At 51.3% G+C, this 235,637-nt stretch overlaps 3 protein-coding genes, 1 long non-coding RNA gene and 1 pseudogene across 4 annotated transcripts; 2 read left to right on the top strand and 3 right to left on the bottom strand.

Moving 5' to 3' along the window:
- The first annotated feature begins 8,200 nt into the window (after positions 1-8,200).
- LOC102459980 (uncharacterized) lies at positions 8,201-71,811 on the top strand. The gene is given in 12 exon segments (XM_075908297.1): positions 8,201-9,132; positions 12,363-12,455; positions 14,879-15,005; positions 24,644-24,760; positions 27,772-29,127; positions 29,130-29,222; positions 35,120-35,316; positions 41,832-41,958; positions 46,559-46,675; positions 47,030-48,500; positions 55,871-55,899; positions 68,369-71,811. Coding segments are annotated over 11 exon segments (4,572 nt in total). The 5' UTR covers positions 8,201-9,132; positions 12,363-12,374; the 3' UTR covers positions 69,226-71,811.
- A 3,079-nt stretch (positions 71,812-74,890) lies between these two features.
- Positions 74,891-90,600, top strand: LOC102459743 (uncharacterized). Its single transcript, XR_012897436.1, has 8 exons — positions 74,891-74,968; positions 75,210-75,351; positions 77,183-77,336; positions 77,434-77,536; positions 78,370-78,503; positions 83,833-83,942; positions 84,402-84,533; positions 90,232-90,600. It is a non-coding gene; the product is annotated as an uncharacterized LOC102459743 (long non-coding RNA).
- A 129-nt stretch (positions 90,601-90,729) lies between these two features.
- On the bottom strand, positions 90,730-116,454 carry PFAS (phosphoribosylformylglycinamidine synthase). The gene is made up of 28 exons (XM_075907131.1): positions 116,302-116,454; positions 112,633-112,768; positions 112,318-112,423; positions 111,792-111,978; positions 111,346-111,451; positions 110,975-111,115; positions 109,510-109,634; positions 108,961-109,089; positions 107,699-107,830; positions 107,167-107,295; positions 106,963-107,036; positions 106,048-106,204; positions 105,885-105,946; positions 100,031-100,192; positions 99,245-99,364; positions 98,715-98,846; positions 98,211-98,441; positions 97,354-97,534; positions 96,798-96,881; positions 96,502-96,657; positions 95,705-95,824; positions 95,259-95,404; positions 94,876-95,086; positions 94,514-94,605; positions 94,295-94,409; positions 93,927-94,085; positions 93,616-93,768; positions 90,730-92,264 (listed from the first exon to the last, which is right to left on the bottom strand). The coding sequence occupies exons 1-28, from the start codon at positions 116,444-116,446 to the stop codon at positions 91,942-91,944; spliced, it is 4,014 nt and encodes a 1,337-aa protein (XP_075763246.1). The 5' UTR covers positions 116,447-116,454; the 3' UTR covers positions 90,730-91,941.
- An 8,001-nt stretch (positions 116,455-124,455) lies between these two features.
- Positions 124,456-189,657, bottom strand: LOC142819715 (phosphoribosylformylglycinamidine synthase-like; annotated as a pseudogene).
- A 6,784-nt stretch (positions 189,658-196,441) lies between these two features.
- Positions 196,442-202,090, bottom strand: LOC142819714 (uncharacterized). Its single transcript, XM_075908296.1, is given in 3 exon segments — positions 196,442-197,882; positions 201,273-201,340; positions 202,063-202,090. Coding segments are annotated over 3 exon segments (954 nt in total). The 3' UTR covers positions 196,442-197,024.
- Positions 202,091-235,637: the final 33,547 nt, after the last annotated feature.

Genomic DNA, 235,637 nt, shown 5'->3' with positions numbered 1-235,637 from the left:
CTGCTCCTGGGGTCTGTTCCCAGCGTTCTGAAACAGGACAGGGTACGGTGCTACTGTGTGAATCATTGGCTTTTGGGGTGCTGCTGACCCAGGACGGAGTTGGGGCTGCATTGTGGGGTAACATGAACCTTAGCTCTTCATTTCTCCTAATAGCCAAAGAAATGGGACTCCTTACCCAGTGAGGTCACATTCTCATAGCTCTGCTGCATAACATCTCTGTAGACTTACTAATGGTCCCCAACATTTTTATGTCCAGGATCACTTCTGAATTAAGGGCAACTCAAGATCTACCCTGCTCCTTCCACAATGCCCCACCCCGCTCTCTCCATCACCCCTCCATAGCTTACTCTCCCCCACCCTCACTTTAATCAGGCTGGGGCAGTTGTTGGGGTTTGGGACAGAGTGGGGAGTGCAGGAAGGGGCATGGGTGCTGGCTCTGAGAGGGGGACCAGGGTTGAATCAAGGAATTGAGGTGCAGGAAGAAGTTCGGGAGGGGGTATGGGTGCTGGCTCTGCGGGGGCAGTAAGAGCTGGGAAGGTGGTGCAGGAGGGGGTTCAAGTGAAGGCTCTGAGAGGACGTCAGGCTGAGGCAGGGGAAGTATTGTGCGCTGGCTCTGGGAGAGGACTCAGGGCTGGAGCTGGGGTGCTGGCCAGTGTTCTCTCTATTTTTTTATGTCTGTGTGTTGAACTAATTTTTTATGTGCACCAATACAGAAATGACATGCAACACATCGCCTTCATATGGCTGCACAGCACAAAATTCATTCTACATATGGACACTCTGTGGTGGGGCCAAGGGGTTCAGAGTGTGTGAGGGGGCTTAGGGCAGGAGTAGAGATGGAGGTTGAGGTTGGGGTGGAGATGCAGGGTCTGAGCAGTGGTTAAGGTTCAGGAGGGGGCTCAGGATTGGAGTGTTGGGTCTAGGAGGGAGGTAGGGTGGTGGAGAGGACCCAGGGCTGAGGATTGGAGTGTGGGGCACTTACCTGGGACACCACCAGTTTGTTGAGGGGAATACGTGTCTCCATTCTGCCCTATGCTCACCTGCAAGCACTAGCCCCACAGCTCCCATTGGCCGTAAATAACAACCAGTGGGAGCTGCAGGGACACGGCTCCCACCAGAGGGGAAAGGAAGGAGAGTGCATGGAGCCACCTTTCCCTCTGCCCCAGGAAGAGCTGCCCCAGAACAAGGGCTTTTCAGACAACATCTCTGGGCTAAGGGGGGCACCTCCAATGCTTTTTTAATCTGACACTGCTAGTGGGACCAAAGGATTGTGCCTGTCATCCAACTGCAGCTGCTCCCTACTGGGGATGAAGGAGCATCCCCAGCTCCAAAGGCAGATAGTAAAGGGTCTTGACAATCCAGCCTTGGCAGAGTCTTGAAAATGGGCTTAAAATTGCTGGGTAAACCAACCCTGCCAGGACAAAGAGTTTGCCTATGAGAGTGCTGCTTCCCTTTCTCGTATGCATCTCCACCTCCCTACCTACTAGCTACTCTGAGCTCCTGATTCTGCTCAGCTGACCCCATGTCAGTCATAAGAGAAAGTTGCTGCTTTGCTAGTGCTTCAGCATGTGGCTGACTCACTTTCCCCTGGCATGTTGCTAGTGTAGCAGGAAGCTGAGCCCCTTCTTGGCCGTGGATCAAAGCAGTTTCTGTTGGTTTTCAACATGACTGGCAATTGGTTCAACATCAGTCACCCTGTATCATAATCATGTTATCTCTGGAGTTGGGGGCTGGAAGGAGTAGGGACTCTCAGCTGGAGCTAGACAAAGCAAACCAAACTGAGTTTGGGCCAAGGGCTACTACAGCCTGCCTGGGCTCTGGGCTAAGCAGGATGGATTATGCTTAAACTTAGGCTCTCAGTGCTACCCTAAGGCCTTCCTATGCTGTGTGCTCATAGACCAGGCATGTCCAAAGTCCGGCCCGCGGGCCAATTGCGGCCCGTGTTCCGATTTAATACGGCCCCCGCTTCCTCCCCCTCTCCTGGCTCCCCGGCGCTCTTTTGAACTGGTGCGCCCAGCGTGCCGCTTCCGGCCGCGCCGCCGCCGCCCATGGCCTCCACGGTCCTAGAGCCTGCCCTGTAGGGCACGTCAGCAGCCCCGCTCCCCCGCTCGGCTGCAGGTTCGCCTTGCCCCCGGGCCGCCATGAGGCCGGCATGCCCTGCGCTCTCCGCCCACCTCCGACCCTGCGGGCCCTCCGCCTTGGGGCTGAGAGTGCGGGGACGGCCCTCACGCATGTTCACTTCTTCAAATCTGGCCCTCTTTGAAAAAAGTTTGGACACCTCTGTCATAGACTGACCTCATGGCATGAGGACCACTGGGTGGGTGAGTGTCACCACAAATCCATGGCAAGGTCCATCAATCCCTAAGATTGAACAAATCTCCCTCCAGGGTCTGAACACAGCTTATGGTAGGAAGCGGGGGGCAGGAGGCACAGAGGGCCAGCCTAAGGAGGCAGCAACTGGAGAAACCCCACCACCACCACCGGGCTGGAGAAGCCCTCTGCCCACTGCAGGCAGGGGTTGCTCCAGCCTATCAAGAGCAGCCCCTGCCTGTGGCAGGCCAGAGTGCAGGTCAGAGCGGTCCCTGTCTGCAGCAGGCTCCCTGCACGGCTGTAGTAGCCTTCTGCCCAGGGCAGGCAGGGAGCTGCTCCAGCCTTTACTGGTTAATCTTGAACCCTTTACCATTTAACTGGGTAAATCTTCACATCCCTACTCCTTGAGACACAGCACAGCCCCATCTCTAGCAGCAGGGAAGACTTGGCAGCAACTTCCAGATTTGAAGTGGCAGCCAAACAGCCACTGCAGCACCTCGCACTGGGGGGGAGGAGACCCTACCTTTGGGAGGATGAATGAGGCAGGGGCTGTAACTAAGCTGCAGAGAGGCTTGTGGGGAAACATGCCTGTTGGGGGAGAACTTGGGGCCATGTTACTCAGGATACAGTGGGGCCGGTCCACAATGCACCTGTGGGGGAGGAAGGAAAGGTTGTATTACCTAGCATGCAATGGGGGGAATTCCCTTGTGAGTGGGGGATAGGAATGGGGCTGATACCCAACATGCAATGGGGAGGATACACCTGTGGGGGATGGGATACCCAGCATGCAATGTGGCTGTCGGCCCTGCCATGGACCACCCTACTTCCAGTCTCCTTCCCACCCCCCACCAAGACCTGGCTGGGAGAGGGGGGAGGGATGTGCTGGTTCAGAACAGGGCACCAGAGTAGCCCCCGCCCCCAAGCAGCCTCCTGTGCACCACACTCCAACTGCCCTAATGGAACCGCTTTGCGGCGCCCGTTCCACATCGAGGGTTGAATCACTTCTGGGCTGTGCAGAGTTCCGCTACCCAGACCGCATGGGGGTGGGCAGTGAGATGGGGCCAGAGCCGTGGGGGTGGGAAAGCAAAGCCTGGCACCTGGATACGGAGCATCCCCAGGCCAGAGCCCTTTGCTGAGTGAGATCCCTGAGCATTGCTGGCTCGGCCTGGGCCAGACCACAAGACTGTGGGGCTCGGCAGGGGGAGGGGAAGATCCCCTGTGGGCGGGCAAAGGTCAGTGGAGTGAGGTGGGGGAGCCAGAGCTGTGGGGAAGGCATGAAGGTCAGTGAAGTGGAGGGGGGATCCCTCCCCTCTGACTGTCCCTCAGCCAATTATTTCCTCCCTCCTTCCTTCTCCTCTCCCTCTTCGCCCTAGCCACTTATTCCCTCATCTGCCTTCTTTACCTTCTCTGGGAGCTCCTCAGTTCAAGCACATAGCTAGCTCCACTTAGCTGCTGCTTAGGAGATACCCCTCCCCCTGCCGGTAAGCTGAGCTCCCTGCCTGCACGGGAGCTTTGAATCTCTGAGCAGAGCTCAGAAAACAGCTGCACAGCCACACAGCTTTCAGAGAACTTTGATTGCATACCCCTCCTCAGCACTAGGCAATCGCAGAGCCCCAGTTCTCCTCTCCCAACACCCAGAGCACCAGGAAGCTCTAGATTCCCACTTTCCCAACCCTGGAGCAACCAGGCAGCTGCATGGCCCTGGATCTAGCTCCATCCCCGTCAGCAACCAGGCCACACAGCCCAGTCCCCAGTAGCAGATGGGTGGCCTTGGCCCTGGGAACAGATGAAAAGTCCAAAAATGAAGTACTGCCAGAGGGCAAAGACCCAATACAGGCTGGGGCAGAGAGGATAAAAGTTACTCTGATGGAGTGAGCCACCTGCCCTGTTTCCACAAGTAGTGAGGGAAACAGAGGAGCTTTGTGATATCCCCTCTTCCAAGACAATATATCTTAGCACCCGCTTCTCTGTGCAGTGACTTCAAAGGTATGGCAGAGCACAGTTGTGGCAGCTTCTCACTATTGCATATAATCTACTGAGGGGCTACAGGAGACTTGAGTCAGTGATATATTTTACATAGACCATCAAAAACTGTCACACAATTTGAGTGTCTACACCAGGGGTGGGCAAGACGCTGTCAGCGGGCCGGATGCAGCCCACGGCTTCCTCGCTCGGACCCTGCAGCACAGTGGCATCACTTTGAATGACACTGCTCTATTCTGGGAGGGAGAAGGGATGCTCTGTACTCTGCCCGCCTGTGACGTAGTGGGGGGTACCTTGCTGGTTGCTATGCTGGGCAGTGGGTTGTGAGTGACCTCCACTGGCTGCTGTCTGTAGCGCGGCCCAGCAGGGCAGGGGATGAATCATTATGCAAAGAGGGTCTCTCAACCTGTCTGACCAGCTACCCCCCAGGGAGAGAAACAAAGGAAGATGGAATGCCACCCCTGGCTGGGGGGCAGGGCTGGAAGTGAGTTAGTTTCTGTCTGGAAGCATAGAGGAGATAGCCTAGGGAAAGGGGCTGGAATTTAGGGGCCCAGTCTCCCCCCATATCAAGGGGGGCTGAGGCATCCTAGGCCTGCCCTGTAACCAGATTACATCTGTGCTGTGTTGTATCCTGGAGAAGCAATAAACTCCCTCTATTCTACTGGCTGGTGGAGTCTGTTTGTGCCATTACGGGGGTGCAGGAGATGGGAAAATCCCAACGCGTCGTCACACCACCCCTTCAGCAAAATATCTCAGCTCCTGATTTTAAGAGGAATAAAGGATCTTTCGGAAAAGGCTTTATTTTCCGAAAGATCCTGTCTAGACTGGCGCTTTTCTCCGGCAAAGCCCCAAGCCGGAAAAAAGTGGCAGCCATGTTTATACAAATGAAGTGGGGGATATTTAAATCTCTCACTTCATTTGCAATTCCGACTTGTCTCATCTGCATCCCTTTTCTGGAAAAGGGGTGCAGCGTAGACACAGCCCTCGTGTAGATGTAGCCTCTGAGAATGGTTATCAAGCCAGTTATGCACGCACCTTATAGTAGCCCCATCTAGGTTGTATTTCCCTAGTTTATTGATAAGAAGGTCATGCAAGACCATGTCAAATGCCTTAATAAAGTTTAAGTATACCACGTCCACCGCTTCTCCCTTATCCACAAGACTTGTTATCCTATCAAAGAAAGCTATCAGATTGGTTTGGCATGCTTTGTTCTTTACAAATCCATGCTGGCTGTTACCTATCCCCTTATTTTCCTCCTGTTGGACATAAGTTTGGACACTTCGGATGTGGTGAAAACAGGCAAGAGATTTATTACACACAGTGCTGGTGGAGTGGTACCAGGGGTTAAGCTGGTTAACACTGGTTAAGCAAAATATTACAATAGATTATATAGGTGGCTGATGGACGGAGGGGATGCAATTTAATAGGTTTTAGCAGCAAGACGAAATGAGCACATTAGCCAATAAACTACGAAGGTTACACAGCATTTTTGCCCATTGCTAATTAAACACCTTATTTTATAATACAGGTAGTTATTTTTAACAAGCTAAATAAGCCAACATAAACAAAACAGACAATTTAATGGTAACTTTTGTTTATTTCAGTTATGATGCATTTATGGAAGGATGATGCCGCCTTGAGCTGGCGTGATCCTTCAGTCATGGGCCCATTACCTAGGATTAAACATATCACACTTACTAACATTAACAAAGTTGCTTTGGTATTAGACGGCCTTATTTAGTGAGGCCCCTTGGAATGTGGTTACCAGGGTGACTGTGCCTTTTCCAGGGTCACGCTAACTGCCTGTGCTGTGCTGTTAAGTTTACAAGCCTGTTTTAAATTTTAGGATTGAATAGGGGTTCTTAGCGAAAAACCATGGACTGCCTCAGTTTACCCTACACTTCCAGATGTTTGCAGATGAATCCCTTAATTACTTACTCCATTATCCTACTTCTGTGGTAGAAGTAGACTCAGTTTAATAACCTCTGGTGCATATTTTTATGCTTTTGCTTAATGGCCATTTCTTTGTTTTACCTACATAGTTATTTGTAGAATGCCACACTTTGGTGTATTTACTAGCTTAAATTGTTGGAAAGGACGATAAAGTTGATATACTCCAACAGCAGTGTTAATTTTTTTTCTTTGATTTTTATATTAAATACATATCTTAAGCAGTGTATTTTGTTGATTATCCCTTGTTTTAATATTCATTCTTCCATATCTATGATGATATAGATGTGTTTTTTTTGTACTGGTGTCATAACTCCACACCTTACCTTGATATTGGTTCACATACCAAAATTCAATGTGCACATGGAGGAAAAAATTTGAGAGAACATTGTCTCCTGTTTCTTCTGGGACAGTAGAAAGATGGGTCCCACACTGATTATTCTCACTGTCAAAAATGTATACCTAATTTTCAGTTTTTGTCCAGCTTCAACTTCCAACTATGATATTATGTTTCTCTGCTACAATGAAAAGTCCAATATTAAATATTTGTTCTCCATGTAAGTGTAGACTGTGACCAGCTCACCCCTTAACTTTCCAGTCTAAGGTAAGCTAAATAGACTGAGCTCCTGGAATTTCTCACTCTGAAGCCAGGTCTATAATAGACCCAGAAGGTTAGCTTAAGATACACATCTCCAGTGATGTAAAAAACACACTGGCTGACCTGAACATGCAAGGCACTGCATTCAGCCTTATGAAGTAGAAATCCAGCAACTACACAAAGAAACTTGCACAGATCCAAACTGACATCTTCCTTTCCAAGTGCAACTTCTTGTTCCCCCCGCCTCCAATTTTTTTCCTTCTTCCCCTCCTCCCCCACCCCCTCTTCTCCCCTGTTTATTTTAGTTCTGGACATCCAACACTCTGGTCATCTGAAGAAGTGCACTGTGTCCACAAAAGCTCATGATACCATCTCCATGTTTTCAGGAGTGGCCCGAGGCTGGCTGCGGTAGCTGGCGCCCCAGGTGGAGCGCGCAATCGGCGCCCTCGCCTGCAGGGCCGTCAATGGCCTGACATAACTGGTGGGTGCCCCGGGTGCCCCCGTGATGTCATCATCAGGCGACTTGGGTGGCAGTGCCCTAGGCAGCGGCGGAGTCCGCCTATAGCCACAGGCTGCCCCTGCATGTTTTGTTAGTCTTTAAAGTGCTACCAGATTATTAGCTGTTTTTTAAGTTTAGCACGTTCTGTTGATTGTCCACCATGACCCCCAAAAATATTTTTTGGAGTCACTGCTTCCCAGGAAAGAGTCCCTCATCTCAAAAGTATGGCCAACATTCCTTGCTCCTACCTATACATATTACCATCTACTGTATATTTGAGAGAGTTTGTGCATCTGTGTGTCTGTCCATGAGTCCATTTGTTCAAGAACTCCACCAAACAGTAAGAGCTATAAACTTAAACAACAAACCGTCTGGTAGCACTTTATAGACTAACAAAACGTGTAGATGGTATCATGAGCTTTCGTGGCCACAGCCTACTTCTTCAGATGACCATTTGTTGTTTAAGTTTATCCTGTACAGCCTAATTTGGCTACCCCCAAAGCTTCTCAGGAAGAGCTATGACCACCCGATTTGGTATGCAGCTTCCTCTTATCATAACTTAAAGCAAGCTGAGGGTTTGGTTGTGTCTGGACAATGGGATGTACTGGACAATGGGACACAATTGTTTTGTATAAAATGAAATGACCAAGGGGGGCAGCAAGGGCACAATTACTGGCTAGCAGCCACTGGCTGGCAGCAGAGTCCCCACTACCCTGGGCTGTCCCTGGGGAGCATCCATCCACCATGCCATATGCCCTCCCCCCCCCCCCCCCCCCGCACAAGGCCAGCCCCAGAGAGAAGCCAGAGGGCTGCCTGTGTTCCCCCTCCCCCCCACCACCAAAGGCTGGCCTTGGGGAGAAGTTGGCAGAAGGCTTGTGCCCCACCCCCAGGAGAAGCTCTAAAAATGCAAAGAAAAAGAATGAAAAATTCCCATCTAGAAATCAGGGTAACAAACAGCAAGTGCAACACTAGTAACAGAGGTCACTGCAAAAACTGCCAGCAAGCACTTCGCTGGGCATATTTTCAATGAGTATTGGCTGTTAAAACAGAACTAGGGCAGGACCGGCAGCTGTACAACAGCAGAGCTGACTGACGCGTGCAAACAGCAGCAGCGGGGCTCTGCTGTCGGATACACACGGATAAGGGGTCACTGGTCCCTGAGAGCTGTCTGCAAACTCTCTCACTGAACCGAGTCTCCTGCAGCAGCTGCCCGCTGTGCACGTGCCTGGGGGCTTGGGGCAACTGCTCCGATGAAGGGGGGGGGGCACGACCGCTCCCCACGTGACTCCTCGCCGTGCCACCGCGGGAGGGGCCGGGACAACTACCCCAGGCGCCGTCCTGCCTCGTCTCCTAGTGACGCAGCCCAGGGAAGAGAGCAGAGTGCTCGGCCCGTGCCACGCCCCCCTGCTAGCCCCACCCCAGGGCTCTGGCCCCTTGCCACTCCCACCACGTGCGTGCGAGCCCTACGCTGCCCCCAGCTCCTCCCCCTTTGTGTCCCGTCTCAGAAGCAGCCCGCCCAACGCGAGGCCAAGTAAGGGCAGGGGCTTCAGCGGATGCTACTGAGCGTGCGCGGTGCGGGGTCCGCGCGCTCCGCTTCGTGCCAGACCCCCCCCCGGCTGCAGGGTTCTATCCCCGCCCTCCTGTCCCTGCCGCGCGCTCACAACCGCCCTAACGGCAGCGCCTCGCCGCGGCGCTCCCTACCCCCTCCTTACGCAGAGCGCGTCACTTCCCGGCTGGGCGAAGTCCCGCCCCTTCCCTGCGCTTTTCGCCTCTCCCCGGGGCGCCGAGGCCGGTAAGCGCTGCCGGGGGGAGGGGCGGCGGTCCGGGGGGCTGAGGGAGCAGTGGGGCGGGGCTGGAGGAGGAGCTCCCTACTGCTTGTGTGAATGGGGGGGGGGCGCTCCCTGCGTGTGCCCCGGGCAGCCCCACAGCCAGACCCGCCCCCCATCCCGCCTGCGGAGCTCGCATTCCCCCGCCCCCCCTCAGAGGAACATCAGACCGGCCGGGCGGGGTCAGAGCAAAGGCCCGTCCAGCCCAGGGTCCTGGCTGCCCACCGCCGCCAGTGGCAGGTGCCCGGGAGGGAGTGACCAGAGCTGGGAATCATCACGTGATCCCTCCCCTGTCACCCGTTCCCAGCCTGGGCTGGAGCTGGGGGCGCTGCGCTGCCGGGGGATGTGCACGTGACCTGCTTTCCAGCTGCTCCTCTGCTACCGGTTGAATGTACCCTGGGACTGTCCCCTGGTCCGCTCCATTGTAAAACACCCCCCACCTCTCCCATTTGCCCCTTTTCTTAAATTCTTCCAAGTCATGGGCGGCCAGTGTGCCAGGCGTTGCCTTCCCCAGCTGCCAGCCTGGCCCCACTGCAGTAGGTTTTCTGGGGGGGAGGAGTGTTGCTGCCCCTAGTGCTTGCCCTCCCCGTGCTTCTAGCTGGGGAGGCTGGGGCCCTGTGCAACCATGTAGAACCACACATCCTCCTCCTTCCCTGTGCTCCAGAGCCAGGGAGCCTAGGGATGCGCACCCATCTGCCCGCCCCTCTCCCCATGGTGGGGGAGTGGGACGAGGAGGCAGTTTGGCTTCCATGGGGAGCATGGCCTCATCAGAAAGGGCTGGGGGTTTGGGGGTTGGGGTCTTGCCTCTCTCAGCCCTACTTTCACCCACTGCTCATATTCAATGTGGATATCAAGTGTTGCCCTGTTGGTCAAATAGTACTGCTGATTGAACTGCATAGTTGGTATTTATTACTCAAATGCAATGTGCCCTCCGGATTTCTCCCCTTGTCTAATTATAAGACAGGGAACAATATGTCCTGTGTAGCTCTTTTCATCAGTTCTTGAATACGCATATCATGTCTTCGCAAGTAGTGCCCCCTTTTTCTTTATTTGTTTATCAGATATTGCTGTGAAATAAGCTCAGATTTTTATCTCAACAACTCATATACAGTCCCTCTGATTTTCCTCCTTCTTCTCTTCTTTACAAAAGTGGATCCAAAATCCCTCAGATTTTGGCCCTTTTCTCTTTCATTTCTTAACATTGATCTAAAACCTCAGGTTTTGCCTCATTGTATATAGGGATGTAATAGTGTAGTCAATTAACTGATAAATAAAAGCTTATAGTTAGTGCTATAGACAACATGCATCCCCTCCCCAACCAGTCAATTTTTTAGCAGGCTGGTTGGTAGTCCAGCTCAGTCCTGGCTTGCGCTGGGTCTGGGAGCTCAGCCGCTCCCTAGATAGGGGCTGCTGCCAGCTCACCAGTGTGCTCCGGCTCCACTGCCGAGGAGCTCCCTGCCACTCCACACTGCTGCCTCTGTATCAGAAGCAGCAGCATGGAGTGACAGTCAGTCACTCTTTGTGGGAAGCTGGTTTTTAAACTAAAACTCTCAGACCAGCTCCCACCTGGCACCCCGCACTACTGATACAGAGGCAGCAGTGTGGAGTGGCAGGGGATTCCTCAGGAATGGAGCCGGAGCACACTGGCTGGCGGCCCTGCCCCCGGGGACTTTAGAATAGTCGAGTAACCAATAAGAATTAATTAGGTTAATCGACTATTCATTTAACCAATATTTAACATCTGTACTTCTATATAATTATTAAATATAAATTATAAATTAATCATCTCAGCTTCAAGAATGTTCCGCGCAACTTCTCCTTTGCTGGAAGGAACCTATTGTCCAGAGTCATTCTCCATTCTGGAAGTTGCAGGGACTGGTGTTACCAGTGGTCATCTTTTTAGGAGGAAATTTAGCAAACAGCCCAGGGATGGGATATTTCCAGCCACAGGGGCAGTGAGAGGGGACATGGGAAAGAAGAAAGAGACTGAAAGGGGAAGTGGGAGAAAGAAATGGAGAGAGATTTGCAGCTCTCTAATCTGCACTAATTGCAGTATCCCTGGGCAGAATCCCTTTACTGTAAACAAGATGAGCATGAGAGAGAGGAAAAGCCAGTTCCGGATTTTCCTTCTGCTGGGGTATGGCTGACATAGGGTTATTGTCAAGAGGTAATCCCCCAAAGTGATTCCTTTGGTTCTTCTGTTTTGTAGCTTTTTCTTCTAATAATTTATTAGAATCATGGAAACATAGAATTCTAGGGTTGAAAGAGACCTCAGGAGGTCATCAAGTCCAACCCCCTGCTAAAAGCAAGATACATCCCAACTAAATCGTCCCAGTCAGGGCTTTGTCGAGCTGGGATTTTAAAACCGCTAGGGATGGAGATTCTACCACCTCCCTACATAACCCATTCCAGTGCTTCACCACCCTCCTAGTGAAATAGTATTTTTCTAATATCCAACCTAGACCTTCCCCACTGCAACTTGAGACCATTGTTCTTCATTTTGTCTCCTGTCACCATTGAGAACAGCTTCTCTATCGTCTTTGGAACCGCCTTTCAGGAAGTTGAAGGCTGCTATCAAATCCCCCCGTCATTCTTCTCTTCTGTAGACTAAATAAGCCCAAATCCCTCAGCCTCTCCTCATAAGTCATGTGTTCCAGCCCCCTGATCATTTTTGTTGCCCTCTGCTGGACTTTCTCCGATGTGTCCACATCCTTTTTGTAATGGGGGACCCAGAATTGGACACATTACTCCAGATGTGGCTTCACCAATGCCGAAAAAAGGGAAATAATCCCTTCTCCAGATCTGGTGGCAGTGCTCCTCCTAATGCAACCTAATATGCCATTAGCCTTCTTGGCTACAAGGGCACACTGTTGACTCATATCCAGCTTCTCATCCACTATAATCCCCAGGACCTTTTCTGCAGAACTGCTGCTTAGACAGTCAGTCCCCAGCCTGTAACAATGCTTGGGATTCTTCCGCCCCAAGTGCAGGACTCTGCACCTGTCCTTGTTGAACTTCATCAGATTTCTTTTGGCCTAATCCTCTAATTTGTCTAGGTCATTCTGGACCCTATCTCTACCCTACCGAGCATGGCAGAATTTAAGATGTCTGTCTGCAAGAAAAGGGTCTGGAGAAAAAAAATGTGAAATTAACTAAAGCCTATTCTGAAACTTCCATAATTTCTCTTCTCTCCCAGACAGGCTGCAGAATGACGTCCATGTTTCACTCCATCTTACCCCATCTTCCCATGACACAGGATAAAGAAATGGCTGCAGTGGAACTACTTCAGGTAAGGATTATTGCAGGGTTGCTGGTGTGTTCCTGCAGGAGAGAGAGGGGCAGCAAATACACAGAAGGTGGGTCTGGTCTGGAGATTGGAACAGGGCAGGAAATACACAGGGAAGAGAGAGAGTGTGGCATACCTTCTGGGATTTGTTTAATGAGTAGTTTAGATTCTGGGAACACACTGTAGTCATACTGTAATTGTCCCTCCCCTTCTGTAGTGGCAGGAGGCCGCATCACCTCACTATGACCTCAGGATCTCTGCCTGGTCTCAAGGGAATTAGCAGTCCAGGTCTTAGTGTCCCAACCACCCTAACAGGTGAAAACCCCATGAGTGTTCTAATCCTCAGGCAGGCTCCGGCCTTTAGGCATGGTAGAGCAACCCAGAAGCCTGTAAACTCTGGGCTCTTAGGCAGGGGCAGAGCAGACAATGGTTTAGGGGCTTGGGCACCCACATTGCAGATTGAAGATTTGCAGGAATGTCCATTCAATATAGTTGGGTGTCTCCCATGCTTCATTGTCTGTTGAATGTTTCTTGATGCGCCAAGCAACATGAATAGCCCTTTCTAGACATGCTGGCTAGCTATCCCATCTAACATTTGAAATACAGATACATAGCTAATGTTCATATCGTCAAGTACAAAAATGATACACTCACACAAATAGTATAACCATAACCAGAGAAACATTAGCTTTATGTAGACATCTCGTTCGGCACACTTTATATATGATTTGCTGCACACATATAACAGTGGTTGCAACAATGATCTGTGAGGATGTATCATAATCCAATAACATCACAGCACTTAATGGGGCAGGTACAGTGTCACATGATGCATGTTTCTCAATCTCGCTGCCAGCTCTTTTCAACTGAAGTGTGTGGGAGAGTGTGTGACAGTAAGTGTGGGGGGGGGAGCAAGTGTGTCATCATGCTGTCTCGTAAATTCAGACACTTGTAGGAAACAATCAGTCCTGAAACTGGGGGCAGGAGGAGACTCCAACCTCAGTCCCTGACTCATTCTCTAGCTTTGCAAAGTACAGAGTGTCTCTCACTGTCACCACACATTCATCCCAGCCTGCATGCCTCTGTTCCTATTCTGGAAGACCACAAGAGCAATACACAGTAATGATTTGCTTTGTGTCCTGGAGCAGAACAGCCCTGGCTGTCAAAGGGGTAGATGGCATTCCTTCAAGGTTGCTGAGTTCAAAATAATGAGCAGAGTGGTTACTCCAAGCATTGTGGGACACCTCTGGAAGCCAATTACAGCAATAAAAGCAATCAGGGTGTTCACATTGGAACGACAGCATTAAAGCCTCTGTTCCAAGAACCATATCACTCTCGTCAAGGTGGTTTTATTGCCGCTGAGGAGTCTTGTTCCTCAGCACAGACTACAACTAATAGCAAAGGTCATCTCGCTGGACTGAGGTCCGTGCTGATGGACATGGTCCATCCTGACCAGACTTATACCATCCTGATCACTCCATATTCAACAATCTATATTTCTTCCAGACCCTCTTGGAGCTCAGGTGTAGGGATAGTCTGGCCTGCCTCGCAGAGTTCAGTATTTCTGCTGCTGCCTGTGGGTTCCTGCTGGCCTGCCTTTCAGAGGAGAGTGGGTGACTCCACCATCCTTCCGAGATCTCTCCTGGATGTCTGCTCCTCCTGGCTGGCTGGCACAAGTCCATCCATATCTGAATGCCCCTGCCCCAGTCTTGTGGGAGGAGCCCCAAGACCAGGATCCAGTTAAGTGCAGAGGGATAACTAAGGAATAACAAGGACAGTGTCATAGGGCTACTGCCCTGGAGTCTGCTGCTCCCCATCCAGCCAAAGGCAGGTGGAGGGTCCACAACTCTGTGCAGGCTTCTCACAGCTGCCCATGTGGCTCTTCCTGACCGAGCCCAAGTCAGGACTGGGGGTTGGCTCTGAGCCTCAGCCTAGACCCAGTGTAGAGTCCTGGAAATCCACAGATATCTGCAGATAATCGCATCTGCAGGTGCATATATCTACAGATAATTTTTGCAGATTATGGATCAGATGCAGATATGTATTTTTGAATCCACACAGGGCTCGAGCTATGAGATATGAAGAGAGTACCCATAGCTGAAGCTTAGGGGAGATATTTCTCCTCCTGTATTCAGGTCCGAACAATGAGCTTCCTATGAGGGAGCTCTCATGGGACCCAGATAGAGGCTGCATCTCCTGTATCAGTCTCTGGCTAGTAAGGGTGTGATGGGTCTGCTGGGAGAGACAAGAGGCTCTCCCATCATCTCCTCACCCTGCTGTTTGTTTGATGCTCTGAGCAATGTGTGTTTGAGACACTGTTCACCATGAGCACCCAGAACTTCCATTTGATTGGCTCCTCTCCCCCGTGACTGGTGGGGCTGTGAGTAGGGTAGCAAGTACTGAGTTTTGGGCTCTTGCTCTTTCAGAGGCCGGTGACGTTTGAGGAGGTGGCTGTGTATTTCACCAGGGCCGAGTGGGCTCTGCTGGACCCCGCTCAGAGAGCCCTCTACAGAGCCGTCATGCAGGAGAACTATGAGAATGTTACCTCACTGGGTAAGGAGTCCTGTCCCCACGGTTCTTAGAAGGGGAAATAATTAATCAAGGTTTGCATCAGCACTACAGTATAACCTTTACACTCCCCTGATTCAGCACCACATCAACATGCCAATCACACATGCACGAGGGATGTTAAGAGGTGGTTAATTGGCCAATGAAGTAGTTGATAGAATTTTTATTGACTACTCGGTTTGTCGATAAGGGAAGGCAGCCTGGCTCAGACCCAGCTCACACCGGGTCTGGGATCTACCCCTCCTTGGCTCTGCAGTTCAAATGTACTAAGAGCCCAAGCTGCCTGCATGGCCGGAGCAGCCCCTGTCCGCAACCGGTCCAGGCCACCGCACGCAGGAGCTGCTTCATGGCGTCAGCCCCTGTCTGCAAGGGGTCCCAGTGGACAGGAGCTGCTGCCGAACAAGAGCTGCTTTGAGGCAGCAGACCCTGCGCGGGGGGGTGCGGGTCCATGCTGCTTCGCAGCAGCCTCCTCTCCCTGCACTCCCCTTCACTGCTGCCTCTGATAGAGGCAGCATGGGGGGACAGGCAGCACTGAGGAGGTAGTGCTGGCGGGAACCGGCTTTTAAGTCTGCTCCCCCCAACACCAGCTCTTGCTCCCCACCTCTTGCTTCCTCTGTATCAGAGACAGCAAGGGGAGGTAGGAATGCAAGTAGTTGACTAGATTAACTGATAAACTTAGGCTTAGTCGACTACTCACATCCCTAATACACACATAAAGCACTCTGCCTCTCCCTGGTACACAACACTATGGGAACAGATCACAGGAGCAGTTTAACGCAGTGTCAAATATCTTCTCATTTTAAGATGAAACTGGGATGTGATTCCTGTATAATGAACAGAACCTTCTTATTCCCAGCCTTCACTCAAACACTGAGTCTAATGCACGCAAACCAGCTCAGACTTGCAAAATGATACCACTCCCTTACCTTGAAGATTTATTGGTGCATTTCCTTCACTGACCCCTCACTGAGCCCCATAGATCATTAGCATGTATGATATCAGCCCTGTGGCAAGAATCACCCTTCTGCACCTTTGATGATGCGCAGCCTATGACATTGAGCACTGAAATGGGGCAGACTAGCTCCCTCACGGTTCACATGAACCTCTCGTCATAGCATAGTCACAGCTCAGTCATGCTGCTCCAACTAATCCTTCCCCCATCTAGTTTTGCTACAGCTGACCCGGTGCATGCAACTGGAGGGCTTGGAGATAAATGTTGGTATTCCAATCTGTACAATACAAGACACACAATGGCATGTTTTTAGTCCTTTCTTGTAGCTATTACAGATTCATAGAATTTTAAGGCCAGAAGGGATGATTAGGTTATCTAGTCTAGTGTTTCTCATCCTTTTTTTATGAAGTACCTCCTTTTAAAAAATAAAAAAAAATGTAAGTACCCCCAGCACCCCAACAGTTTTCAGACACACAATTGTTTTTTCTACTATTGCAACATATTTGTTTAAACATCTTAATCGTAGCCGGGTGGGCGCTGAAATTTTGGGTGCAAAAAGTACAACAATAATAAAGTGTGGTAAAACTTAAAACAAAAATCCAGTTTTCTCCAAATTTCAGTTGTGTTGACGTACCCCCAAGACTTCTCTCGAGTACCTCTAAGGGTACTCGTACCGCTTGCTGAGAAACACTGATCTAGTCTGATCTCCTATCACACAGACTGTAGAATTTCTTTCAGTTACTGCTGTGCTGAGCTAGAGCACTTCATGTTTGACTAAATCATTTTCAGGAAGACATCCAGTCTTGACATGAGGACTTGAACACACAGAGAATTCCCCAGTTCCTGTGATACTTTGTTAATCTTTGTGCCATCCTTAGTGAACCATTCCCAGTGGCTCTTTCCAGCTGCAGGGATGGGATGGGATGGGATGGGAGAAGGGGCGGCCCATGAGCCTAGGCAAACTAGGCAGTTGCCTAGGGCGCCGCTGGCCCAGATGCCCAGTGATGATGTCAGGGGGCGCCAGGGTGCCCCGTGATTATGTCATGGCCATTGACGGCCTTGCAGGCGGGGGCACCGATTGTGCTTTCCACCTGGGGCGCCAGCTGTCGCAGCCGGCCTTGGACTGCTCCTGGATGGGAGCAAAGTTAAAGTGGCAATGCAGGGATGGCATGTCTTTTCACTTTCAGGTTTGCACAGATTTAAATTTAGTGTTATCCATATGGTGAAAGGCACGAAACAGCACAAGGCAATCTTAAGTCTGCAGTAAAGTATTTTATGGGCATTCTGTTGGCTTCATTTTATTGTGGTGGATGTTTTGTCACTGTAATTGCATTGACAATTGTCCTTTTGCCCATATAGCTGTGTGTGTGTGTGAGGGCGGGAGAGGTGGTTTTTCACAGTCCTAAGCAATAGGGATATTGTGGCAAAACTTTAAAAGCAGACTATGAGAGAGTCTGTGTGTAGATTTTATAGCACTTCAAAATATTCTCAACAGGGAGGCAATAGACACACTCAAACTGATGAGCCCTCTGAACATCTCTCTGGAGAATCCAGCCCCTGTTCCACTTGATCCTCACAGATTCACAGGTATTACAGCTTGGCTTTTACATCTTCTGTCATGGATCCACTTAACACAGCACTTAGACTATGTCTACTCTAGCACTTTTGTTGATAAAACTTTTTCATTTGGGGTATTAAAAAACACATATCCCAACTAGAGATGTGAACAGTTAACCTAACCTAAGTAATACTTACTGGATAATAGTTAACTGGGACCCAGGAGCAGCCTCAGACGTTGGGAGCCGGCCTCCCTCAGCACAGGAAGGCCAGGAGCAGAAGCTGGCCACTACACACATTGGGCTGCTGTTTCTGCTGCTACCCCCCTCGCTTCCTCCAAGTGGGAAAGGGGAAGGACTAGGAGCAGAGGGGGCCAGCAGCGGCACATGGAGGGAAAAGGAGCAGAAGCTGGCTCCCTGATGCGCTGGGATACCACCTGTATGGGGGGGCCAGCAGTGGCAGCCCAGCTCATGGAGGTGCAGGAGCAGGATCCCACTTAATTGGTTAACCACTTAAACCTAAGGGTTAACTGGTTAACTGGGATTTGACATCCCTAATCCCAGCCAACATACATTTTGCTCACAAGCCCACCAGTGTGGATAGCATGTTGGTGGGAGCCACTCTCCCATTGACATAGCTACTGACGATGGTTGGGGGTTTTATTATGCCAATAGGAAAAAGCTCTCCCTTTGGCCTAGAGAGGCTATGTGGGAGAGTATATAGCGGCACAGCAGAGCAGGTGAGCTGTGCCTCTGTAGTGTCTCTAATGTAGACGTAGTCTTAAATTTGTTTAGAGTGAAAACAAGTAGAGACCTGTGAAGATGCAAAATTTTGCTTCTGCAAAAATGAGCCATGGATATAAAGCAGATGGATTGCAGAGCTCTAAAAACAAGTAATTATGTAATAAATAAAGTCAAGAGAGTAACCTTTCAGAAGTGGTGTGCCAAGATTTAACTTATTCCCCTGTATGTAACAGTCCAAGTGCCAGTGATACTTTTTAAAGTCAATAATAGTCCTACTATTATTAAAGTATTTAATATTAGTAAATTAAGATGCAGATCTTAACATTTAGTGTGATCCTTGACCTTGCTTTCCCTTGCTGAGTTCTCCAATCTCGGGCTCGTAGTTTGATATTTTAAGCAGCACACAAGCCTCTGAGTGTTCAGTCAGACACCCCAAATAAACTGTCCCCAGCTTCCTCCTCACCAGACAGATGGCAGCATCCACTTACCGTTTCTTTCCCCCATCCACCCCTGTGGAATCTGCTTGCCCCAGCCCAGGTGGGAGCTGGGATAAAATCCTGCTTTTCAAAGTAGCAGGCACCAGCAGTCTCTTCTGTCCTAACTCCCAGGTAAAGCACAAATAAATTATCCACACCTTCCCAACCTCACAGCACAAGCAAACTACCTCCCTGCCTCTACCTCACCCCAGTGCCAGCACCCATCCACCCCCTCTTCTCCTGCCCATCCTATGCACTTACAAACATGCTGCTCCTGTTCCCAGCTGGGTAGCTGGGCTGCCTCTGACCCACTAGCGTGGCTCCATTACTTTGCGGGACTGCTCTCTGTTGCCAAGCCAGCAGAAACTTGCTGCCCCTGTCTGGACCATCTCTGCCCCACTACCACGGCTCCATTACTGGAGGAGCAGCCACATGGCCCAAGCCTTGGTCCTGACCACCCAGGAGCAGCCTCCTGCCCCGGTCTTGGCCCTGCTGCACAAGGAGCAGCCCACGTGGCCCAGGTCCTGGCCATTGGAGTTTGCCCAGCTGAGCCCCCGTATGCCCACCAGCAGCTCACCTGCTTTCAGCAGATCACATCTGTAATGGAGTTGGATGGGTGGAGAATGGGGAGATTACCAACTCCTGGCTGGCACGTAGCCCAATCTGCAGCCTTTGTGCCTGCACCCCGGAGTTGGTGCTGTGGTTGTGCACTGGCTGCTGCCACAGCCCAGTCAGCAGCCTTCCTGCCTGTTGAAGAGCAGAGAGTGCCCAGGCAGTGGTAGGCTGGTGGAATGGAGGGGCAAGTTTGGGGTGAAGAGATCCTGTGAGCTGAGGTATCTGGAGGCAGTGGAAAAGAGATGTACCATAAAGAAGGTTCTGTAGGGTATTTCAATGAAGTAGAGGGCTGGAAGAAATGAGAATGAGCTGGTTTCAGTGGGCTTGACCGGTTCAGAATACCCCAACTTACCTGTGCAATAGAATATCAGCATTACAAACACCTGGGGAATGGAGGTTATTCATAAATATGAAATGTTTGTATCTCTGAACTAGACATTCAGAGCATTGAATTTCCTTCATTGCTAGACTCCATCCGCCTTCCTCACAGCTTGAATGACCTATATTTTGGGGTGGAACCTTGAGAAAAGGTTCACTGAACTATATGAGAGAAACAGAGAATCCCAAGTTCTCTTTCACTAAAACAAAGGAACCATGCACTTTGGACTTTATGGGAGAAATTGAGTAAGTGGTCAATTTCTCCCATAATTGGTCTCCATTTTGCTGGAAAGTAACATGATAAGAATCTTTGAGCCAAGACTGCCATTTTGTTAATTCATAATTTCAAGTGTTTTTTCACTTTCACTTGCTTGTAACCATTTCTGACACTCCCTACTTGAAGTGACTGTAATGATTTTCTTCCTAGACTTGTTTTACTCTTCATCTAAATTAATCTGGCAGCCCTTCCTCCGTCCCGCATAGAGCAACTGACTCCCACGTGGGGACGTCAGCGCTGCAGGGAATCCAGGATGGGGATCCGAGGCACCTGTCCTTTTTGCCTCTCATGTCCAGCCTGACTCGCCCAGCTTCCCCACCCACTGCAGATTGAAACGCTCTGGTTTGGAAACTTTTTCTGAGTAAAATCTCTCCAAGAAATGCACAACCTGAAGCTTCAAGCTAAACACCCAAAACACTGGTATACAATTTTCTTTGTAATAAGAAGCATTAAAAATGGCAACAAAGAAGCAAGGTTTGTGGATGAACACAGGGTTTTCAACCCTGTTTGGGAGATGGAATTCACTTTTTCAGAAATAAATGGAAAACGAATGTGTCTTCTTTGTCAAAAGACTGTAGCTGTGGTAAAGAAAACAAATCTGCAACGGCACCATGACTCTGTCATCTTGAGTTCAAAGACTCGTATCCACCTGGCAGCAATTTAAGAAAAACTAAGATACATTCCTTACTGGAAGGTTTCCGTACTCAACAAGATATGTTTAGTTCACAAGTTAAAGACAGTGATGCTGTTACAGAAGTCTCCTTCAAAATGGCTTGACAGATAGCTAAATCAAAAAGATCTTTTACTGAAGGTGAATTGATGAAGAAGTGTTTCTTAGACTACAGTGAATCACTTTTTGCAGAATTTAAAAACAAAGGATACAGTAAAACAGATATCAAATCTGCAAGTGTCTGATTCAACCATAATAAGACAAATTGAAAGCATTTCAGGCAATCTGTTTTCTAAATTGCTAAAAGACATTGAAAGCACTGAATATTTCAGTCTGGCAATGGACAAATCTACTGATCGTTCAGACATCTCTCGGCTCATAATGTAGGTGAATTTTTTCAATGGCAAAAAGTATGTCGAAGAAATGTTTACTCTGCTACCTTTGACTGGTCAAACTAGGGAAGAGGACATTTATTCTGTGCTAATGGCATTTTTTGAAGAACCAGGAAAATGCTTTGATTTGAAGAAGTTTACTTCAGTAGGGAGGGATGGCGCTCCCTCTATGGTTGGAAAAGAGAAGGGGCTAATTTCTTTGCTGAAGAAAAATCCACAGTTTCCAGATTTCTTTTCATACCATTGCATTCTGCACCAAGAACAGTTAGGCAGCAAACTGAAGAGAGTATTTCTCAAGAGCACAATGTATAGTGTCACAAAAATCGTCAACTTAATTGTTGCAAATGCCTTGAAACTTAAGACAGTTTTGAGCTTTAGTTGAGTACAAAACACAGTATGGTGACTTGGCAATGTTTGCAGAAATTAGATGGCTGAGTCGGGGAAAAGTGTTGGATCAGTTTATGGATCAACTTGCTGTACAAGTGTTTTTGGAGGCAAAGGATCACCAGGATTTACTGTTGTGTTTAGGTGCAGAGACATTCCTGCTAAACATGGCTTTTCTCACTGATATGTCACACCACTTAAATGCACTCAAACTTAAACTTCAAGGCAAAGAAAAAAACCTGACTTCTCTGGTGTGTGATGTTTCTGCATTTGAAACAAAACTGGCCCTTTTTACAGATCAGCTTTGTGAGAAAGACTTAACTCTCTTTCCCATCCTCAACTTGCAATTGACACAGATGAGTGAACATGCATCTTTTTTGCCTGATTTTTTTTTTAATGGAGTACATCTCAGAGCTGAAAACCAAATTTTCTTCTTGTTTTCTAGATGTCAAATCCCTGAAGACAGTTCTTGAATTTACTGAAAATGCTTTTTCAGTTGTGGTAAAGGCAGTCTCACCTTCAGCAGTGAAATTTGGTGTTGAGAGGGCCACATTTGAAGAAGAGATGATAGAAGTGCAAAACAATAGTATTCTAAAAGCTAGGCATAAGAAAGAGGACACTGAAACATTTTGGATGACTTATGTACAGGAAGACATGTACCCTGCCTTACTGAAATGTGCCAAAAAAGTGCTAACATGCTTTGGGTCTACATATGTCTGTGAAAGTTCATTTTCCTTCATGGAAATCATCAAGTCAAAACTGTGCACCTCTCTTACTGGCAGACATCTGACCGACTGTCTCCATGCTGCTACAGTGGAATACAAGCCTGATGTGAAACAGCTGATGAAAAGTTTGCAGATACAATCTTCATAGAATCATAGAATACTAGGACTGGAAGGGACCTCCAGAGGTCATCGAGTCCAGTCCCCTGCCTTCATGGCAGGACCCAGTACTTTCTAGACCATCCCCGATAGATATTTATCTAACCTATTCTTAAATATCTCCAGAGATGGAGATTCCACAACTTCCCTAGGCAATTTATTCCAGTGTTTAACCACCCTGACAGTTAGGAACTTTTTCCTAATGTACAACCAAAGTTCCACATTGATTGTACTTATACTCCAGTAAATGCCAGTACTGTATTTGCAGTTTGTTTGATTTGTTAAAATTGTGAAACCAAAACAAAAAAGTAGTCAAGATAATGGTCTTCTATTGATATGTGTTTTAGTAGTTAAATTCCTGGACTCATTTGCTCATTAAAAGTGCTATCATATGGGTAGAAATCGAGTAAATATTGCATTTTACTAATATCAGCAGAACTGCCTTAAATGGGGCCTGCATGAAGTGAAGTCTTGCCTTAATCTTTGTATTCATGCCTGTCAATGTGAAAAGCTATTTGCAAATATATATTTGCATGTATATGCAACCACACTTAAGTTGCGGCCCTTGGCATGAGCTGTGAGTATCATTATGGACCCCAGGGCTTGCAAATTTGAGTAGCTCTGCCATAAGCTGTGACAGGCTGTATTTCCTTTCTCTCAGGGCCCTGCCTTCCCAAGTTCAGTTCTCCAGGAGTTGTTAATGTCATGAGTAGAGAGAAATAGGAGAGAAAGTAAGTCTCTAGCATTTTCCCCATCTTTTTTATAATTCAGTCCTTTGTGGTAGAAACATCTTCTTCCAAGTTTCAGATGATTCATGGTGATAAGTTATGTGTTGTAGATGTGAGGTTCAAGCCGTACTGTGATAAAATCTTCTCCTCTGTTGAAGAATGGCCATTTTACAAAAGGATACCCTTGTTGGTCTCCGAGGATCTGGTGTATGGGTTGTTTTCATAATTCTAATATATTTTTCAGTAATATCATGTAGTAAAATCTTATCTTTAGCAGTATTTCTATTTTAATACATAGTCTAACAAGACAATATAATGTTCAGCATATTATCAGTTTCCAAATTATATCTGACAAGGTATACTTTGTACTAGGGATTGGCAACCTTTTCAAACCAAAGAGCCAAACTACATCAAAATTCAGAACAAGTGCTTAACAAAGAGCCAGTATAAGAATGCCCATTTGCATGACTGAAAATATACAACTTAATATTATTGATAATTGACATGGTGATTAATAATAGCATAAATGAAACATTGTACTCATAGACTTTATTTAATGAGACTTCTGCTGCTGCTGGGGATGCAGTTTGTGGATATGGGAGTACAGGAGTCAGGATTGGGGTGCACGTGGGTCTCAGGGCAGAGGACTGGTGTGTGGGAGGTGCAGGAGGCAGGACAGGACGCTGAGGATGGGAACTGGACTATGTGGGGGAAAGGGTCTGGGGCCAGATTACCTTACCTGGCCAGAGACTGTCTGCTGCACCTGGGTAGCAGTGACTGGATGAGGGGCTGGGCCAGGATCGCCACAGCCAGATCATGGCCTCTCTTCCTACCCGTGCTGCAGCAGGAGGGGGGGGCTGCCTCCAGCCCTGCCTGTGGTCAGATGGGGACCAGACCACAGGACCTACCCCAGGATCAGGGCTGGGGATAGGCTGCTGCAGCCAGATGGGGACTGGGCCCTGATTGAGGTCTTGTTGGCCAGGCTGCCATGGCTGGGGTCCAAAGCAGGCCGCCTCAGCTGGAATGTTGCAGCAGTTGCAGGGCTGCCGGGACTGGCCTCTGGGTCTGCCCCAGAAGCATGATGTCTGGGGACAGACCGCAGCAGTCAGATGGGGCCTGAAGTTAGGCTGCCATGGCCAGATAGACAACCACCGCCAACCCCTCTCACTCTGTTGGCAGGGAGTGCACTTATATTCTTATGTTTTTAAAGTTTTGAATTACTTTTTCATTTTAATTTGAAATGTTGCATGTATTTTGGGAATGACAAAAGAGCCATATTTGGTTTTGTACTGAGCCATAGGTTGCTGACCCCTGCTTTGTAAAAAATATATCATAATTTTGCAAAAGTGAATGCAGGGTTAAAGACTGTCACAATATTTGTCTCTATATGTTCCCATATCTATGTTTGTAGCTCAGTACCTCATGAGCTGAGTGTTCTGCATCTTTGAGGATCTGGGGAGCTGGCCCTGGGATTTCACTGGATTCCTAAGAATTGAGTTCTAAATTAATAATTATTTTCATGACAAAGTCTTCTGAATTCACCTGATTGTGTTGTTTTCTTTTATTTAAGCAGGGTCTCCAGTTTCCAAACCTGATGTAATCACCCATCAGGAACAAAGGGAAGAGCCAAGGGTCCCAGATCTCCAGGATTTGGGGAAAAGAGAGATCCTGAAAGGCCTCTGCCCAGGTGAGGAAATATTAAATTTATTCAGAAACTAAAAGTGCCTGGAGGAAACATCTGGGATATTGTGCAAAGCTCTTGTGAGCTCTCTGATTTCAGGATTGTCCCTAAGGGTATGTCTACACTACAAAGTTAATTCGAACTAACAGCCGTTAGTTCGAATTAACTTTCATAGGCGCTACACATGCAAACCGCTAGTTCGAACTTAATTTGAACTAGCGGAGCGCTTAATTCGAACTAGGTAAACCTCATTCTACGAGAACTAACGCCTAGTTTGAATTAAGTAGTTAGAATTAAGGGCTGTGTAGCCACTTAATTCGAACTAGTTGGAGGCTAGCCCTTCCCAGGTTCCCCCTGGTGGCCACTCTGGGCCAAACCAGGAAAACTCTCCTCTCCCCCAGCCCTGGGGCAAGGGGTAGACTCTGGCCAGATGGCACTTTCCAGAGACAGCCCTGCCAGCAGTCTCTGCCCCGACCCAGTGGCCGCAGGATGAGCCAGGCAGGCAGCCAGTGCCAGTGAGATGTTCCCCGCCCAGTCCCCCAGGAGCCAGCCAGGGGCTGTAGATGGTGCGCGGCCTCCTGGACTAGTGTGGAGGTCATGGACCTCATTGAGGTTTGGGGGCAGGCCCCCAATTTCCATGATCTCCACACTAGAAGGAGGAGCGTGGCCATCTATGGCTGCATAGCGGCTGCCATGGCCCGCAAGGGACACAGGCGCACCCAGGAGCAAGTGCGCCTGAAAATAAAACAGCTGCGGCAGAGGTACACCAGGGCCACCAGGGGTGGCGCCTCAGCAGGGGCTGACACCTGCCCCTACTTCCCCGCCCTTGACCGACTCCTGGGGGACTGGGTGGTCTGCACCAGCCCGGGAGGCAGCGAGCCGGGACTGGAGGGCCCTGACCCGGGCGCAGCAGAGGGGCCACCGCAAGGAGTTCCACCACCGGAGTCGGCAGGGTCGTCCAGGGAGACCATCCGGGTAAGTGTCCCCTGCCCGGGGGGGGGAGGAAGACCAGGGGCTGCGCGCGTGGGCCATGCCTCCCACAGATCATACAGCCACCTGTGCACATGCGAGCACGTGCCATCCCACTCTTTGGCAGGTGGCTCCAATTGCGTGACACTCAGGGGCCGTGGCCCAATAGGCACATGTGTGTGTGAAGAGATCTGACACACTCCTGACCCCAGGGCAGGACCCAGCAGGATGCTCTCCCTTCACACGCCCCCTCTACACAGAGGCAGGGGACAACTCTCCCCCGCCCCAGCCACACTATACACGGCATAGGGACATGGATGCGGTCTTGGGGCAGCTCCCAGTCCCGGGGAGAGCCAGACATCCTGACCATAGCCTCTGTACAAACACAACGGCTCTGACGGTGCAGGGCACGGTTGCCCTTATGTCGCAGGGGGGTGCTGGGCATCATCCACTGTGTCCCCAGGGAGAACTGACCACTTCTTTTCTTTCTCTACAGCTGCACCAGCTGCTCAGGCAGGGCGCACCACCCCTCTCGGGACATGCTCCCGCACCCGCGGCCTGCTCCAGACCACCACCACGGAGCAGGATTACTGGGACCAGCACCTGGGGTCCCTGCGAGCCCTGAACCACACTGTGGAGGCCTGGATACGGGCAGACCTGCAGCTCCACCAGGAGCACTTGGCTGAGGAGCGAGCCAGGAATGCTACACTGCAGGCCCTGCTGCAGAGCATGATGCCCCGTGCCTGTCCTGCACCTGCTGCCCCCCCAACAACTGTCCCTTCTCCCACTCCTGCCCCCCCTCCCACCTCTTCCTCCTCAACCTCCACACCCTCCTCCTCAATGTCCACACCCCCCACCTCAACCTCCGCACCCTCCACCCCATCCCCCAGGGATGCCGAGGCCCCCTCCCTCACCGTGCTGGGAGGCGGTTGGCCCGGCGAGACCCCCCACCCCTGATCCCTGAGTTTTCCCTCCCCCTCCTTCCCGCTTCCAGCTCCCTCCTCCCAGTTTTCCCCCTCCCCTCTCCCACCCTCTCTCCTGCCCTCTCCCGCCTCCTTTCCCCCATCTCCCCACAGTTTCATTCCCCCTCCCCAGTTGTGTTGAATAAACAGAGTTTCTATTTTTGAAAATACGTGTCTTTTATTTGACATCAGGAAGGGGGGCTAGGGAACTGGAAGGAGGAGAGGGAGGAATAGGGCATGAGCCCCCGGTGGGGCAGACCGGGGAGACTGTTAGCACTCCTCAGGGTGGAAGCTCTCCCATAGGGCCCCCTGGATCCTGACATCGCCTCGATGGTCCTCCTGGATGGCAGCCTGCAGAGAGTGCAGCCAGGCTGCCAGCAATGTGTCCACGAGATGCAGCAGAGTCCCCGGGGGCAGGTCTGGTTCCATGTTGCAGAGTGCCATGGTACCCCGGGTGAGGGCAAGCAGAGTACTCCGAAACACAAATGCGTTGCTGTCCCTCAGCGAGGTAGACCAGCAAGCGGGGAACCCTGAGAACTGTCTGTCCGGGGTGCGGGTTGGGTCCCTTTAAGCACAGCCCTTGGCTAGCCTGAGGCAGCAGCTCCACGCTCTAAGTCCTAACCTGATGTCCTGCCGGCACCTATTCCAGCCAGCCTTAACTTCGGTTCAGGGTCCACTCAATGTGGACATGCTAGTTCAAATTAGCAAAATGCTAATTTGAACTAGTTTTTAGGTCTAGATGCACTAGTTCGAATTAGCTTAGTTCGAATTAACTAATGCGAACTAAGTTATTTCGAATTAGTGCTGTAGTGTAGACATACCCTAACAGTTGTAGTATCATTAGGGTTGGGCAGATACAGCGCATGATTTTATACAGATCCTAACTCTCACATTGCAGTAACTTTCTCCTGTCTGAGAATTTGGATGGGATATCAAGGCCAAATTGATCATCTCCTCTCTCCCATTTTGGAGAAGAGTTTAGGGGATTTCAGTTGTTGGTTTTTTTTTTACATCTTTCCAGCATATATTTTGTTTTGGTCTTCCCTTTTACATACCTGTTTGAAGTTTCTCTCTCTGTTGCTATAGGTGACACGATGGTGAGTGAGAAAGAGGAGCAGAATTCTGAACAGGAAGGAGCTGAGCACATGGAACCATATGGAGTATTATCAAAAATATCCAAAAGAAATATGTGCAGGAGTCAGAAGCAGGGAGAAATTTGTGAGGTTCAGCATAGAGCAGAGAGAGAGCAGGGAAACAAACCAATGGAAAAATTGAGTGCATTTATTTACTGTCGGGGAAGTCACAAGGACCTGAAAAAAACTACAGGACAGCAGAATATTCTCAGAGGAAAGAGGAAGTATACATGCACTGACTGTGGGAAAAACTTCAGTGACTGCTCAGCCCTTATTCGACATCATAGAATCCACACAGGGGAGAGACCCTATACATGCTGTGAGTGTGGGAAAACCTTCAATCGCAGTTCACATCTCACTCGACATCAGAGAATCCACACAGGGGAGAGGCCCTATGAATGCTGTGAATGTAGAAAAACCTTCAGTTGCAGCTCACAGCTTACAAGACATGAGAGAATCCACACAGGAGAGAGACCATATGAATGCCATGAGTGTGGGAAAACCTTCACACTCAGCTCAGATCTTTCTACACATGAGAGAATCCACACAGGGGAGAGGCCCTTTCAGTGCTCTCAATGTGGGAAAAAATTCACTAGGAGCTCATCCCTTATTAGACATGAGAGAATTCACACAGGAGAGAGACCCTATAAATGCTGTGAGTGTGGGAAAAGTTTCATTGCCAGTTCAAACCTTATTCAGCATCAGAGAATCCACACAGGGGAGCGGCCCTACAAATGCTGTGAGTGTGGGAAAGCCTTCAATTGCAGCTCAGAGCTCATTAGACATGAGAGAATCCACACAGGAGAGAGACCTTTTGAATGCTGTGAGTGTGGGAAAACCTTCACTCTCAGCTCAGATCTTACTACACATGAGAGAATCCACACAGGGGAGCGGCCCTTTCAGTGTTGTTGGTGTGGGAAAAGCTTCACTAGGAGCTCAGACCTTATTAGGCATGAGAGAATCCACACAGGAGAGAGACCCTATGAATGTGGTGAGTGTGGGAAAAGCTTCATTTCCAGTTCAAACCTTATTCAGCATCAGAGAATCCACACAGGGGAGCGGCCCTACAAATGCTGTGAGTGTGGGAAATCCTTCAATTGCAGCTCTCAGCTTATTAGACATGAGAAAATCCACTTGGGGGAGAGACCCTATGAATGCTGTGAGTGTGGGAAAACCTTCATGCACAGCTCAGATCTTACTACGCATGAGAGAATCCACACAGGAGAGAGACCTTATGTATGTTGTGAGTGTGGGAAAAGCTTTATTCGCAGCTCACATCTCATTGTACATAAAAAAATCCATTCAGGTGAAGCACTATGAATGCTATTAGTATGGGGAGCTTTTCACTCAGCTCAGATCTCACTGTACATCAGAGAATCCACACAAGAGAGAGACCCAATATATGCTCTATTAATGTATATTAGAGAATTTATGGTATCTGTGAATCTGTTTATTCAAGAACTCCTAAACAGTAAGAGCTTGGATCATCAAATTTGGTATGCTACTTATCATAACTAAACAAGGTCCGGGTTTGGTTGTGACAGAACAATGGGATGTGCATGGAATGTGATTGTTTCTCATGAAACAGAAAGGGAGGGCTGTGATAGCAAGGATAGTTACACTCCAGAATGACCACAGGGGGACCGCAAGCATAGGGGACAGTTATACTCCAGAATGGCCGTGGGGGTGTCAGGAAGTAAGTGCATCTCCGCTTCCCTGAGAGCCATGGAGCAGCCACCAGCTGAGCAGCATGGCTGCAGTCAACCCAGTGCAGCCGCTGGCTGGGCAGCACAGTCCCTACTGACTGGGGCAGGCCCAAGGGAGCAGCCACTCCCACCCCATGCCCTGACTCCTGCACATACCAGCCCTCTGCCCTAAAGAACCTGAGTAATACCAGGTAAATCTTCTAGTATGATTATATGCCATCATGTGCCAGCAATGCCTCTCTGCCATGTACATTGGACAAACTGGACTGTCTACACAAAAGAATAAATGGACACAGATAAGGTATCATGAATGCTAACGTACAAAAACCAATAGGGGAGCACTTTAACCTCTCTGGACACACAGTTATAGACTTGAAAATTACCATACTTGAGCAAAAAAACTTCAAAACCATTCTATAGTGTGAAACTGCTTAGCTGGGATTCATGTGTAAATTTTATATTGTAATGGGTCTGAATAGGGACTGGGAATGTATTCTTACCTTATCACTGTTGGAAGTGGGCCACATCCACATGGATTGAATTAGCCTAATTAGCACTGATGTAACACTCCCATCTCTGTGTATATATCCTTGCCATCTAATTCTTTCACCTCATGCACCTGACAAAGTAAGCTACAGCCCACAAATGCTTATGCCCTAATAAATGTGTTAGTCTTTAAAGCATCACAGGACTCATTAATATATGCTCTGAGTGTGGAAAAACCTTCACTCTCAGCTCACATTGTGAAAAAGTACAACAATATAACATTGTTTTGTTGTATGTGAGATTTACTGTTTTCATGAATGCTGTGTGTGCCTGTTTCTCTGTTTATTGCACCAGTGTTTAGATGGTGGAAACAAGGGTGTGTGATTTGCTGAGACCCTCAGGGCAGGTGAAGGGGCTCCAGCTGCCTGTACATAAGCTGAGACTCAGGAGGGGCATGCAACCAGGTGACACTATTTGGTAACAGACATTTCAGAGGCCAGCCAGCTGGAAGTGAGTTGGTCTTTGGTGTCTTGGAACTCAGGGGAAGGACCAGAGCCCTTGCTTTGGGCTTCCCCCAAAATTGACTGTATTTAATGTTCCTGTTTTCTGAGCTAACAAGATCTGTTCTACGCTATGTCCCTGTCAAATAATAACCTCTTCCAGTGGTTCCCAACCTGTGGTCTGCGGACCTCTGGGGCTCCATGAGAGCACTCCAGTGGGTCTGTGGGAAGTTTTTAAAAGTAAAGATTGAGCCTACTGCAGTGGGGACAATCCTTACTTTTCTTTTCCTTTTCTTCACCCCCTCTCCCAGAGCATGGGGGGAAGGGGAGAGGGCAGCAGCCATGCATACCAGGATGCACCTTGTTTTTGATCCCGTTCTCTGGAAGCTAAGGGAGTGTGGGGAAAGTACTTGCATGTTGTACATGCCTTCTCATGCCTAGCTGGTGTGTGAGAGACATGCATGCGATGCAAGCACTATCCCCTCGCTCCCTTAGCATCTGGGGACCAGGATCAAAAGCAAGCCACATCCCAGCACACATGGCTGATGCCCTCCCCTGCACTCCCAAAGTTCTACTCTTGCCCCGTAACCTCCCAAAATTCCACCCTTGCGGAGCTGGAAACTCCAGAGCTCCCTTTGGCCATGAGAGCCCCCTTGTTCAGTGGATAAAGGGGACAGAAGCTGAGAAAGCAGCGCGGGTGAACTTCAGCCCCCCACATAATCACGTTATGGTGCTATTTTGAAATAGCACTATTTGGAAATAAAATACACCGTGTAGTCACATTATTTTGAGAGAAAATCCTTCTCTCGAAATAACTTAAACCTCATTTTATGAGGAATAAGGGTTATTTTGAAAGAAGGGTTTTCTCTCGAAATAACGCGGCTACACAGTGCGTTTCATTTCGAAATAGTGCTATTTTGAAATAGCGCCATAATGCAATTATGCAAATAAAGTGCAGAATATTTAAATCCTGGCTTCATTTGCAATTTCGAAGGTTTTCATTTGTATCCCTATTTTGAAATAGAGTACAAGTGTAGACATACCCCAATTGATTGGCAGGTGTAGAGCTTTTATCAGTTCAGTGAAGCAAAAGTTCACATGATTGACAATTCCTGAGGTAAAGTGCTTGCGGAGGCAAAATCCGGTTGCAGCCAGATTGATCTAGCTGACCCCTGCTGCTATTTTCAAGCACCGTTCAAAATGGAATCGTATGCATACAAAATCAAGTCTGAGGGTATGTCTACACGTGCACCCTCTTTTGAGAGAGGGATGCAAATGCAGCTGAGCAAAATTGCAAATGAAGCGCAGATTTGAATTTCCCGTGCTTCATTTGCATAGTCGTGTTATGGTGCTATTTTGAAACAGAGCTATTTTGAAATAACAAACTCTGTGTAGATGTGGTAATTTTGAAAGAAACCCCTTCTTCCAAAATAACCCTTATTCCTCTACAACGAAGTTTAGCAGTTATTTCGGAAGAAGGGTTTTTTTTCAAAATACCTGTGTCTACACAGCATTTGTTATTTCAAAATAGCACCATAACACAAATATGCAAATGAAGCTTGGGAAATTCAAATCTGCACTTCATCTGTAATTTCACTCAGCTGCATTTGCATCCCTCTCGAAAGAGGGTGCAAGTGTAGACATACCCTTACAGACATTATCACATCCCAGCAAAATGGAGTTTTATAAATCACCCACAACAGGGATGTCAGTGGGCAGCTCCTTCATGGAGCTGTGAGCACCGGCATATATTTGGGGCAGTTCAACAGCTGCCCTTTTTGTTGCATGAGCGAGACCCTGGCACATGCCTATCTAGAATGCACCAGGCTGCAGCCCCTATTCTGGCTCCTCCAGACTCTTCTGCTGTGTTTCTGGCTTCACTTTTCTCTGCATTTCTTTATAGACTCACACCCAGCCGCTCTGGAGAGACTCAGATGCTGCCTAGCTGATTAGCAGAGCACCCATGGCTAGGGTTGTTTCTACTGGTGGTGCACATTTGCACAGGCCTCGGTGCACATAAAAATGTATTTTGCACTTTGATGGAAAAAATGTCCAGGTTGGGGGGAGGGATAGCTCAGTGGTTTGAGCATGGGCCTGCTAAACCCAGGGTTACAAGTTCAATGCTTGAGGGGGGCCATTTAGGGATCTGGAGCAAAGGATGGTACTTGGTCCTGCCATGGGGACTGGACTCAACTCAATGACCTCTTAAGGTCCCTTCCAGTTCTATGAGACAGGTATAGCGCTCTCTCTCTCTATATATTTTTATATTAAAAGATTAGAGGGAACATTGGTGACTACTGGGCCAAAGGAAGTCTCCAATCACATAACACCCTGATGTGACTCAGTAGAGATACCAGTACTCACCCCAGAGCAGCACTAGAGGGGTCCCTGTATAAACAGTGGTAGTCCCAGCCCAGAGCTAGCTATGACTTGGGGCTGAGAACAGGTGGAGCAGCATGAAGATTGTGGGGTTGTCAGAGTGTGGGCTGGCAGGACAGGAAGTGCTGAGGAGCTGAGGGGGTAGGGCCGGATGGAGTGTCAGTCTGTCCTGGAAAACAGCAGGCGCTCAGCTTGAATGCAACGAGCATCCAGCCTGTGGCATTAGGTGGTCAAGCAAGAACATGGGACACAAGTGGAATTTGCTACATGAATCTGCAGAGTCTGTGCCCATTGATCCTCCCCCTGCGACACTGACACTGCCTGAGCCTGCAGACAGCAGACCCAGGGTTTCTCCTTCACACCCGCTGCTCGCCACCAGCCCCTCTCTGCTGATCTGTGCAGCATGCCCTGGGGGCGGTCCTGATGCGTGGAGAGCAGCTAGGTTTGGAGCATCCTGCTCTGGGGGAGCAAGGCTGGAGGGTGCTGGTGTGCTGGCAGGGCTTGTGCTGAGGGGAGGGGGGCAGATCAGGAGAAGAAAGAAGAAGGCACCAAGGGACAGGGTGGAGGAGAGAGACAAATGCCAGGGGGCCAAGTGCAGATAATGAGGAAAAGAGCAGGAGGGGAGGTGTCAGTGAGGGGGGGGACAGGATAATGCTGGGAGAGGAGAGAGGAAAGGCTTTGGGGGCTAGAGGGGAGAATGGGAGGTGCTGGGAGAAGGCTTGAAAGAAGAGGTGGGCATGAGGAAGGCAGGGGTGGAGCAAGGCATGTGTGAGGGCACAGGGGCATGAGGGGAACAGGGGCAGAGGGTGGTGAGGGGGTGGGCATCAGGGAAAACGAGGGCAAAGGGGGCAGGGGCAGTGAGGGAAGGGGGAGGCACCAGGAGGGTGCAGGGCTAAGGGAAGGTGCAGGTGCCAGGGGATTCTGGGGGTGAAGCAGAAGGGCAGACACCTGCAGGGGAGGGACCAGCACCAGAGGAGAGAGGCAGGGCAGGTGTGTAGAGGGAGGTGTTAGGAGAGGGGATGAGGAGGGGTAGCTCACATGATCAGAGTGGGGCTAATGGAGGAGTGGGCACAGGGGGGAGAGAAGGGCTGGTGGAGGGGGGGCAGGTCTCAGGAAGGCTGAGGGCAGTGAGAAGGGCAGGAGTCAGGACAGCAGAGGTGCATGAGGGGTTGGGGGAGGCAGCAGGCACCAGGGGAGCTGATGGAGCAAGGGGAGGAGACAGGGCAGCAGAGGGAAAAGGTAAAGGTTTATAAGATAACTATTAATAACTTGGGTGCCACGGTGGCACATCCAAACGAGCCACAAACTCAGTACTGGTGCACAACACAAAATTTATTGTGCTCATGGGAGGAAACTCTTAGAGGGAACACTTCCCCCAGCCTCTCTTCCTCCGAGTTAATGTCACACACATTGGGTTAATGCAATCGCGGGATAGTTGCATGAGGGGGGTTTGGTGAGGGCCAAACTAATCCCTGTTGGTAGGAGGATGGTGGGAAAAGTCCTTGGGGGGTGTCACATGATACCTTTTATTTCTGGTCATGTGTCCATTTTGCCCTGAAAGTATTACCTCCACAGGCGTGGCTAATGGGGGTCAGGGGTGTGGCTAATGGGGGTCAGAGAGTACATTTTAAAAAGATTATTTGGGTGCACACCCTAATGAACTGAGCTGCACACGCCTATGCAATTGCCCCAAACTGTCCTATGGATGTCTGAGCATCCCCTGTGGGCTGGTGCCTGGATCCATTGCTCAGCCCTTTTCCAGTGCTCTTTGGCAAGAGCCTGCCCCCAGGCACTAAGACCCAGGAGTCCTAGCTCCCTGCAGAGGAGGTGCCTTGTCTGTGAGCAAATAGCCCCATCTAGTCACTGGTCAGCAGCTTCAAGGTGTGGGCCCCAGCACTAGGTGGGAAGTGGGATCTAGTGGTTAGAGCTGGGGACGAGGGGGAAGGGAGGCAGGACACCTGGGTTCTCAACCCAGCTGTGGGAGGGAAGCGAGGTCTAGTGGTTAGTGCAGGGGACGGTATTAGGCTGGGAGCAGGACTCCTGGGTTCTGTCCCTGTCTCTGGGAGGCGAGTGGGGGCTGGTAGGTTACGGGAGCCGGATCTCCTGGGTTCTCGCCTGGCTGGGGGAGGGGAGCGGGTCTGTTGGGCTAAGGGGGTTCCCGAAAGGCAGCGCTGGGGTGCAGCTGGCGTGGTTGGGGGGCGCTCGCTGGGGGCTGGGATTTGCCGTGCAGGCGAACGGACCAATCCGCTGCCGCTACGGCGAAGGCAGCAGGCCACCCCCAGCCGCGTCACGCCCGCAAGGTGCCCGGACGCCCGGGTTCTCTCCCCGCAGGCCCCGGGCCGAGGTGGGGGCGGCGGCCGCAGGCTGGAGCTGCACAAGCGCTTCCCTCGCCCCCTGCGGCGGCTGCGCCTCGGCTCCTGCGCGCCGGTAAGAGCCGGGCCGGGGCGCGGGGGAGGGTCCCGGAGAACAAAGCCCCGGAACAATGGGCGGGGGCGGGGCCCAGCCTGTAAACCCTGCGTGATGGACCCGGCAGCGCCCCGCGTTAACCCCTCCGTGCCCAGCCCAGCCCGACTTTCTCCAGCCGGGGCCTGGTGCGAAAGTGACTCGCTGCCTGAGCCACCGGGGCGCTGCAGCCCGGCTCTGCGGGGATCCCGGGGGCGGCAGAGACTGGGGGGGGCCCAGTGGGGTGAAGCGAGGGGGGGAGGGAGCTGGGGGTGTTGCACGGTCTGCAGCCAGGTGATGGGGGGGGAATTGCCCCCGTGGCTCTCTCGGGTCTCAGCTGCCCACGCACAATCCCTTCCCGGGGGGGGGGGGGGCAGTTCCTAGCCTTGTAGCTGCAGCTTTGTCCTTGTCCGGGGTGGGGGTCGCTGCCCTTGCAGGAGAGGAGCCGCCCCGAGCCTGCTCGGTCACCTCTGCTGGAGCCGCTGCCCTTCCCTGCCCGCACGTGGCACCAGAGTTTGCCCCTTGCTTAGTACGCGGGTTAAAGGGGGGCAGCTCGGGGGCAGAAATTGGTCCGTGGAGCCCAGGGCGGAGCCGGAGTGAAACCCCAGGGGCGATGCAGTGCCAACACCAGAGCCTGGGGAGGGCTGAGCTATTAGATTTCGGGGGGGGGGGGGGGGGCTAGACTCTGGGGTGGGGTCAGAAATGAGGGGTTCAGTGTGTAGAAGGGGAGGCTGCCAGGAAGCAGGCTTGGGGTGTGGGATGGGGCAGCAGGGGGCCTGTAGGAATGGGGGGGGAAGTTGGGGGGAGAGGCTGCAGGAACAGGCTGGGGGTGGGGGTCTGGGCAGGAATGGGGGCAGGAGCTGCTTCCTCTCACACCCATGGGTTGGATCCTCACCTGGCTTGCCTGACTCTGACCCACAGCGCTAGGGGTTTCCTCCCGCTGCAGCAGGCAGCTGGCCACTACAGCCCTGTGGGGGAGACTATGGGCTGGCTGCAGGGCTGGAATGCCAGCATCAGCTCCCTAATGTTGGGGGGAACCCCCAAGACTTGGGGACTGGATCCAGGCAATTTGGGGGCTGGATGCAACCCCACCCCTGGTTAGTCACTGCAGCTCCTCTGTCTGATGTAAGGTACAGCAAGTGCTGCAAGAGACTTGATTTAGTGCAAGATTTTACAGACCTCCCCTCAGAAATAAAAGAATCCCTTATCCATCTGTGTCTGACTACAGAGAGTCCCAGCCAATGTTCCCTCTAATCTTTTCCATCCCTGTGCAGATGTTTTCCACCCAGGCATGTGAAAATGTGCCCCTCCAGTAGAAACACAAACCCAGCTGTGGGCACTCAGCTAATCAGCTGGGAGGTACTGTATTTGGATTTCTCCTGAGCAGGAGCACAAGTGCACAGCTCTCAGGGAACACTGCATACCAGTTCACAAGTTTGTCTTATTTGCTGCTAGAATTCCCTGAATTCTTCTTCTCACTTGATCATTTTCGTTTATTACTGCGCAGATACATGTCGCCGTGCTATTTGTTAAGAACAAATACTCTCAGAAAATATAAGTAAGTTGTTGCCAATAGTTTTAGCAATGGCTTGTGTGTTTCTAAAATGAATCAAACCCACAGCTCACTTGGGCTATGTCTAGACTGCAGTCTTCTTTCAGAAAGAAGAGATCTTCCAAAAAAAAACTTCTTCTGAAAGAGAGTGTCCACACTGCAAAAGCACATCGAAAAAGCGATTTGCTTTTTTGAAAGCGCGTCCACACTGAATGGATGGTATCTTGCATTTAAGCTGTGATTACTATGGATGGAATGGCCACCAGGGCACTTTTTCCCCTCTCCTTTTCTTGCGAAAGAACTCCCTCTTCCCTGTCCATACACGCCTTTTTCTGAAAGAGCTCTTTCAGAAAAAGGTTTCTTCCTCATAAAAAGAGGTTTACCAATGTCAGAAAAACCTCTGTTCTTTTGATTTTTTTTTGAAAGAATACAATTGCAGTGTGATGTAACTGAAGTTTTTTCAGAAAAACGGCCATTTTTCCAAAAAACCCTCTGCAGTGTACACATACTGTTAGGCAGAAATAGCAATGTCTGGATGTTCCATTGTTAGCACAGTAAATGAAGCTGCAGAACAAATGATGCTTAAATGACTTCACAATATTAAGAGATACATATGTACACCAGGCCGGGTTATTTCTGCTCCCGTCCCACACCCACTGTCAAGTTTTTCTCTTTAACCCCCCTTTGTTGCAAGTAGAAGAAAAGTAGTGTAGTCAGCAATGTTCCCTCTAATCTGTGTGCGGATTTTTTTCATCCGGAATAAAGTTTTATGTGCACCGAGGCATGTGCGAATGTGCACCACCAGTAGAAACAAAAAAACTTAACTGTGGGCACCCGGCTAATCACCTGGGTGGCATTTGAATCTCTTCTGGGTGGCTGCATAAGCACACAGAAAACACTGATAGCCCACTGATGGCCCAAGTAGGACCCATGGGCTGAATGCAACCCATAGAGCTGGACACAGTGAAAGGTAGCAACTTGTGACAGGTGTCATTGGTTACAATTTGCTACCTGGGTACCAGAAGATGGGAAAAGTAGGAGGTAGCAAATTAGGACAAGTCTTCAAATAAGAACCATGCATCAGTAACTGCTTCTGGTACCAAGTTACATCAGAGAGCAGCTTTTCCAACACTAGAGTCATTCAGAATGGGAATAAGGCAGCTGTTCCTTGCCACCAACAGACAGGGAAGGGAGAAGCTGGCTGTCCATAGGCACAGGGTCGGTGGTGGTGGGAAACCATCACTATCTGTGCATTGTTCATTCATAAAAATTGCTTCCAACGTTCTCCCTTACTCCTTTTTATTTCATATCAATATTAAATCCTCTCAAATCTTGGCATTTTCCCTCTCTTATTAAATATATCATTTGTTCCCTGCTTTTTGCTGCAGATCTCAAAGATGGATATAAAATACCCTAAATTTTTGCTCCACTTTCTCTCTAGCTCTCTACAGGTTGAACATCTCTAATCCGGAACCCTCAGGACCTGACGGGTTCTGAATGAGAGAATTTTCTGTACCACAGGAGTTCAATATTGTCTAACAGCATTAGCAACACTTCTGCTGCTTACTGTGCTGTTAGAGGACATTTAGGGGTAAATTAGAGCTAAATAAAAGCACAGAACACTAAGAGGTCAGACTGGTGGCTGTAAACAAACTTTATGGGACTGCGGGAAACTTGGCTGCACCCATGAAAAGTGGAGTTCCGGCTCACTAAAATCATTTTGAACGACAGATGTTTCTGGATGAGAGAGTTCTAGATTAGAGAGGTTCAATCTGTGTTACTAATTGAATATACTCCCAGAATTATACTCTCTCTTGAATTATAAAATACTAACAAAATCTCAGATTTAGCTCTTTCCTCAAATTCTTGACCATGGAAATAAAATCTCTGCAAATGTCCATTTTTCTCTACAGGCAGTCCCCGGGTTACGTACAAGATAGGGACTGTAGGTTTGTTCTTAAGTTGAATCTGTATGTAAATTGGAACTGGCGTCCAGATTCAGCCGCTGCTGAAACTGACCAGCGGCTGACTACAGGAAGCCCGAGGCAGAGTTGCTCTGCCCCAGGCTTCCTGGAATCAGCCGCTGATCAGTTTCAAAAGGCTGAATCTGGACACCAGTTCCGACTTACATACAGATTCAACTTAAGAACCCCAGGTGTCCCCAAGTCAGCTGCTGCTGAAACTGATCAGCAGCTGATTCCAGGAAGCCCAGGGCAGAGCAACTCTGCCTCGGGCTTCCTGTAGTCAGTGCTGGTCAGTTTCAGCAGCGGCTGACTTGGGGACGCCTGGGGCAGAGCAGCTGGGGTGCTGCCAGGTTGGTCCAGTAGCGCCCAGAGCAGCGCTGCGGGACCAACCGGCAGCGCCCCAGCTGCTCTACCACAGGCATCCGGAGAAAAGCCTGGTCTGCTGGGGGGGCGCACTAGCTGCACCCCTCCCTCCCCAGCAGACCAGGGAGACGCGGGCGGCAGACCGAGACGCACCGCGGTCCCGCCATCCGGGTCCTCCGCGGCTTTGCTCCGCGTCTCCCTGGTCTGCTGGTCTGCTGGAGACCAGCAGACCAGGGAGACACGGAGTAAAGCCACGAAGCACGCGGGCAGCGGGATAGCCCAGACATGACGCGGCTGTCCCGCTGCCGGCGTCCTCTGAGGCTTTGCTCCCCGTCTCCCTGGTCTGCTGGTCTCTAGCAGACCAGGGAGATGCGGAGCAAAGCCGCGGAGCACGCGGGCAGCGGGACAGCCCAGACGCGCCACGGCTGTCCCGCTGCCAGGGTCCTCCGAGGCTTTGCTCCCCATCTCCCTGGTCTGCTGCAGACCAGCAGACCAGGGAGACGGGGAGCAAAGCCTCGGAGGACACTGGCAGCGGGACAGCCGCGGCGCATCTGGGCTGTCCTGCTGCCCGCGTGCTCCGTGGCTTTGCTCAGCAGCTTTGCTCAGCGTCTCCCTGGTCTGCTGGGGGGGGCTTCCCCCCCCAGCAGACCAGGGAGACGCGGAGCAGCTTTTCTCGCCCCGGAGGACGTGGGCGGCGGGACCGCGGCGCATCTGGGCGTCCCACCACTCCCGTCCTCCGGGGCGAGAAAAACCCCGTTCGTAACTGCGGATCCGACATAAGTCGGATCCGCGTAACTCAGGGACTGCCTGTATTTAGTTATCAAATGTTGTGAAATACTCAGATTTTATCTCATCTCAACAACTGGTATAAAATCTCTCTGACTTTCTTCTTTCCTCTCTAATTTACAAAGATGGATCCAAAAGCCTTCAGATTTTCAGGCTTCTCTCTTTCCTTTCTAAACTCTGATTGCAAAGGTCAGGTTTTGCCTTTTTCCTATGTCACTGTCAAGCATCAGTTAAAAATCCTCTCTGGTTTGGTGCTTTTCCCCGTCTTTCTAAATCCCAGTAATTTCTTTTTTGGAGAGGGAAGGGGTCAGTGTTCCCTCTATTTTTTTTCCATTCCATGAGCAGAATAAATTTCATGTGCACAGGGGCATGTGTGGATGTGCACCAGCAGTGGAAACTCAGGCTGCCTGCTGTCGGTGCTCAGCTAATCAACTGGTCAGCAACTGAATCTCTCCTGAGTGGCTGCCCAAGTGCACAGCTTGCAAGGAACATGGTGGGCAGGGGAGAAGACTCTTGCTCTGAGTCATTCTCGGCTGCTAGTGTCTCCCTGATGGCCTACCATGGGTTTCCAAACTGGAGGGGGGGGGGCGCGAGGCGACCCAGCCACACCCTCCCCCCCATCAATCCCACCCTAAGTTTTGCTGCTATTTTTGGGGAGGGAGGAGTGAGGGTTTCTCAAAAATCAAAAGGGGGGCATGATGCCAAAAAGTTTGGGAACCACTTGCCCTAACCCATAAAACAGGAGAGTGTGACCTAGCAGTCAGTTACGTGGTTCCCTTTGCTCCCTGGGCAGTGTGATCTAGTGGTCAGGGCAGATTGAGTTCCGACCCAGGGTCAGGCCCTCCAGCACGGTAGAGCAGCAAAGACTCTGGGGTGCTCAGCCCTCTGGCTTTTTCAGTGGTCCACTGCTCACCAGTGTTAGAACAGTAGATGACCGTAGGCCTCTAGAGCTAAGATTGGAGAGCTGCCCCCCTGGGTGCGGTCAGCAGCAGTGGGTAGGAGGACCCAGGCCCACCCTCCTCCACTGGGTCCCAACCCTGGGCCATAACAGCAGTGGAGTCTACCACTGGGGGCTGCTGGCCTCTGGGGGCTGCGGCTCCTGCTGATCCCTGGATGGACTTTCCCACAGGCATCCTTCCTCCTCAGCAGTACGGCCCAACAGAGCTTTCCTTGGTACTCTGTCTCCAGGCTGAGCATGTCGAGGAGGGAGGGAGAGGCCTGGTTCCCTCAGCCAGCAATGCCCAGTCAACCCCTGCGCAGCCCGTGTGGGCTAGACCTGTAAGGCGGACAGGAGCTCAGTGCATGAGCATCTGTTGTGTGAGCTAAAAGCCAGCTATAGAGCAGACTCATTCTCTCTCTCTGTAGGTGGTCTCCGTGCCACTGTGTGGGACAGTGACCCACACCCCATCACAGGCTGGGAAAACTTCCAGCTCTCACTGCTGGAGCCTGACGGGACAATCCAGTAGCTACTGGGAGATATGAAGGGGGCCCCTCGCAGGAAGGCTCAGGGGAGCTGCCTCTCCCCTCATATCCAGGTCCTCACAATGAGGAGGGTGTTGGGTTTCCTACCAGGGCATTGTCCTTGGGCCCTGCTAGCAGCTGCATCTCCTGTATCAGTCCCCGGCTAGTAGGGGTGGGATGGACCTGCTGTGACAGACAAGGGTCTCTCTCGCTGTCCCCTCACCCGGCTGTTTCCTAGATGCTCTGCACAGTGTGTGCTTAAGACTTTGACTCTGAGCCACCCAGAGCTTCCATGGTATCGGCTCCTCTCCCGCCTGGCTAGTGGGGCTGTGAGTGGGCAGCAGGTGCTGAGTGGGGGTCTCTTGCTCTTTCAGGGGCTGGTGCCCTTCGAGGAGGTGGCTGTGTATTTCACCAGGGCAGAGTGGGCTCTGCTGGACCCTGCTCAGAGAGCCCTCTACAGAGCCGTCATGCAGGAGAACTACGAGAACGTGACCTCGCTGGGTAAGGAGTCCTGTCCCTGCGGTTCTGAGATGGGGATGCAGGGTTAAGATTCACGTCATCTCTGGATGCAGCCTCTGCTCTGCCCTGCCTTAGTGTTACCCCAACATGCTTGTGACACACACAAACGCTCACCCCTCCCCTGCTACAGAACACTGTGGGATCAGAGCACAGGAGCAGTTTCGCACAATGCCAGACATCTCCTCTTAGCTAAGGGGAAACTGGGGCTTAGGTCCAGCATAACCAACAGAAGCTTCCTGCCCCTGCCCCTCACTCAGACACGGAGCCTGCTCCACCCAAACCAGCTCTGACTTGCAGAATGACGCGAGTCCCTTACCGTCAGCTGGGGGATTCCTTCTGAGTTGTTGCCTTCCCTTGCCTCTCACTGAGCCCTGGGGACCACTAGCAGGAACGACACCAGACAGCTGACAGTCTGTAGGGAAAGAACTGCCCCTTGTGTGCCTCTGCTATCACAGCCTGCAGCACTGAGCCCTGGAATGGGGCAGAGCAGGTCAGGTCCCTTAGGGTTCACATGCACCTCCCTTCATAGCACAGTCACAGCTCTGCCAAGTTGCTCCAAAGCAATCCCTCCGCCATCCGTTGACAGCTACAGCTGACCCAGTGCCCACAGCTGGGGGAGCTTGCAGATAAATGCTGGTGTTCCCAGCTGTGCAACACGTACAATGGCATGTTCTTAGCCCTTCCTCCTACCTAGTACAGCAGGGTACTCCACATGTGGCTGCCTATTTGCATATATATTTGCATGTATATGCCACCACACTTAGGTTGCAGCCCTCGGCATGTGCTGTGAGTATCATGGTGGCCCCCGTGGCTTCCAAAGTTAAGAGTCGCCCTGTAGTATAGATTCATAGATTTGTCAGGCCAGAAGGGATGATTAGGTTTAATTTGGTCTCCTAGGTCACACAGGCAATAGAATTTCCTCCAGGTTCTGCTGTCCTGAGCTCAGCGCCTTGTGTCTGACTAAATCATCTTCCAGAAAGGTCTCCAGCCTTGACATAAAGACTCTACAGAGAATTCTCCAGTACCTGTGGCAGTTTAAGCTTTTCGCCACCCTGACAGAGCTATTCCCAGTGTCCCTTCCCAGCTGCAGGGTTGTGGGTGGGAGCAGAATTAAAGTTGCATCGCAGGGGTGGCGTTTCCATTCACTCCATCTTCTGGTTTGCAGAGATTTAAGTTTAACCATCGCCCATGGGTTGAAAGGCATGAGACAGCCCCAGGCAACCTTAGCTCTGCAGTACAGCAGTTTATGGGCATTTTGGGGCCTTCATTTTTTGTGACTGACTTTTTCATGCTATAGCGGTGTCTGCACTGAATCTTTGGCCACCATACCTATGTTGGATTTGCAGGAGTGAAGGGGAGAAGGGTGATATTTGTTTCATAGCCTTGTACAGCAGAGCTATGCCTGGAAAAACTGTAAAGAGTAGGCCGTGGCAGAGTCTGCATGTGGATTTAACAGCTCTTGAAAATATTCTGAATGGGAAAGCGATAGATGTACAAACTACTGAGCCCTCTTCCTGGGGAATCCTGCCCCTGTTCCATTGAATGCTCCCAGTACTTGCAGATTCGCAGCTATTCTAGCTTACCTGTTACACCTCCAGTCACCAGTCTGCTTAACACACAACACCTAGATGTGTTTGGGGTGAAAGCAAGTAATGAAGTCTAGTGTCAAGTAAAGAGAAATATGGAGGAAAATGTACATCAAGTAAAATCAGAACACTCTGTCTAGAGAACTGGTTCCCGAAATTTTTGGCATCATGCCCCCTCTGGATTTTTGAGAAACCCTCACACCCCGCCTCAAAAGTTGTTGAGCAAAAAAAAGAAAGAAAGGAACTGACTGCGCCTCTTACATGGGAATTCTGCGATTCTCCTGCTCCAGACTAAACTGGGGCTTACCCAGAAAAGATATAAAACAGCAATTTGGAGCTGTGCTCTGTTTTGACACAGTTACATCAATGCTTAAATTTGAAAACTAGAAGACAATGTTATTGGAAACAAAATTGACTATAGCCCTCTTTTGTTAAAACATAGCAAATGATAAGAATTTATAGGAATGAAAAAAAATTACACTTGATAGAATTCCTATTTTAAAATATTACTAAAAAAAGTTAAACAGAAAAAAACTAACAATCCCCCTTTTTAAAGAAATCCTAAATAAATATAACTTAATCAAAACACTGTATTTTTGAAAAATATGATAATTTTTAAAAAGCATGTACATTTTCCTTTTATTTTCCCAGAAAAAACCCCACCTTAATTAAGGACCTGAGTAATGCCAGATAAATCAACTAGTAAAAGAAAACACAAACTAATTTAAAAGAGATTTAAAGCAAATTGCGATGTCTACACTGCGCATCTTACAATTGCTGTCCATCCCAAGGATTTTTGTCATTAACGTTTTTGTCATTCACAGACAAAGCCAGTGTCTTTCTCCAATCACATACTATGACAGGCCGGGTTTCCTTTTAGCTGGGACTCCCCTCCTCCCAAGTTCAGTTCTTTGGTAATTGTTGATGTCATGAGCGAGAGGCCTTTGTGCTAGAAACATCTTCAGTTTTCAGCTAAGTCAGTGGTTCCCAACCTATGGCCCACGGACCCCTGGGTGTCTGTGATGATACTGTAGGGGGTCCGTAGAAAGTTTAGGAAAGGAAAAGAAAAGTAAAGATCGGGCCCAGCACAGGACTGGGACTTTCCACTAGGCCATTATCGCTTGGGGCTCGCTGTTTACGACAGGCTGCATGCATGCTTCCTCCCACCCTTAGGATGGGATCTTGATACCCCAGGAAGCACCATCTGTCCTCCAGCTGCGCTGCCATTTATCTCCAGCCTTCTCCCCCCTCCCAGTCCCACGATGGGCCCAATCCTCACTTTTCCTTTTTTTTCCTCCCCCAGGGCTCCATGCCCAGCCACAGGCAGAGTGCCAGGGCAGGAGCTGTTTTGGCCACAAGAGCCCCCTCGCCATATCCTCTGTGGATGGGCAGAGGACGGAGGGGGCAGGAGCTGAGGAAGCGGTGCGGGCCAAGAGACGTTCTGGCTGCCGCTTCCCGTCACTCCCCTTGGGGGGTCTGTATGCTTAAAAAGGTTGGGAGCCACTGAGCTAAGTCGTGGTGACAGGCTGTCAGTTGTAGAGGTGAGCTCCGAGCCATCCCCGTGTTGGAATGTAACTGCCTTGTTCACAGCTTCCTTCTGCTGGAAAATGGGCATTTAACCAGGTGATAACCCTGCTGTTTCTGAAGAACTGGTCTGTGAGTGTTTCACGGAACCTTTTCAGTAACATTTTAGAGTAAAATCTCAAATTTACCTGCAGTGTTGCTGCACATTTTTCATAGGAAGATAATGCTCAGTGGATTACGGTTTTTCAAATAACATCTCAAAAGGTATACTTTGTACGAAGTAGATTTTAATTGTGTAAAAGAGTGAGCATAGAGGTAAAAACTATCACACAGAGTTTCTCTGTACATGTTCCCAGCAGATATTTGAGTAATTCAATCCCTTATAAGCAGAATTTTCTGCACCTGTGAGGACTTCATATCTGGGTGCAGGATTTTGTTGGTTCACTAAGGAATGTTGTGTACAGATGTGGTCTCCTCACCTCAAAAAAGAAATTTTGGCCTTGGAAAGGGTTCAGAAAAGGGCAACTAAAATGATTAGGGGTTTGGAACGGGTCCCATATGAGGAGAGGCTAAAGAGACTGGGACTTTTCAGTTTAGAAAAGAGGAGACTGAGGGGGGATATGATAGAGGTCTATAAAATCATGAGTGGTGTGGAGAGGGCTGATAAAGAAAAGTTATTTATTAGTTCCCGTAATAGAAGAACTAGAGGACACCAAATGAAATTAATGGGTAGCAGGTTTAAAACTAATAAAAGGAAGTTCTTCTTCACACAGCGTGTTGTCAACCTGTGGAACTCCTTGCCAGAGGAGGCGGTAAAGGCTAGGACTATAATAGAGTTTAAAGAGAAGCTGGATAAATTCATGGAGGTTAGGTCCATAAAAGGCTATTAGCCAGGGGATAAAATGGTGTCCTTGGCCTCTGTTTGTCAGAGGCTGGAGAGGGATGGCAGGAGACAAATCGCTTGATCATTGTCTTTGGTCAACCCTCTCTGGGGTACCTGGTGCTGGCCACTGTCGGTAGACAGGATACTGGGCTAGATGGACCTTTGGTCTGACCCAGTACGGCCGTTCTTATGTTCTTAAGGAATGGGGTTAATTAAAACTATTTTTTATCACTACACGAAAGTCTCATAACTATATATATATATGCAGTGTTTGGGAGGATGATAATGTTTGCAGGTTGTATTTTTCAAATTATATCTGGCAAGACGTACTTTGCACAAAAGATATCATAATTTTATAAAAGAGTGAATATAGGTATACAGCCTGTCACAGTGTCTATGTGCATTTTCCTAGCAGATATGTGGGAAGTTCAGTCCCTCACAAGGAAAGTGTACTGCACCTCTGAGGACCTGGAGAGCTGGCCTTGGATTTTATTGGTGACTAAAGGATTGGGGCTAAACTAATAAAAAAAAAAGTGAGGAGACTGTCTTATGAACTCACCCGATCACATTTGTTTTCTTTTTCCCCAAGCAGGATTTCCTGTTCCCAAACCTGATGTGATCTCCCAGCTAGAACAAGGGGAAGAAGCATGGGTCCCAGGCCTCCAGGATTCAGAGGAAAAAGAGATCTTGAAAGGTCTCTGCACAGGTGAGGAAACATTAAACCAACCTGGAATCTGCCAGGGCCTGTTGCAAAAATCTGAGGTCCTGTACAAAAATCTTGGGAGCATTATGAGTTCAGGGTTGTCCTCAGTAAATGTTATATTCTCAGGATCGATATAGCTCACAGTTTCTTATAGACCCTAGTTGGCACCTGGCAGTAACTTTCTCTCTTCCTGCTGAGAATTTGGAAGAGATGGGAAGGCAGAATGGAACCCCTCCTTTCTTCCCCTTTTGGGGAGTTCAGTTCCTGATTTTTTTATTTAATGTCTCTTCAGCACTTACTTTGGTTTGGTCTTTCCTTTTCAATCCCTGTTTGAGGTTTCTTTCTCTATTGCCACAGGTGCTGCAATGGCAAGTGAGAATGAGGAGCAGAAATCTCAGCAGAAAGATGCTAAGCAAGTGGAACCACATGGAGCGTTATCAAAAATAACCAAAAGGAATATGTGCAGGAGTCATGAACAGGAAAAAGCCTGTCCGAGTCTGCGCAGATCAGAGAGACAGAAGAAAAACCAACCAGGGGAGAAACTGAATACATTTATGTACTGTCAGGGTGGAACACGCAAGGACTTCAAAGAATCCAGAGCCCAGCAAAAAATCCTCAGGGGAAAGAAAAAAAGTACATTCACTGAGTGTGGTAAAATCTTTAATGACTGCTCAGCCTTTATTAAACATCAGTTAATACACAGAGCAGGGAGACCTTATAAATTCTGCGAAGGTGGGGAAAGCACCCCTCAGAACTCAAATCTTACTGCTCATCAGAGAATCCAGACAGGTGAGAAACCTTATGAATGCAGTGAGTGTGGAAAGACATTTGCTCAGACTTCAGACCTTACTACCCACCAGAGAATCCATACTGGAGAGAGACCCTATGAATGCCGTGAGTGCAAGAAAAGCTTCATTCGCCGATCACACCTTATCACGCATAAGAGAATCCACTCTGGTGAGAAACCCTATGAATGCTGTGAGTGTGGGAAAAGTTTCACTGCGAGCTCAAACCTTATTCAGCATCAGAGAACCCATACAGGGGAAAGGCCCTATGAATGCACTGAGTGTGGGAAAAGTTTCACTCAGAGCTCAGACCTTACCACACATCAGAGAATCCATACGGGAGAGAGACCCTATGAATGCTGTGAATGCAGGAAAACCTTCACTCGGCGTTCACACCTGATTACTCATCAGCGAATCCACACAGGTGAGAAACCCTATGAATGTTGTGAGTGCGGGAAAACCTTCACTGCCAGCTCAAACCTTATTCAACATCAGAGAATTCATACAGGCGAGAGGCCCTACCAATGTTGTGAATGTGGGAAGAGCTTCACTCAGAGCTCTGAGCTTACGACTCATCAGAGAATGCACATGGGAGAGAGACCCTATGAATGCTGTGAGTGTGGGGCAAACTTCACTGACCGCTCCGCCTTTCTCAGTCATCGGAGAACCCACACAGGAGAGAGACCTTATGTATGCTTTGAGTGCGGGAAAACCTTCACTCGGAGCTCAAACCTAATTACACATCAGAGAATCCACACAGGTGAGAAACCGTATGAATGCAGTGAGTGTGGGAAGAGATTTACTCACAGCTCAAACCTGATTACGCATCAGAGGATTCACACAGCTGAGAGGCTCTATCAATGTTGTGAATGTGGGAAAAGCTTCACTGAGAGTTCAGCCCTACTTAAACATCGGAGAATCCATGAAGGAGGGAGACCCTTTGAATGCTCTGAGTGTGGAAAAACCTTCCCACGGAATTCAGCCCTTACCTCTCATCAGAAAATCTGCAAGGGAGATAAAAACCATAAAAACCTTTCAGGCTAGCAAAACATTGTTTGGTTGGTTTTTCTTTTGCCAATTCCCATGTAATAACTTTTAAGGCTGTTTGAACTGTTTGCATCACCATTATCTGTCAACTTGGCCAGATGAGTTGCCCATTTTTGCATTTCACCCTGTTTGGGATAGATCCAATTCTCCTTTTTATCAACTCCGTTGTACCATGAGTGGTAGGAGTATGTCCCTCCTTCCAGGAACCAGGAGCTTCACTGTTATAGCATTCCTCCTATTGCAAAGTTATTGTTAGTCACCAGTGATACAGATTGTATCAATCCTGGCTGTTCTCATGTTGCTCTAGGTTGTGCTGAAAAACTATTATTTTGGGAACGTTTAAAATTATATTTAAATGAATATTAAATGAAAAATACTAGGGGTGGTGGAAAAGAGTCATTTCAGCCTCTGTGACATTGGAAGGAGATGGGGTGACTCAGAGAGATTCCCTCCATCCCCATCACTCCAGAACTGCTTCCTCCTGTCAGAGCCATGCAGTTTCTCTCTCTCTCCGCTTCTCAGAGAGTCACATGATACAGTGTTCTCAGCTGTCTGTGAGTGGAGACTTATTTAGTCCTATCTCAGAGTTGCTGTGACCGGAGATAAAAGTGTCAAAGACCTGGAAGGGGAAATCAAACGGATCCCAAATGCATAAAGTTTGACGTTTGAATCCCGGTTTCCATCTATTGGGAAAGCTACTTATAGGAAGGTTGTTGTTTTTTTCCCCTCTAAGAGGATGCTAAAACTGCAGTAATGAACCTGTTCTGAGTGACGTGGATTTGAATGGCTCAAAGGAGACTGATAGGAAAATCTCTTGTCCTGATTCTGAGCTTCCAGAGGTCATCTGCTCTTGAATTTCATTCAATACTTTCATTTCCTTGTATTCTGTCTCTCTGTGATGTGGGTTTCTATCTCTTCCGAAGATTGTTTGGTCACCCAATGGGAAATTAGTTTAGTCTATCAGGATAGGGTTCACATTTACAGGAAATTTTGAGACAAATGGCCATTTGCTAAAGTCTTTGTTTCTCACTTTAGCTTTGCTTGTTTCCCACCTTTCCATAAGGACACGGAGAAAGTTCAAGTGCAGCTCAGGAAACATGAGAGAACTCTCCAATTTTCCCAGACATGCTAACAAAGAAACAGTTGCGATTTAAAATCTTCACTTGGAAATGGTGATCAACAAGCCCCACAAAATGTGCAATTATCTGAACTAAGCTGGTATGATCACAGTGCAGTTCAGTTGTTTAAGTCAGTATTGTCTCATGATCTGGGGAGGGAATTCCACAGAAAATGACTTGGAACTAGGCAAAATGCCCATGTATTTTTTCCCCAGAACATTTGTAACTCAGGTCTTAGAGGAGATAGCTCCTAGCTAATCCTATGATAGGGAAAAGCTGCCCTTCGTGATACAAGTGTTCGGGAAATAGGGTTTTTCTTTAAATAATTTACCCTTTGTAAGTATTGCAAATGTGTATAAAATGAATGCAGTGTTGAAAATGAAATCACTAAAGAAAAACAGATATTTTTGAATACAAACATCGCCTCTAGTAACTTAGAGCAGGGCTAAACTCGAAATAAGCTACACAACTTGAGCTACGTTAATTGTGTAGCTTAAGTCAAAATAGCTTATTTTGCATTTGGGCACATCTACACAGCCCTTGTTTTGAAATAGAGCATCTTCTTCCAACTTCCCTTACTCCTCATACAATGAGGTTTACAGAAGTTGGAGTAAGAAGCCCGTTATTTTGAATTTATTTCAAAATAACGGGCTTGCTATGTAGACACGCAATATGTTATTTTGGAATAACTGATGTTATTCTGAAGTAATGCTGCTGTGTAGCCTTACAGAGATTCTGATCCAGGCTTTAATTTTGTTCCTTGATTAGACCTGTGCCACCAAATTAAATAAAAACTGGGCATGTTTGGGGAAACCATTCCATAACAAACCTACTGATATTCTGAGTGGTTTGGCAAAGATTTCAACTTCAGAAAAGTGTAAATTTACATAACCAAGGACAATGTTTTGGCAAGAACTGGGACAGAAATAGTGCACGCTCAGGTCTTGGATTTCACCCCAATAAAGAAAGCTATGATGACCAACAGCCCAAGGAAAATTGTGTGTGGAACACCACTCCCTACTTCCATGTCACTGATTACAGTCCCAAAGGGTGCTGTGGCTAGATTGAGAACAACCCTTCTGCACTTGTTGGATCCAAAATGTCATGAGGCGAAGAAAGGGAGAGTTCTCAGGGGACATTCTTTCCCCTTGGATCCAAAACTGGCTGCTTGGTTGGGTAAAGAGGAAAAGCAATGAATGGGTCAGACCCCAGGTTCAGCCTGCTGAATAGACAAATATTGCATCCTGGTTCTCTGTTTTTGTCTCTAAGGGCTCATCAACACTTAAAATGCTGCATATGCAGTGCTCTAAGGAGGAAGCTCTAAGCTGAAGGGATAGAGCCACTCCCTTTTGAAGAGGTGAGAGCTATGTCCTGCTAACATGGCGCTGTCTCTGAGGCATTAGGTCACTATAACTGCATTGCTCTTTCAGGGAATACTGACGATAGTGTGAATCAGATTGTGGTTTTGCTCTTGTGTTTTATGCATTTGCGTCTCTTCTCCTCTATCTCCTCTGACTTCGAAAGATTAAAAATGTGACAGTACATAGGAGGTGTTTTTTCCTCATGATGCAAGCAATCCCACATGGGCGATTCACTTCCCCCAACACATAGCAGGAGACAGGGCTGTCCTTAGGACTTATGGGGATCTACGCTGTAGTATTAAACTGGTGCCCCAATGGAGTCCCGAGGGGCTGGACACAATTTTTTAGTGATGTGATTTTATAATCTTCAGCACACTGACATATTTTTAAAGCAAATTTTAAACTGAAGTTCTGTCAACTAACAGTCAATTGTGAAACTGACAAGATTTACCTGTTTACAGTTTCAATGCTCTGCTAATAGGCAGCTGGGGGAATTTTTCCACTTTTAAATTAACTAGATCCCCTCCAGAGGAAGACTCACCAGGCTACAGCAGCCATAGAACAGAAATAGGAAGAATCAGGTGGGTGGACATTAAGAACCAGTGGTGCCTTAAATCATAGAATACTAGGACTGGAAGGGACCTCGAGAGGTCATCGAGTCCAGTCCCCTGCCCTCATGGCACAACCCAGTACTTTCTAGATGAGAGCTTCCCAACCTATGGGTCAGGACCCAAATATGAGTCACCATTACATTTCAAAACGGTTGCCAGGTGGCTCTCCAGGTGGCTCTTAAGGAGCCATTCACACACTTTTTGAATTGCTCTGGGTCACCAAGTCTTCCTGAATTGTCAAAATGGGTCCCCATTGGAAAAGGTTGGGAACCGCTGGTCTAGACCATCCCTGATAGACATTTATCTAACCTACTCTTAAATATCTCCAGAGATGGAGATTCCACAACCTCTCAAGGCAATTTATTCCAGTGTTTAACCACTCTGAAAGTTAGGAACTTTTTCCTAATGTCCAACCTAAACCTCCCTTGCTGCAGTTTAAGCCCATTGCTTCTTGTTCTAACCTCAGAGGCCAGAAAGAACAATTTTTCTCCCTCCTCCTTGTGACACTCTAAAAATTTTAGATACCTGAAAACCGCTATTATGTCCCCTCTCAATCTTCTCTTTTCCAAACTAAACAAACCCAATTCTTTCAGTCTTCCTACACATCTTCAGGTGCCGACACAGCTCTGTATTCTGCATATGAGTAAGGTCGGCCCCAATAGAAGACCTTGAGCTATGTGAACTCCCGTGATTGAGAGACTGCCTATGTTTTGACAAACCACAACTTGAACTGAACTTGGTTCCCTTTATAGCAATGAGAATTAAAAGAAAACTTGCGTGTATGACAAGTTTTTGTGATCTTTGAATATGTTCATTTTATCAATGTTACCTGATTTTTAGAGAGTTGTATATTATTGTTAAAGGGTCACCATTGGTCTGACCAGAAGTTTTTCATCCCAGAATCAGGCTTCCTGTGTTAACCAAGTGTAATCATGTTAATTATACTGGATAACTGAAAGTTGTCTTCTGCTTTGTTAGTAATGCAGAAAATGGGGGCTCATCTTGAAAAGTTAATCTGATGTAACATACTCCCAGTCTAATCAGGAGTTCTGATAGAAAACCTCATGGCAGTGGTTAGAATGGATGAACGCATGGGAAAAGAGTGCTTAAGAGAATATTGATCTATATAGATTTTTGTTTTGTATTTCAAATGTAAACAATTTCCATTTGCTTCAAAGTCAGTGTCTCTTAAAAGGAAAATTAATTGAAGAGAAAAGTTATACAGTAAAACTCCATTGATCCGGCATCTAATGCTCTGGCACTCCTGATGGTCCGGCACCATCCAGAAACCGGAAGTGCTCCGGGCAGCCGAACAATTGGAGCTGCTCTACGCCTGGCTTCCCCGATTCAGCCGCTGCTGAAACTGACCAGCAGCTGAATCAGGGAAGCCGGGGGCAGAGCAGCTGGGGTGCTACCGGGTTGGTCCCGCAGTGCCAAGGGGCGGTGCTATGGGCCCAACCCGGCAGCACCCCAGCTGCTCTGCCGCAGGCGTCCTCAATTCAGCCGCTGCTGAAACTGACCTGCAGCGGCTGAATTGGGGACGCCTGGGGCAGAGCTGGACTATCGGAAGGGGGGGCTATGATGGGTCTGGGGTGGCATCCACCCCACCCCACCCCAGACCCCTCATAGCCCCCCCTTCCAATAGTCCGTCATATCTGATAATCCGGCACCCCCTGGGTCCTAAAGGTGCCGGATTATTGGAAGTTTACTGTATAACTTTTTCTCCAATTCAGTTCTAAGGATCACTGATTTCCCCATTTTCCAAGGAAAGACATGACATCTGTCAGAGCAGGTCTTCATTTATTTTTGCACATGATGATGGATGCAATTTTGCTGGTACATATTTTTGCTATGAGTTAGTGGTATACAGTCTGAAAACTTTTTTTTTTTTTTTATTGAGGGCAGGCAGAGCATGATTGGTTAACCCTCAAGCCTTAGGGTGCATCTACACAATACCATTATTTCAAAATAACTAGCGTTATTCCAAAATACCAATGTGTCTACACAGCAATTCTGTTACTTTGAAATCATATTGAAATAACAGGTGGCTTATTCCGACTTCTGTAAACCTTATTCCACAAGGAATCACTCCTCTTCCGAAATAGCTATTTCAAAATAGCTGCAGTGTGGATGCTCTACTGCTGCTATTTTGAAATAGCTCCTCACCAGGGCCATTCTAAGTAATTTCTCCCCAGTGCCTCCTGCGGCTTTAAATCGAGATAGTGCATCCACATTAGGGGAGCCTGCCTTGGACTAATTTTGAGGCTTCCTTGTAGTGCAGATGCTCTAGTTTGAAAGAAGCTATTTTGGAATATGTCTTCTGGAATAGTTTATTCCGAAATAAGTGTGCAGTGTAGACGTACGCTTAGAGAAGTTGAACTCTTGCGGGAAAGCAGTCATGCCATCAATTACAACATTAATTCATCTCCCTATATGTGCGCATCATTGAAGATGCGATTGGTCCTGCTTTGCAGGGGTTGGACTAGATGACTTCTTAAGGCCTTTTCCAACCCTCAACTAAATCATCCCAACCAGGGCTTTGTCAATCCTGGCCTTAAAAGTCTACAAGGATGGAGATTCTACCCCCTCCCTAGGCAACCCATTCCTGTGCTTCACCATCCTGCTAGTGAAATAGTGTTTCCTAATATTCAATTATCACCAAAGTGTGGGGCAGTTACTGGGCCCTACACCCCCGTCTTCAGCCAGATTGGCCTGTCAGCCATCAAGTAGAACAGAAGGGTTATTAGCCACCTTTGTAGTCAGTAAGGGAACCTCACAGCAACTAGTCACAGGTGTCTTGTTTTAATATATTTTACTCCACACATTGCTCATTAAAAGTACTGTTATATGGGTGGAAATTGGGTAACTATTGCATTTTATTAATATCAGCAGAACTGACTTAAATGGGGCCTGAGTGTTGTGTAGTCTTGTCTTAATCATATTCATGCCCATCAGTTTGAAAGAATCTATTTGCATATATTTTGCATGTATATGCAACCACACTTAAGTTGTGGCCTGCTGCATGTGCTGTGAGTATCATTGTGGCCCCTGGGGCTTCCAAAGTTGAGTAGCCCCGATATAGGCCATTATGTATGCGCAAGAGGCTGGGATATTCTCCCTCAGCGGAAGACACGCCTGAAATTCCCATCACCTTCTAGTACCAAGAGAAACTGAGGCACAACAGGGTTACTGTAGGACAGGCACTCTCATGCAACATAACAAGGTGAATAAAATCCCCACTTACAAAGACTTTCAATGCGGGTGGGGCCTTCGGGCACCTTGCTCACGGAGCAGCTATTGGGGACTTGCCTGGCTTTGTCTTGCTCTCTCAAACAAGATGGGAGCTTCTCATTTTTCTGTTAGCTCTTGGGACTTTGGTGCCAGACTAAAGGTTAGCTCAGGAAGGCGGAAATCCCACGGGAAGAGGTGCGAACCAGATTGCTGTGGAGTCCTACACCTGGGCTGGCGGCCTGGCCTTGCCAGTGGCCCTGTTGGTTGGCCTAGAGTGGGCCAAAGTCACTTTGGCAGGGTTGTCATCGATGGCTTTGGTCTTTCCCCAGTAAGGACCGGTCTGAGGGAGGGAGGCTTAATACTCATCCTTCTTGGTGAGGGCTGAGGAGCAGAGCTGCAGGACAGCCCACATTGATGAGCTGGGCCTGGTCGAGTCTGACTTGTGGGTGGGGCTGGTAACAGGACTCTGTGCTGGAGGGAGGAGCAGGCCTGGGCTAGGGTAGTGGAGAGAGAAGAAGAGCTGTAGGCCGCCTGTTCTCTTTAGTGCTCCCTTTTCCCTCTCATTGCTCTTCTGCGCCAACTCACAAAATACTCTTGTGAACCTGGCTAACTCAGTTGCTAGAGCAGGTATGGGCAATCATTTTTGAAGGGGGAGGCCACTTCACAAATTTCTAAAGTGGGTCCAGGCCACCTTGGGAGTGGGGGGGGGGGGGGGGCTTGGGCACAAGGGGCAGGGCCAGGGCACTTCCTCTGCTTCCCTTCCCACAGCCCCTCATCGGCCGGGAGGGGGAATGCGTGAAGTCTTTGCCTCTGCCCCCCTCCCAGTGCCTGGAGAGAACTGCCAAGTGTTGAAAACAGCTGGTGATTCCATCTAGATCGGTGTTTCTTACATTTTTTAAGACTGAGGAACACCAAACAATTTTTTTTGTTTGTTTTTTTTGGTGAGGAACACCAATGATTTTGTGTTGAGCAAAAAAAAAAAAAAAAAAACAAGTTGTCTGCTCCTTTAAGGGCAGCCATTTTGAACTTCTGGTGTTCTCCCCAGCACACCTCCAGCTGCCTTGCGGCACACAGGTGTGCCATGGAACACAGTTTAAGAAACATTGCTCTAGATCAGGGTTTCCCAACCTATGGGTCTGGATCCAAATATGGGTCGCCATTACATTTCAAAAGAGTCATCAAGTGTCTCCCCAGGTGGCTCTGCCTCCTCTCCTGCCCCTGTTTTTTAATTGCCTTGGGTCACCAAGTCTTCCTGAATTGTCAAAATGGGTCCCCATCTAGAAAAGTTTGGGAACCACTGCGCTAGATGCTGTGCACCCCTGGTGGGGGTGGGAGTGATAAGACGGCCGCATCAATCTGCCCGTGGAGCTTTTTTGTCAATCCCTGTGCTACAGCATCCCACTTAAAAACATAAGAACAGCCATACTGGGTCAGACCAATGATCCATCCAGCCCAGTATCCCGTCTGCCGACAGTGACCAGAGGGAGGGGACACAACTTGTAACCCTCATGTGATCTCTGCCCATCATCCACCTCTGGAGGCTAGGGACACCATTCCTACCCATCCAGGCTAATAGCCAGGACTCGACAATCACGGCGAAAACCACTCGCCAGCCCCGCACCATGCATGCGACCGGCTGAAATCTACTCATCACTGGCGAGTAGATAAGCGTCTTTGTCAAGCCCTGCTGGTAGCCATTGATGGACCTAACCTCCATGAATCTATCTAGCTTCCATTTGAACCCCATCACAATCCTAGCCCTCACCACATCCTCTGGCAAGGAGTTCCACAGATTGACTGTGCACTGAGTGAAGACACATGGGCAGCAATCTTTGAAAACAAAAATAGCCTTCATTTGACACAATACATCTCCATCTATTGGGATGGACAACAGTTTGATGGGGATCACTCCAAGGCTGCATCTAGACTGGCATGATTTTGCGCAAAATCTTGCTGCCTGTCTACACTGGCCGCTAGTATTTGCGCAAGAACACTGACTTTGTAATGTACAAAATCAGTGGTTCTTGCACAAATACTTTCACGTTCCCGCTCAGGGATAGGCCCTCTTGCGCAAGTATTCCCGCTCAGGGATAGGCCAGTGTAGACAGCCACCTTAATTTCTTGCGCAAGAAAGCCCAATGGCTAAAATGGCCATCGGAGCTGTCTTGCGCAAGAGAGTGTCTACACTGGGCATGAATGCTTTTGCGCAAAAGCAAATCTTTTGCGCAAAGGCACATGCCAGTATAGACGCTCTCTTGCGCGAATACTTTTAATGGAAAAACTTTTCCGTTAAAAGTATTTGCACAAAATCTTGCCAATCTAGACGCAGCTCAAGGTTTTGGAAAGTGGTCAAGGGCCATACTTTAAGGTGGGGGTGCCAGGTCTGGGATGGAGGTTGGGTGCAGAAGTGAGCTGGGGTAGGGGCCTGGAGTGCAGGAGAGGGTGTGGGGTAGTGGGGCCTGAGAGGGCATCTGGGTAAAGGAGGGGGTTGGGTGTGGGTGCAGGAGAGGATTCTGGCCTGGGGGAAGAAGTATATGAGGGCGTGCAGGGTCTGGAAGGGAGTTGTGATCAGGGTTCCCTCTAAGCTGTGCACCTGCACGGCCGCACACAAGAACTTTTAGGCCCACGCACCTCATTTGCAAAGCCGTGCAACAAAACTCACCTTCCTGCTGGAACCGAAGGTGATGCTGGTGGCAGCAGCGGCTTGGTCGATTTTTCTGGCCAGTTGTGTGGCAGTGGATGGCAGCCCCCTTTGCTCTGGCTGGTAATGCTGCCTGATTCGGGAACCCATCCCTATTCAGGCCAACATTTAAACACGTTTTACTTTAAGAGAATGCTTAACTCCTCTTGACTTCACTAAAGTGCTCTCCTGAAATATGATTGTGAACTTATATGAGGTCGTCTTCTACATAGTGTTCTAAGAAATCAGATTCAGGAAAATTCAGATAGAGCAATAAGCCCAGGAACTAAGCTAAGAGGGGTTTTTTTTTAAGTCACAGATTTATTTTATTATTTTACATCTGAGTATAATAACTAGAATGCCCACAGGCTAGTAGTAAAATGTTAAAAGAAAAATTTTGAAACTGTAACTGCTACTTCTGAGGTCTCTTCCAGCTCTGTGGTTCTACTTAACTAAGACTCTGTGGCCGATGTCCAAGGCTTCTGTGAACTTTTCTGATATTTTAGGACTTTGTAGGAAGTAAAAATAATTGTAAACATAGGTTAGGTTTTATTTGTATTTTGTATGTGCTGAATGCATTTCTCAGGCTGATTACAGGGGGACACTCAGTACATATCACTGCTGTCACACTCTGGACTTGAAATTGTTCCACAATCCACTAGGATCAACCTTGCACATTATTATCCTCTGGATGCCAATTAGATGCTGCACACATCTGGCAAGTAGGAAAATGGTGACACTGGTTGCTAATGGATGCAGAAGTGACCTTATCTGTCTCCTAAACCATCACATCAATGTCTGAATATGCTCCTCTTCCAATAACCTTAATTCCTTGACTTAAAAAAAGAAGTAAATTTGGGAAGTAGATTAAGTGAACAGCTTAATGGTAGACATGTTTTAATAGGGCATCCCATGCATAAATGACATCATCCAGTAAAATCCCTCTTTGTGTCTGATAGTCATTTCCAATACTGAGAAAATTGTGGGAAATGGTAAAATGAAAAAAAATGGAATGTGAGTCTACATTTTATAATTAATTGCACAGCAACTGAAAAGAACTTCAAACAGAACACTTTTTTATTAGGGCTGTCAATTAGTGGGCGTTAACGCCTGTGATTAACGCAGGGCAGAATGAACGTCTTAAAAAATTAATTCCTGTTAATCGCAGAGGTCAGCAAACCAGCATGAGCTGCTCCAGAGGCCGTCTCTGGTAAGGCGCAAATGCAAACCGTCACCAGAGAGCGCACAGAAAAAACAAGCAGCCACAAAAGAGGCTTCTCACCTCCCGCAGAGAAGTAAACAAGAAAAGTAAAGACCCTGACACCCGTCCCTCTCCCCTCCCAGGTGATCACATTTTTTAAAATAAAACAGCCTCGGAGGGGGGAGAGGGGAGAAGGAGGCTTGCCCAAGCTGCCCCCCCCCCCCCCCAGCAGGGCTCATCCAAGTCACCATCTCTGCCTCCTGGGGCTGGGACTGACCCTCCCCCCGCATCTGATTCTGTTGCTGAGGCCTAAGCTCAGGCCCTTCAGATTACGAGACCGAGACGCTGCCAGCTGCACGAAGATGGCAATAGGCTTGGATGCTGCGCTGCTGCCCACAAGGGCTCGTGAGCGTTGGCACCCAGCAGCATCCCAGCCGGGCAGAGGGCTACTGCCTTGGGGCCCTGCCCGCTCCAGTCCCCTTGGGGAGGGGGGAGGCTGCTGCCCAGGAACCGGCTGGTGTCCAAGCCGCTGCCCCCAGCATCAGCTCCAGCCCTTGGCCCCCCCCAGAGCTGGGTCCCTTCCTCCCGAGCCGGGCAGCTCGCTACTCCGCTGGGAGCCCGCCTCAGCCGGAAATCAGACACCTCCCTCCGCGTGCCCCCCGCTGCGCTAGCACCGAGCCGGGTGGGGGCGGGCAGCGTGTCCCCGAGCCCAACGGGGCGGGGGCTCCCGCAGCTCAGTGCTCGCCGGGGGGGGGGGGCAGGCAGGACGGGCACCCGCCCCCTCCTGCAGGGCAATTTGGAGTTTTATGACCCTCCCCCACTGATGGTGCAGGGGCCGCCCTGCCCCCCCCCCCCGCCCAGCTGGGCAGAAGTGGGGGAGAGCCCCGCACGGGTACCCGCTGCACCCCCCACAGGCGCGAGGCGGACCAGCCGCTGCTCTCCGGGGCCCTGCCTGCGGGGCGGGCTCCCAGGAGAGACTCAGACGCCGCCCCGCCGTGGAGCAGCGCGCCCAGGGCAGGTGTGTCCGGGGTGGTGCCCGCCCGCACGTGCGCGCCCCTGCAGGCCCTTCCCACGGTCTCCCTCCGGCTGCGAGACTTGACCCCCGGCCCCGTTCCCCGGCGGCGCGTGCTCCCCCGGAGCCGGATCGGGCCCCTCCCGCTGGGAGCCAGCGCCTGGGGAGGAGGCTAGTGGGGGGGGGGGGGTCGCTTGTGCGGAGGCATTTCCCTGCCCCCCCCCTCCCGGTTCCAGGCGCTGCAGCCCGGGCGGGGTTTGCAGGGCACAGGAAGGGGCTGGCGCTGGGGGCGGGCGGCGCTGGGAGGAGGCGGCAGGAGGCGGCGGGGGGAGAACAAAGAGCCGAGAGCGGCAGCTCCGAGAACCCGCAGCTGCCCCCCCTCGTGGCGTCCGTGCGGGGCATTAACCCCTCCCTGCCCGCCGGGGCTGTTCTTCATCTGGGACCAGCACCCCCCTGCCAACCCCGGTGAGTGAGATGGGGGGGGGGGTCTCCTTTGTGGGTCTGGGAGCGTCGCGGAGGGGAGGCAGCCCCGGGGATGGGAGGGGCTGTGAGATTTACCTGTCTCTGCGCCCCGGACACGTAGGAGGTAAAGAAATGGGGGAAATAAATAAATTTCCTTCAAATGATCCCTCTTCTCTTCCTAACGCTGATCAGATTTTTCCCATTTTGTCCCCTTTCTAATTAAAATATGCAAATCCATGTAGATTATTCCCCCTCTTTTCTCAAGGTTGCCACCTTTTTGCTCCTCCCCATCTCCCACTTTGTCCCCTTTTCCCTCTCCAGTTCTCAAATATCCGTTTCCGTTTCAAAACACTTGAGAAGGGGGTTCCCCCACCCATGTGATCTACTTGGGTGGGAACTAAAATGCTGGGGATTAAATTAGCTGTTACCACTCAAGACAGATCTGGGAGTCACTGTGCTCTGAAAACATGCAACTGTCAAACAAAGCAAATGGAATGCTGGGGATCATTAAGAAAGGGATAGAGAATATCTTATTGCTTGTCTATAAATACATGGTACACCCACACCTTGAATACTGCATACAGATGGGGTTGCTTCATCTCAAAAAAGATATCCTGGCTCTGGAAAAGGTACATAAAAGAGAAAAATAAATGAGGGGTGTGGAAGAACTTCTATATGGGGAGAGATTAATAAGACTGGGACTTCTCATCTGGGAAAAGAGATGACTGGGGAATATGATGGAGGTCTATACAAATCATTACCAGTGTGGAGAAAGTGAATAAAGAAGTTATTTACTCCTTCCCATAGCACTAGAACTAGGGGTCACCAAATGAAATTAATAGCATGTTTAAAACAAACAAAAGGCAGTGTTTCTTCACACAGTGCACAGTCAACTTGTGAAACTCCTCGCCAGAGGATGTTGTGAAGGCAAAGACTATAACAAGGTTTAAAAAAGAGCTAGATAGATTCATGAAGGCTATTAGCCAGGATGGGTAGGAATGGTGTCCCTCGCTTCTGTTTGTTAGTACTGGGAAATGGGTTACAGGAGATGGATCTCTTGATGATTCCCTGTTCTGCTCATTCCCTTTGAGGTACTTGGCATTGGCCGCTGTCAGAAGACAGGACACTGGGCTAGATGGACCTTTGATCCGACCCAGTGTGGCTGTTATGTTGCCCTGACTCATCTGCCAAACAGGCAGGGGATAGTGGGTGCTGTTTGGGGGAGCCCTGAGACACAACTGTCTTTGGGGTGTGGTGGCCATTCCCTGCCAGCAACAGAGCAGGGAAGAGGCCAAGGATTTTCCCCTCCCCTCACACACAGAGGGGTCCATTAGTTACACACAGTGTTGCTCAGTTAGTCTGTGGTTGGAAGTTTGGAGTTCTTGCTGTTTTCCCAGTGCCTGCATTTTAAGGCTCTCTATGGTTCTTACTGGCTTTTGCCCTGCCTCCTGGAGCTACTGAACACCAGTGCACCACTCCATAGCTTCATCCCATTCGTGCTCTAATGTACATCCCCAAAAGAGACGTAAGAACGGCCAGATCGAATCAGACCAAAGGTCCACTAGCCCAGGATCCAGTCTCCCTACAGTGGCCCAGAGGGAACAAACAGAACAAGGAATCATTAAATGATTCCCGGCTTCTGACAAACAGAGATGTGCAGAGATGTGCTATTTGAACATCCTGGCAAATAGCAATTGATGGACCTGCCCTCCAGAACTTATCTAGTACCAGAGTATCCAGGAAATATCAAGGTGAGGGGACGAAGAGAGAGCCCCGGGTCTCTCCCAGCAGATCCATCCCACCCCTACTAGCCAGCAACTGATATGGGAGGGCCCAGGGCATTTACAGAGAATAGCTGCATGGAGGGTGAGAGAGCCAGATGGGCCCATCCGGAGGTAGCAAAGTTGACGTGGCTCTGTGGCCGTTTCTCATTTCAGATGTTCTCCTTTTCCGGAGAAGTCGGGCCTGAGTCTGCAAGGAACCATCAGTGGTATGGTGCTTAACTTTTAGTCACCTGGAACTAGAGTGAGAGCCCCAAGGCCGCTGTTCATCCCATGAGGCATAGCAGGGAGGTCGACAAATGCCTTTGATGTCGACGGTGGAGCGTCCTGACTACAGCGCTGTGCCAACAAACAGCTGATCAGCACAGCGCGGCAGCCATTTTAATTTAAACAAAGCGGTGATTATTTAAATCACCGCTTCATTTTCCTATGTCTACAGAGGTAATCTACATCTTTACGTCCTGACATCTCTACGTCCTGCTGCTCCCATTGGCTGAGAACATTAATCCATGGCCAACAGGAGCTGCGATCGCTGATACCAGTGGCTGTGCAGGTAAATAGAGTGGTGGTGGCCCACCTGGGGCTAACTCTGGAGAACTGCCAATGTGTATTTGCCCACCACTGCTCTAGAGCTTAGGGAGACAGGCATCTGGACACCTATAGTGTAGCAGCAGCGTTCACACCCAGCGGCAAAAACGTAGGTGCCTCGGCTTACAGGGCGAAACGGCAGCCGAGCAGAGAGTTTGTGGATCTCAACAGCAACATCATCTGTGACTTTAGATGCCAAAGTCCTTTTGTGCATCTGGCTCTTGGGTTGTCGTTCGAGTTATAGTGCGTGATTCTCCATGAATGGGAAGGAGGTTTTAACAGGCACTCCCATGGCACCTGACTCATTGGAGTCTCTAATTTCCCACAATCCTCCTGAGATGGTGCTGGCCCTCCTTACCATTCATGAACCCCACTAGCTCAGAAGTGGGCAAAATACGGCCTGTGGGCCACATTCGCTCCACCAAACCTTCAGATCCAGCCCATCAGATCCTCTAGCTTGCCAGTGTCCCACAACTTAACGGGACCCTTGGGCAGGTTTCTTGCCTGCTATGTCGTCTCCCCCCCCCCCCCCCCAAACACACATGCTGTTTGAAGTGGTTGCCTGCTGGGGCCATGGGTTTGTCTCTGCCATGCACTCCATGGGGAGCGGGCATCCATCCCCAGCAGGATCACACAGCACACATTGTCCAAGAACCAGCCAATGGGGGTTGCCTGGGCCATGCTTGCAGGTGCACTCAGCACACAAAGACCCCTCCCCCCCCACAGAGCGCATGGTGCATGGACACACACACTAGCCCCTGCAGCCAGCTGCTTTGAGTGGCATGTGGGGGTGTGGCAGGCCAGGAGCCTGCCTGAGGGTCCCATTCGGCTGCAGGCCAGGAGTAGGGATGTAAAGGGTTAACCAGTGTGCTTACTGGGTAACCAGCTAACTGCCCCAGCCCAGCTGGAGCAGCCCGCCCACACCACCTTGTAGTGGGTTCAGCCCGGCCTGGCTGCAGCAGCCCACAGCATGACGGGGTGGCTGCTCCAGCCTGGCCAAGCAGGCTATGTCATGCCGCAGGTGGGGAACTGCCCCATAGTTAACCGGTTAAACATAGTGTTTAAATGGTTAACTTTTAAAATGACAATTTACATCCCTCGTTGGGATCCACCTAGGTAAGCACCTCCCAGCCAGAGCCTGCCTCTGGCACTCCACCTCCTCCCACATCCTAACACCCTGCCCCAGATCACAGCCAAAACCCTCTGCATCCCTGTGCCAGTCACAACTCCCTCCCAGACCTGCACCCCCTCTTACACCCTCCCCCAGGTCAGAATCCTCTCCTGCACCCTTACATCTGCCCAGACCCCGAACCCGAACCCCCTCCTATACTCCCAGTTCCCTACCCTGAGCTCCTTCTGCATCTAGTCTCCATTTCAGACCCTGCACCCCCTCCATTAACATAGAGCAAGGTCCTTGACAAATTTGTCATGGAATTGACAAATTCTTAGGCTATGTCTACACTGCTGGGTTCTTGCACAAGAACGTCCACACTGCCCTGTACAAGATGTGCTTTTGCGCTAGAGCTCCCATGGCAGTGTGGACGCTCTCTCGCCCAGGAAAGCTCTGATGGCCATTTTAGCCATAGGACTTTCTTGCGCAAGAGAGCGTCCACACTGCCGAGTGTCCACAATGCCCTCTTGCGCAAGAAGCCCTCTCTTACCACGCCATACTGTATATTCCCTTGCGCAAGAGCAGGCGGGCAGTGTGGACGCTCTGCAGATTCTTGCGCAAGAACAGCTATACTTGCGCAAGAAGCCACGAATGTAGACATAGCCTTAGAGTGCCCCCCCCATCAAAAATTATTGCCCACCCCTGCGCTAGCTCATACACACAGCTCCCTAGCTCATGCATAGGGACTCCTTGACTTCCTTACGGCTCTCCTATTTTCATTGGTACCCTCTATCAATAAGATGATAATCCGAGGAAGTTCCTCCTCTGAGTAGAATCTTTACATTCTGGGGCACAAAGGTGCCTTCTGTGTGTTTTCAGAGCCCCTTGCAGGATGTATGCAAAGCTCTGTGTGCTCTCAGCTGAGAGGCAGACCATTAAATATCAAGCACCGTGCCAGCTAGCCCCAGGATTTTACTACGTAGAAGTAAGCTTGAATGCCTTCCATATGGCAATGCCCCCATCACAATTAGAAAAAGAACAGAGAAGGGCAACAAAAATGATTAGGGGGGGTGGAACAGCTTCCATATGAGGAGAGATTTAAAAATTGGAATATGGTCATTTTAGAAGAGATACAGTTGAGGAGGCATATGATAGTCTGTAAATCAGGAGTGATGGAGAAAAAAAATTAACAAACAAGTTTTATTTGCCTTGTCACATCTCACAAGATGTAGGGGGGTCACCCAAAGAAATGAATAGGTAGCAGGTTTAAAAGAAATGAAAGAAAGGTTCCTTCGACACATGGTTAACTTGTGGAACTCCTTGTTGGGGGATGTTGTGAAGGCTAAAAGTATAACTGGGTTTGGCAAGGCATTAGTTATGTTCCTGGAGGAGAGGTCTCTTAATAGCTGTTAGTCAAGGTGGTTGGGGAGGCTACTCCATGCTCTGGTGTCCGGAGTGGGGGTCACTGGGACTGGATAGATCACTTGATTCCCTGTTCTGGTCATTCCCTCTGGAGCATCTGGTGTTGGCCATGGTCAGAAGGCAGGATGTTGGGCTGAATGGATCATTGGTCTGACCCAGTATGGCCAGTGTTATGTAAAACTGTACACCATTCTTGGTGGCCCCATGAATTCACTGGATCTCGCTTGTTTTCTTTCCCTTCAGCAGGGTTCCCAGTTTCCAGACCTGATGTGAGCTCCCAGCAGGAATGAAGGGAAGAGCTGTGGGCCCTGGATCTCCAGGGCGCCGAGGAAACAGAGACGCTGAGAAGTGCATGCGCAGGTCAGGAGTTAGTTAGATCCATTCCTCCAGGAAACCACCACAAGTCCATACAGAGACCCCAGGAGCTCTCTAAATTCAGGGTGGTCCCCATCAGATGTGGTATCCATATGGCAGACGTGGCTCACAGCTTCCCATCCATCCTCACCGCACCAGCAGCAGCTCCCTGTCTGGCCTCCTTTCGGCCTGAGTTTTCAGATGGGATGTGGAAGCAAAACTGATCCTCTCCTGTCTTCCCTATGGTAACAGTTTGGAGTGTTCAAACCCCTGATTTTTTCTTCTTCCCCATCGCTCCACCCTTTACTCGGGTTTCTTCCACATTTTGAGGTTTCCTTTGTCCTCGGCGCATGGGGCCATCCATATTTCTCTTCTCCCCTCACCCCAGTGGGTGACATGGGCAGATGAGTTGGTAGAAGGAAGAAACCCCCTAGCAGCAAAAGCCAAGCCGGAGGATGAGCAGGAAGGTGTCCAGGGGAAAGCCTTAGAGAGGCAATTGAGGAAGAAGGAAGGTTCACACTAAGGGCAGGTCTGCACTACAGGGCGAGATCGAGCAAAGTTATGTGACTTCAGCTACATGAAGAGCATAGCTGGCAGCACTGTACTTAGATCTACTTACTGCAGCCTCTTTGGCAAGAGATTCTATCCTGTTGTCTCCCCTTGTGCGTCTTGTTGAGCTGGAGACCTGGAGCAAGTGAGGGCGTGATCAGTGGTTGATCACCTAAGCTGCCATGGAGACAGGAGTGGGGGAGAATCCTCTCTCCCTGAGGCAACTGCATACTGAACACCTCATCTTCATCTCCAGCCCCACCCCAGAACCTGAACCCCAGTCCTCTGCCTGACCTCTCTCCAGCCCCCCAAACCCTCAGCCCCACAGTGTGTGTGGAATGACTTGTGATGTGCTGTTTCACCTCCACATTGACACACATAACAAAAGCCATTGCAGAAGTAATGAACAAAAAGAGAGAGAGAGAGAGCACTGCTCTATACCAGAGTTGTTGACTTGAGTCCCACAACTTGAACTCGAGTCCAACTTCAGTCACCTAGGTGACTCGACTGGAGACTCGAATCGGGTTCATTGTTTGTGACTTGAGACTCTACTTGAGACTTGCTAATTTTGTTAAATCGACTTGGTGAAAAAAATTGTCCAGAAATGCTGATATTGATGGCTTGTACAAAAGTGACTTGACTTTTTTTAAATTAAGACTTGAGACTCGACTTGGGACTTGAACTGTTGTGACTTGAGACTCGAATTGGACTTGACAATGACGACAACACTGGTCTATACTAGACTTGATTAATCAACTCCTGTTGGCTTGATCACTGATTTCTCAGGCCGGCCCTTAGTGAAGATAGGCCCTGAGTTTACCCCCATGCTGAAGGTTCCATTCCCACACAGCCTGCTGCCTGTCCCCTCCTCGCTGCCTGAGAAATGTCTGTCTAAAACCTCTCTTTTAACTGCACTCCCAGGGGGTGCAGTCACTCAAGTTTATCAGATATTCATTTAAACCCCTCCCATTTCTCCCAAGCATTGCATTCTGATTACACCTTCTCTGCTCTTCCAGTGTTGCCCCTTTTTCTTCTTAGTTATCTACCACTGATTTAATATCCCCTGAAATGTCTCCCTTCTCTCGCTAAAGCCACGTTGCATGGGGCTCCCTGAAGCCTGCTTGAATGGCCGGCTGTGGGAGGTGAAATCAAACACTGATGTAAAAATCTGAAACGCAGGAGGACTCTTTCCTCCCTTCAGGTTTTGGAGGAAAGACGGTCTGCTCTGAGTCTTTGTCCTCATGTGGGAGTCAAGAGAAATGGAAAGGGGCTCCCCCAGTGATCAGCACTTGTCTGTGGGGAGGTGGTTTTATTAGTTCCCATCATCAGAGCAATAATAATCAGTCTCTGGTTATTGCTGTTTGTTCTGACTGATGTTCCAGTCTTGGCAGGTCGTTCCCCCATTGAAAGCAAAACAGTTTGGGTTTTTTTTATAATAGGAGTTTTTTTCTTTTTTTAAATAGGAATTAGTGAGTTTTACGTTGTTATGCTGTTTTTTTGACAGGTGTGTTATTTGTAGAGGTTTGTTTTGCTATGGTACGCTGGTTTTGATTATGAATAGTTTGTTTTAATTGATAGGTGCTTGGGTTTTTTTAAAGCTATTAATTTGCCCACTGATTACAGTTGGATGGGGGATATGCAGCAATTTTCTGGTGCTTTTACATTTTTTGGCTCGTTTTTAAAAACATTTGGCTTTTATATTTTTTTAACTTATTCCTTATTTACATAAAAGAGGGTTGCTTTCCCTGTTAGAGAAGCAATATGCACATTCAAATAAGGACATTAAGGCTAAGTCTATACTGCAGCTTTCTTCTCTTCTGCAAAAGCTTATGTAAATGAAGCGCAGAGTAGAATATTGCCACACTTCATTTGCGTAATTAATTAGCAGGCATTTTTGCGCAAGAGGTTTTGTACAAAAAGGAGCTGTGTAGACGGCTCCTTTTTGTGCAAACCCCCCCTTTTGCTCAAGAGCCGTTCTTCCTGGAAAAAAAAATTAGGAAGAATGGTTCTTGAGCAAGAGGGGGTTTTGCGCAAAAAGGAGCCATCTACACAGCTCCTTTTTGTGCAAGAGGCTTTTGCGCAAAAAAGGCTGCTAATTAATTATGCAAATGAAGCATGGTGATATTCTGCACAAGTTACAATTTCAAGACGGATGTTTGCTGGAAGCCTAAAACAGAATGGTGAGCATAAGGGCCTATTCCTGCCTTAGAATCAACTTTAGACACAGTATTCTGGCTGTTGCACCTTTACTAGTGGTAAGGGAAAGGTCCGTTCTGCTTTCAGAAAGGGTGATTGGCAAAGTACATGTAGGCACATTACTTTGCAGAAAGCTACATTTTAGCTGCATGGCTACAACAGCTGGATTGTCTTTGTCTCCCCGCAGGTGCAGGGATGGCGAATGAGAATGAGAAGCAGAATCCTCAGCGGGAAGATGCTGAGCAAGTGGGACCACACAAAGGATTATTGCAAGGCTCCAAATGGGATGTGCCCAGGAATTGTGAGCTGGGAGGAGCCTGTGAGAACCAGCATAGGCCAAAGCAGCAACAGGAAAACCAGCCAGAGCAGAAAGTGGGTCAGTCCATTCATTGCCAGGGAAGATACAAGAACCTCAAAGAAATTACAGCCCAGCAGCAAATCCTCACGACAAAGAGAAAATACACATGTCCTGTGTGTGGGAAAAGCTTCAGATACCACTCAGACCTGATTATACATCAGAGAATCCACACAGGCGAGCGCCCTTATGAGTGTGGCGAGTGCGGGAAACGCTTCACTCAGAGCTCCAACCTCATTGCCCATCAGAGGGTCCACACTGGGGACCGGTCTTACAAATGCTGCGAGTGCGGGAAAAGCTTTGCTGTCAGCTCCAATCTCATTAGACATCTGAGAGTCCACACAGGTGAGAAACCATATGAATGCAATGAATGCGGGAAAACCTTCACTGACAACTCTACCCTCATTAAGCACCAGAGAATCCACACTGGAGAGAAACCATATGAATGCTGTGAGTGTGGGAGGAGCTTCACACTGAGCTCCCACCTCATTCGACATCAGGGCACACACACTGATGAGCACCCTTATAAATGCTTGGAGTGCGGGAGAAGCTTCAAACAGAACTGCAACCTGGCAGCACATCAGAGAATCCACACAGGGGAGAGACCCTACATATGTCTGGAGTGTGGGAAAACCTTCACACAGAGTTCAGCCCTTATTAAACACCAGAGGGTCCACCAGGGTGACTGACCGGATCAAGGGGTGGCCACAGATTTTGTTTTTCAAACACGTTTGCAACTTTTCATGGAGCGGCCTTGACAGGGTAATGGCACCATCATGTGCTCACTAGGATCTATTAGGGGAGTTGCTTGTCTTTGCATTTTGCCCTTCAATAAATCCCATGATACTTCATGCAACACACAGTCAACCTGTGGAACTCCTTCCCAAAGGATATTGTGAAGGCCGGGACTTGAACAGGAATCAAAAAAAGAACTAGATAAATTCATGGAGGTTAGGTCCATCTATGGCTATTAGCCAGGATGGGTAGGAATGGTGTCGCTAGCCTGTCAGAAGCTGGGAATGGGTGACAGGGGATGGATCACTTAATGATTTCCTGCTCTGTTCATTCACTCTGGGGCACCTGGCATTGGCCACTATTGGAGGACAGGATACTGAGCTAGATGCACCTTTGGTCTGACTCAGTTTGGCCTTTGATGTTCTTTCTATGGAGTCCTTCCACATATATATCAGGGTGTGTGTCTGTCGTTTTTGGGTCAGGGGGGCCACTGACCCACAGGAAAAAAAAAAAAAAATCAATCAGGGGCACACACAAGAGAGAAGTAAAAAACCCACACACAAAACAGTCACTGACATGGCTTCAATGGAGAAGGAGAAAGACACTCCCCACATTACCCTCGCGCCCCAGAACCTAGGGGTGCCCAGACTAGTAAATTGTGTGTGCTCCAGCCCTGCTGTGGGGCAGTGGGACAGCAGTAAGTATCCGGCCCCTGGGCCTGAGGTTCCCCACCTCTGTATATATCATGACTGTCTCTCCCTCCTACCAGGAAAGCCCATCCTCCTCCACAGGGGGTAGACAGAGATGATCTCAACTAGCCACACAAAGGTGAAATTTACCCTAGTCTCACTCCTTAGCATCCCCCACAGCAAGGTGATTAGGGGGAATCCAAAAGTTCTGGGTTTTTTTCCCCCTTGCCCCCGCTCCCCTCACTCTAGCAGCTGTAGCTTCTGCCTGTGTTACAGTGGGTTGATCTCTGTCCATTCTACCTTGGGGTTGAAAGGCATCCTTTCGGTCATCAGATGCAAAGTAATTGTGTCCAATGTTACTAACAAATATTGCATTTAGAGAAATAAGAGAGGACAAGTGAGCTCTATTAATTGTTTATCTTCCTGCTACTTGGGAACATATGTAATATATTGTTTCTCAACATTTTGGGACTGTTCTTTGGGATAGCCTTCCATAAGTAAGAGTTTCTAAATGGGCATGTCACAGGGTAGTTCCATTGTCCCTCACACAGGGGACACTGTTGAGTCCCTGGGCCCCCTGGCACCACACACTGGCTGCGTCTAGACTGGCATGATTTTGCACAAAAGCAGCCACTTTTGCACAAAATCTTACCGCCTGTCTACACTGGCCACGAGTATTTGTGCAAGAACACTGACTTTGTAATGTACAAAATCAGTGGTTCTTGCGCAAATACTTTGATGCTCCCGTTCAGGGCTAAGACCTCTTGCACAAGTATTCTTGTGCAAGAGGGCCAGTGTAGACAGCTACCTTAATTTCTTGTGCAAGAAAGCCCGATGGCTAAAATGGCCCTTGGAGCTTTCTTGCACAAGAGAGCGTCTACACTGGGCACGGATGCTTTTGCGCAAAGGCACATGCCAGTGTAGACGCTCTCTTGCGCAAATACTTTTAACGGAAAAACTTTTCCATTAAAAGTATTTGTGTAAACTTGCCAATCTAGACGCAGCCCCAGTGTCTTCTGCAACACAGATATGGCTATACCCTGGAGCCCCCCTTTCCCAGGACAATGCAGCCTACCAGCCAAATCAATAGTCCTGGTGTAGCATTCAGTCAGGGGATAAGGAGGTGCAGTAGGGGGACCCCAACCCTCCCTCTCCACCAGGTCCCAGCCCAGGGCCTTGTCAGTGGTGGACATGTCCCATCACTAACTCAGTGGGGAGTCCACCTAAAACACACTAAGCTGCTCAGGGACTCTGGTTCCCTACCCTGGGTTACTTCTTACCTTGTCCTGGATTGCTGGCATCTTTCCCACCTGCCTCCTTCCAAGCCAGGCCCTTCCATGTCTGATCTCTGCTGGCTGGCCTTTGCTGCGGCATCCGGCGGCGGCAGCTGTTGCTGCTGCTCCTCCTCCTCCTCCTCCAGGCTAGAAGCCTTTCTGGCTGACTGGCCCCTCAGGCAGCTCACCTGCAGGCAGGCCAGCCGGCCTGCCTGCCTTCCCAGCAGCCAGCCCAGACTGAGTTGCCTTTGAAGCTTTTATACCTGACCTGTAGTCTGAGCATGCCCTGTAGGGCTGTGGGGCAGGACTTCTTCAGCTAGGTAAACCTGATTAGGTTCAGCTTTCACAGTGCGGGGTGGGAGCTGGTACACCCCATCACAGGGCAAAATAATTTTCTTTCAGGGCATGGACATCCTGTTGGTTATTAACAAATAACCAGGCCATTTATAATTGGGCAAAGTGACAAATCTTAATGAACTCCCATGAAATCAAAGAAAATGGTCATATTAGAAGAAGCTATTTAAGAACCCAAATGTCAAAAATGTTTACTTCAATTAAATCCTGCTGTTGGTCTGTTTATCAATGGTTAGCCCTGGTGTCATTTTCAGTAAATCCAGGGTCTGAGGAATTGAGAAACATTTAGTATTTTTAAGTTACACAGCACTTTTATAGTCTAGTACAGTTACAACACGCATTCAGTCAAAACCTTTGGCATTGTCTCCACCTTTGTGTACGCAACCAACAGATCAGAGTAAGCACATTGCTCAGAGGTGTGGAAAATGCATGTCTAAACAATGAAGTTGTACCGACCTAACCACCAACGTGGATGGTGCTTGTGAGGAGGTGGCATATGGACGCCAATGGGGAGAAACCCTTATGGCTGCGTCTAGACTGGCATGATTTTCTGCAAATGCTTTTAACGGAAAAGTTTTCCGTTAAAAACATTTGCGGAAAAGAGCATCTAGATTGGCACGGACGCTTTTCCGCAAAAGCACTTTTTGTGGAAAAGCGTCTGTGCCAATCTAGATGTGCTTTTCCGCAAAAAAGCCCCAATCGCCATTTTTGTGATCGGGGCTTTTTTGCTCAAAACAAATCTGAGCTGTCTACACTGGCCCTTTTGCACAAAAGCTTTGCGCAAAAGGACTTTTGCCTGAACGGGAGCAGCATCGTATTTCCGCAAGAAGCACTGATTTCAGACAGTAAGAAGTCAGTGTTCTTGCAGAAATTCAAGCAGCCAGTGTAGATAGCTGGCAAGATTTTCTGCAAAAGCAGCTGCTTTTGCGGAAAAACTTGCCAGTCTAGACACAGCCTTATAGGTATAGGTTGTGTCTTCACTCAGCCTACAATGACACAGCTGCAAGCGTAGACAAGCCCTTAGTTAACATTCTCTCACTGATCCTCACTGAAGTTGTGAGGAGGTTTCCCTTGGGTTGGTTTCTTCTCAAATCTTCTCTATTTTGCACAGCTCTCTGTGGCAGCTTATTTGGAAAAAGGGAGGGGGCGTGTTTGCAGGATAGCAGACAATGTTCCCTCTAATTTTTTCCACTTGTGCAGAATAAATTTTGATATGTGCATTGAGATGTGTGGATGTGCACCACCAGTAGAAATACATAGCACCGGCTGTGGGTGCTTAGTTAATCTACTGAGTGGCATTTGACTTTCCTGGCCAGCTGCCCACGCACACAGCTTACAAGGAACACTAATCCCCACCTTTCCATGGGAGTCACATAGCAGTCCCTCTGACTGTTGCCCACCTGAAGCAGAAAGAGGAGTGGGAAACTCACCCCTGGTTTTACAATAGGAACCAGCTGGCTCCATCCCTGGAGGAGTTTCTAACAACAACATCAGGCAGTTATTACTTGAACCTTTGCAATTAGACAACTTCAAAAGATTTTCCTTAGTAAGCATTTGATAAATAACTAAGGTTTTTCCATCTTTAAATTGAAAGATGAAATAGAAGGAACCAGTAACTTGAGTAAAAGATTTCCCACCATTTACATTTTCCAAGTTTAAAGAATGAAGACTTGAGAGGGTTTCCAGAAGAAATTAATTTCAGTAAGGATATGTCTCAAATTCTTTGAGGTTTTTTTTGCAAAGAGACAGGGTGAAAGATGCACTTTGACTTTGTAACACCCTCTATGCCTTGTTGCAACTAGGTCTCTTCTTGAAACCATGACTGTTTCACATGACTAGTAGCTGCCTTGTCCCAAGTTGCTTAGGAGTTACCATTTGTGTGGGACAGCGATTAAACTTCTACTAAAAGTATGGTGCAAAGCACATTTCAACAACAAACACAGCTTCAAAACACAACACAAAGTAAACAGTGGGAAGTTAAAGCAAGGTCATGGTGAAAAGATGGCTTTCTAAGGAATCCTTATGAACAAGGAAGGGTTATTTCCTTCTCGGTTGTTACGGTAGAAACCCCATGGACTTCCTCTGATTACACTGCTATGCTGCCCCATAGTTCAGACTACGGGTGTGGGGCGATGGTTTGGGTGAGACTTAGAAGGGAGTCTTCCTTGTGGGAGGTCTTCTAACAACCCGTGAGCCTATTATGGACTCTCCTCTGGGCTATGCCACCCCTAATTTTTCCTTGCAGATAACAATAGTGCACCTTAGCTCCCAAGCACCTTTGAATCATTTCCCTGTGATGACCAGCCCCTGATGCTGCCTACTCAAAGCCATACAGGATCATCAGTCCCCAAAGGTACTAGCTACTCCAGTTTTCCTTAACCCACCTCTCCTGTGCTCCAGACAGCACTCATGAGCACTTACGAACAAAATGCCAAAGCGGGCAGGGCTCTGCCTCTTTCACAGCTGCTGTTGTTTGCAAACATATATGGCAAGGATCTGCTTTGGTTTGCCAGGGGCTTTATAAAGCCATCTCCCAAAGCAAATGAACAGCATCTAAGTAAGAAAAGAGCAAGACAGGACTGGCCTTAGGCATCATCCTTATGAGATACCGTGGGGTGGGTGACCCTTGCTCCCCTTCCCCCACACAGTCGGCACCTCTGTGACTCTCCAGGAGCAAACTTGGCATTTCCTGTAGCAAACTTCTGCAACTATGGGGCAAAGCACAAGCTCACACAATATCTGGGGACTGGGCCCGCATCTGGGAACCTGCGCTGCTGCCCCTCCATGGGGCTTATTTTCCCTTCTGCTTAAGTTGTGGTAACTTACCTCACTCAGGGAGCTGGAAAAGCCACTCCCTTAGCAAGGCACGTTAACATCAACGCTAAGGGGTGTCCACACCATCTTATGTTGGTGGGAGACACACGTCAGCAAAGCTCCCACCTAGCAATGAGGTGAAATAATTATACCCAGCCAAGGGAGAGAGCTGGCCAGTTACAGAGTGTGTCTTCACCAGACACGCTCAGCTGCGCCCACCTAGTCCCGAAGCAAGTCATGAGGCCTCGTCAGTTTCACCATCTGTAAAATGGAGCTAACGCTGCTGCTCCCTCGGTGTAAAGTCCGTTGGGTGGGCACACGAAGGGACCGGGCATAGCTGTGCCGAGAGCGGAAGGGCTGGGACGGTTCCCTGCGGACACGCGTGACTCCCGAGGACTCTGCTGGCCCGAGCAAATCTTACCGGTTACAGCGAAGGAGGAGCCCGCAGCTATTTGTCGCACTTTCGCCCCGCCCCAGCCCCTGACGTACTAGCTTTAACTCTTACCTTAGATGTACGCGATCTCTCGTGTCTGGCGCTAATTTTGGGAGCTCCTGCCAGCAGGGAGGTAAGTCCGTGCGCGTGGCTGGAGGCTGGGTGCAGACGCGCCCCACTAGCTTGTTCTCAGGCCGCCCCGCAGAGCCCTACAGCCGGGGGGAAGGGACAGTGAGGAGCTGGGGGGGTGAGAAGGAGGGTGTCAGGGGTGCCCTGGAATGGGGTGGAGGCACTGTGGAGGGAAGGGGGATGCTGCGGGGGAAATGGAGGGGAGGTTGCTGGGGGCTGCACTGATCCTGACATTCCCACCGGAGGCCCCCGTCATGGCGGTGCTACGCTACTACCGGCACCCAGACTCCAAAGGCTGCCCTGCGTCCCTGCTGCGCTCGGCCCAGGCAGTGCTGAGAGGCATCTGTGCCCTGCACCGGGAGCTCTACTATAATCTCAGCTGGACAGGTAAGGAAGGCACGTGGCCACGGTGGGGGTCAGGGAAGGGGAGGAACAGCCACGCTACACACCGTGAACAGCTTTAATAAGTAGTGAAAACAAATCAGAAGGTGTGGTCCCAAAAGTGAAATGTTTGCAAGCTGCATGGAAATTTTAATAACAGCATACATTAAAAGTACACCCTCAAATTAAACCAAAAAAAGTGTCTAAGTGACCAAACAATATCAAAAGTGGCTAGAGGCAAAAAGGCATCCTTGAAATATTGGAAGTTAAATCCTACTGAAGGGAATATTCTGTCATGTCAAGTGTAAAGGTGTAATTAGGGAGCTTAAAAACAATTTTAAGAACAATGAACAAAAGACAAACTAACAGAAAAACATATTGAAGTGCATCAGAAGCAGGAAAACAAAAAAGTTGCTAAAGGAGCACTTGAAGATGAGACCACTGCAGAGAAGCTAAATGAATTCTTTGCATTGGTGTTGACTGTGAAGGATGTGTCTGGTTTTTTTGGGGAGGGTCTACCTGGCAACCCTATGAGTCGGACCCGTTAAAGGCACCAAGTGATGGGGACAGCCGGAACTTTGGGAACCAGAGACTGCGGGGTGGGGGTTTGTGACCCAAAAGGAGGCTGAGAAACCTAAGAAAAACAAAGTAGGGGGAGCACCAGAAGGGTGACAGGCAGGGCTACCCTAAAACTCTGTTACATACCAGCTGGTGGCTGCTGGAGGAGGAGGGAAAAATAGGGGGGAAGGGTCAGAGAGGAAGGGGCTTGTGCTGAGGGGAGGAGGCAGGTCAGGAGAAGAAAGGGGAAGGCACCAAGGGACAGGGTGTAGGAGAGTGACAAATGCCAGGGGGCCAAGTGGAGACAATGAGGAAAAGGGCAGGAGGGGAGGTGTCAGTGAGAGGAGGGGACAGGATGATGCTAGGAGAGGAGAGGGGAAAGGCTTTAGGGGCTAGAGGGGAGAAGAAGAGGTGCTGGGAGAAGGCTTGAAAGAAGGGTTGGGCATGAGGAAGGTGCGGATGGAGCAAGGCATATGTGAGGGCACAGAGGGGCATGAGATGAACGGGTGAAGATGGTGGTGAGGGGGTGGGCATCAGGGAAAAAGAGGTTAAAGGGGGTAGGGGCAGTGAGGGAAAGGGGAGGCACCAGAAGGGTGCAGGGGTAAGGGAAGGTGCAGGTGCCAGGGGATTCTGGGGATGAAGCAGAAGGGCAGACACCTGCAGGGGAGGGACCAGTACCAGAGGAGAGAGGCAGGGCAGGTGTGTAGAGAGAGGTGTTATGAGAAGGGATGAGGAGGGGTAGCTCACATGATCAGAGTGGGGCTACTGGAGGAGCGGGCACAGGGGGAAGAGAAGGGCTGGTGGAGGGAGGCAGGTTTCAGGAAGGCTGAGGGCAGTGAGAAGGGCATGAGTCAGGACAGCAGAGGAGGGTGAGGGGTTGGGGGGGCAGGAGGCACCAGGGGAGCTGATGGAGCAAGCGGAGGAGACAGAGCAGCAGAGGGGAAAGGGAGAGGTTCATAAGATATTTATTAATAACTTGGGTGCCACAGTGGCACATCCAAACAAGCCACAAACTCAGTACTGGTGCACAACACAAAATGTATTGTGTTCATGGGAGGAAACTCTTAGAGGGAACACTTCCCCCAGCCTCTCCACCCCCCGAGTTAATGTCACACACATTGGGTTAATGCAATTGCAGGATAGTTGCATGAGGGAGATTTGGTGAGGGCCCTATTGGTAAGAGGATGGTGGGAAAAGCTGGATTTGGGAGTCCTGCTGGCTTGGGAGGGGTCAGTATCAGAAGGTTTGTGTCCGTGTCTATCACTCTGTCTTGCCCCAGGTGCAGGGGGACGCCAGTGAGCTGGATTTTGGGGTGGTGCAGTGAGGTGACCCCGAGATGGAGCTGAAGATGAACCGGGTGCTGCGGGGCTGCGTGGAGAGTGGGGCCGCCAACCCCATCTGCAGCCTCCATGACCAGGGAGCTGGGGGCAATGGTGAGAGGGAGCCAGCCAGGGGATGTTGGGCATGTGCTTGGCAGAAGAGGGTCCCAGTGTCTCAACAGTGGATGATTCTTCCCTCCCTGCCTTCCAGAGAATGTGCTGTAGGAGTTGAGTGGACCAGATGGGGCCATGATCTACACCAGCCGCTTCCAGGTGTGTGAGGACCCTTGTTCTCCTCCCTCCAGCTATACCAGGTATGTGAGGGCCCCTACTCCTCCCTCTCCCTCCAGCTGTACCAAGTGTGAGAGGATCCCCTTTCCTAGCTGGGGCCAGGACATGTTGGTATATAAGAATCTAGCAAGAGCCCCAAATTAGTGGTCCTTCTGCTTGTACCTGTCTGTGGGCATATGCTGCTTGCTTTCCCTCCCCACAGCCAACCACAAGCCTGTTGGTGTCATACACTGACTGGGCTGTGTGGCCGTCCAGATGCCATTATATGAAGAATCAGCATGGGTGCAGTACAGCCCAGCCCGAGGCTGTCTGGTGAATCGGGTTCCTTTGCAGTGGCTCCTGCTCTCGCGTATAACAAGATGGCACAGCCTCTGAATGCACTTTCCAATGAGTGCCATGTCTGCATGACAGTTGGTTAGGGGGCAGGGTTGCACTTGAATGAAAGATCATACAGAAGCTCACAGTCCAGGTCAAGTAATATGGGATTATACTTTATCTTTTGTCCATGCTGCAACAGGCCGTTTGCAAGATCAGCAGAAGTTGAGGTTAGCAGACTTCCGTTGTTGAAACATGGTTTCACTCAGATACTGGTCATAGCTTATTTCTGGTTTTCTGGGACTGAAAAAAGGGGAACTGAGATCTGGATCTTTCACCCTCAGAGGAGGATAGGAAAAATACACTCGGACTCAGTAGATATAAAAGTTCCAAAATAATTGGGGCTGAGTTGAGTAATCATGACAAAGGCCAAGGCAATGATATATGTGGTAATACATTGAGAACAATGACCTATAGGAAAAGAACACTTCAGCATTAGAAACATCCCCTGCTGAATATGCATCAACCATTTTATTGTCAGCATCAGCCAAAGAGAAAGGGAAGAGAAGATGTTGTCCTTGGAATGGTCAGAATGATGTCTCCTGGTAATGGGGAAGGCAAAGATAATGAGAAAGATGATGGGTTAACGCCTAAGATTTATCTAGAAGGAATAATGTAAGTACATGGTTTGGTAATATGCATGTACAATCCCTGTCTTATGAAATTGGGGGCTTTGTGACCGTGTTAACTGTACTAATAAACTATAAATATTGTAAATATACAAGAGTTTATATAGTGTGAGTGTTGTAACTGTGCACATCAGGGTTCCCAATTATAGTATAATTGAATACTGATCCTGGGACAAAGAATCTGTCAACCCTAGAGGTGAATAATTAAAATTTAAACATAATGTTAGATCAGGCTATAGCACTGTTTGATATTTTGGAAGATACCAGAGAGCCATTTGCAAACCAGAAATCTATTCCATCAATGCTACAAACCTACCCTAAGATTTTGCAGTCATTTAGATAGATATGATCTGCTAACAACTTACAAAAAATGTTCATTCTATGTTTTTCTATCCCTATGTGGAATACATTTTGTTATGTGCACCAAGGCATGTGTGAATTTGCACCACCAGTAGAAACACTTGCTGCCAGCTGTGCACTCTACTAATCAGTTAGATGGCATTTGAATCTCTCCTGGGCTGCTGCCCAAGCGCTCAGCTTATAGGGATCACTGCTTATAACCACATTCTTTTATTAATAAGTGTTGAGTTGGTTTACAGGGAATCATCAAGTGATCCTGTTGTCCATTTCCGGCTTCTGGCTAACAAAGGCTAGGGACACTATCCCTGCCCATTCTGGCTAATAAGCATTGATGGACCTTCCCTCCATGGATTTATCTAGCTCTTTTTTTTTACCTCAGGGTGTCTGATCCTTTGGGATTAATAAGACCTTCACATGGGGTGACCTGGGTGTTCTGTAACCTCTTATTCTATTAGATCTCTTTGTATGGATGGGCGCCAAGAGCTGGAATGCCTAAAGCCATGGTATCCAACACATTAGCTGCTGGTTACTGCTTCAGAACTGGTTGGACACCACAAGCTTAAAGGGTTCTATATTTGGCTTCTGGGTAACCACTGCAGTGCTTTAGAACCTCACTTGTTACTGGGTTGGTGAATTTGAGAATATATGGCCACCTCATTTTTCTTTCTTCGTGGCTTTGTGTCTTTTTGCCCCATCCTGGTTATGACCTTTCTGCTCCACCACTTGCCGCCTCTGGCTAGATCTCCTTTGGTGCCTCCTTTTTCCCTTATGTAAAAGAGATAAGGATACTTAGGTGGACAGTGTTTCCTGTAAGCTGGGTGCTTGTGTGACTGCTCAGCTGTCCAGTTGATTAGAGGAGTTCCCACAGTTGGGTGGGATTGATTGGTTTTTGTTTGTTTGTTTCTACTGGTGGTGCATATTTGCACATGCCTTGATGCACATAAAAATTATTCCACACATGGATGGACAAAATATGGCCATGGATGGAAGAGATGAGAGGGCAGATATTGCTGGTAGAAGGTAGAATTCACTGGTGAAGTGAAAGACATTGTATGAGTGCTGGCTAGAGATGTTTATCACTCTGGAATGTGTACCTGGAACAAAAGGGAAACTTCCTCTGTAAATCAAAGATCACAAGCAACAAAATGGCAAATTAAATTAAATGTTGATAAATGTAGAGTAATGCACATTAGAAAAAATAATCCCAACTGTACATACAGTATGATGGGGACTAATTTGACTAACTACTTAAGAGAGAGATCTTGGAGTCATTGTGGTTAGTTCTTTGAAAATATCCATTCAATGTGCAGCAGCAATCAAAAAAGCAAATAGAGTATTAAGAAACATTTAAAAAGGGGTAGAGAATAAGACAGAAAATATCTTATTACCTCTATATAAAACCATATGCCCACATCTTAAATACTGCGTACAGGTGCGGTCACCTCATCTCACAAAAGATATATTGGCACTGGAAAAGGTTCAGAAAAGGGCGACAAATTCTTAGGGGTTTGGAATGGGTCCCATATGAAGAGAGATTAAAAAGACTTGGAATTTTCATCTTAGAAAAGAGGAGATTAAGGGGGGATATGATAAAGATCTATAAAATCATAACTGGTGTGGGAAAATAGAATAAGAAAAAGTTATTTACTTATTCCCACAATATAAGACGTGGGATGGGGGGAGGGAGGGGTCACCAAATGAAATTAATAGGCAGCAGATTTAAAACAAACAAAAGGAAGTTTTTCTCCACTCAGAGCACAGTCAACCTGTGGAACTCCTTGCTAGAGGATGTGGTGAAGGCTGGGACTTTAACAGGGATCAAAGAAGAACTAGATAAATTCGTGGAGCTTAGGTCCATCAATGGCTATTAGCCAGGATGGGTTGGACTGGTGTCCCTAGCCTCTGTTTGTCTGGAAATGGGTGACAAGGGTGGGTTCACGTGAGGATTTCCTGTTGTGTTCCCTCCCTCTGGGGCATCTGGCATTGGTCACTGTCGGCAGACTGGGTACTGGGCTGGACGGACCTTTGGTCTGACCCAGTATGGCCGTTCTTATGTTCTTAATACTGCAGTGCTCTGTACTCGTGATCCTTCAGGCTTGTGTTTATAGTAGAGTCATGACTGCATTGCTGACCAGTGCTGTAGTATCTGTAATGATTTCAAATCTCCTCCTCCAGAGATCAATCTTTTCCTTAACTGCCACCTAACGTCCCAGGATGTGTCTACACTGGCGCGATCTTGCACAAAAGTGGCCACTCTTGCACAAAAACTTGCTGTCTGTCTACACTGGCCGTGTGTTCTTGCGCAAGTACACTGACGTTCTAATGTATGAAATCAGGGCTTCTTGCATAAGAACTCTGATGCTCCCGCTCAGGAATAAGCCCTTTTGCGCAACTGTTCTTCTGCAAGAGGCCAGTGTAGACAGGCAACATGAATTTCTTGCGCAAGAAAGCCCTATAGTTAAAATGGCCATCAGAGCTTTCTTGCGCAAGAGAGCGTCCACACTGCCATGGATGCTCTTGCACAAAAACACATCTCTTTTGGAGGCGTTTTTGCACAAGAAGCTGCCAGTGTAGATGTAGACCCAGTGTGTAGGGTCCACCACTGTAGCTGGGCCCCCTCCTACTCTGTCAGTGACCTGCCTGTCCCACCCTAGCTCATAAGGCAGGGATGGGGAACCTATGGCTCAAAACTTGCCTTATCCAACCAGCCCATGAGGCTCTGGGCTCACCCTACCTTCCCACAGCTGGGAGGCTGGTGCTCTAGCCCAGCGGTGTGCAACCCATTGGGGGTCGTGGCTGTCTTCTGGGGGGGTCGCAGCACTGTGATTCAGGCCAGCCGGTATGTTCTTTTCCTGGATCAGTGCCCAATGTACATGTGAGGAAGGGGAGAGGGAGGGGGAGTGGCAGGCGAGCAGAGTAGCATTTAAAGGGGCCGCACTTTTTTTTTTTCCTCAACCAAAATTTTCCCAGGGGTCACGAGTGCAAAAAAGGTTGTGTACCACTGCTCTAGCCACATGGAGGGGCGCTGGGGCTGGATCACCAGCAGCTGCACTCTTCAACCCAGACTCCACCACCACTGCCCCACTTCTGCACCCTACCTCCCACCCAGAGCTCTTGCTCTCAGCTCCTGCTCCCTACCTCCTGCTTAGACCGCACATGCCCACCCCAATCCCTTCCCTGGGAGCCCCTTCCCACTGAACCCCTCATTTTTTGCCCTAATCCAGAGCTTAGTAGGGGCCTCACAAAACCTACAAGCCCTGGGTTCCCTAGGCTCTGGGTTGGAGTTTAAGAAGGGTGAGGGTTTTTTTTATCTTGTGTAAGATTTTTCTGTGGGTCTATAGTCCCCTGATCCAAAAAGGGTTCCCCATCCCTGCCATAAGGGCTCTGCTAAACTGCTCTCTTCTGGGAAAATGTTAGTCTAACAGGCATGAAAACATCTTCCATCAGGCCAAATCAGATTATCATTTTGCTTCCAACAAAGACTCTATAGGCTTTTTGGTCAAAGTAATTACCCTGCCTCCTGATTAATAACAAACCAGCAAGCCACACAGGCTAGGGAGAACAGTGCTTAACAGACTGAGAGGCTACGTTGAGTCTGACACCTTGTTTGATTGTGTGAAGAAAGGACAGAGATCTCTCAATTATCTCTAACAGGTGCTTGCCATTCTGTGTTCCCCAGGATCAATGAGAGGAATTGGGGGGCGTTTGCAGGCTGCCTGCATGTCAGCTGTCAGGGTATATAATAAACCCGTGACTGACATTTCTTATTCCCAAAATTAGTGCTGTTAATTGGATACCTTCTGTGTGTCTGGCACATGGTACAAAACATGCTCCATTTTGTTGAAAAAGAAATTGCAGAAAAGCAGAGGATTTTTTTCAAAAATAATTTGATTTGGCTGGAAGGGGTCAAGCACACAGTGAGCAGGGACACAGACCGCCAGGGAAGAAGAGGAAAGAAGAGGGACACAGTAAGGAGGAAGGGCCTGGGTGGGGGGGAGAGTACTGCCTCCTCAAGAGGAAGTTTCACCCATCGCCCATGCCTGTATCCTTCTGCCCCCTTTGGATAGGTGGGAACATGATCCCACCTCCTCCAATTCTCTTGGTCCACCCCTTCACTGACACTTCTGTCTTCCCCTTCCCCCCACCCCCCAGCTGGGTGACCCCACTCTTGAGTGTGCTGGAGATCTGGGGGGCTGAGTACCAGCAGTCCAATGCCCTTCTGCTGCATCCCAATGACACTGCATTGCTGCAGCACCTGGGTCACTTCGAGTGCCGCCTGTGGACATTGTAGGCACCATCACCAGGGACAGACGGGTACAGGCACCAGCTGGGGCACAGGGCCTGGAGATGAGTCTAGGACTCACGGCTGGGAGAGATGTGGTAGGGCAACGAGTGAGATTCATGCATGGGGGAAAGGAGGCCAGACCTGGGCCCAGGAGTGTGGGTGTAAGGAGGCGCCTAGGACTGGTGAGAGGCAGTTTGGGGTCCTGGAGGAAGTGGGGCTCATGATGGGAGAGGGATTACATGGGGCACACAGGCTCCTGAGGGTGGCTGGGCCTGGCGGTACTTGCAAGGGGGAGGGGGTGCTCGCACCCCAGGGACAGGGGAGCTCAGCTCCACAGTGGGAGGGAGGTAGGGCTCACATGTAGTAAGATAGTCGGGGTGAGCAACTGACGCCACTCACTCTGCTGCCAGCCAGAGCTCAGGCCCCAGAACTGCAGCACAAATGTGGGGCGCTGACAGGGAGGAGGGTCCCTGAGCTGGGCTTGGCTCTGGGTGAGCCAACTCTGGGACCAGGTGACCCAACATCTCTGAGGGAGAGACAGGCTGAAGGGCGGGGCTCTTGCCATCTGGCCCTCTGTACCGCCAGCACACAGGGCCGTGGGGTGGGGGCCGTGTCTTGTTTCTGACTCTTACGTTACCTCCCTCCGATTGTGCTGGTGGACGACCTGAAGGTGCCGGTGACGACCTGAAGGTGCCAGATGTGGGGCTGACGCAGACCAATGAGAAGAAGTTTCCAGTTAACCTGGAGCTGGACTGGGTGCTGGGCAAGATGCCACGCAAGGTACCGGGGAAGGCCCTGTGGATGCAACCTCAGATCCCCTGAAGCCCCCCAAAGGCCAGGGCTGGAGGAGCCAGAGGCTTCCCCCAAATGTGGTGCCCCACAGTGCCCCCTGCTGGGAACAGCTGGGGCTGGAGTACCTAGGAACTTCACCCACATAATGGTGCCTTAACCCTGCTCTCCACAGTGTGCTCTGCTGGGAGAGGCCGGAGCTGGTGTAGGTGGGGGCTCCCCCCAGAGCTCACCCCCCACACAGTGCCCCCTGCTGGAAGAAACCAGAATTGATGAAGCTGGGAGCTTCTCCCAAGCATGGTGCCCCACCTGGCTCTGCACAGCCGTCCCTGCTGGGAGCAGCCAGGGTGGAGTAGCTGAGAGCTCTCCCACAGAGAGCACCCTCCATCTCTGCTCCCCACAGTGCCCCCTGCAGGTTTAACTAATGAATGTCCAATTTTTTTCCCCCAGAAATTTGTCTTGACCCGTGACAGCCCAACTCTGCGCCCTCTGATCCTGCCCTCTGAGATGAGTGTGGGCGACGCTCTGGAGCGGGTCCTGCGGCTGCCAGCCGTGGCCAGCAAACACTACCTGACCAATAAGGTACCAGTCCCCACCTCCCTTCCATATCCACTGGAAGGTGCAGGCCCAAGAAGGGTAATATCCCCGACCCTGTGTTTTTCCCTCTTAGACCCCCCACCAGAGGGGTGGTGCCTCATGCCCCCCAACTGTGTCTCTCTGCCCTCCTATAGAGGGTCGTACCCTCAACTTTGTGTCCCTAGCCTCCACCCCAGGGTGGTGTCCTCACAATCCCTGGCCCCAGTTCTTTTCCTCCCCCCTCACCCACTCCAGAGGGCTACTGTCCTCTGAGCTGTGTCCCTGTGGCAGGTGGACTGGTCGGTGACGGGACTGGAGGCTCAGCAGCAGTGTGTGGGGCCCCTGTCTGACCTTCTGACCTTTGCAGTGTAGACAGGCAACGTGAATTTCTTGTGCAAGAAACCCCTATGGCTAAAATGGCCATCAGAGCTTTCTTGTGCAAGAGAGCGTCCACACTGCCGTACATGCTCTTGCGCAAAAGCACATGGCAGTTTAGATGTGCTCTTGTGGAAGACTTTTTGCGCAAGAATTCTTCTGCAAAACAGTTCTCGTGCAAGAAGCTGCCAGTGTAGATGTAGCCTTATAATCCTTCTAATTTTGTTCATCCTTGTGTGGAATAAACTTTATGTGCTTCAGGGCATGTGTGAATGTGCTCTACCAATAGAAACACATGCTGCTGGCTATACGCTCTGCTAACCAGCTGGATGAAATTTGAATCTCTCCTGGGCTGCTGTCCAAGCACTTAGTTTTCAGGGAACACAGCTTATAACCACATTCTTTCCTTTTATTAGTAAGTTTTTAGTTGGTTTAAAGATTGTCTGATTGTGATATTTGGGTAAGATCTGAGATACATACTTATCTACAGGGCTTGACAAATTATGGAAAACCCTACTTGCCAGACAAAAAAGGGACTCGCCACCCTCCCCCCCAAAAAAGTGGGTTTTTTTAATGGCATAAATTCCTAATAAGAATAAGAACAGTAATTGCTAATACGTTCTTAATAAGTATCACCCAAGTTATTAATAAATATCTTATAAACTTCTACTTTTCCCCTCTGCTGCCATGTCTCCTCCCCTCACTCCATCAGCTCCCCTGGTGCCTGCTGCCTCCCCCAACCCCTCACGCTCCTGGTTCCTCCCCCTTCCCTCACTGCGCTTGCCCCCTTTGCTCTCTTTTTCCCTGATACCCACCCCCTCAGCACCCTCTGCCCCCATTTCCCTCATGCCCCTGTGCCCTCACACGTGCCTTGTTCCATCCCCACCTTCCTCATGCCTACCCCTTCTTTCAAGCCTTCTCCCAACACCTTCCCCTCCTCCCTCTAGCCCCCAATGCCCTTACCCGCTCCTCTCCCAGCATCACCCTGTTCCCCCTCCCACTGACACCTCCCCTCCTGCCCTTTTCCTCATTGTCTACACTTGCCCCCCTGGCATTTGTCTCTCCTGCACCCGTCCCTTGGTGCCTTCCCCTTTCTTCTTCTTCTTCTCCTGACCTCCTCCCCTCCCCTCTCCTCCCCTCCCCTCCCCTCAGCACAAGACCCTTCCCCATATTTTTCCCCTCCCCATAGCCCATCCCAGCCACTTCCCCTCCCCCAGGGCCAAGCAAAACATTCCCCCCCCCCACTTTTTTTGTTGTATTTTACACGTTTGCATGTTGCAATGGTTTTTGTTTGTTTGTTTTCATTTTTGTCCCAGCATTTTAGCCCTATAAATAGCAAATAGCATTTTCATTCATTTTTTTCCATAAAGACAAAGGCGCTTCAAGTGAACTCCCCTTTTCACTGCTGCTGGGTCACAGCAGCCTTTTCCCTGCCCTGTCCAGCCCCTCCCTATGGGCAAGTACCCTTCACTCCCGACCCACAGGGGAAACGGTGCAGGGACAACACAGAGCCAGAGGGGTGCAGGGAACAGTGGGGGGGACGGGACAGGGATGGCACAGGGAACAGGAGGCACAGAGGCAGAGGGACGCAGGGATCGGGGAGAGCAGTGTGTGGGGTGTGGTGGAGGCACGGAATGGGACACGGGGAACGGGAGGGGCAGAGGGATCGGGGTCTAGGGGCAGTGCAGGGAATGGGCAGCACAGAGCTTGGGGGGAGCAGGGTGCAAGGGCGGTGCAGAGCCAGAGGGAGAGCAGAGGATCCAGGGTGCAGGGGGTGGCGTGGTGAATGGGCGGCAGAGCCAGATTGGGTGCAGGGCGGGCGCAGTGAGCTGGGTGGTCGGCAGGGAGGGTCTCTCGCTGGCAAGGGGCTGGGGCTGGGGCTGGGGCTGTGGCAGGACTGGAGCCGGTGGGGCGGGGCCTAGCTCCGCCGCAGCCAGCTGCCGGAGACACGCGGCCAGAGACAAGCTGCTGCAGCCCTTTACAATCGGCGGGGCCACGTCACGACAGCATCCTGGCATCTGCCGGCGCTCCGCCTCCTTGTGCTGCAGCTGCACGCGGGCAGCCCAGCACTGAGTATCGCTGCAGTTCCCCCTCCCCAGCAGTGCTCTGCTCCTCCGCCGGCTGGCGGATTGATGGGGCCGCGCTGCCCATACTGCAGGTTTCGGCCAGTCCGTTACAACGACCCACTGGGCCAGTCTGCCCCTGCACTCGCCAGCCGGTAAAATCTACTCACCACGGGCGAGTGCATTTGTCGAGCCCTGCTATCTATATAAGAACTGCCATATAGGGTCAGACCAAAGGTCCAACTGGCCCAGGATCCTGTCTTATGACAGTGGCCAATGCCAGGTGCCCCAGAGGGAATGAAAAGAACAGGGAACCATCAAGTGATCCCATCCCTGTCACCCATTCTCAGCTTCTGACAAACAGAAGCTCAGGCTACCATTCCTGGCTAATAGCCATTGATGGGCCTACCCTCCATGAATTTATATAGTTTGTTTTTTTACCTCCGGGTAAGTGTCTGATCCTTCGGGATTAGTAAGAATCTCACATATGGCAACCTGGGTTTTCAGCAACCTCTCATTCTATTAGATCTGTGATAGAAATGTAGCCGTGTTAGTCTGGGGTAGCTGAAGCAAAATGCAGGACAATGTAGCACTTTAAAGACTAACAAGATGGTTTATTAGATGATGAGCTTTTGTGGGCCAGACCCACTTCCTCAGATCAAATAGTGGAAGAAAATAGTCACAGCCATATATACCAAAGGATACAATTTAAAAAATGAACACATATGAAAAGGACAAATCAAATTTCAGAACAGGAGGGGGATGCGGGGGGGGGGGGGGGGGGAAGGAAGGAAGGTAAGTGTCTGTGAATTGATGATATTAGAGGTGGGGAGAGTGGGACGTCTGTGAGCTAATGGGGTATTAGAGGTGATAATTGGGGAAGCTATCTTGATAATGGGTAAGATAGTTTGCGTATTTGTTCATTCCTTCCCGGAGAGTGTCGAATTTTAACATGAATGACAGTTCAGAGGATTCCGTTTCAAGTGCAGATGTAAAAGGTCTTTGTAGCAGAATGCAGGTGGTTAAGTCATTGAGAGTGTCCTTTCTGGTTAAAATGGCAAGAAACTGTTTTTTCTTTGTGATCTTGTCTGATATCTGTTTTGTGGGCATTAATCCTTTGGCGAAGTGTCTGAGATGTTTGTCCAATGTACATAGCAGACGGACATCGCGAAAATGGCGATCGGGGCTCTTTTCCGGAAAAGCGCGTCTACATTGGCCACAGACGCTTTTCCGGAAAAAGGGCTTTTCCGGAAAAGCAGCCTGCCAATGTAGACGCTCCTTTTCTGGAAAAACTGAAAACGGAATAGTATTCCGTTTTAAGCATTTCCAGAAATTCATGCCAGTGTAGACACAGCCCATGGGCCTAAAGGGAGCTATGTTGGTTTCTGGGTAACCACTGCAGTGCTTTAGTACCTCTTGTTACTGAGTTGGTGAATTTGAGAATGGTCATTTTCTGCCTCATTTTTCTTTCCCCAAGGCTTTGTACCTTTTTGCCCTCATCCTGGTTACAATCCTGTAACTTCAGTACTAGCCTCCTTTGGAAAAATCTGTCAGGGGTCACACACAAGAGAGAAGTAAAAAAAAAACCCGCAAAACCCTCACTGATGTAGCCCCTGACTTAAAAGGAGAAAGACACTCCCTACATTCCTCGCTCCCCAGAGCCTGGGGAGCCTAGATTAGTAGATATTATGTGCTCCAGCCTTGCTGTGGGGCAGTGGGTATCTAGCCCCTGGACATAAGGTTCTCCACCCCTTTAAGTATCATGAGTGTCTCCCCCTCCTACCAGGAATGCCCATCCTCTTCCACATGGGGGAGGCAGAGATGATCTCAACTAGCCCCACAAAGGTAAAATCTACCTTGGTCTCAACTTCATGAGCATCTCCCATAGCGAGGTGACTGGGGTGAATAAAAAAGTTTTGTTTTTTCCTATTGCCTCCCCGTCCCCTCACTCCAGCAGCTGTAACTTCTGCCTGTGGTACACTGAGTTGATCTCCTTCCATTCCACGGTGTGGGTGAAAGGCATCCTTTCAGTCATGACACAAAGTAATTTTATGTCCAATGTTACTAACATTCTGCATTTAGAGAAATAAGAGGAATATTTAGAGAAATAGTTGTTTATCTTCCTGCAGCTTGGGAAAGTACATAATTGTAGGGGAGCCTGGACTGTCATGCCTTGACAATGAATTATGAGGTCTGCCTTGTGCACATCTCTAAAAAGCAAAATCCGGGCCTGTCTCAAGTCTGGTGCACATAAGCACGCAGGCGAGGTTTAGGAGGGAGAAGCTGTGAGAGGAAGAAATGTTTTACAAAACAAGGCAGATTAAACATGGTACGTGAGACCACGTCAAGAACACATGACAAGCAACCTTGTACTAGTATTTCTGTTTCTGATAAGCAAAAATTACAGATGCAGCCTGCAACTGTCAACTACACACACAGCAGCAACATCCTGAGTGACAGAATGTACTCCAAATAGGGGCACTGGGCATTTTATGTATCCTATACAATATGTAATCAATTGGTAAATATTATTAGAACAACCAAGTCTTGCTTTGCTGTAAAATGGGCTTAGTAAGAACAATTAAAGGCTGCGTGTAGACTGGCCAGTTTTTCCGCTTCTGCGTAAGAACTTGCCAGCTGTCTACACTGGCCGCTTGAAGTTGCGCAAGAACACTGATGTTCTAATGTAAGATTGTCAGTGTTCTTGTGCAAATGTTATGATGCTCCCGCTCAGGGATAAGGCCCCTTGCGCAAATGTATTTTTTGCACAAAAAAGCCCCAATGGCGAAAATGGTGATCGGGGCTTTCTTGTGCAAAATCGTGACTAGACTGGCCACGGATGCTTTTGAGCAAAAGCACTTTTTGCGCAAAGGTACCCGTGCCAATCTAGATGCTCTTTTCCGCAAATGCTTTTAATGGAATAACTTTTCCGTTAAAAGAATTTGCGGAAAATCATGCCAGTCTAGACGCAGCCAAAGGGAGGGAATGGGCAGGATCAACCCACGTGTAACTAGAAGTAAATAGGCCCTTCACACCAGCGACTCAATGCATGGCGTTCTATTGCATGGGAAGAAAAGGAACCAGGACCTGTCTGGTACTGTAGGTCGCATACTGGTGAAGTGTAAGTGAATTATATTATTGTAGATCTTCTATGAATTGCTTTTGCATTGCTTTGTGCTGTATAAATTGTAGGTTTAAGTTGTACAGTAATTGTTTTTAAGGCTTGTAAAACAAACAACTATGTTGACTTTCTTATTTATTACAAGCTTTAAGCAATTAAGTTTCCCTGGAATGTCCTGGTTTCCCTTGGATCTGAAAGAAATCAAGAACACAACAGCTACTGGCAGGGCTTTGTCCAACATCCAAGCCATGCAGCTGCCACAAAAAACTGCAAGTGGGTCCCTTCAACCGAAGGCCAAACACCATTGTGAGAGGGCTAGGACTCAGACTTTAAGGCAAGAAGGGACCACCATGATCATCCAGTCTGAACCCCTGCACAGTGCAGGCCACAGAATCTCACCCACCCACTGCTAGAATAATCCTCTTACCTATATCTCAGATATTGAAGTCCTCAAACGATGGTTTAAAGACCCCCAAATGCAGAGAATCCTCCCGCAAGTGACCTGTGCCCCATGCTACAGAGGAAGGCAAAAAACCTCCAGGGCCTCTGCCAATCCAGGAGCCCTGATCTAGAGGTGGCCCCGGAACTGAAGGAAAGCAGCTCAGCCTTTGACACAGTGTTGAAGGAATCCCAGGGCAGCCCAAAAGGTGAATTATCTTTTATTGAAGCAACAAGCCAAGGACACAAACTATTGCGCTTCTGAGCACTCACATGTGGTTACCTGGTGAGTAATAAGACTCTTCCCCCTCAACTGAACAGAAAAACCACTGATTGGAGAAATGTAACGAGCATGCAGCAAGGAAGGGGAAAGGACGTTGCACAGTAAGGCTTGTAGGCTTGGTCCTATTCTGTGTTCCCTGGCTCGCTGTAGGGTGAGGTACCAACAATTTCAGCGAGAGCAGCAGCTTCCTGATTTCTGCAGGAGAGTGGAGGCCAGCAGCTGGAGTTTGCAGCTCAAAGGTGGGTAGAAGGACAATCAAATCAAGTAAATGGAAGGAGCCCAGCAGAAGGGATCTTAATCCCACCAAATGGCTGGAATGCCAGCACTGGCTAACCCCGCTGCTGGCAGGGAGGGAGAAGAACCCTGAACCTCATGGGACAGATTCAAGCAAGCACGGGGCTGGAGATGGCCCATGGGCTATAGGTTCCACACCACTGACTAGATGCCGGAGTAACACCTGAGGCACGTATGCAAGACGAACGAATAGCCACTTTGCCACATGAGGCCGGGGTAAGGACCTTCTGGGAACGGAGTGGCCACTCCCAGGAAGCCTTCCCCCATCCCATGCTGCTGCCTCTGATACAGAGGCAGCAGCAGCCCATCTGCAGGGAGTTGGGGCTCCCTGCGGAAAGGAGCTGTGGTGGCATTCTGCAGTGGTGGCTCAGGGGTCCGCGCATGCAGCTGCCTGGCTGGGGGAGCAGCATTACAGCCTCAGCTGACAAGAGACTGGCCTCTCTGCTTTCAGCAGGGAAGTGTCCCTCTCCCCCAGCCAGTCAGCTCCATGCATGGAGCCCTGAGCCCCTGGCTGGATGGGGCTGTGCTACCACGCAGCTTAGGAGGGAACTTGCACATGGCTCTGCCACCTCCTCTTGCACAACCTCTCACCCCCACAATACAACCTCACCCCCCCTCCAACAGGGCACCTCCCTCCGGGGTGCACAGGAAGTCACACTGCATAGGGAGGCCATGCTTAAGATCTTCAGTAGCTGGTGTGATATAATGGCAGGGGCAGCGGGGGGTGCAGTGCAGCAGCAAGCTTCTACGCATGTCCCCTCCCATCTGATGCTGGTCAGAAGCAGGGCAGGTCTATGGCTCTCTCAATAACAAAAGCTGGCCAGTGACCAGGCTCCTGAGTCAGGGCTCCCCTTCGGGGTAGCGCAGGCACCACTCGCAAGCATTCTGGAACATGCGGAGCCAGGGTGAGACCTCCATGGTGCGGCGCCAGCTGGGTGGCATCCAAGCCCACTGCCAGGGCAACACGCAGCGCTCGGGGTGGGGCATCATAGCCAGGTGGCGCCCGTCAGGGGAGCAGAGCCCTGCGATGCCCTGCGGGGAGCCGTTGGGATTCTGGGGGTACTCCTGGGTGGGCTGGCCCTGGTCGTCCACATAGCGCAGCGGGGCCAGGTGCCCTGACGTCACTGCAGCCAGCACCTCGGGCGAGCGGAACCGCATCCGACCTGGGGGAGGGGAGAAGAGGGGCTGGGTTGGACAGGAGCTGGAAGCCTGGTTCCTTTCCCTGTGTAGCAACGGGGGCTCCCCCAGCTGGGAGTGCCCAGCCTGCTCCACTGGAGCGGCTCATGCTCCTTATGCCAAGATTTTCCTTAGCTTTGGCCAACAGCTGCGCCCTGTTCCTCCTACACCCAGCCAAAGCCCAGAGCTCTCCAGTGCCTTCTCCTTGACACACATGCCCCAGCTAACCACCTGGAGGGCGAAGAAGACAGGGTGGGGGAGATATGCAGGGACCATGTCATGATTATGAGGGTTAGCCAGCAGCCTGGGGATTAAGGGGTTAACTACACCTAGCCAGGTGGAGTGGCCAATAGGAATATACGTAGGACTTTCAAACTGGGACAAAGGAATTTGTTTTTTTGCCCTCCTTTGTCTCTCTGGGCGAGTCCTCTGCAGCTACAGAGAGGGACAAACATGTCTCTCTTCAAGAAACAATTCTTCACTTTCTGTAAGTAGGGTAAAGTTTAGGTAGTTTATTAGGCTTTATTGTTTTAAGGGTTGGGTATGGGATCTGAGATCTGGCACTGCTTAAGAGACGTTTGGTTTTTCTTTTCAACTAAGTTCTAGCCCATGGTGTAATTCCTCCACGAGTATATTTTGTTACCTTTCCATCTGATCTTTATGCTTGCAACAGGAATATCGTTATAATAATAAGTTTTCTCTTTTCTTTTTATTAACCTGGCATTGGTTACTTGTGTGTCCTGATTTTTATAATAGGGGTGAGATTTCCCAAATGATCTTTCCTCTAATCTCGTTATTAATATTTGGGTGGTGGCAGCAGAAGTTTTATTCCCAAAATCTAGGTTTTTAAGATTTGGGGGGAAGTTTTATACCAAAGCCTGGTAGATAAGGCTTTGGGGTACACTTGCTGGCCCCCACTTCTGCATTTATCATGTCAGAGTGAGGAAGGAGCCATGACAGACCACCCTTTCCAAGAGCGACCATACGAGGCACGGAGGGAACCACACTCCACTCCCAATCCAGAGGCATCTCTCTCTCTATGCCCCCTTTACTGAAGGCGGCTCCTGAGGGTCTGCAAAGAGCTTTTCTACCATTGACATGGCTGAAACCAACCAATTCACCTCCCACTCCCCACACCAGCAGGAGGGCCTGTTCATCCACCCACTCATGGGACACAGCTGAGGGGGGGGGCGGGGGGGGAAGACACAGCCCAGTAAAGGCTGCTAGGGAAACATCCTCCCATTCCAGGTACCCTCGAATACCATGAGGGCAACCTGCATGGGACTATCGCTCGACCCCACCCCCAGGGCAGAACCCCAGCACTGGCAGAGCCGTCACCTTCTCCGTGGGCCACCCAGATGCCCAGGGTGGAGCCAGCCATGCCCCGTAGCATCATCGCCGGGCTCTCCTCAATTCGCAGCGCCACAAAACGCGACTCAAACCGGCCCGAATCGTTGGGGGCCAGCAGCACCCCGGGACGGACAGCTTCACCTGTGGATGGACAGACAAGGTGAGCCCCACCCCCCAGAAATAGCCATCACTCGATGCTCTCAGATACCTCCCCTACCCCAGCCACATAGGACCCCCAAATCTGACTCCCTCCCAGACACCTCCCACCCCACCCACCCACCCAGCCCTACCTCACTCACCTGCAGGCCCGCTCTTGGGGCTCTCAGCTCCTACCCAGCCCAGCAGCGCCATCAGCTGGCAGCCGTTGCACACGCCCAGGCTGAACTTGTCTCTGCGCCGGTGAAATGCCTCAAACTGGGCCCGTGCCCGAGGGTTGAAGGTCACCGAAGCCGCCCATCCTAGAGACAAAGAGGGACCCTGGGGGTCAAAGCATGGGGCCTGCCCCATCTAGGGGGTGCCAGCTCCCATCCAGCCCCTGGGCAGGGACTGGCTGGTTCAGAGGGGTGGGGGATGGAGCTGGTCCCTTATAAGGGACCCCAGGGTGGGGACCGGCTGGCTCGGCAGGGGTAAGGGAAGCAGGAACACTAGCTCAGGGGCAGCGTCTCACCTTTGGCAGACCCCAGGACGTCCGCATAACTGAAGCCCCCCACAAAGACGAGTCCCCGAAACGAGTCCAGAGTCACCTTCCCTGCACACAGGTCCTGCATGGTCACGTCCCAAGCCTGGGAGAGGGGAAGAGAACAGTGGGGCCTAGTGGATAGAGCAGCAGGAGACAGACATGTCAAGATTCCGGAGGGTCAGGAAGGGGAAGATGAAGGGGTCTCACCTCGAACCCAGCCATGACAAAGGCTGCAACCATCTCCCGGTCCCCGTTGCTGCCCTCCTCACGCAGGATGGCCACACGGGGGGCTGGCGGGACTGGGGGCAAAGGTGGAGTTAGAGGCCAACACTTAGCTCCGTGCACCCTCGCTGGCTCCACCGATGGGCTCCACCTGCACCCGCTGGCAGAGAGCCCCTCCCTGCCACTTGCTGGGCTCCATACGGCCCTACTGGCAAAAACCCTCCCAAGGGCCCCTATTGGGCCCTGGGGATGCCGCCTCCCATGCCACCCTCGCTCCAGAGAACCGCTGCTGGGCCCTGGGGATGCCCCCTTCACTCTCCCTTCCACCTGGGGGTCCCGATTCTCACCCATGTGGCGCAGCAGTGGGGACTGAACCTTGGGGTCAAAGCTCAGGGTGAAGGTGGGCCCCTGGCGCCGTGCCAGCCCCTGCTCCTCCTGCTCCACACAGTGGGGTGACGCCTGCAGCCGCTCCAGCTGGAAGCTCGTGGCCTCCCAGATGGCACGCAGGTCAGCCACGGGCCGCGCCAGCTCCTCCTGCCCATTCACCCGCAGCCGCACCTACAGGACAAGTGGGGGGAGGGGTGTCAGCCTGGTGCTCCTCGCTCTCGACCTGAAAACACTGTGAGCCCAGCCCCATCTCCCCCACCGGTGCCCCTCACTCCCGCTGCTCAGCCCTGGGCACTGCCCTGCTCTATGGTACTCTCCAGCCCCAACCCACAGCCCCACTCACCATGGACTGGGGCCCCAGAGGCCCTGTGTGCCCGATGGGCAGGCAGCGTACTCCAGCCTCCCTGTACTGTCTGCAGACCTCTTCTGCCACGGCGCTGCGCACCTCCAGCACCAGGCCCAGCTCCTCTGCAAACAGCACCTCAAGAGCTGCGGGAGATGGGGGAGGGGGGGAGGGGAAAAAGGGGTCTGTTTGTGTGGGGTGGACATAAGGTTAAGTCATGGAGGGGTCCTGGTCTTGCCCTCCAGGCTGTGGGTAGGGCTCAGCGTGGAGGTTTTCCATTCACCACAGCAATGCAAGGAGGGGGGAAATTTGTGGGGGGGTTAATATTTACTGCTGGGCTGTGAGTGACTCGGGGGGACGGCGCATTGCCATTCACTGCCGGGCTAGGGATTGGAACGCCTTTCATCATAGGAGGGGGAGAGGTTTGGGGCAGGGCCTCCACTCACCACTGGATTCAGGTGCTTCCAGCTCAGCCTGGAGGCCGCAGTTCCCAGCGAAGGCCATCTCCAGCAGACAGGTCACCAGCCCCCCGTCGCTCACATCGTGCCCCGCACTCACCTTTGACTCTGGGGACACAGCACTGGGTGATATAGGCCCATCATCAACACCCCATCTCCCACCAAACCCAGCCCAGCCTCTCCTGCCAGGCCCAGCTCTGATGGGAACCATGGTCAATTTCACCCCCCCCACCCTCCACCCCACAGCACCTCCTCTCAGACCCAAGGAGCATTCATATCCAGCTTCTAGGGCAGGCATGGCCAACCCACAGTCTGCAAGCAGCATGCGGCTCGCTCCCCGCCCCCCCACCGACCAAATCAGTGCGCTCACAAAGCTGCCCCCACACCCCTGAAAATGGTCCCTGCCTCCCCTATGCTCACCAGGGCAGGGGAGCCGTCCAGCGTGGCCATTCAAAATGGTGGATACAAGATGGCAGCCACCGGCAAGAGCCTGCTGAGGCCAAAGAAGCACTTCTTAAAGGAACAGTCTTTTTCCTCCCCACCCTTACAACTTTGCCCCAGCAATTTGCACGGGATCCAACTGGATCTTGGCTCTTCGTTCAGCATGGGTTGGCCACCCCTGCCCTAGGGAACCCCCCCCAGATATGGGGGGGTTCCAGATATCAAAGGGGACACACAAAGGTGGCCCATCCCACCAGCAGGGGGTGGCAGGCACATGGCTATCCGGGACAGGTTGAGAGATACAAACATACATCTACCCCACAGTGATACACACATACACGCACCTTGCAGCAGCTGCTGGGTGACGCGGAAGCAGGCTGCCAGGGTGTCCGGGCTGTCCAAGTCTGGGCAGCAATCCCCCAGCTGGGAGTAGCACTGTGCCAGGGCACTGCCCCCCAGCCGGTGTTGTTTCGGGCTCAGGTCCACATACAGCAGGACCCCTGCAGGGCAAGAGAGATGGGGTCAGAGCCAGACCCACCCCAGGATCCTCTGACCCTGCCCTGTGACACTTGAGAACCAGCATCCCGTAGAGGGGGTCAGGCCCCATGCCCTGCCTCTTGAGGCAGCCCTCACCTCTTACCTTTGCCATCGGGGCACTTGAGGTCCGGTGTGACAGTGGCTGTGATGTCTGGACACACAGCATAGGCCGACACGACCAGTGTCCCTGTGGGAAGAAGGGATGGGGTCAGTGGGGATTGCGGCTAGGGAAGGGGGGAGGAGGAGGGAGAGGGAGAAGGAAAGAGGGGCGGGGGCAGGACTGAAGGCCAGGATAGCCTGAGCACCTGTAGGGGAAGTATCGGGGGTCTCTTTGGAGTTGGGGGGCAGGTGAGAGTAAAAACTGGCTCTAGTGAGGGCAAACGATGGCCCTGGTTCACACACCCATCCAGCAGAGCTTTGTGGGAGAAGAGGCAACTGGCGATGTGCCTCAGTTTCCCCACGGATGAATGCTTGGCCTGCTGGCTACAGAGATGTGATGTGGCTATTGTGGAGTACAGGGGGAGGGGGACGGGAGGCCTCTTGGACACAATCCCAGGGGGAGGGCCCCATAGGCACTGGAAGGGCATAGTGAGGGGGCAAGCCCTGAAAGGGCTTAGTGAGAGGGCAGAACCCAGCCCTCCTCCCTCCACCCCACTCACCAGGTGCCAAGACAATGTCATCACCCACACGAGCTGCCATGCTGAGCGAGTCCTTGCCCCCATCCACGGCCACCCCCAGCTGGGCCATGACAGTGCACATAGCCCTGCAGGCGTCCACCAGCGCTGCACCCTCGCCTGCCTGCCTGGCTGCCCACATCCAGTTCCCGCTGCACTTTACATCCTGGGGGAGGGAGGTGTTAGACACAGGATCCCTGTACAGCTCCCTGATCCCCTGTACCATCCCAAGGCCCCCCACACAACCTCAGTGCTGCCCCATGGGCCTCTCTGCCCCAGCCCTATGGCTCCCTCAATTAGTGCCCACTGCACCTTATCCTATGGAGAGCAGGGGGTCATTAGCCATGCCTCCCTCCTAATGCTCTGTTCCACACCGCCCTTCTGCCCCAAAGACCTCCATACAGCTACCCCCACAGCTCCATGCCCCCCTCTCCCCTCACTGCCCCCAGCCCTGCGGCTGCCACCACCAACGGCCCCTGTGCTTCAGGGGATACTGTCAACAACCCCCGTCCCTGCTGTATTTCACAATTGGTGGGGGGAGAAGAGAATCAGTCACAGAACCCCACAACCCCATGCCCCCGATAACCAGTTCCTGCTACATTTCACATCTTCGGGAGAAAAGCAGGGAGGCCAGCCATGGGATCTCCGTACAGCCCCATGGCCTTCCCCCACGCCTCCCACACAGCCCCACGGGCCCCCTCTACCTCTAATACCCACTGCAGGTCACATCTGGTATTGGGGGAAAGGTCAGACAGACTGGCTCCTTCCACCCCCCCGCCCTTATCCCTTCATACTCTCCCCTCCCCCAGCACCCACCCCCCTTTCCCTATGGGGTGACTCACCCGCAGATCGGTGATGCGAGCAAAGACCAGGTTGGTGAGCGCCTCACCCACGGCCAGGCGGGCTCCTGCGCCTGGGTCGATCAGGCCCTTGAGTGGCTGCTCCCCGAGGGCTGTGGCCGCCCCCACTGTCTCAAAGGGGGACAGGGCCACCACAGCCACGTCGGCCAGGGGAGTGTGCAGGGGCCCCACGCACTGCTGCTGGGCCACCAGTCCCGTCACCGACCGGTCCACCTGCCACAGAAACATGGCTCAGAGGGCAGTACCCCTTGGGGAGGAGAACTGGGTCCAGGGATTGTGAGGGCACCACCCTGGGGTGGAGGTTAGGAATACAGGGTTGTGGGCATAGCCCTCTACAGGAGGGCAGAGACACACAGTTGGGGGGGCGTGAGGCACCACCCCTCTGGAGGAGGTGGGGGCTAGGAGGGAAAGACACAGGGTCGGGGTTACCACCATCCTTGGACCTGTACGTTCTGGGGGGTATGGAACAGAAGTGGGAACTAGTACCTTATTGGTCAGGTAGCGTTTGCTGGCCACGGCCGGCAGCCGCAGGACCCGCTCCAGAGCGTTCCCCACACTCAGCTCAGAGGGCAGGGTCAGAGGGCGCAGAGTTGGGCCTTTGCGGGTTAAGGCAAATTTCTGGGGGGGGAGGGAAAAATTGGACATTCATTAGTTAAACCAGCAGGGGGCGCTGTGGGGAGCAGAGATGGAGGGTGCTCTCTGTGGGGGAGCTCTCAGCTACTCCACCCTGGCTACTCCCAGCAGAGACGGCTGTGCAGAGCCAGGTGGGGCACCATGCTTGGGAGAAGCTCCCAGCTTCATCAATTCTGGCTTCCCCCAGAAGGGGGCAGCATGGGGAGCAGGGTTCAGGCACCATTATGTGGGTGAAGCTCCTCGCTACTCCAGCCCTGCCTGTCCCCAGCAGGGGGTGCTGTGGGGGCATCACATTTCAGGGAAAGCTTCTAGCTCCTCCAGCCCTGGCCTCTGTGGAGGCTTCAGGGGATCTGAGGTTGCAACCCTAGGGCCTCCCCAAGTACCTTGCGTGGCATCTTGCCCAGCACCCCGTCCAGTTTCAGGTTAACTGGATGATTCTTCCCATTGGTCTGCGTCAGCCCCACATCGGTCACCGGCGCCTTCAGGTCATCCACCAGCACAATCTGAGGGAGGCAACGTAGGAGTCGGTGATGAGTCACGACCCCCACCCCATGGCCCTGTGTGCTGGGGGTGCAGAGGGCTAGGAGGCGAGAGCCCCTCCCTCCAGCCCGTCTCTCCTTCAGGGATGTTGGGGCACCTGGTCCTAGACCCAGGGCAGCTGCCTGGCCTCAGAGCTAGAACAGGGCTCACCCAGAGCCAGGCCCAGCTCAGAGACCCTGCCCCAGTCAGAGACCCACATCTGTGCTGCAGTTCTGGGCCTGAGCTCTGGCTGGAAGCACCAAGTGGTGTGGATTGCTCACCACCTCTACCCCACCTCACGTCACCCCTACCTGCCTCCCCCCACAGTGCTGAGCTCCCCTGTCCCTGGGGTGCAAGCACCCTTCCCCCTCGCAAACACTGCCGGAACCAGCCACCCTCCGGAGCTTGGGTGCCCTGTATGCCCCATGTAAGCCCTCTCTCCTCATGAGCCCCACTTCCTTCAGGACTCCGACTGCCTCTCACCAATCCCAGGCCCCTCATTGCACCCACACTTCTGGACCCAGGCCTGGCCACTGTGTCCCCAATACATGAATCCCACCGCTCGCCCAGGGGCCAGGCCTACCACACCTCCCCCAGCTGTGAGTTCTAGACCCATCTCCAGGCCCTGTGCCCCCAGCTGGCACCCATACCTGTCCGTCCCCGGTGATGGTGCCCACAATGTCCACAGGGCAGCGCTCGCGGTGACCCAGGCGCTGCAGCAACGCAGTGTTGGTGGGGCGCAGCAGAAGGGCATTGGACTCCTGGTACTCAGCCCCCCAGATCTCCAGCACGCTCAGAGTGGGGTCACCCAGCTGGTCAGGAGAGGGGAAGACAGAAGTGTCAGGGTGGGAGAGAGACGAAGAGAACTGGAAGGGGTGAGATCAGGGTCCCACATTCCCAAAAGGGGCCAGAGGGCAGGGGTGCAGGCATAAGTGATGGTTGAAACTTCCACTTGAGGCTTGGGCAGGGAGACTACTACCTCCTCCTCACTGTCCTCTCTTTCCTCTCCTTCCCTGGCGGTCTGTGTCCCTGCTCACTGTGCACTTTAAAAAAAATTGCTTTGGCTGAATCTTCTGCTTTTCTGCTATTTCCTCTTCAACAAAATGGAATATGTTTTGTACCATGTGCCAGACATGTGGAAGGTACCCAATTACCAGCACTGAAACTGGGAATAAGAAAGGTCAGTCATGGATTTATTATATAACCTTATACTGTAGCTCTAACTGGGACTTGCCATTCAAAGTTCCAGGTGTTTGAGGCATTCGCAAGCTGCCTGCATGTCAGCTTGTACATGCCCCAAATCCCTCTAATTGATCCTGGGGAACACAGAATGGCAAGCCCCACTTAGAGATAATTGAGAAATCTTCGTCCTGTCTTCACACAATTAAACAAAGCCTGGACCTCAGCTGGCATTTGCCCCCAACAGGAAGAAAATGACTGGAATCTGACTGCAAAAGATGCCACCTCATTTTCACTTCTACACACAAACAAACTGAGGGCTTCCCATGTTGATTGTTCCAGCAGCAGTGAGCACCTCAGGAAAATACAGGCTGGCTAATACAGGCACCTCTAATCTTCCAATCACTGAAAAGACCAAACCTACCAATACTTCTCCTCCCCACCACCATGTCCCTCTGGTCCCCCTTTTTCCCCTCCACACCCTTTTCTTCCCAGTCTTCCCCCTCCCCCAGCTTACTATCTACCCCAGCCAACAGCTCACCCTGCCCATCACAGAATTTGAACTAGTAAAAAAACTAACTGCCCAGCCCAGGCCACTGCTTATCTGTGGAAACACTCTGAAGGGCTCTGGCCAAGGCAGAGGAGGATCTGTTCCTCCTGGCCATTTATTGCTTTGCCCAGTCCCACTTAGCTGGCCCTGGCCACAGCCCAGTACCCAGATGCCTTCCTCCACAAATAGGCCAGCCTAATGCTGTGTGCACAGTAAGCGTGTGTGCAGCAGGGAGTGCTGGCCCATCTGCTTCTTTGTGTAACCCTTTGAAAAGGGGGAGGCCTTGTGGGGCCCTGCTCTCACTACCGCTGCCTCTTCCGGCAAATTATTGTCTGTACAATCAGCTGGTATCAGAGACTTAGTGGGATAATGCACACAATTGGAATACTGGTATAGAAGGATAGGCAGGGAAGAAAAGGAGAGGTGTTGCCTTATATATTAAAAATGTACACACTTGGACTGAGGTGGAAATGGGCATAGGAGACAGACGTGTTGAGTCTCTGAGTTAGGTTAAAAGGGGTTAAAAAAACCAAGAGTGATATCATGCTAGGAGTCTACTATAAATCATCTACCCAGGCAGCAGAGATGGATGAGGCTTTTTTTTTAAACAAGTAACAAAATCATCCAAAGCTCAGGATTTGGTGGTGATGGGGGACTTCAACTATCCAGATATATGTTAAACAGTGGGGCACAGATTATCCAATAAGTTTTTGAACTGCATTGGAAACAACTTTTTATTTCAGAAGGTTGAAAAAGCTACTAGGGGAGAAGCTGTTCTAGATTTGATTTTAAGAAATAGGGAGGAACTGGTTGAAAATTTTAAATGGGAAGACATCTTGGGTAAAAGTGATCAAGAAATCATAGAGTTCATGATTCTAAAGAATGGCAGAAGGGAGAACAACAAAATAGAGACAATAGATTTCAGGAAGGCAGATTTTGGTAAGCTCAGAGAGCTGGTAGCTAAGGTCCCATGGGAAGCAAGACTAAGGGGAAAAAAACTGAAGAGAGTTGGCAGTTTTTCAAAGGGACATTATTAAGGACCCAAAAGCAAGATATTCTGCTGCATAGGAAAGATAGAAAATACGGCAAAAGACCATCTCAACTTAACCAGGAGATTTTGCATCCGCTAAAAATAAAAAAGGAGTCATATAAAAAGTGGAAACTATGACAAAAGATGAATATAAGCAAACAACACGGGTATGTAGGGGCAAGATTAGAAAGGCAAACACACAATACGAGCTCAAACTAGCTATACACAAAAGGAAACAAGAAGACTTTCTATAAATATATTAGAAACAAGAGAAAGACCAAAGACACGGGTAGGCCCATTGATCAGTGAGGAGGGAGAAACATTAACAGGAAAGTTGGAAATGGCAGAGGTGCTTGATGACTTCTTTGTTTTGGTCTTCACTGAGAAATCTGATGAAGGAATGCCTAACTTAGTAAATGCTAGGGGGAAGGGGATAGGTTTAGAACACCGTTTCCCAAATTATGGGCCGCGCCCCGCTACCGGGCCGCAGGAAAAAATACCAGGCCTCAGTGTGGTTGCCAGGGTGTTCCGGGCTTCCGGAGTGCCTCTGTGGCACCGGGTCCCCCAAGCCCTTGGCCGGCCTGGGCAGAGTCTGCTGCTGGATCTTCTGGCTCCTGGCAGATGATTACCTAAGAGAGGTCGGGGGGGGGGGGGGGAGGGAGGGAGGGAGGGAGGAGAGAGGAGGGGAGAGCCGGCTATCAGAAGCAGCACTAGATGGAGGAATCGGGGCGGGCCAGGGAGATTGGGGGAGTGGCAGCAGGCGGAAGCAGAGCTGGCCAGAACAGATTAGGAGGAGGCATAGGGGAGAAGTAGCCGCTGGAAGCAGGGCTTGCCTGGGGCATCAGGATTGTCTCTGAGAGATTGGAGGGGGGAGGGGGGGTGGAAGCAGGGATGCCAGGGGGTGCGAGGTCGGGGACAGGGAGCAGGCCGGGGAAGATGGAGGTTGGGGGGGAGAAGCGGCAGGGCCAGCCAAGGGAGATTGAGAGAAGTGGGGAAGAACTGGCTGTCCGGGAGGAGGCTGGGGGAAGTAGGGCTGGCCAGAGGCACAGCGAGGGGAGCAAATCGGCCAGCGGGACTGACCCAGCCATATGCGGATCTCGGGGCACTGTCGTCCCCCCCTCCCCCCCCGGCAAAGCACGAGTGAGTCCGGCCCGGGGATTCTATTGTGCCCCGCTCCCTCTCCACCTGCCCCACGAGTAGTATGAACTGGCTGGCTGGTAGACACACTCATGCAGTCTGAGCACAATTACCAGGCAGGCAGTTCAAAACTACAAACTGATACATCCAGTAATAATAAAACTTACCTAATGAGAAAATACCAGGCATGTTATATGTCTGGTATTTTCTCAGTTTGTTTTTTGTGTGTTTATATTTTTGGGCTGCAAAAAACAGTACAGAAAAAAAGGGTTCCAATTACAGTGAAGTAAAAAGTTTGGGAAACCCATGTCTAACCAGCTTTCTGTCTGACAGTCCATTTATCCAATCCATATTCCTTAACTTGCTGGCAAGAATATTGTGGGTGACCATATCAAAAGCTTTGTTAAAGCTAGCACTGGGGGCTTGGGAGGACCAGAAACAACTTACTTGAATATTCATCATTTGATTAATGAATATGCAAATAAATGTTACTGGTCCTCCAAAAGTTTGTGAATAGATTTACTGGTCCACGTGTCAAATTTTGGGAACCCCTGGTTTAAAAGATGAAGTAAAAAAAAAAAAAAAAAAAAAAAAAAAAGGTAAAATCACTTAGAAAAGTTAGGTGTCTGCAAGTTACCAGGGCCTGATGAAATGCATCCTAGAATACTCAAGGAGCTGATAAAGGAGGTATCTGAGTCTTTACCTATACGTGTCTGAAAAATCATGGAAGTTGGCAGAGATTCCAAAAGAATGGAAAAGGGCAAATATAGTGCCCATCTATAAAAAGGGAAATAAGAATAACCCAGGGAACTACACACCATTCAGTTTAACTTCTGTGCCAGGAAAGATAATGGAGTAAGTAATTAAAGAATTCATCTGCAAATATCTGGAAGATAAGTTAATAGGTAACAGCCAGCAAGGATTTGTAAAGAACAAACCAAGCTTTCTTTGATAGGATAATGAATCTTGTGGATAAGGGAGAAGCGGTGGATGTGGTATACCTAGACTTTAGTAAGGCATTTGAAATGGTCTTGCATGAGCTTCAATAAACTAAGCAAATACATCTCAGATGAGGCTACTATAATGTGGGTGCATAACTGGCTGGATAACTGTTCTTAGAGAATAGTAATTAACACCTCACAATCCTACTGGAAGGACATAGTAAGTAAGGTTCAGTAAGAGTCTGTTTTGGGACCAGTTCTCTTCAATAACTTTATCAACAACCCCCAATACCTAGGGTTTTCAGATTCGCAAATTTTTTTCTACCATTGCAACACATTTGTTTAAACAACTTAATTGTAGCCGAGCAGGCAATGAAATGTTTGGGTGTAAAAAGTACAAAACAAAAAAAAGCACTGTAAAACTTAAAACAAAAATTCAGTTTTCTCCAAATTTCAGTTGTGTTGAAGTACCCCCAGACTTCTCTTGCATATCCCAAAGGATACTCCTACCACTGGTTAAAAAACACTGGTCTAGAATGGGTGCTGGGTCCTGCCGTGAGGGCAGGGAACCGCACTCGATGACCTCTCAAGGTCCCTTACAGCTCTAGTGTTCTGATTCCTCATCCCCATTCCTTCTCTCCATCCCTCTCGCCTCATTCCCCTCACTTCCTGCTCCATTCCCATGGCCTCACCCCACCCCACTTCCACACACACCTTTCTTCATTTCTCCCCACACCCACCCCTCTCCCCAGCTCCACTGCCAGCAATGGAAACTGGAAGGCTTCCTTCCCAGCACACAGAAGGGGAAACAGACAGGCAGGAGGACCCAGCCAGCAGGCCACATTCTGCTGCAGATGGAGCTCCTGACACAGCGTGCAAACAGGCTGCTCTACATTTAAAACGTGAGCTTGTATGTTCCATGAGCTTCTACTCTGCCTTCCTCTCTGCCCTGCAAGTGGCAGGGCCCATAGCAAAGCCTTCAGAAGCAGAGAACCAGCTGGAGTTTCTGCAGCCCTTGGGTGGGAAGGCAATTAGTTGCCTTCACTTGCCTTTACCACACTGCCCAAGAAGGCAGGGGTGGGGGGCTCCCACACACCTGGGTGAGCGACAGCATTTGGTCAGGGGCTGCGAAGAGTCAGGGGAACAACCAGTTGGGGGTTGGGGGGCATCCCTGCCTGGCAGGCCCCTGTTGGAGCACTGTTGGGAGCAGGGTGTGTCCAGCTTCATGGGGGTGGATCTCCATTGCTCCCAGAACCAAACACTGGGGCAGGGAGCTACAGTTTGGCCCAGCTTCCCACACAGGAGAGAGTCCCAGGGCTGCAGCCCCACGCCTGGTGTGGAGTGAGAAAGCCATGAGACTATGCCCAGCTGCCATGACACTGGGACAGGCCCACATACCTCGGAGCAGCTGGTGGGGGAGGTGGGAGCAGGATGAGGGGGCAGGGTTCCCCCTCCAACCTGGGAGCAGCTGGCATAGGAGGGGACAGGGGGTTCCCAGACACCTAATATGGCTGTCATGGGGGAAGGGGATCCCCATAGCCCCCTGGGAGTAGCTGGAAAGGCGAGAAAGGGGTCCCCACACACCTGGGAGTAGCTGGAATGGGGGAGCAGGGATTCCCCCACACCCCTGGTGCAGATGGCATGAGGGGTGGAGGGTCCTTACATACCTGGAAGCGGCTGGCGTAGATCACAGCTCCAGCTGGTTCACTCAGCTCCTTCAGCACATTTCCTGGAAGAAGGGGAGGGAAGAATCACCCACTGCTGGAGTGCTGGGCCACCCCCGCCAAGCACCCACCCATGCCCAACAACCCCTGGCTGGCTCCCTCTCACCGTTGCCCCCAGCTCCTTGGTCGTGGAGGCTGCAGATGGGGTTGGTGGCCCCACTCTCCACACAGCCCCGTAGCACCCGGTTCATCTTCTGCTCCATCTCGGGGTCTCCCCGCTGCACAGCCCCAAAATCCAGCTCACTGGCGTTGTCCCCCTGCACCTGGGGTGAGATGGAGCGATAGACACAGACATAACTCTTCCGATACACCTAATCCTCCCACATATTCCCCCCAATCCCATTCACTGGCACTGCCTCCCTGCACCTTGGGCAAGAGACAGGAGGGGGGGGTCACTCCAACAGTCACAAATCTCCTGATATTGACCCCGCACCCCAGCCAGCAGCTCTCCCAAATCCCGCTCACAGGTACTGTCCCCTTGTCCCTGGTGGGGAGAGCCATGGGGGGGGGGGGGAATCCCCTCTGTCCCCTGCTCTGCTCCCCCCAAACAAAGATCCTTTCACTCCTTGAAATACAGCTTGCTGGCACAGCCACCCTGCATCGGGGGGTGGGGGGAAGAGACAGAGCTCATCCCAACACAGCCCGAATGTCCCCTATTGCTGCCATCACTACCTGCTCTCAGGCCAGAGGGGTGGGGACACAGATGCCTGGGGGCCCAACTGAGCAGGCTGTGTGAGCCTGACCACTGGGTGCTTCCTGGGCATGCATAGAGAAAGGGGGCTGGGCAGTTCCCGTTACAGACATGGGGGGGTGGAGAAGGGGTGTGTGAGCTGCATTGTGGGAGGGGGTATATGGCAGAAAAGGGGTAGCAGTGTCAGGGCTGAGGAGGGCAGGACCCCCTGTGGCTGGGGGGCAGGGCTGTGTGGGAATCATGGTGGGGCATAGGGGGAGCAGTCCAACCAGTGGATGGGGCAGGGGCCTTGCCCGGGGCTTTGCTGATGCAGTCCTGCTCCCCACTCACCTGGATGGAGGAGGCGGCACCTCCCCCGACTCCAATCCGGTACACGGGCCCCCCCACTTTCACCACCAGCATCCCTGGAGAGACAGCGAACAGTGAGACCCAGCAAAACCTACCCAGCCCGACAGCCGGACACTGGCTCCCCTTCTCCCACCTTCTCCCCTTTACTGCGGGATGGGGAAGGTTTGGGGACTAGGGGACACTCACCAGGCTCGGGGCGCTCCTTGTTCACATGAGCATCTTCTATGGCACCGATCCCCCCGCTGAACATGATGGGCTTGATCCACTCATGGCGCTGCCCATTGGGAAGCCGCTGGCCGAAGGAGCGGGAGAACCCTGCACACGATGGGAGTTAGAGACCAGCCCACTCAGCCCCTCCACACTGGGAGCGACAGTCCTTTAGCACCTGGCATTTCCCTTGTCCAGACTGTTACACACCTCCCCTCTCTTGTTCCACCCCAGAACTAGGCACAATTCCTTCTGCTAGTCAGTGCTCCCCTATCCCCACTCCAGGGCCAGGCATGTCCATTCCCCTCCAGGTACTCCCGAGGCATCAGATGCCAGACTAGACCCCACAGCCTTCTGGACACCCCAGCAGGGAAGAGCCGGGTCAGGCAGGGGCCTCTTGTGAGCATGGAGCAGCAGGAAAGCTGCTTCGGAAAGCTCTTGGGTGCGTGCCCACGTGAACACACCACCCTCCCACCCCAAACCCTGGAAACACACCCTAATCCCTACTCACCAGCCAGGACAGGTTCCCCAAACTTGTTGCCGTAGTCAGAGGCACCATCGCTGGCCCTGATGGCCACCTGCAGAGGGCGGGCGAAGTTCACAGGGTAAGGCAGTGTCGGGTCCTCCCAGGGCAGCGGGTAGCCTGGAGACAGGGAAAGATGGTCAGGGGGACAGCCTGGGATTCCCAGCAATGGCTTCAGGCAGTTCAAAGGGCAGCCAGAAGGCCCAGTAGGGCAGGCCAAGAAGGACGTTCTCTGAGCCCACAGCGGGCCAGGGACTGGACGACCCACAGCTCCCTGGGACCTGGACTAGAGCGGGGAGCCCAGCAGGCAGTGCCCCACAGGGACAGCGGGTGGGGAGGCAGACAGTGACCGTGTCACAAGGTACCATAGGATAAGCAAAGCTAAACCATCCCCCCAGCCTGGAGCCCAGTAGAGCCGGCTGCCCCAGCTCCCTTGCACCGCAATGATTAGATGGAAGTGCTACCTTGGGCTCTAGCGACTAGGCAGGAGAATCACAGGGTTAAAAATGTTGGTTGGGGCTAGGAAAGAATGTTCTACTGATTCAGTCCCCTGTGGGGCTGGCCCTATAGTGTGCCCCCTCCCTTTCCCCAAAGCCAGGAGACCCTGGGAAGGATGGGGAGCATGGAAAGCCATGCACGGGTTGGTCTGTTTCCTTCAAAGGCTCCTGCCATCACAGAGTGACACAGGCACTGTGGCCCAGCACATGGAAGGGCAGCTAGGCAGGAAGGTCTGGGGAAGGGGGTAAATATCACCACAGGTGACAGGGGACCAGGCCTGGAGGGAGAGATGTGGGTGCCTTCGACAGAGAAGGGCGGGGGGGAGAGGGGGGAGAGATACAGGTGCGGTCCCCTGTAACTGTGATGGGGCAGGGACAGGCAAGGGATCCTTGGCTGGAGCAGGCTTGGCTTGGAAGGAGTAACAAATCGAGGGGAGACCTCGTTTTGCGGGAAGGTGACTAGATCTGCCAGCTGAAAACTCCCCGTCTTTGCTAAGACGAGGAAAGAGGCAGGGGGCAAACACACAAATAGTCTCAGGCATTTACTGCACTCAACCAACACTGAGCAGGGATTAAGAGGGGACCAAGGGTGAGTGTGGAGGGTCCCAGGCAAGGTGGAGGAGGGGCGTAGAGCTTCAGGCAGAGTCCTGGTCCCAGGGGCAGGAGGAGCCCATGGCTAGGAGGAAGAGAGTAGGAGGTGGAGGGGTAACACAGCTTGGGGAGGAGTTCCGAATGCGATCTCCCTGTTCTCACCAGGGATTTGCAGGTTTCCGAAGCTGTACCCGGCTGTGCCAGCGATGACGTGGGCCCCGCGTCCCGTGCACTGCACATCCCGGATCCGCCCGCCTGTCCCTGTCGTGGCGCCACTGAATGGGGCCACCGCTGGGGAGGAGAGTTGGCGTAAGAGCCAACAAAAGACACCCCCAAAACACACACCCCACAGTGACATTCCCATGCCAGCCCCACAGACAGGAACCTCCCATACCTCATGGAGTAGAGCCTGCGTATGCAAGAGTAGGAAAAGTATGTAGCATCCACCCACTGCAAAACCCCCATGTACTGTCACCCCCCCGCACATCCACCCCTCAGCCATCCTGCCTCCCCACCACACAGACCCTGACCCATGGACATCCCCCATGAGACAGCACACAAATTCACTCTTCCTACATACTTCACCCCGGGATTCCCCCCAATGTTCCCAGCAGACTATCACATAATCCCCTGCCCACACCCCATGTATAGATGAGCCCCCATACATAAATATTCTCCTCCCACCCCAACCATACACAGAGCCACACTGACCGGTGGGGAAGTTGTGTGTTTCTGCAGTGAAGACGACGTGCCGGGTGGATTTTTTCTTTTCAAAGGGACTAGGACAGGATGGGTCACGGGGCCACAGAGAGCACACTGTCCTTCCCTCGATGGCACTGAGGGATGAAAATAAGCCATGGCCATCAGCAGGGCTCGACAAACTGCAGTGAGAGCTATTCAACAGCTCTGCAACGCGCAGCACCGGTGAATGGGGTGCACGGAGTGACCAGCCGAAATCTACTTGCCATGGGCGAGTAGAAACAGCCGTTTGTTTGATCCCTGGCCATCAGCCACTGAGCCAGGCAGGGCTGGTTTTAGGGAAAATTCACCCTGGACGCATTTGTATTTTGGTGTGTCCCCCATCACCAATGTTCTGATGAAGCTAGTTTATGTTTAGCTAGAAGCCATCTTGTATAACAGAAACCATTTCAGCTTTTTGTCTTTGCACGTAGGCCAGAGTGAACTTTCTATCACCCCATGCGCCAGGCCAAGACAGATGTGCTATTGGAATGTGTTAATTGGGCTGGTTCAGAGAGGAGAGGTACTCCCTCGTACCTGTCCGCCATCATGTTGATAAGGCTTTGTTTTTCCTAGTCTAATTAATTATTTCTGTAATTGAATGCCCTGACGTCAGACTGTTTGGTTAAGGGTATAAAGATACTAGGATTGATTATATTAGGTAGCCTTACTGGACCCGGCTTTGCTGAGACCACGTTTGGCTCACTTTGCTTTTATTGGCCAATAAAACTGTCTGTTTAGCCGCGTAAACTGAGTGAGGCGTTTGCTTCGACAGTTCCCTCATCTTTTCCATCCATGTGCAGAATACATATTTCTATGTGTACCACAGCACATGTGCACGTGCACCACCAGTAGAAACAACACACCTGGGGCTGAGGGTGCTCTGCTAATCAGCTGGACGCCATTTTCCATCTCTCTAGAGCACCCACACAAGCACCCAGCTTATGGAACAATCACCCCTAGCCCCCCGGCCTCCCATCCCCACCAACATGAGACAGTGTGTGCATGGGAGGAGCGTGAGGGACAGCACACAGAGCTGCACTCCTAAAGGGTTGTTCAGACAGTGGCAGTAACCAGCAGCTCCCACCACAGCCAGCAGAGATTGATACGTGGGAGTGGGAGAGGAGGGTTACCCTGACATCAGCACCTCTGCCTCCCTCCCACCCTGGCCTAAACACACAGGAGTCCCCCAAGAGCAGCGTGGCTAAGGCCAAGGGCAACAGCAGCAGCGGCTGCAGATGGAAGCAGAGCAGCAGGGCACCATGCTCCAGAGAAGCCCCTCTTAGAGTGGCACCCTGGGCCTGCTCACCCCTAGCCACGCCCTGGGGATGGTTGGAGGGGGGAGGGAGAAGAGAACCAGCCTTGGCACTCGCCCAGTGGAAGAGAGCGCGTGACCCAACCCCTCCCCACCCTAATGACTAGGGTCCCAGGCAGACACCTGCTGTTGTCCGAGAACTTGATGACGTTGTTGGGGTTGCTGCTCTCCTGGGTCCGCATGATAGACTCGAACAGCGACTCCTCAATCTCCTTCCCGTCCACCAGGAGGCGCCCTTTGAAGAACCAGTGTCGGCTGTGCTCGCTGGGGGACAGAGACAGGGATGAGACACACACAGGGACTCCCACCTGTCCCCAAGGCAGGGACTGATAGGTCATGGGGCAGGGAATGAGATACGGATCTTTTTCCCTCTAGGGGGCATTGGCTCTCACCTGTCCCCTTGGGGTGGCAGGGAATACGGCGTGGGGCCAGTCCCCTCTAGGGGGCGTGAGCTCCCGTCAAGCCCCAAGGAAGGGGCACGGACTAGCTGATACCTGTTGGACTGGGCCAGGTCGAAGCACTCCACGCTGGTCGGGTTGCGCCCGATTCTCTGGAAATACTCAGTGTAGAAATCCAGGTCCCAGGAGTCAAAGGCCAGGCCTGCAGGGAATACGGGTTAGGGTGAAACAGGGGATAGTGACCTTTGACCCCCAGCACTCACCAGTATGAACAGTATGGAGCAGGGGGTCAGCCATAGCCCCATCTCTACCTTAGCAATCCAGCTATTTCAAACTTGTGCCCAGGCCCCCCACCACAGATCCAACCCTTGGCACCACTGCAGAGCCATCCCCCATGCTCCACCACACCCACACCCTTATCCCCAGGACTCATCCCCCAGCCCGACTCCATGATGCATAGTTCCCTCTTTAGTCCTGGTTCTGAGCACTCAGACCCTCCCCACCAATACAGGCCCTTGCCCCCAGCTCCCCACCCTCCATACCCAGCTCCTGGTTGGCTCTCTCCAGCGCAGTGCGCCCCTCCTGTAGCAGGTCTATGTCGTGGGTGGGCACAGGGCGAGTGTCCACGGCAAAGCTGCGGATCGGCTCCTCATAGCGCTGTTCTGTCATCCGGTCACTCAGCACTGCCACCAGGGCTGCCTCCTCTGGAGCCGTGGGGCGCTGGGCACACTGCCGGGAAACGGGGCATGAGAGCCTCTCCCCCTGGGTAATAATGGGAACTTCCCACTGCTCCCCACTGGGGACAGGCACTTGGGGGGAGAGAGAGAGGCAGATAACAAGGATCCACCCACCCCCTGGAAGCAGGAAGGGGGGGCAGACAGACCAAGCTGCCCCCATCCCCGGGAAATCTGAGTGCTGGGAGAAGCAGCAAGCAGCTCAGGAATTCCCTCCCACCTCAGAGCCAATGAATCCAAAAATGCTAGCAATGCCCACCCCCCCCCAATGCCATGTGCCTCCCACCTCCCCCAGGTGTTGCCTCCATCCCTAGACACTTATATCCCCTCTCACCTGCACCAGGTAGCGGCAAGAGCGCTCCACACGGTCAACACAGTCCAGCCCCACCGCTCGGCACACAGACACCACATTGGTAGAGAACGGCGTGGAAAAGTTCAGCCTGCATCAGGAAAGGGTAATAGTCCTAAGAAACAGACCCTGCCCCATGGCTGACCCCCATCCCATGGCATAGCGTCCCTGATCAACCCCCACCACCATCAGCACCCCATAATGCAATACTGACTGCTAGCGGACAGCACCCACTGCTGAGCTCTGGCCTTCTCCCTGCAGCATAGCACCCTCCCTCACAAACTGAGCCCCATGACTCACCGAGGCCCAATCTCTATCAGCAGGTCAGTGGGTGCCGGGTGCAGGAAGGACTTTGTGGCAACATCTTCAGGTTTGAAGGGGCAGCCAAAGAGCCAGTGCATCAGCTGTCTCTCTTGAGAGCTTGGGTGCGACAGACCTGCAGCGAAGAATGGGGCTGAGATACCCAGCATGTAATGTGGCTCAGAGCTCCTGCCAGGAAGGGAAGCCACCAAGGAATATGATACGCACTCCCAACCTTATAAGAATGGCTCAACTGTGTCAGACCAATGGTGCTTTTAGCCCAGTGTCCTGTCCCTGACAGTGGCCAGTGCCAGAAGCTTCAAAGGGAATAAACAGAACAGAGAAATGACAGGATGTATCACTCAGTCATCTAGTCTCAGCTTCTGGCACTCAGAGGTTTGGTGACCCCCAAATCATGGGGTGCATCTCTGACCACCTTGGGTAATAGACCTCTACTCCAGGAATTCAGCTAATGCATTGTTGAACCCTGTTATACTTTTGGCTTTCACAACATCCCATGGCAAAGAGTTCCACAGGTTGATAGTGAGATCCCTTTGTGACTCCTCCCATTCAGCTTTGGGCTGGACAACTCTTCAAAATCGTTTAATCTGCACATTTTGCTGTCTCTGTTTACTCCTTTTTCCAAATCATAGGAAATAGGTTGAATAGGACTGGTCCCAGTATAAACCCGTGTGGCACGTCCCTCTCCAGTTGGAAAACTGACCATTTATTCCTATCCTTTATTTCCTCGCTGTGGTCAGAGCCGTGAAAGGATCCCATGACTTATCCTATGACTTATCCCATGACAATGCACAGCCCCAGCCTTCTCAGCCCTGGAGTACAGGGAGGATGGGCAGCACATGGCTTTGATTAAGAACCTTTGGTGAGAGATGCTATATCTACTGGATCATCCATGTCCACTGACACCTTTAAGGAATTCTAATAGATTGGAAAAATACGATTTCCCTGGACAAAAACTATGTTAACTCTTCCCCAACTATCAGGTTCATTTCTGAATCTGATAATTCTGTTCTTTTCCAGAGTTTCAACCAATCTGACTGGTAATCAGTGTTCCCTGCATGCGTGTACCGCCTCTCAGGAGACTCAAATGCCATCCAGCTGATTAGTAGAGCACTCACAGGTAGTTTTGTGTGTCTACTGGTTGTGCACGTTCGCACGTGTTGATGTACATGATTTTTAACATCCTTACCTCTATTTTTTACTTTGTTTAGTCATGGCAACACTTTCATGGTTCTCTATGTTTTTTTTTTAATTGGGGGTATTATTTTATTTTATGGTATTATTTCCATGCAGCTTGCAAGCATTTCTCTTTTGGGACTACATCTTTCCATTTCATTTCAAGTGGGGTTCCATGGGGTCTAATATCTTCATTAAGGATTTAGATCAGGCCTGGGGGAAGTGCAACCCGCCAAGCCACCAGATCTGGTCCGCAGAAGTAGTGGGGAGCCCCAGCCAGGCTCCTTCACAGCACCACATGCATTGCAGAAATGTGGCTGCAGGGCTCTCTATTGGTTTTAAAACTGGAGGGGAGGGGGGAAGTTTTAGGAGCTGCCCTACCCCCAGCACATTCTCATTGGCCAGTATCACACAGAAACTAGCCAATGTGAGCGACCTGTTGAAATATCAGGCAGCCATTCTCCTGCTCATTTATTCATGAAGCAAATGGCCAGGCAAGCAGGCAGGCTGGATGAGAAACATTTTAAGCTCTTCAGGCAGGAAGACTAGTTTGGCAGTTGGCAAGCAAGTCTCTTGGCCACAGCCTGCTTCTGGCACCCCAGCCCTTTCCTGCCCCAACTCTCTGCCCCCCCACTCAATAGGCCCAAACATCTGTCACCCTCTTACACCCATACTCCCTCCCAGATCTGGCACCCCGATCACCTGCCCCAGATCACAATCCCCTCCTATGCTATGTCATATCCCAAACCCCTTCACTCCAGTCCCTTGCCCTAGGTTACAATCGCCTGCTTAATCCCAACTGCCTCCCACCCCAGTCCTTTACCCTAAGCTCTCTTCTGCACCCAACTTCCATCCCAGAGCCCGCATCTCCTCCAATAATATCATGGAAGAGTGCGGCCCTCAACCACATTCCAAAATCTTGGAGTGGCCCCCATAAAAAATTATTGCCCACCCCTGATTTAGATATTAGCATATAGAGTACTCTTATTAAATTTGTAGATGATACCAAGCTGGGAAGGGCTGCAACTGCTTTGGAGGATAGGGTCATAATTCAACATGATCTGGACAAACTAGAGAAATGGTCTGAGGTCAACAGGATGAAGTTTAATAAGGACAAATGCAAAGTACTCCATTTAGGAAGGAACAATCAGTTTCACACATACAGAATGGGAAGTGACTGTCTAGGAAGGAGTACTATGAAAAGCGATCTTGGGGTCATATGTGTAGCAATGGTAGAAAAAATTATGTGTCTGAAAACTGTAGGTATTAGGGGTACTTCTAATTTTCTTTTTTAACATAGGGTATTTTATTAAAAGAAGGTTGAGTAACATTGGTCTAAAGAACTGAAGACAACTGAAAGAATTGGGCTTGTTTAGTTTGGAACAGGGCTCCACGATCAATGTAATCCACCCTCCTGTAGATTACATCCTGGAAGAGCTGGGTCTGAGAGATCTGCACATGCGAAGAACACTGGACCACGAGGCTAGCAAGCAGGGCTCGCCGCGGCTCAGAAGGCCCTGGTTTGGAAAGGAGAAGACTAAGAAGGGACATGATAGCGGTTTTCAGGTTTTCAAGTTTAAGAAACCCTAAGAATAGCATAAAGGCCAGCTTTGCAAGCCACTCAATTCATTTTGGTAATCCTTCTAGGGACAGACATTTAGAGCAGGCATGAGAGAGGGGCATGGATGCCGAATAAGGCAGCCAACACAGATGTCCTATTTAAATTACGGGGCGGGAAGGTCAGCATATACCTGGTTTATATGGTGTTTCTTTAAAGAAAATTCAAAGGCTGTTGTTTGCCCGGCTTCAGCAATTATTCTGAAATAGGAGTCACTCCCTTATTGTTTTAGTCTATACTTGGTTTTATTTCAGCAAGTTATGTATCATATACAATAATTAAAAAGCACCTTAAGTTTATATTTAAAAATTAAAAAAAATTATATATTAGAAAACAACAATTTTACACAAAGACATGAAAAACATTACACACTACACCTAAAACATAAACTATAATAATAGCGACATTCCGATAGAAGTACATTGGTGGTCCTGAAAGTTATCAGTTTTCGTTTGTGCGGCCCTCAGTAGGCTTTGAGTTTGACATGCCTGCTCTAGAAGGAAAAGTATTGAGCTCTGGAAATCTGGGTATCTGCTTTATATCCATGGGCATCTGCATCTGTAAAGGTAAATGCAGATATCCGCGACTCATTTCTGCAGATACTAATTTTGTATCCCTGGTAGGGCTCTAGAAAAATATCAGCAGGAAACGTCTTTTTAAAGCTTTTCTCAGCAAGTTGAATCAGCAGCAGCCAATCATGTTCCCTGACAGGAAGGACTAAAAAAAAATACAAAGCAAGAAGCAGAAATATCGGAGACCTTCCCCGAAGCACTGCTGAACCACGTGGGGTAAAAAAAAACATGGCGTGTAGCCTCCCGTTCCCTAACCTCCACCCGGGCCACGTGCGTCCTTACCGGTCCAGTTGAGGTTGTAGCAGAGCTCCAGCTGCAGGGCACGGACGCCGCCCAGCACCGCCTGGACAGAGCGCAGCAGGGACGCGGGGCAGCCCCCTGGGTCGGGGCGGCGGTAGAACCGCAGCTCCGCCGTGGCCTCCGCCATGGCCTGGGGGCGGGGGGAAAGAAAGGAAGGGGAGGACCAAAACCAAAGAAGTGTTTCCGGGGTAGCGCCGTGAATGGCTGTGGGGTCTAATCTGGCACCTGATGGTTGGGGAGCACCTGGGGGGGTGAACATGCCTGGCTCTGGGGCTGGGATTGGGGTGCAGGGAGCAGTAGCAGAAGGAATTGTGCCTCGTTCTGGGGTGGAGCAGGAGAGGGGAGGTGTGTAACAGTCTGGACAAGGGAGATGCCGGGTGCTAAAGAACTGTCGCTCCCAGTGTGGCATGGCACAGGGAAGGGCTGGGTGGGCTGGTCTCTAACCCCATCCCCCAGCGTGCGCAGGGTTTGCCCACTCCTTCGGCCAGCGGCTCCCCAATGGGCAGCGCTGAGTGGATCAAGCCCATCATGTTCAGTGGGGGATTGGCGTCATAGAAGATGCTCATGTGCACAAGGAGCGCCCCAAGCCTGGTGAGTGCCCCCTAGTCCCCAAACCTCCGCCCCCCAGTAAATCCTCTCTGTCTTTTTTGTTCCCCCAGCCTGAGAACCCCTCCACTCCTTCCCCTGACCAATGGGGGAGCAGCCATCTGGCCCCAACTGCCCTCCCCCACCCTCCACAAGGGACTGGACTCAGGCTGGAAAGACATCTGTGGCCTGTGAAGGACTCCACCAGAAATATCTAGGATGAGCAATTATCATTTCTAACTGAGGGTATGTCTACACTACAGCACTAATTCGAACTAACTTAGTTTGCATTAGTTAATTCAAACTAAGTCAATTCGAACTCGTGCATCTAGACCTAAAAACTAGTTCAAATTAGCATTTTGCTAATTCGAACTAGTATGTCCACATTGAGTGGACCCTAAACCGGGGTTAAGGCTGGCCGGAAGCAGTGCCGGCAGGGCTTCAGATTAGGACTTAGAGCGTGGAGATGCTGTCTCAGGCTAGCCGAGGGCTGTGCTTAAAGGGACCCAGCCCCCACCCCAGAGACACAGTTCTCAGGGGTTCCCCGCTCGCTTGTCTAACTCAATGAGGGACAGCAAAGCAGTCCTGGCTTGGAGTGCCCTGAATGCCCACACTCAGCACATCACAACACTCGGCCATCAGTCCGGCTGCACTTACAGCAGGCTGCCATCCGGGGGGGGGGTCAATTGGGGGGCTGCAGGAGAGCTTCCACCCCGAAGAGCCCGCAGAGCCACCCCAGTCCTCCCCATCGGGGGCTCGTACCCCATTCCTCCCTCACCTCCTTCCACTTACCCCTCCCTAGCCCCCCTTCCGGATGTACAAAAAGGACACGTGTGTTCAAAAATAGAAACTCTCTTTATTGAACAAAACTCGGGGAGACTGGGAAAAGGAGGTGGGAGAGGAGAAGAGAGAGGGTGGGAGAGGGGAGGGCAACTAAAATGATCAGGGGTTTGGAACAGGTCCCATATGAAGAGAGGCTAAAGAGACTGGGACTGTTCAGCTTAGAAAAGAGGAGACTGAGAGGGGATATGATAGAGGTCTATAAAAGCATGAGTGGTGTGGAGAGGGTGCATAAAGAAAAGTTCTTCATTAGTTCCCATAATAGAAGGACTAGAGGACACCAAATGAAATGAATGGGTAGCAGGCTTCAAACTAATAACAGAAAGTTGTTCTTCACAAAGCAAATAGTCAACTTGTGGAACTCCTTGCTGCAGGAGTCTGTGACAGCTAGAACTATAAAAGAATTTAAAGAGAAGTTAGATCAATTCATGGAGGTTGGGTCCATGGAGTGCTATTATCCAGGGGGTAGAAATGTTGTCTCTGGCCTCTGTTTGTGGAAGGCTGGAGATGGATGGCACGAGACAAATGGCTTGGTCATTGTCTTCGATCCATCCCCTCCAGGGTACCTAGTGTGGGCTGCTGTCAGCAGACAGGCTACTGGGCTAGATGGATCTTTGGTCTGACCCAGTACGGCCGTTCTTATGTTTTTATGTTCTAAGTTCAGGGTCGAGTGTCTCACTGGACAACCTTGATTTTCATGCAAACCTGCTCCTGGGTGGCCAGGCTGGTAGCTATTCTGCCCTAGACGGCCACTTTCCTGTGCTTAGTGCAGAGGTCATGGACGTTGGAGGCTTCCCCCCAAACCTGGATGAGGTCCCCGATCTCTGCACTAGACCAGGCGGGCGCCCGCCTCCTGCGACTCCAGGCAGGCTCCTGGGAGCCACCAGCCTGGTCCCGGGAAGAGGCAGAGGGCTGGCTGGCAGCGGGTGGTTGGCTCATACCGTGCCAGGTGCAGGGTCTGCTGGCTGGGTGCTGGCAGGCTTGCACCTGGCACGGGCACCGTAGCCAGACCGTGCCCCTTTAAGGGCTCCGGGGCCGAGAGGGGGGGCAGACCAGTTTCCCTGGTGGTGCCCAGAGTGGCCACCAGGGCAAGCTGGGGAGGGCTAGCCTCCCACTAGTTCGAATTAAGTGGCTACATAGCCCTTAATTGGAACTACTTAATTCGAACTAGGCATTAGTCCTCGTAAAATGAGGTTTACCTAGTTCGAATTAAGCGCTCCGCTTGTTCGAATTAAGTTCAAACTAGCGGTTTGCTAGTGTAGCGCCTATCAAAGTTAATTCAAACTAATGTCTGTTAGTTCGAATTAATTTTGTAGTGTAGACATACCCTCATTTCTTTGGTGTATCTAGTTTGTCTGCTTTGTATTATTTTCTTAGTAATCTGCTTTCATAGAATAATAGGATAATAGGACTGGAAGGGACCTCAAGAGGTCATCCGAGTCCAGCCCCCTGCCCTCAAGGCAGGATCAAGCTCCGTCTACACCATCCCTGACAGATGTCTATCTAACCTGTTCTTAAATATCTCCAGAGAGGGAGATTCCACCACCTCCCTTGGCAATTTATTCCAATATTTGACCACCCTGACAGTTAGGAATTTTTTCCTAATGTCCAATCTAAACCTCCCCTGCTGCACTTTAAGCCCATTACTCCTTGTCCTGTCCTCAGAAACCAAGAGGAACAAATTTTCGCCTTCCTCCTTGTGACACCCTTTTAGATATTTGAAAACCGCTATCATGTCCCCCCTTAATCTTTTTTCCAAACTAAACAAGCCCAGTTCATGAAGCCTGGCTTCATAGGTCATGTTCTCTAAACCTTTAATCATTCTTGTCGCTCTTCTCTGTACCCTTTCCAATTTCTCCACATCTTTCTTGAAATGTGGCGCCCAGAACTGGACACAGTACTCCAGCTGAGGCCTAACTAGTGCAGAGTAGAGCGGCAGAATGACTTCACGAGTTTTGCTTACAACACACCTGTTGATACAACCTAGAATCATATTTGCTTTTTTTGCAACAGCATCACACTGTTGACTCATATTCAACTTGTGGTCCACTATGACCCCTAGATCCCTTTCCGCCATGCTCCTTCCTAGACAGTCGCTTCCCATCTTGTATGTATGGAACTGATTGTTCCTTCCTAAGTGGAGCACTTTGCATTTCTCTTTATTAAACCTCATCCTGTTTACCTCCGACCATTTCTCTAACTTTCTAAGGTCATTTTGAATTATGTCCCTATCCTCCAAAGAAGTTGCAACCCCACCCAGTTTGGTATCATCTGCAAACTTAATAAGCGTACTCTCTATCCCAATATCTACATCATTGATGAAGATATTGAACAGTACGGGTCCCAAAACAGACCCTTGAGGAACTCCACTTGCTATCCCTTTCCAGCAGGATTTAGAACCGTTAACAACAACTCTCTGACTACGGTTATCCAGCCAATTATGCACCCACCTTATCGTGGCCCTATCTAAGTTATATTTGCCTAGTTTATCAATAAGAATATCATGCGAGACCGTATCAAATGCCTTACTAAAGTCTAGGTATATGACATCCACCGCTTCTCCCTTATCCACAAGGCTCGTTATCTTATCAAAGAAAGCTATCAGATTAGTTTGGCATGACTTGTTCTTCATAAACCCATGCTGGCTATTCCCTATCACTTTATTACCTTCCAAGTGTTTGCATATGATTTCCTTAATTACCTGCTCCATTATCTTCCCTGGGACAGACGTTAAACTGACCAGTCTGTAGTTTCCTGGGTTGTTCTTATTCCCCTTTTTATAGATGGGTACAATATTTGCCCTTTTCCAGTCTTCTGGAATCTCCCCTGTCTGCCATGATTTTTCAAAGATCATAGCTAAAGGCTCAGATACCTCCTCTATCAGCTCCTTGAGTATCCTGGGATGCATTTCATCAGGACCTGGTGACTTGCTGACATCTAACTTTCCTAAGTGATTTTTAACTTGTTCTTTGTGTATCCTATCCTCTAAACTTACCCTCTCTCTGCTTGTATTCACTACGTTAGGCACTCTTCCAGACTTCTCGGTGAAGACCGAAACAAAGAAGTCATTGAGCATCTCCGCCATTTCCAAGTTTCCTGTTACTGCTTCTCCCTCCTCACTAAGCAGTGGGCCTACCCTGTCCTTGGTCTTCCTCTTGCTTTTAATGTATTTATAAAAGGTCTTCTTGTTTCCCTTTATGCCTGTAGCTAGTTTGATCTCATTTTGTGCCTTTGCCTTTCTAATCTTGCCCCTGCATTCCCGTGTTGCTTGCTTATATTCATCCTTTGTTAGTTGTCCTAGTTTCCGTTTTTTATATGACTCCTTTTTTATTTTGAGATCATGCAAGATCTCCTTGTTAAGCCAAGCTGGTCTTTTGCCATATTTTCTATCTTTCCTACACAGCGGAATTGTTTGCTTTTGGGCCCTTAACAACGTCCCTTTGAAATACTTCCAACTCTTCTCAGTTGCTTTATGCTGTTGTTACCTCTTTACTGACTTTAAATTCACCTTTTGTAGTTAAACTGATTTCTGGTTGTTAAACTGGATAATAATTTCTAAGTGCGAGGACAGGAAGTTGCATATAGCTTCCCCCACATTGAGGAAGGGGGCATAATTATGTGTTGGCTCTGCACACAGATGGCCAATTCCCTTGGAGTGCAAAGTCCCTCAACTGCATTCTGCAGTTGAGTGTGCGGGAGGAGGCTGAGTGCAGCAGGGAGACAGGGCTGCCTTTTCCCCGGGTGCTAGTAGTAGTGCAGCACCTCCATGGCACTTACTGGCTCATCCACAGGGGTACAACATCCTGCCCTCCCCCAACAGGGGGATCATAGCTTTCCCCCAAACCAGAGATCCCCTGAACATGCTGCTTTCCCTGCATGAGATGTCATGAGTGCCGGGGACACAGGCAGAACATGACAGACATGTAATCCTACCTTGCCCTATGTCACAAATCATGCATAGGATGAACGGTTAGCATGAATGAATCAACAGTGAGCTGAAGAGAGGCTATGCTGAGGTTCAGGCAAGAGCACCAGAGGATTACGGACTTGTTTGCAATTTTAAGAAAATAACTATCTAAACGGTAAAGGAGAATGTTTGTAAGTTTGTTTGCTAATAACTTGGATGCTATAAGAGCTACTGCAACCAAACTTTGCATGGGATAACTTTTCATCCAGGAGAACGTTTTAAGATACTTTTGGACCCAGTCAGGCCCGATCTCAAGCTGTAAAAATAAAAAATAATCTGCCGCGGCTACTCCGCCCACCTTAGGTCCTGTGCTCATTGCCTGCGGCCCCCAGAGCCACCCAAGACTTGCTCCCTCCTGCCCGCAAGGTTACATAAACGACTCTATCCCCCCCCACCTGTGCCAGCCGCAGTGTCCTGACCCCCCACACGCACAATGGCTCAGGCATCCACCCTGGCCCCCGCAGCACCTACAGCCTCGGGCGTGAGCCGGGGCGCCCGTCCTGCATATAACCTCCCCTCCACCCCCACCTGCCCCCCCCCCCGTGGATGACGTGGACCTATATTTTAATCCGTATGGAAATCAGTGCAATTTTTCTACCATTCAAAAAAAGTGATAGAAATGTAGCCATATTAGTCTGGTGTAGCTGAAAAAAAAACCAGGACTATGTAGCACCTAATAAACCATCTTGTTAGTTTTTAAAGTGCTACATAGTCCTGTTTTTTTATTCAAAAAAAGATAAGGCAGTACTGTTTTTCTAAATTTTCCTGGGCAACACCAGGTAACTCCAGCTTGTGTGAAATAAAACAACTGTGTATGTGGCTGAGGTAGCGTTTCCAGCATTTGCAGATAAGAAAAAAAGTAACAAAGGAAGAATCTAACCAAGGACAGACCATTGTTTCTCACTCATGGTGAGGCAAGCGGTGCAAAAACCTGATGTTTCTGGATCAATCGTGGACACATCTGTAAGAAGAAGGGGGTGTTACTAATGGACATCACCCCATCTGGACTGTGTGTAACCAGTGGATGGCATCTCACTGGACTGGCCCCCGCCGAGGGGATATATACCTCACCATTTTCCTCCATGAGTTGGAGTCTTTCGATTTGGCATATTGGGGTGACATGCACATCAGACTTCCACCTCAACCAAATTAACCAACATTACCTGGGGTCTGGCCAGCCCCAGAGAGTGAGCTTGTGTGTAAAAGTGTGAGTGTGTTAAATTGGATTGAGAATTAGGCTGCCAAACTGGGTTAAAAATTAGATTTAAATTGTTGAGTATTCCACTTAAGTATTGTTTTTAATGCCTTTTTATGCTTGCAATTCTTTTTAAAGTCTTTCACTGTTTGTTTTAATTAAATACTTAATATACTAAATATACATATAGTGCTTTCAAAATTTGCTCCTGAATTATTTGCAATATACTTGTCAAGGGTCCAATCTACTGTGGAAGTCTTGTTCTGTGAGCCGATTCTAATACACCATCAGGAGCTCTGTTTGCTTGGCTCAATCACCCACACAGCAGCAGCAGCGCCCTCTTTTGACACCTGTGCTGCAGGGACAGAACAAAAGATGAGGGATGCAGTGCTACATTTCTGCCAGAGTTCAGAGCCCTGGGACCTGGTAGCTCAGCCCTGGCACCTCTGGGTCTGGCAGCTCAGCATGCGCAGATCGCCCAATCCTGGCTCTTCCAGGTTGTAATCTACTTGCCACGGGCGAGTAGATTGCATTATTTGTCGAGCCCTGGTTATGGGTAAAAATATTAGCTGAGCTCCAGCACCTCTCGTTAGGAATAAAGCGCTGGTTGGGTGACCTTAACCCTGCACCCTGTGCTTTCCCAGCCCACAATTCCCCCAGGACCTTATGCATCCCACATGGCCTAACCAAGGTAAGCAGAAGCTCCTCAAGGCAGTCAGTGTCTGGGAAACGTGGCAGGCTTTTTTTCCACTGCTCTGGGCAGGTGTGCTTACAATCACAGGACATTGAATGATTATAGGGCCCAAGTTCTCACCTATCGGCTGTGTCTATACTGGCATGATTTTCCGGAAATGCTTTTAACGGAAAAGTTTTCCGTTTAAAAGCATTTTCGGAAAAGAGCATCTAGATTGGCACGGACACTTTTCCGCAAAAGCACTTTTTGCGGAAAAGCGTCCGTGCCAATCTAGACGTGCTTTTCTGCAAAAAAGCCCTGATTGCCATTTTCGCAATCGGGGCTTTTTTGAGGAAAACAAATCTGAGCTGTCTACACTGGCCCTTTTGCACAAAAGCTTTGCACAAAAGGACTTTTGCCTGAATGGGAGCAGAATAGTTTTTCTGCAAGAAGCACTGATTTCTTACAGTAGGAAGTCAGTGCTTTTGCGGAAATTCAAGTGGCCAAACTAGACAGCTGGCAAGTTTTTCTGGAAAAGCGGCTGATTTTCCAGAAAAACTGGCCAGTCTAGACACAGCCCTTGTGTCTTCAGTCCTCAAGGGTTGTGGGGCAAAGCAGGAGGCAGAGCTGCAGACCAGATGCCCATACAGCCTCCCTTGTTTATAGGGATTGTCTGATACCTGTCCCCAGCCTCCCCATGTGCAGGGGTCACATGCTGTCCAGGACTGTGAGATTATATCATCTAGCTCTCAAAGGGCAGGATACACAGTGCAGGGGCCTCCACTGCCTCATTCTAGGTGGTGAGTTGGGGCTGGTTAACCTGACAGAAGTGCCTGGATGCAGCTGGGCTATCAGTGCCCGTCTCAGAGGCTACATCTACTCTACAGGGGTTTTGTGCAAAAATCCGCGGAGCGGCCACACCTCAAGTGCATTTCTGCACAGGCACCACTCGCAGGTGCCCTGGCTCTGCGTGTTCCAGAATGAGACCTCCATGGTGCGGTGCCAGCTGGGCGGCATCCAAGCCCAATGCCAGGGCAGCACGCAGCGCTTGGTGTGGTGCATCATGGCCAGGTGGTGCCCATCAGGGAAGCAGAGCCCCGCAATACCCTGTGGGGAGCTGTTCGGATTCAGGGGGTACTCCTGGGTGGGCTGGCCCTGGTTGTCCACATAGTGCAGTGGGGCCAGGTGCCACAACGTCACCGCAGCCAGCACCTTGGGCAAGCGGAACCGCATCCAACCTGGGGAAGGGGAGAAGAGGGGCTGGGTTGGATGGGAGCTGGAAGCCTGGTTCCTTTCCCTGTGCAGAAACGGGGACTCCCCCAGCTGAGAGTGCCCAGCCTGCTCCAGCCTTAGCTTTGGCCAGCAGCTGCGCCCTGCTTCTCCTGCACCCAGCCAAGGCCCAGAGCTCTCCAGTGCCTTCTCCTTGGCACACACGCCCCAGCTAACAACCGGGGGGGAGGAGGGAGGATACGCAGGGACCACCCTTTCCAAGAGCGACCATACGAGGCATGGAGGGAACCACACTCCACTCCCAATCCAGAGGCATCTCTCTCTCTATGCCCCCTTTACTGAAGGCGGCTCCTGAGGGTCTGCAAAGAGCTTTTCTACCATTGACATGGCTGAAACCAACCAATTCACCTCCCGCTCCCCACACCAGCAGGAGGACCTGTTGGTCCGCCCACTCATGGGACACAGCTTGAAAGGCGGGTGGGGGAGAGGGAGGTGCAGAGACAGCCCAGTAAAGGCTGCTAGGGAAAAATCCTCCCATTCCAGGTACCCTCGAATACCATGAGGGCAACCTGCATGGGACTATCGCTCGACCCCATTTCTGGGGTAAGACCCCAGCACTGGCAGAGCCGTTACCTTCTCCATGGGCCACCCAGATGCCCAGGGTGGAGCCAGCCATGCCCCGCAGCATCATTGCTGGGCTCTCCTCAATTCACAGTGCCACAAAACTTGACTCAAACTGGCCTGAATCGTTGGGGGAGAGCAGCACCCCGGGACGGACAGCTTCACCTGTGGACAGACAGACAAGGTGAGCCACACTCCTCAGAAATAGCCATTTCTTGATGCTCCCAGATAACTCCCCTACTCCCGCTACACAGGACCCCTGAATCTACCCCTCTCCCAGACATCTCCCATGCCAGCCCTGCCCTACTCACCTGCAGGGCTGCTCTTGGGGCTCTCAGCTTCTACCCAGCCCAGCAGCACCATCAGCTGGCAGCCGTTGCACACGCCCAGGCTGAACTTGTCCCTGAGCCGGTGAAATGCCTCAAACCGGGCCCATGCCTGAGGGTTGAAGATCATCGTAGCTGCCCATCCTAGAGACAAAGAGGGGCCCTGGGGGTCAGAGCATGGAGCCTGCCCTGTCTAGGGGGTGCCAGCTCCCATCCAGCCCCAGGGCAGGAACTGGCTAGTTCAGAGGGGTGGGCGATGGCGCTGGTCCCTTATAAGGGACCACAGAGTGAGGACCAGCTGGCTCGGCAGAGGCAAGGGAAGTAGGAACACTGGCTCAGGGGTAGCATCTGACCTTTGGCAGACCCCAGAACATCTGCGTAGCTGTAGCCCCCCACGAACAGGAGCCCCTGAAATGAGGCCAGAGCCACGATTCCTACACACAGGTCCTGCATGGTCACGTCCCAGGCCTGAGAGAGGGGAAGAAAACAGACATACATCCTCCTTCCTCCCCCGCACCGATACCCACACACGCACCTTGCAGCAGCAGCTGGGTGACATGGAAGCAGGCTGCCAAGGTGTCCGGGCTGTCCAGGTCTGGGCAGCAATCCCCTAGCTGGAAGTAGCACTGTGCCAGGGCACTGCCCCCCAGCCAGTGCTGCTCCGGGCTCAGCTCCACATACAGCAGGGCCCCTGCAGGGCAAGAGAGATGGGGTCAGAGCCAGACATCTCCAGGATCTCCTGCCCCTGCCCCTGCCCCTGCCCTGTGACACGAGAACCAGCATCCCGTAGAGGGGGTCAGGCCCCATGCCCTGCCTCTTGAGGCAGCCCTCACCTCTTACCTTTGCCATTGGGGCACTTGAGGTCCGGTGTGATGGTGGCCGTGATGTCCGAACACACGGCATAGGCCGACATGACCAGCATCCCTGCAGGGAGAAGGGATGGGGTCAGTGGGGATTACAGCTAGCTTGGGAGGAGGAGGGCAGGACTGCAGGCCAGGATAGCCCGGGCACCTGTAGGGGAGGTGTTGGGGGTCGCTTTGGTTAAAGGGGGTGGGGAGGAGAGGAGTAAAAACTGGCTCTAGTGAGGGCAGAGGGTGGCCCTGGTGCACACACGCGTCCAGCAGAGCTTTGTGGGAGAAGAGGCAACTGGCGATGTGCCTCAGTTTCCCTGTGGATGAATGCTCGGCCTGCTGGCTGCAAAAATGTGATGTGGCTGTTGTGGGGCACAGGAGCAGGGGGTGGAGACCTCTTAGACACAATCCCAGGAAAGCAAGGGGAGGGCCCCATAAAGACTGGAGCATGGTGAGGGGGCAGAATCCAGCCCTCACACTCACCAGGTGCCATGACAATGTCATCGCTCATGCGAGCCACCATGCTGAGCGAGTCCTTGCCCCTGTCCACGGCCACCCCCGGCTGGGCCATGACGCTTCACATGGCCCACAGGCATCCACGAGTGCTGCGCCATCGCCCTGCTTTGCCGCCCACATCCAGTTCCTGCTGCACTTCATGTCCTGGGGGAGGGAGGGGTTAGATACAGGATCCCTGTACAGCTCCCCAATCCTCTGAACCATCCCAAGGCCCCCCATACAACCTCAGGGCTGCCCCATCGCCCCTATGCCCCCAGCCCCATGGCTCCCTCAGTTAGTGCCCACTGCACCTTATCCTACGGAGAGCAGGGGGTGATCAGCCATGCCTCCCTCCCACTGCTCTGTCCCACACCACCCTTCTGCCCCATAGCCCTCCATACAGCTGTCCCCACAGCTCCATGCCCCCCTCTCTCCACACTGCCCCCAGGCCTGTGGCTGCCATCACCATGACCCCTGCACTTCAAGTCCAGGGGGCAGAGACCTATGGATCCTGATAATGACCCCCGTCCTGTCCTTGCTGTATTTCATATTCCGTGGGGGGAGAAGAGAATCAGTCACAGGACCCCATATCCCTCATAACCAGTTCCTGCAACATTTCACATCCTGAGGAGAAAAGCAGGGAGGCCAGCCATGGGATCACCATACAGCCCCATGGCCTCCTCCCTCCCCCCCCCCCACAACCCCACGGGCCCCCTCTACCTCCAATACCAACTGCATGTCAAATCTGGTGTAGGGGGAACGGTCAGACAAAGGCTGGCTCCTTCCCCCCTTGTACCTTCATTCTGTCCCCTCCCGCAGTACCCCCCACTTTCCCCACTGGGTGACTCACCCGCAGATTGGTGATGCGAGCAAAGACCAGGTTGGTGAGCGCCTCACCCACGGCCAGGTGGGCTCCTGCGCCTGAGTCGATCAGGCCCTTGAGTGGCTGCTCCCCGAGGGCTGTGGCCGCCCCCACTGTCTCAAAGGGGGACAGGGCCACCACGGCCACGTCAGCCAGAGTAGCGTGCAGGAACCCCACGCACTGCTGCTGGGCCACCAGTCCCGTCACCGACCGGTCCACCTGCCACAGAAACATGGCTCAGAGGGCAGTACCCCTTGGGGAGGAGAACTGGGGCCAGGGATTGTGAGGGCACCACCCTGGGGTGGAGGATAGGGACAAATGGGTTGTGGGCATAGCCCTCTACAGGAGGGCAGAGACACACAGTTGGGGGGCATAAGGCACCACCCCTCTGGAAGGTGTGGGGGCTAGGAGGGAAAGACACAGGGTCAGGGTTTTTACCCTCCTTGGACCTATACGTTCCGGGAGAGGTGGGGACTGGTAGCTTATTGGTCAGGTAGTGTTTGCTGGCCACGGCTGGCAGCCGCAGGACCCACTCCAGAGCATTCCCCACACTCAGCTCAGAGGGCAGGGTCAGAGGGCGCAGAGTTGGGCTATTGAGGGTCAAGACAAATTTCTGGGGGAAAAAATTGGACATTCATTAGTTAAACCAGCAGGGGGCGCTGTGGGGAGCAGAGATGGAGGGTGCTCTCTGTGGGGGAGCTCTCAGCTACTCCACCCTGGCTGCTCCCAGCAGAGACGGCTGTGCAGAGCCAGGTGGGGCACCATGCTTGGGAGAAGCTCCCAGCTTCATCAATTCTGGCTTCTCCCAGAAGGGGGCAGCATGGGGAGCAGGGTTCAGGCACCATTATGTGGGTGAAGCTCCTCGCTACTCCAGCCCTGCCTGTCCCCAGCAGGGGGTGCTGTGGGGGCATCACATTTGGAAGAAACTTCTGGCTCCTCCAGCCCTGGCCTCTGGGGGGCTTCAGGGGATCTAAGGTTGCAACCCCAGGGCCTCCCCCGGTACCTTGCGTGGCATCTTGCCCAGCACCCCGTCCAGTTTCAGGTTAACTGGATGATTCTTCTCATTGGTCTGCATCAGCCCCACATCGGTCACCGGCGCCTTCAGGTCGTCCACCAGCACAATCTGAGGGAGGCAACGTAGGAGTCGGTGATGAGTCACGACCCCCACTCCATGGCCCTGTGTGCTGGGGGTGCAGAGGGCTAGGAGGCGAGAGCCCCTCCCTCCAGCCCGTCTCTCCTTCAGGGATGTTGGGGCACCTGGTCCTAGACCCAGGGCAGCTGCCTGGCCTCAGAGCTAGAACAGAGCTCACCCAGGGCCAGGCCCAGCTCAGGGACCCTGCCCCAGTCAGAGACCCACATCTGTGCTGCAGTTCTGGGCCTGAGCTCTGGCTGGCAGCACCAAGTGGTGTGGATTGCTCACCACCTCTACCCCACCTCACGTCACCCCTACCTGCCTCCCCCCACAGCGCTGAGCTCCCTTGTCCCTGGGGTGCAAGCAGCCTTCCCCCTCGCAAACACTGCCGGAACCAGCCACCCTCAGGAGCTTGGGTGCCCTGTATGCCCCATGTAAGCAGCAGCAGCTCAACTGCCTCTCACCAATCCCAGGCCCCTCGTCGCACCCACACTTCTGGACCCAGGTCTGGCCACTGTGTCCCCAATACATGAATCCCACCGCTCGCCCAGGGGCCAGGCCTACCACACCTTCCCCAGCTGTGAGTTCTAGACCCATCTCCAGGCCCTGGCCCCAATCTGGCACCCATACCTGTCCGTCCTCAGTGATGGTGCCCACGATGTCCACAGGGCAGCGCTCGCAGTGACCCAGGCGCTGCAGCAACGCGGTGTTGGTGGGGTGCAGCAGGAGGGCATTGGACTCCTGGTACTCAGCCCCCCAGATCTCCAGCATGCTCAGAGTGAGGTCACCCAGCTGGTCAGGAGAGGGGAAGACCGAAGTGTCAGGGTGGGAGAGAGACCAAGGGTACGTCTACACTACAACGTTAATTCAAACTAACTTAGTTCGAATTAGTTAATTCGAACTAAGCTAATTCGAACTAACGTATCCAGACTAAAAAACTAGTTCGAATTAGCGTTTTGCTAATTCGAACTAGCATGTCCATATTAAGTGGACCCTGAACCGGGCTTAAAGATGGCCGGAAGCAGTGCCGGCAGGGCATCAGAGGAGGACTTAGAGCGTGGAGATGCTGTCTCAGGCTAGCCGAGGGCTGTACTTAAAGGGTCCCGACCCCCACCCCGGACAGACAGTTCTCAGGGGTGTCCCGCTTGCAAAGCAGTCCTGGCTTGGATTTCCCGGAGTACCCACACTGGGCACATCACAGCACTCGGCCATCAGCCCGGCTGCACTTGCCGCAGGCTGCCATCTGGGGAGAGGGAGTAATTGGGTGGCTGCAGGAGAGCTTCCACTCCCAGAAGCCCGCAGAGACAGCCCAGTCCTCCCCATCGGGGGCGCGTACCCCATTCCTCCCTCACCTCCTTCCACTTACCCTTTCCTAGCCCCTCTTCTTGATGTACAAAATAAAGGACAATTGTGTTCAAAAATGGAATCTGTCTTTATTTAACAAAACTGGGGGAGACTGGGAAAAGGAGGTGGGAGAGGGGAAGAGAGAGGGTGGGAGAGGGGAGGGCAACTAAAATGATCAGGGGTTGGGAACAGGTCCCATATGAAGAGAGGCTAAAGAGACTAGGACTTTTCAGCTTAGAAAAGAGGAGACAGGGGGGACAGGATAGAGGTCTCTAAAATCAGGAGTTGGGTGGAGAGGGTGCATACAGAAAAGTTCTTCATTAGTTCCCATAAAGAAGGACTAGAGGACACCAAAGGAAAGGAATGGGTAGCAGGCTTCAAACTAGTAACAGAAAGTTGTTCTTCACAAAGCAAAGAGTCAACCTGTGGAACTCCTTGCTGCAGGAGGCTGTGAAGGCTACAACTAGAACAGAGTTTAAAGGGAAGTGAGATCAAGTCATGGAGGCTGGGTCCATGGAGTGCTATTAGCCAGGGGGTAGAAGTGGTATCCCTGCCCAAGGTTTGTGGAAGGCTGGAGAGGGATGGCACGGGACAAATGGCTTGGTCACTGTCTTCGGTCCATCCCCTCCAGGGTCCCTAGTGTTGGCCGCTGTCGGCAGACAGGCTACTGGGCTAGATGGACCTTTGGTCTGACCCAGGACGGCCATTGTAAGCTCAGGGTCAGGGGTCTCAGTGGACCACCTTGATTTTCATGCACACCTGCTCCTGAGTGGCCAGGCTGGCAGCTCTCCTGCCCTAGACGGCCACTTTCCTGTGCCTAGTGCGGAGGTCGTGGACGAGGTCCACGATGTCCGCACTAGCCCAGGCGGGTGACCGCCTCTTGCGGTCCCGGGCAAGCTCCCGGGAGCCGCCAGCCTGTTCCCGGGAAGAGGGGGAGGGCTGGGGGGCATTGGGTGGGTGGTTAAATCCATGCCAGGTGCAGGGTCTGTTAGCTGGGTGCTGGCAGGCTTGCACCTGGCACGGGCACAGTAACCAGCCCGTGCCCCTTTAAGGGGTCCGGGGCCGGAAGGGGGGCAGAAGAGTTTCCCTGGTGTTGGCCAGAGTGGCCACTAGGGAAACCAGGGGAGGGCTAGCCTCCCACTAGTTCGAATTAAGGGGCTACACACCCCTTAATTCGAACTAGCTAGTTCGAACTAGGCTTAATCCTCGTGGAATGAGGATTACCTAGTTCGAACTAAGCGCTCCGTTAGTTCGAATTAAATTCGAACTAACGGAGCGCTAGTGTAGCGCCTATGAAACTTAGTTCGAACTAACGGATGTTAGTTCGAACTAACTTTGTAGTGTAGACATACCCCAAGAGAATTGGAAGGGGTGAGATCAGGGTCCCACACGCGCAAAAGGGGCCAAAGGGATGCAGCAAAAGCGATGGATGAAACTTCCACTTGAGGAGGCAGTAGTCCCCCTTTCCAGGTCCCTCCTCCTTCCCACTATCTCCCTCCTCTCTTTCCACTCCTTCCCTGGCGGTCTGTGTCCCTGCTCACTATGCACTTGTTCCCTTTCAGCCAAAGCAAATTATTTTTGAAAAAACTTTCTGTTTTTCTGCAATTTCTTTTTCAACGAAATGGAGCATGTTTTGTACCATGTGCCAGACATGCAGAAGGTACCCAATTAACAGCACTAAATCTGGGAATAAGAAAGGTCAGTCATGGGTTTATTATATAACCTGATAGCTCTAACTGGGACCTGCCATTCTGTGTTCCAGGAGTTTGGGGCGTTTCCAAGCTTTCTGCATGTCAACTTGCAAATGCCCAAAATCCCTCTCATTAATCCCGGGGAACACAGAATGGCAAGCCTCAGTTAGAGCTAATTGAGAAATTTTTGTCCTTTCTTCACACAATCAAACAAAGCCTCGACCTCAGCTGGCATTTGTCACCTGACAGGAAGAAAATGACTGGAATCTGACTGCAGAAGATGCTACCTCATTTTCACTTCTACATACAAACAAAACCGAGGGTTTCCTATGTTGATTGTTCCAGCAGCAGTGAGCACCACAGGAAAATACAGGCTGGCTGCTGCTTTACCAATAGCAACTGTTTGGCTCACAGAACCACAGCGGCAAAATGAGCCATGGAGGAAGCATGGTGTTGCCAACTTTATGTATCAGACTGGCAGACCCAATATCCCCAGAGGTGAAGGAACCAAATCCCTAGCCCTGCTCTCACCAGGTACCCCTAATCTTCTAACCATTGAAAAGACCAAACCTACCAATACTGATCACCACCACCATGTCCCTCTGGTCCCCCTTTCTTCCCTCCACACCCTTTTCTTCCCAGCCTTCCCCCTCCCCCAGCTTACTATGCATCCTAGCCAATAGCTCCCCCTGCCCTGCCCTACCCATCACAGAATTTGAACAAGTAATCAATCTAATTGCCCAGCCCAGGCCATTGGTCACCTGTGGGAACACTCTGAAGGGCTCTGGCCAAGGCAGAGGAGGATCCGTTCCTCCTGGCCATTTATTGCTTTGCCCAGTCCCACTTAGCTGGCCCTGGGGACAGACCAGCACAAGGTGTCAGCTACCACAAATAGGCCAGCCTAATGCTGTGTGCACAGTAAACATGTGTGCTGCAGGGAGTGCTGGCCCATCTGCATCTTTGTGTAACCCTTTGAAAAGGGGGAGGCCTTGTGGTGCCCTGCTCTCACTACCGCTGCCTCTTCTGGCAAATTGTCTGTACAGTCGGCTGGTATCACAGAGACTTGGTGGGATATTACACACAATTGGAATATTAGTATGGAAGGGTACTGCTTAATCAGGAAGCACAGGCAGAGAAGAAAAGGAGAGGTGTTGCCTTATATATTAAAAATGTACACGTTTGGACTGAGGTAGAGATGGGCATAGGAGACAGACGTGTTGAGTCTCTGAGGGTATGTCTACACTACAAAGTTAGTTCAAACTAATGGACGTTAGTTCGAACTAACTTTCATAGGCGCTACACTAGCGCTCCGTTAGTTCTAACTTAATTCGAACTAACGGAGCGCTTAATTCGAACTAGGTAAACCTCATTTTACGAGGATTAAGCCTAGTTCAAACTAGGTAGTTCGAATTAAGGGCTGTGTAGACCCTTAATTAGAACTAGTGGGAGGCTAAGGCTTCCCAGGTTTCCCTGGTGGCCACTCTGGCCAACACCAGGGAAACTCTATTGCCCCCCTCCCGGCCCTGGAGCTCTTAAAGGGCCACGGGCTGGCTACACAGTTTGTGCCCGTTGCAAGGCTGCCAGCACCCGTGCCAGCACACCCTGCACCTGCCACACCATGAGCCAGCCACCCGAGGACACCCAGCCCTCCAGTGCTCCCCAGGACCAGCCTGGCGGCTCCCAGGAGCCTGCCCGGGGGCGCAAAAGGCGGGCGCCCGCTTGGTCAAGTGCGGAGATCGTGGACCTCATCGAGGTTTGGGGGGAAGCCTCCAATGTCCACAATCTCCGCACTAGCCACAGGAACGCGGCCGTCTACAGCCGCATGGCTGACAGCCTGGCCCCAGGGGCCACCAGCGCAGCCGGGAGGAGGTGCGCTGCAAGATTAAAGACCTGCGGCAGTCCTACTCCCGGGCCTGCCAGCCAGGGGCCGACCCGGAGGCCTTCCCCCACTTCCACACCCTGGCCCGCCTTCTGGGGGCTCATGCCGTCCCTGCCCCCCGGGACGTGATAGACCCCGGAGCAGAGGGCCCGCTCCAGGAGACGGAGGAGGAGGAGGAGGGCTCTGAGAGCCAGGAGCCTGCCGCCAGCCTGCCCAGGACCCGGGACCCCCGAGGCACCCCACAGAGCCGCTCGCCTGTGTCGTCCGAGGCCGGGGAGGCGTCCACCTGTGAGTACCATCGTGCTCCCCTTATGTGTATGGGGGGCTGGGGCGAGAGGGAGCCCCGGGACCGTGCGCCTAGGCCTTGCCCACCATGGAGCAGCAGCTGGGGATCCTGCAGGGGCCCTGGCCTTGTAGAGGGGAGCTGGGTTTCACACACCTGGGCCCCTGGGGTAATTGACCGCTGGTCTTGTTGCACCACAGCTGCAGCACCTGGGCCTGCAGGGTGCACCACACTGCCTGCAGCAGCTGCCCGTGCCCGGGCAAGAAGGAGAGCCAGGAATGAGGAGGACTACCAGAGGCGGCACCTCCAGTTCCTGGATCACCAGCTCCGCACCCAGGACCACTGGGTCCAGGAGGAACTGAGGCTGCGCCGGAGGAGTTTGGAGGCCCTGGAGGAGCAGGGCCCTGCCCTGCGAGGCCACCTCCAGAGCCTGCTCGACCGCTTCCCATTTCCTCCTCCTCCTGCTCCCCCTGCTCCTCCTGCTCCCCCTGCTGCCCCTGCTCCCCCTCCTGCTCCCGCTCCTGCTTCCTCCACACCCCCCGTCCCTCCTGCCCCCCCCCCACAACCATTTCCCACCGATGCCCCCGGACCCGCAGTGTGGCGAGATGGGAGAGGCAGCTGGACTCCCACCCCTGAGCTTTCCTTTCCCTTCCTCCCTTCCCTCCCCTTCCAGATCCCTCGTCCCAGGTTTCCCCCTCCCGTCTCCCACCCTCATTCCTCCCTTCCCCCACCCCAGTTATGTGAAATAAACATACGTTTTTGTTTGAAAAACAGGTGTCTTTATTTTACAGTAGCTAGGGAGGGGAAAGGGGAAGAGGGGTAGGGTGGAAGAAGGCCCCAGTGGGGCATGCAAGGGAGAGGTCAGTCCTCCTCCTCCACCAGGAAGCTCTCCCGCAGGGCTTCCCGGATCCGGACGGCCCCCCGCTGGGCTTCCTGGATGGTGGCGGTGCGGGGCTGACCGTAGTGTCCAGCCATGCGGTCAGCCTCAGCCATCCAGTCTGGCAGGAAAGCCTCCCCCTTTCGCTCACACAAATTGTGGAGCACACAACATGCTGCCACCACAGGAGGGATGTTGTGCTCGGCCAGGTCGAGACGGCTGAGGAGGCATCGAAAGCGGGCTTTAAGTCGCCCGAAGGCCCCCTCCACCATGATGAGGGCCCTGGTCAGCCTGGCATTGAAGGCCTGGCAGGAGGGATTGAGGTGCCCTGTGTAGGGCTTCATCAGCCACGGCTGCAGTGGGTAAGCGGCATCCCCCACCAGGCACACGGGCATGTCCACATCCCCGACCCTGATGTGGCGGTCGGGGAAGAAGGTCCCGGCCTGCAGCCGCTGGCACACGGAGGAGTTGCGGTACACCCGGGCGTCGTGTGCTTTGCCGGACCAGCCCACATTAATGTCCGTGAACTGTCCCCGGTGGTCACACACGGCCTGCAGGATCACGGAGAAGTACCCCTTGCGGTTCACGTAACGGGACGCCTGGTGTTCCGGGGCACGGATGGGGATGTGCGTCCCGTCGATGGCTCCACCGCAGTTGGGGAAGCCAAGGGCGCCGAACCCCCGGATGACGGCATCCGGGTCGGCGAGGCGGACCACCCTGCCGAGCAGCACCCGGTTGATGGCCTTGACCACCTGCGGAGAGAGACACAGCAAAGCGCCAATCAGTGGGGCGCCCGGGTGGCTGGGAGCGTTCGTGCCCTGGCAGTGCCCCGCGCCCCACTCCCAGAAGCAACCCCCCTGGCGGCGTGTAGTACGGCCGGGACAGACCGACCCCTCCGGTGCGGGGCGCTTTCGCCTCCTCCCGCCCCCCCCTTTGTCCCTGGGGCAGCCCATCCCTTCTCGCAGCTCCCCTGCCCCCTGGCTCGGTGGCCGACGAGTGCCATACCTGCATGAGCACCGCTCCGACGGTGGATCTCCCCATGCCGAACTGGTTCCCGATAGATCGGTAGCTTTCCGGCGTGGAGAGCTTCCAGAGGGCGATGGCCACCCGCTTCTGGAGGGGGATGGCAGGCCTCATGTGAGTGTCCCTTCTGCGCAGGGCAGGGGCGAGCCACTCGCAGAACTCCAGGAAGGTGTCCCTCCTCATCCTGAAGTTCTGGGTCCACTGTCGGTCCTCCCAGCGCTCTAGGACGATGCGGTCCCACCAGTCGCTGCTGGTGTCCAGACGCCAGACGGAGCGGGGCACGCCTGTGCCGGGGCACTGCCGCAGCTCCTCCATGGCCCCCAGGGCGGCCAGGCGGAGAGGCAGGGGGCTGACGTGCACCAGGAGGTGCCAGGCAGCCTCGAGCCATTGCTGGCAGGCTTGCAGCAGCAAGTCCAGAAAGTGCACCAGAGGGTGCAGGGCGAGCTGTGGCTCCATGTTGCCACCTGCGGCGGCCCCCCCGAAGGGAAGCACCGACACAGACGGGCACAGAGACCAACGCTTTGCTGTCCCTCGGCGAGGTTGGCAAGCAAGCAGGAAAAGCTGAGAACCGGCTGTCCAGGGGGGGTCCCTTTAAGCTCGAGCCTCAGATAGCCTCAGACAGCAGCCACACAAAGCAACTACTGACCTGATGCCCTGCCAGAACCAGTTTCAGCTGCCCTTAAATGCCCCCTGCGTCCAATCAGTGTGGACACGATAGTTCAAATTAGCAAAACGCTAATTCGAACTAGTTTTTAGTTCTAGATGCGCTAGTTCGAATTAGCTTAGTTCGAATTAACTAATTCAAACTAAGTTAGTTCGAATTAGCGCTGTAGTGTAGACATACCCTCAGTTAGGCTAAAAGGGGTAAAAAAACATGAGTGATATCATGCTAGGGGTCTACTACAGGCCATCTACCCAGGTAGAAGAGGTGGATGAGGCATTTTTTTTAAAATAAGTAACAAAAGCATCCAAAGTGCAAGATTTGGTGGTGATGGGGGACTTCAACTATCCAGACATATGTTGGGAAACTAACACAGTGGGGCACAGATTATCCAATACATTTTTGGACTTCATTGAAGACAACTTTTTATCTCAGAAGGTTGTAAAAGCAATTAGGGAAGACAGGGGCGGGGTCACCCCCCCAGACACAAATCTCCTGATATAGATTCCACGCCCCAGCCAGCAGCTCTCCCAAATCCTGCTCACAGGTACTGTCCCCTAGTCCCTCGTGGGAAGAGCCATGGGGGAGGGGTCCTCTCTGCCCCTTGCTCTGCTACCCCCAAAACAAAGATCATTTCACTCCCTGAAATACAGCTTGCTGACCCAGCCACCCTGCATCGGGGAGGGTGTGTGTGTGTGTGTGGAATGGGAGAGACAGAGCACAGACCCAATGTCCCCCATTGCTGCCATCACTACCTGCTCTCAGGCCGGTGGGGGCATAAATGCCTGGGGGCCTGACTGAGACCCACCACTGGGTGCTTCCTGGGGATGCATAGAGAAAGGAGGCTGGGCAGTGCCCGTTACAGACATGGGGAGAGGGCCGGGTGTGAGGGCTGCATTGTGGAAGGGAGTGTATGGCAGAAAAGGGGTAGCAGTGCCAGGGCTGAGGAGGGCAGGACCCCCTGTGGCTGGGGGCAGGGCTGTGTGGGAATCATGTTGGGCATAGCAGGAGCAATCCAGCCAGTGGCTGTGGCAGGGGCCTTGCCCAGGGCTTTGCTGATCCATCCCTAGAGCAGTTCCTGCTCCCCACTCACCTGGATGAAGGAGGTGGCACCTCCCCCGACTCCAATCCGGTACACAGGGCCCCCCACTTTCACCACCAGCATCCCTGGGGGGAGAGCGAACAGTGAGACCCCGCAAAACCCACCCAGCCCCACGGCCGGACACTGGCTCCCCCTCTCTTCACCTTGTGGAGGGTCGGGGAGGGCAGTTGGGGCCAGATGGCTGCTCCCCCATTGGTCAGGGGAAGGAGCGGAGGGGTTCTCAGGCTGGGGGAACAAAAAAGACAGAGAGGATTTACTGGGGGGCGGAGGTTTGGGGACTAGGGGGCACTCACCAGGCTTGGGGCGCTCCTTGTGCACATGAGCATCTTCTATGACGCCAATCCCCCACTGAACATGATGGGCTTGATCCACTCAGCGCTGCCCATTGGGGAGCCGCTGGCCGAAGGAGTGGGCAAACCCTGTGCACGATGGGGGATGGGGTTAGAGACCAGCCCACCCAGCCCTTCCCTGTGCCATGCCACACTGGGAGCGACAGTTCTTTAGCACCCGGCATTTCCCTTGTCCAGACTGTTACACACCTCCCCTCTCCTGCTCCACCCCAGAACGAGGCACAATTCCTTCTGCTACTGCTCCCTGCACCCCAATCCCAGCCCCAGAGCCAGGCATGTTCACCCCCCTCCAGGTACTCCCCAGCCATCAGATGCCAGACTAGAAGCCACAGCCTTCTGGTACCCCAGAAAGGAAGGGGAGGGTAAGACAGGGGTCTCTTGTGAGGATGGAGCAGCAGGGCAGCTGATGTGGTCTCTTGAGAGCATGCCCATGTGAAAACACAGCCCAGTCCTCACCCACCAGAACAGTTGTCTGTCCCATTTCGTCCCCCCCCCCCAGCCCTGGGAACATACCCCAACTCCCACTTACCAGCCAGGACAGGCTCCCCAAACTTGTTGCCATAGTCAGAGGCACCATTGCTGGCTCTGATGGCCACCTGCAGGGGGCGGGTGAAGTTCTCAGGGTAGGGCAGTGCTGGCTCCTCCCAAGGCAGCGGGTAGCCTGGGGACAGGGAGAGATGGTTGGGTGGGGGTGGGGGGGGGAGGCAGCCTGGGATTCCCAGCAATGGCTCCAGGCAGTTCAAAGGGCAGCCAGATGTCCCAGTAGATGATGGGCAGGCCAGGAAGGACGTTCTCTGAGCCCACAGCGAGCCAGGGACTGGACGACCCACAGCTCCCTGGGACCAGGACTAGAGCGGGGAGCCCAGCAGGCAGTGCCCCACAGGGACAGCGGGTGGGGAGGCAGACAGTGACCGTGTCACAAGGTACCATAGGATAAGCAAAGCTAAACCATCCCCCCAGGCTGGAGCCCAGTAGAGCCGGCTGCCCCAGACTCCCTTGCACCTCAACGATTAGATGGGCTCTAGCTACTAGGCAGGAGAATCACAGGGTTAAAAATGTTGGTTGGGGCTGGGAAAGAATGTTCTACTGATTCAGTCCCCTGTGGGGCTGGCCCTATAGTGTGCCCCCTCCCTTTCCCCAAAGCCAGGAGACCCTGGGAAGGATGGGGAGCATGGAAAGCCATGCACGGGTTGGTCTGTTTCCTTCAAAGGCTCCTGCCATCAAAGAGTGACGTGGGCACTGAGACACATTATCATGGCTCGTGGGGAGCAGGCCCAGCACATGGAAGGGCAGCTAGGCAGGAAGGTCTGGGGGAGGGAGTAAATATTGCCACAGGTGGCAGAGGGCCAGGCCTGGAGGGGGAGATGTGGGTGCCTTCGACAGAGCGGGGGGGGGGGGGGGGAGGAGATACAGGTGCAGTCCCCTGTAACTGTGATGGGGCAGGGACAGGCAAGGGACCAGCGGCTGGGGCAGGTCTCTCTTGGCAGGAGTAACAAATCCAGGGGAGGCCTCATTTTGTGGAGAGGTGACTAGACCTGCCGGCTGAAATTTTTGGAATTCGGAAATTTCACCAGTACCTGTTTGGATGGAAGTTTACACTTCTCACTGACCATTGACCTCTGATGGCAATTTTTGGTCCACACTCAGGTATTCCACCAATGGCTGCTAGTCGTATGCAACGATGGGCATTGTGGCATTCAGGACACACATATGAGATCAGATATCGGAAAGCCACTCTACATGGCAATGCAGATGGTCTCTCTAGGCTGCCTTTGCCAGTCAAACATCAAGATAGTGGCCAGAAGGAAATCTTTTACTTTGAGCAGGTAGAGAACAGGCCCATCACTGCTGCACAAGTTAAGAGAGCAACTCATGTTGACCCAGTACTCTCCCAAGTAATAGAACTAGTGATGCGTGGAACATCTCTACGGAACTCTCAGGTCTCATCTGACCTTGTCCCTTACATGTCCAGGAGAATGGAGTTATCAACCCATTCGGGGTGCTTGTTGTGGGGAATGCGTGTCATTATTCCAAAAATACTGAGACAACAGATGTTAGAGCAACTGCATTCAGGTCACTGTGGAATGGTGCGCATGAAAGAAATTGCACGAAGCTATTTTTGGTGGCCTGGTTTGGACAATGACATTGAAAAGAAGGCAAGAGCTTGTATTTCTTGCCAGGGTGTGAGGAATGCCCCTCAATTGGTACCTCTGCACCCATGGGACTGGCCTGAAAAACCATGGCAATGTATTCATGTTGATTTTACTGGGCCCATTTGAAGGTAGCATGTTTTTGGTGGTGGTAGATGCTCATTCCAAATGGCCAGAAATCTGTATAATGCCTTCCACTACTGCTGAGAGTACTATCCAAAAATTACGGGGAATCTTCTGTCATTTGGGTATTGCTGAACAACTTGTGAGTGACAATGGTCCACAGTTTGTGTCTCAGGAGTTTGGAAATTTTATGAAAGCAAACGGGATCCATCACATCACTTCAGCACCGTATCACCCGGCCACAAATGGATTGGCTGAAAGGTTTGTCCAGACAATGAAACAAGCTTTGAAATCGGTTAGAGAACATTCACTCATACAAAAGAGTCTGGACACCTTCTTACTATCCTACAGAAACACTCCTCACGCTACAACCAAAGTGTCCCCGGCTTTTCTAATGATGGGACGTCAGCTACGCACGTGCTTTGATTTGCTGAAACCTTCAGAACCACGTCAAATTGTGCAATGTCAGCAGGAAAGTCAAGTCATCAGGCGTGCATCCAGAGCAAAAGACCGAACCTTTAGTCCTGGAGAGACAGTTTTGGCTCGGAACTATGTTCCTGGAGCTAAATGGGTCCCTGCCACTATTATTGCTCAAACAGGACCTGTTTCCTATACTGTCCGGACTGCGAAAGATCTCATCTGGCGGCGGCATGTAGATCAGTTATTGACAGGTTATTCCTGCCGCCAAGGCACATCTCCAGTTGAGTTGCCTGTCCTTCCCACTGCTGGTGAGCTACCGTGTCAAGAATCACCTGCTCCTGACTCTCCTCCTCCATCATCACCAGCGGCGAACAATAACCTCCTCCCTGAGCAGGCCGATCCAACAGCCTCACCTGTTCACACTTCAAGTTCCCAGCCCAGTGTCAGGCCTGCACCCATAACATCTTCGGGTGCGAGAACGCCGGATGTCCACCGTAATCCACCTAGAGAAAGGAGGCCTCCTCAACGGTTGGACCTTTAGTTGAGATTAACTCATTGATGGGGCAAAATAATCCCCAGGGTTAGCTGGGAACTTGAGGCGGTCTACCCTCATTTCATAGTTAGTTTTTGTTTTCTTAAAGGGACGTTTTTATTAAGGGAGGAGGAATATGTTGTATATTGGGTTGTAGATATAGATCTTGTTGTTATGGTAACTGAGTAGGTCACTGGGGTCAGCCCAGCTAGTCTGGGCTTGTTCTGGTGAGTTCTGTGCTATGCAATAAAATGGACACTTGCACCTACTCCAGCTCTCTGCCTTTCCACTGATTTCTTCCTATGCTGTGAAACTCCCCACGACATAACAGACACCAAGGCCAGGGAGAAGAGAGGAGGAGGTGGAGGGGGTAACATGGCTGGGGGAGGAGTTCCGGATGCGATCTCCCTGTTCTCACCTGGGATTTGCAGGTTTCCGAAGCTGTACCCGGCTGTGCCAGTGATGACGTGGGCCCCGCGTCCCGTGCACTGCACATCCCGGATCTGCCCACCATCATGGCTCCGCTGAATGGGGCCACCACTGGGGAGAAGAGTCAGAGTAAGAGCCAACAAGAGATGCCCCCAAAACACACACCCCACAGTGACATTCCCATGCCAGCCCCACAGACAGGAACCTCCCATACCTCATGGAATAGAGCCTGCGTATGCAAGAGTAGGAAAGCATGTTGTATCCACCCACCGCAAAATCCCCATGCACTGCCAACCCCCACACATCCATCCCATAGCCATCCCTGCCACACACAGACCCTAACACACAGACACATCCCCATCAGACACCACACAAATTCACTTTTCATATATAACTCCCTCCTGGACTCCCCCCCCCCAATGTTGCCAGCGGACTGTCACATAATCCCCACATAATCCCACATAAGCCCACACCCCATGTATAGATGAACCCCCATACATACATATTTTCCGCCCTCACACACACACACAGAGCCACACTAACCAGTGGGGAAGTTTTGCACCCCCAGACCCTCCCCTGGTGTCCCCCCACCCCTTCCCATGATGCCTCCTAAGCCTACCCCCATCCCATGGTGCCTTCTATGCCCGCCCCCCCTCCCATGGTGCCTCCTAACCCCTGTGAAAGTAGAAAGAATTATACTGTAAGAAAAAGATGAATTGTGCTGTAATAATTAAATAAGTTGAAGGAATTCTGTTTGTCTTTTAAGAGGAAGAAGAAAAGTATGTTAATGTTGATTGTAGGTATGCAGATCAAGGTGCTAGCCAATTTGGGCCTGAGTTTAACAGGAAAAGAAACATTAGGTGTTAGACAGGAAACAATTCCAGATAATCAGGGAGATATAGCCAGGAGATTGCTGTGTGCTTGATATTGAAATGAAGAGTACTTGAGTAGCCTCACACTAATTATGTGAAGTTTTGCCCCCCTTTTAATCCTGTTAATTTTGGCTTTCTTTTGACTGTATAAATCAAGAGGTTTGAACCTTGTATGGTACTCACATTTTCTGAATGCATTTTAGCAAAGCTTTGCTGAAATAAACAGAGCAGTCTGCCAAATCTGTGAGTCCTGTCTGACTTTGACAATTTGGAGGTTCCACCGAGATGGCAACCGTCTTCGCTGAGGCTGTGTGATCCCTGACCGTCTTGCAGGATGACCGTGGTAGCCGGCACCTGGGCATTTGGCCTGAGCGGTCCTCCGCCAGAATGGAAAGGTGCACAACCACAGCGAAGTCTACGCCATCGAACCTGTTGGTTCCTGCTCTGTTCTGGTAGGGATCCCGGGATCTAACATCAGGACTCTGGTCATGTAATTATTTTGTCCGGACTGAGGACTGTCTTGTCTCTGTGTCTATCCGTCTTCCCAGTGGTGTGAGTGAGTCTGGGAGCCATCCCTGTCCAGGGACTGGCCGACCAAGGGGCTCCTGTCCCCACAGTCTGTGTGACTGGAATCTGCACAATCGCAGCCGCACCACGCCTTGGATGAAATCCTTGGAGTGAACGCAAGGGCGATTGAGGCAGTAGCCTGTGGGCTTCTTTTGTGTGTTGCACTGGGCACCGCTCTGACGAACCCGAATTTCCTCCTTGTGTGATTGGTGTATGAAGTCCTCCTGTATGGGTAACTAGACGTCTAAGCAGGGATAGTTCCCTAAAGGGACCCTGGCTCAGTTTATATATTTTTAGAAAGGGTCCGGACTCCTGTAAATTTCTGGAAAAATGATCTAGATTAACTCTGGGGGGATCCCAAAACTCAGTGGCCACTGTTAGGATCTTGGAACAAAGACCAAGTGGACGTCTTAAAAGACAAACTTGGCCTTCCCAAAACTAAATTGGCTAGAGGAGAGGTAGATTGCTTCATGCAGTGGTGGGACGAGGCAAATCTTAAATGAACTGAATTGAAGCTCGCCTCCCTTAAAAATTCTAATTATAAGAAAAAGCTTTATTGGAAACCTCCTCTCCCACCACCAGACCGAGCGCTTCCCTTTACCCCGTCCTCCAAGAAGACTCAGACCGGTCCCACTTGAAGCTATAAACTCTGGACCCACACGGAGCTCCACTCAATTTTAAAAGGTTTTCCAAAGCCCCAGGAAAACCCTACCAAATTTGCAGAGGAATTTTGCTAGTGTGCAATGCCTATGAACCCTCTGAAGCAGACCTCCTGCAACTGTGTAAGCTACTTATAACCCCGTAAACAGCAACAAAGAAAAAAAAACCCGGGCAACTATCACACAGACTGACTGATGGTTTTTGTTTGTTTGGTTGGTTTTTTTGGGTTTTTTGGGGTACAGCAACCAGGTAAAAAATGGACAGGGCGCCCTGGCGCATGCGTTTGTTAATAGCCTCTTATCTGCTATTAGCAGTATGTTAAAGCAAATAAGTGTTGGATGGGAGGCCAAGACCATGGACAAATTGCAAGCAGTGGCAGAGCATTGCCACTGCACTCTAAAAGGAAAGAGAAGCAGTCCTCACAAAAGTTGATAGCTCTGCAAATACAGCATTATTCAGGGCAGGGCAGACAGTACTGGGAACGGGGAGGGTACCAAGAATGGGGATAAGATCGGAGAAGGGGTTGTGGCACCCAGTTTTTGGGATTTAGAGGTTTCAGCTCCGGTCATATCCACCCTGTGGGAACAAGGCATTATTGTCCCCTGTTCCAGCCCCTGTAACACCCCTATCCTCCCAGTTCGAAAAGCTGATGGTAAATCATGGCGGTTTGTTCAAGCTATTAACTGCATTGTTGTACCCACCTTTCCTGTAATCCCTAACCCAGCAACTATTCTGGCTTCTATCACACCAGATGCAACTCATTTTACTGTTATTGATCTGTGTTCTGCTTTCTTTCTGTCCCGGGTGACACAGGTCCAATATGTAAATGATCTACTCCTCTGTTCCCCTTCATTATCTGCCTCAGAAACTGACTCTTTAGTGCTTCTCACTGCCCCCCCCCCCCCCCCCCCACCTTAGGGTTACCTAACTGCTGTAAGCCTTTTACCCTTTTCTGCCACGAGCAATCTGGTTGTGCACTTGGGGTTTTTACTCAGGAGCATGGTGGCAAAAATCGTCCAGTAGCTTATTTCTCTGCCACCTTGGATCCTGTTGCCCAAGGTCTACCCCCCTGTCTGCGTGCTGTGGCTGCCGCGGCACGCCTAATTGAAATGTCTGAGTCCCTTGTCTTCCGCTCTCCTGTTTCTCTCATGGTCCCTCACTCTATAGAAACTCTCCTGCTACAATGTAATACAGCTCACCTTTCCTCCGCCCGCCTCACTTTTACTGCTTTCGGCTTCGCATATCACCATAAAGTGCTGTTCTCAGTTGAACCCTGCCACTCTCCTTCCTCTGTCTAATGACGGTGAACCCCACGACTGCCTTGCAAGTGCCTCTGCTGTCACCGTCCCATGCCCCGACCTTTCTGATGTCCCTCTCTCTAACTCCGACCTTGTGTTATTCACTGACGGTTCCTGCTTTAGAGATAGCCAAGGTCGTCTCCTTGCAGAATACGCTGTGGTATCACTCTCTGAAACCCTAGAAGCTGCGCCTTTACCTTCTGTGACCTCACCACAAGTTGCTGAACTAGTTGCCCTAACCCGCGCTTGCTTTCTGGCTGAGGGACGCTCCGCCACCATTTATACTGATTCTCGATATGCTTTTGGGGTTGTACATGACTTTGGCACCCTCTGGCAAGCTCGAGGTTTCCTTACCTCTGCTGGTACCCCTATCAAGAATGGCCCCTACATTTCTGCTCTCCTGTATGCAGTTTTACTCCCATCTGCCTTAGCTATTGTTAAGTGCCCTGGCCACTCCACAGCAGATACTGATGTTGCTAAGGGTAATGCATTTGCTGATGCAGCTGCTAAACATGCTGCTGCCATAGAACCTTCCCCAGTTGCGTTTCTCGGTTCCCTTTCTGTTTCTGTACCATCCCTTTCCAAACTCACCCTGCTCCAAGACTCTGCCCCAGAAACAGAAAAAGACTCCTGGGTCACCCAGGGTTGCTCTCTACACCCTGATTCCCTTTGACGCTCGCCTAGTGGTGCCTTTGTGGCCCCCTTTTCGCTCTACCCAGCTCTGGCCGCCCTGCTACACGGCGTTTCGCATGTCGGAAAGGAGGGTATGATCTCTGCTGTAACTAAGGCAGAATGGTGGGCCCCCCATTTCAGCTCTTTCGCAGCTCGCCACTGTGCCGCCTGTACCACTTGCCAAAGCTACAATGTTGGCAAACCTGTAAAGGTAGCTCAAGGGTTCCGAGGCCTGCCCCAAGCACCGTTCTTGCATTGGCAGCTTGATTTTGTACAAATGCCTAAGTGTCAACGCTATGAATTCATTCTGGTTATGGTATGCTTCTATTCGGGTTGGATTGAAGCCTTTCCTTGTCACAAAGCTGATTCACTGTCTGTTGCCAAATGTTTGTTAAATCATATTATGCCTGCCAAAGGAATTCCTGCCACTTTGTCCAGTGACCGGGGTACACATTTTACTGGACAACTTGTTCAGCACCTGGATCGTGTATTACATGTCACGCACTTGCTGCACTGTCCCTACCACCCACAGAGCGCAGGTGCAGTTGAAAGACGAAATGGCATGCTAAAAAAATAAGCTTGCAAAAATTTGTGACTCTACAGGGTTAAGCTGGCCAGCGGCCTTACCATTGGCCCTTATGGAAATTCGATCCACCCCATCCCAAAGACATAAATTAAGTCCTTTTGAAATTGTTATGGGGCGCCCTATGCGAACAATGGCTACCATTACTCCAGTCTCAGACTTGAACTTGACTCACAGTATACTCCTTCAATACTGCAAGGGACTAATGCAAGCTGTAAGTCACTTCCATTCACCGGTTCGAGCCGCCTGGCCAACCGAACCCACCTCTGACGCCTGCCACACCCTCGAGACAGGTGACTGGGTCTACATACGACACCACCAACGAAAACACGCCTTTGAACCCCGGTGGAAGGGCCCGCATCAGGTGCTGCTCACTACCCAGATGGCTGGTAAGCTATCCGGCATAGCAGCATGGATACAGGCTTCTCAGTGTAAGAAGGCACCACCCCCAGCAGACCAGTCATCGCCTCAGGACCATGCAGAGTCAATTTTGACTCCAGAAGAAGACGTAGAGGAACAGCCTGCAATACCTTACAACCTACGTTCACGTAAGGGTTGCCTGAAGCAGACGACAACCAAAAGCAAGGCCCAAGAAGAAGCAGCAGTGAGCCTAGCGCCTGCTGCCTGGTGGACATAAAACCGTGACTGCGGTTCCCTCAGCTGAGGTTGTCAGAACCAAAAAGGGTCTTGCCTCCAGCATGTGCCTCTGGTGGGGCCTGTTCCTCGGCTACTGGTGTCTTAAGGTCTGGGGAATCCACAATGACAATGACAATTCTTTTATCCACCAGCAAGTATGGATCGCTCAGACCCTTAATATCTCTAATTGCTGGGTCTGCAGCCACATCCCAGCCCACTCACAAGCTGGTGTTCCTGTTTTGGCAATCCCACTTAATTCCCCAGGCCTCACTGGAGGACCTCATCCGTTTAACAAGACATGGAACAGTAATGACACTTGGGAAGCAGTAGGAATAAATGTATCTAAATGGATAAGTGTGGAGGAGGGAAAAGGTCACTGGTGTTGGGTGTGTAATGGGACGGGGCTGAATCTGGGGAGGAGCAGTTGTCTTCAGCATATTGTAACCAATGGTGTATGGGATTATTCAAACAAGATTGAAAAATGGAGGACCGGGTATGGGGATATGAATTTTTTCTCAACCTGGGATCAAACAGGGAAATCACTCTCCTGCTCCCGCTACAGCCACCCTAGTGAGAACAGTACAATCTTTCAATGCCATGCAAATAACACCACTCCCCGTAAGGAGAATCACCGTGTGCCCTTCGGGGGATATTACTCCTCCTTTGTAGACACCTATATGGCAAAGGGGTGCAACCGACCCTTCCCGGCTTTGATAGGGCATCATTGGGTCTGTGGGACAAAGGCCTATACCACATTACCAGTTAACTGGTCAGGTATCTGTTATCCCGCCCAACTCTTCCCACAATTCCGAGTGTTAGAGTCCTTCCCACGAGAACGCCTCCGTAATTTTAGGCGAAAAAGAAGGGACTTGTCGGATGCCCAATGGTATGTGAATCACATAAGCCCTTTAACTTGGGAAGAGGCTATTGGTGGTTCCTTTATCCCACTTGGGGGAGTAATACATCATGCAAAAAGGCTTCTGAGGTTACAAGCAGTAGTTGAAATCATGGCAAATGAAACTGGAGAAAGTTTAAGGGCCCTGGCCAAAGAAACGGGAGCAATCAGACAAGTGGTCCTCCAAAACCGTCAGGCATTGGATATAGTTCTGGCAGCAAAAGGAGGGACCTGTGCTCTCATTGGCAAAGAATGTTGTGTATATATACCAGACAACACCAATGATGTAATAGATCGCGCTAGCTACTTAGAAAAGATTGCATATCTTCCTCACGAAGAGCCAAGTTCCCTGTGGAAATGGCTGAGTAACTTGTTCAATTTCTCTGGCATAGGAAACTGGTTGTTTCAGGGAGCCCTGACTATCCTATTTGGGATCTTAATGATTTTTGTATGTTTTCAGTTAATCTCCTGTTGTATCCAAAACTGTGCAAAACATATCACACAGCTAGCTACCCCTCACCAGAGTGCTAATCTGATGATTTTAAATATCACTGATGAACAGAGAGACAAAGAACGGTTAATGCAAGGAACCCAGTAATTGTTGGTCATAGGCGAGGCTTGACCAAAAGGAGGGATTGTGAAAGTAGAAAGAATTATACTGTAAGAAAAAGATGAATTGTGCTGTAATAATTAAATAAGTTGAAGGAATTCTGTTTGTCTTTTAAGAGGAAGAAGAAAAGTATGTTAATGTTGATTGTAGGTATGCAGATCAAGGTGCTAGCCAATTTGGGCCTGAGTTTAACAGGAAAAGAAACATTAGGTGTTAGACAGGAAACAATTCCAGATAATCAGGGAGATATAGCCAGGAGATTGCTGTGTGCTTAATATTGAAATGAAGAGTACTTGAGTAGCCTCACACTAATTATGTGAAGTTTTGCCCCCCTTTTAATCCTGTTAATTTTGGCTTTCTTTTGACTGTATAAATCAAGAGGTTTGAACCTTGTATGGCTCTCACATTTTCTCCATGCATTTTAGCAAAGCTTTGCTGAAATAAACAGAGCAGTCTGCCAAATCTGTGAGTCCTGTCTGACTTTGACACCCCCCATAGGCGCCTCCACCACGAGGCTTCCAAAATGGCGGGACAGCGCCATGTTGGACGCATGCATTCCAGGTCAGGGAAAACAGAGGCCAGCTTATCTGTCTAAAAAGAAAAGAAATAGTAGAAAGGGGAGAGAAAAATGGAATAAGCATGACAGGTTAAAAAGACAGTGAAACAGAGCAATGCTAGCACCAGAAAAGAAAAGATAACCCCAGAACCTGCACTTGGCATCCAAGGTGGCTCCCATGAGGTATCCTTCCCCAGCAGCACCTGGAAGAGGGAATGGTAGGAGGCAAGATGGAGAGCCCTAGGTACTGATCCTCCCTTTAGTCACATCCAATACAATTTCAGCTCTGCCCTTTGTCGCGTCCAATAGAATTTCAGCTCCGCCCTTTAGATCGGACCAATAGAATTTAGTGGGGGACCAATGAGAGACCGAGCAGCGTTTTCCATTTCAGAAATTGGTTTATTTGAAAAAAGCCGCCCAATGGCCGTTTGTCCTCGTGAATAAAAGCTGGTTTTTTTTGCTATGTGTGGTTTTAAGGACAGGCGATACAGACCTATGTCCGGTCTCCAATACAACCCTATGGCCGGTTTCAAGGCTCTTGCAGATGTCAAGGAAATCGACCACTTCTTCGGTGCCCTGAGGGCTACCCCACTGTCTGAAATAAGCATTTTGTATCCTAGAGAGAGAGAACCGAAAAAGTCGGGAGCATCGACGCCCATGAAAAAGAAGAAGAGCAGCAGGGGGAAAAACCTGATGCCCCTTATGGCAGATGAAGAACTGAAGACAACGGTAAGCCAATTGGTATGATTTTATAGGAAAATGTAGACAATTACACGCACGTTATACAAATGTTGTTTTTATAGGGAAGCGCAGTAGAAGAAGGAGAGAACACACATGAAGTAGCAGGTCCAGAGACAGCAGAAGAGAGCACATTTGAGTCGGTGGTCCCTGAGGAAGAAGAAGAAAAGGTATACGAAGACAAGGGTCCTGAGGCGTGGGCCGGGGAGAGCGATAAGGAAAATCAGCCAGTGGCAGCTGAGGGGCAAATAACCACGCCGTCTCCTGGTGCAGGGGCAGAAGAGCAAGAGGAGGTAAAAGCAACTTTTATTTTATTTGAGAGAAATGAAATATGTGTCTAGACAACAGATTACCCATCATGTACGGGGCCGGTTTAGGTGGGATATTCCGTATTCTTTTTAGAAAAGCTGTCCCCCTATTGAGAAGAGGTTTTCAAATAATTAAATCCCACATGAAAACAGCTGCCAAAAACATAACCAAGGACATGGTGAGCTACGTGTCTAGCACCGTCATAAGCAAAATCGGATCCCAGGAAGGCTGGGGGTTAGCGGTGATGAGGCAAAAAGAGCCACTTCACACCCACCATTCACAGGGCCCCTCAGGCTCTTTAAAATAAGAAAGGCGACCAGAAGACGCCTCAATCACAGATCTAAAATTAGTCCTAAGACGAGGCACAGCCCCGTCCCCCATGGCAAAAGAGATGTATTTTAAAATGTCTTTTATTCATTGCGGTTCTGAAAAATGCACCAAGTCAGAGCTGGATCTCTTTCAAATAGCCCCCACACAAACCAGCATCAAGAACAGTTTCTACGTGGAGATCCCACCCCGTCCACTTTAATGGTGAACGCCCCCCTAGAATTTTTTATTTCTGGACACGGAGATCATTACTTGGATCTCAACAACACCCTACTGCACGTGTGTTGCAAGGTGGTAAAAGCAGACGGCTCAGACCTTGAAGATGATGAATGGGTGGCGCTAGCAAATTACCCCATCGCCACCCTTTTTAATCAGCTGGATGTCACGCTAGGCAACCGTCTGATCGTTACCGTTACCCTTACAGAGCCTTGATAAAGTTGATTTAGAACTACAGCCACGGCGCTCTCAAGACTCAGTTTTCTGCAGGAGGGTTTCAGAAAGACACATCAGGGCTCCATGAAAGCACTGCATTGGTAGGAGCATGTAACGAGGGCTTTGTGCACCAGGCCAGACTAACCAGCAGAAGTAGAAAGCTGGATTTGCTGAGGCCTCTACACAGCGATCTGTTTTTTCAAGGAAAGCTTTTGCTGAATGGCGTGACTTGAAAATTAAACTCACGTGTAGCAAAGATGCTTTTTGCTTCATGAGCGGGAACACCGCTGAGAATTATAAAGTGCATATTATTTCAGCGGCCCTGTTTGTAAAGCGGGTAAAAATGACGCTAGGGGCACATGGAGGCGCTCATGACTGCCAATGCTAAGTACCCGGTAGATCGCATGAGCATAAAGGTGTTTAGCATACCGGCCAGCAGTCGTGTCAGTAACCAGGAAAATCTCTTTCTGGGGCAGCTACCCAAGCAGCTTGTGATCGGTTTTGTAGATAACGAAGCCTTCAGAGGCAGTTATGTTCAAAATCCTTTTAACTTTAAACATTATTACATTAATTTTGTGGCCTTATATGTGGATGGTGAACATGTGCCGGCTAAACCACTGCAGCCTGATTTTGAGAACGGAAACTGTGTGAGAGAGTACATGCAACTGGTACAGGCAACGGGGAAATATGGAAAAGACTTCTCGGTCTTGATAGACCGTGACGAATTTGTCCAGGGTTACACACTCTTTGCTTTTGACCTGACCCCAGACCAGGAGTGCGCCAACCATTATTCCCAGATTAAAACCAGCAACCTAAGAGTGGAGATTCGGTTTGCTATGGTGCTGCCTTCCACGATTAACATGATAGTTTACAGTGTGTTTGACAACATGCTGGAAGTGAACCATAGAAGAAACGTCCTGTTTGACTATATCTAATGATGAACACCAGCCAGATACAGTAATACGTTTATCATCAAAGGACTCTTTATTTTTAGATGTTTTCCCTAGTGATATGCTACTGGCAGGCCGCGTATCCGAAAGGCTGGTGGGGCTTATTGTTAACTTGTGAAGGATAAACTTAACTGTTATCAGTGATAGAAATGTAGCCGTGTTAGTCTGGGGTAACTGAAGCAAAATGCAGGACAATGTAGCACTTTAAAGACTAACAAGATGGTTTATTAGATGATGAGCTTTCGTGGGCCAGACCCACTTCCTCAGATCAAATAGTGGAAGAAAGTAGTCACAACCATATATACCAAAGGATACAATTAAAAAAAATGAACAAATATGAAAAGGACAAATCACATTGCAGAACAGAAGGGGGATGCAGGGGGGGGGGGGAGGAAGGAAGGTAAGTGTCTGTGAATTGATGATATTAGAGGTAGGGAGAGTGGGATGTTTGTGAGTTAATGGTATTAGAGGTGATAATTGGGGAAACTATCTTGGTAATGGGTGAGATAGTTCAAATGTTTGTTGAGTCCTTTTTGGAAAGTGTCGAATTTTAACATGAATGACAGTTCAGAGGATTCCCTTTCAAGTGCAGATGTAAAAGGTCTTTATAGCAGAATGCAGGTGGTGAAGTCATTGAGAGAGTGTCCTTTCTGGTTAAAATGGCAAGAAACTGTTTTCTCTTTGTGATCTTGTCTGATATCTGTTTTGTGGGCATTAATCCTTTGGCGAAGTGTCTGAGATGTTTGTCCAATGTACATAGCAGACAGACACTTTCGGCACATGATAGCATAGATTATATTTCTGGATGCGCAGGAATATGTGTTCTTGATCTTATAACTCACTTGGTTAGGTCCAATAATGGTATCAGCAGAATGAATATGTGGACAAAGCTGGCAACGGGGTTTGTTGCAAGGGAAGGTACCAGGGTTGGTATTAGTGTGGTTGTCAGTATGACCCCTGCTGTTAAAGTCTGGTCTTTGTAAAGAAGTATGTGCTTGAACACAGGTATACAAAAGGAGGGGACAGGTGAAACTGGTTTGAACCTGTTGTAAGGCCTGCAAAATGACTGTGAGGGGACAAATGATGATTGGAGGGAATTTGGTGCAAAGGGGCATGACCTGTATATGCATGCAATTGTAAGTGGTCAGTAAAAGGGGGGTAATTACCATGTAAGAAAGTACAAAAGACCTTGCCTTTTGTTTGGGCATTTGCAGAAACTTTTCAGGAACTTTTTCTCCTGAGTATCCTGGAGGTTTTTGCCCTGGAATGCATTCCTGAATAAAGCTGGTTGCTTAAGAAGGGTGTCTGGAATTGATTTGGTAGGGGTTTTGGGCCCCCATCCGAACCCTCGGATTAAATTCTCCATCACATGCACCCCCATAATTTGCCTGGGGAACACTGGCTGGCCCTTTACTTACCAAAGCGGAGGCCCAGGGAGTTTTTTGATTCCTATGGTTCCCCTCCAGACAGTCATTTTTTCCCTAAATCTATTATGGCTTTCTTAAACCGTAACTCTAACCGTGCTGTGTTTCAGCAGAGACAACTACAGGATCCTGTAGCTGTGACCTGTGGATAACATTGTATATTTTTTTGAAAGAAACGTGCTAAGGGTTTATCTTTTGATCAGATTTTGAAATTGCACACTAATGATTTACCAGAAAATGATCGCATGGTGATGAGGTTTATGAAAGGAAAAACACCACGGGGTCCCAACCTTATTTCAAATGTGTTGCAGCACGTCCAGACATGTTTGTCTTGTCGTGAGTTTAAAGAGGCGCATTAATAAAACACTAAAATAAAGTTGAATCATGGTTAAGTTTTTTTATTTTACCCTGTTAACCACGCGATTTTCTGTTTTTTAGTGGAGGGCTGTGTAGCCAGACACAAACCCCATCTTGTTTTTCCACAAACCCCATCTTGTTTCCCCCCCCCAAGAGCAAGAGAAAGGCAGTCAGCCTTTGATGCCCTGGGAACACAGGTGTGCTGCCTGTCCCTGACTCTACCATAAACAGAAACCAGACAGTAAATGGGCTAGCTGACGACCCGGGACCTCCCGTCGCCCTGATGGCTAGTACCAGTAATTGACACGCCTGCACTGTCCCAGAGAGGAATCTTCGCCCATCACATACCAGAGGTGCCCATTGTCTGCATTTTCCCAGGTGTAAATTATGCTTTGCACCCTTCGTGGGAAACTTGGCATTCAAAGCCATTTTTCCTAATTGGCCACTTGAGACCAGGAAGAAGCTTACATGACCCAAGGGGTATAAAAGAGGTTCAGCAGCCCACCCCATTTGAGCTCCAATCATCTATACCTGCTGGCAGGTATTGATTGTCTCCCGAGGTCTGTGGGACGCCCAACCTCGCCCTACTTCTTCCCAAGGGATTGAGAGAAAGACGCTGGCCACGCCAAGTCTGGAACGCAGGGGTGAGAATATATACCTGCTATGTGTCTATTTTGCATGCATTTAATAAGAGCTCAGAGAACCAAAGGGTTTCATGGTACCTGTAAGTAACTTATTAGTGTAATTTCTGTCCTGTCCTTTGTAGTGTCTGTGTTATCTGTAACACAGTAGTAGCATTTAACAACTAAGTTTACCCTGTAACAATAAATAGTAACTGTTTAAGCTTTAACCTGACTCCTTCAGTTGCTGTAACAGAACCAAGCACAATTTAAAAGAACTTCAGCCGGTCATAAGGGACTCACTGCCCTGACCGTCGGCTAACAGGCTGGTTAAAAGAAGTGCCGTTACTTACAGCCTCGCTGGCTCTAGCCCCGATTTGAGATGTTTTAAATATTCTTTATTGCAGTGGTCCCCAACACGGTGCCCGCAGGTGCCATGGCGCCCGCGGGGGCCATTTGTGTGTGCCCGCCAAGTGCTTGGGGCTGGCCTGGCTCCGGGCACGTGGTGCATGCATGGTGCCGGAGCCAGTCCCGGGTGCATGGTAAACGCTGGCCCCGGGAGCACCGCGAATTGGCTTCTCGCACTCTGGGCGCGCAGCGCTTGGGGGGGGCGCCGGCCCCAGACGCGCAGTGATTGGGGGTGAAGGGCGCCGGCCCCTGGTCACACGGCAATTGGGGGGAGGGAGCCGGCCCCGGGGCGCGCGGCATTTGGAGGGGGCGCTGGCCCCGGGAGCGCGGCGCTTGCGGGGGGGGCCGCCCCTGAGCACATGGCTATGGGGGGGCCCCACCCGCGAGGACGTGGCTATGGGCTCCCCCCCAGCATGCATGTGTCCCCGCCCTCTGGCACCCGGCAGGCGACTGACCACGCCCCCTGGCGCCCGGCAGCCTCTAATGGTTGGGGACCACTGCTTTATTGGTAACATGACCCACAACGGACGTCGGCGTATTTAGCTCCGCCAAAGCTTTCATAAAAGACTGCCACCCCCTAGGAGCCCTCTTGTTAGTGAAAGAATAAGTGCCCATTACTCCCCTAACTAAGTTGAGCATGTGAGACCCAGCCACGGCCACCCCCCGGTACACAAAACTCCTGTCGGCAGTCCAAGAAGCAATGTCTTTATGCTGTTTGAGTTTATGTAACAATATTTCATCTTTTTTTATAGCAAGGATTTATCCCCTCCAACACGTCCCAAACCACAAAGTCTGTGAGACTTCCTGTGGCTTCAGGGGGATGATTTTCCTCCGGTGCTTCTCTCGCATGCTCGGGGAGAGACTTATTTTAGTCTTTTCCGCTTCCCCCTGCCTGTTCAACAACAGGTATCTTTGCAGGACTCTTTCGTAAAGTTTCACCTTCTTGTAGTCAGATAGGCTGGTTCTTTGAAGGATGTCTTTCATTTCCGAATCGAGCTGCTGAGCGGGGGTGGTTCTGATGCTTTCTTCCCCGCTAGAGGCACCTTTCAGCTGATCCAGCTAACGGCTAGGCACCAGTTACAGTTTTTCAGCCTTCCATTCTCTGTTCCTGAGGGGAAGAGGGACTGTTTTATCTGCTAGTTAACAGGCCTGACAGTAGAGGGAGGGCAAAACTCAACAAGGGGTTGATAAATCCTGCCGACTACTTGACAATTAGCTTCTTCTTTTTGAGGGACAGTCTAAAGGGCAACGTCCCCCTGGCTTTTTTTTAGCACACTTATTTGGCGCGGTTTCAGGGGGACGTTGCCCTTTAAAGTGTTGAGCACTATTTCAGAGATGGCTGCTACCAGGTCATCGGAGGCCGCACAGAGAATAGCTTTTCTTTGCTGCAGTTTGCTTTTATAAGGAGCCTTAAAAGAGCCAGGTTTCTCTGCATGCGCCGGGACATGGCTGTGAGGGGCCGCTCTTTTGTAAAAATGGGGGCACTTGGTACAACCGTCTATTTTTTATTAGCTTTTTTAAAGACGTATACACAGAGCCGGTTAGGGGGAAAGAGCCCTGTTGTTAGCCTGTAGGTTTCAGGCATCGAAGCATTTAAATCCACCAGCAGGTACCCATAAGGTTCTTTGATAGCATCCTCAAAAGCCTCCAAAAAGAACTGCGTTTTATCGGGATACGTCTGTCGGGCCAATGTGGTGATTTGCAGATTATCGCATGGGGGGAGAGGGGAGGGAGGGGTTAAAGAGAACCATATACTTAGTATTTCAATTAATTGTTCTGCTTTATTTCCCCTGACAAAAAATGTTTTGCACGATGTACATAACACTCCGGTTTCTGTGGTGTACATATTTTGTAAAGGCTTTTTCGATTTCACTGCTTTCAGAAGCAGGCTCCATCAGGTCATCTATAATCACCATATTCACTTTATTGCTAAGAAACAGTTGTTCATCATTAAAAGTATCTGGTAACCTCTCCATAAACTTCATATGTGGAAATTTTTGCAGCAACTCTTTATACAGTGATTGCCAGCAACTATAACACCATACAGTATTTTCAGGCATGCATAATAACACTTTATCCCCATTTTCTAGCAATTGCTTTATAAAAAAAAGTTTTTCCAGAGTTCGAAGGCCCACAAAGCAGACAGGAAAAGGGGTGAACAAAGCAAAGGTGGCTTTGCATCATAATCAGTACCCATACGGCCAGGTTTTAAAATCCTTTTTTCATAAACAACTTTTTGGGGTTTTTTTTAGAGTCCTTGTTTCTATCAGCCAATGTTTTTTCACCCTCATTATCCTCAGCTGCCATACCACAATCTCTTTTGGAGTATCTTCTGCGGGGTATGCCCTGACAATCTTTTAAACTTTCGAAATTAATGTTTTTGCTGTTTCCCATGTTCAGCATGACGCCTTTTACTTTCATGCAGGTGTGACTGTTGGATAGTTTGTACCCGTATGTTTTAGGACCCACGGACACAAACTCCACGATGTGCTCAGACTCCAGTATTTTGCTGGTCAGCTCCCCTAGATAATCCCCTAAGGGCGGGTTCCACTCTCCTTCTTTACTGACAAAAATCACAGAGTTGGTGTCGTGGTAAAAAGACTGCTCTTATAAGTGGTCTAAGAGCCAGTAAAGCTCTACGCGGGTGTAAGCAGTTGTGAAGCACGCGATGAACACGTTCATGTTGCTCAAATGGGTGCAGCGCTCCTTTTTGTACTTCTACAACACCACTGCCGTGACATCATCGATAACGTCGCACGATGACACGGTGTAATAAGGCACAAAAATGTACTAGAAGACCTTGTCTGCTGCCCAAATTTCTCCACAAGGAATTTAAAAACAGTTTTGAAATCTGCCTTTTTTCAGGATTTACCCTAATCTTATTTAGGTGCAGGCACATGCCGGCTGTGTCTACACTGGGCCACTTATTCTGGAAAATCAGCCGCTTTTCCGGAATAAGCTGCGAGCTGTCTACACTGGCCCTTGAATTTCCGGAAAAGCAACGACGCTCTACTGTACAATATCAGCCGCTATTCCGGAAAAGCTACGCTGCTCCCGCTCGGGCATAAGTCCTTATTCCGGAACACTGTTCCGGAAAAGGGCCAGTGTAGACAGTCCAGTAGTCTTTTCTGGAAAAAAGCCCCGATCGCGAAAATGACGATCGGGGCTCTTTTCCGGAAAAGCACATCTACATTGGCCACAGATGCTTTTCCGGAAAAAGGGCTTTTCCGGAAAAGCATCTGTGGCCAATGTAGACGCTCTTTTCTGGAAATACTTATAATGAAAACTATTCTGTTTTAAGCATTTCCGGAAATTCATGCCAGTGTAGACACAGCCGCCTTCTTTTTCCCAGTACTCTTTAACATACTGTATTTTTTTCATTTCATCCATACACCGGTGAGGGAACCCTGAGACTTCCTGTTTTTGTCTCAGGTGCATTTTAATATAGTCTGAAAACAGAGTGTCTGATGTGCTGTTAAAGTGTCAGACTTCATAAATCTCAGTGATCGTGTACCCTTTGTCTAAAGCCTCCACCATCTCTATCATGTACCAAGTCCCCATTAAAGCCCTCTTCTCCCGACTGAGTGCAAGGCTCCTTTTGTTTTGTTTCTGCAAAAAGGGCACACAGGGGGATGGTGAGTTTACCATCAGTCCTGTATGGTAAAATGGGGAAATAGAGCCCTCTCGGCGGATATACTTTAATTTTAGCAATGCCAAAGTACAGTCTGGTGTCCCCCAAATCCTTACACACAATAACAGGGTATCCCACGGGATAATGCTTAGTTTTGTTAACAAAAGGGTAAAGGCTGGTGAAATCGTAGTAATAAATCTGTTCCCTGGGCCGCGGTTTGTAATACAGGCAAATAGCGTTGGTTCTACTGCTGACACCCTGCAGTAGTCATTTTCCAAAAGATGATATAAACTCAAAAGAAAAAAGGCAGGGTTCTATGCCCACTCCCGCTATCCACAATGCAATGTTCTCCACCGACACTGGCTACCCACAGTGCACTACTGCCCATAGAAACCAGCTACCCCGAGTGCACCGCTCTCCACCAACACTGACAACCCACAGTGCACTGCTCTCTACTGACCCAAGGAGTGAGCGTGGGCATACGATAGCGGATTAATCACAGCACTGCAACTTTTGTCAACACCCCTCTGCAGCGCGGACGTACGTGTCCACGCAGACAAGGGAAGAGTTTCCGCAGGAGGAGCACAGCGAGGGCAGTGAAGATTGCAGTTAATCCCACCGTTATATTGGTCGGGATGCTGGCGAGAATGCAGATGTCTTTGGCTGGAAAGATGATGATGCCAAATGGCTTCCCTGGGATGATACAGTAGGACTCAGTCACTCAGCCACACAGAATACTGAAAGTGGTCCCTCCACCTGTGCACTTTGGGGAGAAGGCAGCTGATTGGCCCAGGGGAGCTGGGACATTGACCGGCTCCCCTGACCTACGTGCACAATACGCAGCTGCATATTTATGCAGGGGGCCAGCTCCGGCAGCCAGCCCCACCCCCAGCCATCCTACCCATGGGCTGCACCCAGCATGGCTGTCCCTAGGGTAGTGCGGGGCCCAGGACAACCCCCCTGCTCTGTCCCTTCCTTTTTGCCCCCATTCCAGCCCTTCCTCCTAGCGACACAGCTGGGAGTGGAGCTGAGGCTCTGTCCCTTTGTGACCCACCACCACAGGTGAGTTCCCCTGACCTCTCTGGGCCTGCCCCTGTGGCCCAACAACCCTGAATGCAGACCACAGGAGAAGAGGGGTGCAAGTGGTCAGGCTGCATAGGCAATTGCTGGGATGGCCCTAGGCCACCCCTCCTATGCTCCTGAGAGCCTCATCTAGCCCTCTCCTCGCAGATCCTCAGTCTCCCCCTCTGCTCTGCTCTGGACCTTCTCCAATTTTTCCACATCTTTCCCGAAGTATGGTGTCCTGTCCCATCTGAACACCTCTCCATGCAGTTCCAGAGCACCAAGCACATTGTTGGGTCTAATTTGCCCGCGGCATCATTCTAAGCCTCACTGCAGTGCATGGAATTTTTAAAAACATTCGGGTCATTCAGCATGGCAAAGAGACATGTCGGGGGATGTGAGAAAGGGTGAGAAGATCATGCAGTGGCATGGAGAAAGTGACTGGAGAATTCCTATTTCCTCTGTCCCACTGCTACCAAATCCAGGGGTCACCCAATGACATGACTAGGTAGCAGGTTCAATGGGAACAAGAGGCCATACTTGCTTTCCCAACAGTGTACAATTAACCCGTGGAACTCATTGCCAGGGGATGTGGGTAGGGGCAAAAATATGAGGATTTAAAAAAAAAAAAAAGGATCAGGATAATTCCTAGAAGATAGTATCATCAGTGCCTATTAGAAAGATGGTGATAGAAATGTAGCCGTGTTAGGGAAACCTCCATGCTCTACTCTACATGTCCCTAAACCTCTTTCTTCCAAAAGCCCAGAGGGAAAGATAGGAACAGGAGTGGGTCTCTCCTAAATTGCCATGAGGTGTACCCTGCCCAGGAACATCTAGTTGTGTCACTGCCAGAGGTGTGGCCTATAAGAACATAAGGGTGGCCATTCTGAGTCAGACCAAAGGTCCATCTAGCCCAGTAGCCTGTCTGCAGACAGTGGCCAATGCCAGATGCTCCAGAGGGAGGGATCACAACAGGGAAGCCTCATGTGATCCCTTCCCTCCAGAGAAACAGAGGCTAGGGACACCATTCTGCCCATCCTGGCTAATAGCCATTGATGGACCTAACCTCCATGAATCTGTCTAGCTCTTTTCTGAACCCTGTTAAAGTTCTAGCCTTCACCACATCTTCTGGCAAGGAGTTCCACAGGTTGACTCAGAGGTGAGTAAAGAAAAACTTCCTTTGGTTTATTTTAAACCTGCTGCCTCTTCATTGCATTTGGTGACCCCCTAGTTCTTATATTGTTAATAAGTAAATAACTTTCCCTTATTCACTTCTTCCACACCTGTCATTTTATAGACCTCTCTCCTATCCCCCCTTAGTCTCCTCTTTTCTAAGCTGAAAAATCCCCATTTTTTTTATCTCTCTGCATATGGGACCCATTCCAAACCCCTCATCATATGTGTTGCCCTTTTCTGAACCTTTTCCAGTGCCAAGAGATCTTTTTGGAGAGGCGGTGACCTCTAACGTTCTGAACTGGTTCCTTCATGGTCCCACTCATGACATTAAATGTCTTCCCCACTGTAAATAAAAGACATAAACATCCCAACAGGTTTGCTCTCCCATTGATTTTATTCAGTGCAGCCACCTCCGGGGAACGTGACTTCATCTAGAAGCGGAGAGCAGCTACCCCAGGCTACAGGGTGTACGTGAGTATAGTGTCATCGTTGCATGGGCGTGGGGGGAATCAGAGATGAAGTTTCAGCAGGAGGCCAGTGAGGGTGTGGCAGCAGTCGGGGTTCCCCCACCTCCTGCACCCCCGTAGTGGCACGAACAGACTCCGCCAGCCAGTAGAATAGAGGGAGTTTATTGCTTCTCCAGGATACAGCACAGCATAGAAGTAATCTGGTTACAAGGCAGGCCTAGGATGCCTCAGCCCCCCTTGAGATGGGGGAGACTGGGCCCCTAAATCCCAGCCACTTGCTTAGGCTGCCTCCTCCATGATTCCAGAAAGAAACTAAAACTCTCTTCCAGCCCTGCCCCCCAGCCAGGTGTTGGTCTCCGCTTTCCTTCCTTTGTCTCTCTCCCTGGGAGGCTGAGCCTGGGTGTCTGGGTTAATACACATTTGGGGGAGTAAGTGAGACTCTCCCATCACAGCGCAGGGGGACCCCAGATCACAGAGCAGACAGCCCCCACTACGCCACAGCTGTCCCCCGTCTGAGAGCAAACTGAGCCGGGTCACTCCGTTTCTGACCTAGGGAAGTTCGGGTCTCCTGCCCAGGAAAGCCGCAGCGGTGACATTGGTGCTCCCCTTGGCTTGGGTTGGCTGCAGCGATACCCTGCAGGAGCTGACTCCCCACTGTCCCGTTGCTGCACAGCTCTGGGGGGACCGGCACGGACCCGTCTTCAGTGCCTGTACCAGCCCTTCCACTGCCCTTGATCTCTGGCCAGGGTCTCTCTGGCTGTGCCCATGAGCCCAGCGAGCCTTTCCCGGAAAGCCAGGATGTCTTTCACCCCCGACGCTCCATCCTGGGGGGGTCTTCCCCTCCCATAACTCTCTCAGCAAGCCCGGGGGTCCTTCCCCCTTCTTCACCCTGGCTCGGTCCAGGAGAGCCTGGTAGACCCTCGGGGTGCCTCCCCCTGTGCAGACAGCAGATGGGGCAGGTACTTGTCCCAGTCCTGCGGGTGCCAGAGCATAAAGGCCTCCAGCATCTGCTTCAGGGTCCCCATGAACCTCCCCACCAGCCCGCTGGGCCTGGCGCCATACGTTGGGGTCCAGGTGAGCCAGGCCCAGTGCTTCTCCCATAAGCACCGGAGCAGGGCCGACATGAAGTGGGATCCCTGGTCCGTGAGGACCTCCTTGGGAAACCCCACCCTGCTGAAAAGGGCCAGCAGTGTGTCTGCCAACATGTCTGCCACGGCCTCGGGACAGTGGGTAACCATATCCATGGCTACCAGGATGCGTTTGTTCCCCGTCTCGGTCACCTGGCTGACAGGTCCCACTATCTCTAATGCTGCCTTGCAGAACTGCTCCTCTATATGGGGTAGGAGCCCCCAAGTAGCCTTCCTCCCATCTTGGGCCTTCCCACCCCTCTGGCAGGAGTCACAGGACCGGCAATATCGCTGCACGGCCGCAAATATCCCAGGCCAGTAGAAGTGTTGGAGCAGCCTCAGCTGTGTGCGTCAAATCCCCTGGTGGCCCGCAAAGGGGACATCGTGGGCCAAATACAACAGCTTGAGGCAATACTTTTGGGGGACTACTAGCTGCTGCTGGACCCCTCCATGCCCTCACCTTCCTAGGGGGAAGCCATTCCCGGAACAGGAATCCCCACTCCCACAGGAATCTCTCCTGGCCACCTCCCTCCAGGGGCTGAGCTGCACGGAGGCCAGCCTGGTCCCTCAGACTCTGCAAGGAGTCTGCCTGCACCGCAGCCTGGAATTTAGCCACTGGGGCAGGGATCGGGACCTGCTCCCCACCCTTGACTAGGTCCAGAGTCCCAGCCTGGCTGGACCCCATGTCCCCTGGGATGGGGCCCTGAGCCCCCTGCAGGGAGCCCTCCCCTGGGTCAGGGTTGCCAGCCCCTCTCGCTGGCTCTGGCTGCGGGTGGTGACCAGGGTCCTGTGGGGTCCGTCTGGCCACTCCTCTAGGTCACCCCCCCATCAGCACCTCCGTGGACAAGTGCCGGTGTACCTCCACTTCCTTAGGGCCCTCCTTGGCCCCCCATTTCAGATGCACCTGGGCTATGGGCAACTTAAACAGGGTCCCGTCTATACCCCTCAGGGTCAGCTGTGTGTTAGGTACCATGTGGTCTGGGGCTACTACCTCAGGCCGGGCCAGCGTCACTTCCGCCCCGTGTCCCAGTAGCCTGTCACCTCCCTGCCATCCACCTGCAGGGGCACGAGGCATTCGCTGCCCCCCCCCAGTACATGGAGAAATCTGCCTCCAGAGGATCAGATCTCCTAGGGGAGATGCACTGAGCATCCTTCCCCCCACTCTGAACTGAGGCTTGCTTGCCAGCCCCTGCCTCTGGGGGAGCCTGCCCTTCCCCCAGCTCCAGCCACTTAACCCTGGGAAATCCCAGGTCTTGGTGCCTGGTGCACTGAGCCCTCTTGCGGCCTTTTTGTCCACAGCGATGGCAAGTTAGGTCCTGCAGGCCCCTTTGGGCCAGCTCTGCCTGGGCCCTGGCTGGTTCTCTGGGGCCCTGGCTGGTTCTCTGGGGCGCAGATGACTGGTCCTTGTCTCTTGGGCTCGCCTCATAGAGGACTCTCTCCGTTGTTCAGCCGAAAACCGGACTCTGCATGATTCCCTTTCTCTCCGGGACTCCCGTTCACACCTGGACTGGCTCTCTGTGAACTCGTCCGCCAGCCACCCAGCTTCCTGGGGGTTCTCTGCACTTTGGTCCTCAGACTCGGTGTGCATGCCTCATCGAACTGCTCCATCATGATCAGCTCGAGCAGTTCCTCTGCGGTCTGGGTTCTGACTCCAGACACCCACTTACAGCAGTATTGCACCAGGTGGGAGACCATATCCACATAGGTCTCCCGTGGCCCCTTCTGCACCCCCCAGAACTTTTTCCTGCACATCTCGGGGGTCAGCCCGAACTTGTGCAGCAGGGCCTCCTTGACTTGGTTGTAATCCCCTGACTGTAGGTCCTCCAGCTGACTGAGCACTCTAGCAGCCTCCTGGTTCAGTGTGGGGATGAGCTCCTGCAGCCAGTCAGCTGGGGGGACCCGTTGCAGTCCACAGGCCCTCTCAAAGGAGCTGAGGAACCCGTCTATGTCGCCCATGTCCTTCAATTGGGCCACCACGAGCTTCTTCAAGTGTCTGGCAGCCCCGGGACCCTGGGGCCCCTCCCCATTCAGCGTAGCCGGGGCTCTACCACTTCTCTGCTCTGCCATGGCCAACTCATGCTGTCACTGCCTCTCGGTCCTGGCAGTCCCTCTCTCGATCTTGGTGCTCCTTCTCTCAGTCCTCTACTTTCAATTCCTTCATCTGCAGCTGGATCTCCAGCCGCTGCAGCTCTGCTAGGTTCGACCCTCCCCTGGGTGGACTATGGTTTGCAGGATTCCCGAGAGACTGTCCCGTCTCTCCGGCAGGCTCCAGGGCTCTGCCCTCCCTCAGAGCCTGACACACTCGGGGCGGGGGGAAGGGGAGAAGTGTGGTCTGGCTGCTCCTCAGCCCCATGACTGGTCATTCTCTTCCAGCCAGGCAATCAGCTGGGCCTTGGTTGCTTTTCCCATAGGCAGGCCCCATCTGAACAGCCACACCAGCTCTGCCTTCAGGAGTCGGGCGTAGGCCATCTCCCCGCTGGTCCCCTTGGTGCAGACTCACCGGTCTAGTGCCACAGCACCCCATGATTCCCAGGAACCACTTCGCTGTGTCTCCAGCATGCCTGGCTCTAAGGCCCTTCCTTCTACTGCACCTTGACACTTGCTGCTGGAAGCTCCATCCACGGGGTGCAGTGCATCCCACCCCTGACACCAGTGTGGTGGCGGGTTGGGGTTCCCCTGCCTCCTGCACCCCCCTAATGGCATGAACAGACTCTACCAGTCAGTAGAATATGTCGTACCTCGGTGTTTTCGTACCTCGGTACCTTCAGTGGTCTGGACTGTTAGTGTCAGCGTCGTCTGGTCAAGGTCATCCTGGCGCGCTCCTGACAGGACCTCTACTCCGTTGATAAACTTTCGGCTGCGTGCGTAACAGTCGGTATTCCCTTTATCTAGAGTGTTAGACCCCGTGCACTTGGGTCAACACAAGAGATCTCTGAGAGGTCCCGGAAACGACAGATGCAGGCAAGATTTGAAATCAATCGAGCAGGTTTATTGTCAAATGTGAAGCTCTACCAGTTGGTAACAGAGATCAGTACAATGTTACACCACTAGGCACTATGGCCCGCGTTGACAAGGTACCAGCACCGGGCAGGCCTATTGCCATATAACAGATATTAACAGCAGTCAAAGTTAAGCTACTGTGCATTCTGTAAGTTCAGGCAATGACACCTGCCATTCAGGCACCTACTGCACCCCCCCCCCCAAAGGTCGGCCAGCCAGTACCCTTTGCAGTGTCCTTTTATAGACAGGTACAAATAATTTACATCATTTCTTTATGTACCAGGTTGTGACGGACCGGACCGTGTCTGGGCACAGCTGAGGGAGTCCGCTCAGGGCGAATTGCTCGATTCCGGGGCTTCTTACAGCCCCCGACTGGTGACCTTTCCACACAGGCCACAAACCAGTCCCACAGAGCGCTTCAGCTGCCTGCCTGAAGCCTCCCGAGCAAAACCCCTCTGACACCACAGCAATATCCGTGCCCCAGATGGCCCCGGGCCTATACACAGGTGGGGGGTCCTAGCACCCACCTGTGTATAGGCCCGGGGCCATCTGGGGCACGGATATTGCTGGGGTGTCGGAGGGGTTTTGCTCGGGAGGCTTCAGGCAGGCTGCTGAAGCGCTCTGTGGGACTGGTTTGTGGCCTGTGTGGAAAGCACCAGTCGGGGGCTGTAAGAAGCCCCGGATTCGAGCAATTCGCCCTGAGCGGACGCCCTCAGCTGTGCCCAGACACGGCCCGGTCCGTCACAATGGCGTAGTCGGCAGGATCCACAGATCTTGGTCAATTGAGCTTTGGGATCAGGACCCCACGCTGTCTAAATTTGATTTTTAGTACTGAGAGTTTGGTTGGGTAAAGTGCAGCCGAAATGAGTCAGTACCAGTATGAGAGCCTAAGTAGAGAGGCTCTGAAGGATTTGTGCTCGGGGAGAGGCATTGCCTTTAGGAAAAGGGCCTCTAAACTAGATCTGGTAGTGTTATTATTAACCAGAGATGTGGATGAAAAGGAGCAGAAGCAAGCCAAGGAGGCTGCTGAAAGAAGGCGGAAGGCAGATGAAGAAATTGCTAAGAGAAAGCAGGAGATGGATCGGGAACTTGAGATGAGAAAAGCAGAACATGCAGAGAGAATGGCAGAGCATGCAAAGAAGATGGCCCTAGCCAAGGAGGAAAATGCTAGACTTGACCTCCAGCTTAAGAGACTAAAAGAACAAGAGAGACTGTATTCTCCTGAAGGTTCAATGTATAACTCTGTGGGTATGCGGTGTGCTTATGATATGGCAGACGTATTTTGCCCAGCTGATGTGATGACCCAACCCCAAAGCATGTGTGAATGCAAACCTTTTGTGTTACCTGTAGCTAGCAGGGAGGTTTGGGAACGGGGTGCATGTGGGTATGGAAAGTTTCCTGGAGCTGGTCAGTCTCCCTGTAACCAGGGGGAAAGTGTCTCTACATGTGTGCCTGTGGCAGATGGCTGTGTGTCTGTGCAAGGGGGCAGTGAGCCTGTGGGTGAGTGCCCGTCTGATGCCTCAGAGGGGAGGCTGGAATCAGAACCAGGGCAGGAAGAGCCCAGAAATCAGAGAAATGTTTCTCTGAGGCAGCCTGGAGTGGCTGGCCAGAGTGAAGTTTTAGTTGAGGAGTTGGTGGCTGGTGAGGTTTGTGGAATTGAACCTGCACAAGCTGAAAGTGAGTTGTGTGAAGCACAGTGTGTGCAAGCTGGCAATTTGGATGGTGGAAGTAGCTATGGGGAAGTGAAGGAAGCTGTCCCAGTGGCTAGCTGAATGCCTGAAATTAGCCAGGGGTGTTTGGACAAGGGAGAAAGTGTCTCTGGTTGTCTGTCTGTGTGTGGGGAAGAGTTTCTTCCTTTGTCTGAGGAAGGTGCCCCACAGCCTGTGAAGGCTGAGAGCAATGTTGTTGTCCCAGAGTTGGGTCTGGATATGGCTAAGACCCAGGAAGGGGGTGGCCCAAGGTTTGTGTCTGCTGGGGAGAGGGATGAGGTGACTCAGGTAGAGTCAGTCAGTGTTTTACCAGAACCCCAGAGACCAGTGGTGACCCTGATATTGTGCCTGATGCTGCTGTGTTGCTGGCTGAGGGGGGAGCTACTCTGTGGGAGCAGGGAGACCCCTTAGCCCAGGCACAAGGAGAGAATGAGGGTGTGTTAACTCTGGTGCCTAATGATGGTGTGGACGTTTACAGCCATCTAGAGAGTTGCACAGGGAGTGAAGGTGCTTCTGACCCTGTCTCTTGTGGATCTGTCTATGTGCCTGAGAGGGGATTGTCTGTGAATCCACCAGAGGGGCCAGAGATGACTCAGGGAATAAGGGAATTGCAGGAGGAGTTGGTTGTGGCTCAGCAGGGTAATGCTGCTGTGGAGCCAGAGAAGGGTGAACTGTTGCTTAAGGAAGCTCATAGGGAAGTGAGTCCTGGCAGTGCTTATAGCAAGCAGTTTTCAGTAACTGAGAGAGGTGAGAATGCCTGGCTTAGAGAAGGCATTCAGGAGAAAGCTCTGCCTGTAAAAGGCAGCAGCTTCTTGTGTGAGGCACTTGTTGCAGTGCCTGACAGACAGAACTTGTCTGTTAACAGTGACTCCACTGACTTGGGTTTAGGGAAACCCAGTGTGGATGGTGGTGGAGAGGTCTCGGAGGGACTGAGGGTTGTTCCAGAGGAGGCAGGATCAGCCAGAGAACTGGAACAGGCTGATAACCCAGTAACTGTGTGTGACCAGCTTGCTGGGAAGTCAGTGTGTGTGGGACGGGATTATTCCCAGGTGAATGAGGAGAGTGGGAAGTTAGTGTCTCAGATTCAGGAGAAGGACTGTGTAGCTAAGTATGCAGAGCAGAACGGCTGTGTGGTTACTTTCTCTAGGATGCAGGAGATGGCGATTAAGCTCCCATCTCTGGACACGGTGGACACTCATACTCAATCAGGGAAGTTGATATCTGGTTCCATGTGGAAACAGAGGTTAGAGAGGGACAGAGGAGAGACTTGGGAGTCTACAGCTTACTGCTGTTACCCCACTGAGTGGGGGAAGGGGGAGAATTCCAGGGCCATTGTGAGCCAGGGAGTCACGCCCAGCCAGCCCATTGTCTTGGTCTGGCCAGAGGTTTCAGGCCTGGAGCCCAGAGGACAAGGGGGAGGGGCAGGACTTGCTTTGGCCAAGAAGATTTGTAGTTTAAACCTGAAGGGCCAAAACTGCAATGGTGTGGGGCCAGAGAAGGGGCCTGACGGAGAATTTCAGTATACACCTGGTATAGGATTGTTCTTGTTACTGATGTTAATTCTTGTAACCAATGTATTATTGTTGCAGAGAATTGTAACGGTATACAGTGTGCATGAGCTTATGAAAATACCATGTAATCTGTCTGGAGATGTACCAAACGACAGACAGTATGTAGGGGGACATTGTGATGTTGCTATCTCGTGGTTAACACTTGTAACTGGTCTTGGAACTTCTTACAGGACAAAAAGGGTTCCCGCCAGAAGGTCCTGTATGAGAAGGGAAACTGAGGCACGCCACCATTTTGTTTGGGGAGGCCTGTGATGCCCTCAGTGATGTTACTGGCATCACTTCCTGCATCAATTTTGCGTTGGGGGTGTCACATTACTGAATTGGAAGGAAGCAGCCAGATCGCTGCTGCACCCCTAGGTGGGGGTGTTGGCCCCAGAAATTGGTATGAAAGGGAGCCATGTGGGGTATTGAATGGGAGCTTGTTGTTTTCTGATCCTGTGTACACTGTTTATGTGAGTATATAATGTCTGTGTGTGTAGATCTGTAATCTGTGTGGAAGCTGAATATTTCTCTGAATATGGTTAAGCATTGCTATGGACAGGCTGAGTAGTGAAGCCCTGTGGAACAATGGCACTTGATGGCCCAAGGACACACCTAAAGCATGAGGGCGGACACCTAAGAGCGGCCTGCAGAGAGAGGCTGAGGACCAGGTGACCTGCTGCATACCAGAAGAGGCCAGGAAGGGGGTATAAAGAGGCCATGTGGTCGATGCCATTTTGTTCTCAGCTCAGCACTTCATCCCAGAGGCAGCACTGCAGGGATTGAAGAGCCCGGAAGACCTGTGAACCCATCCTGATTGTAGGATGTGCAATAAGAACTTTTAAACCAGCAGCTGCAACATCTCTGCTAGAGCCTGCATCGAGAACTGGGAGATTCGGTGCATGTAACGTACTGTACTTTAATAACCTTACTCTCAGGCTTTTCTTTCTTGTAATAATAAACCTTTAGATATAGATTCTAAAGGATTGGCCCAGCGTGATTTGTGGGTAAGGTCCAGAGGGTAAATTGACCAGGGATCTGTGGCTGGTTTCTTGGAACCGGACAGAACTGGTTCGGGGTAGGTGGGATTGGGTGTTAGGACCCCCCACCTGTGTATGAGGCCCGGGGCCATCTGGGGCACGGATATTGCTGGGGTGTCGGAGGGGTTTTGCTCGTGAGGCTTCAGGCAGGCTGCTGAAGCGCTCTGTGGGACTGGTTTGTGGCCTGTGTGGAGAGGTCACCAGTCGGGGGCTGTAAGAAGCCCCGGATTCGAGCAATTCGCCCTGAGCGGACGCCCTCAGCTGTGCCCAGATACGGCCCGGTCCGTCACAGTAAGTTCAGGCAATGACACCTGCCGTTCAGGCACCTACTGCACCCCCCCCCCCCCCCCAAGGTCGGCCAGCGAGTACCCTTTGCAGTGTCCTTTTATAGACAGGTACAAATAATTTACATAATTTCTTTATGTACCAGGTTACCACCCTCTGTTGCCTAGATACCACCCCTCACCTTACGGAAGGGGAGCTTACTTACTGTCCTTCATGCTGGCAATCTCGACCCAGTCCTGAACTTAGGTCGGTATGTACATTAGTTTTTAGGGAGTCTTTGTACCAAGACAGTTGTTAAGATGTTCTGTTACTCCCCTTTGGCTTACAGTCTGTACCCAGTGCCTCCCTGTGTCCTTCCATGCTTGACCTAACTTACACAAGCACAGTTATCAATAGGGCTTCTTTCTTAGCTCCTGTGTTACTGAACCAAAGTCTTGCTCCCTAGATTGCAGTCCTGTTGCTGTTTTCATGTTACAGGCCTCTATTTAGGCCTGCTGACTCCATGTTACTGACCCTCAATTTACTACAGAATAGAGGGAGTTTATTGCTTCTCCAGGATACAACACAGCATAGATGCAATCTGGTTACAGGGCTGGCCTAGGATGCTTCAGCCCCCCCCTGAGATGAGGGAGCTTGTGCCCCCAAATCCCAGACCGTTGCCTAGGCTGCCTCCTCCATGATACCAGACAGAAACTAAAACTCTCTTCCAGCCCTGCTCCCCAGCCAGGTGTTGGTCTCCGCCTTCCTTCCTTCATCTCCCTCCCTGGGACGCTGAGCTTGGATGTCTGTGTTAATACACATTTGGGAGAGTCAGGGTATGTCTACACTACAAAGTTAATTTGAACTAACGGATGTTAGTTCGAATTAACTTTGATAGGCGCTACATTAGCGCTCTGCTAGTTTGAACTTAATTCGAACTAGCGGAGCGCTTAGTTCGAACTAGGTAAACCTCATTCCACGAGGATTAAGCCTAGTTCGAACTTACTAGTTCGAATTAAGGGCTGTGTAGCCGCTTAATTCAAACTAGTGGGAGGCTAGCCCTCCCCAGCTTGCCCTGCTGGACACTCTGGCCAACACCAGGCAAACTCTACTGCCCCCCCTCCTGGCCCCGGAGCCCTTAAAGGGGCACGGGCTGGCTACAGTGTTTGTGCCAGTTGCAAGACTGCCAGCACCCTGCCAGCAGACTCTGCACCTGACACGGGATGAGCCAGCCACCCGATGCCCCCCAGCCCTCCCCCTCTTCCCGGGACCACCTGGTGGCTCCCAGGAGCCTGCCCGGGCCCACAAGAGGCAGGCACCCACGTGGTCTAGTACGGAGATTGTGGACCTCATCGAGGTTTGGGGGGAAGCCTCCAATGTCCACGATCTCCGCACTAGCCACAGGAACGTGGCAGTCAACGGCTGCATGGCTGACAGCCTGACCGCCAGAAGCCACCACCGCAGCAGAGAGCAGGTCCGCTGCAAAATCAAGGACCTGCGGCAGTCCTACTCCCGGGCCTGCCAGAGAGGGGCCGACCCGGAGGCCTGCCCCCACTTCTAGGCTCTGGACCACATCCTGGGGGGCTCATGCCGTCCCTGCCCTCAGGATGGTGATCGACCCCGGGGCAGAGGGACCACTCCCTCCTGACAGAGGAGGAAGAGGAGGACGCCGAGAGCCAGGAGCCTGCCCAGGACCCAGGACCCCCAAGGCATTCCACAGAGCCAATCGCCTGTGTCGTCAGAGGCCAGGGAGGCCTCCACATGTGAGTACCATCATACTCCCCTTATGTGTATGGGGGCTGGGGGGAGAGGGAGCCCAGGGACCGTGCGCCTGGGTCTTGCCCACCATGGAGCAGCAGCTGGGTGTCATGCAGGGGCCCTGGCCTTGCAGAGGGGGGCTGGGTTTCACCCACCTGGGCCCCAGGGATAATTGACTGCTGCTCCTGTTTCATCACAGCCGCAGCACCTGGGACTGCAGGGCGCACCACCCTGTCTGCAACAGCCAGCCGTGCCCGGGCCAGCAGGAGAGCCAGGAATGAGGAGTACCAGCGGCGGCACCTCTACTTCCTGGACCACCAACTCCGCACCCAGGATCACTGGGTCCAGGAGGACCTTCGGCTGCGCCAGCGGAGCTTGGAGGCGCTGGAGGAGCAGGGCCGTGCCCTCAAGAGGCCACCTCCAGACCTGGTCGACCAGTTCCTGCCTCCTCCTGCTCCCTCCACACCCCCCGTCCTTCCTGCCCCACCCTCCACAACCATTCCTCCCCGAGGCTCCTGCACCCACAGTGCTGCAAGACGGGAGAGGTAGCCGGACCCCCACCCCTGAGCTTTCCCTTCTCTTTCCTCCCCTTCCAGCTCCCTCCTCCCAGGTTTCCCTCTCCCCCCCTCATTCCTCCCCTCCCACCCCAGTTATGTAAAATAAAAAGAGGTTTTGGTTGGAAAAACAGGTGTCTTTATTTTACATTAGGTAGGTGTGACGGACCGGGCCGTGTCTGGGCACAGCTTAGGGCGTCCACTCAGGGCGAATTGCTCAAATCCGGGGCTCTTTACAGTCCCCCTGACTGGCGACCTCTCCAAACAGGCCACAAACCAGTCTCACAGAGCGCTTCAGCAGCCTGCCTGAAGCCTCCCGAGCAAAACCCCTCCGACACCCCAGCACTATCCGTGCCCCAGATGGCCCCGGGCCTATACACAGGTGGGGGGTCCTAGCACCCAATCCCACCTACCCCGAACAAGTTCTGTCCGGTTCCAAGAAACCAGCCACAGATCCCTGGTCAATTTACCCTTTGGGCCTTACCACAAATCACGCTGAGCCAATCCTTTAGAATCTATATCTAAAGGTTTATTATTACAAGAAAGAAAAGCCTGAGAGTAAGGTTATTAAAGTGCAGTACGTTACATGCACCGAATCTCCCAGTTCTCAATGCAGGCTCTAGCAGAGATGTTGCAGCTGCTGGTTAAAAGTCCTTATTGCACATCCTACGATCAGGATGGGTTCCCAGGTCTTCCGGGCTCTTCAATCCCTGCAGTGCTGCCTCTGGGATGAAGTGCTGAGCTGAGAACCAAAATGGCCTCGACCACATGGCCTCTTTATCTCCTTCCTGGCCTCTTCTGGTCTCAGCCGGTCACCTGGTCCTCAGCCTCTCTCTGCTGGCAGCCCTTGGGTCTCCGCCCTCCTGCTTTAGGTGTGTCTTTGGGCCATCAAGGGCCATTGTTCCACAGGGCTTTGCTACCCAGCCTGTCCATAGCCATGCTTAACCACATTCACAGAAATATTCAACTTCCACACAGATTACAGATTCCTACCTACACACATAGACATTATACATTCACATAAATAGCGTACATAAGATCAACAAACAATTCAATCCCCATTCAATCCCCCCATACCAATTTCTGGGGCCAACACCCCCACCCAGGGGTGCAGCAGCGATCTGGCTGCTTCCCTCCAATTCAGCAACGTGACAGTAGGGAGGGGAAAGGGAAAGAGGGGGGGGGAGGTGGAAGAAGGCCCCAGTGGGGCATGCAGGGAGAGTTCAGTCCTCCTCCTCCACCAGGAAGCTCTCCCACATAGCTTCCCGGATCCGGACAGCCCCCCGGTGGGCTTCCCGGCCTGCAGTGGTGCGGGGCTGACCATAGTGGCCAGCCATGCGCACAGCCACAGCCATCCAGGGTGGCAGGAAAGCCTTCCCCTTTCGCTCACACAAATTGTGCAGCACACAACATGCTGCTACCACGGGAGGGATGTTGTGCTTAGCACCACCACCATGCAACAAAGGGCTATCAGGAGGAGCCCATCTGCCCCTAGGCTCACGCCTCCTGCACCAGAGGCTTCTGTGCATTTGTAACCCATTGTGATGGTCCCCATGGCATTGGTGTATTGGGTCTTGAATCCAGTACACTTGATTGGCTCTTCAAGGCACTGCTCCGTGGTCAGAATGAAGCAGGTACAGCACCACTGGCCATTTAGGATAGCGGTAGCAGGCGGCACTGGGAACAGGGAGAGAGGAACAGTCAGTTCAGGGGACAAGCCCCAGAGGGTGTTAGAGCAGGAGAGCAGCTGGAGGGCTATACCACTCAGCCCCAGATCCCCCTGCAGGGGGCGCTGCAGCTCTGGGAAAGTGGAAGACAGGGCAGAGGTTTGCAGCAGGGAGCCCCGGATCTGCCACCCAGGCAGGGGTGCAGTTTTACTCAATGGAGCGCCTGCTGCAGGGTGGGAGGAGCAGGCTAGGGGAAGCGAATAGGGCAAGGGGAGGTTCCAGACAGTGGGAGAGGCCGAGGGCTGGAGGAGGAGCTGTGGAGAGGGGAGATTTACTTGTGAAGTTGACTGTTCTGCAGGCATCTCCCACGCAGGTGACAAAATTCAAGACGGGGTCAGCTTTGTACTGGATGGACGTTACACAACCCTTGAAAATGGTCTTCCTCTCCACTGCATGGGGAGATGTCTGGAATTTACCCCCCTTCCACTCCTGCCCCATCGCCATGGACCCAGAGCCATCTGCCATGCCACACCCATCTCCTTGGCATTTCCTAGTGGCTGGCTCCAGTGCCTCCCACTTGCCACGCTGGCTTTGGCCCATCTCATCCCTAGTGGGCCCTGGGCTGGATTGTCACCTGGGCAGATTCCTAAGGGCAGCCCCAGTGGACACAACTGCAGCTACCAGGATGTTTGGAATCCCGGAGCCTCTTCCCCCAGCTGCCTGCCCCGGCTCCGGCTCTGCCCCCAGAGCCACCGTGAGGGCCTGGGAGCTGTGGGCGGGATGATCCGGCTTTGTCTCCTTTCCCCTTTGCCAGGACAGGAATCAAACATTGTCCCAGGAGTCTGGGCACCCAGCCACCCTGCTCTGGCCCCGGGGAGGCATAGTGCAGAGCCCAGGCACCCGGGCTCCCTCTCCGACGCCAGACCCCAGCCCACCTACCTAGCGAGATTCCGGTGAGGATGGTGCCGCACGAGTCTTGCCTGGTGGTGCAGGAATGCAGGCTGCTCATGTAGTGTGCCTCAACAGGACAGAACACCTCGCACTGCAGGCAGTCCCCTGGAGAAGCTGAGCGGGGGAGGGGGAGAGAGACCAGATGCCCCGTTTTTTGAGAGACAGGCCCATCCTGCAGCTGTCCCAACTTTTTCCTAAAACCAGGCCGAGTGCCCCTTCTTTTCCATCTCCCCCCTATTCCATGCTGGTGGGTCCTCCTGCAGGCCAGTCCCAGCTCCCCAACTGCCTATCCACCAGCATTGAGTGTAGGGGTCTCTCACCCCGCCCCAGCCCCCAGAGCAGCCTGGCAGCCCTGGCCCCAACCCCACACAGCGACCTCAGCCTTCCTGGCTGGCTGGAGTGTAGGCAGGGCCACATTCACTTTCTGGAGAAGGCAATGCCTTCCCTTGCCTGCATTACCTGCCATCTGGGGATGCTCCGACCAGCATGGGAGCCACGACTTCCACCCCAAGCCCCGAGGCAGGCATGGACAGCTGGTTTGCCCATGTGACGGCTGGTGGGATGACACCACACCGCGGGAGAGGGCACAAAGGCCCTGGGACTCCACCAGTTTGCCCTATTCCTGCTCTAGCTTCGCTCCTGCTTGAGCCTAGGGGCTGTGGTTTTACTTCGTGGGGAGCAGCCACACAAAGGGGCCAAAGACTTGACTGAAGGCAGCAGTTTGCTCCATCCAACTTTGCAATTGTTGTATCTGATTCCTGTAACAATTCGAACTCCCTCCCTCCTTCCTTCCTCCCTTTCTTTCTAGAACCTTTAGATTTGAGATACTTGAGGCTATGTCTAGACTGCAGAGTTATATTGAAAAAAAGATATGCAAATTGTGAACCACCATTTGCATATTCTTTTCCAGGTTTGTTTGTTTTTTGGAAGAGGTTTTTCTGAAATTTGGCCCATCAACATGGGGCCATATGTTGGAAAAACCTCCTCTTTTGGAGAGGTCTAGGCTGGATATTAGGAAAAACTATTTCCCTAGGAGAGTGGTGAAGCACTGGGATGGGTTCCCTAGGGAGGGGGTGGAATCTCTATCTACAGAGGTTTTTATGTCTTGGCTTGACAAAGCCCTGGCTGGGTTGATTTAGTTGGGATTGGTCCTGCCTTGGGCAGGGGGCTGGACTTGATGGCCTTCTGAGGTCTCTTCCAGCTTTATGCTTCTATGATTCAGTGGAGCTACAGCCCATTGACCCTGGCCAGGCACCTGGCAGAAATGCCTGTGAGGCCGCCTTGAGCTCCTGAAAGGGAAAAATCAAACCCGCCGCCTTTCAAACTCACAGGGGGAAAAAAAAAAATCTCCTTTCCAAGGAGATTCCTGACCAGGATGGACTTACCTCTCCTCGTCCCTGGAACTTCTTGTTTCGGAGACCAAACATGAAGGGCACAGGATCACATGCCTCTCAATGTTTCTATCCATGTACGGAATACATTTTGCTCTCTGCAGAGGAGTGTGTGGATGTGCACCACTCATAGGGTATGTCTACACTGCCACCCTAGTTCGAACTAGGGTGGCTAATGTAGACATTCGAAGTTGCAATGAAGCCCGGGATTTAAATATCCCGGGCTTCATTTGCATCTTGCCGGGCGCCACCATTTTTAAATCCCCTTTAGAGTGGATTCGGTGCCCGCGGCTACACGTGGCACGGAGTGGGTAGTTTGAATTGGGCTCTCTAATTCAAACTACCGGTACACCTCGTTCCAACTTCGAATGCCTACATTAGCCACCCTAATTCGAACTAGGGTGGCAGTGTAGACATACCCTATGAGTGGTGCCAGCAACTGGTGCTTAGTCTGCCCCTGGGCTTGGGTGCCTTCATTCCCAGTGTCCCCCAGCCAGCAGCTCGGACCTGGGGGCCCGTTGGAGACATCGGGAAACCAGCTCCACTCACCCATGGCCAGCAGAACAACGAGGAGGCAGGGGATCAGAAAAGACCACCTGGTGCTGGGAGCAGTTGCTGGGCATGGAGCGGCCATATTCCTGCTGCAGAATTTGTCCTGGAGGAGCTGAAACGAGACCATAAGTGGGACTGACCATGGGTGAGCTGGTCAGCAGGCAGGGGAACCACAGAACTCTGGGGGAGCCGCCCCTCTGGCCTCACTGCGGCTGGTGTGCCCATGGGCCCGCAGGGAGGGGTCAGACACGACCCTCCCATTCACCTGCTGCAGTGTAAGATGAGTGTCTCTGGGGTTGCAGAAGACTCACCTGCAAGAACTGGAGACCAGAGGGAGACAAAGCCGGCTGCTCCCTCACTGCCTGCTCCATCCCCATGCCCTTATTCCCCCTCACCCCAAACTGTTCCTTCCCTCATTCTCACACACCTAATATGGCTGTCATGAGGTGAGGGGATCCCCTAGACCCCTGGGAGTAGCTGGAATGGGGGGGGGCAGGAATTCCCACACCCACCTGGTGCAAATGGCGTGGGGAGTGGGGGTCCACACATACCTGGAAGCGGCTAGCGCAGATCACAGCCCCAGCTGGTTCACTCAGCTCCTTCAACACGTTCCCTAGAAGAAGGGGAGGGAAGAATCACCCACTGCTGGGGCATTGGGCTCCTCCCCTGCCAAGCACCCACCCATGCCCAACATCCCCTGGCTGGCTCCCTCTCACCGTTGCCCCCAGCTCCCTGGTTGTGAAGACTGCAGATGGGGTTGGCGGCCCCGCTCTCCACACAGCTCTGCAGCACCCGGTTCATCTTCTGCTCCATCTCGGGGTCCCCCCGCTGCACCGCCCCGAAATCCAGCTCGCTGGCGTTGTCCCCCTGCACCTGGGGTGAGACAGAGCGATAGACACGGACACAAACCTTTGATACAGCCTCCCCACCTAATCCTCCCACATATCCTACCCAATCCTACTCACTGGTGCTGCCTCCCTGCACGTGGGAGAGAGACTAGAGGGGGGGAGGGTCACCCTTACAAACAAAAATCTCCTGATATTTACTCCACTCCCCAGCCAGCAGCTCTCCCAAATCCCGCTCACAGATACTATCCCCTAGTGGGGAGAGCCATGGGGGGGGGGGGTTCTCCTCTGCCCCCCCAAAGAACCTTCCACTCCCTGAAATACAGCTTGCTGACCCAGCCACCCTGCATCGGGGAAGGGGAGAGAGAGAGACAGAGATCATCCCAACACAGCCTCAATGTCCCCTATTGCTGCCATCACTACCTGCTCTCATGCCAGAGGGGTGGGGGCACAGATGCCTGGGGGACTGACTGAGCAGGCTGAGTGAGCCCCACCACTGGGTGCTTCCTGGGGATGCATAGAGAAAGAGACTGGGCAGTTCCTGCTACAGACATGCGTGGGGGGGAAGGGGTGTGCGGGCCCCATTGTGGGAGGGGTATATGGCAGAAAAGGGGTAGCAGTGTCAGGGCTGAGGACGGCAGGACCCCCTGTGGCTGGGGGGCAGGGCTGTGTGGGAATCATGTTGGGTGTAGCGGGAGCAGTTCAGGCAGTGAGTGCGACAGGGGCCTTGCCCAGGGCTTTGCTGATCCATCCCCAGGGCAGTCCCTGCTCCCCACTCACCTGAATGGAGGAAGCGGCACCTCCCCCGACTCCAATCCGGTACACGGGGCCCCCCACTTTCACCACCAGCATTCCTGGGAGGAGAGCGAACAGTGAGACCCCACAAAAGCCACCCAGGACCACGGCTGGACACTGCTTCTCCTTCTCCCCACCTTGTGGAGGGTGGGGGTGGGGGGGGGGGGAAGAACTGCTCTCCCATTGGTCAGGGGAAAGAGCAAAGAGGTTCTCAGCCTGGGGGAACAAAAAAGACTGAGAGGATTTACTGGGGGGCGGAGGTTTGGGGACTAGGGGGCACTCACCAGGCTTGGGGCGCTCCTTGTGCACATGAGCATCTTCTATGGCACCGATCCCCCCGCTGAACATGATGGGCTTGATCCACTCACGGCGCTGCCCATTGGGGAGCCGCTGGCCAAAGGAGCGGGCAAACCCTGCGCACGATGAGGGATTGAGTTAAGAGACTGGCCCACCCAGCCCCTCCCTGCGCTGCTCCACACTGGGAGCGAAAGTCCTTAAGCGCCTGGCATTTCCCTTGTCCAGACTGTTACACACCTCCCCTCTCCTGCTCCACCCCAGAACTATGCACAATTCTTTCTGCTACTGCACCGTGCACTCCAATCCCCACTCCAGAGCCAGGCATGTCCAGTCCCCTCCAGGTGCTCCCCAGCCATCAGATAGTAGACTAGCACCCACAGCATTCTGGTACCCCAGAAGGGAAAGGGATGGTCAGGCAGAGGCCTCTTGTGAGGATGGAGCAGCAGGAAAGCTGATGTGATCTCTTGGGAGCATGCCCATGTGAAAACACAGCCCCTCTCCAAGCCCTGGGAACACACCCCAACCCCCACTCACCAGCCAGGACAGGCTCCCCAAACTTGTTGCCATAGTCAGAGGCACCGTCACTGGCCTTGATGGCCACCTGCAGGGGGCGAGCAAAGTTCTCGGGGTAGGGCAGTGCCGGGTCCTCCCAGAGCAGCGGGTAGCCTGGGGACAGAGAGAGATGGTCGGGGGGCAACCTGGAATTCCCAACAATGGCTTCAGGCATGTCAAAGGGCAGCAGCCAGATGGCCCAGTAGGTGATGGGCAGGCCAGAAAGGATATTCTCTGAGCCCACAGCGAGCCAGTGACTGGATGACCCACAGTTCCCTGGGACCCGGACTAGAGCGGGGAGTCCAGCAGGTAGTGCCCCACAGGGACAGCTGGTGGGGAGGCAGAAAGTGACAGAGTTAAACCCGTGTCACAAGGTACCGCAGGATAAGCAAAGCTGAACCATCCTCCCAGGCTGGAACCCAGTAGAGCCGGCTGCCCCAGCTCCCTTGCACCGCAATGATTAGATGGAAGTGCTACCTTGGGCTCTAGCTACTAGGCAGGAGAATCACAGGGTTAAAAATGTTGGTTGGGGCTAGGAAAGAATGTTCTACTGATTCAGTCCCCTGTGGGACTGGCCCTATAGTGTGCCCCCTCACTTCCCCCAAAGCCAGGAGACTCTGGGAAGGATGGGGAGCATGGAAAGCCATGCACGGGTTGGTCTGTTTCCTTCAAAGGCTCCTGCCATCACAGAGTGACACAGGCACCGTGGAACGTTATCACGGCTCGTGGGGAGCAGGTTTAGCACAGGGGAGGGCAGCTAGGCAGGAAGGTCTGGGGGAGGCAGTAAATATCACCACAGGTAGTAAGGGGCCAGGCCTAGAGGGAGAGATATGGGTGCCTTCGACAGGGAAGGGAGTAGGGGGAAGATACAGGAGCAGTCCCCTGTAACTGTGATGGGGCAAGGACAGGCAAGGGATCTGTGGTTGGAGCAGGCCTGGCTTGGCAGGAGTAACAAAACCAGGGGAGGCCTCATTTTGTGGGAAGGTGACAAGACCTGCCAGCTGAAAATACCCCATCTTTGCTAAGGGTGTTTCCTTTGCTGAGGAAAGAGGCAGGGGGCAAACACACAGACGGTCTGAGGCATTTACTGCACACCACCAACACTGAGCAGGAATAAAGAGTGGATCAAGGGTGAGCGTGGAGGGTCCCAGGCCAGGTGCAGGAGGGGCGAGTCCTGGTCCCAGAGGCAGGAGGAGCCCATAGCCAGGGAGAAGAGAGGAGGAGGTGGAGGAGGTAACATGGCTGGGGGAGGAGTTCCCGATGCGATCTCCCTGTTCTCACCTGGGATTTGCAGGTTTCCGAAGCTGTACCCGGCTGTGCCAGTGATGACGTGGGCCCCGCGTCCCGTGCACTGCACATCCCGGATCTGCCCACCTGTTCCTGTCGTGGCACCACTGAATGGGGCCACCGCTGGGGAGGAGAGTTGGAATAAGAGCCAACAAGAGACACCCCCAAAACACACACCCCACAGTGACATTCCCATGCCAGCCCCACAGACAGGAACCTCCCATACCTCATGGAGGAGAGCCTGCGTATGCAAGAGTAGGAAAAGCATGTAGCATCCACCCACTGCAAGACCCCCATGTACTGCAACCCCCTAACACATCCACCCCACAGCCATCCTGCCTCCCCACAACACAGACCCTGACCCATGAACATCCCCCATCAGACAGCACACAAATTCACTCTTCGTACATACTCCTCCCCAGGATTCCCCGCAATGTTCCCAGCAGACTGTCACATAATCCCCTGCCCACAGCCCATGTATAGACAAGCCCCCCGCCACCTCACTTCCCACACACAAAACCACACTGACCGGTGGGGAAGTTGTGCGTTTCTGCAGTGAAGACAACGTGCCGGGTGGATTTTTTCTTTTCAAAGGGACTAGGACAGGATGGGTCACGGGGCCACAGAGAGCACACTGCCCTTCCCTCGATGGCACTGAGGGGTGAAAATAAGCCATGGCCATCAGCAGGGCTCGACCAACTGCGCCGAGAGCTATTCGCCAGCTCCGCACCGTGCAGAGCCAATGAATGGGGCACACGGAGTGACCGGCTGAAATTGATTCACCACGGGGAAGTAGAAACAGCGGTTTGTCGAGCCCTGGCCATCAGCCACTAAGCCAGTGTCGGCTGTGCTCGCTGGTGGACAGAGACAGGGATGAGACACACTCAGGGACTCTCACCTGTCCCCAGGGCAGGGACTTTTGGGTCATGGGGCAGGGAATGAGATATGGCTCCTTTCCCCTCTAGGGGGCACTGGCTCTCACCTGTCCCCAAGGTGGGGACTGCCTGCCTCAGGGTGGCAGGGAATACGGCGTGGGGCCAGTCCCCTCTAGGGGGCGTGAGCTCCTGTCCAGCCCCAAGGAAGGGGCACTGACTAGCCGGTACCTGTTGGACTGGGCCAGGTCGAAGCACTCCACGCTGGTTGGGTTGCACCCGATTCTCTGGAAATACTCAGTGTAGAAATCCAGGTTCCAGGAGTCAAAGGCCAGGCCTGCAGGGAATACGGGTTAGGGTGGAACAGGGGACAGTGACCTTTGACCCCCAGCACTCACCAGTATGGACAGAATCCTCCCTGGACAGCAGGGGGCCTGGAGCTGGGGATCAGCCATAGGCCCATCTCCACCCTAGTAATCCAGCAATTTCAAACTTGTGCACAGGCCCCCCTCCACAGACCCAACTCTTGCACCACTGCAGAGCCCTCCCCCACACCTCACCCACACCCTTATCCCCAAGACTCATCCCCCAGCCTGTCTCCATGATGCATAGCTCCCCCATTAGTCCTGGTTCTGAGCACTCAGACCCTCCCCACCAATACAGGCTCTTGCCCCCAGCTCCCCAACCCCCATACCCAGCTCCTGGTTGGCTCTCTCCAGCGCGGTGCGCCCCTCCTGTAGCAGGTCTATGTCGTGGGTGGGCACAGGGCGAGTGTCCACGGCAAAGCTGCGGATCGGCTCCTCATAGCGCTGTTCTGTCATCCGGTCACTCAGCACTGCCACCAGGGCCGCCTCCTCTGGAGCCGTGGGGCGCTGGGCACACTGCCGGGAAAGGGGGCATGAGAGCCTCTCCCCCTGGGTAATAATGGGAACTTCCCACCGCTCCCCACTGGGGACACGCATTTTGGGAGAGAAAGAGGCGGAGAACAAGGACCCGCCAGTCCTCTGGAAGCAGGAAGGGGAGGCAGACAGATCAAGTTGTCCCCCATCCCCTGGAAATCTGAGTGCTGGGAGAAGCAGCAAGAAGCCCAGGAATTCCCTCCCACCTCAGAGCTCATGAACTCAAAAATGCTGGAACACCCCCCCACTTCCCTGAGTACCATGTGCCTCCCACCGGGTGTTGCCCCTGTCCCTAGACACTTATATCCCCTCTTACCTGCAGCAGGTAGCGGCAAGAGCGCTCCACACGGTCAACACAGTTCAGCCCCACCGCTCGGCACACAGACACCACATTGGTAGAGAACGGCGTGGAAAAGTTCAGCCTGCATCAGGAAAGGATAATAGTCAAGAAACAGACCCTGCCCCATGGCTGACCCCCATCCCACAGCATAGCGTCCCTGATCAACCCCCACCACCATCAGCACCCCATAATGCAATACCGACTTCTAGGGGACAGCACCCACTGCTGAACCTTGGCCCTCTCCCTGCAGCATAGCACCCTCCCACACAAACAGAGCCCCATGACTCACCGTGGCCCAATCTCTATCAGCAGGTCAGTGGGTGCCGGGTGCAGGAAGGACTTTGTGGCAACATCTTCAGGTTCGAAGGGGCAGCCAAAGAGCCAGTGCATCAGCTGTCTCTCTTGAGAGCTTGGGTGCGACAGACCTGCAGCGAAGAATGGGGCTGTGATACCCAGCATGCAATGTGGCTCAGAGCTCCTGCCAGGAAGGGAAGCCGTCATGGAATATGATATGCACTCCCAACTTTATAAGAATGGCTCAACTGTGTCAGACCAATGGTGCTTCTAGCCCAGTGTCCTGTCTCTGACAGTGGCCAGTGCCAGAAGCTTCAAAGGGAATAAACAGAACAGAGAAATGACAGGATGTATCACTCAGTCATCTAGTCTCGGCTTCTGGCACTCAGAGGTTTGGGGACCCCCAGATCATGGGGTTGCATCCCTGAACACGTTGGCTAACAGTCACTGACGATCCTCTCCTCCAGGAACACAGCTAATGCATTGTTGAACCCAGTTATACTTTTGGCTTTCACAGCTTCCCAGAGCAAACAGCTCCACAGGTTGATAGTGAGATCCCTTTGCGACTCCTCCCATTCAGCTTTGGGCTGGACAACTCTTCAAAATCGTTTCATCTGCACTTTTTGCTGTCTGTTTATTCCTTTTTCCAGATCATAGGAAATAGGCTGAACAGAATTGGTCCCAGTACAAACCCATGTGGGACATCGCTCTTCAGCTGTAAAACTGACCATTTATTCCTACCCTTTATTTCCTCTCTGTGGTCAGAGCCGTGAAAGGATCCCATGACTTATCCCATGACAACACACAGCCCCAGCCTGCTCAGCCCCGGAGTAAGAGCCTTTGGTGAGAGATGCTATATCTACTGGATCACCCATATCCACTGACACCCTTAAGGAATTCTAATAGATTGGAAAAATACAATTTCCCTGGACAAAAGCCATGTTAACTCTTCCCCAACTATCAGGTTCATTTCTGAGTCTGATAATTCTGCTCTTTACCAGAGTTTCAACCAATCTGACTGGTAACCAGTGTTCCCTGCATGCACGTACCACCTCTCAGGAGACTCAGATGCCATCCAGCTGATTAGCAGAGCACTCACAGCTAGGTTTGTGTGTCTACTGGTTGTGCACGTTCGCATGTGTTGATGTACATGATTTTTAACATCCCTACCTCTATTTTTTACTTTGTTTAGTGATGGCGACACTTTTATGGTTCTCTTACTATGTTTTCTTTGAATTGGGGGGGGAGGGGTTATTCTTTTAATTTGTGGTATTATTTCCATGCAGCTTGCAAGCATTTTACTTTTAGGACCACATCTTTCCATTTCATTTCAAGTAGGGTTCCATGGGGTCTGTTTAATATTTCCATCAATGATTTAGATCAGGCCTGGGCAAAGTGCGACCCGCCAAGCCACCAGATCTAGTCCTCAGGCAGTGGGGAGCCACAGGCATGCTCCCGCACAGCACCGCATGTATTGCAGAAATGCGGCTGCAGAGCTCCCGATCTGTTTTAAAACTGGAGGGAAGAGGGAAAGTTTAGGAGCTGCCCCACACGCAGCACATTCCCACTAGCCCGTATCAGGCAGAAACTAGCCAATGCGAGCTGCTTGTTGGACTATCAGGCAGCCATTCTCCTCTGCTCATTTATTCATGAAGCACATGGACAGGCAGGCAGGCTAGATTGGCAGCTGGCAGATAAGTCTCTTGGCCACAGCCTGCTTTTGGGACCCCAGCCCCTTCCTGCCCCAACTCTCTGACCCCCACTCAACAGGCCCAAACATCTGTCACCCTCTTACACCCATACTCCCTCCCAGATCTGGCACCCCGATCACTTGCCCCAGATCACAATCCCCTCCTATCCTAGGTCATATCCCAAACCCCTTCACTCCAGTCCCCTGCCCTAGGTCACAACCACCTGCTTCACCCCAACTGCCTCCCACCCCAGTCCTTTACCGTAAGCCAGTGGTCCCCAACCTTTCGTGGCTGCCGGCCGCCCGTGGGAGGGGTCGTGCCCGGGGCTGGCACCGCGAATGTGCCGCGCGCCCGGGAGGGGCGGGAGCCCAGATGTTTCGCTGGCCACATATAAATGCCCCGGAGGGCACCATGGCGCTCGCAGACACTGTGTTGGGGACCACTGCCCTAAGCTCTCTTCTGCACCCAAACTCCAACCTAGACCCCTCATCTCCTCCAATAATATCATGGAAGAGTGGGGCCCTCAATCACGTTCCAAAATCTTGGAGTGGCCACCATAAAAAATTATTGCCCACCCCTGATTTAGATATTGGGAGTACTCTTATTTAGAGTACTCTTATTAAGTTTGCAGATGATACCAGGCTGGGAAGGGTTGCAACTGCTTTGGAGGATAGGGTCATAATTCAAAGTGATCTGGACAAACTAGAGAAATGGTCTGAGAAACGGGCTGAAGTTTAATAAGGACAAATCCCTTAACCTGCTGGCAAGAATATTGTGGGAGACAATATCAAAAGCCTTGCTAAAGTCAAGGTATATCACATCCACTGACTTCCCCATGTCTACCGAGCCAGTTACCTCATCATAGAAGCTAATCAGATTGGTCAGGCATGACTTGCCCTTTGTGAATCCATGCTGACTATTCCTAATCACTTTCCTCTCATCCAAGTGCCTCAATATGGATTCCTTAAGGATCCCTTCCATGATTTTTCCAGGAACCGAGGTAAGACTGACTGGCCTATAGTTCCCTGGATCATCCTTCTTCCCTTTTTTGAAGATGGGCACTACATTTGCCTTTTTCCAGTCATCCGGGATTTCTCCCGATCTCCATGACTTTTCAAAGATAATAGCCAAAGGCTCCACAATGACATTTGCCAACTCCCTCAGTAGCCTCGGGTACACTACGTCCGGACCCATGGATTTATGTACGTTTAGCTTTTCTAAATAGTTCCTAACCTGTTCTTTACCCACCACGGGCTGTCCATCTTCATCCCATCTTGCGTCACTTGGCGCAGAAGTCCAGGAGCCGACCTTGTCCGTGAATACAGAGGCAAAGAAAGCATTGAGTACTTCAGCTTTCCCTACATCATCTGTCACTAGGTTACCTCCCTCATCCATTAGGGGCCGCACACCCTCTCTGATCACCTTCTTCTTGTTAACATGCCTGTGGAAACCTTTCTTGTTATCCTTCACATCCTTAGCCAGTCGCAATTCCATTTGCGCTTTCGCCTTCCTGATAACCCCCCGGCATTCTCGAGCTATACCTTTAAACTCCTCCCTGGTCATTTGTCCAAGTTTCCACTCTTTGTAAGCTTCCTTTTTGTGCTTAAGTTCACCAAGGATTTCCCCTGTAAGCCAGTCCGGTCTCCTACCATGTTTGCCTCTCTTGCTACGCGTCGGGATGGTTTCTTTCTGTGCCTTCAATAAGGCTTCTTTAAAATACTGCCAGCTGTCCTGGACTCCTTTCCCCTTCATGTTAACATCCCAGGGGATTCTGCCCATCAGATCTCGAAGGGAGTCAAAATCTGCTTTTTTGAAGTCCAAGGTGTGTATTTTACTACTCTCTTTTCTTCCTTTGGTCAGGATCCTGAAATCTACCATCTCATGATCACTGCTTCCCAGGTTGTCACACTTCCCCTATTAGTTCCTCCCTGTTTGTGAGCAGAAGGTCAAGCTGCGCACGGCCCCTGGTTGGATCCTGCAGCACCTGTGTCAAGAAGTTATCCCCAACATTCTCCAAAAACTTCCTGGATTGCCTGTGTACTGCCGTGTAGGTTTCCCAGCAGATGTCAGGGTGATTAAAGTCCCCCACGAGAACCAGTGCCTGCGATCTGGAAGCTTCGCTCAGTTGTTCGAAGAAAGCCTGATTCGGTGGCCTGTAGCAAACATCAACCACAACATCAATGCTGTTGTTTGCTCCTTTAAACTTAACCCATAGACTCTCAACAGGTTTTTCTCCCTCTTTATACTGGAGTTCAGAGCAATCGTAGTGCTCTCTTACATATAGTGCAACTCCTCCTCCTTTTCTCCCCTGCCTGTTGTTCCTGAACAGTCTATACCCTTCCATGACAGCGCTCCAGTCATGCGAGTCATCCCACCAAGTCTCTGTTATCCCAATTAAATCATATTTCTTGGTCTGGGCCAGGGCCTCCACTTCTTCCTGTTTGTTGCCCAGGCTTCTCGCATTAGTGTACAAACACTTAAGGTAACCAGTTGATCGTCCTATCTTCTCCATTCGAAACTTGGGTCCTCCTTTCTTGCCCCTTCCTCACTGCATTTCTTCCCGGTATCCGACTTTCCCACTCCCCTCAGGGTTTTGGTCACCGTCCCCCGACGAACCTAGTTTAAAGCCCTCCTCACTAGGTTTGCAAGCCTGCCCGCGAAGATACTCCTTCCTCTCTTCGTTAGGTGGATCCCATCTCTTCCTAACAATCCTTGCGCCCGGAACAGAGTCCCATGGTCGAAGAAACCAAAGCCCTCTCTGCAACACCATCTGCGCAACCACGCATTTACGTCCTCAATTCGACGATCCCTGCCCAGTCCTTTCCCTTCAACAGGGAGGATGGAGGAGAATACCACTTGCGCTCCAAATTCTTGGATCCTTCTTCCTAGCGCTACATAATCCGCAGTAACACGCTCAAGATCATTCTTGGCCGTATCATTAGTTCCCACGTGGAGAAGCAGGAAGGGGTAGCGATCCGAAGGTTTGATCAGCTTGGTAAGCCTCTCAGTGACATCCTGAATGCGAGCTCCCAGTAAGCAGCACACCTCTCGAGATTCCAGGTCCGGACGGCAGAGGGATGGCTCAGTCCCTCTTAGGAGGGAGTCCCCGACCACCACCACCCATCATTTCCTTTTGGGCGTGGTGGCCGTGGAACTCCCATCCGTAGGACTACACATCCCATGCCTTCCAGTAGATGGTGTTCCCTTCTGGTTTCTTCCTTGTGAGGTCCCTTCCAGAGCTTTCAGCACTGCAGAGCCTGTGTAGAGAGCTTCAAAGCGATTGCTTACCTCTATAGCATCGGGGGATTCCCGTGCTGGCCTTTTTCCCCTTCTAGAAGTTACATGCTGCCAGTTCTCTTCTTGGTCACGTACTGCCCTCTCTGGCTCTTCTGCCTGCCGTGCTTGAAGGATTAAATGCTGCCTTCTATCGAGGAAGTATTGTGGAGTTTTGTCCAGTTCTGGGCCCCCCACTACAAAAAGGATGCGGACTCATTGGAGAGGGTCCAGCGGAGGGCAACCAAAATGATTAGGGGGCTGGAGCATATGACTTATGAGGAGAGGCTGAGGGAGTTGGGTCTGTTTAGTCTGCAGAAGCAAAGAGTGAGGGGGGATTTGATAGCAGCCTTCAACTTCCTGAAGGGAGGTTCCAAAGAGGATGGAGAGAGGCTGTTCTCAGTAGTGACAGATGGCAGAACAAGGAGCAATGGTCTCAAGTTGTGGTGGGAGAGGTCCAGGTTGGATATTAGGAAAAACTATTTCACTAGGAGGCTGGTGAAGCACTGGAATGGGTTACCTAGGGAAGTAGTGGAGTCTCCATCCCTAGAGGTGTTTAAGGCTCGGCTTGACAAAGCCCTGGCCGGGTTGATTTAGTTGGAATTAGTCCTGCATAGAGCAGGGGGCTGGACTTGATGACCATCTGAGGTCTCTTCCAGCTCTATGGTTCTATGATTCTATGAACAAAACAAGTTATGAATCATACAAAATAATTAAAAAGCACCTTAAGTTTATATTTAAAAGTTATAACATCTACACTGGCAGCTTCTTCTGGAAGAACAGCTGTTCTTCCGCAAAAACTTGCTGGCTGTCTACGCTGCACGAGCGTTCTTCCACAAGTAAATTTATAGTATAGCATTGTAAAACAGGGCTTCTTCCGGAAGAGTTATTCCTCTCCTCAAGAGGAATAAAGCCCTCTTGTGCAAGAGTTGTTCCAGAAGAGGCCAGTGTAGACAGGAAACATGAATTTCTTGCGCAAGAAGCTCCTATGGTTAAAATGGGCATCTGAACTTTCTTGTGGAAGAGTGTGTCTACACTGGCATGGATACTCTTGCGCAAAAGCACATCTTCTACGCAAAAGCACATGTAGACGCTCTCTTGTGGAAGAGTTTTTGCACAAGAACTCTTCCGCAAAAGAGTTCTTTTGGAAGAAGCTACCCGTGTAGATGTAGCCTTTGAGTTTGACATGCCTGCTGTAGAAGGAAAAAAAACAGAGCTCTGGAAATCTGGGTATCTGCTTTGTATCCATGGGTAGCCGCATCTAAGGAGGTAAATGCAGATAGCTGCGACTCATTTCTGCAGATGCAAATACTAATTTTGTATCCCTGGTAGGGCTCTAGAAAAATATCAGCAGGAAACGTCTTTTTAAAGCTTTTCTCAGCAAGTTGAATCAGCAGCAGCCAATCATGTTCCCTGACAGGAAGGAATAAAAAAACCCACAAAGCAAAAAGCAGAAGCATCGGAGACACACTCACTGACACTCTAAAGAAGCCAATAGTGATAGAAATGTAGCCGTGTTAGTCTGGTGTAGCTGAAGCAAAATACAGGACTATGAACCAAAAGACCTTCCCGGGTGACCTCCACCCGGGCCACGTGCGTCCTTACCGGTCCAGTTGAGGTTGTAGCAGAGCTCCAGCTGCAGGGCACGGACGCCGCCCAGCACCGCTTGCAGGGAGGTGAGCAGAGAGGCGGGGCAGCCCCCTGGGTCTGGGCGGTGGTAGTAGCGCAGCACCGCCATGGCGGAGGCCACGGGGCAGAAAGGAAGGTTCCCTCCCCTTCCCCACGTGAAAAGCCCGCGAAAGTGGTGCCTCTGCGCATCCGGGGCGGGACGAAGGTTTCTGGATAGTCTGTGGAGCAGGGCCGAGTGGCCTCGCGGGCGCCGCCCGGCGGTGCGTCTGTTCCTCCCCCCCAAGCCCTGCTGGTTGCTCCCGCGGCCGGTGAGCGCTGACCGGGCCAGCAGAGCCCGAAGTGTCCGCAGGAACCCGCCCATACCCTGCCCCCGCCCGCGCTGCACCCGGAGCGCCGCCGGGTTGTTTTCCTTTCCTCCCGTCTCTCGCCGCGCAGGGCAAACCCAGCTCGCAGCCTCGTCTCGGGGCTTTCACAGACAGACGTCAGACAGGACCACAGCGGCGGCGAAAGAGCAGAGCGCTGCTTTGGCTGAGCCGTGTATTACAAGCGCTGAGGGGCGGGAGCTGGAGCAGCCACTGGCTAATTTGAAACTTAGTAAAGCTCTTAAGTAGCTTCTTCTACGTAACCGATATGAACATTTTCCTTGGTTTTATGGGAGTTCGTTAAGATGTGTTACTTTGCCCTATTATAAAAGGGCTGGTTATTCGTTAATAACCAACAGGATGCCCATGCCCTGAAAATCATTTTGCCCTGTGATGGGGTGTACCAGCTCCCACCCCGCACGGTGAAAGCTGAACCTAATCAGGCTTACCTGGCTGAAGAAGTCCTGCCCCCACTCCTACTGGGCATGCTAAGGCTACAGCTCAGGTATAAAAGCTTGAAGGAAGGCTGAAAAGGAAGGATGTGCTGCCTCAGAGGCCAGACAGCCAGGCAGGGCTGGCTAGGAAGGCTTCTAGCCCGGAGCCATGGCTGAGGCTAGACATGGAAGGATGCAGGTGGGAAAGATGCCAGCAATCCAGGACAGGGTAGGAAGTAACCCAGGGTAGGTAACTGGAGTCCCAAGAAGCTTAGTGTGTTTTGAGTGGACTCCCCCCTGAGCTAGTAGTGGGACATGGCCTAGGCAAAGCCCTAGGCTGGGACCTGGTGGAGAGGGAAGGCCTTGGTCCCCCCTACCTCATCTCCTTATCCCCTGACTGGATGCTACACCATGACTATTGATTTGGCTGGTAAGCTGCGTTGTCCTGGGAAAGGGGGGCTCCAGGGTATAGCCATATCTGTGTTGCAGCAAGGATTCAACAGAGCCCCCTGTGTGAGGGACAAGGGAACTACCATGTTACATGCCCAATTAGAAACTCTTAGTTAGAGGGCTACCCCAAAGAACAGTCCTAAAATTTTGAAAAACAATATATTACATAAGTTCCCAAGTAGCAGGAAGATAAACACTTTATAGAGCTCACCTGTCCTCTCATTTCTCTAAATGCAGTATTTGTTAGTAACATTGGACATAAAATTACTTTGCATCTGATGACTGAAAGGATGCCTTTCAACCCCACTGCAGAATGGAAGGAAATCAACTCAATGTAACACAGCCAGAAGCTACAGCTGCTGGAGGGAGAGGAGAGGGGGCCAAAGGAGAAAAAAACCAAAACTTTTGGGTTCTCCCCAGTCACCTTGCTATGGTGATGCTAACAAAGATGAGGCCAAGGTAGATTTCACCTTCATGTGGCCGGTTGAGATCATCTCTCTCTCCCCCCCGCCTCCTCCCATGTGGAGGAGGATGGGTATTCCTGGTAGGAGGGAGACACACACTTATAATGTATACAGAGGTGGGAAAACTCAAACAGGATAGTCACTGCTGCCACACAGCAGGGCTGGAGTACACAAAATCTACTAGTCTAGGCACCCCTAGGTTCTGGTATGCAAGGGGAGTGTCTCTCCTTTTCAAGCAGAGGCCATGTAAGTGAGTGTTTTGTATATGGGTTTTTTACTGCTCGTGTGCGTGGCCCCTGATATTTTTTTCTGTGGTTGTGGCCCCCATGACCCAAAACAGACACAGGGAATCATTAAGTGATCCATCCCCTGTAACCAATTTCTAGCTTCTGACAGATTAGGGACACCATTCCTACCCACAGGGCCGGCTTTAGGAAGTGCAGGGCCCAAATAGAACAGTTTTGGCAGGGCCCCACCACCTAGGATTTTGTGTTGAGCAAAAAAAAAAAAAACAACACCTACACAAACCACAGCCACACACAAATATCACATCAGAAGTAGATCTGATCAAAATGTATATCAATATAGTTGAACATTTTCAACAAAAAAATGCCATCCTTTGATGCAAAATTTTACACAAAATTAAATCAGTTGCCTTAAATGTAAGTCAAATATTTTCAATTGCAAACTATCTTTTCAATAAGTTTAAATTTTGATTTTTAAAAAGTTCACAGAGCGTTGCAGTTTTGTTACATTAATTTACTTTTTAAATAGCAAAAATGGAGTCTTTGTTAAAGTGTCAGTTCTGTGGTCAAATTCCAGTCCTTAGTGATTTCAGCACCACTGATTTCACTAGGTACTATGGTACCTCACCACCATTGCCTCCTTTGCACTGCCCTTCAGCACATATTGCCTGCATGTTGAGTCCAAGGTCAGTCTACACAAGATTTTATCAATGATTTTTGCTCAAGCGATCACTGAGACAAGACAAGGACTCTCAATTGATTCTAGTCAGCTCTGCCTTTAAGCACTGGATGTAAAGTATCAGATATAATTGAGGACTCCCAAATATATTCTACACCACCAGAAATAAAACCTGTTTCCATCTTCTGTGACTTTGTTAGATGTGACTCACTATCCTCTGCTTAGTGTTCAAGTTATGGTAGATTAAGCCAGGTCATATTAAGTTCAGGTCTTTTACCTTTTAATCATACAATCTGGATTACAACATTTCATTCTCCCAGCTCCAAGTCTTAAGTGAATTTCGACCCAAGAGAGCCAAAATTGAGCACCTTGACACAGCAAGCGTCTACACTGATCTCTGTGGCAAAGTAGGTATGTCTATATAAATAAGGCCTGCTTGTGAAGCCTTTTCCTACAGTTGACTAAGAGATGGCAGTAGATAGCTCATTCAGACTGCTGGCTGATAATAGTTAGTCACCCTGACCAGTCATTAACCATAGTCATGAACTCACCCTACTCTCCATTGTCTCTATGATTCTTTGATGACCCGTGACAAAAAAGGAGGGTGGAAAGGGAAACTGAAGGGAGAGACCTCTCTAAATTCACCAAAGAGCAGTATTGTCAACCCAAAAAATCACAAGGAACGCCTACACAAAGTTATGAGTGATCTACAAATCATAAGATATTTTAAAAATAAAACATGTTGGATTTTTATTGGCCTTTTGTTTCTTGAGTATTTAGGGTTCATGCTTTAAAGCTTTCCTCCTTAGCTGTAAGGCCCGGAAGTATAGAGAACTTTTTTTAAATAAAAGCTGAGATTCCTACATAATTGACTGACTCCAGGCCTTTAGAAAAACACCAAGGGTGTGTCTAGACTGGCAAGATTTTGCGCAACACTTTTGCGCAAAAACTTGCCAGCTGTCTACACTGGCCACTTGAATTTGCGCAAGAGCATTGACTTTGTAATGTATAAAATCAGTGCTTCTTGCGCAAATACTCTGACGCTCCCACTTGGGAAAAAGCCCTGTTGCACAAGTGTTCTTGTGCAAGAGGGCCAATGTAGACAGAAGGGCTGTGCCAATGTAGACAGAAGGGCTGTGTCTACACTGGGCCACTTATTCCGGAAAATCAGCTGCTTTTCCGGAATAAGCTGCGAGCTGTCTACACTGGCCCTTAAATTTCCGGAAAAGCAACGATGCTCCAATGTACAAAATCAGCCACTATTCCGGAAAAACTATTCTGCTCCCGCTCGGGCATAGGGCCAGTGTAGACAGTCCAGTAGTCTTTTCCGGAAAAGCGCTTCTACATTGGCCACAGACGCTTTTCCGGAAAAAGGGCTTTTCCGGAAAAGCAGCCTGCCAATGTAGACGCTCCTTTTCCGGAAAAACTGAAACGTTTTAAGCAGTTCCGGAAATTCATGCCAGTGTAGACACAGCCAAGGAATTTTTTGCGTAAGAAAGCCCCAATGGCAAAAATGGCTGCCGGAGCTTTCTTGTGCAAAATCGCATCTATACTTGCCATGGATGCTTTTGCGCAAAAGCACTTTTTGCGCAAAAGCATCCGTGCCAATCTAGATGCTCTTTTGCAGAAATACTTTTAACGGAAAAACTTTTCCGTTAAGTATTTCCGCAAAATCATGCCAGTCTAAACTGGGCAGCCCAAATGTTTTGAGACTCATGGTAAAACAATGGAGGAATTCTTGTGAGCCCATGCTTTGCCCACAGTATAAATAAATAAAATGAAATATCTTCTCCACTAAACATCTTAATGAGATACTGTAAATGGTAAACTGAATTCAACAACTCCTGATATGAACAGGTATCAACCTAGTTTTTCATATTTGAGATGGGTTACCAGGAATCATACATGACAATATGAAATCTTTCCACTCAAGTCAGCATATTCACAAAGCACCTATAATTTTGATCCATGCATTTATTGGATAGTGAAAGAGAAAGGAGGGGAATCAGTGTAGATAAATGTTCAATTAATTAATTAATTAATTAAATTAAATAAATAAAGCCTGAAGGAATTAAGACTGGGCTCCTACGTCTCACGTTCAGAACTGACTAGGACACTTATGACCAGATTTTCAAATCTGATTGAAAACTGTCTCTTTAGGAGCGTAATTACCTTTGAAAATCTGAGCTTAGTCCAATTATCAAAAATGACTTTGGTCACTCATGTGCTTTTGAAAATTTTAACTGGGGACCTAAAGAGATGAAAGGCAGGAGATACGGTATTCCTTTTAAAAATGTGTGACATCTATTTTTAGCTAAATTTTATATTATTTTTCTCCCAGGGGCAACTGACCCGTCCGGCCCCCTCACTACGCCACTGTCCCCCCGCCTGCAGATCTATAATCTTATGGATGTGCAAGATCAGTGAGAGCCGTCCCATGAATCTGAACTTAATGTCTGTGGTGCCTGCTTCTGGGTGGTGTCTCAATGCTGCCCCATTCACCTCCAAAGAGGGGGCTTCCCAAAGCAGACCCTTGCTGCTGACCCCCAAGGCATCCACAGGTCCAGTCTCCTTTCAATGGGCCCACTTCCCAGGGTTCACTGATCTTGGATCTGGCTTCCATCCCCTCTCCAACCCCCATCAGAACTACTGTGCCCTCCTGGCTTAGGAAAGGAATAAACAGGAGGATTGGAAATTAACCCGCCCAGTCTCATGTCCCCTAGGCAGGGAATGAGCCATCTACATTAGGCCCCAGCTAGAGTATCATGTCCAGTTCTGGGCGCCACATTTCAGGAAACGTGGAGAAACTGAAGAAACTCCAGAGAAGATCAAGACAAATGAGGAAAGGTCTAGAGAACATGAGATATGAGGCAAGGCTGAAGAAATTGGCCTTGTTTACCTTGGAAAAGAGAAGACCGAAAAGGGACAGGAGAGCAGCTTTTAAGTATCTAAAAGAGAATCATAAGGAGGAGGAAGAAAAATTGTTCTGCTTGGCCTCTGAGGTTAGGATGAGAAGCAATGGGCTTAAATTGCAGATATTTAAGACTTGGTTAGACAGACACCTGTCAGGGATGAGCTAGAGCAACTCAACTTTGGAAGCCCCAGGGGCCACACTGATACTTACAGAACATGCTGAGGGCCTCAACTTAAGTGTGGTTGCATATGCAATCAAATATATACAAATAGCTTCTCACAGTGACAAGCATGAATACAAAGATTAAGGCAAGACTACACAACACAGGCCCCATTTAAGTCAGTTCTGCTGATATTAATAAAATGCAATATTTACCAGATTTCTATCCACATAACAGCACTTTTCATGGGCAATGACAGTCCAAGAATTTAACTACTAACACACATATCAACAGAAGATCGCTACACTGACTACATTTTTGTTTTGGCTCCCACTCGCTGGCCATGTGTTGATCCCCACATAAACCCAAACTGCACCATGGGGCGCAAACAAACTGGCCATGGGCAGCATACCATGTTAATAAATATTTTATAAACCTTTACCTTTTCCCTCTGCTGCCCTGTCTCCTCCCCTTGCTCCATCAGCTCCCCTTGTGCCTGCTGCTCCCCAACTCCTCACCCTCCTCTGCTGTCCTGACTCCTGCCCTTCTCACTGCCCTCAGCCCTCCTGCGACCTGCCCCGCTCCACCAGCCCTTCTTCCCCCCTCCCTCGGTGCCCACTCCTCCCGTAGCCTCTCTGATCACGTGAGCAACTCCTCTTCTAACGCCTCCCTCTACACACCTGCCCTGCCTCTCTCCTCTGGTGCTGGTCCCTCCCCTGCAGGTGTCTGCCCTTCTGCTTCACCCCCAGAATCCCCTGGCACCTACAACTTCCCTTAGCCCAGCACCATCCTCATGCCTCCCCCTTCCCTCACTGCCCCTGCCCCCTTTGCCCTCTTTTTCCCTGTTGCCCATCCCCTCACCACTCTCTGCCCCCATTCCCCTCACACCCATGCCCTCACACATGCCTTGCGCCATCCCCACCTCTCATGCCCACCCCTTATTTCGAGCCTTCTCCCAGTACCTCCCCCTCTAGCCCCAGTGCCCTTCCCCTCTTCTCGCCTCTCCCCACATCACCCACTGACATCTCCCCTTCTGCCCTTTTCCTCATTGTCTGTACTTGGCCCCCTGCCATTTGTCTCTCCTGCACCCTGTCCCTTGATACCCTACCCTTTCTTCCTCTTCTTCCCTCCCCCACTCCTCTGCAAAAGCCTCTTCCTCCCTCCCACCTCCTCTCTGCACAAGCCTCTTCTTCCCCTGCCGCTCCCCTACCTTCTGCAGGGCCGGATTGCAAACCGCGTGAGCAGTGGCAGCAGCATGGCACTTTTCAGTTTTAAAATCCCAGGCGTGACATTACGTCACGCCCAGGCGTCTCCCCGCCCACCTGCAAACAGCACACATGGCAGCAGCCAGCAGCGTTCGCAGCGCAGGTAAGGGGGAGCCGAGCCGAGGGATCTGACTTCCGGGTGCAGTGCATGGGGCCCCCTTAGGCGCGGGGCCCGAATCGGCCAAACTGACTTATAGCCAGCCCGGCCTACCCATCCTGGCTAATAGCCACAGATGGACCTAATCTCCATGAATTTATCTAGCTCTTTTTTTGATTCCTGTTAAAGTCCTGCCCTTCACAATATCCTCTGGAAGGAGTTCCACAGGTTGACTGTGTGTTGCATGAAGTATCGTGGGATTTACTGAAGGGCAAAATACAAAGACCAGCAACTCCCCTAATAAACCCCAGTGAGCACATGATGGTGCCATTACCCTGTCAAGGCCGCTCCATGAAAAGTTGCAAACTTGTTTGAAAAACAAAATCTGTGGCCAGCCCTTGATCCAGTCAGTTGCCCTGGTGGACCCTCTGGTGCTTAATAAGGGCTGAACTCTGTGTGAAGGTTTTTCCACACTCCAGACATATGTAGGGTCTCTCGCCTGTGTGGATTCTCTGATGTGCTGCCAGGTTGCAGTTCTGTTTGAAGCTTCTCCCACACTCCAAGCATTTATAAGGGTGCTCGTCAGTGTGTGTGCCCTGATGTTGAATGAGGTGGGAGCTCAGCGTGAAGCTCCTCCCACACTCACAGCATTCATACGGTTTCTCTCCTGCGTGGATTCTCTGGTGCTTAATGATGGTAGACTTGTCGGTGAAGGTTTTCCCGCACTCACTGCATGCATATGGTTTCTCACCTGTGTGGACTCTCTGATGTCTAATGAGGTTGGAGCTGACAGCAAAGCTTCTCCCGCACTCGCAGCATTTGTAAGACCGGTCCCCAGTGTGGACCCTCTGATGGGCAATGATGTTGGAGCTCTGAGTGAAGCGTTTCCCGCACTCGCCGCACTCGTAAGGGCGCTCGCCAGTGTGGATTCTCTGATGTATAATCAGGTCTGAGTGGTATCTGAAGCTTTTCCCACATACAGGACATGTTTATTTTCTCTTTGTCGTGAGGATTTGCTACTGGGCTGTAATTTCTTTGAGGTTCTTGTATCTTCCCTGGCAATGAATGGACTGACCCACTTTCTGCTCTGGCTGGTTTTCCTGTTGCTGCTTTGACCTATGCTGGTTCTCACAGGCTCCTCCCAGCTCATAATTCCTGGGCACATCCCTTTTGGAGCCTTGCAATAATCCTTTGTGTGGGTCCCACTTGCTCAGCATCTTCTTGCTGAGGATTCTGCTTCTCATTCTCACTCGCCATCCCTGCACCTGCTGGGAGACCAAGACAATCCAGCTGTTGTAGCCATGCAGCTAAAATGTACTTTCTGCAAAGTAACGTGCCTACATGTATTTTGCCAATCACCCTTTCTGAAAGCAGAACGGACCTTTCCCTTACCACGAGTAAAGGTGCACCAGCCAGAATACGGTTTCTAAAGTTGATTCTAAGGCAGGAATAGGCCCTTATGGTCACCATTCTGTTTTAGGCTTCCAGCAAACATCCTTCTTGAAATTGTAACTTGGGCACATTCAAAGAAGGATATCAAGGTTAAGTCTATACTGCAGCCTTCTTCTGCAAAAGCTTATGCAAATGAAGCATGGTGTAGAATATCTCCATGCTTCATTTGCATAATTAATTAACAACTGTTTTTGCACAAGAGGCTTTTGCGCAAAAAGGAGCTGTGTAGATGGCTCCTTTTTGTGCAAAAACCCCCTCTTGCGCAAGAGCTGTTCTTCCTCACTTTTTTTTTTCCAGGAAGAACGGCTCTTGAACAAGAGGGGGGTTTTGCGCAAAAAGGAGCCGTCTACACAGCTCCTTTTTGCACAAAAGCCTCTTGCGCAAAAACATCTGCTAATTAATTACGCAAATGAAGCGTGGCAATATTCTACTCTGCGCTTCATTTGCATAAGCTTTTGTGGAAGAAGGCTGCAGTATAAACTTAGCCTTGATGTCCTTCTTTGAATGTGCGTATTGCTTCTCTTTAACAGAGAAAGCAACCCTGTTTTGTGTAAATAAGGAATGTGTGGGTTAAAAAAATATAAAAGCCAAATGTTTTAAAAAAAAGCCAAAAAATGTAAAAGCACCAGAAAATTGCTGTATATCCCCCGTCCAAATGTAATCAGTGGGCAAATTAATAGCTTTCAAAAAACTTAAGCACCTATCAATTAAAACAAAGTATTCATAATCAAAACCAGCGTAGCATAGCAAAACAAAAAACCTCTAAAAATCACACCTGTTAAAAAAAAAAAAAAAAAAAAAAAAACCACCACCAAAACGAAGCAGTATAACAAAACTCACTAATCCCTATTTAAAAAACAAAAAACCCTATTATAAAAAAAAAAAAAAAAACTGTTTTGCTTTAAAAGGGGGGATGTCCTGCCAAGACTGGAACATCAGACCGAACCAACAGCAATAACCAGAGACCTCTGATGGTAGGAACTAATAAAACCACCTCCCCACAGACAAGTGCTGATCACTGGGGGAGCAGCCCCTTTCCACCTCTCTTGACTCCCAGGTGAGGGCAAAGACTCAGAGCAGACGTCTTTCCTCCAAAACCTGAAGGGAGAAAAGAGTCCTCCTGCGTCTCGGATTTTTACATCCGTGTTTGATTTCACCTTCCAGAGCCGGCCATTCAAGCAGGCTTCAGGGAGCCCCATGTAACATGGCTTTAGCGAGAGAAGGGAGACATTTCAGGGGATATTAAATCAGTGGTAGATAACTAAAGAGAAAAAGGGGCAACACTGGAAGAGCAGAGAAGGAGTAATCAGAATGCAATGCCTGGGAGAAATGGGAGGGGTTTAAATGAATATCTGATAAACTTGAGAATGACTGCGCCCCCTGGGAGTGCCGTTAAAAGAGAGGATTTGGAGACAGACGTTTCTCTGGCAGTGAGCAGGGGACAGGCAACAGGCTGCGTGGGAATGGAACCTTCAGCATGGGGGTAAACTCAGGGCCTATCTTCACTAAGGGCCGGCCTGAGAGAGCAGCGATTGATCCAACAGGAATTGATTAATCAAGTCAGTATAGACCAGTGCGCACACACCCCTTTTTTGTTTATGTTCATTACTTCTGCAATGGCTTTTGTTACATGTGCCAATGTGGAGGTAAAATAGCACATCACAAAAGTCATTCCACACACAGACTGTGGGGAGGTGTGGGGCTGAGAGTTTGGGGGGCTGGAGAGGGGTCAGGCAGAGGACTGGGGTTCAGGCTCTGGGGTCAGGCTGGAGATGAAGATGAGGTGTTCAGTATGCAGCTGCCTCGGAGAGAGGATTCTCTCCCACCCCTCTGTCTCCATGGCAGGTTAGGGCTTCTCCATGGCTGTCAGGTCTAGGGGGAACAACAGGGGAAGGGCGCCTGTGCTCCCAGCCAGGGCAAGCCCTAGGCTGGGTGGGAGCCAGGGAAGGATTGCCTGTCGCCCCAGAAGGAGAATCCCTGGGGCACCATGGCCAGACCAGAGGCACGTTCCTCTGGTTCCAGCACGGAGCTGCTGCCTTGCTGGGGCTGGCAGGCAGACGTGCTTCTGCTCAGGCAGTTCCACCTTGAGGCCAGTGGGCAGAGGCTGCACTCAGAGTAGCCACCCTGAGCCCCTGCATGGGGCTTGTTAGGCAGCTGCTTAGAGGGGGCTTCGGGAGAGATGAGACAGATCAACCGCTGATCACTCCCACGCCCATTCCAGGTCCCCAGCTCAACGAGATGCACAAGGGGAGACGACAGGACAGCATCTCTTGCCAACACCCCACAGCAAAGAGGCTGCAGTAAATAGATCTAAGTACACTGCTGCCAGCTATGCTCTTCATGTAGCTAAAGTCACGTAACTTTGCTCGATCTCGCCCTGTAGTGCAGACCTGCCCTTAGTGTGAACCTTCCTTCTTCCTCAATTGCCTCTCAAAAGCTTTCCACTGAGAAACCTTCCTGCTCATCCTCCGACTTGGCTTTTGCTGCTAGAGGGTCTCTTCCTCCTACCGACTCATCCGCCCATGTCACCCACTGGGTTGAGGGGAGAAGAGAAATATGGATGGCCCCATGCGCCAAGGACAAAGAAAACCTCAGAACGGGGAATTGGGGGAAGAAATCAGAGTAAAAAGGGTGAAGCGATGGGGAAGAAAAAAAATCAGGGGTTTGAACCCTCCAAATGGTTCCCATAGGGAAGACAGAAGAGGATCAATTTTGCTTCCACATCCCAGGCTGAAAGGAAGCCAGAGATGGAGCTGCTGCTGGAGTGAGGGAGGATGGATGGGAAGCGGTGAGCCATATGGATACCATATCTGCTGGGGACCACCCTGAATTTAGAGAGCTCCCAAGGTCTCTGTATGGACTTGTGGTGGTTTCCTGGAGGAATGGGTTTAACTAACTCCTGTCCTGCGCATGCACTTCTCAGCGTCTGTTTCCTTGGCGCCCTGGAGATCCAGGGCCCACAGCTTTTTCCCCTCATTCCTGCTGGGAGCTCACATCAGGTCTGGAAACTGGGAACCCTGCTGAAGGGCAAGAAAACAAGCGAGATAGCGAAGTTACTCACCTTTGGTGCAGTAACTGTCGTTCTTCAAGGTGGTGTCCCCGAGGGTGCTCCACTATGAGGGTGCTGGGCTTGCCCTGGCGCCGCAGACAGAAGCTTGTGATGAGCAGTGTTCAGCCAGACTGCGCATGTGCCACGGGCTCACGGCTTTTGTGCTCTTTTCAGTCTTGTGCGGTCCGGCCCCCCACCAGTTCCTCGAGACCACCTTGGAGTCTGTAAGAGACAAGAGCAGAGAGAGAGAGAGGACTCCAAAGTGGGGGGAGGGTGGGTAGTGGAGCACCCGTGGGGACATCACCTCAAAGAACGACAGTTACTGCACCGAAGGGGAGTAACTTTGCTTTCTTCTTCGGGGATGTCTCCGCAGGTGCTCCACTACGAGTGACTGAGTAGCAGTAGTCGCCAGAACAGAAGGAGGGTAAAGAGTACCTATTTATCCGCTGTGGAGAGCGCCACAGTCACCACTGCTCCATCTGAACAAGTGATTAGAGAAATAGAAGAGCTGTTGGCAAAGGTCTTATGTGAGGACCAGGTCGCCATCCTGCAGATGTCCTTCAGATACACCCCTCTATGAAACGCTGTAGATGTAGCCATGGCTCTAGTGGAGTGGGCGCATGGTTGGGATGGAAGGTGTAAGCCTTTCACCGCTTACGATTGCATTATGTATGAGGTTACGAGATTGGAAATCCTCTGGGAAGATAGGTGTTGACTCTTTGACAAGGAGACGAATAAGTGGCCCGTACGCCTGAAAGGTTTAGTGCAATCTATGTAGAATGCTTAGGCCCTGCGGGTGTCCAAGAAGCGTAGGGCTGCTTCTCATGGTGAGACACGGGGCTTCGGGAAAAAGGTTGGCAGGATCACTGGTTCGTTGACATGGAAATGAGAGACGATTTTGGGTATGAATCTTGAGTGTAGTCTCAAGACTACTCCATCCTTACGGAAAATTGTATATGGTGGCGTGGCCATCATGGCGGAAAGCTCACTTACTCTGTGTGCCGACGTTATGGCAAGCAGGAAAACGGTTTTCAAAGTGAGGAAATGCAAGGATACAGTTGCCAGAGGCTCAAACGGCCGCCTCATTAGGGTGTCGAGGACTACATCCAGCCTCCACACCCGTGGGACTGGGTCGTGCGGTGGGGCCATGTTGGTAAGGCCCTTGAGAAATCTCTTAGTAGTAGGATGGGCGAAGACAGAAACACCATCTATTGGTGATGTGAATGCCGCGAGGTGCACCCTGATGGAGGCTAACACGAGGCCTTTGTTACTTAGGTGCAACACATAGTCTAGGATGGAGGGGATCGACGGACATGTCGGATTGTGGTGGTTCAAGGTACACAAGGTGGAGAATCTGCGCCACTTGTGAAGGTAAGTTTTTCTCGTGGTTTGTCGTCTACTGTGTACTAGGACGTGCTGGCCTGGAACGGAGCAGAGGGATTCAAATGGAGTCAGCCAGTTAGGAACCATGCTGTTAGGTTCAGCATTTGTATCTGGGGGTGTTTCAGGCATCCTCGGTCTGTGAGAGGAGATTGTGGAGAGGCGGAAGGCGGATCGGTGTTTGCACGAAGAGATGGTGGAGGAAGGGAAACCAGTGCTGACGGGGCCAGCCCGGGGCTGTAAGGATTAGTGTTGCCCTGTCCGCCTTCAGCTTCTGAAGGACTTTAGGGATCAGAGGTATGGGGGGGAAATGCATAGAGGAGGGGTCTGCGCCAAGTCGTAAGGAAGGTGTCTCCCAGTGATGCACGGCTTAAGCCCGCCCTGGTGCAGTACTTGCAGCATTTTGTATTTGCAGGAGTTGCAAAGAGGGCCACTCGGGGAGTACCCCAACATTGGAAGATCTTGCGTAGGATGCCATCGTGCATTTCCCATTCGTGCTTCACATGGAAGTGTGTGCTCAGGAAATCTGCCGTCACGTTTGTGGTGCCAGGTAAGTAGGATGCTGTAGAGATTATTCTGTGGCGAATGCACCAGTTCCAAAAGTGGATGGCTTCCATGCATAGGGAACGGGAGCGAGCGCCGCCTTGGCGATTCACGTAATACATGGCTGTGATATTGTCCGTGAGTATCCTCACCACAGTGTTTTGAATGTAGATGAGGAAGGATTTGCATGCGTTGAAAATGGCGCGTAGCTCTAGAAGGTTTATGTGTAGCTGTACTTCTTGTGGGGACCATTGGCCTTGGACTGAGAGGGAGGCTATGAGAGTCCCCCAGCCTAGTAGGGAGGCATCCGTTGGATTTGGTGGAGTGGCTCCTGCTGATGGAAAGGTACACCTGACAGTAGGTTTGTGTGGCTGGTCCACCATAGGAGTGATTGGAGAATGCCAGGTGGTGGCGTTATCGGCCTGTGGAGGTCGTATCTGGTGTGGTCGTATACGAGAGTCAGTCAGTACTGAAGGGCGCGCAGATGTACTCTGGCGTATTTCACCACGTATGTTGTGGCAGCCACATGGCCCATCAGTCTGAGGCATGTGATGAGTGGAACGGTAGGGCTGACGGTGATGGTGTGAATGAGGTCTTGGATGGCTTGAAACCTCTGTACGGGTAGGAACGCTCTGCCGGCAAGTGAGTCCAGGTGGGCCCCAATGAATTCGATGTTCTGCACGGGGCGCAAAACGGACTTTTGCTCGTTAAGGAGGAGTGCGAGCGATTGAAAGACTTGCCTCATGAGGTGAACCATCTGGGAGACCTCGTGTGCAGAAGGGCCCTTAAGTAGGCAATCGTCCAGGTAAGGGAAGATGAGTACCCCTTGGCATTGGAGGAAGGCCATGACCACGGATAAAACCTTTGAAAACACCCTGCGGGCTGACGATACCCCGAAAGGGAGGACCTTGTATTGAAAGTGGTCCTTTGCCACAACAAAGTGCAAGAACCTCGTGTGAGCTGGATGGATAGGGATGTGGAAATAGGCGTCCTGGAGGTCGAGGGCGGCAAACCAGTCCTGTGGATCTAATGCAGGGATTATGGCTGCTAAAGTCATCATTTTTGAATCGTTGTGAACGGTCGCAGTGAACGGTCGTCATGGTAGTTAGAGTGGCTGCAATATTAATAGCAATACGGGGAGCAGGGCGAACAGGAGCGGATGTGTGATGCCCGGGAGGAAGCAGGAGAAGCAGAGAGCTGCCTGCAGTAGTGCCTGCGATGAGAAGATGCAGCAGCTAGCAATGGAGAAGGCAGTCTGGAGGAGGCATGGGGAGACCCATGCCAGTGTATGGACCGGCGTGGAGATCGCAGTGCCGGCAGAGGAGAGGACAGTGCTGGGGAAAGGAGGCAGGAGTGAGAGTAGCTGCGGCGCGGAGATAGGAGAGGAGCAGGGCTCCGTGGTGGTTGTCTGGCGGCATGCGCTGAAGTGCTAGCCAGTGGATTGCTCTGCTCCAGTGGCTCAAGGGCAAGAGCAATCGGTGCCGCTCTGGCAGTGGAGCGGGTCGGTGCCGTGTAGTCCAACACCGCGAGGTGACTCAGAGGCGGTGCCGGCGCCGGTGCCATGATGGTCAGATCTGGGGCTGCTCTCGGACCTGGCTCAGCTCTCTGCGCTGGACTGAAGGGAAGCGGCTGAACTGGTGCTGTCTGGGGAGCCGGTGTTTGGGAAGCCTCCCGTGGCCGCTTAGGCTTCAGAGCAACTGAGGCAGGGGGACGTGGCTTTACATTGCCAGAAGTCCCAGGTGTGTCTGCCTGGTTTTCCCTGTCATTAAAGGCAGCTGGCAGGGATCTTGCTGGAGACAGCCTTGCCTTCTTTTGGAGTCCCATAGTGGGGGAGGAAGCCCAGCATTTGTGTGGCTGCTGACCAGAGTCAGCTTGCTGTGGTTGCAGGGCTTTGTCAAAGAGGAGCATGTGAAGGCACCTCTCTCTATCTTTTCTAGCCCTGGAGGTGAGTCTTGTACATTGGGTACACTTCTGGGGGATGTGAGATTCCCCCAAGCAACGGATGCACTCCGAATGGCTGTTGGAAGCTGGCATTGCCTCCCGGCAGGAGCCACATTTTTTAAAGCTGGTCGCAGACATTTTGCCCGCAGCCTGAGGCAGTTTTTTTAAGAAGCAGAGAGACAGCTAGTTGTTCAAATGTTGGTAACTTGGTGATAATGTCTCTGTTCTGTTGTCTTTGTTCCTTTTCTCTTTTCACTTTTTTTTTTTTTTTTAAAAAAGGTGAACGCAACTATGTACAACAGAGTTGACGGGAGAACAGCTGAGAGGTGGGAGGTAAGAGGGGTATGCGATTTCTGTTCTTACTCCCAATAGTTCTGTCTTTCTCTTTTGTTTTTTTTAAATAAGGAGAAAAAACAAGAGAAAAGGAGGAAATAGTATTCTATGAACAAGGGGGAACTAGGAGTCTAGTTCAGTGAGTGAGGTAAGGAGCGCAGTTCCAAGCATCTGCAGCCTGAGGCGGTGAATAGGAACTGGTGGGAGGCTGGACCACACGAGACAGAAAAGAGTGCGAAAGCCGCAAGCCCGTGGCACATGCACGGTCTGGCTGAACACTGCTCATCACAAACCCAGCACCCCCATAGTGAAACACCCGCAGGGATATCCCTGAAGAAGAACCAGTGAATTCATGGGGCCGGCGAGAATTGTGCACGGTTTTACATAACACTGGGTCAGACCAATGGTCCATTCAGCCCAACATCCTGCTTTCTGACCATGGCCAACACCAGATGCTCCAGAGGGAATGACCAGAACAGGGAATTAAGTGATCTATCCAGTCCCAGTGATCCCTCCCCCCCGCTGGACACCAGAGCATGGAGGAGCCTCCTGTGACATAGTGGGGGTGCTGTCTGCTCTGTAACTCGATGTCCCCCTGCGTTGTGATGTGAGATTCTCACTGATTCTCCCAAATGTGTATTAACCCAGATCCCTAGGCTTAGCCTCCCAGGGAGAGAGACAAAGGAATGAAGGCGGAGACCAACACCTGGCTGGGGGGCAGGGCCTGGGAGGGAGGCAGTGGCTGTCTGGGAAGCATGGAGAGATGAGGCTAAGCTGAGGCCTAAAGGTGATGGACCCCTAACCTTAGGGTCTGAGGCATCCTGGCCCTGGCCCCTGTAGCCACATCACATATGTTGTGTGCTGTATCCTGAAGAAACAATAAACCCCTCTCTGTTCTACGACTGGCAGAGTCTGTTCTTGCTGCTACGGGGTTGCAGGATTTGGGGGAACCCCGACTGCGCCATCAAACCTCCCCAACCACCTTGGTTAACAGCTATTAAGGGACCTCTCCTCCAGGAACATAACTAATGCCTTGCCAAACCCAGTTATACTTTTAGCCTTCACAACATCCCCCAACAAGGAGTTCCACAAGTTGACCATGTGTCGAAGGAAGCTTTCTTTTAAACCTGCTACCTATTCATTTCTTTGGGTGACCCTCTAGATCTTGTGAGATGTGATGGGGCAAATAAAATGTCTATTCATTTTTTTCCCTCCACGTCACTCCTGATTTTCAGACTATCATATGCCTCCTCAACTGTCTCTCTTCTAAAATGACCATATTCCAGTTTTTAAATCTCTCCTCATACTGAAGCTGTTCCACCCTCCTAATCATTTTTGTTGCCTTTCTCTGTTCTTTTTCTAATTCTGATAGATCTTTGCTGAGATGGGGCATTGCCATATGGAAGGCAGTCAAGCTTTCTTCTACTCAGTAAAATCCTGGGGCCAGCTGGCACGATGCTCGATATTTAATGGCCTGCCTCTATGCTGAGAACACACAGAGCTTTGCATACATCCCGCAAGGGGCTCTGAAAACATAGAGAAGGCACCTCTGTGCCCCAGAATGTAAAGATTCTATTGAGAGGGGGAACTTCCCCAGATTATCATCTTATTGACAGAGGAGACCAATGAAAATAGGAGAGCTGTAAGGAAGTCATGAGCTAGTAGTGCAGGGGTTGGCGATAAACAATAATTGTTTATGCGGGGGGGGGGGCACTCAAGAATTTGTAGATGGTCAAGGACCATGCTCTATGTTAATGGAGGGGGTGCAGGGTCTGGAATGGAGGCTAGGTGCAGAAGGAGCTCAGGGTAGGGAACTGGGGGTACAGGAGGGGGTTCAGGCTCTGGGCAGGTGTAAGGGTGCAGGAGAGGATTCTGACCTGGGGGAGGGTGTAAAAGGGGTGTGCAGGGAGGGAGTTGTGACTAGGACGGGTGCAGAGGGTTTTGGCTGTGCTCTGGGGCAGGGAGTTAGGATGTGGGAGGAGGTGGAGTGCCAGAGGCAGGCTCTGGCTGGGAGGTGCTTACCTAGGTGGCTCCCAGCTAAGGATGTAAATTGAAATTTTAAACATTAACAATTTAAGCACAATATTTAACAGGTTAACTATGGGGCAGTTCCCCACCCACAACATGACATGGAGCAGCTACCCTGTCATGCTTGGCGCTGCTCCAGCCAGGCCGGACCAAACCCACAACACGGTGGTGTGGGCGGGCTGCTCCAGCTGGGCCGGGGAGGGCAGTTAACTGGTTACCCAGTAAGCATACTGGCAAGGCTCATACTTATCAAGTAACTGGTTAACCCTTTACATCCCTACTTCTGGACAGCAGCCCAACGGGACCCTCAGGCAGGCTCCTGACCTGCCACACCCCCGCATGCCACTCAAAGCAGCTGGGTGCAGGGGGTGGGGGTGTCATTGTGCACCTGCAACCATGGCCCAGGCAACCCCCATTAGCTACTTCCTGGCCATTGTGTGCTGTGTGATTCTGCTGGGGATGGATGCCTCCTCCCCATAGAGTGCATGACACAAACACACACATGGCCCCAGCAGGCAGCCACTTTGAGCAGCATGTGTGTGTGTGTTTGGTGGGGGGAGATGGACGGACAGCAGGCAAGAAACCTGCCTGAGGGTCCCATTAAGCTGTGGGACACTGGCAAGCCAGAGGATCTGATGGGCTGGATCTGAAGGTTTGGTGGAGCGAATGTGGCCCACAGGCCATATTTTGCCCACTTCTGAGCTAGTGGGGTTCATGAATGGTAAAGAGGGCCAGCACCATCCCGAGGGATTATGGGACATTAGAGACTCCAATGAGTCAAGTGCCGCAGGAGTGCCTGTTAAAACCTCCTTCCCATTCATGGAGAATCACGCACCATAACTCAAACGACAGAACCCAAGAGCCAGATGCACAAAAGGACTTTGGCGCCTAAAGTCACAGATGTTGTTGCTGTTGAGATCCACAAACCCTCTGCTCGGCTGCCTGCATGTGAGCTGGCAAAAGCCCCAAACTCCTCTCACTGATACCAGGGAACACAGAATGGCACATCCTAGTTAGAGCTAATTGAGAAATCTTTGTCCTGTCTTCACACAATCAAACAAAGCCTCGACCTCAACTGGCATTTGTCCCCTTACAGGAAGAAAATGACTGGAATCTGACTGCAAAAGATGCCACCTCATTTTTATTTCTACACATAAACTAAACTGAGGGCTTCCTATGTTGTTTGTTCCAAGTATCCTACCTGGGCCATAAGGTGGGGAATGGCGCGAACAGACTTCACCAGCCAGTAGAATGGAGGTAGTTTATTGCTTCTCCAGGATATAGCACAGCACAGATGTAATATTAATCATCTGAGGTAAACTGGATGAAGTTTAATAAGGACAAATGCAAAGTGCTCCACTTAGGAAGGAACAATCAGTTTCACACATACAGAATGGGAAGTGACTGTCTGGGAAGGAGTACTGTGGAAAGCAATCTAGGGGTCATAGTGGACCACAAGCTAAATATGAACCAACAGTGTGATGCTATTGCAAAGAAAAAAACCAATATGATTCTGGGGTGCATTAACAGGAGTGTTGTGCACAAGACATGAGAAGTCATTTTTCTGCTCTACTCGGTGCTGATTAGGCTTCAATTGGAGAATTATGTCCAATTCTGGGCATCACACTTCAAAAGAGATGTGGAGAAATTGGAGAAGGTCCAAAGAAGAGCAACAAGAATGATTAAAGGTCTAGAGCAGTGTTTCTCAACCAGTGGTATGAGTACCCTTACGGATACTTCAACAACTGATATTTGGAGAAAACTGATTGTTGTAAGTTTTACAGAGCTTTATTATTTTTGTACTTTTTATACCCAAAAATGTGATCGCCTTCCTGGCTACAATTAAGTTGTTTAAACAAATGTGTTGCAGTGGTAGAAAAAATTATGTGTCTGAAAACTGTAGGTACTTCTAATTTTATTTTTTTTTTTAAACACAGGGTATTTTATTTAAAACGGTTGAGAAACATTAGTCTAGAGAACTGAAGACAACTGAATGAATTGGGCTTGTTTAGTTTGGAAAGGAGAAGACTAGGAGGGGACATGATAGCAGTTTTCAGGTATCTAAAAGGATGTCACAGGGAGAAGGGAGAGAGATTGCTTCTTGTCCTATCCTCAGAGGCCAAGAAGAACAATGGGCTTAAACTGCAGCAAGGGAGATTTAGGTTTAGTTCCCTCCCAGTTCTAGTGTTCTCTGATTCTATGGTTTATTTTCAAATTAACTGAGACAGTCAGGAACACAGATCCATACTCTGGGTCTCCCAGAGGTTACGTCTGCAGTTCTTGGAAGGCGAACTCTCCAGAGAGGTCGATAGATCTTCCAATATTTGATTCAGCAAGTCTGATAAGGACGGGCCGGACGCGCGGCCAGCAGGTGTATCATGTTAACATGATGAAGCCATACTGGGACAGAGAGAACTTGGTGCTGGCCGTGTGTAAGCCCTGGGAGGAGCAGGGGGAGGATCCCCTGGTGGGCCTGTTCCCTGGGACCAGAGAGGACTCTTCGCTGGAGTCAATTTCCCTCTCGGACCAGCTCACCCCGGTCCAGCAGGCCGAGTTCCAAGAGGTGCTGCGCTCCCACCGGCAGCTGTTCGCCGACAAGCCTGGTCTCACCAGCCTGGCTGTCCACCGGGTGCAGACGGGCACTCACCCCCTGGTGTGCTGCTCCCCATTCAGGGTCACGGGGAAAACAGCCCAGGACCTGGAGAGAGAAGTCCAGGGCATGTTGGCCCTGGGGGTGATCCAGCCATCCTCCAGCCCCTGGGCCTCTCCCGTGGTGCTGGTTCCCAAGAAGGATGGGTCGATCCAGTTCTGCGTGGACTACCGTGATGGCGTTGAGCTTCCAGTGTCCAACGCCTACCTGATACCAAGGCCCGATGAGCTCCTGGACAAGCTGGGGGGAGCTCGCTATCTCACCACCCTGGACCTCACCAAGGGCTACTGGCAGGTGCCGCTAGACCAGGAGGCCAGACTGAAGTCGGCTTTTATCATGCCGCTGGGGCTCTATGAGTTCCTGGTCCTGCCCTTTGGTCTCAAAGGGGCGCTGGCCACCTTCCAGCACCTGGTGGACCAGCTGCTGCGGGGAATGGAGAACTGTGCCCTAGCGTACATAGATGACATCTGCATCTTCAGCCAGTCCTGGGAGGACCACGTGGCCCAGGTCAGCCAGGTACTGGATCGGCTGAGGGAGGCTGGGCTGACCGTAAAGGCTGGGAAGTGCAAGGTTGGAATGGCCGAAGTATCCTACCTGGGCCATAAGGTGGGGAATGGTGTGAACAGACTTCACCAGCCAGTAGAATGGAGGTAGTTTATTGCTTCTCCAGGATATAGCACAGCACAGATATAATCTGGTTACAGGAACTGGGGCTAAGAAGCCTCAGTGCCCCACTTGAGATGGGGGAGTCCCAGCCCCCTCCCCAGCTCCTTCTCCCCTGCTTTCCAGACAGGAACTAACTACCTCTCCTCCAGCCCTGCCCCCAGCCAGGGCAGCCTTCCACCTTCCTTTGTTTCTCCCCTTGGGGGGTGACTGGTCAGACCAGTTTGGAGCCACCTTTGCATAATGACTCCCCCTTTCCCTGCTGGGTCTTGCTACAGACAGCAGAGGTCGCCACAGCCCTAGCAAGGTCGCCACAGCCCTAGCAAGTTACCCCCACTACGTCACACCTTGTACAAGTGTTAATCGCATGGTGTCACATACTGTTTTTCAAATAGTATGATAGCATACAGGTTCCCCCCCCAACCAAATGGAATGGAACTGAGTACTGTAATATACACGCACAAGGAGCTGATTTATGGTTCCCAATTTAATTTTCATACATCCTGAGTTTTAAGTACCTAACTGTACTGTGTTAATATTGGTCATATGATTTCCTTGGAATGTAGGCACTGACAAATCAGCCAATGGGATCCTCTGGTCTAGTCCAGTATTGTAGCTATAAAAGTAACCAATACAAGATGTGTCATAGGATGGGGTGTGAGTGTGTTTGCATATGTGCACAAGAAACTATAGTGGACAGTTATCCCCAGATAGGGAATGTTTCTTCTTCACTCCCATCAGTTTGTGGCTGGCTTATTACCTGAAACAGTTTTAGGTTTTAATCTGTTTTTTATCCATCTATGGTATTCTAGATGTTTTCATTATCAATAAGCCTTCAACCTTTTAAAAGTCTTACAAACTTTTGACTTCACTGCTATTTAATGGCAGTGAGTTCCAGAGATGAATTAGGTTAAAAAATTTTTACCAATTCTTTTACCAATTTTTTTTGTAATGTTTTGGCTATTTGCTCATCAATTCCCACTTTGCACACCTGATAGCTATCTTGCATTTTACCTATCCTTATTTCATTTTCTGCTCTAGAGACTTAACTTGAGATGGGTTTCCAATTTCTGAAGGATACCCATTTGACTCAAATAACATCTGCTTTAAAGCTTCAGGGGGTAGCCGAGTTAGTCTGTTACAGAAAAAAAAACAGCAAGCAAATGGTCTGGTAGCATTTATAGACTAACAAAACATGTAGATGGTATTATGAGCACTTCTTCAGATGACCGGAGTTATGATTAGAGGATAAGAAAGCTCAAAATAAATAGGAGAAAGGAAGGAGGAGGGGGGAGAGAAAGATGCTCTGTGGCCCACCCCCCTACCTCTATACATAAAGTGTCAGAAGAAAGGGTGCTAAACCTGAGCAGATAAAGATCAAACTCAGTTCAGTAAACTTCCGATAATCCGGCACCTTTAGGACCCAGGGGGTGCCGGATTATCAGATATGACAGACTATCAGAAGGGGGGGCTATGCCACCCCAGACTCCTCATAGCCCCACCTTCCAATAGTCTGGCTCTGCCCCGGGCTTCCCGGAATCAGTTTCAGCAGCGGCTGAATTGGGGAAGCCGGGCTCAGAGCAGCTCCAATTGTCCGGCTGCCCGGAGCACTTCCAGGTTCCTGAAGGTGCTGGACCAACAGGAGTGCCGGAGCACTGGATGCTGGACCAATGGAGTTTTACTGTAGATAGATTGCTAAGGCACGATGGATACCCTTCAGAAAGTTGTTAGTACTTTCCGTGATAAAAAAGGAAATTATCCAGTTTTATATCTAAGTACCTCCAGCCAATCAAGGGTAACTTGGGGCATACCAGTATTGCTAATAAACATGCACTTGTATATCAGTCAGCCAAAGGGCAATTAACTCATTAGTCTTGCATGGATTATCGGTGTAAGAATTTTACATGTATTTTTAAAAGTGCAAAGTTTAAGAAATCCTAAGAATACCATAAAGGCAAGCCACTCAATTTATTTTGGTAATCATTCTGGGGACAGACACTTAGAGCTGGCAGGGGAGAAGGGCATGGATGCAGAATAAGGCAGCCAACACAGATGTCATATTTAAATTCCGGGGGGAGGAGAAGGGGAAAGAAGTCAGTATATACCTGGTTTATACGGTGTTTCTTTAAAGAAAATTCAAAGGCTGTCGTTTGCTGGGCTTCAGCAATTATTCTGAAATAGGAGTCACTCCCTTATTGTTTTAGTCTATACTTGTTTTTATTTCAACAAGTTATGTATCATATACAATAATTAAAAAGCACCTTAAGTTTATATTTAAAAGTTATAAAAAATTATAAATGAGAAAATAGCAATTTTACACAAAGACCTGAAAAATATTACACACTACACCTAAAACAAACTATAATAATAATGACATTCCGATAGAAGTACATTGGTAGCCCTGACAGTTATCAGTTTTCGTTTGTGCACCACTCAGTAGGCTTTGAGTTTGACATGCCTGCTCTGGAAAAACCAGAGCTCTGGAAATCTGGGTACATGGGCTTGCATCTACGGAGGTAAATGCAGATATCCGCGACTCATTTCTGCAGATGCAGATACTAATTTTGTATCCCTGGTAGGGCTCTAGAAAAATATCAGCAGGAAACGTCTTTTTAAAGCTTTTCTCAGCAAGTTGAACCATCAGCAGCCAATTATGTTCTCTGAGAAGAAGGAATAAAATAAGCCACACACAAAAAAAGCAGAAGTATCCGACATTCACTGCACACTCTTAAAGCCACAAGACCTTCCCCGAACATGGCTGGGCTACGGGGGGTAAAACACCATGCAGTGCAGCCCCACCCGGGCCACGTGCGTCCTTACCGGTCCAGTTGAGGTTGTAGCAGAGCTCCAGTTGCAGGGCACGGACGCCGCCCAGCACCGCCTGCACCGAGCGCAGCAGGGAGGCGGGGCACCTCCCTGGGTCGGGGCGGTGGTAGTAGCGCAGCCACGGCGAGGCGGGGAAAGGGGAGGGGCTGATGGGAGGTCTCAGATGAAAAGCCCGGGAACGGCTAAAACGTAAACGCGCATGCGGAGCGAAGGATTCTGGGTAATTTTAGGAGAGGCCAAGTGACCTCACAGGCGCCGCTCGGGGATGCCCCCGCGGCTGGTGAGTGCTGCCCGGGCCAGTAGACCCCCAAGGAGCCACGAGTGTCCGCAGGAACCCGCGCTGCGCCCTGCCCCCGCCTGCACCTGTACATACCCGCTGCCAGCCCCTGGGCTTCACCTTTCCCGCCCCCAGCTCCAAGCCACAGCCCTGCAGGGGAGGAAAACAGTCAGGCCCCCCCAAGGAAATACTTGAAAACGCCTGGAAACAAAAGGATTCAAACAGGGAGGGGGGAGAGGAGGACCCAGGCTGGAAAGACATCTGTGGTTGGCCTGTGAAGGACTCCACCGGAAATATCTAGGATGAGCAATTATTTGTATCCGATTTCTTTAGTGTATCTAGTTTGTCTGCTTTGTATTATTTTCTTAGTAATCTGCTTTATGCTGTTGTCACCTCTTTACTTACTTTGAATTCACCTTTTGTAGTTAAACTGATTTCTGGTTGTTAAACTGGATAATATCTAATTTCTAAGTGGGGGGGCAGGAAGTTGTAGATAGCTTCCCCCACATCTAGGGAGGGGGATTATTTATATAATTGTGTGTTGCCTCTGCACCCAGATTTCCAATTCCCTTGGAGTGCAAAGTCCCTCAGGTGTCACATTCTGCAGTGTGGGGGAGGGGAGTTTCATAGCTCAGCAAGACAGGATTAAGGGGAGCCCAGGCTGGCAGAGTGGGCAAGCTCACAGCTAACCCAGTACATCAGGAGAATCCCAGGGGGACAACCTGTCACAGCAGATGTCCCCCCAGCATCTCCTGGGTTGAGTGCAGCAGGGAGACAGGGCTGCCTTTGTCCCTGTGTGCTAGTAGTAGTGCAGCACCTCCATGGCACTTACAGGCTCATCCACAGGGGTACAACATCCCTCCCTCCCCAACAGTGGGATCATAGCTTCCCCCCCAAACCAGAGATCCCCTGGACTTGCTGCTTTCCCTGCATGAGATGTCATGGGTTATGGGGACATGGGCAGAACGTGACAGATATGTAATCCTATCTTGTCCTCTGTTACTAGTCACGCGTAGCGTGAATGGTTAGCATGTGTGAATCAACAGTAAGTGAGCTGAAGAGAGGCTATGCTGAGGTCCAGGCAACAGCACCAAAGATTATGGACTTGTTTACAACTTTAAGAAAAGAATTGTCAAATACATAAAGGAGAATGTAAGTTTGTTCAGCACTCAGTAGGCTTTGAGTTTGATATGCCTGCTCTATAAGGAAAAAAACAGCTCTGGAAATCTAGGTATCTGCTTTGTATCCATGGGCATCCGCATCTGCGGAGGTGAACACAGATGCAGATACCAATTTTGTATCTGTGGTACGGCTCTAGAAAAATATCAATGGGAAACATCTTTTTAAAGCTTTTCTCAGCAAGTTGAATCAGCAGCAGTTCTCTGAGAAGGAATAACATAAACCACAAAAAAAAAAAACAAAAAAAAACACAGAAGTATCCAAGACACACTCACTGCATACTCTAAAGCTAAAAGACCTTCCTGGGAGCATGGCTGGGCCACATGGCATAAAACACCATGGGCTACGTCTAGACTGGCATGATTTTCCGCAAATGCTTTTAATGGAAAAGTTTTCCATTAAAAGCATTTGCAGAAAAGAGCGTCTAGATTGGCACGGACGCTTTTCTGCAAAAGCACTTTTTGCGGAGAAGCGTCTGTGCCAATCTAGACGCGCTTTTGCGCAAAACAAATCTGAGCTGTCTACACTGGCCCTTTTGTGCAAAAGGACATTTGCCCGAACGGGAGCAGCATAGTATTTCCGCAAGAAGCACTGATTTCTTACATGAGATCGTCAGTGTTCTTGCGGAAATTCAAGCGGCCAGTGTAGACAGTTGGCAAGTTTTTCTGCAAAAGCAGCTGTTTCTTTACCAGTCCAGTTGAGCTCCAGATGCAGGGCACGGATGCCAGCCAGCCAGGGCCAGCTCTAGGTTTTTTGTTGCCCCAAGCAAAACATTGTTTGGCTGCCCTGCCCCCTTTTTGTTGGCTTTTACACATTTTCACTATGCAATTTGTTTTGGTGACAGAGACAAGAGTTCCAGCTCCCACAAAGCTCTTTTTCAAGGGTGGGAAATGTACCTTAAATCTCTACTTTATTGTTCTTATAGAAATAGACTACTTTTTGATTGTGGTTTGAATGCATGAAAAACTATTAACACAAATAGTTAAGGAAATATAAACTAAGTACCAAAAATAGAAGGGAGAATGTGTGCCACATCTAAAACTCAAGTTTATGGCTATACAGGCAGTCCCCGGGTTACATGGATCCGACTTACATCAGATCCCTACTTACAGATGGGGTGAGGCAACCCCGCACTAGCTGCTTCCCCCCAGCAAACTAGAGAGACGCGAAGCTAGTGCCCCCCCCCCCCCAGCAGACCAGGGAGACGCGCAGCGGCTTTTCTCAGCAGACACCTCAGCTTGAGAATAAAGGACTGAGGGAAGTGAGGTGTGGGAGAATAAAACTGAGCTCTGGAGAAATGTTTGGCTAGAGTTTCCCCTACAATATGTACCAGTTCCGACTTACATACAAATTCAACTTAAGAACAAACCTACAGTCCCTATCTTGTATGTAACCCGGGGACTGCCTGTATTTAATCTTCAAACCAATTGCAATCAGCTAACAATACCACTCTGTTTTAACAGACTTGTCAACCAATTATGATAAATATAGCACATAAGACATCAAAACTAAATCAATAAATATTTGTATTGTTAAACTAGATGGGCTCGTCTACACTGGCCCCTTTTCCGGAAGGGGCATGTTAATTTCAGCTATCGTAGTAGGGAAATCCGCGGGGCATTTAAATATCCCCCGCGGCATTTAAATAAAAATGTCTGTCGCTTTTTTCCGGCTTTTAGAAAAGCCGGAAAAGAGCGTCTACACTGGCCCCGATCCTCCGGAAAAAGCGCCCTTTTCCGGAGGCTCTTATTCCTACTTTGAACCCTTTCTGCCTAGTAGGAATAAGAGCCCTTCTTTGAAGTAGGAATAAGAGCCTCCGGAAAAGGGCGCTTTTTCCGGAGGATCGGGGCCAGTGTAGACGCTCTTTTCCGGCTTTTCTAAAAGCCGGAAAAAAGCGGCGGACATTTTTATTTAAATGCCGCGGGGGATATTTAAATCCCCCGCGGATTTCCCTACTACGATAGCTGAAATTAACATGCCCCTTCCGGAAAAGGGGCCAGTGTAGACGTAGCCGATTTGTTTTGGAATGCAGTGGCTCCTTATGAGGCTTTAAACACATCTATCTTATCAGATAAACTGAGATCAGTGGGCATGCATGTGCACATTATTTTTGTGTGTCCACCTGGTTAGCAGCCATTATATATTCAAGTTTATGAGGTGTTAGAGGGAGTGGAGAGTTGTATGTACCCAATGCAACTATAGATGGAATGAAGCTTGCCTTACGGACATCAGACACAAAAGTTTACCCAGATCAAGGAAGTTTAATTCTTTTAAGAAATGTCTATGAAACAACATGTGTGGTTCTTTGAAGAGTGTAGAACAGTTAATATTCTGTGTGAGTGCATGCATGAGCGCTGGATCTTTGTTTGGTTCTACTTCTACTACAAACATGAATAAGAAAAATATACTAGGAACAGACTTCAAAGGGCCCATGGGATGGAGGGTGTCAGGAGCTGGGCCAGTGGGCTGAGTGTTTGTAGGTTTGCCAGATGTCCCGTATTTTCTGATTTTTTTTAACTGGACAGGAGGCAAAAACACCAGACACCTGGCAACCCTAGGCAGAAAGGGGGCAGCTTACCTGGGATTTCCATACAATGTAGGCAGAGTGATGGCTTGGAGATGCTCTTGGAGGAGATAGAGGCCACCGGGAAGGAGCAGGACTCAGAACTAGGAGAAGGGGTGGCCAGAAGGCTCCGGGGTGCATTGGTGCTGCGTGCAGCCCCGGCATTTCCAGGCGCTGCCCTTTCAATCGGGGAGGCAAGGCGGGGCTAGGTGTTGCCAGAGGCGGCACTGGCTGCTTAGCTGAAATGCCGCCCCTGGCAAAGTGCCTCCCCGAAGCACCTGCCTGATTTACTGGTTCCTGGAGCCAGCCATGCGCCCAGCACCTCCTAGGCTGAGCGCAGCAGGGACACTGGGCAGCCCCCTGCGTCTGGTGCCGGTAGTAGCGTAGCACCGCCATGGCCATGGGAGGGGCGAGAGGCGGTCCCCTTCCTCCCCCGGGTGAAATTCACGCCCAAAAAAGTGTATCCGGGGCAAGGTTAAAACAAAAACGCTCATGCGGGAGCAGGGCGAAGCAGTGGGGGTTGCTCCTGAACTCCAAGCTCTGCTGGATGTTCCCATGGCCGGTGATCACTGCCCGGGCCAGCAGCGTCCCAAGGAGCCAGGAGTGTCCGCAGGAACCCGCCCAGCCCCCTGCCCAGGCTGCGCCCTGCCTGTACTCCTAGAATCACTGGATACTCCCTGCCCGCCCACTCGCCCCTCTAGATACCCCCAGGCAATCCCTGGGCTTCACCTTTCCCGCCCCCAGCTCCGAGCCACAGCCCTGCAGCGGAGGAAAACAGTCAGGCCCACCCAAGGAAATACTTGAAAACGCTTGGAAACAAAAGGATTCAAACGAGGAGGGGCCGCCGAGGAGCTACTTGACCCATGCTGGAAAAATATCTGTGGCCTATGAAGGACTCCACCGGAAATATCTCCGGTGAGCAGTTATTCTTTGTAACTTATTTCTTTGGTGTATCTAGTTTGTCTGTTTTCTTAGAAATCTGCTTTATGCTGTTGTCACCTCTTTTCCTACTTTAAATTCACCTTTTGTAGTTAAACTGATTTCTGGTTGTTAAACTGGATAATATCTAATTTCTAAGTGGGGGGGGCAGGAAGTTGCAGATAGCTTCCCCCACATCTAGGGAGGAGGCATATTTATATAATTGTGTTGCCTCTGCACCCAGATGTCCAATTCCCATGGAGTGCAAAGTCCCTCAGGTGTCACATTCTGCAGTGTGGGGGAGGAGGCTTTCATAGCTCAGCAAGACAGGATTAAGGGGAGCCCAGGCTGGCAGAGTGGGCAAGCTCACAGCTAACCCAGCACATCAGGAGCATCCTAGGACGACAACCTGTCACAGAAGATGTCTCCCCAGCATCTCCTGGGTTGAGTGCAGCAGGGAGACAGGGCTGCCTTTGTCCCTGTGTGCTAGTAGTAGTGCAGCACCTCCATGGCACTTACAGGCTCATCCACAGGGGTACAACATCCCTCCCTCCCCAATAGTGGGATCATAGCTTCCCCCCCAAACCAGAGATCCCCTGGACTTGCTGCTTTCCCTGCATGAGGTGTCACGAGTGCCGGGGACACGGGCAGAACATGGCAGACATGTAATCCTACCTTGTCCTCTGTCACAAATCACAGCATAGTGTGAATGGTTAGCAAGAGTGAATCAACAGTTAGTGTGCTGAAGAGCGGTATGCTGAGGTCCAGTCAAGAGCCCCAGAAGATTATGGACTTGTTTACAACTTTAAGAAAAGAAATACGTGAAATAAAATAACTGTGTATGTGGCTGAGGTAGCATTTCCAGGATTTGCAGATAAGAAAAAAAGTTACAAGGGAAGAATCGAACCAAGGATAGACCATTGTTTCTCACTCATGGTGAGGCAAGTGGTTGGAAAAACTGGGTGTTTCTGGATCAGTCGTAGACACACCTGGAAGAAGAAGAAGAAGAAGGGGATGTCATCAATGGACATCACCCCACCTGGACTGTGTGCAACCAGTGGATGGCATGTTACTGGACTGGCCCCTGCTGAGGGGATATATACCTCACCATTTCCCCCCATGAGTTGGAGTCCATCGATTTGGCATATTGGGGTGACGTGCACATTGGACTTCCGTCTCAACCAAATTAACATTACCTGGGGTCTGGCCAGCCCCAGAGAGTGAGTTTGTGTGTAAAAGTGTGTGTGTGTGAAATTGGATTAAGAATTAGGCTGCTAAATTGGGTTAAAAATTAGATGTAAATCAAGTATTCAATTTAATTATTGCTTTTAATGCCTTTTTATGCTTGCAATTATTTTTAATGTCTTCCACTGTTTGTTTTAATTCAGTACTAAATATACATATAGTGCTTTTGAAATTTGCTCCTGAATTGCTTGCAATAAACTTGTCAAGGGTACACTCTGTCTCCTGTGGATCTCTTGTTCTGTGAGCCAATTATAATATAACATCAGGAGCTCTGTTTGCTTGGCTTCATCACCCAAGCAGCAGCAACACCCTCTTTTGACACCTGTGCTGCAGGGACAGAACAAGAGGTGATGGGTGCCATGCTACATTTATGCCAGAGTTCAGAGCCACTGGCACCGCTGGGCCTGGCAGCTCAGTTATGTGTAAAAAATATTAGCTGAGCCCCAGCACCTCTCATTAGGAATAAAGTGCTGGCTGGGTGACCGTAACCTTGCACTGCAAATAGCCAGTGACATCAGCCATCCTTTCCGTAATCTCCTCTGGTTGACCCCCTGTGCTTTTCCAGCCCACAATTCCCCCAGGACCTTATGGATCCCACACAGCCTATCCAAGGTAAGCAGAAGCTCCCCAAGGCAGTCAGTGTCTGGGTAACGTGGCAGGCTTTTTTTCCACTGCTCTGGGCAGGTGTGCTCTCGGTCACTGGACACAGAACAGTAGGGCCCAAGTTCTCACCTCTTGTGTCTTCAGTCCTCAAGGGCTGTGGGGCAAAGCAGGAGGCAGGGCTGCAGACCAGATGCCCATGCAGCCTCCCTTGTTTATAAGGATTGTCTGATACTTGTCCCCAGCCTCCCCATGTGCAGGAGTCACATGCTGTCCAAGACTGTGAGATTATATCATCTAGCTCTGAAAGGGCAGGATACACCATGGGGCCCCCACTGCCTCATTCTAGGTGGCGAGTTGGGGCTGGTTAACCTGACACAAGTGCCTGGATGCAGCTGGGATATCAGTGCCTGTCTCTGAGACTACGTCTACAGGGGTTTTGTGCAAAAACACGTGGAGCATCTACACCTCAAGTGCATTTTTTGGTGCAAGGAAATTTAGTCATTCGATGGACTAGAGGGCTCTTTGCTATGTAGGTATACCTCTTTTTGTGCAAGAGCTCTTGTGCAAAAAGGTGTGTGTGTGGATGCTCAGCAGGGTTTTGGTTTTTTTATTAATTGGCCTCCAGGGAAAAAAAAAAAGAGGTGGCCTCTTAGCCAGTTTAATCACAACTCTACAGTTCCTGTGTGCTGGCCCCCCTAAAAGCTGCAGGCGCCCTGGGCAAGCCCTGTGGCAGGAAATTTGCAGGGAGCAGGTGCCTTCACTGTGGCTCTGCTTCTGCCACAAATAGCCTCCCATCAAGCTCCCCAAGGCCCCCCCAGCCCTTCCAGGGAGAAGCCCCAGGGGTGCCAGGACCCCCCGAGGAGGACAAAAAGTCATGCCCCCTGCCTGGAGTGGCCCTGAAATCACAATCTCTCCTCCAGTCGTGAGGCGAGAAGGAGTCGCTGCAGGAACTCGGGGCCAAAGTGCCGCAATGTGGAGATCTTCTCCCGCATGGCCGTATCCCTGGTGGAGTAAGGTCACCCTGTTCAGACCATGCAGCAAGTTCAGGTAAAGGTGAAAGAGCTTCATTGGGTACATCTGGCCCACCGACTCCAGGGCAGGCTCAGGGGCAGGACCCCACACCTGCCCCATCTACAGCAAGCTCCACCTCATCTTGGGGGGTGGGGAAACCTCTTCCCTCCCCCCTATTGTGGTGGACTCAGGCCTGGAAACCCCAGTGGTCATCTACCAGGAGGTTGCCCATGAGAAGGAGCTGGAGGGACAGTGGAGGAGGAGCAAGAGCCAGGGGACTGTCATCCTGTCCCTTGAGCCGGTGAGCACTGGCCTGGACATCTGCCAGTCCTCCTCAGATGCCTGGGAGGATCTTCAGATGAGTGGTCTCACTTTCTCACACACAGAGGGTGGGGGAGTGGGGCACACAGGGAGTGGGGGGCACAGTGTAGCTTGGGCTCCCCAACCAGCGCATGATTCTGCATGTGCAACCATATGTGGGCACAGCAGGCGGCCCCTGAACATGGCCAAGATCCTGCTGCCTATTCATGAGGCTGGTGCACATGTTCTGCCCCCCAGTGTGGAAGGGGGCACACCCATCTGCAAGCAGGCTAACTGCAAGGGCACAGGCATGACCCCATACACTCCAGAGTGCTGCACATAGCACATGGGCTGCTCCCACAGACAGCACAATGAGCTGCACCTGCACAACGAGCTGCTCCCGTCTCCTCTGCTGCCCATGAGCAGATCCTACTCTAGCCACACACTTCTCTTGCCTGCCTGGCCATGGTGTGGGTGTGTGTGTGGGAGAAAGGGGGCACCATGGTCCTCTGGCCACATTGGGGCCCCTGTGACATAGGGCGTGTTGTGCAGGCCACACATGACCTTGCATCCAGGACATCCCCCTCCTGTGGGCCATGGATTGGTGCGGTCACCTCTCTCAAAGGAGGGCACAGCCTCAGGGAATGTGTGTGCAAGGAGAACTGATGGTCTCTCCCTTTCGTATGTTCTCCACAGCCGGACGAGCTGGGACAGAGGGCCCAGCCACACGGTCGCCACAGCCACCTGCCAGGGGACCCACAGATGAGCCAGAATGCCAGAGGACCTCATGCAGTAACACATCGGCATCCTGTGCGGCATACGCAACACCCTGTCGCACAGGCTGAATGCCGACCTGGAATGGCATGAGCGTGCATGGACCGACATGATGGTGTGGTGCAACACCACATGCAAAATCCTGTCCTCGATGGGAAAATGCCTGATGCTCCTGCCTTCCACCCTCCTCCTGCCCTCCCACCCCTTCCCATGGGCCATTGCCCATCTGTCTGCCCACTGTGCCTCTCATCCCTCCCCATGCCATGCCTCTGCTCCCTCCCTTCCTAGTATCCATGCCCCCTCCCCAAGTGATGCCTATGGCCCATCCTCCTGCCAACCCTGACCCCTCCTGCCTTCCCCAGACACACCCAACCCCAAAGAGGTCCCCGTACCCGAGGTGGCACTGCAAATCACCCCACGACTCCTCCCAGTCCTGATTCCCCCTCCCCCTGCCCACCTTCTCTTCATGTTCAACAAAGAAGCACTCCTTTTTTGTTTAAACCAAACAGGTGTGTTTATTGGGAGGTCGGGAGGGGATGAGAGGGGTAAGGGAAAGAGTGGAAAGGCAGAAGCCCCTGTTGGGGATTGTAAACTAGTCTGTCACAGTGAGTCAACAACACGGCCGATGGCCCTCTATTTCGTTCGCTTGCGTGTTCACCCGAGCTGGATCCGTCGGTCAGCGGAGTAGGGGGGTTCGGGCCCGCCCCCTCTCCGAACCCCGGCCCAGGGCCCTAAAGGCAGGGACCCACGGTCCCTCCCTAGCGGATGGGGGAAGTGCCCCAAAACACACCCGCTCACGGGCTCCACGACCCTGCCCTGGGCCGCTTCCTACTCCACCAGGCCTCCCGACCCGCCTCTGCCGCGTTATCCAGCCTCACCTCTCCCTTCTCTTTCCTCCCTGCCGCTCCGTTCACCTCCTCCCCCTTTGCAGTGCCGGCCCCAGGTTTAAATCCCCCCCCCCGTGACCTCATCAGCCCACGCCTCTCTGGCCCCTCCCTCCTGGGCCTTGTCTGTCGGCGCCCTTTGCCTCCCGGCGCTCCCCGCGCCGGGTCCTGGTGCGTCTGCGCAGCCCGACGTGCTGGGCCCGTCCGGGCTCCCCGCCCCCCGGTGTGTCCGCCCGGCTTCCCCGCGAGCGCCCTGAGTGCGGGGCGGGAGTGACCCGTCACAGGGATGCCCTGGGGAGAGTTACTGCGGGGCCTGAGAGAATCTCTCCCTCTGGGCCTCCCATATAAGCACCCGGGCTTGATGAAACTGGCGGGTGGCAGCAATCTGGAACTGCTCAAATGCACAGCCCTTGCAGCCGGCATCTGGCCCCCACCTCTGGAGGAAAGCCTCCCTCTTGCACTCCACAATATTGTGGAGCACACGGCACACCACCACCACCACCACGGGGATATTGTGCTCCAGACAGGTGAGGAGGCAAAGGAAGCATCCCTTGAGGTGCCTGAAGGCACATTCCACCTGCATCCAGGCTCTGGTGAGGCGTGCATCGAAAGGGCCCTTGTTGGGATCTAGGTGGTTGGTGTAGGGCTTCATCAGCCAGGCATTAGTGGGTATGTCACATCCCCCACTATGCACATTGGCATGTTGTGCTCATCTACTGCCAAGTCCCAGTGGGGGAAAAAGGTGCCTGCCTCCAACTTGGCGCACAGGCTTGAATTTCTGAAAATCTAGGCATCATGTGCCCTGCCCGACCACCCCACAGAAATGTTTGTAAAGTGGCCCCGGTGGTCCACCAGGGCCTGCAGGACTACTGAGAAGTAGCCTTTTCTGTTTGTAAACAGGGCTGCCTGATGGTCTGGGGCCCCGGATTGGGATGTGTGTGCCGTCGATGGCTCCCCCACAGTTGGGGAACCCCAGGGCAGCAAATTCGCCCATGGTTACATCCAGATCTTGAAGACGGATGATTCTGTGCAGCAGCAGGGAGTTGATGGCCTGGATATCCCAGACAGAATGGGAAGCGACTGTCTGGGAAGGAGTACAGCAGAAAGGGATCTAGGGGGTTATTGTGGACCACAAGTTGAATATGAGTCAGCAGTGTGATGCTGTTGCAAAAAAAGCAAACTTGATTCTGGGATGCATTAACAGGTGTGTTGTGAGCAAGACACGAGAAGTCATTCTTCCGCTCTACTCTGCGCTGGTTAGACCTCAGCTGGAGTATCATGTCCAGTTCTGGGCACCGCATTTCAAGAAAGTTGTGGAGAAATTGGAGAGGGTCCAGAGAAGAGCAACGAGAATGAGTAAAGGTCTAGAGAACATGACCTATGAAGGAAGGCTGAAGGAATTGGGTTTGTTTAGTTTAGAAAAGAGAAGATTGAGGGGGGACATGACAGCAGTTTTCAGGTATCTAAAAGGGTGGCATAAGGAGGAGGGAGAAAACTTGTTCATCTTGGCCTCTGAGGATAGAACAAGAAGCAATGGGCTTAAACTGCAACAAGGGAGGTTTAGGTTGGACATTAGGAAAAAGTTCCTAACTGTCAGGGTGGTTAAACACTGGAATAAATTGCTCAGGGAGGTTGTGGAATCCCCATCTCTGGAGATATTTAAGAGCAGGTTAGATAAATGTCTATCAGGGATGGTCTAGACAGTATTTGGTCCTGCCATGAGGGCAGGGGACTGGACTTGATGACCTCTCGAGGTCCCTTCCAGTCTTAGTATTCTATGACAACCTACAGAAGTCGACAAAGAAACACACACAACAGAGAATGAGAGAGGAGGTGCCTGTTCCCCTCCCCTGCCACCCAACTTTCCAGGAGTCATCCCCTATGAGGCCATGCGCCCCTCCCCCAGCAGCAGGGCTGTGTGAGGGTGGGATGGTACAAGGCCCCAGGGCCAGGGCTTTTCCCCTCCCCCAGACCACCTCCTACAGTCCCCAGCCCTCCCATCCCAAGGGTCTCCCTTATCCAGCACACTCGCCCCCCTCCAGGCAGGGACTACAGTCCAAGAGCTCCTTACCAGCATAAGCAGGGCCCTGACAGTGCCCTTCCCCACCCCAAACTGGTTGGCCACTGAGTGGTAGCTGTCTGGGGTGGCCAGCTTCCAGAGGGTGATTGTGACCCACTTCTGCAGGGGGGTAGTGGGACGCAGGTGGGTGTTGTATCTCTGGAGGTCCGGTGTGCAGAAGTGGCCTGAGGCCGGCAGCGGCAGCTGGTGCCCCATGCGGAAGGCGCGATCGGCATCAATGGCCATGACGTCATCGGGCGCCAGGGCACCCCATGATGTCTTTATCAGGCACCCGGGCCAGCGGCTCCCTAGGCGACCGCCTAGGCTCACAGGCCGCCCCTGCTCATTCTAAAGTTGTGCAGCTACTGCTGGTGGTCCCACCACTCCATGTCCTGCCGGACCCACCACTCCAAACTGGTCTTCAGCCTCCACAACCTTCTGTGTATGGTGGGGTGTGGCAGCCAAACTGGAGCAGCCACAGCCACGCAGAGGGTGACGAGGAGGAGTTCTGAGTCCACAGACAGCATTAACATGTAGGCAGCTGGAAGCAAGTGCTTCAGGAACTGCAGCATGGCCTCATGGGGCCGTCACCTGCCCAGGGGCAGTTCCAGCTCCATGGCACACACCAAGGCAAAAAGCTGTAGTGTCCCAAAAAGAAGAGGGCAACCACAGCAGACCCCTCAAGAGAAGTCCACAAGCAAGCAGCAGAAGCAGAGAAACAGCTGTCCGGGGGGTTCCTTTGAGCGTGTCTCTCTGCAGGACTCCAGTAACAGCACTTGAACAACTAGTGACCTAAGGCCCAGCTAGATCTGGTTCTTGGGGACTTTATATGCAAGAGAGCATCCAATAGTGTGGACGCTCTTGTACGCAAAAGCACGTCATTTTTGCAATGCGCTTTTGAGGTGTTAACGTGCTTTTGTGCAAGAATGTTTTGTGGAAGATCTCTTCTGCAAAAAGGTTCTTGTGCAAAAAGCCTGCAGTACAGACATAGCCTGAGAGAGGGACAAGGATTCATACTCTCTGGTGTTGACCTTGTTGCATAAATTGCAAGGTTTCGTCCCCTTGGAGGCTAGTCTGATTTACCCCAAGAAGAGAGTCACACTTTCAGGCTGGGTCCAACTCAAGTTTATTGGTTGCAACCAAGGTACGGCTAAGGAACTCAATGTTCAGATCAGAGCCGACCCCCAACATCTCATAGGCAGGGGTTTTTATAGGGTTCACATCTTTCCTGGTTTAGGTGCCTTAACATGATAGGTTACTTCATCTTTGACATTTAGCATTCCTATAGGTCAGGTTAATTTTCCAAATGAGGTTAAATACAGTGCCTACTTGCTGAACAATGGGCAAGCCATACTTCCCTTTTTCCTTTCCTGCTTGAGCCGGTCACAAGTTTAAAGGATGTGGAATCTATCCATATCTCCACTTAACAGAAGACTGGTTTCACTTCCCCTCGTCTCCTTATTATAAGTTATTACCTGTGACAGGCCTTGACCTTTGTCATGTCTTACTCCTATACAAATAGCAAATATATCTAAGCATTAGCAATGTATGTATATTGTACGTGCCCCTCATAGGGGAATCAATGGCTCCGGGGGATTTGACTTCCCTTTTACACATCAACCTTTCCCAGTACCTAGCTTGTCCCATGCACTGCACCCAAAGCCTTGGTGCATCACGCAGCATTGTGGATCATGTCTCTGTGACATAGTGGGGGTGCTGTCTTCTCTGTAACCTAGTGTATTCCTGCGCTGTGATGTGTGATTCCTACTGACTCAACCCCACACGTGTATTAGCCCTAGGGTTGCCAGGTGTCCGGTTTTCTACCAGACAGTCCAGTATTTGCACCGTCTGTCCGGTATAAAAATTCAGAAAATACTGGACATGTGCAATGTCCGGTTGTGACGACGCATCAGGGTTTCCCCGACTCCTGCACCCCTGTAATGGCACGAACAGACTCTACCAGCCAGTAGAATAGAGGGAGTTTATTGCTTCTCCAGGATACAGCACAGCATAGATGCAATCCGGTTACAGGGCAGGCCTAGGATGCCTCAGCCCCCCTTGAGATGGGGGAGACTGGACCCCTAAATTCCAGCCCCTTCCCTAGGCTGCCTCCTCCATGATACCAGCCAGAAACTCAAAACCCTCTTCCAGCCCTGCCCCCCAGCCAGGGCTGGCCTCGCCTCCTTCCTTTGTTTCTTTCCCTGGGAGGTATCTTGCCAGCAGAAGCCGGGCGGGAGCGGGGCTGAGAGTCACTCCCCCAGCCCGGCTTTTGCACAGGACCAGAGGCTCCCAGCGCCAGTTAAGGTTGGCAACAGCCCCACAAGGATTGGGGGGGGGCTCAAGTTGAGGGGGCTCTGTGCTCCCAGACCTGGCATGAGCCAGAACTGAACCATACTGACTGCCAGCCTAGCTCCTAATACACTTTAAATGCAGAGCCGTTGCATTGGTAGGTCCCGGACCCATCGCAAGCCAGGACTGAGCCAGGTTGCTGGCCATCCTCCTAAAAATGTACTGGGGGAGGGGGGAAGATGTGTGTCATCTATAGCATTAACCTATAAGCTTTTGCTAATTGGTTAATCGACAACACTATTACATCCTTGGTCAGAGGAACTCTGCCCAGATGCACGACACCAGGGAGGAGCAGAAGTAGGCCCCAAATTCGCAGAGCACCCCCTCATCCAGCGTTCTCCTGCTGGTCCTGTATATGGCGGCTTTCACCAGGGCCAGGAGCAGGTTGACAAGGAGGTTTCACAACTTTGTGGGGCCACAGATGGGGTGTATGTAAATAAAAAGGTGAGGGGAAAAGTGCAGCCAAAACTTCAGTAAGAGGTTCTAGAGGAGCCAGAATAGGGACTGCAACCTGGCACATTCTAGGTATGCATGTGCCAGATTTTCCCTCAGGCTACGTCTACATTGGCATCCCTTTCCGGAAAAGGGATGCTAATGAGACGAGTCGGAATTGCAAATCCGCGGGGAATTTAAACATCCCCCGCGGCATTTGCATTTACATGGCTGCCGCTTTTTTCCGGCTCAGGGATAAGCCGGAGAAAAGCGCCAGTCTAGACGCGATTCTCTGGAAAATAAGCCCTTTTCCGGAGGATTTCCTACTTAAGTAGGAATAAGAAATCCTCCGGAAAAGGGCTTATTTTCCGGAGAATCGCATCTAGACTGGCGCTTTTCTCCGGCTTATCGCTGAGCCGGAAAAAAGCGGCAGCCGTGTAAATGCAAATACCGCGGGGGATATTTAAATCCCCCACGGATTTGCAATTCCGACTCGTCTCATTAGCATCCCTTTTCCGGAAAGGGATGCCAATGTAGACGTAGCCTCACAGTGCAGAAAGGACAGGTGTCTGGGATAGGGATGAACCATGCTAGGTACCTTCCAGTGCTCATGGCTCCGTGAAGAATCTGCTAACTGATGTCCCTGATGGGCTGTGGGATTAAGGTGGAATAAACACTGGCCCATCGGGGTTCCCCACCCTCAATAGGTCTTAGTCCTACCACTTGGTGTCAGGGCAGGACACGAGGGTGAGGAAATGCAGCGTGTGGAGCACGAGCATGTACAGATGGTCCCTAAGCACGATTCAAAAACAGACCAGCTGCAGACGTTGCAGCTAGCTGAAGGTCCAAGAATGGGGAAGCTGGGAGGAGGGGGTGGGGACTGCGGAGCAGAGGCATGAGAAAAAGAGCTAGAGGGCTTGCAGTGACGGGGTGAGGGTGTACCCTCTCACAGGGCTCGCTTGAGGAAATTGAGAGTGGGCTGCGACAAAGCGACTTTGACCTCCTGAAGTATGCACAGGAGGTTCGGGGAGTGAAGAGCCCCATGCACTGAGCGAGTGCTCGGGGATCCACCCACAGCAACCAGTGAATGTCCAACCAGAATGGATCCAGGGCTCCTGTTGTAGTTCAGGAGGTCTCTGACCTTGGTGGCTTCTGCCAGGATCAGCCTCCAGCGGACCGAGGGAGATTCTGCCACCTGCACGCACATGGCTGATTATGGAGCGGAGGCTCCACAAGGAGGTCCGCTCCCTCAGGGTATGTCGACAGAGCTATGTAGTGTAGACATACCCTCAGTGGCCACAACAGACCTGGTCACTGAGAACAGCTTCCAGGTCTGGAGGAACTCGTGGTAGAATTCCAGGAGCTCTGAGAGGTCTCGTGGGAGACCCCTTAGGTGGAGAAAAAAGAGCTGCCAGTTATATTGGAGCCCCCGGAAGCGGTGGAGGAAGGTGTGCACCAGCATGCTCCATGCCGGACTACCTGCACTATAAAGGAGTCTCTGCATGGCCTGCAAGCAGCCCTGCCTCCCACTCCTCCAGGGGGAGACACAAGACCCCTGCAGAGACTCAGTATACTACTAGCCAGAAAAACTCCAGGACTATCCACTGAAGTTTGGCCAGAACCTCTGGAGAGGGGCTTAGGGTGCTGAGCCTATACCAGAGCACAGACAGAACTAGCTGATTCAGCACCAGTGCTCTCCTGCGTAGGGAGAGACACTGGAGCAGTCCTGTCTATCTCAGCAGCCGCTCGCCCACCCTGGCCTCCAAACCTTGCCAATTCTCTGGTAGAGAAGGATGCGTGACAGATAGGAAGACGTCCAGATATAGCAGAGGACCTGTGTGCTGTGGGTGACCCCTACTGGCGTTCGTCTGTAAGCACTGCCCGGGAAGGGGGGGATCGCCCCTGAGCACAAGCACATCGCTTCACACCTGGCCATGAGAAGGGGTTTAAAACAAAGGAAGGGGTGTGGCTACTTGGGGGGAGGTGTGCTTGGTGGTTTTGAGAAAAGGCAGCCTTGGCTGGGCAAACATGAAGAAAAGGGACTAAATCGTTGGGGGATCAGGGCCTGTGTACCCCTACCCCAACCGGTCTAAGGCTGCCAGTCCCCTTACGTCAATGTCCACATTGAACCCAGGCCATGCTGTATCTCTGAGAAGCAATAAACCCTCTCTCTTCTACTGGCTGGCAGAGTCACATCTTGCTGTGGATGGGGATGCAGGGCGGGGCAGGGCGGGGGGGTCCCCACACACCATGGCAGTGGTTTCAGGAGCGGGATCCACTGCGCCCTGTGGATGGCTCAGACGGAAGGCCGGAGGGGACAACCTACCTCTGCTGTCTGGTGTGGGTGTGGGTGAGGGTGGGGGGGGGGGGCCCAAGAAGCACCAGGATTCTTAAAGGTGCAGTGACCCTTCTCCCCACTCCGCCCCCCCCCCCTTTTTTTTTTTTTTTTTTGCTCAACCAAGTTTTTTTCCTGCCATGTTTGGGATTTTTGCTGAAAGCATCTGGCAAGCCTACCAGGTACAGATGTGGGGGATTAACTGGGTTTTCTTGTCTTGGCCAGCCCTCCCTTTGGGGCTCTGCTCCTGCTGGGGTGGATGTTGCCTTGAGAAAAGGCCCCTCTGGAACTTGTGCAGCATTGGCCACTAGGGGTGGTTCAGTTTCTCCACTCAGAACAGGTCATTCTTTGTCCTGATCAAATTCCGCCTGCTCCCGGGGAGACGTATTCACTCTGCCCATCTCAGCTCACCCATGCAGAGGCAAAGGGAATTGGAGCTGTCCCACACGGAGAAGAAGCCTGGAGGAGCAGCCGAATACTGACCTGGCTCTGTGTAACTAGGGGAGCCAGAATCCCCTACCAGCTCTCTACCAGTAAACAGCTGCCAAGACTCTTTGGCTGGAGAGCAAGTGCCCAGCATTGCTGCTTTTTTCCAGCAGATGGTGGTGTCCCCTCACTGGGTCATGCATACAGTTCTCTATTGGATGCTGCAGACACTTCAGTGACATTTCCCACACCTACCCCCTCGGTAAGAGCTCAGATCGTGCCATTGACCAGTTCAGTGTAGTGAGCGTTTGTCGTGTACTTGGTCCTGCTTTGAGCTGTGACTGGACCATGTGACAGCCCCTGTATTTGCCTCCATGGAGTGCTCATGTGCAGAAATAAATATCCCGCTTCGAAATGCTGCTGACGTACATTGCTCAGTAACCGAGAGAGTACTGGGAGAGAGAGAATACTCTCACTGCCTGAAGGAAGGACAAAAGGCAGCATGCACCAGTCCCAGGCTGTGGCAGAGTGGGGGCTTTTCCATAACATTGTAGATGAAAACTCTGTGTGCCTCAGTTTCCCTGTGTGCTGCACAGTTAGCTAGGTGGACAGCAGCGTTCCCTGTAAGCTGAGTGTTTGTGCGGCTGCTCAGATGAGAGATTCAAATGCTGCCCAGCTGATTAGCAGAGTCTCCACAGCTAGGTGATGTGTTTCTACTGGTGGTGCACATCTGCACCTTTCTCAGTGCACATAAAATTTATTCCACACATGGATGGAAAATATCTGCAAGCAGATGGAAAAGATGAGAGGGAACATTGGTGGTGGGTGCATCCCATATTCATCATGGTTATATGATGGTATTATGGCCTAATTACATATTTTACATATGATGGGTCCAGCGAGGGGTCACTGGAACAGTTCTGATTTGCTGACTAGGGTTATCCTAGTTTTGCCTCTGATGTTATGAATGTTGGCTGTGTATCTGTACCTGGGAAAGATGCTTCCTGTCTAGATGGCTGGCTGGGAAGGACCCATTCAAGGCCATAGGGCATTGGGAAGAACAACAGACCTTAGGTGAAGCTTAGCTCCCCAGGCCAGCCTTGCTGAGAATGCTACTGGTAGCCTATGGCTAATGGCTGTTAGACTGTCTCTGCAAGGACATGGGACCAGATCGCACAATGCTGGACTCCCTCTTGAGATGTCAGCAGGGGCAACTAGTGAGGGGGGTCCAGGGGGCGCTCTTCCCCTTTGTCCCTCCTGCCCACAGTGTTTGTGGGGCACATGCCCTCTCCCCACACATGTCGCTCCTGGAGGTCAGTGTTTTTCCATCAGCCAGTCTGGGAACAGAGCTTTGGAACAAAGGTTCCTGCCCTATGCTAAAGCTGTGCAAGGCAGGGACAGACGTCACTGCTGGCTCTTCACTCCCCACACAAGAGAACCCCTGGAAGCCACTGAGGAACAAAGACGGAGCTGGGGGAAGTGCTGGGCCTAGGCTAGCGGGCCTGCTAGCTTGTGGCTGAAGGCCTGAGAAACACAAGCGGCAAAGCAATGCAGCCTGTGCAGCCAGACTCTGCAGCCTGTTTGTATCGTTTCTCAGGGTGACTCTGCAGTTCATATCCAATCTATCTAGTATATTAAGCTTAGTGGCAGTGGTGTCTATTTGCTGGGGAATCTGCTTTGATCTGTTTGCCATCATTTAGCATCACTCTTTTGTAGTTAATAAACTTGTTTTTTGTGTTAATATAACCCAGTGATCTTTGACTGGAGTGTTTGGAGAAAAATCTCAGTTTGGTTCCCAAAACCAGGATGGTCTTTAAGGGGGTGGGGACTCAAGACTTCCCCCTTCTCCACCTCAAGCCCTACCCTTCCTCTTCCTCATCTCCATCCCTTCCCATGCCTGCCTATAATTACCAAAGTCATCCCATTTGCCCATTGTAAAAACGAATACATCTGCTTTCTTTTGGTCTTCTGGAACTTCCACACTGGGCCAGGACTTATTGAAAATCAACATTAATGCTCCTCTGCCAGCTCTTTTAAAACTCTTAGGTGCAAGTAATTTTAATCTGCTGATTTTAGAAGTCCAACTTTAGTAGCTTCTGTTTAACATCCTCAAGAGATGCTAGTAGAATGGAAAGTAGGTTACCATCATCACATGATAAGACTGGCTCATCCTTTCCCCTCCATAAATTTGGAGCATGAATATTTATTGAACACATCTGCTTTTTCGCATCTTTAGTGATGGTTTTACCATTCCCACCTAATAAAGAATTAATACCATTGCAGGATTCTTTATTCCCCCCTAAAATATTTTGTTCTTGTTGTCTATTATTCTTCTGGCCAGCTTTTACTGGTGTCCTTTTTCTTCTCTTATCAATTTTCTACAACCCCTAACTTTCGATGTATATTAATTGCTATCAAATTCCCTTTCTTGTACTTTTGTATTTTGTGTTTCTACCACTGCCTTCACTTCTCCTGTAAACCAGGCTGTTGGGTTGTTGTTCTTAGTTTTTCTTTGTGGGTTTTTTTAAACCAGCATAGCCTACTTCCTCAGTTGTGGGTTTTGGGACATCTAATTAGCTGTTCTTCAATGAATCTCAATTACCACTCACATTTTTTTGATTAAATTCTTCCTCCCAGCTGATTTGGGTCATAATTGTTTTAGCTTTGTGAAATTGGCCCAATTAAAGCACCAAATATCTATATTACTGGTCTGGACTTTATTGTCTTTGCATATTATAAATGTGATCAAGTTGTCATCATGGGTACTGAAGCAGCCATAAACTTTCAGTTCTGTGAGTGACCCAAATACAGAACCCTTAGCCTGACCTCATTCGCACGTCAGACTTTTGAACAGATGGCGAAGGAAAGAAGACTGAAGGTTGCTTTTAAATTTCTGGAGTTATACCATGGGGCAAGAGGGGGGGGGGGGGAGTAATACAATGTGGCTACATCTAGACTGGCAAGATTTAGCGTAAATACTCTAAACGTAAGAGTTTTTGCATTAGAGTATTTGAGTAAGAGAGCGTCTATACTGGCATGTGCCTTTGTGCAAAAATTTGCTTTTGAGCAAAAGCATCCGTGTCAGTGTAGACGCTCTCTTGTGCAAGAAAGCTCCGATGGCCATTTTAGCCATCGGGCTTTCTTGCGCAAGAAATTGATGTTACCTATCTACACTGGCCTCTTGCTCAAGAACACTTACGCAAGAGGACTTACCCCTGAGCGGGAGCGTCAGAGTATTTGTGCAAAAAGCACTGATTTCATACATTAGAACGTCAGTGTTCTTGCGCAAATACTCACAGACAGTGTAGACAGACGTAGCCTGTGAGTTTCCTACGATCAGTCATTCCAAACTAACCTGATTTCCTTTTTGGTGGCAATAAGTGATTTTCAGTGAGGGGCAGTGCTGTGGATTGAATAGACTGTGGCTGTGGTAAAGCATTAGGCAGGGTACCACATAGGACAGGCTGAGCTCAAGAGGGGTGTGCTGGAAAGCTAAACTGTACAGCACTGCAGGGCTATTTTAGGCTGACTGGCCCTGTGCCCGCCTTGGGGACAAAAGAGTTAGCGAATGACTGTGGGTGGGACTGGCCCCACCCCTCCAGCCCTGCCAATCATGCGAGGGTTGGAGTAAGGCTTTAAAAGCAGGCAAGCCGGGCAAACAGGGGTAGTTTAGTAACCCCAGACAAATCACCCCCATGACATGCCACAAGCTGGCAGCTCCATAGCCCCACGGGCAAGCCATGGAGGGGCTGCTTCTCACTACCCCCAACCTTCCTGGGATGAGGGTATTGCGGTCTGCGCTGACAGGTCTGGGGCAAGGGAAGGAAGCCTGGGGAGTGGGCTCTGGCAGTGTCAGGCCAACAGGGGGCGCCTGTCAGTGACCCCACCACAGTGACCCTTGCCCTGATACTGACCTCCTTAGCAGTGCCCCCTGCAGGCTGCTCTTTGCAACCCCCCTCCCTGCTTCCAGCCCCAGCTGCTTCCACTCACTAAACCCACGGGATGGCCCAGCACCTTCATGGCCAACATCCCGTAGAGGGATCAGGACTTCAGATTACATGGGGCATTGGCAGAGCTGTAGTGGGGCTGCAGGTCCAGAGTGAGGGGCACCAGCAGGGATGGGTGGAGCCCTGGGCTTAGCTGGAAGGAGCTGTGGGTTGGGAGGGGGGAGGTAGCTGGAGGAGGGGCTTGAAGCTAGGGAGGGAGGGGTGTCAATGATCTCTGTGGTGGAGTCTAATTGGGGACTCAGCCAGGGAGCTGGGCTGCTCCAGTGAGTTACCTCTGCCTACAATTCTGGGTTCCTCAATCTCTCAGCACAGAGCACCCAGGAGCACCCACTGGCCCCGTGGCAGGAGCCCTGTGCCCAGCACACAGCCCCACCAGTGCCCGGTCGCCCCATGGCCAGACTGATTCTCAGTTTATTGCCTCTCAGTTATTTTCCCAGAGGATTTATCAATAACCCGTTCTCTTGCCCCTCTCCAGCGTGTGCCTGTCACGTCTCATGCCTGACTCTGGGCACCTCAGGTTCTGGCCAAGGCAGCTGGGCAATGCTGCTACCACAAGGGAGGAGGAGGATGAAAGTGGGGGCTGGGGGATCCCAGGTCCTAGCACTGTGTCCTCAAAATGGGGCTGAGTCTCAGGATCCCACTCCCCTCCCAGAGCCAGGGAGAGAACCCTGGCTGCCTGTAACACCAACTGGAGTCTGGGCCACGCAGGGTTGTGCTGTGGCAAACGGGAGCCCAGGGCTCCAGGACCGTGGCACATATGGGGCACAGCCTAGTGCGTGTCTGGGCAGCAGCG

This window comes from Pelodiscus sinensis, chromosome 24 (genome assembly GCF_049634645.1).
Source record: "Pelodiscus sinensis isolate JC-2024 chromosome 24, ASM4963464v1, whole genome shotgun sequence".
Classification (NCBI taxonomy): Eukaryota; Metazoa; Chordata; order Testudines; family Trionychidae; genus Pelodiscus; species Pelodiscus sinensis.
Note: the sequence above shows the minus strand (reverse complement) of the source record. Positions and strands in the feature narration are given on the sequence as shown.

Coding starts and splice junctions, on each gene's coding strand:
- PFAS (XM_075907131.1), bottom strand. CDS start 116,446: ATGGCGGAGGCCACGGCGGAGCTGCGGTTCTACCGCCGCCCCGACCCA. Junction 95,825..96,501: donor CACCCAGCAGCTGCTGCAAG/GTGCGTGTATGT, acceptor CTGTGTCCCCAG/AGTCAAAGGTGAGTGCGGGG. Junction 94,606..94,875: donor CCCACTGCTGCGCCACATGG/GTGAGAATCGGG, acceptor CTTTGCCCCCAG/TCCCGCCAGCCCCCCGTGTG.